General features: G+C 43.4%; 11 protein-coding genes and 4 gene segments (V, D, J or C); 7 read left to right on the forward strand and 8 right to left on the reverse strand.

Annotated features, from left to right (window-relative positions):
• Positions 1-16,422: 16,422 nt before the first annotated feature.
• Positions 16,423-17,569, reverse strand: LOC140461099 (T cell receptor alpha variable 19-like). The segment is given in 2 exon segments: positions 16,423-16,781; positions 17,518-17,569. Coding segments are annotated over 2 exon segments (411 nt in total).
• Positions 17,570-56,969: 39,400 nt separating this feature from the next.
• Positions 56,970-58,112, reverse strand: LOC140461100 (T cell receptor alpha variable 9-2-like). The segment is given in 2 exon segments: positions 56,970-57,325; positions 58,061-58,112. Coding segments are annotated over 2 exon segments (408 nt in total).
• A 1,375-nt stretch (positions 58,113-59,487) lies between these two features.
• LOC140461101 (T cell receptor alpha variable 26-2-like) lies at positions 59,488-59,883 on the reverse strand. The segment is given in 1 exon segment: positions 59,488-59,883. A coding segment is annotated over 1 exon segment (396 nt).
• Positions 59,884-68,802: 8,919 nt separating this feature from the next.
• On the reverse strand, positions 68,803-69,207 carry LOC140461103 (T cell receptor alpha variable 20-like). The segment is given in 1 exon segment: positions 68,803-69,207. A coding segment is annotated over 1 exon segment (405 nt).
• A 19,011-nt stretch (positions 69,208-88,218) lies between these two features.
• On the forward strand, positions 88,219-100,904 carry LOC140460193 (epithelial sodium channel subunit alpha-like). 2 transcript variants are annotated; one of them, XM_072554590.1, is made up of 13 exons: positions 88,219-88,315; positions 88,884-89,244; positions 90,383-90,680; positions 90,968-91,158; positions 94,487-94,590; positions 94,848-95,011; positions 95,476-95,574; positions 96,150-96,267; positions 97,092-97,170; positions 97,448-97,505; positions 97,779-97,831; positions 97,996-98,071; positions 98,393-100,904. In XM_072554590.1, exons 2-13 carry the CDS (start codon positions 88,886-88,888, stop codon positions 98,603-98,605), a joined length of 1,812 nt encoding a protein of 603 aa, XP_072410691.1. In that variant the 5' UTR covers positions 88,219-88,315; positions 88,884-88,885; the 3' UTR covers positions 98,606-100,904. The 2 variants fall into 2 exon arrangements, with proteins under 2 accessions (XP_072410691.1, XP_072410692.1); XM_072554591.1 differs by having other exon boundaries at positions 96,174-96,267.
• An 11,254-nt stretch (positions 100,905-112,158) lies between these two features.
• On the forward strand, positions 112,159-116,647 carry LOC140460194 (uncharacterized). The gene has a single exon (XM_072554592.1). The coding sequence runs from the start codon at positions 113,009-113,011 to the stop codon at positions 114,623-114,625; it is 1,617 nt and encodes a 538-aa protein (XP_072410693.1). The 5' UTR covers positions 112,159-113,008; the 3' UTR covers positions 114,626-116,647.
• Positions 116,648-119,095: 2,448 nt separating this feature from the next.
• On the forward strand, positions 119,096-123,490 carry LOC140460202 (uncharacterized). Of its 2 annotated transcripts, none has more exons than XM_072554614.1 (2): positions 119,096-119,171; positions 119,735-123,490. In XM_072554614.1, exon 2 carries the CDS (start codon positions 120,079-120,081, stop codon positions 121,225-121,227), a length of 1,149 nt encoding a protein of 382 aa, XP_072410715.1. In that variant the 5' UTR covers positions 119,096-119,171; positions 119,735-120,078; the 3' UTR covers positions 121,228-123,490. The 2 variants fall into 2 exon arrangements, with proteins under 2 accessions (XP_072410715.1, XP_072410714.1); XM_072554613.1 differs by having other exon boundaries at positions 119,125-119,310.
• Positions 123,491-125,679: 2,189 nt separating this feature from the next.
• Positions 125,680-135,933, reverse strand: LOC140460205 (uncharacterized). Of its 6 annotated transcripts, none has more exons than XM_072554625.1 (3): positions 135,217-135,933; positions 126,741-126,870; positions 125,680-126,649 (listed from the first exon to the last, which is right to left on the reverse strand). In XM_072554625.1, the coding sequence occupies exon 3, from the start codon at positions 126,473-126,475 to the stop codon at positions 125,774-125,776; it is 702 nt and encodes a 233-aa protein (XP_072410726.1). In that variant the 5' UTR covers positions 126,476-126,649; positions 126,741-126,870; positions 135,217-135,933; the 3' UTR covers positions 125,680-125,773. The 6 variants fall into 6 exon arrangements, with proteins under 6 accessions (XP_072410726.1, XP_072410725.1, XP_072410721.1 ...); XM_072554624.1 differs by having other exon boundaries at positions 135,123-135,933; XM_072554620.1 differs by lacking the exon at positions 135,217-135,933 and adding an exon at positions 131,929-132,322.
• Positions 131,676-152,566, forward strand: LOC140460200 (uncharacterized). 9 transcript variants are annotated; one of them, XM_072554608.1, is made up of 4 exons: positions 131,687-131,791; positions 131,886-131,931; positions 133,576-133,749; positions 149,812-152,566. In XM_072554608.1, the coding sequence occupies exon 4, from the start codon at positions 150,130-150,132 to the stop codon at positions 151,276-151,278; it is 1,149 nt and encodes a 382-aa protein (XP_072410709.1). In that variant the 5' UTR covers positions 131,687-131,791; positions 131,886-131,931; positions 133,576-133,749; positions 149,812-150,129; the 3' UTR covers positions 151,279-152,566. The 9 variants fall into 9 exon arrangements, 4 of the variants coding, with proteins under 4 accessions (XP_072410710.1, XP_072410708.1, XP_072410707.1 ...); XR_011953907.1 differs by lacking the exons at positions 131,886-131,931; positions 149,812-152,566 and adding an exon at positions 134,036-135,357 and having other exon boundaries at positions 131,676-131,791; positions 133,700-133,749; XM_072554609.1 differs by lacking the exon at positions 131,886-131,931 and having other exon boundaries at positions 131,676-131,791; positions 133,700-133,749.
• On the reverse strand, positions 137,697-149,494 carry LOC140460195 (uncharacterized). 2 transcript variants are annotated; one of them, XM_072554593.1, is made up of 4 exons: positions 149,370-149,494; positions 146,061-146,178; positions 141,482-141,660; positions 137,697-139,801 (listed from the first exon to the last, which is right to left on the reverse strand). In XM_072554593.1, the coding sequence occupies exon 4, from the start codon at positions 139,691-139,693 to the stop codon at positions 138,260-138,262; it is 1,434 nt and encodes a 477-aa protein (XP_072410694.1). In that variant the 5' UTR covers positions 139,694-139,801; positions 141,482-141,660; positions 146,061-146,178; positions 149,370-149,494; the 3' UTR covers positions 137,697-138,259. The 2 variants fall into 2 exon arrangements, with proteins under 2 accessions (XP_072410694.1, XP_072410695.1); XM_072554594.1 differs by lacking the exon at positions 149,370-149,494 and adding an exon at positions 147,186-149,112.
• Positions 152,567-170,358: 17,792 nt separating the features above from the next.
• LOC140460199 (uncharacterized) lies at positions 170,359-174,397 on the reverse strand. Of its 3 annotated transcripts, none has more exons than XM_072554602.1 (2): positions 173,839-174,397; positions 170,359-171,671 (listed from the first exon to the last, which is right to left on the reverse strand). In XM_072554602.1, the coding sequence occupies exon 2, from the start codon at positions 171,613-171,615 to the stop codon at positions 170,458-170,460; it is 1,158 nt and encodes a 385-aa protein (XP_072410703.1). In that variant the 5' UTR covers positions 171,616-171,671; positions 173,839-174,397; the 3' UTR covers positions 170,359-170,457. The 3 variants fall into 3 exon arrangements, with proteins under 3 accessions (XP_072410703.1, XP_072410705.1, XP_072410704.1); XM_072554604.1 differs by lacking the exon at positions 173,839-174,397 and adding an exon at positions 173,500-173,788; XM_072554603.1 differs by lacking the exon at positions 173,839-174,397 and adding an exon at positions 172,865-173,489.
• Positions 174,398-178,976: 4,579 nt separating this feature from the next.
• Positions 178,977-184,954, forward strand: LOC140460198 (uncharacterized). 3 transcript variants are annotated; one of them, XM_072554600.1, is made up of 3 exons: positions 178,977-179,215; positions 179,389-179,468; positions 182,912-184,954. In XM_072554600.1, exon 3 carries the CDS (start codon positions 183,002-183,004, stop codon positions 184,226-184,228), a length of 1,227 nt encoding a protein of 408 aa, XP_072410701.1. In that variant the 5' UTR covers positions 178,977-179,215; positions 179,389-179,468; positions 182,912-183,001; the 3' UTR covers positions 184,229-184,954. The 3 variants fall into 3 exon arrangements, with proteins under 3 accessions (XP_072410701.1, XP_072410700.1, XP_072410702.1); XM_072554599.1 differs by having other exon boundaries at positions 178,977-179,468; XM_072554601.1 differs by lacking the exon at positions 179,389-179,468.
• A 2,477-nt stretch (positions 184,955-187,431) lies between these two features.
• Positions 187,432-205,137, reverse strand: LOC140460197 (uncharacterized). 2 transcript variants are annotated; one of them, XR_011953902.1, is made up of 3 exons: positions 205,069-205,137; positions 204,521-204,632; positions 187,432-187,975 (listed from the first exon to the last, which is right to left on the reverse strand). XR_011953902.1 is itself a non-coding variant. In XM_072554598.1 (3 exons), exon 3 carries the CDS (start codon positions 193,623-193,625, stop codon positions 192,387-192,389), a length of 1,239 nt encoding a protein of 412 aa, XP_072410699.1. In that variant the 5' UTR covers positions 193,626-193,794; positions 204,521-204,632; positions 205,069-205,137; the 3' UTR covers positions 187,432-192,386. The 2 variants fall into 2 exon arrangements, 1 of the variants encoding a protein (XP_072410699.1); XM_072554598.1 differs by having other exon boundaries at positions 187,432-193,794.
• A 2,782-nt stretch (positions 205,138-207,919) lies between these two features.
• On the forward strand, positions 207,920-212,314 carry LOC140461104 (uncharacterized). The gene is given in 3 exon segments (XM_072555869.1): positions 207,920-208,037; positions 210,219-210,587; positions 210,590-212,314. Coding segments are annotated over 3 exon segments (1,329 nt in total). The 3' UTR covers positions 211,432-212,314.
• Positions 212,315-222,331: 10,017 nt separating this feature from the next.
• LOC140460196 (uncharacterized) lies at positions 222,332-232,370 on the forward strand. Of its 2 annotated transcripts, none has more exons than XM_072554595.1 (2): positions 222,332-222,411; positions 229,862-232,370. In XM_072554595.1, exon 2 carries the CDS (start codon positions 230,300-230,302, stop codon positions 231,647-231,649), a length of 1,350 nt encoding a protein of 449 aa, XP_072410696.1. In that variant the 5' UTR covers positions 222,332-222,411; positions 229,862-230,299; the 3' UTR covers positions 231,650-232,370. The 2 variants fall into 2 exon arrangements, with proteins under 2 accessions (XP_072410696.1, XP_072410698.1); XM_072554597.1 differs by having other exon boundaries at positions 222,345-222,415.
• Positions 232,371-288,358: the final 55,988 nt, after the last annotated feature.

Below are 288,358 nucleotides of genomic sequence, written 5' to 3' on the forward strand. Positions count from 1 at the left end.
TTAAATAAACAGAATCCCAGCGGAGTCATAAATCCAAGACTAAACAAAATCGATTCGAAAATTCCGAATGTTTGGATTACAATACCACCAGAAACTTTCTCTCAACTTTCGGTAACCAATTTACCGAGAACAGTATATATATTATTTCACTGTCGCTGAGTCAAAATTCTGGATCTCCCTTGTTCACAGCACTGTGAGTTTCCTTCCATCTCAAAGAGCTCAGCAGTCCAAGAGGCAGATCACCTCCACCTTCTCCAATGCAATTTGTGGTCGTAATAGTATTCGGTTTCACATAAATGTCGCCAGAAGGAGGACAGAAACCACTCTTCTTTACACATTTGACATAATCAGGTGTGAACGATTGGGAACAATCAACAAATTAAGGTGATTGTTGAAGAATGTTCATTTCCAGACAGCCCAGCAAGCAGAAACCACATGCGAATAAGACTTCCACTAATCACTTTGCCTCATTAATCTGCTATTATTGAGTGTGTTTATTTGATTAGTGTTGTTGAGACTGGAGCTATATCCCACTTGCTGGTTGGTATTTGTCAGCCAGTCTGCGTTGTCCTGGACCAACGAATCCGTCTCTCGCTACTTTGAAACTGTTAACATGCAGCTGCAGAGGCAGTACTCAATACACCACAAAATGATTAATGTTATTCAGGTTGCTCCAGCGATGCACGTGGCCGCTCAGAATCACGTGACCGATCTTTGTTTCCCTCACCAAATGCTTTGGATTTTGTTGGACGTAACTCGTTGCTGCATTTTCGACATCGCTCTTTGCAGTAAACATGGAACATTTCGGGACATTCCAAAAGGTATGAAATCATGTATTCATTTATCGTTCACTAAACTAACAGCTTTTGCTTATTTCAGTAATATATTTATAACGAATAAAGTTATGTATTCAAATGAAAAAAAAAATCAGATTTTCCAGGAATTCGGGAACCATTTCAGGTCCTCTCCTGATCTCACCGTTTGCCTGACACACTGTCATGTTCAGTGACTCCCTGACAGTTTTTGTTCAGGGTGAGCCCAGTTCTGAGTCTCCGTGGGGCGCAGTGCGCAGTAATACATTGCAGAGTCTGCCAGTTCTGTTTTCACCAATTTCAGGTTGATGGTGCTGTTCACATGATTGAGCTTTGAGGACAACCGGTCTCCTTGAAACCTTTCTGCGTTCGCTTCAAATTCGCTTCTCCGTAGCAGAAACTCCATGGAACCAGTGGAATGTTGTAGGTACCAGAAAAGGTAAGGAATATCGCTTGTTGTCGTATAATTACAGAACAACTGGACATTGTCCTCCTCATTCAATTGAAGCCGGTGTCTGTGAGACAGAATCTCCTCGGCAAAGTCCTGCAAAAATTGATTGATCGATTTACTTGATTGGTTAATTGATTGACTATTTGTCACGTGTACCTCAGTGCACTGGAAAACTTTCTTTACCAGCGATGTCGGCAGATCAGAGAAGGAAAGGATTTGCAGATCATAGAATGAGAAGAACAATCTTAGACAGAGGCATACAGGTTACGTCGCAAAAGTCAACATTAGCAAAATCAGCACTTTAAGTTAGAGACTCCAGGAGAATCCGAAAATCACAGAAAACATTTCATTATTCTGAGCCACAGTTATCCCGTGACTTTGAATAATAAACTGCGAAATAAGTTCGGGAAAAACAAAAAATAATTTCATGCAACTCGGCAGCTGTATTGGTAAAGGGATTTGCCAGATGAAATAAAACCTCCTTCAGTACACGGGTCACACCGTCTAACAAGGTCATTTTCCATTTCGTTCCCGATCCTGAAGGGAAAACTGCAGACGGTATGTTAGTTTATAGCTCTCGCCTATGTCAAAGTATCTGAACAGACCCCGCCCATCTTAATTCCCAGCCGAACTATTCAACAGTCTTTCAATTGGGTCGTTTGCTAACTCATCCCAAATAGTGCAGGCGTTGGATAAATTTGGCCCCACGTGATTATATTGATTTGGAGACAATGTATCGCTGCCTCTACTTTGATGGAACTGCTGGGCTAAATGTAATTGCAGCTGTGGATCTGAAAGAAAAAGATCGTCAACTTATCAACCTACCCATTAGAACTGCTACAGCAGTGAGGAATAAACTCAATGCTCCAGCCGTCATTCACGCGCTTTGAACTTCATTTCATATGGCCACAAGAGAAAGGAACACCGTGAATTTTTTAAGCCAGACAACGGGGTCTTGCACAGACTTTGAGCCAACACTGATATTTGACAGTTCTGGATTCTCTGTCGGCGAAGTCAGAGAAGGAACACTGTCCACGTTGTTCGAGTGTCAGAAACTGGAGTTCTGCAGTTAAGAGAACTGTTCTCTGGCGTTTTGAGAACTTCCTTTCGCCCAGGCTGAGGGTCAGTGTGTTTGAGGTTTTTGGACACAGTGATGATGTCCATTAAAAAAGTGCATTTTCTTTTTCTTAAATAGTTGAGTGGAATGTCGATTTAGCTGCATTTTCTGGTAAGATTCATAACAATCGACATTTCTTTAATTTTACAGTGTGCCATCTACACCGGATACAAAACGGTTCACTGCCACATTTTCAACGTGTATTAGTGTTGCATGCAAGAGTTGCATGCAGCACCCAAATACTACAATATTTTTTGAAGGAAGACATGATGACATAGTTTCTCTGAATGTCTGAATGGGAATGGTGAGAGGGCAGAGGTACATGTTAATAGAAATCCTGACAGAAGAGAATGTATTTTGCTAAAGACGCAAAAGTAAATGGCAAGGCAAGTGGTGAGGATGGCACAAAGTGTCTGCGATAAGGAGACAAAGAGTTGAAATGAGTGGGACTACAGTTTCCACTGGAGCAGGTATCAAGGAACTTTGCACCACAAGGAAATGAACAGCTGAGTCGATGGATGATGTCGAATGATTAGCTTATTCGAATCATTTCTGAGAACTGGAATGTGTAAGCGTTAATGAAATGCGAATGATGTTAAAAGAAAGGCCATATTACTTTCTTTCAAGGTTAATTTATGACTTTAACTGATTTCATATTTAACGTCTATGCATGACACTCGTTATTTTTCCCTTTATCTTTCAATAGTTTATCATCATTTTATCTTCTTCATGTGTTGTTACTTTATTTCCGCTCTTTCCCTCATCTTTTCTTTCGCTGATGTTAGTATATGTGAACATGCTTGCTTTGTCTCCACCCAGATTTCCAATTCTCTTCACTTCGTGCACTCTTTATGTTCTTTCTCTTTTTCTGTTACCGTGGTACCCTTAACATCGAATTATACAGCCCTGAAATAATTGCATTGATGCTCAGCAGTGCAGTATAGGTTTTTGTTCAGACTCTCCCTCTGCTTGTAACACTGTGCCCCTATTGGCACAGAGATAGATGGCGGTGTCGTTAAGTCTGGTGTCTCTCACACTCAGGACACTGTATTTGTAGTCTGTACTGACTGAAGCAGAAATCCTCTCATGTTGATCAGCTTCTCTTTTGGCCATCACCAGATGCTGAGGCGGCTGGTTCGGGAGCTGTCTGTCCCAGTGCACTCTGTCAAATGTTTTTGTTGTGGAGCAGTCAATGGAAGCGTTTTCTGCCTCCTTAACAACTTTCCACTGAGCACGTTGCGTGACTTCATCTTCTCCAGTTTCTACCTTGTAGATCAGAGAGGAAAGCAGGAAAAGAACTCGGTAAATTTGAGACATCATCAAGTTACATGAAGCGTCAGGTCCGCAGAGTTTTGTTGGAAAAAGAAGAGTTAACAATGAGAAAAACACTCTTTCCGTGACGAACACATGCTGCCTTCTTTAGAAGTTGTGAAATAAGTTATGTCTTCGAGTTTATCTTTCCGTTCCAGGCCTTTCGCACACAGAGCTGCTCACAATGTGTGTAATGTCACTCCGCCCTCTCATTTAATATATGTGACAGATTCACTCTGCTCTCTAGTGGTTATCTTCGGAAATTGCTACGGAAGTTTTCTCACCACAATTGAGTTATCACGATCGTGGTCAATGAAAACGAAAATATCCTCCGCCCCCTCCCTAACCTCAACCAAAAGATCTTTGCCTGGTTTGCTCTCCAGATTTTATTGCAAATACAGCATTCAAATATTTTGGGGCATTTTCTTCACGCATTGCAATTGAGACTGTACTCCATCCTTCGAGCAGCCTCGCCTCAATCAAGCAAAACACCTCAACATTAATCCTAAAATTCTGGTCTGTGATTTGAAGCAGCATGTCTCCTTAGTGTCTGTATTTATCATTGTCTGCGGGTCTTTGTGCGTGTCAGTGTGTGTGTGTGTGTGTGTGTTTTGTGTGTGTGTGTGCGTGTGTATGTGTGTGTGTGTGTGTGCACTTGCGTGTGAATGGATGTGTCCATCTCAGTGTGCAAAGGAAATTACTTCTGGCTTGATGTTGAAAATATTACAGTGTCGAAGTTCTCTGCTGGTTGCTGTCTTCTGAATAATATTATGTAGTTCCTCCACCTGCTGTCGAAGCAGGCATTTCAAAAACCATCACACTCTTTTAAGGGGGCTCAGATTGGAAATTTTTCAAGGGCTACTTTTTACTATTCATGGTGTACTAGAACGAGGATTTATAGATTAAACTCATCCATTTTTAAACAGTTATCCTATGTTCTGATATCAATGCTTAGGATGAGAATGTACAAGGCATTAACAGTAAGTTTGTAGATGACAATAACATCGGAACTTTCTTGGACAGTGAAGAAGGTTGTCAGAAATTACAACACGGCCTTGATCAGTTTGGGAATTGGGCCAGAAATCGCAAATGGGATTTGATATAGACAACTGTCACGCCTTGCGTTTTGGAAAGTCAATTCAAAGCAAGAACTTCATGCTGGATGGTAGGGCCTTAAGGAGTGTAGTGCAACAGACAGACCTTGGTGTTCAGGTGCACGGTTCTTTTAAAGTCACAGTTAGACAGGACAGAGAAAAGGTTTTCGGCACACTAGCCTTCTTCAGTGAGGGAAATTGGGAGTAATGTTCAAAATTTATCAAAGTTCACAAAATTCCGGATTTACCTGTGCTTTAGTCCCACATTAGCAGACAGCCCGGCCCAGATTCTGTACTTAACATAAATTAGTATTGATTACAAATAAATATATTACAGATGCAGGTAACCAATTATGAACTCATCATATATAACTCAATCGGTTGCAACTCTTACTGTCTTGAACAACTACTACCCTGTATTCCTTGAATGTAGAGAAACCAAGCATACAAAACATTTGTGTTACAGGTAGCAGGGAAATCTGGGCTGGCATTTTCATGTCTCCTGTTCACAGTGTTCGCTGTGTTGACACTGCTGGTTGGAGGACTTGCTGCTTCTTCGTGTGTCTTTTCCAGGCACATTCATTTGCTGGAGGTGACATGCAATGATTCACACTTTTCAATTCTGTCATCCCCACAATGTCTAAGTGTGTGAGCAGATGATGTTGTCCGTTTGAACAATTAAGTGTGTTGCTGCCATTCCTCTGACATAATGCCCAACGACTTTGACACTCTGCCTGTGCAATGGCATGTAGCCGCCAGCAGGGAGTAGCACTGTATCACTTGGAACACAGAGAACCAGGGACAGAAGCTTTGACCAAACCTGTCTGCCAGAGAGGAGGTGGTGCCACCTGCCTTCTTCAATGTTTGCATTACTTGCTGAGTTGGGGCACCACATTGTTGGAAGCAAGAGTGTTCCAGGGTCTTGGAGGAGAAAGTGAGGACTGCAGATGCTAGAGATCAGAGCTGAAAATGTGTTGCTGGAAAAGCGCAGCAGGTCAGGCAGCATTCAAGGAATAGGAGAATCGACGTTTCGGGCATGAAAGCATGTGGCTTAGGTCGAAGTAACGACCGAGTGTGGCCTGAAGTCTTCCTTTGTATCTCATGTCTTTGTCTTTCTAGGTGGTGAGGGCATGGGAATGCTCTTTTGCAGGACACTTGGCGAATTCCTGTAGTGCATACTGCGGCCACACTTCTGCAACTGTGCATTCGTGAAAAGGCAGTGAATATTGGACCTGATGGCCTCGGTGAAAATCCAGCATGTTTAGTGCTTTTCGGCATTTCATCGATCTAAGCAACTTATACAGTTCATATTTATGATTCTTCTGAGATTCCATACATCTCCTTTGCCATTTAATCAGTCTTTTGATCAATCCTTTATTGAATTCTAAAATGCTTTCAATCATTTGGCTTCTCACTTTTTTGCTGCCTTGTAAGCCATACAGTATACATGTCTTCAATCTTTCGCTAGCCATAGCTGATTTATTTCTCCAGCTGCACATCGCTGTTTTTGTGGAACAAATAATAATTACAGATCATATAATACCTCTTCAATCACTCAGTACTGCCTGTGTACTTGCAAATTATGTTGTGTATTTTGGCAATCCATCATAAACAATTTGCCACTCCAATTTTCATAGTTTCCATTGTTCAGATTTGAGACTCTATTTGCCGTATGAATGATATCACTTTGAATCTTGATTAAAAATTGCACGACATTATGAACTCTATTCAACAGGACGTCTGACGAGCAAGGTTACTGTGGCCGGAAGCGCCACCTGAAATAATGACTTTATGATAACACTAATACACTTAGCATGCAGTTACAAAAGATTAACAATGATTAAAACGTGCTGGGAAATCGAACTAAGCCTTGACTAAAGTGACAGTGCTAATCCACATGATGCAGAATCCATACCCGCTGCAGCTGCCCATAGAAGGTTTGCAAACAAACCTGACAGCTGCAGACACTGCAATACACACCTGAAGTTGGATTTGGATAAGATAATGGAATGCCGCCCTCGGGACAATTGGGAGCAGTGAGTCTTTCGCTATACAGAGAGCCACCTAGCACCCTTATTTGGAGGAGGTTGCTTGCACCCAACAACTACCGTTTTGCCGGCTAACGGCTACCCTTCCATCAACGTGATAACACGTGTCTGGGTCTGACAAATCATGCTAATCGAACCTGATCAATCCGTTGGCAGAACCTCAAAATCCGTCCAAAAGAGCACTAAGACTCGGAAGGAGAGCAGTCACCACAAAACACCACTCAGGATGGTAACTCGAGAATGACCACCAAAAGGGAACGCACCTTCAAGACTATCTGAAGAAAAGGGAATCATCACCACACGGAGCCTGGCCAAGTTTGATTGTGGTGGTATACGAGCATACAAAGTTAAATTAAAGCAGAAGTAGGTCGTTGTGTTATTTCATTTGCTTGTGGTTCTCATGTTAATTATGTCCAATAAACGAGTAGCATTTCCTATAAGAGTCGACTCACAGTTCTTTTGCTGTGTCGAACAACTCAAACACGCTGGGTGGCATGTACATCCTTATTATTTTTTCTCTGACTTCAACCAATGCTATTCCGAAAACAAGCTGATTGTAATTGGTGCTTCAACGTTTTGCTTCAGAAAGGTTCAGAGCGAACTCCAGAAATTCAACTCCCATAGATTTCGTCAACAGATTTCCAGTTAGGATGGGTAATTGAATACCTTGCCACAGTCCTCACATATTCATGGTTCCTCTTTGACAACGTCGTCTTTGCGTCTGTCTAGGAGGTGATCAATTGAATCCATGCCCACTCACAGGTTGACCATCGTATCTCCCTGCTGTGAATGTTTGTCAAACTTCCCGATGTGTTAAAATTCCTTTCTCAGCAAGGCTACGTTCACATTCATAATATGAAACATAATTGTGGATGCTGGAGATCTGAAACACATAGACGGACGTGCTTGTGATTTGTTGCTGACTTAAAGTAAAGTGGCAGCTTTAACTTTCTAGTTTGAAAATGACACTTGACAATTCTCCAACATATGAAGCTGTTTGTATTACCTTCCTGCTTTATGTGCAAAAGCACATCTGAAATTGATTAGTTAAAATCTGTAGTAAAATTGCAGGTGGAAGAGTAAGTGAAATGGATCTGTAAAGTTTCTTCATAATGATAATTGTTTGAATATTAGATGAAGAAGGACCTGCATTCTACCCAAGAACTTCCTCTTTTTCTGCTATGTGCATCCCACACACTGAATTTTGAGTTTTGCCTCATTCCTTCCAACGAATTAAAATGAGCTGGAATGCATTACCTGAAATGATGATCAATACACCTTCAATGGGAACTTTCAAAAGGAAATGGGAAGGATCTTTGAAAAGGAAAGCTTTGGAGAAAGTTCACAAACGTCGGACAAGTTAACTAGCTAGATGATTATTGCAGAGAATCTGTTAATGTTCTGGGGAACGGAATTCGAATCCCACCAAAGCAGATGATAAAATTTGAATTGAGTAAAATTGAACATCTTATTGGGAGAGTCTAACAATGACCATGCCAACATTATCAATTGATAGATGTAATTCAATTCTGTACTTCAGAGAATCCTCTGTCCTCATCTGGTCTGGCACATCTGTGACTACAGATCCACAGAACTGGTCAAGGAAGCTACTCTTTTTATAGATGTCATGGAATCCTTGCAGTGTGCAAATCCCTCCATTTGACTCAACAAATCCACACCACCCTCTGAAAAGTAACCAGCCCAGACTCTACCCCATAACTCTACATCACCCGTGACACATCCTTGAGCACAATGGACAATTTTTGGCATGGCCAATTCATCTATTCTGCACATATTTCGATCGTGGCAGGAAGCCAGAGCACCCGAAAGAAAACCATGCAAACACGGGAAATGTGCAAATTCTACGCAGATGGGCGCCCAGGATAGAATTGAATTCCAGTCCCTGGTGCTGTGAGGCAGCAGTAACACTGAGCCATCGTGCCACCGAAGTCCACCGATCACTTTGAAGTCTCAAGAAAGGCATGCAATGGCATGATCCACATGAAATCGAGTGAGGCATCCAAAAAAAAATAACAGCAAAAAGAGTAACGTGGGCTCTGCAAAGTTGGCCTTTCGAACGTCTGGGGAAGTAGTGCCAAGGTTGGAGAGCTGTCTTACAGACTAGTCAAGCATCAACCTGAGAAATTCATAACTATGGAATCATATCTGATAGACAACTTCTGAGACACAACGATCACACTCCCTGGGCACGTCCCGTCACACCTGCAGGACAGTTTGAGCAGAGACAGCCACGTCATTGTATGCAATCAAGAGGGATTTGCTCTCACAATCCTCGGTATTGTCTCCACATCTTAGGAAGTCACATGGCCGAAGGTTTTTGGTGCCCAAGTACATCTCCTGCTGATCAACTCGTACTGTTCGACCTTCAGTGATGAATTTGTCGTTCTCCATATCGCCTCTGTGTGTGTGTGTGTGTGTGTGTGTGTGTGTGTGTGTGTGTGTGTGTGTATGTGTGTGTGTGTGTGTGTGTGTATGTGTGTGTGTGTGAGTGTGTGTGTGTGTGTGAGTGTGTGTGTGAGTGTGTGTGTGTGTGTGAGTGCATGTGTGTGCTTGCGTGTTTTGGATGCATCAAATTGATTTGCAAAAACCATTCAAAAGATTAAATACCGTCATCCTGTTGCAATTCATCACGATCGTGTGAAGATGTCTACAGCAAGTAACTTAATCAATTCTCACTTCTAAAAGTTCCAGATTGGCTGCCAAAGTATCTTTGAAAACTGATATAATCTGAAATCTGGTTGGTGGGGTGTTTGATGCGTTGAAACTTTCAAAATTCAAGGGATGAAAATTGTTTCTGTTTAAAGTCAGCAAACTGTCATAACACAATGAGCCGCACTGGTACCACGACTCAGTTTCGAAAAAGGTAACTGCTTGTCATTTCCCCGCTGAGCTTCACGCTGTAACAATTAACCATGGATCTTGACTGTACACATTGATTGATACCTGAGTAATAAAATAATTTTGAATTATTTCAACTTTTATCTTAGCTACAGGGCAAGATCTATCTCACTGAAGCATGGCCGATCGATCGCTGCAGAAAGTATAGTGCAATGGTGGAAGGAGATATAATGGCTGAATGCATGGGAAAGAGTATCAGGGTGATCAAGACAGCCAGGGAAGAGATTGGAGAGAGTCAGCTGTAGTCTTTTCTTTTGTTATATGACTGGTGACGTCACATCTAGAAACCAGCCAATTGGATCAAGGGAAAAAATGTCTCACTTGTCCAGAAAGTGAAGATTGATTCTGATCGGGGTTCAGTCCCTCATGTAAGATCAAAAGGTCACAATATTGTGAGAAGTGCCGAACCTGAAATATGTGCTTTTTATATGCTTCACTGATAATTATGTCAGTGGTGACAGGTAAGTTTGACCTAAAATCGTCAAGATGCGCTTCACCAGTTCGACCTTCAAATTTTAGACAACTTCATTGTTTTTATTGCAGATGCGAGCGGCCAAGATTCAGTTTCCCAGGATCCACTTGAAAAAACGGTTCAAGAATGAGAGACTATAATCCTCAAATGTAATTACTCAGCACAGTCCACTCCTGCAGTGCTCTTTCGGTCCATCCAGTATCCCGGGGAAGCTCCGGGATATTTACTGAAAAGATTCAACAAGGAAGATGGACAAACGTCTCCAGCTTTCTCTGACAGGTTCTCTTCTACTCTGGACAAAAAGCAGAAAATATTTCCTTTAAATATCACTGCTGCTCTTGTATCTGACTCTGCCATCTGTCACTGTGCGCTGAGTCTCACGCTGATAAAGAGTTGCAGTCAGTCCGTACAAAAACTAGCCAGACACACACATGACCCTCCATTCCCTACCTGCATCCTAAGCCACATTTCTGATATGTCGCTGGATTGTCAACTGATAAGACATTGAAAACGAGACAACAAACATCATTGGTCCCAAAATCTCTCTTTCTGCAATTCACATGTTGCACGTTTCTACAGGAAAACTTCTTATATCGCTGTGCCAGTTGCTGGTGATGAGTAAGCAGCTCTCGTTTTGTGGAGCCGATAGCACAAAGTGATAGAAGCTAGAGATGTCCATTTTCCCCACCGTGCCCGCTCCGCCATTCATGAAGAGCTATCCATTGCCTTGGATATCCCCATAACCCTTATTTTCCTGAACATGCGAAAACTCATTCAAACGTGTCTTGAATTAATTTTATGAAGCTGCTTGTACTGCTTCCATTGGCAGGGAATTCCACTGTCTTCGGGAAATGCAGTTCCTCCCTTTACGCTACCCTACATCCACTCCCAGTAATCTTGCAGCCATGTCCTCCAGTCCTAGTCTCACCCACCAGCGGACATAACTTGTCTCCATCTATCATATGCATCCCTTTCATAATATTGTCCGTACCACAAAGTCGCTTCTCATTCTTCTAAATTCGAGGGAGTGCAGTCCCAGGCGGATCAACGTCCACTCCTTGAGTTACCCCCCCACCCCCACACCCCCTCCCCCATCCGTGCTATCATTTCGGCAAACATCCTCTACACCGCCTCCAAATCCAGTAAATAATTCCTCAAATAAGGAGACTACAACTGCGCACAATACTCCCGGTATGGACTCACCAACACCTTGCACAATTGCAGCAGAACCTCACTGCTCTTGAATTCAATCAGTATTAAATATTTTCCATTAATGACAAGGTCTGACTTTGTTAAAGAGGAGAATTGAAGTTAGTGCTCCCATCAGCTTTATTCAGTGATCAGCAAGTATTTCTTCCCCTGGGGTGGAGAACATTGTGGGTCGATATTGGGAGATTGATGCATCAAAAAGACAGATGAGATTTGAATAGTGTGCCAGAATTTGGAAATTACATGAATCAAACACCATATTGTTCATTAGTGGAGCAGGGTGGTCGGAGCAAACAGCCTCCCCTATTTCCCAGTGGATTTCATGCCGTCAAGACGTTGACGTCAAGGACTGGAGAATAAAGCGGCTGCTGGCTGATTGGGTGCGATATGGTGATTCTGACAGAGGTGAACCATTCGGCAGCGAGACCGGATATGACACACCATTGACTGCCAGCTCAAAAGAATCAACTTCAATTCTCTTTGTGCTCAGCCGCCATCTGATCCGCAAACATGTCGACTCTTACTATTTACTCATTTCTCACGACCGCAACGCTCTTAACAGGCAAGTTTCTGAGTTGTAAAATATTCCCTTCTAGTTAAAATGTATACAGCAATCTTCGATTTGCCTGTGTTTCCCTCTATTACGGTAGAGGCGTTGACTCGTGAGCCTTCATCATCATCATCATCATTTTAGTTTGACTTTCTTTCTATATTTGCACAGGTGTTAATTGTGCCGATTCGATCTCACAGAAGCCGGTTACAGTAATACAATTTGAAAGAGATTCAGTAACCATTCATTTCAGATATTCGACCACAGATGACACGTATACGTTGCAACTGTACCGTCAGGACCCAGGGAAATCTCCAACATTCTTAATCTCCGTTGACAACTTTGGCAATATCATCAAAGGAGAAGGGGTGTCCGATCGATTTTCTGCATCTTTGGACCAGTCAAAAAATGAGGGGAATTTCACCATTTATGAGCTGCAGGTGTCTGACAGCGCAGGATATTACTGCGGACTGAGAGACACAGTGACAGAAACCAGGCTGAACCTCGTACAAGAACAGCGCCCCAATGGAACAAAGTGCAAAATGTGGCTCGTCGAGTCGAGAGTAAAGTTTACTTCCGACCTTTGCATCAGTATGAGCCAAGTTCATATAAAACGAAATAATTAGCACAGAGTGGTCAATGGGTGCCGCATCCGTGAAGGATCTCTCTCCTCAATTTATGCTGAATACATTTGAGTAAAAAGCAAAACATGCGTTTAGAGAATTTATGCCATTGTGCAAATGAAAGGGCTTGCAATAGAATTACTGTTAGAAATATCTGGCATTGTGCTCCAGCCAGTGAAGGAGGTGCACACCAGAAATCATGAAAGATCAGTTTCAGAACTATGTGCAGCACAGAATAAAATGACAACAGAAACGTGACTTCGATCAATGCCATGTAATGTGTCCAATATCCAAAAGCAATCCTATCATTCTTCCTGATATATTTCAATTTGGCTTTTGATCTCGGTCTGATATTTGATCATCCATTAGCTATTCCAGGAAACTGCAGCTCACTTCTCCTATGCAATATATTATTGCCGAACTAATGTTTGTTCATTAGCTTCCTGTCTTGATAAAAATGTCACGGCACCATTTAATATTGTCGATCCTTGATCCTAATATATATAAATGTCTTTGACATTGAGAGTTGTACAATCCGGTTATTACAATTCTTTGGACTGTCACTGGATATGCTTCAGTGCCCACTGTAAATTGCTATTACATATTGCAACTATTTAGAGTCATAGAGATGTACAGCATGGAAACAGACCCTTCGGTCCAAACCGTCCAAACTGACCAGATATTCCAACTCAATCTATTCCCACCTTCCAGCACCCAGCCCATATCATTCCAAACACTTCCTATTCAGATACCCATCCAAATGCCTCTTAAATGTTGCAATTGTACCAGCCTCCACCACTTCCTCTGGCAGCTCATTCCATACACGTACCACCCTCTGTGTGAAAATGTCGCCCTTTAGATCTTATTTATGTCTTTCCCCTCTCACCATAAACCGATGCCCTCTAGTACTGGACTCCCAGACACCTGGGAAAAGAAAATGCCTATTTACACTATCCATGCCCCTCAAACTTGTGTAAACATCTATAAGGTCACCCCTCAGCCTCTGACGCTCCAGAGAAAATAGCCCCAGCCTGACCAGCCTCTTCCTATAGCTCAAACGCTCCAACCCTGGCAACATCCTTGTAAATCTTTGCTGAACCCTTTCAATTTTCACAACGTCTTTCCGATAGGAAGGAGACCAGAATTGCACGCAATATTCCAACAGTGGCCTAACCAATGTCATGTAAAACCGCAACATTACCCCAACTCCTGTACTCAACACTTTGAAATATTTCTGGAACGGTTGCAGTGGGATATAGTCCACTCGAAGTTGCGGATAGACCTGAAAGAGCAAAATGGAGTCAATTCAGAAGCGGACAGTTTAGAATGATGAGAGGAACAATAAAATTGAGATTGTCAATGTCACGCCTCTGGCTTTCAGTTTGCACCAACATAGTGAAGATTGGGAGATCAGATTAAACGAAATTAATTTTCACCAATGCACCTCAGGAGCATGGAGAACATTGGTGTAAACGATGTGTTCTCTCAACCATTGCCGCAAAAGGTGAAAAGGAAACATTTTGAAGAGGAGTCATATCAGACTCAAAACGTTAACACTACTTTCTTTTGACAGATCTTGCAAGATTTGCTGAAGCTCTGTAGCTTCTATAGTTTCTGATTTTATTTCACATTTCTCAACGATTACATGATCTTACCATTCCTACGCAATGGTAGCACTTTATGATTTAACTTCACCTGTTTATTTGAGAATATAAAACAGTCTTTGCAGAGACCTTCGATCATTGCTATGTCTGACTTTACTTCAAGTCAGAGGTGAAAGCATCTTTCCTAATGAAGAGCTTAAGCTCGAAACGTTGACTCTCCTGATCTGCCTGACCATATGTGCTTTTCCAGTGCCACACTTTTGACTTTGATTCATGTCGCCACAGCAGGGTGTTCGGTGAAATTCTCAATAAGCAATAATCACGCTTTGATTGAACTTCTTTTAATTTCAAAAATATAGTGTATTCATGAAACAGATCTCTTTGTGTATATAAATTGAACCAAAAAAAACGTTCAGTTCTGCACAGTTGCATATCAAGTTAATACATAGAACAATCGAGTTTGATTATATACAAAATCAAAGACCTCTCTTGCACATGCAACAGTACAATCTACATATAGTTGACACACTAGGAGAGTCCGATAACTGAATGGACCCTCATTTACCTTCAGCAGGATGACCTCAGACGCTGGTCTTTCCCGACTGTGTCTTGGCAGTAGCTGCTCCAAGCTTTAATTTGGACCGTAGCATGTACTCCTGGTCATTGGAATATCACAATTTGGAACCCTCGATCGGGGTCAATTCCTTGTTCTGGAAGACGAACAAGGTTTGGCCACACCAAAGTGTGTCTTTCAATGTTTTGAGGGTCCCCAAAATGTTTTTGGTATCAAGGTGTTCGTCTGAGGGAATACACGGTAGTGCATATGGAGCTGCTCAGGACGAACCTCAACAAAACTATTGCATTTTCCTCCACTCTCACTTGGCAAAGGCACATTCCAACAGGAGATGTGTGACAGTCTCAAATCCTTAGCAGTCAAATCAAGGGCAGTGTATGGTAACATATGCGGACCATGCATGCATGGTATTGCCCTTCCCACCACCAACCAAGCAATGTCTTCAAATAGGGATTGTATTGAAAATGTTGTCTCAATTCTGAGGAAGGAGCACAGGACACAAAATGTAAATTTTTCTTCACACATGCCACCAGACCGGTTGAGGTTTTCCAGCAACTCCAGTTTTTGTATCAGTATCTATCCATTAGTTTAATGACCCCAAGGGAAATCCCCTGCAGTCACTGATAAGTGTCCAGACTGTGAGATGAACAGAATCTGGGAGGAGGCATATGTCCAAGAATAAACTAAATCGATTCGAAAATTCCGAACGTTTGGATTACAATACCACCTGTAACTTTCTCTCAAAGTAAAGTCACCATCTTGCTCAGAGCAGTATATATTCTTTCACAGTTGCTGAGCCAAAATTCTTGAACCCCCTTGCTAGCAGCACTGTCAGTTTCATTCCACCCCAAGGCGTTCAGCAGTCCAAGAGGCAGATCACCTTCAACTTCTCCAATGAAATTTGTAGTCATAATAGTATTCGGTTTCTCTTAAATGTCGCCAGAGGGAGGATAGGATCGTCTCGTCTTTATACAATTGACATAATGAGATGTGAACGATTGGGAACAATCAGCAAACTTAGGTGTTTGGTGAAGAATGTTCATTCCCAGACAGCCCAGTAAGCAGACAGCACATGCGACTGATATTTTCACTGGTGGCTTTGACTAATTAATCAGCCTTTATTGGGTGTGTTTATTTTGTTAGTGTTGTTCAGGTCTGAGTTACATCCCACTTTCTTGGTGCTTGAAAGCAAGCCTGCGTTATCCTGGACATTAGGAATCGGTCTCTGCCCCATTTTGAAAGTTCTAACATGCAGCTGCAGAGACAGTAATCAATACAGCACAAAATATGAGATGCTATTCAGGTTGCTCCAGCGATGCACGTGGCCGATCAGAATCACGTGACCGATCATTGTTTCCCTCACCAAATGCTTTGGATTTTGTTGGACGTAACCAGTCGCTGCATTTTCTACATAGCTCATTGCAGTAAACGTGGAACACTTCGGGACATTCCAAAAGGCATGAAACCATGTATTCACTTTTCATTCACTAAGCTAACAGCTTTAGCTTATTTCAGTAATATATTTATAACGAATAAAGTTATGTATTCAAATGAAAAAAAAAATCAGATTTTCCAGGAATTCGGGAACCATTTCAGGTCCTCTCCTGATCTCACCGTTTGCCTGACACACTGTCATGTTCAGTGACTCCCTGACAGATTTTGTTCAGGGTGAGCACAGTTCTGAGTCTCCGTGGGGCGAAGTGGGCAGTAATACATTGCAGAGTCTGCCAGTTCTGTTTTCACTACTTTCAGGTTGATGGTGCGGTTCACATGATCGAGCTCCGAGGAAAACCGGTCTCCTTGAAACCTTTCTGCGTTCGCTTCAAATTTGCTTCTCCGGAGCAGAAACTCCATGGAACCATTGGAATGTTGTAGGTACCAGAAAAGGTAAGGTGTGTTGATTGTTGAAGTATAATTACAGAACAACTGGACATTGTCCCCCTCAATCACTGTGATCGAAGCCGGTGTCTGTGAGGCAGAATCACCTCGACAAAGTCCTGCAAAATCAATTAATCGATTTACTTGATTGCTTAATTGATGGACTATGTGTCATGTGTACCTCAGTGCACTGAAAAGCTTTCTTTACCAGCGGTGTAGGCCGATCATAGCAAAGAAGTATATACAGATCATAGAATGAGAAGAACAATCTTAGACAAAAGCATACAGGTTACGTCACAAAGGTCAATATGAGCAAGACCAGCACTTGAAGTTAGAGACTCCACGAGAATTCGGAAATTACGGAAAACACTTCATTATTCTCATGCCACAGTCATCCTGTCACCTTGAACAATAATCTGCGAAATAAGTTAGGGAAGATAAACAAAAATTCATTTCATGCTAACTTTGGAGGCTGTATTGGTAAAGGGCTTTGCCAGATTAAATAAAACGTCCTTCAGTTCACAGCTCACATAGTCAAACAAGGTCATTTTCCATTTCGTTCCCGATCCTGAAGGGAAAACTGCAGATGGTATGTGAGCTTATCGCTCTCGCTTCTCTGAAAATATCCAAATGGACCCAGTCCTTCTTAATTCCCAGCCTAAATCTACCACTGTCTTTCAAATGCGTCGTTTGCTCACTCATCCTAAATAGTGCTGGTGCTGGAAAAGTTTGGCTCCTTCCAATTATTTTCACTCGGAGACAATGTGTCGCTGCCTGAACGTGATGGAACTGCTGGGTAAAATGTAATTGCCGCTGCGGATCTGAAAGAGAAGGATCCTCAACTTATCAACCTACCAGTTATAACAGCTGCAGCTTTGATGAAGAAACACAATGCTCCAGGCGTCATTGTTACCGAGAGATTAGAGTGAATATGAGCAGATCGAAGCTGAAATAATTTTCGTCAAGAATTGCTAACATTTCCGGATCTCTGCCCATTGGTTCATTGTTGACAAAGGCATCCGGTGCGAATCAATGATTGTCAAACCCCTGTGTTCATCAGTTCAACCAATCTGCTTCACGCTCCTTGAACTTCATTTCAGATGGCCACAAAAGATAGGAAATCGGTGAATTTATTAGCCAGACAATGGGGTCTTCCATAGGCTTTGAACCAATAATGGCATTTGGCTGATTTATTTGCCATTAGGCGAAGTCAGAGAAGGAACACAGACCACATTGTTCGAGTGTCAGAAACGGGAGTCCTGCAGTGAAGAGAACTGCTCGCTGGCTTTTTGAGAACTTTCTTTAGCCCAGGCTGAGGGACAGTGTCTTTAAGTGTTTTGAACACAGTGATGATGTCCATTTTAAAAATGTGCATTTCTATTATTTAAATAGTTGAGTGGAATGTCGATTTGGCTGTATTTTCTGGTAGGATTCATAGTTATCGACATTTCTTTAATTTTCCATTGTCCCATAGCAAATGTATCCACGGTATCTACACTGGATACATTGCAGAACCTGGAGAAAATGGTTCACTGCCATATTTTCAAGGTGTATTATTGATGCATGCCAGAGTTGCCTGCAGCACCCAAATACTATAATATTTTTGGAAGGAAGACATGATGACGACAGGGACTACAGCTTTGACTGCAGGAGGTAGGTAAGAATGTTGCACGACACGGAAATGAACAATTGTTTTGATGGGGTAATACCGTAAGGTTAGCTTTTTAGACGACTGTATGATGTAACTGTCATTGAAATGTGAATGATGTTTAAAGAAAGGCCTCTTTACTTTCCTTCGTGGTTGATTTATGACTTAAAATGATGTAATATTTAACATCGATACATGACACTCCTTATTTTTCCATTTATCTTTCAGTGGTTTGTCACCTTTCTGTCTTCTACACGTGTTATTCCTTTATTTCTGCTCTTTCTGTCATCTATCACTAATATAAGCATACATGTATAGGCATGCTTTGTCGCCGCCCAGATTTCCAATTCTCTTCACTTCTGGCACTCTTTGCATCTTGCTCGGCTGTATTCTTGTTTTGTTACTGGATTCCCCTTAACATCGAATTATAGAGCTTTGAAATGATATCATTAATACTCAGCACTACGGCCTTCCCACGCGGTGTACGTTTTTGTTCAGACTCTCCCTCTGTTTGTAGCAGCTTTGCCCCCATTGGCGCAGAGATAGATGGCGGTGTCATTAAGTCTGGTGTCTCTCACACTTAGGACACTGTGCTTGTTGTTCTGTACTGCTTGACGCGGAGATTCTCTCACGTTGATTAGCTTCTGTTTTGGCTATCACCAGATGCTGGGGTGGCTGGTTCGGGAACTGTCTGTACCAATGCATTATGCCAGATGTCGGTATTTTGGAGCACTCCATGGAAGCTTTTTCTGCCTTCTTAACAATTGTCCACTGTGCAAGTTGCCTTACTTCATCTTCTCTAGTTTCTGCTATGTGGATCAGAGAGGAAAGCAAGACAAGAACTCGGTAAATTTGAGGAATCATCAAGCTACATGAAAGTTTTGTTGAAAAAAAAGGAGTTAACGACTCGAAAAACGCTGTTTTCGTGTCAACCACAATGGCTGCTTTCTTTCAAAGTTGCGGAATAAGTTTTGTCTTGAAGTTTATTTTCAGTACCAAGCCTTTGATACGAACAGCTGCTCACGCTGTGTGTAAGGTCACTCCGCCCTCACATTCAATATTTGTCACAGAATCACTCTGCCCTCTAGTGGTAATGTCCGGATGTTGTGACGCACATTTTCTCTCCAGAATTGACTTCAGGTGAATGAAAACAAAAATATCGCCCCCCACCTCCAAAGAACCTATTGCCTGTGACACACTGCACGTTTTTAATTTAAATGCAGAACCCAACGACTTCAGGGTAATATCATCACGAATTTCAACTGAAACTGTATTCCAAACTTTGATCAGCCTCATTGAAACAAGCAAAAGATCTCAATATTAATCCGAAAATCTTGGCCTGTGATTTGAAGCGGTGTGTCACTTCAGCGTGATGCGATGAGAACATGCATTTCCGTTCTGGGTACTGTACTGACTGGAAGAGCAACATTAATAAATCATTGTATTATGGCACTCAAGGGTGATCTTTCTGAAATCAACACCTCCCTCACGTGCATACACATACACATGCATACACACACACACACACACACACACACACACACAAAAACACACACACACACACACACACACAAACGCACCCACCTGTCTCTGATGGGCTCTACCCAAAAACCACGCAAACATCTCTGAAATCGCCTTCTATTGGAAGATGCTGTGCATTTATTATGCTGGTGCTTCAGAAATGGAACCTGAATGGTACGGCTGCACTTGGAGCATTGCGTGTTCTTCTAGTACTGCATTGTAGGAAGGATGTGGAAGCTTTGGAAAGAGATCAGATAAGATCTAATGGGATGTTTTACGGGTATAGGCTTGGGAGACTTGAGGCTGTTTTCGTTTGAAAGAAGAAGGTTGAGGGGTGACTTAATTATGACAAAAGACATAGACAATAGACAAGAGATGCAGGAGTAGGCCATTCAGCCCTTCGAGCCTGCACCGCCATTTAATATGATCATGGCTGATCATTCCTAATCAGTATCTTCTTCCTGACCTATCTCCATAACCCTTGATTCCACTATCTTTGAGAGCTCTCTCCAACTCTTTCTTAAATGAATCCAGAGACTGGGCCTCCACTGCCCTCTGGGGCAGAGCATTCCACACAGCCACCACTCTCTGGGTGAAGAAGTTTCTCCTCATCTCTGTCCTAAATGGTCTACCCCGCATTGAGACATAGAAGATAAGCAGACAGTTAGATAGGGTGGACAGTGAGAGCATTTTCCTCGGATCCATATCGATAGCACGACGGAACGTGGCTTCAAACTGAGGAATGATTGATAAAGAACAGATATCAGAGGTAGTTTTTTCACTAAGAGAGTAGAAGGTGCGTGGAAGGCACTGCCAGCGACAGGAGAAGACTTGCCAACCTTAAGGCATATAAATGGTAATTGGATAGGCATATGGATGAGAACGGAATAGTATAGGTTATATGGGCTTCAGATTGGTTTCACAGGTCGGTGCAACATCGAGGGCCGAAGGACCTGGACTGCGCTGCAATGTTCTATGTTCTCTGTTCTAAATGCTGACAGAAGTGGATCAACAGATAGCGGGAAATTGAAAGTGAGCAGGGGTCGTACTATACTTCAGGTTTGTGCTTTTTTGTGTGCGCGTGCATGCCTCTGGGTATCTGTGTGTGTCTTTCCATGCAGAGTTCTGTCTGCACATCTACTTATGTTCGTTGCTGACTGTGTATAGGTGTACTTTTAGGTGGCTACCAAAGTGCATTTCTGTGTGTTCATATGCATGTCTTTGTGTGTGTTTTACATGTGTGTGTATGTGTCTGTGTTTATCTTTGTCTGTTGGTGTGCACGCGCTTGTGTGTGTGTGTGTGTGTGTGTGTGTGTGTGTGTGTGTGTGTGTGTGTGTGTGTGTGTGTGTTTGTGTGTGTGTGTGTACGTGCATGTGGATTTGTCCATCCCCGTGTGCAATGGAAATTACTTCTGGTTTGCTGTTGAAAGAATTACAGTGTCAAAGTTCTCTGCTTGTTCCTGTCTTCTGAAGAAGATCATACAGTTCCACCACCTGCTGTCGAATGAAGCGGCAGGCATTTCAGAAAGCATCACATTTTCTTAAGAGGGCTCAGATTGGGAATTCCTCAAGGGCTATTTTCGAATACGCATGACGTAATAACAGGGTTTCGTTTAAATGCATCCAGTTTGAAAACGTTATGCAATGTTCCTATAATCAATGATTTGAATGAGAATATACAAGGCGTTTGTAGATGACACTAAAATCGGAGGTATCATGGACAGTGAAGGAGGTTATCAGAAATTGCAGCAGGACCTTGGATGGATGGTATTGTCTTAACGGGTGCTGTGCAACCGACGGTGTTTGGTTTTCAGATGCACGGTTCTCTGAATGTCACAGTTAGAAAGGACAGTGAAAAAATGGGTTCTGGCACACTCGCCTTAATCAGTCAGGGAATTGAGGTGGAAATTGGGAATTTATGTTGTAATTGTGCAGGACGTTGGTGAGGCCGCACTTGGAGCATTGTGTTCAGTTTGGTCGCCTCGCTATATGAATGATTTATTAAAATGGAGAGAGTGCAGAAGAAATTTACAACCATATTGTCTGGACTCAATGGTCTGCTGGACAAACTAGGACATTAAATTGTAGGAGACTGAGGGGAGCGTGGGTGGATCTTATGGAGGTGCATAAGACCAGGAGAGTCGTGGATAGTGTGAATTCACTCAGTCTTTTTCTCAGGGTTGGGGAATCAAGAACTAGAGGGTATTAGTTAAAAGGGGAAACAACAACAATGAACTGAAGGGCCACCTTTTTAACACAGAGGGTAGGACTCATGTGGAATGAACTGCCAACGTAGATGGTAGGTGGGTACATTAGCAACATTTAAAATCATTTAGACACTTTCATGGATAGGAAAGGATTAGAAGGATGTGGACCAAGTGCAGGAAAATTGCGTTAGTGTTGATGGACAGCGTGGGCCATGTGAGACAGAGCCTCTTCCGTGCTGTAGAACTCTATGAATCTATCCATTTAATCAGCGATGAGGGATAACTTATCTGACAGAATATTGTGAGACTTGGAATGCCCTTCCTCAAAAGGCAGCAGTCTTCATTGAGAGATATCTCTAACTGATTTTGAATATCTTCACTGGAACTGAGGGATGGAGATTTCAAACTACTTTTCATGCAGCAAGATAATACGATCTAGGCGCTGGAGCATCTTTCAAAACCCGACTTTTTGAAGCGAAGTCAGTGCATTTTGGAAACAGGTAATCTCATTTAATTGTCAGGGATAATGATGCAAATACAGAGCTCGAGGCAAATCTCCTATGACAGAAAAAATTTAAGTTTTTATGCTTCCGAATAGAGCTGGATGATTGGAATGCCGGGATAGTCGCAACATCTGCAGTTCATGTCGGTATCGGAAACGTTAAAGAATTTATCAAAGTTCCCAAAATTCCGGATTTACATGCCCTTTAGTTCCAAATTCGCAAATCGGCCGCCTTAGGCTTTTGTACTTAACATAAATTAGTTTTCACTGCAAATGAATATATTCGAGATGCAGGTTAACAATTATGAACTGATGTTATATAACTCATTCGATTGCAACTCTTACTGTGATGAACAACTACCACCTGTATTCCTTGAATGCTGAGAAACCAGACATACAAAACATTTGTATTATGGGTGACAGAGAAAACTGGGCTGGCATTTCAATGCCTCCTGTTCATAGTGTTTGCTGTGTTGACGATTCTGGTTATACGACTTCCTGTTTCTTAATCTGCCTTTTCGAGGCACATTCATTTACTGGAGATGGCACACAATGGTTCACACTCCTCAACTCTATCATTCCCATACTGATTAAGTGTGTAAGCAGATGCTGTTGTACGTTTGTACAATGCAGTGCGTTGCTGCCATTCCTCTGACATAATCCCTAAAGATTATTACACTTCGCCTGTGTAGCCACCAGCAGAGGGTGGCAATGTATCACTTTCAGCACAGAGAACCAGGGAGAGCAGCTTTGACCAAACCGAACTGTCTGGGAGAACGTGGTGTTGACCTGCTTTCATGAATGTCTGCAACTCTTGATGAGTTGGGGCACGCAGATTGTTGTTAGCAAGAGAGTTCTAGGCTATTGACCAAGTGAACATGAAAGAATGCGATGTAGGTCCAAGACACAGCCAAATATGGCTTGTGAGTGAAGTGTTCCCATGCAACTGGTTTGTACGTGGTAGAGGGAATGAAAATGTTCTGTTGCAGGACACTTGGCGAAGTTGTGCAATGCATATTATGGCCACGCTTCTGCAACTGTATTTTAGTGATAAGGCTGTGATGATTGGAGCTGATGGCATCGGTATCAATCCAGTATGTTTTTGTGCTTTTCTTCATTTCATCTCTGTAAGCAATTTCTACAGTCCACATTTATGCTTCGTCTGAGATGCCATTCATCTTCTCTTACCGCCTTTAATTGGTCTTTTGGCTATCCCTTGTTGAATTCTAAATTGCTTTCAATGCTTTCGCTTCTCACTCTTTCTTGCAGCCTTTCAAACCATGCAACATAGGTATCTTCAAACGTTCATGAGACAGTTGAATAATATCGCCAGCCACATGCTTCTGTTCTCGAGGAACAAGCAATAATTACAGACCATAAAGTACCTCTTCAACCACTCAGTGACACCTGTGTGCTACCAACTCATTTTCTTCATTTTGGCAATCCTTCATAATCAATTTGCGATTCCAATTTTCATACATTGCATTGGTCAGGTTTCAGACTCTATTTCCAGTATGAATTATGTCGCTTTGAATCTTGATTAAAAATTGCACAACATTATATTCTCTACTCTACAGGACGTCTGCAGCGGAAGGTTACTATGGCCGGAAGCGTCAGCTGAAATAATGAACTTAATATGGGCACTAATAAACTTACCATTGAATTAGAAAAGAAAACAATGAATAAAGCATGCTGAGAAATCGAACTGAGCCATGACCAAATTGATTGCCCTAATCTACATGCGGCAGAATCCAGACAAGTTGCAGCTGCCCACAGACAGTTTGCAAACAAACCTGACAGCTGCAGACCCTGAAATACACACCTGAAGTTGGACCTGAATGGCATCATGGAATGTCGCCCTCTGGACAATTGGGAGCAGTGACTTATTCGTGAGACAGAGAGGCGCCTTACACCCTTATTTGGAGGAGGTTACGAGTACCCAACACCTACCCTATTGAAAGCCTAGAGGACAGCTTGCCATCGACGTGCCAACACATTATTGGGTCTGAATGGTCAGGGTAATAAAATTTAATCAATCCGTTGGCAGATCATCAAAACTCTCCCAAAAAAGTGCGAGGACACAAAAGGATAAAAGTCAACGCACAGTCCCAGTCAGATGGTAACTCGGGAATATCCACCAACGGAGAACACACCTTCAGACCATCGGAAGAAAACTAAAATGTCAACACATACTGCCTGGCCAACTTCGAGTGTGATGGTATATATATATATACATATACACAGTTAAATTAAGATAGGTCACAGTGTTTGTTTTGTTAGTTTATAGTTCTTGTATTAATTGTGTCCAATAAACGAATATTATTGTCTGTAAGAGTCAACTCATTGTTCTTATGCGGTATGTAAGTATGCAAGGACATTTCCGTCAAGTACAACATTACTATTTGCCCTCTCTCGTTAACCAAAGCAAAACCTAAAATTATCTGATTTTAATTTGGTCCTTCAACGTTTTGCTTCAGAAAAGTTCACAACGAACTTCAAAAATTCATCTACCCCCCCACCTCCCCCACCCCCACCCCCAACCCCCGGCATTCGTCAATGGATTTCCAGCCAGAATGGGGAATTAAATCCTTTAACATAGTCGTCACATCTTCATGATTCCTCCTTGACAACATTGTCTTTGTTTCTATCTAGGAGGTGCTCAACTGAATCCATGACCGTGCACATGCTGAGCCCTGCTGTGAATCTTTGTCAAACATCTTGATGAGTTAAAATTCCTTTCTCAGCAAGGCTGTGATCACATTCATAATGTGAATGTTGGAGCTCTGAAACAGACAGAAGTTTGTGTTTATCATTTGTTCCTGACTGAAAGTCAAGTGATAGGTTTAACTTTCCAGTTTGAAAATAACACTTGATAATTCTCCAACGTCTGAACCTGTTTGTGTTACCATACTGATTTATGGGCAAACGCACATTTGAAAGTAATTTGTTAAAATCTGCAGTAAAATTGCAAGTGGAAGTGGAAGTGAAATGGATCGATAAAGATTCTTCATAATGATAATCCCTTGAATACTCGATGAAGAAGGACCTGTATTGCGCACAAGAATTTCCACCTGAGATATGTGCATCCCACACACTGGCTTTTGAGATATGCCTCATTCCTCGTATCGAATTAAAATGTGCTAGAATGCATTACCTAAAATGTTGATCAATAAACCTTCAATGGGAACTTTCAAAAGGAAACAGAAAACATGTTTGAAAAGGAAAGCTTTGGAGAAAGTTCGCAAAAGTGGGAGTTGATAACCGATAAGTATTATCGCTAGATGATTATTGCAGAGAGTCAGTTCACGTTCTGGGAAGTCGGACTCGAATCTCACCAAAGCAGATGATGAAAACTGAATTGAACAAACTTAAGCATCTGGATGTGAGAGTCGAACAATGACCATGATAACATTGTCAATTGATTGACTTGATTCAATGATGTACTTTGGAAAATCCTCTGTCCTCACATGGTGTGGCCCATATGTGACTACATATCCACAGCACTGGTCGAGAAAGCTCCACTTTTTACAAACGTCACAGAATCCCTGCAGTGTGAAAAGAGGTCATTTGTCTCAACAAATCCAAACCACCCTCTGAAAAGTAACCGACCCAGACTCAACTCAATAACTCTACATGGCCCGTGACGCATCACTGAGCGCTATGGATAATTTTGGCGACTGAGAATTTCACTGATGACTTTGGCTCATTAATCAGCCATGATTGTGTTTGCTTAATTGGCTAATGTTGTTCAGATCTGAGTTACATCCCACTTTCTAATTAGTATTTGAAAGCAGGCCTGCATTGTCCTGGACCAACGAATCTGTCCACTGTTATTTTGAAAGTGTTAACATTCAGCTTTAGGGGCAGTACTCATTATCGCACAAAATGTTTTATGGTGTTCAGGTTGCTCCAGCGATTCATGTGACCGATCAGAATCACATGATCGATCATTGTTTCTCCAAACAAATGATTTGAATTTTGTTAGATGCAAATGGTTGCTGCATTTTCTACATCGCTCATTGCTGTAAACGTGGCATACTTTGTGACATTAGATAAGGCTTGAAATCATGTGCTCACTTTTCATTCACTAAACAGACAGCTTTAGTTTATTTCAGTAATATATTTATAACGAATAAAGTTTTACATTCAAAGGAAAATTTCAGATATCACCGTGAATTCGGGAACCCTTTCAGATCCACTCCTGATTTCATCGATTGCCTGGCACACATAATGTCATGTTTTTGCACAAGGTCAACCCAGTTCTGACACTCCATGGGTCTCAGTGCGCAGTATTACACTACAGAGTCTGCCAGTTCTATTTTGACCACTTTCATGTTGATGGTGTGGTTCAAATGATCGAGCTCAGAGGTCAGCCAGTCTCTGTGAAACCTCACTGTGTTCCCGCTAAATTTGCTTCTCCATAGCAGGAGCTCCATGGGACCATTGGAATGTTGACCGTACCAAAACTGGTAATGAGTGTTGCTTGTTATAGTATAATTACAGAAGAACTGGATACTGTCCTCCTCATTCACTGCGACCGAAGCCGGAGTCTGTGAGACAGAATCTCCTCGACAAGGTCCTGTATTATTGATTGATCGATTTATTTGATTGGTTAATTGATGGGCAATTTGTCATGTGTACCTCAGTGCAATGAAAAGCTTTGTTTACGAGTGGTATAGGCAGATCATAGTAAAGAAGGACATAGAGTACAGATCATAGGACGAAAGAACAGACTTAGACAGATGCATACAGTTTTGTTGCAAAGGTCAACATTAAGAAGATCAGCACTTGAAGTTAGAGACTCCAGGAGAATCCGGACATTACAGATAACACCTCATTATTCTGAGGCCACAGTCATCCTGTCATCTTGAACAATAATCTGAGAAATAAGTTCGGGAAGATAACAAAGAATTTACTTCATGGAACTCAGCAGATGCATTGACAAAGGGTTTTGAAAGATTAAATAAAACCTCCTTCATAAACAGGTCACACCGTCTAACAAGGTCATTTTCCATTTCGTTCCCGATCCTGAAGGGAAAACGGCAGACTGCACATGAGCTTGAATTGCACACCTCTGTGCTTACCTCTCAGCATTTCACTCACGGTCTTTTGCTAAATCATCCCAAACAGTGCTTGTGTTGGAAAACTTTGACTCCACATGAGTATTTTCATTTGGAGAGAATGTATCGCTGCCTCTGTGTTGATGGAACTGTTTGGGTAAATGCAATTGCCGCTGCTGATCTGGAACAGAGAGATCCTCAGGTTTATCAACCTTCCCGTGAGAAGAGTTGCAGTTGTGAGGTATAACCACAATGCTTCAGGCGACATCGTTACAGAGGGATCGCAGTGAATGTGAGCAGAACTGGTCGAAACTAAAATACTTTTAGTCAAGAATTGCTCGCACTTCCGGATCTCTGCCCATTGGTTCATTGCTGACAAAGGCATTAGGTGACAACCAGTGAGTTTTAAACGCCTTTGTTCTTCAATTCAACCAATCAGCTTCAAGCTCCTTGAACTTCATTTCAGATGACCTCAAAAGAAAGGAACACGATGAAATTATTCGCCGACCACAGGGTTTTTCAATGTCTTTAAAGCAATATTGACATTTGGCCGTTTTGCTTGTCTGCAGGCGAAGTCAGAGAAGGAACACAGTCCATGTTGTTTGCATCAGAACCTGGAGTTCTCCAGTTAGGAGAGTTATTCTCTGATGTTTTGAGAACTTCCATTATCCCAGCCGGAGGGTCAGTGTGTTAGAGGCTTTTGCACTCAGTGATATCAAGTTAAAGAAAAAAGACATTTTCAATCACAGAAATGGTAGAGTGGAATGGTAGAGTGGAATATCGACTTTGCTGCATTTTCTGAAAAGATTCATAGCTGTCGACATTTCTTTAATTTTGAGAAAATGGCACCATGCCACGTTTTCAAGGTATATTAGTGATGCGTGCCTGGATTGCCCGCAGCTACCAAGTACGAGATATTTTTTGAAGAAAGACGTGATGATACAGTTTCTCTGAGAGACTGAATGAGAATGGCAAGAGAGCAGATTCTGTAAATCTTCACAGAAGGCAATGTATTTTGCTAAAAACACAAAACTAACTGGCAAGGCAATGATGACGATATCTCAAAGTGTCTGCGAGAAGGACATAAAGAGTTTCAGTGAGTGGGACTGCCGCTTCCTCTGGCAGATTATGTCGGAATATTACAGCACCAGGAAATAAACAATTGAGTCAAATAGGATGATAGTGAATGACGAGGTTTTCGGAATGATTGTTGAGACGACTGGATTGTGTGCTTGTTAATGAAATGTGAATGATATTAAAATAAGTGCCACTTTACTTTTCTTCACGGTTGATTTATAACTTAAATTGATATAATGTTTCATGGCTATCCATCACACTCGTTATTTTTCCACGTACCTTTCAATAGTTTATGACCATTTTGTCTTCTACATGTATTGTACTTTATTTCTGCTCTTTCTCTCATCTTTCACTAATGGAGGCATGCGTGGATATGCTTGCTTTGTCTCCGCCCAGATTTCTAATTGCACGCTTTACAGCTCGCTGGGCAATACTATCTTCTTTTGTTACGGCATTCCCATTAACATCGAGTTTTAGAGCCCTGAAATAACAACTTTGATTCTCAACACTACCATCCACCCAATCTGTGTAGGTTTTTGTTCAGACTCTCCCTCTGTTTATAACACTGTGCCCACATTGGCACAGAGATAGATGGCAGTGTCGTTAAGTCTGGCGTCTCTCACACTTAGGACAGTGTGTTTGTAGTCTGTACTGACTGAAGCGGAGATCCTCTCATTTTGATCAGCCTCTCTTTTGGCCATCACCAGATACTGGGGTGGCTGGTTCGGGAACTGTCTGTACCAATGCACTGTGCCAGATGCTGTTGCTACGGGGCACTCCATGGAAACGTTTCCTGCCTCCTTAACAACTGTCCTCTGAGCAAGTTGCGTAACTTTGTCTTCTCCAGTTTCTACCGTGTAGATCAGAGAGGAAAGCAGGAAAAGAACTCGGTACATTTGAGATATCATCAAGTCACATGAAACGTAAGGTCGACAGAGTTTTGTTGAAAAAAAAGAGTTAATATGTAGAAAAACACTCTTTTCGTGTCGAACACAGTGCTGCCTTCTTTCGAAGTTGTGGAATATTTTGTACCTTGGAGTTTATCTTCCGGTACCAAGTCTTTCACACTGACAGCTGCTCACACGGTGTGAAATGTCACTCCCCCCCTCACATTCAATATATGTCACAGATTCACCCTGCCCTCTAGCGGTTTTGTCCAGAAATTGAGACCTAAATTTTCTCAAAACAATTGAGCTCACACGATTCATGATCAACGAAAATAAAAATACCCTCCTCCCCCTAATAAACCACTGGTTTACTCGGCACTTTTTATTTCAAATGCAGCAGCCAACGAGTTCGGGGTATTTTCTTCACGCATTGCAACTGAAACTGTATTCCACACTTTGATCAGCCTCATTGAAACAAGCAAGATTTCTCAATATTAATCCTATAATTTTGGTCTGTGATTTGAAGAAGCGTGTCACCTCAGCACGATTCGATGTGAACATTTATTTCCATTCTGTGCACTATACTAACAGGAAGAGCCACATTGGTGACTCATCATGTCATGACCCTCATTGGTGATCTTCTTGAAAGCAACCCCTCACTCACTTGCATACTCATGCCCACGCATGCACATGTGCGCACTCACACAAACACACACATGTACACACATATACATACACACAGACACACACACACAGACACACACGCATAAGCAACCACACACACAAAGACAAACACACAGAAACGCACTCCTTCATCCACCTTTCTCTGATGCGCCTGTCCATAACTATGGAAACACCGCTGAACTCTCCTTCTATTGGAAGATGCTGTGCATTCATTATACTGGTGCTTCAGAAATTGCAAGCATTGCATACAGTTCTGGTCACCACATTACAGGAAGGATGCGGAAGCTTTAGAAAGGGTTTATATGAGATTTAAGAGGATGTTGCTTGATATGGAGTGAAGACGTTACGAAGATTGTTTGAGGGATTTGATGCTGTTTTTGTTCGAAAGAAGAAGGTCGAAAGCTGACTTAATCGAGACAGAGAAGATAATTAGAGGGTTAGTTTGGATGGTCAGTGCGAGCTGCTTTCCTCAGATGGCGATGGCAAGCACGATGGGGCATCTTTTTAAAGAGAGGAGTGAACGATATAGGACAAATATCAGCGGTAGTTTCTTTACTCAGAGAGTAGATGGGGCCTGGAACACACTTCCCGCAACAGTAGTAGAATCGCCAACTTCAACGCCATTTAAATGGTCATTTGGTAGTCATATGGATAATAACAGAAAAGTGGAGATTAGGCGGGCTTCAGATTGATTCCACAGGTCGTCGCAACATTGAGGGCCGAACACCTCAAATGCGCTGGAATGTTCTATGATCTAAATGTAGACAGAAGGGGAACAACAGATAACTTGCAAAATGATCGCGAGCAGGGGACTTGCTAAATTTTACGTTTGTGCTTCTGTGTGCGCGTGCATGTCTCTGGGTGTCTATGTGTCTCTTTCTGTTTGTATCACTGTTTGCACACCTATTCATGTGTGTCCGTGTAGATGTGTACTTCTCTGAGGCGACCAACGTGCATTTCTGTGTGTACATGTGCATGTCTTTTTCTGTGTTTACGTGTGTTCGTGAGTGTGTGTGTGTGTGTACACGCGTGTGAATGTATGTGTCTATCTTCGCGTGCAACAAAAATTACTTCTGATTTGATGTTGAAAGAATTACAGTGTCAAACCCCTCTGCTTTTTACTGACTTCTGAATAAGATCATATATTTCCACCACCTCCTCTCGAATCAAAGCAGCAGGCATTTCGGAAAGCATCATATTTTTTAAAGACGGCTCAGATTGGGAGTTTTTCAAGGAGTACTTTCTAATATTCATGACGTACTAGAACGAGGGGTTATAGTTAAAGCGCATCCATTTTTAAACAGCTTTCCAATGTTCTGATATCAATGATTTGGATGAGAATGTACAAAGGTATGAACAGTAAGTTTGTCGATGACGCTAAAATTGGAGGTATGGTAGACAATGAGGAAGGTTGTTAGAAATTGCAGCAGAGCCTTGATCAACTCGGGAACTGGGCACGAAATGGCAAATGGAATTTGCTGCATGTAAGTATGAGGGCTTGTATTTTGGAAAGCTGATTAAAAGCAAGAGCTTCATGATGGATGGTAGTGCCTTAAGGAGTGTAGTGCAACAGATGGACATTTGTGTTCCAGTGCACGGTTCTCTGAAACTCCCAGTTAGACAGGACAGTAAAAAAAATCTTTTGGCACACAAGCCATCTTCAGTCAGCGAATTGAGTATAGAAGTTGTGAAGTTACGTTGCAATTGTACAGGAGATGGTGAGGCTGTACTTTGGGTATTGTGCTCAGTATGGTCACGTTGCTATGTGTAGGATTTATTAAAATGGAAAGTGTGCATAAGAAATTTACTAGCATGTTTTCTGGACTCAATGTTCTATTTAGAAAAACAAGTTGGACAAACTAGGACATATATCTTTAGTGTGCAGGAGATTGAGGGGAACGGGGATGAGCGTATGAATCTTATCGAGGTGTATAAGGCCATGAGAGGCATGAACAGTCTGAATGAACTCAATCTTTTCCCCACGTTTGGAGAATCAAGAATTCGACGGCGTCAGTTTAAGGAGAAAGAATAAAAGGGAAACCTAAGGGCAACATTTTTAACACAGATGGTGGTACTCATGTGGAATGACATGCCAGTGGAAGCGATTGAGGTCGGTACATTCACAATATTTAAAGGGAATTTAGATCAGTGCATGGATAGGAAAGGGTTAAAAGGATACGGGCCAAGTGCAGGAAAATGATGCTAGCATGGACAGACGTTATGGACCATTTCAGTCAGAGGACATATTTCCGTGCTGTAGGACTCTGTGACTCTCTTCAGTTTTCAATCAGAGACGAGGGAAAAGTTGTCTGTCAGAGCATTGTGAGACTTGGGAATGTCCTTCCTCAAAATGCAGTGATCTTCACTTGAGAGATGTCTCGAACTGATTCTGAATGTCTTCACCGTAACTGAGGGAGGGGTACTTTCAAAGTACTTTTCATGCAGAAGGATAATACATTCCAGGCGCTGGAGTGTCGCTCAAAAACTGACTTTTTGAAGCGTAGTCAGTGTATTTAGGAAACCGTGAATCTAAGTTAATTGTTATGGATAATGATGCAAATGCAGATTTATTAAAATGAAACAGTGAAGAAGGAATTTGCACGCATGTTGCCTGGACTCAATGGTCTAATTTAGAAGGATTTCCATGACAGAATAAATTTAAATATTTACAATTCCGAATACAGCTGGATGATTCGAATCCCTGCACAGCCGTATGACCTGCAGATCCTGGAGGTATCCCAAAAGTTCAATAGCGTATCAAAGTTCTCAAAATTCTGGATTCACCTGTCCTTTATTCCCAAATTAACAGAGAGCCCGGCCGGGTTTCTGTGCTTAACCTAAATGAATATTCATTATTAATGAATATATTCCAGATGCAGGTTAAAAAATAATGAAAGTATGATATATAATTCAATCGGTTGCAAGTCTTACTGCCATCAACAACTACCACCCTGTATTCCTTTAGTGCAGAGAAACCAGGCATACAGAACTGGGCTGGCATTTTAATGGATCCTGTCACAGTGTTCGCTGTCTTGACACTTCTGGTTGTTGGACTTGTTGCTTCTTAGTCTGTCTTCTCCAGGCACATTTGCAGAAGGTGGTGCAAAAAGTTCCACACTGATCACGCCTGTCGCGCACACACTGAATAAGTGTGTGAGCAGATGCTGTTGTACATTTGAAAAATGCGATGCGTTGCTGCCATTCCTCTGACATAATCCCCAACGATCTTTCCACTGTATCTGTGCAGTGGTGTGCAGCCGCCAGGAGAGGGTGGCATTGTGTCACTTTCAGCACAGAGAACCAGGGAGAGCTGCTTTGACCAAACCTAACTGTCTGGTCGAACGTGATGGTGACCTGCCTTTTGAATGTCTACACTACTTGCTGAGTTGGGGCACCTATATTGTTGTTACCAAGAGATTTCCAGGGTCCTGACCAAGTGATCCAAGTCGTGCCGTGTATGACCTGAGAGTGAAATGGCCCCATGCATCGACTGTGTTTGTCTTTCTAACGGATAGAAGGAATGAGAATGTTCTGTTGCAGGAAACTTGGCGAACTACTGCAATGCAATGTCGCAAAAACACTTCTGCAGCTGTGCATTAGTGATAAGACAATGAATATTGCTGTTGATGCAGGTGTCAGTCCGGTATGTTTTTGTGTTTTTCTGCACTTTATCGATGTAAGAAACTTCTACAGTCCACATTTATGAATCATCTGAGATTCCATGCATCTTCCCTTTTCCTCTTTAATCGGTCTTTTAGTCATACTTCCTTTCATTTTAGATTGCTTTCAATCCTTTCACTTCTCTGTTTCTTGCGGCCTTGCAAACCATACAGCATGGGTATTTTCAATATTTCGTGAGCCACAGTTGAATTATTTTCCAACTACATGTTTCTGTTTACGTGGAACAAATGATAATTACGGACAATTTAATACCTCTTCAACCACTCAGTACTGCCTGTGTACTTCCAAATCATTGTGTGTATTTTGCAAATCCACCATTAGCATTTCCCGACTCCAATTTTCATCGTTTCCATTGTTCAGGTTTCAGACTCTATTTACAGAATGAATGACTTCACTTTGAAACTTGATTAAAATTGTACAACATTACGTTCTGTATTCAACAGCACCTCTGAAGAGCAAGGTTATGACGGCCTGAAGTGTCAACTGACATAATAAACATATGATGGGCACTATTGCATTTAACATGGAGTTAGAAAAGATGAATAATGATTAAAGCATCCTGGGAAATCGAACTCTGCCTTGACTAAAGGGACAGTGCTCATCCACATGCTGCAGAATCCAGACAGGTCACAGGTGCCCACAGATGGTTTTCATACAAACCTGAGAGCTGCAGACCCTGCAACACACACCTGAAGTTGGAGTTGAATGCAACAATGGAATGCCGCCCTCGGGGACAATTTGAAGTAGTGAATGATTTGCTGGAGAGAGAGGCGCCTGGCACACTTCCTTGGAGGAGGTAACGTGCACCCAGCATTTACTGTATTGGGTGCCTATGTCCAACCTGCCATCAACGTGCCAGCACCTGGTTGGGTCTGATCGTTCATGGTAATCGAACCTGATCAATCCGTTGGAAGATCCTCAACACCCTCCCAAAAAGGCGTGGAAACTCGGAAGGAGAGCAGTCACCACAAAACCACACTCAGAATGGTAAATCGAGAACAAATACCGAAGGAGAAGACACCTTCAAGACATCGGAAGTGAAGGAAGGCATCATGACAAGGAGCCTGGCCAAGTTTTAATGTGGTGGTATATGGATGTACAAAGTTAAATTAAATCATAAGATATGTAGTTGTTTTTTTTTACGGTTTATATGGTTCTCATATTAATTGTGTCCAATAAACGAATATCATTTTCTCTAAGAGTCGACTCACGGTTCTTTTTGCTGAATAGAAGAACTTCAACACACTGTATGGCAGGTACAACATTATGAATTTCTCTCTGTCTTTAACCAATGCTAAACCTAAAACAAGCTGATTTTGGTTTGGTCCTTTAACGTTTTGCTTCAGAAAAGTTCATAACAAACTCCAGATATTCATCTCCCACAAATTTCGTCAGTGGATTTCCAGCTAGGATGGGTAATTGAATCCCTTGCCACAATCCTCACATATTCATGGTTCCTCCTTTATAACGTCGTCTTTGTGTCTGCTCAGGAGGTGATTGATTGAATCCATGACTGCACATAAGTTGAGCATAGTGTCTCCCTGCTGTGAATGCTTGTCAAACTTCTTGATGAGTTTAAATTCCTTTCTCAGGAAGGGTGTGATTGTATTCATAATATGAAACATAATTTTGAATGCTGGAGATCTGAAACACATAGATGGTTGTGTTTGTGAATTGTTCCACACTGAAAATAAAGTGTCAGGTCTAAGTTTCCAGTTTGAAAACGGCATTTCATAATTCGAGTCATGATCATAGAGTCATAGAGATGCACTGCATGGAAACAGGCCCTTCGGTCCAACCTGTCCATGCTAACCAGATATCCCAATCGAGTCCCACTTGCCAGCACCCGGCTCATATCCCTCGAAAAACCCTTACTATTCATCCACCAATCCAAATGCCTCTAAAATGTTGAAATTGTACTAGCCTCCACCGCTTCCTCTGGCAGCTCGTTCCATACACGTACCATCCTCTGTGTCAAAACGTTGCCCCGTAGGTCTCTTTTATATCTTTCCCCTCTCACCCTAAACCTGTGCCCGTAAGTTCTGGACTCCCATACCGCAAGGAAATGACTTTGACTATTTACCCTATCCATGTCCCTCATAATTTTGTAAACCTCTATAAGGTCACCCCTCAGCCTCCGACCCGTCGGTGAAAACAACCCCAGCCTGTTTGGTCTCTCCCTATAACTCAAATTCTCTAAACCTGGCAACATCCATGTAAATCTTTTCTGAACCCTTTCAAGTTTCACAACATTCTCCAACAGTTGCACATGTTTGTATTACCGTCCTGATGTATGGGCAAAAACACAATTGAAAGCAGTTCGATGAACTTTGTCGTAAAATTGCAGGTGGAAGTGCAATTTAAATGCATCCATGAAGTTCTTTAATAATGATAATAGTTTGAATACTAGACAAAGAAGGATATGCGTTGTGTCCAAGAATTTACTCTTGTCATGATAAGTGCATCCGACACACTGACCTTTGAGATATGCTCTTTCCTTCTCATGAATTAACATGAACTGGAATGCATTAACGGAAATGATGACTAATACACCTTCAATGGGAACGTCCAAAAGAAAATGGGAAGTATGTTTGAAAAGGAAGACTTTGGAGAAAGTTTACAAAAGTAGTTGGAGAAAACCTATTAGTATTATCGCTGTGTTATTATTCCAGAGAGTCAGTTAATGTTCTGGGAAAGGGGATTCGAATCCCACCAAAGTAGATGGTGAAATTTGATATGAATACAAGTAAACATCTGGAATTAAGAATCTAACAATGACCATGACAACCTTGTCGATTGATTCACATGATTCAATAATATAATTCCGGAAATCCTCTGTCCTCTCCTGGTCGGACGCATATGCGACTACAGACCCACAACACTAGTATAACAGTTTACTCTATTCATAGATATCATAGAATCGCTGCAGTGTGAAAACGGGCCATTTGCTCCAAAAAGTCCACACCACCCACCAAAGAGTTACCCACCCAGACTCAACCCCATAACTCGACACATCCCCTGACGAACCTTATCTACACTCCCTGTGCACTATGTATAGTTTTAGCATGACTAATTCACCTAGCCTGCACATATTTGGATATTGTGAGGAAACCAGAGCACGTGGAAAAAACCCACGCAAACACAGGGGAATGAGCAAACTCCACACAGACAGTCGCCCAAGGCTACAATCAGGCCCAAGGTCCCTGGTTCTGTGAGGCAGCAGTGCGAACCACTGAGCCACCGGGCCACCCACGTCTATCAATCTCTGAATTCTCATCAAAGATATGCAACGGTATGATCCACATGGCGTCAGAAAAAAATAATAACTGCAGAAAAAGTAATGTGGACTCTGCAAAGTTGCCCTTATGAACATCTGGGAAGCGGTGCCAAAGCAGGACAGCTGTCTTACAGACTAGTCAAGCAACAGCCTTACAAACTCATAACAATAGAATCATATCTGATAGACAACATCTGAGACACAACATTCACCATTCCTGTGTATGTCCCATCCCACCGGCAGGACAGATTGAGCTGAGGTGGGCAGACCATTGCATGCAATCAGGAGGGAGTTGCCCTCACAATCCTCGGCATTGTCTCCATACATCATGAAGTCCCATGGCTTAAGGTTATTCATGCCCAAGTATTCTCCTGCTGATTAACGCATACTGTACTACCTTGAGTGATGAATCACTGCATAATTGCCTGTTTGTTTGCGTGTCTGTGTGTGTGTGTGTGTGTGTGTGTGTGTGTGTGTCACTGTTCTTATGGTTGCATCAAATTGTTTTTCGGAAGCAGTTCGCAAGGGTGAATGACGTCATTCTGTTGCAATTCATCATGTCCTCTGTAAGTAACGTAATCAATTTTCACTTCTGAAACTTCCCGATCTGATGCCAATCTGTCTTTGAGAACTGATGTCATCTGAATCTGGTTGGTAGGGTTTTTGATGCACTGAACATTTTAAACTGCATGGGATGAAAATTGTTTCTGTTCGAAGTCAGCAAACTGCCAAAACATAATGAGCAGCATTAGTACCACAACTCAGATTCGAGGTCGATAACTGCTTGTAATTTCCTCGCTCAGCTTCACTGTGGACATTGGCTGCGCAGACTGATTGAGACCTGAGTAATAAAACAGTTTTGAACGTTTTCAGCTTTCATCTCACCTACAGAGAAAGATCTACCTCTATGAAGAGTGCCCGATCGATTGCTGCCGAAAATATAGTGTAATGGTGGAAGACGAGATAACGCCTGAAAGTGTGAGAATGAGCAACAGCGTGAGCAAGATAGCCAGGGCAGAGATTGGAGAGAGTCAGCTCTATTTGGTCCTGTATTAACTGTGATTGGTCCACTGTTGACGTCAGATATGAGCAACCACCCAGTTGGATCAAGGGAACAAATGTTTCACTTGTCCAGAAAGTGAAGGTTGTTTCTGATCAGGGTTCAGTCCCGCATGTAAGATCGGAAGGTCAAAATATTTTGAAAAGTGCGTTGTTTACTGCCGAACCCAAAAATGTGCTTTTCATGTGCTTTACTGATAATAATGACAGTGGTGTCAGGTAAGTTTGACCTAAAATCATCAATATGCGCTTCACCAGTTCGTCCTTCACCTTTTTGACAACTTCATTATTTCTGTTGCAGGTTCGAGCGGCCAAGATTCAGTTTCCCAGGATCCACTTGAGAAAACGGTTCAAGAAGTAGAGACTGTAATCCTCAACTGTAATTATATAACACAGTCCACGACTGCAGTGCTCTTTTGGTACATCCAAAATCCCGGGGAAGCTCCGGGATATTTACTGAAAAGATTCAACAAGGAAGAAGGACAGACGTCTCCAGCTTTCTCTGACAGGTTCTCTTCTAGTCTGGACAAAAAACAGAAAACATGTCCTTTAAATATCACTGTTGCTCATGTATCTGACTCTGCCGTCTACCACTGTGCGCCGAGTCTCACGCTGACAAAGAGCTGCAGTCAGTCCATACAAAAACTAGCCAGCCACACTCATGACCCTCCTTCCCCTACCTGTATCCTAAGCCACGTTTCTGATATGTCGCTGAATTGTCAACTGATAAGATATTGGAAACGAAACGACAAACATCTGTAATCCCAAGATAACTCTTTCTGCAATTCACAATGGGCGTTTTTCTACATAAAACCTTCCAATATCGCTGTGCCCGCCGATGGCACATAGTACTAGAAGAAGCAGAGGGCCATCTGACCCATCGAGCTCGCTTCGCCATTCATTAAGATCTATCCATTGTCTCGGCTCTTCTGACCTGCATTATCCCGATTACTCTTATTATCCCAAATATGCACAAACTCATTCAAAAGTGTCTTGAATAAATTTAATGAAACCGCCTCCACTGCTTCCGTTGGCAGGGAATTCCACTGTCTCTGGGAAAAGCGGTTTCTCCGTTACTCAATCCTAAATCCACTTGCCCTAATCTTGAGGCCACCGCCTCCAAAGCCAGTAAATATTTCCTCAAGTAAGGAGATCAGAACTGCGCACAATACTCCGGGTGCGGCCTCACCAACACCTTGTACAATTACAGCAGAACCTCCGTGCTCCGAAACGCAATCAGCATTAAATATTAAGCCCCAGTGAGCAGGGCTGCCTTTGTTAAAGAGGAGAATTCATGATAGTGCTGCTGTCAGGTTTATTCAATGATCAGCAAACCCTGGCGAGGAGTATATTTTGGGTCGACATTGATAGATTAATGTATCAATAAGGACAAATGTGAATTGAGTAGTCTACCAGAAGTTGGAAGTGATGTGGATCATATTGGTCACTAGTGGAGCAGGTTGAACGGAGCAAACGGCCTCCTTCGTTTCACACCGGACTTCCCATGGTCAACATGTTGACGTCATGGATTGGAGAACAAAGCAGCTGTTAGCCGATTGGGTGATATATGGTGATTCAGAACCATTCGGCAGCGAGACCGGATATGACAGTCCATTTACTGCCAGCTGGAAAGAATCAGCTTCAATTTTCTTTGTTCTCACCCACCATCTGCTTTGCAAACATGTCGACTGTTGTTATTTTTTCCTTTCTCACGACTACAATGTTCTTAAAAGGCAAGTTTCTGAGTTGTAAAATATTTTCTTGTGTTAAAATATCTGTAGCAATTTTCGATTTGTCTGTGTTTGCCTCTATTGCAGTATATGCGTTGACTCGGTAACATTCATAGTGATCGTCATTTTAATGTCACTTTCTTTCTATATTTGCACAGTTGCTCATTGTGCCGATTCGATCTCACAGAAGCCAGTTACAACGATGCAATTAGAAAGAGATTCAGTAACCATTCATTTCAGATATTCGACGACAGATAGCACGTCTACTTTGCAACTGTACCGTCAGGACGCAGGGACATCTCCAACATTCTTAATCTACGTTACCACCTATGGCAGCACTAACAAAGGAGACGGGGTATCGGATCGATTTTTTGCTTCTGTGGACAAGTCAAAAAATGAAGGGAATTTCACCATCAATGAGCTGCAGGTGTCTGACAGCGCGGTATATTACTGCGGACTGAGAGACACAGTGACAAGAACCAGGCTGAGCCTCGTGCAAAAACAAGGCCCAAATGGAACCAAGAGCAAAATGTGGCTCGTCAAGTCGAGAGTAACATTTACTTCCTACCTAAATACCAGAATGAACCAAGTTCAAATTTTAAAAAATATATTTCACACCGAAAGGTCAATGGGTGCTGACTCCGAGAGGGATCTGTGTTCTCACTCTATGTTTAATACAAGTGAATAAGATGCAAACATGCGATTAGAGAATTTATGCCATTGGGCAAATGAAAGTGATTGCCATAGAATCACTGTTAGAAATATCTGGTGTTATGCTCCAGCCAGTGAAGGAAATGCACACCAGAAATCACGAATCATCACCTTCAGAACTCCGTGCGACACCGAATAAAGTGACAACAGAAACTTGACTTAGAGCAATGCTATGTGATGCGCCCAATATCCAAAAGCAAATCTGTCATTCTTCCTGATATATTTCAATTTAGCGTTTGTCCTCGGTCTGATTTTGATCATCCATTAGCTATTCCATGTATCAGCAGCTTACGATTCCTCTGTGATTGATTATGGTTGTACTGATGCTTGCTCATTAGCTTCCTGTCTTGATAACAATGTCATGGCGCCATCTAATATTGTAGATGCTTGATACGAATACATGTAAATGTCTTTAACATTGAGAAATCTATAATCAGTTGACTACAATTATTTGGACTTTCACAAGACAGGCTTCAGTGTCCATTGTAAATTGATATTTCATGTCACATCTATTTGTTCCTTTGAATGCAATGTTTCTGGAACGGTTGATCTGGGATATATTTCGTTCGAAGTTGGAGTTAGACATGAAAGGGCAAAATGCAACCATTTCAGAAGCGGACTGATTAGAGTCGTGAGAGGAACAATAGAATTGTGATTGTCAATGTCACGCATCTGGCTTTCAACTTGCACCTGCACAGTGAATATTGGGCCATCAGATTATTCGGAATCAATTTTAACAAATGCACCTGAGAAGCATGGAGACCGTGGCGTTAACTGTGTTCTCTCCACCATTATGACAAAAGCTGAGAACATATCACTCGAACAAAACGTTCTGAAGAGGATTCATCTCAGACTCGAAAAGTTAACATTGTTTCACTCTTGACAGATATTGCCAGATCTGTTGAAGCTCTGTAGCTGTTTCTGATGTTATTGCATCTTTCTCAACGATTATGTCACCGTACTATTCCTTTGCAGTGTTATCATTTTTTGATTTAACTTCATTTTTTTGGGAGAGGAGAATAAAAAAGCAGTCTTTGCAGACCTTCAAATTTGCTAGGAATGGCTTTACTTCATGTCGGGGGAGATAGTGAGGACTGCACTATTCCTGATGAAGAGCTTAAGCTCGAAACGTTGACTCTCCAGATCTGCCTGACCTGCTGTGCGTCTCCAGTGCCACACTTTTGATTTTATTTCACGTCGCCACAGCAGGGTATTGGGTGAAGTTTTCAATAAGCGATAATCACGCTTCGATTGAACTTCTTTTAATTTCAAAAATATAGTTTACTCATAAAACAATATCTTCATGTATATACATTGACCTAAAAACTGTTCAGTTCGACACAGTTGCATATCAAGTAAACACACAGAATGTTCAAGTTTGATTAAATACAAGCCACAGACTTCTCCTGCACATACAATGTTACTATTTACATATATTTGAAACACTAGGAAAGTCCGATAATTGAATGTAACCGCATTTGCCTTCAGCATGATGACCTCAGTCCATGGTCTTTCACCACTGTGTCTTGGCAGGAGCTGCCCCAATATTTAATGTGGATTTCAGCACGTAGACCTGATCATTAGAATATCTCAATCTGCAACATTCGATCGAGGTCAACTCCTCATTCTGGAAGATGAACAAGGCTCGACAGACCAAATGGTGTCTTTTAATGCTTTGATGGTCCTCAACATGCAATTGATGCCTGTAATGGCGTGTGTCAGAGGGAAAAGACCATAGCGTACATGAAGCTGCTCAGGACGACCCTCAACAAAACTTTTGCATTTTCCTCCATACCTACTTGGCAAAGGCAAATTATAGAAGAAGATGTGTGACAATCTCAAACCCTTGGTAGCCAGTTCAAGGGCAGTTTGTGGTGACACAGGCGGACCACGCATGTATGGTAGTGCATTTCCCACCACCAGCCAAACGATGTCTACAAATAGAGGTAGTATTGAAAATGTTGTCTCAAATCTGAGGAAAGGGCGCAAGACACAAACCGTAAGCTTTAATTTCTCTTCACAGATGCCACCAGACCTATTGAGGTTTTCCAGCAACCCCCGTTTTTGTTTCAGAATCAATCCATTAGTTTGATGACACAAAGGGAAACCCTCTGCAATCACGGATAAGTGTCCAGGCAGTTAAATGAACAGAATCCCAGCAGAGTCATATATCCAAGACTAAACAAAATCGATTCGAAAATTCCGAATGTTTGGATTACAGTACCACCTGAAACTTTCTCTCCACTTTCGGTCACCAATTTACCGAGAACAGTGTATATATTATTTCACTGTCGCTGAGTCAAAATTCTGGCTGTCCCTTGTTCACAGCACTGTGAGTTTCCTTCCATCTCAAAGAGCTCAGCAGTCCAAGAGGCAGATCACCTCCACCATCTCCAATGCAATTTATGGTCGTAATAGTATTCGGTTTAACTTAAATGTCGCCAGAGGGAGGACAGGATCCTCTCGTCTTTACACAATTGACATGATCAGGTGTTTGTTGAAGAATGTTCATTTCCAGAGAGCCCAGAAAGCAAAAGCCAGATGCGAATAAGATTTCCAGTAATCACTTGGCCTCATTAATCTGCTATTATTGAGTGTGTTTATTTGATTAGTGTTGTTCAGATCGGAGCCATATCCCACTTGCTGGTTGGTATTTGAAAGCAAGTCTGCGTTATCCTTAACCAACGAATCCGTCTCTCGCTATTTTGAAACTATTAACATGCAGCTGCAGAGGCAGTACTCAATACACCACAACATGATTAATGTTATTCAGGTTGCTCCAGCGATGCACGTGGCCGGTCAGAATCACGTGACCGATCTTTGTTTCCCTCACCAAATGCTTTGGATTTTGTTGGACGTAACTGGTTGCTGCATTTTCAACATCGCTCATTGCAGTAAACGTGGAACACTTCGGGACATTCCAAAAGGTATGAAATCATGTATTCACTTTTCATTCACTAAACTCACAGCTTTAGTTTATGGCAATAATAAATTTATAACGAATAAAGTTATGTATTCAAATGAAAATGTATCAGATTTTCTGAGAATTCGGGAACCATTTCAGATCCTATCCTGATCTCACCGTTTGCCTGACACACTGTCATATTCAGTGACTCCCTGACAGTTTTTCTACAGCGTCAGCCCAGTTCTGAGTCTCCGTGGGGCTCAGTGCGCAGTAATATAATGCAGAGTCTGCCGGTTCTGTTTTCACCAATTTCAGGTTGATGGTGCAGTTGACATGATCGAGCTTTGAGGACAACCGGTCTCCTTGAAACCTTTCTGCGTTCGCTTCAAATTCGCTTCTCCGTAGCAGAAACTCCATGGAACCAGTGGAATGTTGTAGGTACCAGAAAAGGTAAGGAATATCGCTTGTTGTCGTATAATTACAGAACAACTGGACATTGTCCTCCTCATTCACTGCAATTGAAGCCGGAGTCTGTGAGACAGAATCTCCTCGGCAAAGTCCTGCAAAAATTGATTGATCGATTTACTTGATTGGTTAATTGATTGACTATTTGTCACGTGTACCTCAGTGCACTGGAAAGCTTTCTTTCCAAGCCATGTCGGCAGATCAGAGTAAGAAAGATTTACAGATCATAGAATGAGAATAACAATCTTAGACTGAGGCATACAGGTTACGTCGCAAAAGTCAACATTAGCAAGATCAGCACTTTAAGTTAGAGACTCCAGGAGAATCCGAAAATCACAGAAAACATTTCATTATTCTGATACCACAGTCATCCCGTGACCTTGAATAATAACCTGCGAAATAAGTTCGCGAAAAACAAAAAATAATTTCATGCAACTCGGCAGCTGTATTGGTAAAGGGATTTGCCAGATTAAATAAAAGCTCCTTCAGTACACGGGTCACACCGTCCATCAAGGTCATTTTCCATTTCGTTCCCGATCCTGAAGGGAAAACTGCAGACGGTATGTTAGTTTATAGCTCTCGCCTATGTCAAAGTATCTGAACAGACCCAGTCCTTCTTAATTCCCAGCCGAACTATTCAACAGTCTTTCAATCGGGTCGTTTGCGAACTCATCCCAAATAGTGCAGGCGTTGGATAAGTTTGGCCACACGTGATTATATTGATTTGGAGACAATGCATTGCTGCCTCTACTTTGATAGAACTGCTGGGTTAAATGTAATTGCCGCCCTGGATCTGAAAGAAAAAGATCGTCAACTTATCAACCTACCCATTAGAACAGCTACAGCTGTGAGGAATAAGCTCAATGCTCCAGGCGTCATTGTGACCGAGAGATCACAGCGAATGTGAGCAAATCGAAGCTAAAATAATTTTCGTCAAGAATTGCGAACAATTCCTGATCTCTGCCCATTGGTTCATTGTTGACAAAGGCATGAGGTGACAACCAATGAGTGTCAAACGCCTTTGTTCATCAATTCAAACAATCAGCTTCACGCGCTTTGAACTTCACTTCAGATGGCCACAAGAGAAAGGAACACCGTGAATTTATTAGCCAGACGACCGGGTCTTGCATAGACTTTGAGGCAATACTGACACTTAGCAGTTTTAGATTCTCTGTAGGCGAAGTCAGAGAATGAACACAGTCCACGTTGTTCGAGTGTGAGAAACTGGAGTTCTGCAGTTAAGAAAACTGCTCTCTGGCGTTTTAAGAACTTCCTTTCGCCCAGGCTGAGGGTCAGTGTGTTTGAGTTTTTTGGACATAGTGATGATGTCCATTAAAAAAGTGCATTTCCAATTTCATAAATAGTTGAGTGGAATATCGATTTTGCTGCATTTTCTGGTAAGATTCATAGCAATCGACATTTCTTTAATTTTACATTGTGCCATCTACACCGGATACAAAACGGTTCACTGCCACATTTTCAACGTGTGTCAGTGATGCATGCAAGAGTTGCATGCAGCACCCAAATTATGTGATATTTTTTGAAGGAAGACATGATGACATAGTTTCTCTGAAAGTCTGAATGGGAATGGTGAGAGAGCAGAGGTACATGTTAATAGAAATCCTGACAGAAGAGAATGTATTTGGCTAAAGACGCAAAAGTAAATGACAAGGCAAGTGGTGAGGATGGCACAAAGTGTCTGCGATAAGGAGACAAAGAGTTCAAATGAGTGGGACTACAGTTTCCACTGGAGCAGGTACCTAGGAACTTTGCACCACAAGGAAATGAACAGCTGAGTCGATGGATGATGTCGAATGATTAGCTTATTCGAATCATTTCTGAGAACTGGAATGTGTAAGCGTTAATGAAATGCGAATGATGTTAAAAGAAAGGCCATATTACTTTCTTTCAAGGTTAATTTATGACTTAAACTGATTTAATATTTAACGGTCTATGCATGACACTCGTTATTTTTCCATTTATCTTTCAATAGATTATCATCATTTTATCTTCTACATGTGTTGTTACTTTATTTCCGCTCTTTCGCTCATCTTTTCTTTCACTGATGTTAGCATATGTGAACATGCTTGCTTTGTCTCCACCCAGATTTCCAATTCTCTTCACGTCGTGCACTCTTTATGTCTTGCTCGGCTGTTCTATCTCTTTTTCTGTTACCGTGGTACCCTTAACATCGAATTATACAGCCCTGAAATAATTGCATTGATGCTCAGCAGTGCAGTATAGGTTTTTGTTCAGACTCTCCCTCTGCTTATAACACTGTGCCCCTATTGGCACAGAGGTAGATGGCGGTGTCGTTAAGTCTGGTGTCTCTCACACTCAGGACACTGTATTTGTTGTCTGTACTGACTGACGAAGAAATCCTCTCATGTTGATCAGCTTCTCTTTTGGCCATCACCAGATGCTGGGGCGGCTGGTTCGGGAGCTGTCTGTACCAGTGCACTATGTCAAATGTTTTTGTTGTGGAGCAGTCAATGGAAGCGTTTTCTGCCTCCTTAACAACTTTCCACTGAGCACGTTGCGTGACTTCATCTTCTCCAGTTTCTACCTTGCAGATCAGAGAGGAAAGCAGGAAAAGAACTCGGTAAATTTGAGACATCATCAAATTACATGAAGCGTCAGGTCCGCAGAGTTTTGTTGGAAAAAAAAGAGTTAACAATGAGAAAAAACACTCTTTCCGTGACGAACACAGTGCTGCCTTCTTTAGAAGTTGTTAAATAAGTTATGTCTTCGAGTTTATCTTTCCGTTCCAGGCCTTTCGCACACAGAGCTGCTCACATTGTGTGTCATGTCACTCCGCCCTCTCATTTAATATATGTCACAGATTCACTCTGCTCTCTAGTGGTTATCTTCGGAAATTGCTACGGAAGTTTTCTCACCACAATTGAGTTATCACGATCGTGGTCAATGAAAACGAAAATATCCTCCGCCCCCTCCCTAACCTCAACCAAAAGATCTTTGCCTGGTTTGCTCTCCAGATTTTATTGCAAATACAGCATTCAAATATTTTGGGGCATTTTCTTCACGCATTGCAATTGAGACTGTACTCCATCCTTCGAGCAGCCTCGCCTCAATCAAGCAAAACACCTCAACATTAATCCTAAAATTCTGGTCTGTGATTTGAAGCAGCATGTCTCCTCAGTGTCTGTATTTATCATTGTCTGCGGGTCTTTGTGCGTGTAAGTGTGTGTGTGTGTGTGTGTTTTGTGTGTGTGTGTGCGTGTGTGTGCACTTGCGTGTGAATGGATGTGTCCATCTCAGTGTGCAAAGGAAATTACTTCTGGCTTGATGTTGAAAATATTACAGTGTCGAAGTTCTCTGCTGGTTGCTGTCTTCTGAATAATATTATGTAGTTCCTCCACCTGCTGTCGAAGCAGGCATTTCAAAAACCATCACACTCTTTTAAGGGGGCTCAGATTGGAAATTTTTCAAGGGCTACTTTTTACTATTCATGGTGTACTAGAACGAGGATTTATAGATTAAACTCATCCATTTTTAAACAGTTATCCTATGTTCTGATATCAATGCTTAGGATGAGAATGTACAAGGCATTAACAGTAAGTTTGTAGATGACAATAACATCGGAACTTTCTTGGACAGTGAAGAAGGTTGTCAGAAATTACAACACGGCCTTGATCAGTTTGGGAATTCGGCCAGAAATCGCAAATGGGATTTGATATAGACAACTGTGACGCCTTGCGTTTTGGAAAGTCAATTCAAAGCAAGAACTTCATGCTGGATGGTAGGGCCTTAAGGAGTGTAGTGCAACAGACAGACCTTGGTGTTCAGGTGCACGGTTCTTTTAAAGTCACAGTTAGACAGGACAGAGAAAAGGTTTTCGGCACACTCGCCTTCTTCAGTGAGGGAAATTGGGAATAATGTTCAAAATTTATCAAAGTTCACAAAATTCCGGATTTACCTGTGCTTTAGTCCCAAATTAGCAGACAGCCCGGCCCAGGATTCTGTACTTAACATAAATTAGTATTGATTACAAATAAATATATTCCAGATGCAGGTAACAATTATGAACTCATCATATATAACTCAATCGGTTGCAACTCTTACTGTCTGGAGCAACTACTACCCTGTATTCCTTGAATGCAGAGAAACCAAGCATACAAAACATTTGTGTTCCAGGTGACAGGGAAATCTAGGCTGGCATTTTAATGTCTCCTGTTCACAGTGTTCCCTGTGTTGACACTGCTGGTTGGAGGACTTGCTACTTCTTAGTCTGTATTTTCCAGGCACATTCATTTGATGGAGGTGGCACGCAATGATTCACACTGATCAATTCTGTCACTTCCACAATGTCTAAGTGTGTGAGCAGATGATGTTGTCCGCTTGAACAATTAAGTGTGTTGCTGCCATTCCTCTGACATAATTTCATAGTTTCCATTGTTCAGATTTGAGACTCTATTTCCCGTATGAATGATGTCACTTTGAATCTTGATTAAAAATTGCACGACATTATGAATTCTATTCAACAGGACGTCTGATGAGCAAGGTTACTGTGGCCGGAAGCGCCACCTGAAATAATGAACTTTTGATGACACTAATACACTTAGCATGGAGTTACAAAAGATTAGCAATAATTAAAGCGTGCTGGGAAATCAAACTAAGCCTTGACTAAAGTGACAGTGCTAATCCACATGATGCAGAATCCATACTCGCTGCAGCTGCCCATAGATGGTTTGCAAACAAACCTGACAGCTGCAGACACTGCAATACACACCTGAAGTTGGATTTGGATAAGATAATGGAATGCCGCCCTCGGGACAATTGGGAGCAGTGAGTCTTTCGCAAAACACAGAGGCACCTAGCACCCTTATTTGGAGGAGGTTACGTGCACCCAACAACTACAGCATTGGACGCCTCAGGGCTACCCTGCCATCAACGTGAACAAAAGTGTCTGGGTCTGACCAATCAGGCTAATCGAACCTGACGAATCCGTTGGCAGAACCTCAAAATCCGTCCAAAAGAGCGCGAAGACTCGGAAGGAGAGCAGTCACCACAAAACCCCACTCAGGATGGTAACTCGAGAATAACCACCAAAAGGAAACGCACCTTCAAGACCATCTGAAGAAAAGGGAATCATCACCACATGGAGCCTGGCCAAGTTTGATTGTGGTGGTATACGAGTATACAAAATTAAATTAAAGCAGAAGATAGGTCGTTGTGTTATTTCATTTGCTTGTGGTTCTCATGTTAGTTATGTCCAATAAACGAGTAGCATTTTCAATAAGAGTCGACTCACAGTTCTTTTGCTGTATAGAAGAACTCAAACACGCTGTGTGGCAGGTACAAACTTATTATTTTTTTCTCTGACTTCAATCAATGCTATTCCTAAAACAAGCTGATTGCAATTAGGTACTTCAACGTTTTGCTTCAGAAAGCTTCACGGCGAACTCCAGAAATTCATCTCCCATAGATTTCGTCAATAGATTTCCACCTAGGATGGATAATAGAATCCCATGCTACAGTCCTCACATATTTATAGTTCCTCCTTGACAATATCGTCTTTGTGTCTGTCTAGGAGGTGATCAATTGAATCCATGAACACGGACAGGTTGACAATCGTATCTCCTTGCTGTGAATGTTTGTCAAACTTCCCGATGTGTTAAAATTCCTTTCTCAGGAAGGCTACGTTCACATTCATAATATGAAGCGTAATTGTGGATGCTGGAGATCTGAAACACATAGACGGTTGTGTTTGTGATTTGTTCCTGACTTAAGGTAAAGTGGCTGCTTTAACTTTCCAGTTTGAAAATGACACTTGACAATTCTCCAACATATGAAGCTGTTTGTATTACCTTCCTGCTGTATGTGCAAAAGCACATCTGAAAGTGATTAGTTAAAATCTGTAATAAAATTGCAGGTGGAAGTGTAAGTGAAATGGATCTGTAAAGTTTATTCATAATGATAAATGTTTGAATATTAGATGAAGGAGGACCTGCATTGTACCCAAGAACTTCCTCTTTTTCTGCTATGTGCATCCCACACACTGAATTTTGAGTTTTGCCTCATTCCTTCCAACGAATTAAAATGAGCTGGAATGCATGACCTGAAATGATGATCAATACACCTTCAATGGGAACATTCAAAAGGAAATGGGAAGGATCTTTGAAAAGGAAAGCTTTGGAGAAAGTTCACAAACGTGGGAGTAGTTAACTAGCTAGATGATTATTGCAGAGAATCAGTAAATATTCTGGGAAACGGGATTCGAATCCCACCGGAGCAGATGATAAAATTTGAATTGATTAAAATTGAACATCTGTATGGGAGACTCTAACAATGACCATGCCAACATTGTCAATTGAAAGATGTAATTCAATACTGTACTTCAGAGCATCCTCTGTCCTCATCTGGTCTGGCACATCTGTGACTACAGATCAACAGCACTGGTCTAGGAAGCTACTCTTTTTATGGATGTCATGGAATCCCTGCAGTGTGCAAATCCCTCCATTTGACTCAACAAATTCACACCACCCTCTGAAAAGTAACCAACCCCGACTAAACCCCATCACTCTACATCACCAGTGACACATCCTTGAGCACAATGGACAATTTTTGGGATGGCCAATTCACCGAATCTGCACAGATTTCGTTCGTGGCAGGAAGCCAGAGCACCCGAAAGAAAACCATGCACACACGGGAAATGTGCAAATTCTACGCAGACGGGCGCCCGAGGATCGAATTGAATGCCAGTCCCTGGTGCTGTGAGGCAGCAGTAACACCGAGCCATCGTGCCACCGAAGTCTAACGATCTCTTTGAAGTCTCAAGAGAGGCATGCAATGGCATGATCCACATGAAATCGCGTGAGGCATCCGAAAAAAAAATAACAGCAAAAAGAGTAATGTGGGCTCTGCAAAGTCGTCCTTTCGAACGTCTGGGGAAGTAGTGCCAAAGTTGGAGAGCTGTCTTACAGACTAGTCAAGCATTAGCCTGACAGATTCATAACTATGGAATCATATCTGAGAGACAACATCTGAGACATAACGAACACACTCCCTGGGCACGTACCGTCACACCTGCAGGATAGTATGAGCAGGGGCAGCCTCGCCATTGTATGCAATCAAGAGGGATTTACTCTCACAATCCTCGGTATTGTCTCCACATCTTAGGAAGTCACATGGCCTTAGGTTATTGGTGCCCAAGTACATCTCCTGCTGATCAACTCATACTGTTCGACCTGCAGTGATGAATTTGTCATTCTCCATATTGCCTCTGTGTGTGTGTGTGTGTGTGTGTGTGTGTGAGAGAGAGAGAGAGAGACTCTGTGTGTGCGTCTGTGTGTGTGTGTGTTTGTGTGTGTGCGTGTTTTGGATGCATCAAATTGATTTGCAAAAACGGTTCGAAAGCGTGAATGCTGTCATCCTGTTACAATTCATCACGATCGTGTGAAGATGTCTACCGCAAGTAACTTAATCAATTCTCACTGCTAAAAGTTCCTCAATTGATGCCAGAGTATCATTGAAAACTGATATAATCTGAAATACTGGTTGGTGGGGTGTTTGATGTGTTGAAACTTTTAAAATGTAAATGCAGTTCCTCCCTTTAAGCTCCCCTACATCCACTCCCAGTAATCTTGAGGCCAAGTCCTCTCGTCCTAGTTTCACCCACCAGCGGACATAACTTGTCTCCATCTATCATATGCATCCCTTTCATAATTTTATACGTTCCACAAGGTCGCTTCTCATTCTTCAAATTTCGAGCGAGTGCAGTCCCAGGCGGATCAACGTCTCTTCCTCGGGTAACCCCCCTCTTACGTGCAATCATTCTGGCGAACATCCTCTGCACCGCCTCCAAAATCAGTAAATTCAGCCTCAAATAAGGAGTCCAGAACTGCGCACAATACTCCCGGTATGGACTCACCAACACCTTGCACAATTGCAGCAGAACCTCCCTGCTCTTGAATTCAATCAGTATTAAATATTTACCATTAGTGACAAGGACTGACTTTGTTAAAGAGGAGAATTGAAGTTAGTGCTACCATCAGCTTTATTCAGTGATCAGCAAGTATTTCTTGCCCTGGGGTGGAGGACATTTTGGGTCGATATTGGTAGATTGATGCATCAGAAAGACAGGTGAGATTTGAGTAGGCTGCCACAATTTGGAAATTACATGAATCAAACACCATATTGTTCATTAGTGGAGCAGGTTGGACGGAGCAAACGGCCTCCCCTATTTCCCAGTGGATTTCATGCAGTCAACACGTGACGTCATGGACTGGAGAATAAAGCGGCTGCTGGCCGATTGGGTGCGATATGGTGACTCTGACAGAGGTGAACCATTCGGCAGCGAGACCGGATATGACACACCATTGACTGCCAGCTCAAAAGAATCAACTTCAATTCTCTTTGAGCTCACCTGCCATCTGCTCCGCAAACATGTCGACTCTTACTATTTACTCATTTCTCACTACTGCAATGCTCTTAACAGGCAAGTTTCTGAGTTGTAAAATATACCATTCTCTGTAAAATGTATATAGCAATCTTCGACTTGTCTGTGTTTTCCTCTATTACAGTATATGCGTTGATTCGGTAACATTCACAGTGATTGTCATTTTAATGTCACTTTCTTTCTATATTTGCACAGGTGTTAATTGTGCCGATTCGATCTCACAGAAGCCGGTTACAGTCATACAATTTGAAAGAGATTCAGTAACCATTCACTTCAGATATTCGACCACAGATTTCACGTATACTTTGCAACTGTACCGTCAGGACTCAGGGAAATCTCCAACATTCTTAATCTGCGTTGACAACTTTGGCAGTATCATCAGGGGAGAGGGGGTGTCTGATCGATTTTCTGCATCTTTGGACAAGTCAAAAAATGAGGGGAATTTTTCCATATTTGAGCTCAGGTGTCTGACAGCGCAGGATATTACTGCGGACTGAGAGACACAGTGACAGAAACCAGGCTGAGCCTCGGACAATAACAGCGGGGCCCAATGGAACAAAGTACAAAGTGTGGTTAGTCGAGAGTAGCATTTACTTCCTACCTTTATACCAGAATGAGCCAAGTTCATATAAAACGAAATAATTAACACAGAGTGGTCAATGGGTACAGCATCCGTGAAGGATCTCTCTCCTCATTTTATGCTGAATACATTTGAGTAAAAAGAAAACATGCCTTCAGAGAATTTATGCCATTGTGCAAATGAAAGGGCTTGCAATAGAATTACTGTTAGAAATATCTGGCATTGTGCTCCAGCCAGTGAAGGAGGTGCACGCCAGAAATCATGAAAGATCAGCTTCTGAACTATTTGCAGCACAGAATAAAAGGACAACAGAAACCTGTCTTCGATCAGTGTTGTGTGATGCGTCCAATATCCAAAAGCAATCTTATCATTCTTCCTGATATATTTCAATTTGGCTTTTGTCCTCAGTCTGGTTTTTGATCATCCATTAGCTATTCCAGGAACCTGCAGCTCACTTCTCCCGTGCAATAGAGTATTGTCGAACTAATGTTTGTTCATTAGCTTCCTGTCTTGATAATAATGTCACGGCACCATTTAATATTGTAGTTCTTTGTCCTGTTGTATATAAATGTCTTTGACATTGAGAGATGTACACTCTGGTTACTACAATGGTTTGGACTGTCACTGGACATGCTTCAGTGCCCACTGTAAATTGATATTTCATATTGCAACTATTTAGAGTCATAGAGATGTACAGCATGGAAACAGACCCTGCGGTCCAAACCATCCATACTCACCAGATATTCCAACCCAATTTAGTCCCACCTGCCAGTACCCAGCCCATATCCTTCAAAACTCTTCCTATTCATATACCCATCCAAATGCCTCTTAAATGTTGCAATTGTACCAGCCTCCACCACTTCCTCTGGCAGCTCATTCCATACACGTACCATCCTCTGTGTGAAAAAGTTGCCCTTTAGGTCTTTTTTATATCTTTCCCCTCTCGCCCTAAACCTATGCCTTCTAGTTCTGGACTCCCCGACCCCAGGGGAAAAAAACTTTGCCTATTTACCCCATCTATATCCCTCATAATTGTGTAATCTTCTATAAAGTCACCCCTCCGCCTCTGGCGCTCCAGGGAAAACAGCCCCAGCCTGTTCAGCCTCAATAGCTCAAATCCTCCAACCCTGGCAACATTGTTGTAAATCTTTGCTGAACCCTCTCACATTTCGCAACGTGTTTCCGATAGGAAGGAGACCAAAATTGCACGCAATATTCCAACAGTGGCCTAACCAATGTCATGTAAAGCCGCAACATGACCCCCCATCGCCTGCACTCAATACTTTGAATGAAATATTTCTGGAACGGTTGGACTGGGATAAAGTCCGCTCGAAGTTGGGGATAGACCTGAAAGAGCAAAATGCAGCCAATTCAGAAGCGAACAGTTTAGAATGATGGGAGGAACAATAAAATTGAGATTGTCAATGTCACGCCTCTGGCTTTCAGTTTACACCTACATAGTGAAGATTGGGAGATCAGATTATACGGAATTAATTTTCACCAATGCACCTCAGTAGCATGGAGAACATTGGTGTTAACGATGCGTTCTCTCAGCCATTGCCGCAAAAGGTGAGAACACACCACTCGAAGGAAACATTTTGAAGAGGAGTCATAACATACTCAAAATGTTAATACTGATTTCTTTTGACAGATATTGCAAGATTTGCTGAAGCTCTGTAGCTTCTATCGTTACTGATTGCATTTCACATTTCTCAACGATTACATCATCGTGCCATTCCTATGCAGTGGTAGCACGTTATGATTTAAATTCACTTTTTTTTGTGAATGCAAAACAGTTCTTTGCAGAGACCTTCGAACATTGCTATGATTGACTTTACTTCAAGTCGGGGGAGAAAGTGAGGACTGCATCATTCCTGATGAAGAGCTTAATCTCGAAACGTTGACTCTCCTGATCTGCCTGAGCTGCTGTGCTTTTCCAGTGCCACACTTTTGACTTGGTTCATGTCGTCACATCAGTATATTGGGTGGACTTTTCAATAAGCATTAATCACGCCTCGGTTAAACGTATTTTAATTTCAAAAATATATTTTATTCATAAAACAGATCTCTTTGTGCATCTTCATAGAACGAAAAAAAATTCAGTTCTGCACAGTTGCATATCAAGTAAATACACAGAACGTTCCAGTTTGATTGTATACAAACCAAAGACCTCTCTTGCACATGCAACAGTACTATTTATATATATTTGACACACTAGGAGAGTCCAATAACTGTATTAACCCCCATTTACCTTCAGCAGGATGACCTCAGGTGGTTTTCTTTCCCCCACTGTGTCTTGGCAGTAGCTGCCCCAATCTTTAATGCGGACCTCAGCATGTAGTCCTGGTCATTGGAATATCTTAATCTGCAACACTCGATCGGGGTCAATTCCTTCTTCTGGACGACGAACAAGGCTCGGGCAGACCAAAGAGTGTCTTTCAATGTTTTGATGGTCCTCAAGATACAGTTGATGTAAAGGTTTATGTCCGAGGCAAAAGACCGTAGCGTACATGGAGCAACTCAGGACGAACCTGAACAAAACTATTGCATTTTCCTCCACTCGCACTTGGCAAAGGCACATTGCAGCAGGAGATATGTGCCAGTCTCAAACTCTCGGCAGCCAGTTCAACGGCAGTGTGTGGTGACACAGGCGGACCATGCATGCACGGTCATGCCCTTCCCACCACCAGCCAAGCAATGTCTTCAAATAGGGGTTGTATTGAAAATGTTGTCTCAATTCTGAGAAAGGGACATAGGACACAAAACGAAAATTTTAATTTCTCTTCACAGATGCCACTAGACCTGCTGAGCTTTTCCAGCAAACCCCGTTTTTGTATCAGTATCAGTCCGTTAGTTTAATGACCCCAAGGGAAACCCCCTGCAGTCACTGATAAGTGTCCAGACTGTGGGATGAACAGCATTCTGGAGGAGGCATACGTCCAAGAATAAACTAAATCGATTCGAAAATTCCGAACGTTTGGATTACCATGCCACCTGTAACTTTCTCTCAAAGTAAGTCACTATCTTACCTAGAACAGTACATATTCTTTCACAGTTGCTGAGTCAAAATTCTTGAACTCCCTTGCTAACAGAACTGTGAGTTTCCTTCCATCTCAAGGAGTTTAGCAGTCCAAGAGGCAGATCACCTTCACCTTCTCCAATGCAATTTGTGGTCATACTCGTATTCGGTTTCTCTTAAATTTCACCAGAGGGAGGACAGGATTCTCTTGTCCTCATACAATTGACATAATCAAATGTGAACGATTGGGAACAGTTAGCAAACTTGGGTGTTTGGTGAAGAATGTTCATTCCCAGACAGCCCAGCAAGCAGACACCACATGCGAATAAGACCTCCACTGGTCACTTTGCCTCATTAATTAGCCGTTATTGAGTGTGCTGTTTGGTTCGTGTTGTTTAGATCGGCGTTACATCCAACTTACTGTTGATATTTGAAAGAAAGCCTGCATTATTCTGGGGGCCTACGCATCTGTTTCTCACTATTTTGAAACTGTTAACATGCAGCTGCAGAGGAGAACCTCAATACAATACAAAATGTTTGATGCTATTCCAGCGATGCACGTGGCCGATCAGAATCACGTGACCGATCATTGTTACCCTCACCAAATGCTTTGGATTTTGTTGGACGGAACTAGTTGTTGCATTTTCGACATCGCTCATTGCAGTAAACGTGGAACACTTCGGGAAATTCCAAAAGGCATGAAATCATGTATTCACTTTTCATTCACTAAACTTACAGCTTTACTTTATGGCAATAATAAATTTATAACGAATAAAATCATGTATTCAAGTGAAAAAGTATCAGATTTTCCGCGAATTCGGGTACAATTTCAGATCCACTCCTGATCTCACCGTTTGCCTGACACACTGTCATGTTCAGTGACTCCCTGACAGTTTTTGTAAAGGGTCGACCCAGTTCTCAGTCGCCGTGGGGCTCAGTGCGCAGTAATACATTGCAGAGTCTGCCAGTTCTGTTTTCACCACTTTCAGGTTGATGGTTTGGTTCACATGATCCAGCTCTGAGGAAAACCGGTCTCCTTGAAACCTTTCTGCGTTCGCTCCAAATTTGCTTCTCCGTAGCAGGAACTCCATGGAACCAGTGGAATGTTGTAGGTACCAGAAAAGGTAAGGAATGCCTGTTGTAGTATAATTACAGAACAACTGGACATTGTCCCCCTCAATCACTGTGATCGAAGCCGGTGTCTGTGAGACAGAATCTCCTCGACAAAGACCTGCAAAATTGATTAATCGATTTATTTGATTGGTTAATTCATGGACTATGTGTCACGTGTACCTCCGTGCACTGAAAAGCTTTCTTTACCAGAGGTGTAGGCCGATCATAGTAAAGAAGTATATACAGATCATAGAATGAGAAGAACAAACTTAGACAGAGGCATACAGGTTACGTCGCAAAGGTCAATAAGAGCAAGATCAGCACTTGAAGTTAGAGACTCCAGGAGAATCCAGAAATTACAGAAAACACTTCATTATTCTTATGCCACAGTCATCCTGTCACCTTGAACAATAAATTAGGAAATAAGTTAGGAAAGATAAACAAAAATTAATATCATGCACCTCGGCAGCTGTATTGGTAAAGGGCTTTGCGAGATTAAATAAAACCTCCTTCAGTACACAGGTCACATCGTCTAACAAGGTAATTTTCCATTTCGTTCCTGATCCTGAAGGGAAAACTGCAGACGGGAGATGAGTTTTTAGCTCTCGCCTCTGTCAAAGTATCTGAATGGACCCCGTCCTTCTTAATTCCCAGCCTAACTCTCCCTCTGTCTGTCAATTGGGTCATTTGATAACACATCCCAAATAGTGCTCGTATTGGAAAGGTTTGGACCCACGTGATTATTTTAATTTGGAGAGAATTTATCGCTGCCTCTACGTTGATGGAACTGCTGAGTTAAATGTAAATGCCGCTGCGGATCTGAAACAAAATGATCCTCAACTTGTCAACCTACCCGTTAGAACAGCTGCAGCTGTGAGGAATAAACTCAATGCTCCAGGCGTCATTGTTGACGAGAGATCACAGTGAATGTGAGCAGATCGAAGCTAAAATAATTTTAGTCAAGAATTGCTAACATTTCCGGATCGCTGCCCATTGGTTCATTGTTGACAAAGGCATGAGGTGACAACCAATGAGTGTCAAACGCCTTTGTTCATCAATTCGAACAATCAGCTTCACGCGCTTTGAACTTCATTTTATATGTCCACAAGTGACAGGAACACCGTGAATTTATTAGCCACACAATGGGGTTTTACATAGACTTTGAACCAATAATGACATTTGGCAGTTTTGGTTCTCTGTCGGCGAAGTCAGAGAAGGAACACAGTCCACGTTGTTCGAGTGTCAGAAAATAGAGTTCTGCAGTTGAGAGGACTGCTCTCTGGCGTTTTGAGAACTTCCTTTCGCTCAGGCTCAGGGTCAGCGTGTTTGAGTTTTTTGAACACAGTGATGATGTCCATTTTTTTTTTAAAAGTGCATTTTCAATTAGTGCATTTTCAATTAGTTAAACAGTTGAGTGGAATGTCGATTTTGCTGAATTTTCTGGCAAGATTCATAGCTATCGACCTTTCTTTAATTTTACGGTGTGCCACAGCAAATGTATCCACGGTATCTACACCGGACACATTGCAGCACCTGGACAAAACGGTTCGCTGCCATATTCTCAAGGTGCATTAGTGATGCATGCCAGAGTTGCCTGCAGCAGCCAAGTACTATAATCATTTTGAAGGAAGACATGATGTCACAGTTTCTCTGAAAGTCTGAATCGGAATAGTGAGAGAGCAGAGGTACATATTAATACAAATCCTGACAGAAGAGAATGTGTCTTTTACCAAAGACACAAAACTAAATGGCAAGGCAAGCGATAAGGATGGCACAAAGTGTCTGCGAGAAGGACATAAAGAGTTTAAGTGAGTGGGGCTACAATTTTCACTGGAGGGGGTATCAAAGAACGTTGCACCACACGGAAATGAACAATTGTTTTGATGGGATAATATCGTAAGATTGGATTTTTAGACGACGGAATTATGTAACTGTTATTGAAATGTGAATGATGTTTAAAGAAAGGCCTCTTTACTTTACTTCACGGTTGACTTACGACTTAAAAATGATCTAATTTTTAACATCTATGCATGATTCTTGTTATTTTTCCATTTATCTTTCAATGGTTTATCACCATTCTATCTTCTACATGTATTATTCCTTGTTTTCTGCTCCTTCTCCCATATTTCACTCATGTAAGCATACGTATACATGTATGCTTTGTCGCCCAGATTCTCTGCACTTCTTGCACTCTTTACATCTTGCTCGGCTGCAATTGTTTTTGTTTCCAAATTCCCCTTAACATCGAATTATAGAGCCTTGAAATAATAACATTAATGATCAGCACTGCGGTCCTCCCACGCGTTTTTGTTCAGGCTCTCCCTCTGTTTGTAACACTGTGCCCCCATTGGCACAGAGATAGATGGCGGTGTCATTAAGTCCGGCGTCTCTCACGCTTAGGACACTGTGTTTGTAGTCTGTACTGATTGAAGCGGAGATTCTCTCACGTTGATTAGCTTCTGTTTTAGCTATCACCAGATGCTGGGGTGGTTGGTTCGGGAATAATCTGTACCAATGCACTATGCCAGATGCCGTTGCTATGGAGCACTCGATGGAAGCGTTTTCTGCCTCCTTGACAAGTGTCCACTGAGCAAGTTGCGTTACTTCATCTTCTCCAGTTTCTACTATGTGGATCAGAGAGGAAAGCATGAAAAGAACTCGGAAAGTTTGAGACATCATCACTTTACATGAAACGTGAAGTCCATAGAGTTTGTTGAAAAAAGAAGGAGTTAACGGCTCGAAAAGCTGTTTTCATGTCCACCACAGTGCTGCCTTCTTTCGAAGTTGCGGAATAAGTAGTGTCTTGAAGTTTATTTTCTGTGCCAAGCCGTTGACGCGAACAGCTGCTCACACTGTGTGTAATATCATTCCGCCCTCCCATTCAATATATGTCACCGAATCACTCTGCCCTCTAGTGGTAATGTCCGGAAATTGTGACGGAACTTTTCTCAGCAGAATTGACTTCAGGTGAATGAAAACAAAAATATACTCCCCCCCCCACCCACCCCCTCCCCCCTCCCCCCCACCACCACCACCCCCAAAAAAACCTGTTGCCTGTGATACTCTGCACGTTTTTATTTCAAATGCAGCACCCAACGATTTCAGGGTATTTTCTTCACGCATTGCAACTGAAACTGTATTCCAAATGTTGATCAGGCTTATTGAAACAAGCAAAAGATCTCAATATTAATCCTAAAATCTTGGCCTGTGATTTGAAGCGGCGTGTCACTTCAGCGTGATGCGATAAGAACATGTGTTTCCATTCTGTGCACTGTACTAACTGGAAGAACAGCATTAGTAACTCATTGTATTATGGCCTTCAAGGGTGATCTTTCTGATAGCAACCCCTCTCTCACATGCATACACATACATGTGCACACACACACACACACACACACACACGCACGCACACACACACACACACGCACGCACACACACGCAAACACATTCACAAACGCACACCATCACCCACCTGTCTCTGATGGCGTCTGCCCAAAACCACGCAAGCATCTCTGAAATCGCCTTCTATTGGAAGATGCTGTGCACTTATTATGCTGGTGCTTCAGAAATTGAACCTGAACGGTACGGCTGCGCTTGGAGCATTGCACACCGTTCTGGTCACTGTATTATAGGAAGGATGTGGTAGCTTTGGAAAGAGTTCAGGCGAGATTTGTTTGGATGTTGCCTGTTATGGAGGCGAGGTCTTACGAGGAAAGGCTGAGAGACTTGAGGCTGTTTTCGTTAGAAATAAGGAGGGTGAGAGGTACTTAATTGAGACATAGAAGATAAACAGATGGTTAGATAGGGTGGACAGTGACAGCTTTTTCTTCGGATCGCGATGGCGAGGATGACGGGACATGGCTTTAAACTGAGGAATGACAGATAAAGGACAGACATCAGTGGTAGTTTCTTCACTAAGAGAGTAAAGTTGCGTGGAACGTGCTGCCGGCAACAGTAGTAGACTCGCCAGCCTTAAGGCCATATACATGGTCACTGGTTAGACATATGGATGAGAACGGAATAGTGTAGGTTAGATCAGCTTCAGATTGGTTTCACAGGTCAATGCAACATCGAGGGCTGAAGGGCTTGTCGTGTGTTCTCTGTTTTAAATGCTGACATAAGTGGAGCAACAGATAGCGGGAAAAATGAAAGCGAGCAGGGGACGTGCTGAACATAAGTGGGCGGCACGGTGGCACAGTGGTTAGCACTGTTGCCTCACAGCGCCAGAAACCCGGGTTCAATTCCGGCCTCAGACTGTGTGGAGTTTGCACATTCTCCCTGTGTCTGCATGGGTTTCCTCTGGGTGCTCCGGTTTCCTCCCACAATCCAAAAAATGTGCAGGTTAGGTGAATTGGCCATGCTAAATTGCCCGTAGTTTTAAGTGTAGGGGAATGGGTCTGGGTGGGTTACGCTTCGGCGGGTCGGTGTGGACTTGTTGGGCCGAAGGGCCTATTTCCATACTGTAAGTAATCTAATCTAATAAGGTTTGTGCTTTTATGTGTGCGTGCGTGCCTCTGGGTGTTGGTGTGCATCTTTCTATGTGTATTTCTGTGTGCACATCTGTTTATGTTTGTTGCTGTCAGTGTATATGTGTAATTTTATTTGGCTACAAATGTGCATCTCTGTCTGTTCATGTGCATGTCTTCGTGTGTGTGTCTGTTTATCTTTGTTGGTGTGCACGTGTGTGTATATGTGTGTGTGTGTGTGTACACGCGCGCACATGCATGTGGATGTATGTGTCCATTCCCGCGTGCAATGGAAGTTACTTCTGGCTTGATGTTGAAAGAAATACAGTGTCAAAGTTCACTGCTTGTTGCTGTGTTCTGAATAAGATCATATCGTTCCACCACCCACTGTCTAATTTAAGTGGCAGATGTTTCAAAAAGTATCATGTTATTTTAAAAGGCCTCAGATTGGGAATTTTTCAAGGACTATTTTTGAATACTCATGACGTAATAGAATGAGGGGTTAAATTTTTAAGTGCATCCATTTTAAAACAGCTATCCAATGTTCTGATATCAGTGGTTTGAATGAGATTGTACAAGGCATGAGCACAAAGTTTGAAGATGACACTAAAATCGGAGGTATCATGCACAGTGAAGGAGGTTATCAGAAATAGCAGCAGGAACTTGATCAGCTGGGGAACTGGGCCAGAAATAGCAAATGGAATTTGATATAGTTAAGTGTGACGTCTTGCATTTTGGAAAGTCAATTCAAAGCAAGAGTTTCATGATGGATGATAGGGACATAAGGAGTGTAGTGCAACAGACAGGCCTTCATATCAGAATGAGCCAAGTTCAAATAAAACAGAATCATTACCAGACACATGACAATGGCTGCCGCATCCGAGAATACCTACGTCCTCACTTTATGCTGAATACATTTGAATGAATTCCAAACATGCGATTAAAGATTTATGTCATTGTGCAAATGAAAGTTATTGCAATAGAATTGCAGTCAGAAATATCTGGCATTGTGCTCCAGCCAGTGAAGGAGGTACAATGCCAGTAGCCAGGAAACATCAGCTTCAGAAATCCATGCAACACAGAATAAAATGACAGCAGAATCTTAACTTAGATCAATGCTATGTGATTCATCCAGTATCTAAAAGTAATTCCGTCATTCTTCCTGATGTTCTTCAATTTGACTTTTGTCCTCGGTCTGTTTTTTGATCATCCATTAGCTATTCCAGGAACCTGCAGCTCACTATTCTTGTGCCATAGATTATTGTTGTACTAGTGCTTGTTCGTAAGCTCCCTGTCTTGAATCAATGTCATGGTGCCAGCTAATATTTTGGATATTTGATCCTATTGCATGTAAATGTCTTTAGTCAGGTTAGTGCAATTATTTGGACTTTCACTGGGCAAGCGTCAGTGCCCACTCTAAATAGATATTTCATATCACAACTACGTGATCCTTTGAATTAAATATTTCTAGAACGGTTGGACTGGGATATATTTCATTCGAAGTTCGGTTTATATCTGAAGAGCAAAATGCATCCATTGCAGAAGCGGACAAATTAGAGTGGTGAAAGAAACAATAAAATTGGGATTGTCACTGTAACGCAGTTGGCTTTCAGTTTGCACCTACATAGTGAATGCTGGGAGATCAGATTATACAGAATCAATTTTCATCAATGCACCTCAGTCGCATGGAGAACATTGGGGTTAACAGTGCCTTCACTCTACCATGGTCACAATAGCTGTGAACACATCACTCGAACGAAGCGTTCTAAAGTGGAGTCATATCAGGTTCGCAAAGGTAACACTATTTCTCTTTTGACAGATATTGCCATATCTTTTGAAGATCTGTAGCGGTGTCTGATTTTCTCGCATAATTCTCAACTACTATATCATCACGTCATTTCGACGCAGTGGCAGCACTTTGTGATTAAATTTCATCTTTGTTTGGCGAAAACGAAGCAGTCTTTGCAGACACCTTCGAAAATTGCTATGACTGACTTTGCATCAAGCCCGGGAGAAAGTGAGGACTGCATCACTTCTGATGAAGAGCTCAAGCTTGAAACGTCGACTCTCCAGATCTGCCTGACCTGTTGTGCTTTTCCAGTGCCACACTTTTGACTTTATTTGTAGTCGCCACCTCAGGGTATTGGGTGAACTTTTCGACAAGCAATAATCACACCTCGGTAAACCTCTTTTGATTTCAAAAACATAGTTTATTCTTAAAACAGATCTCTTTATGCATATACATTGAACCAAAATCTGTCCATTTATGCATTGTTGCATATCAAGTAAACACACAGAACGTTCGAATTTGATTATACACAAAACCAAAGACCTCTCTTGCACATACAATGCTACTATTTCCATATACTGGGCACACGTGGACAGTCCAATAATTGAATGGACCGCCATTTACCTTGAGCAGAAAGACCTCAGACAGTGGTCTTTCCCCACTGTGTCTTGGCAGTGGCTGACCCAAGCTTTAATGCAGACCTCAGCATGCAGTCCTGGTCATTGAACCTGCAACACTCGATCGGGGTGAACTCCTTGTTCTGGTAGACGATCAAGGCTCTGGCAGATCAAAGAGTGCCTTTCAATATTTTGATGGTCTTCAAGATGCAGTTGATGCCTATAAAAACGTGTGTCCCAGGGAACGGACTGCAGAGTATATGAAGCTGCTCAGGACGATCCTCAACAAAACCATTGCATTTTTCTCCAAACTTAATTGGCAGAGGCACATTTCAGCAGGAGGTGCGGGACAGTCTCAACTCCACAGCAGCTAGTTTAAGGGCAGGGTGCGGTGACGCAGGTGGACCGTGCCAATCGACGTCTTCAAACAAGGGGTTGCATTGAAAATGCTGTTTCATTTCTGAGGAAGGGGTACGGGACCCAAAATGTAAACTTTAATTTCTCTTCACGATGCCACGAGACCTGCCAAGCTTTTCCAGCAACCCCCATTTTTTGAATCAGTGTCAGTCGATTTGTTTACTGACCCACAAGGAAAATCTCACTGCAGTCGCTGTTAAGTGTCCAGACCATTAGATGAACAGAATCCTAGAAGAGTTATATATTCACGAATAAACTAAGTCAATTCGAAAATTCCAAACGTCGGGATTACAATACCACCTGTGACTTTCTCTGAAAATAAATCACCATCTCACCTTGATTATCCTCTTTCGCTGTAGCTGAATCAAAATTGTGGAACTCCCTTGCTAATCGCACTGTGAGTGTCCTTCCATCTGAAGGAGTTCAGCAGTCCAAGAGGCAGATCACCTTCACCATCTCCAATGCAATTTGTGGTCACAATAGTATTCGGTTTCTCTTAAATGTCGCCAGAGGGAGGGGAGGACACCTCTAGTCCTTATACAATCGACATAATCAGATGTGAACGATTGGGAAACAATTAATAAGTTTAGGTGCTGTGTGAGAAATGTTGATTTATAGACAGCCCAGGAAGTAGAAACCACATGAGACTGAGACTTCCACTGGTGACCTTGACTCATCAGTCAGCCGTTATTGAGTGTGTTTGTTTGGTTAGTGTTGTTCAGATCGGAGTTACATCCCACTCTCGGGTTGTAAGCCTGCAAATTCCTGGACAAATGATTCTGTCCTTCGTTGTTTTCAAACTCCTGACATGCAGCTGCAGTGGCAGTACTCAACATCCCACTAAATGTTTGATGTTATTCAGGTTGCTCCAGAGAGTCAGGTGACCCATCAGAATCACGCGAACGACTACTGTTTCTCCAACCAAATGTTTTGAATTTTGTTAGATGTAACTGGTTGCTGCATTTTCTACATCGCTCATCGCTGTAAACGTGGAATGCCTTTGTACATCTCAAGGGCAAAAAAATCATGTATTCACTTTTCATTCACGAAACTCGAAGCTTTAGCTTATTGCATTAAATATATAAATATACAACGAATAAAGTTATGTATTCAAATGAAAAATATCAGATATCACCGCGAATTCGGGTGCAATTTCAGATCCACTCCTGATCTCACCGTTTGCCTGACACACTGTCATGTTCAGTGACTCCCTGACAGTTTTTGTACAGGGTCAGCCCAGTTCTGAGTCTCAGTGGGGCTCAGGGCGCAGTAATACATTGCAGAGTCTGACAGTTCTGCTTTCACCACTTTAAGGTTGATGGTGTGGTTCACATGGTCGAGCTCTGAGGACAACCGGTCTCCTTCAAAACCTTCTGCGTTCCCGCCAAACTTGCTTCTCCGTAGCAGAAACTCCACGGAGCCACTGGAATGTTGACGATACCAGAACAGGTGAGGAGCATTGCTTGTTGTGGTATAATTACAGAACATCGACACACTGTCTCCCTCCTTCACTACGATCGAAGCCATTGTCTGTGAGACAGAATCTCCTCGACAAAGTCCTGTAAAATTGATTGATTGGTTAATTGACGGACTGGTTGGCATGCTACCTCAGTGCAGTGAAAAGCTTTGTTTACGAGCGGTATAGGCAGATCATAGTAAAGAAGGATATACAGATCATAGGATGAGAAGGACAAACGTAGACAGAGGCATACAGAAAATTTCGCAAAGGTCAACATTAGAAAGACCAGCACTTGAAGTTAGAGACTCCAGGAGAACCAGGAAATTACAGAAAACACTTCAGTATTCTTCTGCCACTGTCATCCTGTCACCTTGAACAATAAACTGAGAAATACGTTAGGGAAGATAAACAGGAATTAATTTCATGCAACTCAGCAGATGTGTTGGTAAAGGGCTTTGACACATTAAGTAAAGCCTCCTTCAGTAAACAGATCACACCGTCTAACAAGGTCATTTTCCATTTCGTTCCCGATCCCGAAGGGAAAACTGCAGACGGTACGTGAGTTTAAATATCTCATCTCTATCAAAGTATCTGAATGGACCCAGTCCTGCTTAACTCCCAGCCTAACTCTTACACTGTCTTTCATTCGGGCGTCTTTTGCTAACTCATCCCAAACAGTGCTGGTGTTGGACAAGTTTGTCTCCACATGATGATTTTCATTTGGAGAGAAGGTATGGCTGCCCCTGTGTTGATGGAACTGCTCGGACAACTGTAATTGCCACTGCGGATCTGAAACACAGATCCTCAAGTTACCAACCTACCCGTTAGAACAACTGCAGTTGTGAGGAATAAACACAGTGCCCCAGGCGACATTGTTGCAGAGAGATCACAGTGAATGTCAGCAGAACTGGTTCAAGGCAAAATAGCTTTAGTCAAGAATCGGTAACCTTTCCGGATCTCTGCCCATTGGTTCATTATTGACAAAGACATCGGGTGACAACCAATGGGTTTCAAACGCCTTTGTTGTTCGGTTCAACCAATCAGCTTCTAGCTCTTTGAACTTCATTTCAGATGGCCGCATGAGAAAGGAACACAGTGGATTTATTCACCAGACAGCGGGGTTTTAGAAAGACTTTGAACCAACATTGGCATTTGGCAGTTTTATTTGCCCGTAGGCGAAGTTCATGTTGTTCAATTTGGAGGTGGCGGTGCTGGACTGGGATGTACAAAGTTAAAAATCACACAACACCAGGTTCTAGTCCAACAGGTTTACTTGGAACCACTGGCTGTTGAAGCGCTGCTCCTTCATCAGATGGTCGTGGAGTATAAGATTGTAAGACACAGAGTTTATAGCAAACGTTTTCAATGTGATGTAACTGAAACTATGTATTGAAAAAAAAGTCTGGATTGTCTGTTAAGCCTCATCTTTTAGAATAGATATCTTGGTTTTAGTTCTTTCATATGTAAATCACATATTTATTTTTAAAGTTATATTGTCAAGTGAACTTTAACAATTAGTGTCATGCCGGCATTAACTGGGCTGACATGACACCAATTGTTAAAGTTGTCTTGAGAGTGGAACTTTAAAAAAATTCTGCAATTTACGTAAGAAAGAACTGAAAGCAACGTGTTCTTTCTAAAAGATGAGAGACTTAACAAACAATCCAGGTCTTTTTTCAATACATAATTTCAGTGACATCACACTCTAAACTTTTGCTATAAATTCGGTGTTTTACGGACTTATACTCCACAACCACCTGATGAGGGACAGCGCGCCGGAAACTTCCAAATAAACCTTTTGGTTGGCAACTTGGTGTTGTGTGACTTTTAACCACGTTGTTCGAGTATCAGAACAGGAGTTCCCTAGTTAAGAGAACTGCTCTCTTACCTTTTGAGACCTTCCTTTAGCCCAGCTTGACAGTCAGTGTATTTGAGGTTTTTCCACAAAATGATGATGTCGTTTTTTTAAAAAAAATTGTCTACGTTTTCAATTACTTAAATGATAGAGTGGAATATTGATTTTGCTGCATTTTCGGATAAGATTCATACCTATCGACATTTCTTGAATTCTACATTGTGCCGGAGCAAATGTATCCACTGTATCTATACCAGATACATTGCAGCACCCAGATAAATCGGCTCAATGCCACATTTTCAAGGAGTGTTAGTGATGCATGCCAGAATTGCCTGTGCAATCCAAATACTATATTTTTTTGAAGGAAGAAATGATGATGCAGTTTCTCTGAAGATCTGAATGGGAATGGCGAGAGAACAGAGGTACACATTTATGCATATTCTTGACAGAAGAGAATATATTTTGCAAACGCACAAAACTAAATGGCAAGGCAAGTGATTAGGATGGCACAAAGAGTCTGCAAGAAGGATATAAAGAGTTTAAATGAGTGGGGCTACAGCTTCCTCTGCCGGGATATCTAGAAACGTTGTTTGACAAGGAAATGAACAACTCAGTGGATGGGATGATATCGAATGATTAGCTTTGTGGAATCATTTTTGAGACGACTGGATTGTGTAACTGTTAATGAAAGGTGAATGATGTTAAAAGTAAGGCCGCTTCACTTTCCTTCACGATTGATTTATGACTTAAAATGATTTCATACTTAGCATCTATGCATCACACGTTATTTTTCTATTTATCTTTCAATAGTTTATCACCATTCTATCTTCTACATGTATTGTTACGTTATTTCTGCTCTTTCTGTCATCTTTTCTTTCACTGATGTTAGCATATATATATGTTTGCTTTGTCTCTGCCCAGATTTCCAATTCTCTTCACCTCTTGCACTCTTTGCATTTTGCTTGGCCATATCATTTCTTTTTTTCTCGTGATCACGTTCCCCTTAACATCGAATTATAGAGCCCAGAAATAATAACATTAATGCTCAGAACTGCGGCACTCCCACTTGGTATAGGTTTTTGGTCAGACTCGCCCTCTGTTAATAACACTGTGGCCCCAGTGGCACAGAGATAGATGGCGGTGTCATTAAGCCTGGCGTCTCTCACACTTAGAGCACTGTGTTTGTTGTCTTTACTGACTGAAGCAGAGATCCTCTCATGTTGATCAGCTTCTCTTTCGGCCATCACCAGATACTGGGGTGGCTGGTTTTGGAACTGTCTGTACCAACGCACTGTGCCTAATATTGTTGTGGAGCAATCCATGGAAGCGTTTTCTGCCTCCTTAACAACTATTTTCCGAGCCAGTTGCCTTACTTCATCTTCTCCAGTTTCTACCATGTAGATTAGAGAGGAAAGCAGGAAAAGAACTTGGTAAATTTGAAACATTATCAAGTTACATGAAACGTAAGGTCCACAGAATTTTCTTGAGAAAAAGAAATCAATAACTAGAAAAATTCTCTTTTCGTGTCGAACACAATGTAGCCTTCTTTCGAAACTGTGGAATATTTCGTGTCTTGAAGTTTATCTTTTGGTACCAAGTCTTTCACACTAACAGCTGCGCACACTCTGTGTAACGTCACTCCGCCCTCACATTCATTACATGTCACTGATTCACCCTGCCCTATAGTGGTTATGTCCGGAAATTGTGACGGAAATTTTCTCACCACAATTGAGTTCACACGTATCGTAGTCAACGGAAATAAAAATATCCCTCTCCCTCTCCACCACCCCACCCCACCCCTCCAAAAAAAAAGGTAGCCTGATTTACTCAGCACATTTTATTTCAGATGCAGCCGCCAATGGTTTCGGAGTATTTTCTTCACGCATTGCAACTGACAGTGTTTTCCACACTTTCATCAGCCTTCTTGAAACAAGCAACTGATCTCAATCTTAATCCTAAAATTTTGGCGTGTGATTTGAAGCGGCGTGTCACCTCACCGTGATGCGATGTGAACATGTATTTCCATTCTCTGCGCGATATTAACAGGAAGATCAAGATTGGTAACTCATTGTATTATGGCCTTCAAGGGTGATCTCTCTGAAATCAACCTCTCTCTCACGTGCATACACAGACACGTGCATACACACACAAACACACACACACAAACGCGCACCTTCACCCACCTCTCTCTGACGGGGCCTACACAAAAACCATGCAAGCATCTTTGCATTCTCCTTCTATTGGAAGATGCTGCGCATTCATTATACTGGCCCTTCAGAAGTTGAATCTGAATGACGCGGCTGCACTTGGAACATTGTGTACAGTTCTGGTCACTGTATTATAGGAAGGCTGTGGAAACTTTGGAAAGGGTTCAGATGAGATTTGCGGGGATGTTGCATATTTGGAGGGAAGATCTTACTAAGCATGTTTGACTTGAAGTTGTTTTCGTTAGAAAGAAGAAGTTTGAGAGGTGACTTAATTCAGACATAGAAGATAATCAGAGGGTTGGATAGGGTGGACAGGGAGAGCGTTTTTGCCTCGGATGGCGATGGCGAGCACGACGGAACATGGCTTTAAACTGAGGAGTGATAGATATAGGACAGATATCAGAAGTAGTTACTTTACTCTGAGAGTGGAAGGGGCGTGGAATGCACTTCCTTAACAGTAGTAGATTTTCCAACTTTAAGTGCATTTAAACGGCCATTGGATAGGCATATGGACGAGAACGGAATAGGGTAGGTTAGATGGGCTTCCGATTGGTTTCACAGATTTTATGTGTGTGTTTAGATGTGCGCCTGTGTGTTTTTCTTTGTGTGTGCACGCATATGCGTGTGAATGTATGCGTCCCTCTCTGCGTGCAATGGAAATTATTTCTGCCTTGATATTGAAAAAGTTACAGGGTCAAAGTTCTATGCCTGTTGTTGTCTTTTGAATAAGATCATATAGTTCCACCATCTGCTGTCGAATCCAAGCAGCATGTATTTCAGAAAGCATCCCTTTTTTTTAAGAGGGCTCAGGTTGGGAACATTTCAGGCACTACTTTCTAATATTCATGACGTACTACAACGTCGGGTTATAGTTTAAATGCATCCATTTTTAAACAGGTATCCAATGTTCCGATATTGATGATTCGGATGACAATATACAAGACATGAACAGTAAGTTTGCAGATGACGCTAAAATCGGAGATATCGTGAGCATTCAGGAAGGTTATCAGATATTGCAGAGGGTCTTGATCAGCTGGGGAACTGGGCCAGAAATGGCACGTAGAATTTGATATAGACAAGTGTGAGCTCTTGCATTTTGGAAAGTGAACTCAAAACAAGAGTTTCATGATGAATGGGTGGGCCTTAAGGAGTGTAGAGCAACAGACCGACCTCAGTGTTCAGGTGCACGGTTGTCTGAAAGTCACAGTTAGACAGGACAGTGAAAAAGGTTTTTGGCACACTAGCCTTCATCAGTCAGGGAACTGAGTATAGAAATTGGGAAGTAATGTTGCAATTACACAGGACTTCAGTAAGGATGCACTTTAAGTACTGTGCTCAATTTGGTACCTTGCTATATGAAGTATATATTTAAATAGAACGAACGCAGAAGAAACGTGCAAGCATGTTGCCTGGATTCAATGTTCTGAAATAGAAGGAGAGGTTAGACATTTATCATTAGAGTGTAGGAGATTGAGGGAAGTGTGGATGCAGCGGGGTTGGATATTATCGAGGTGTATGAGACCATTCGAGGCATGAATAGTGTGAATGCACTCAATCATTTGTCTAGAGTTGGGGAATCAAGATCGAGAGGGCATCAGTTGAAGGGGAAAGAATAAAAAGGAACCTGTGGGCAACTTTTTTAACACAGAGGGTAGTACTCATGTGGAATGAACTGCCAGCGGAAGTGGTTGAGGCGGCAACATTTAAAAGGGATTTCGACAAGTACATGGATAGGAAAGGATTAGAAGGATATAGACCAAGTACAGGGAAATGGTGTTAGCGTTGACAGACAGCATGGATCATTTGATTAAGAGGCCCTGTCTCCGTGATGTAGGACTCTATAACTCTCTCTATTTAAGTCGGAGACGAGGGAAAACTTATCTGTCAAGGCACTGTGAGATTTGGGAATGTCGTGTCTCATAGGGCAGTAGTCTTTATTTGAGATATGTCCCCTACTGATGCTCCATTGTAAGTAAGCGATGGACACTACCAAAGTACTTTTCATGCTGCAGGATAATACGATCTAGGGCACTTGGTGCATCGTTCAAAAACCGACTTTTTGAAGCGTAGTTAGTGTATTTAGGGAATCGGTAATCTAATTTAATTGTCAGGGATAATGACGCAAATACAGTTCGAGACCCAAATTTCCCATGACAGAAGAAATTTAAGTATTTACGTTTCTGAAAACAGCTGGATGATTGGAATGCCTGGATAGCCACAAGACCTGCGGTCCCTCGAGGTATCCTAAAAGCAAAAGAATTTATCAAAGTTCGCAAAATTCCAGACTTGCCTGTCCTTTACTCCCAAATTGGTAGAGAGCCTGGCCCAGGCCTCTGTACTTAACATGCATTGGTATTCATTACAAATGAATATATTCCAGATGCCTTTTAACAATTATGAACTGATGATATATATCTCAATTGGTTGCAACTCTGGCTGCCATGAACAACTACCACCCTGTATTCCTTGAATACAGAGAAACCAGCCACACAAAGCAGTTATGCTATGGGTGACAGGGAAAACGGGGCTGACATTTCAATATCTCTTCTTCATAGTGTTCGCTGTGTTGACACTTCTGGTTGTAGGACTTGCTGCTTCTTAATCTGTCCTCTCCAGGCACATTCATTTGCTGGAAGTGGCACACAATGGTTCACATTAACCAGGTCTGACATCCCCACACTGACTAAGTATGTGAGCAGATGCTGTAGTACATTTGAACAATGCAGTGCATTGCTGCTATTCCTCTGGCATAACCCTCAACGATGTTTGCACTCTGCCTGTGCAGTGGTGGGTAGCGCCAGCAGAGGGTGGCATTGTATCACTTTCAGCACAGAGAACCAAGGAGAGCAGCATTGACCAAACCGAACTGCCCGGGAGAACGTGGTGGTGACCTGCCTTCTTGAATGTCTGCAAGCCTTGCTGAGTTGGGGCACCCACATTGTTGTTAGAAAGAGAGTTCCAGGATCTTGACCAAGAGATCATGAAAGAATGTGATGTCGGTCCAAGTCACAGCCGAGTATGGCCTGAGAGAGAAGTGTTCCCATGCATCTACTGTCTTTGTCTTTCTCGGTGGTAGAGAGCTTGAGAATGTTCTGTTTCTGGTCACTTGACGAATTACTGCAATGCATATTGCGGCCACCCTTCTGCAACTGTGCATTAGTGATAAGGCAGTGAATCTTGGGGCTGATGGCCGAGGAATCAATCCAGTATGTTTTTGCGTTTTTCTGCAATTCATCGATGTAAACAACTTCTGCAGTCCACATTAATAATTCCTCAAGATTCCATGCATCTTCTCTTTTCACCTTTAATCGGTCTTTTGGTCAACCTTTGTTGAATTTTAAATTGCTTTCAATCATTTGGCTTCTCAATGTTTCTCGCAGCCTTGCAAACCATACAACTTTGGACCTTCAATCTTTCGTTAGCCATGGTTGATTTATTTTTCCTGCAACATTTTTCTGTTTTCAAGGAACATATAATAATTACAGATCATATAATATATCTTCAACCCCTCAGCACTGCCTGTGCACTTCCAAATCATTTTGTGTATATTGGTAATCCATCACAATCAATTTCCATTGTTCAGGTTTCAGACTCTATTTCCAGAATGAATGATGTCACTTTAAATCTTGATTAAAAATTGCACGACATTATGTTGTCTATTCAACAGGACTTCTGAAGAGCAAGGTAACTGTGGCCGGAAGCATCACCTGAAATAATGAACTTATGATGACACTAGTACACTTAATATGGAGTTAGAAAAGATGAATAACGATTACAGCATGCTGGGAAATCGAACTCAACCTCGACCAAAGTGACTGTTCTCATCCGTATGTTGCAGAATCCAGACAGGCTGCAGCTACCCACAGACGGTTTGCAAATAAACTTGACAGCAGCAAACCCTGCATAACACACCTGAAATTGGACTTGAGTGGAACAATGGAATGACGCCCTCGGGACAATTGGGAGTCGTGAATCATTCGCTAGACAGAGAGTGCCTTGCACCCCTATTTGGAGGAGGTTACGTGCACCCAGCACCGTCCCTATTGGACGGCTAAGGGCCACTCTGCCATCAACATTCCAAGACCTGGTTGAGTCTGATCGTTCAGGGTAATCGAATCTGAGCAGTCCGTTGGCAGATACTCTTCGCAAAGTACTCTTCGCTCAGGAAGGTAACTCGAGAATAACCTACGAAGGAGAAGACACCTTTAAGACCATCGAAAGGAAAGTAAAACCTCACCACATGGAGCATGGCCAAGTTCGAGTGTGGTGGCATATGAATATGCAAAGTTAAATTAAAGCATAAGATAGTTCGTAGTGTTTTTTTTTATTAGTTCGTAGCTCTCATATTGAGTGTGTCCAATAAACGAATATTATTGTCTGTAAGAGTCAACTCATAGTTCTTTTGCTGAACATAAGAAGTTAAATACACTTGTACCAGGTACAAAATTATTGATTGCCCTCTCTCTTTAACCAATCATAAATCGAAAGCAAGCTGATTTTAATTTGGTAATGCAACGTTTTGCTTCAGAAAAGTTCACAACGAACTTCGAAAATTTATCCCCCATGTCACTCATCAATGGATTTCCAGCTAGGATGGTTAATTAAATTCCTTGCCACAGTCGTCACACATTCATGGTTCGTCCTTGACAACATCATCTTTATGTCTGTTCAGGAGGTGATTAATTGAATCCATGAAGGCACACAGGTTGAGCATCGTATCTCCCTGCTGTGAATGTTTGTCAAAACTCTTGATGCTTTAAAATTCCTTTCTCAAGAAGGCTGTGATCACATTCATAACATGAAAGATAACTGCGGATGCTGGAGATCTGAAACGCATAGACGGCTGTGTTTGTGATTTGTTCCTGACTGAAAGTAAAGTGGCAGGTTTAAGTTTCCAGTCTGAAAATGGGCACTTGATAATTCTCCAACTTTTGAACCTGTTTGTGTTACCGTCCTGGTTTATGGGCAAAAGCACATTTGAAATAAATTAGGTAAAATCTGCAGTAAAATTGCAAGTTGAAGTGGAAGTGAAATGAATCTGTTCCTTAATAATGGTAATAGCTTGAATACTAGATAAGGAAGGACCTGCATTGTGTCCAAGAATTTCCACTTGAAGTGATATGTTCATCCCACACACTGACCTTTGAGATATGCCTCATCCCTCCTAATGAATTAAACTGAAGTGGAACGCATGACCTGAAATGATGATCAAAACAACTTAAAATGGGAACTTTCGAAAGGAAATGGGAAGTATGTTTGAAAAAGAAAGCTTTGGAGAAAGTCTACAAAAGTGAGAAGAGATAACCTATTAGTTTTATCGTTAGATTATTATTGCAGATAGTCAGGTAATATTCAGCGAACCGGGATTCGAATCCCATCAAAGTAGATGGTGAAATTTGAATTGAATGAAATTAAACATCTCGAATTAAGAATCTAATTGTGGCCATGACAACGTTGTCAATTGATTGATTTCATTCACTAATGTACTTCCGGGAAAACCTCTGTCCTCACCTGGTCTAGCCCATGTGTGACTACAGATCTACAGCACTGGACTAGCAAGGTCCTGTATTCATAGATGTCATACAATCCTTGCAGTGTGAAAACAGGCCATTTGGCCCAACATGCCCACACCACCCTCCGAAATGTAACCCACCCAGATTCAATCCCGTAACTCTACATCCCCCCGATACAGCCTCGAGCAATATGGATAATCTTAGTGTGGGCAAATCACCTAACATGCACACATTTATATAGTGGAAGGAAACGGGAGGACCCGGAAGAAACCAACATAAACATGGAGGAACGTGTATACTCTATACAGTCTCCCGAGGCTAGACTTGAACGCCGGTCCCTGGTGCTGAGAGGCAGCAGTGCTAACTATTAAGGCACCATGCACCCAAGTCTATCAATCTCTTTGAAGTGTCAACAAAGGCATGCAACGGCACGATCCACATGGAATCGAATGATGCATTAGAAAAAAACAGCAGAATGAGTAAAGTGGACTCTGCAAAGTTGTCCTTACGAACTTCTGGGGAAGTGGTGCCAAAGTTGGAGAGCTGTCTTAGAGACTGGTCAAGCAACAGCTTGACATACTCATAACTGTGGAATCATATCTGATACACAACATCTGAGACACACGATCACCCTCCCTGGGTATGTCCCACCCAACTCACAGGACAGTTTGAGCAGAGGTAGCCACTCCACTGTATTCAATCGGGAGGGAGCTGCCCTCACAATCCTCAGCATTGTTTCCATACTTCATGCAGTCCCATGGCAGAAGGTTAATAATGCCCAAGTAAATCTCCTGCTGATTAACACGTACTATCCTCCCCTGAGTGATGAGCCAGTCGTCCTCCATATGACCTCTGTATGTTTGTGTGTGTGTGTGTGTGTGTGTGTGTGTGTGTTTGTGTGTGTGTGTGTTTGTGTGTGTTTGTTTGTGTGTGTGTGTTTGTGTTTGTGTGTGTGTCACTGTTTTTATGGCTGCATCAAATTGTTTTTTGGAAGCATTTCGAAAGGGCGAATGATGTCGTTCTGTTGCAATGCATCCTTCAGTAAGTAACTGAATCAATTTTCACTTTTAAAAGTTCCAGATCCAATGTCAAACTATCTTTGAAAACTGTTTACAGTCTGAAATCTGGTTCTGGAGGTGGTACAGTAAAAATTTTAAAATTCAAGGAATAAATTGTTTCTGTTTTGAAGTCAGCAATTTGTCAAAACACGATGAGTCCCACTAGTACCACAACTCAGTTTCGAGTTGAATAACTGCTTGGCATTTCCTTGGTGAACTATACACAGTGACAATTTTTTAATAAATACTTTTACTAGAAATTTAACAATTTTACAAGTTTACAAAATAAACAAAACTCTCAAATACAAACACTGATATACAATTAAATCAAATATACAATAGCCAAAATTTAACAAAAGAAAAAAATACCGAAAAAGAAAAAAAAAACTCAACTTTCTACTAATCTAACCTACAACTAACCACAGTGTATATTTAAGTCTCTTAAATGTCGGGATGTGTTAACGTCAAATGTAAAAAAACCCGTATTCGTGCGGGATTCCTCTCCTAAGGGACCCCGGACCAGCCAGGTTTGTAATCTCAATTAAATAAAAGCCCTTGTTAGGATAGCTGAAATATCTGTATTTAGGTAATTCAAGAAGGGCTGCCATATTTTATAAAATAATTCGATCTTTCGGTGCACCATATTTGTAAGGAAGTCAAGGGGAATACATTCCATAATTAATCTGTACCAATTTGAAAGTCCAGGGGGGCCCTCAGCCACCCAGTTCACCAAAATATATTTCCTTGCACAGAAAGAGAGAATAGAAAATAGTCTCTTCCCGTACATGTCCAAGGAGGGAAAGTTCGAAAAGCCCAAAAGGAGAGATACAGGGTACACTTTAATTACCGTTCCTAAAATTTCTGTCAGGGTACTTGCTACTTTAGTCCAATATCTACGGATCTTATGACAGGTCTATAGGCAATGTACAAGAGTGCCCACCTCTATTTTGCTTTTGGGACACATTGGAGATGCCCCTGCCTTAAATGTTACCAATCGAACCGGTGCTATATGGGCCCTATGAAGTATCTTCAGCTGCATAGCCTGGGTTATGTTACAGATAGTAATTCTCCTAGCATTTTCCCAAATATCATTCCACGTTTCTATAGAGATTTCTAGTCCCAAATCCTGATCCCATATTTTAAGCAGATTGTCCATATCTCCCGATACTTCATCATGTAGTAAATGATAAATAGTGCTGACGGAAGATACCCCCACTGGTCGTAGAACATTACATTTTCTATTTAATTACAAAGACTATCTAATAACGTAGTCTTCTTCTGTATATAATCTCGAATTTGGAAGTATCGAAAGAGGTCTCCATTAGGTAATCCGAATTTCTGGCGCAGTTGTTCAAAAGACATCAGGACCCCATCTTTAAATAGGTCCCCTAGACATGAGATACCCCTGGATCTCCAGAATTTAAAAGTGGCATCTGTAAACCCCGGTTGGAATCCCCATGCTCCCGCTATCGGTGCATAGGGGGATGTTTTATGTGAATTACCCTCATTTTGCCGCATTATATTCCAGGCCTTCATTGTGTTTAGTATTATAGGGTTTTTACAGTGATCTGTAATGATTTTCCTCTTGTCTGAAAATGAGAGTTTAATAAGTGGGTATTTTACTTGAGAAGCCTCGATGTCCAACCAGCACAGTGACAATTAACTCTGGGCTTTGGCTGTCCGTAGTAATTGAGACCTGAGTAATAAAATAATTTTGAATTATTTCACATTCCATTATACCTACAGAGAAAGATCTACCTCTCGGAACAGTGGCCGATCGATCGCTGCAGAAAATACAGTATAAGGGGTAGGGGGGTGGGGGGGGGGTGCTGTTGGGGAGACATAATGGCTAAAAGTATAGGAAATAGCAACAGGTTGAGCAAGACAGCCAGGGAAGAGATTGGAGAGAGTCAGCTGTATTCGGTTCTGTATTAACTGTGATTGGTCCACTGTTGACGTCAGATCTGAGAAAGCAGCCAATTGAATTAAGGGAACATATATCTCACTTATCCAGAAAGTGAAGGTTGTTCTGATGGGGATTCAGTCCCTCATGTAAGACCAGAAGGTCAAAATATTTCAAAAGTGCGTTGTTTACTGTCGAACCTGAAACATGTGCTTTAATGATAATAATGACAGTGGTGTCAGGTAAGTCTGCCTTAAAATCGTCAAGATACGCTTCACCAGTTCGACCTTCAACTGATTGACAACCTCATTGTGTTTGTTGCAGATTCGAAAGCCAAGATTCAGTTTCCCAGAATCCACTTGAAAAAAACGGTTCACGAAGGAGAGACTGTAATCCTCAACTGTCATTACACAACACAGTTCACGACTTCAGTGCTCTTTTGGTGCATCCAGTATCCCGGGAAAGCTCTGAGATATTTACTGAGAAGATTCAACAAGGAAGAAGGACATACCTTTCCAGCTTTCTCTGACAGGTTCTCTTCTACTCTGGACAAAAAAAAGAGAAAGTACTTCCTTTAAATATCGCTGCTGCTCTTGTATCTGACTCTGCCGTCTACCACTGTGCGCTGAGTCTCACGCTGATAAAGAGTTGCAGTCAGTCAAAACTAGCCAAACACACTCATAACCCTCCATTCCCTACCTACGCCCTGAGCCACATTTCTGATATGACACTGTATTGTCAACTGATAAGATATTGAAAACGAAACGACGAACATCAGTCGTCCCAAAATATCTCTTGCTGCAATTAACATTGTGCGCTTTTCTGCATTGAAACTACTTTTATATCACTGTGCCAGTTGATTGTGATGAGCAAAGAGCTCTCGAAATGTGGCAGCGATGCCACAGAGTAATAGAAGCAGGAGTGGGCCCTTTGACACGTTGATCCCACTCCACCATTCATTAAGGTATATCCATTGTCTCAGCTCCCCCGACCTGCATTAGACACATAACCCTTATTTTTCAGAACATGCAAAAACTCATTCAAATGCATCTTGAATAAACTCAATGAAGTTGCCTCGACTGCTTCCTTGGGCAGCGAATTCCATAAATTCACTATTAGATTAGATTACGAACAGTGTGGAAACAGGACCTTCGGCCCAACAAGTCCACAAAGAAGCGCAACCCTACATTTACCCCTTCATCTAACACTACGGGCAATTTAGCATAGCCAATTCGCCTGACCTGCACACGCTTGGATTGTGGGAGTAAACCAGAACACCCGGAGGAAATCCACGCAGACACAGGGAGAATGTGCAAACTCTACACAGTTGCCTGATGCGGGAATTGAACTCGGGTCTGACCATTATGCCACTGTGCCGCCCACGGGAAAAATAGCTCTTCCTTATCTCTGTTCTAAATCTACTCCCCCTAATCTTGACACCACGTCCCGTCGACCTAGTCTCACCCACCAGTTGAAACAACTTGCCTCCCTCTATCTTACGTATCCCTTTCATAATTACATACGTTTTGGTAAGATCGCTTCTGGTTCTCCAAATTCTACCGAGGACAGCCCCAGGCAGTTTCACCTCTCCTCACAGGGTGACCTCCTCCTCCCAGCTATCAATCTGGCGAACCGCCTCGAAAGCCATTAGAACCTCCCTCAAATATAGAGACCAGAACTGCGCATAATACTCCGGTTCGGCCTCACCAACACTTTGTACAATTGGAGCAGAAGTTTCCTGCTCTTAAATTCAGTCAGCATTAAATATCAGTGAACTATCAGTGAACACGACTGACATTGTTAAAGAGGATAATTGAAGTTAGTGCTCCCATCAGCTTTAATCAGTGATCAGCAAGTATTTCTTGCCCTGGCGTGGAGTAGATTTTGGGCCGATATTGACAGATTGATAAATCAAAAAGGACAGATGTGATTTGAGTAGTCTGCCAGAATTTGGAAATGATATGGATCAGCCACCATATTACCCACTCGTGGAGCAGGTTGGAGGGAGCAAACGCCTCCCCTATTTCCCAGTGGAGTTCATGCGGTCAACACGTTGACGTCATGGACTGGAGAACAAAGCGGCTGTTAGCCGATTGGGTGATATATGGTGACTCTGACAGAAGAGAGCAATTCGGCAGCGAGACCGGATATGACACCCATTGACTGCCAGCTCAAAAGAATCAGCTTCAATTTTCTTTGTTCTAACCCACCATCTGATCTGCAAACATGTCGACTTTTACCATTTACTCGTTTCTTACTACTGCAACGCTCTTAAAAGGCAAGTTTCTGAATTGTAAAGTATTCTCTTCTAGATAAAATGTTTATTGCAATCTTCCATTTGTCTGTGTTTCCCTCTATTACAGTGTATGCTTTGACTTGTCACATTCGTCGTCATCATCATATTAATGTCACTTTCTTTCTATATTTGCACAGGTGTTAATTGTGCCGATTCGATCTCACAGAAGCCTCTTACAGTGATACAATTTGAAAGAGATTCAGTAACCATTCATTTCAGATATTCGACCACAGATGACACGTATACGTTGCAACTGTACCGTCAGGACCCAGGGAAATCTCCAACATCCTTAATCTACGTTCACAACTATGGCAGTATCAGGAGAGGAGAGGGGGTGTCGGATCGATTTTCTGCATCTTTGGACGAGTCAGAAAATGAGGGGAGTTTCACCATCAATGAACTGCAGGTGTCAGACAGCGCAGTATATTACTGCGGACTGAGAGACACAGTGACAGGAAACAGGCTGAACCTCGTACAAAAACAGTGCCCCAATGGAACAAAGTGCAATGAACCCAATGGAACAATTGGAGAATTTATGCCATTGTGCAAATTAATGTTTGCAATAGAATTACTGTTAGAAATATCTGGCATTGTGCTCCAGCCAGTGAAGGAGGTGCACACCAGAAAACATGAAACATCAGCTTCAGAACTACGTGCGACACAGGATAAAATTACAACAGAAACTTGATAGATCAACGTTATGTGACGTATCCAATATCCAAAAAAAACAATCCCGCCATTCTTCCTGATATATTTCGATTTGGCTTTTGTCCTCAGTCTGGCTTTTGATCATCCATGAGCTATTCCACGAGCCTGCAGGTCCTTTGCTACAGATTGTAGTTGGACTAATGCTTGTTCATTAGCCTCCTGTCTTGATAACAACGTCGTGGCGCCTGTTAATATTACAGACGTTCGATCGAATATATGTAAATGTCTTTAACATTGAGAGCTCTGTAATCAAGATTCCTACAATTGTTTGGACTTTCACTGGGCAGGCTTCAGTGCCCACTGTAAATTGATATTTCATATCACTACTATTTGCTCCTTTGAATGAAATATTTCTGGAACGTTTGGACTGGGATATATTTCGTTTCAAGCCACTTCAGGTTTTGCAGTCTTCATCGGAGTGGCAAGTTATCAGAGATTCTCAAATAAGTAGCAGCCATTTCCTCCAACACATAGTCAGTGTCAGAATCATCAATGGATGTGGACGTTTATATAATGATGCTGACTTGGATTACGGTCTGTGGTCTCCCTCGCTAGTAAATCCTGAAGTTTCCGTTTGTGATCTGCTGCTGTGTCCAGTCTGCAACAGGCAGCAGCTGGGGCCCAGAAACCGGCGGCGGGGGCCATTGCATCAGGCTTTCACACGCCCCGATCGCTGAGAGGCTCATTTTAGAATAATAGAACATGGTGTCAGGCAGCAGCGACCCTGATGTTGGCGATCAGTGCAACTTGTCTGACTGCGGGGGGACTGCATCGGAAAACTGGTTCTGAGGGAAATCCGCCTTCAATTTAGCACTGTCACTCTGGTCGTTCCGGACTGCAAACTCGTTTGACTAAATGAGTACTGACGGGACTCATGCAATACCCTTCGTCAGTGTAGGTACAGTTTAAACTGCCATCTTTCACCTCCGTCTGTCTGAGCCTGATATTCCTACACACCCACACACACATACACACGGACACAGGTACACACAGACGCGCACACAGACAGCCACACGCAACCTTACAGACACACACACTCCCACACATGCACCCCCTCACGGACTTAAGACACTCTGCACTCACTACACACACACACACACACGCACACTTTCTCACACTCACAACCCCCACCCCAGACAGACACACACACAGACAGACAAAGACCCACATGCACACATATATTTTGTGTGGTGAATTTCTTTGTACTTGCAGAGTTACATTGCACTTTGCTCAAAATCTGCATTCATTCATGTCGAACTCTGAGCTCAAAAACTGCATGAATTTATGTAAAACTCTGTTATCTCACTTTTTAGATTAGAATCAATCTAAACGTCAGGTCATAGACAGAGAACACAGGGGGCTAACACCTTCAACATATTGTCTAGCTGTCACCGTTGTTAACAGCTAACCCGAGAATGCAACTTTTAAAAAATGGTTTTGTGATTTACACATCAAAGAAGTGACACTATCACTGTATTCTAACAGATGAAAGGCTTAACAGACAATCAATTCTTCAATGTATAATTTCAGTTACATCACACTGCAAATTTTTGCTATAAATTCTGTGTTACGAACGAGCCCTCCACAATCACCTGATGAAGGACCGTCCCTCCGAAAGCTAGTGCGCTTCCAATTAAACCTGTTGGACTATAAGCTGGTGTTGGATGATTTTTATCTTTGTACACCCCAGTCCAACACCGGCATCTCCGAATCATACCTAAACAGCTTTGTTTTGTTTATTTTCGATTGAAACACTATTTTATTGTGACTTAATTCAGCAACTTGCGTCAGCGCTTTCGTGTTTGGATTTTTTTTTACCCTGAATACTGTGTGTGTCAGCTGCCAGCATGATCTGCTCTGGGGATTGACAAAGAACAGTGAGGCGCTGGAGCTTGTCATCCAATGCAATTCTGAAGGACAAGGGCGGAGGGCAGACAGCGTCGGGAGCAGACACCCTTCAATATGCCAGGCATCAGATTCTTTCTTTCGGTTAAACCTGGAATATGTATAGTTGGGCAAGAGTGCTTTGAAGTGAATATTCACAGTAAGGCAAGTTGATGTACGCCACATGCACGATTTATCAGCGAACTGCATTATAACCTCCGTGTTGCCAAATCTACTTATGACGGGTGGGTGGGACAAGAACTTGAAACTGTCAGTTACCCCCCTGTGTCTGCATCCAGAAATAAAAGGCCAACCGATGCGGAAAGGCACCTCGGAATTATTCAACATTCAGCAATGTCCGTAGGGAGCAGGTTGAACGAAAGCAATTAGAAATAGAGAGGAAGTTGGGGATATACGGGCAGCAAAATCCCGTGAGACATAAACAGGGAGAACAGTTCCTGCAAAAATCAACATGGTTTCTGAAAGAGACAATCTGACACACTGAGACAGATTGAAACAGCGAGAAAGAGAAACCACGAAAAATCGTCAGAAGTAGAGAGTAAGGGAGAGGGATTTAGCTTTTTTTTAAAAAAAAAACAAAGTATTCTCCTTTGTGATTCCAGTGTAACTGAACCTGGTTTGTCAGAGATCAAAGGTATGGAACTGTAGAGCAACTGTATTACAAAAACTGAGTGTTTAACAGTTCTGTGTAGAGATGAGCAAAGAAATAGAGAAAACCGTTAACAGGTGCACGTCTCTCAAACCCTGAGGGCAGTGGGTCAGTAACTGTGAGTCACAATTTCGAATTCATGAGCAAGAGAGCTAGGAGAAATTTGTTTACTCCGAGCGTGGCTAAGTGTTGGAAATGTGCTGCCCAGGGAGAGTCGTGGAGGTGGATTCCACAGGAGGTTTCAAAAGAGACGAATGACGCAGCCTGAAATAAATTGCCTAGTTTTCAGTGAGCAGAGACTATACACGATCTGTGCAGGGGCAAGGTTTCAGTTGATTAACCTGGAGAGTCACAAGGACACTTGGACAATGGAGAAACTGTGCAAATGTGGGGAGTGGTGGGACTCGATTCAATTACCCTTGCGAACTGAATATCCATGACCGCCGATAGACTGGAGAGAAGCCATTCACGTGCCCCTCGGTGTGGAATAAAAAAAAATTGCAAACGCATCCAGCCTCAAAACACACCAAAGTGTGCAAGAGACTGTTCACTGATCTTGATTGTCAGGAACGGTCCAATCCTTCATCAAAGCTCCTGATTGACCAATTCATTCTGACCAGAGACATGTTAAATGCTGTGATTGAGATAACAGCTTTAAAAGCAAACAGCTGAGACACCAACACACACACACACACACACACACACATGGATCAGGCCTCACTCTTGCTCCACCTCGGGCGACTGTCTGTCTGGAGTTTGCACGTTCTCCCCGTGTCTGCGTGGGTTTCCCCCAACGGTCCAAAGATGTGTAGGTTAGGGTGAATTAGCCACGGTAAATTATCCACAGCGTTCAGGAACGCGTACATTCGGGGCATTATTCAGGGGGAAATGGGTCTGGTTCGTCTACTCTTGTTGGTGTGGACTTGGTGGGCCGAATGGCCTGGGTTCCACACTGTAGGAATTGTATGGAAGGGATTCATTGTGTCATCCCATCTTCTGACACACCAATTTGTTCACACTGATGAGAGACCTTACCCATGTTCTGACTGTGGAAAATGCTGTAAAAGTAAAATTGACTTGCAAGTCCATCAACGCATTCACAGTAGGGAGAGATGGTTTCCTTGCTCCCTGAGTGTGAGCATATTCAGGTGTTTATCCCGATTACAGACGCATCAGCGGTTTCACGCTGATCAAAGACCTTTCAAATGTTCTGCCTGTGAGAAAAGCTTGAAAGGTGAACAGGATCTGTTGACACACCAGCGAGTTTACACTGGGGAGAGGGCATTCGCCTGTTCCATCTGTGGGAAGAAATTCACTCGCTCATCCCACTGTGAGACACCAACGAGCTGACACCGGGGACAAAACATTTATTTGGTGCGTGTGTCTGTGTGGAAAAGGATTCACTGATTCGCCCCATTTACTCATATACTCGCGAATTCACACCCAGCAGAGACCATTCGTTCGCTTCACATGTGGGAGGAGATTCACTCAGCAATCGCAGCTCAATGACTATCAAATTGTTCACACTGACCTTTCAAGTGTTCTCATTGTGAGAAGATCTTTAAACTCAGAAGGTATCCGGTGATGTACCAGATGGGGAGATGCCGTTCTAAGTGAGGGAGCGAATTCATTCAGACATCCTACCTGCTGAGACCCAGGCAATTTCAAATCGGGGAGAGATTGTTCGTCTGCTGCACGTGTGGGAAGACATTTGCTCGCTTATTCAACTTGCTGAGATACCAGCACGTTCATAAGTGACGGCCAGGGCGGATTCTGCTGTTATAATCATATTCTGCACTGAGTCACTCGAAGAACTGAACCAAGGTCATTATGGCAGGTGATGTTGCTGATGTCAATATTCCTTATAACTGGGCTGCAGGGACAATAAACGCTGGCCGAGACAGCAATGTTCACATTGTGTGAATGAATTTGAAAGAAAATTTAAGTTTGGTACTCTGGTCCAGGCAGACATTCATAAGAGTCACACAGAACAGAAACAGACCCTTTGGTCCAACTCATCCACACCGACCAGTCATCCCATTCTGACCTGGTCCTATTTATAAGCACTTGGTCCACGGTCCTGTAAACCTGTAATTCATGTTCCTATCCAGATGTCTCTTAAATGTTGTAATTGTACCAGCCACCACCACTTCCTCTGACAGCTCATTCCATGCACACAGCACCCTCTGTGTGAAACTAAAACCCCTCAGAGCCTTTTCAAATCTTTCTCCTCACACCTTGAACCCATATCCTCTAGTTTTGGACTCCCCTAAGTCAAAGGCAGGGCATCAAAAACCCTTCGATTAGATTCCAGTCTGTAACTCACTCCCAGGTATCTGTTATTCCTTATATAAATTCCCCTGAACCACTTACTTAGTTTCCAATCTGTAACTCACTCCCTGGTATCTGTTATGCAGTATACTAAATTCACCCTCCCAGGAAACTCCTCGATTAGATTCAAGTCAGTAACTCCCTCCCAGGTATCTGTTATTCTGTATATAAACCCCATTCCGAACCCCTCGATTAGATTCCAGTCTGTAACTCCCTCCCAGGTATCTGTTATTCTGTATATAAACGCCATCCCAAACCCCTCGATTAGATTCCAGTCTGTAACTCCCTCCTGGGTATCTGTTATTCTGTATAGAAACCATCTGGAACACCTTGAATAGATTCCAGACTGTGAATCACTCCGGGGTAGCTGTTATTCTGTATATAAACTATCCTACCCCCCCACCCCACACCTCAATCTACTCGAATAGATTCCAGTCTGTAACACCTTCCCGGGTACATGTTATTCTGAACATAAAACCCATTGATTGATTCTAGTCTGTACCTCACTCCCTGGTATCTGTTGTTCGATCTCTAACCCACCCAGAACCGTTTGGATAGATTCCAGTCTATAGCTTAATCATAGGTATCTGTTATTCTATATACAAACGACCCCAAACCCCTCGATTAGATTCCAGTTTGTAACTCCCTCCCAGATATCTGCTATTCTGTATAAATTAAATGAACCACCCGAAGGCTATCAAACTAATTCCTTTTATACCATGGGGCCTACTGGGCTAGGTTTGAATTCCTGTGCTGGTAAAGTTTGTTTTTCTCTTCGGGTCTCCCCTGACTTCAGGCATACTGTGGCCTACCCTACTGAGGCTTTAGGAGAAATCGGCCTTCAGCGAATCCCCAGCCAACAGGGAAGACAGATCTTAGTTCTTACACTACATAACATCAATGAGCTGATGCTTGTCATGGGTGTCGACTCTCTGGGCCTTTGGCTCTATGTCATGGAGCCAACAATCTCTGGTCTTCACCATCATGTGTCGAGAAAGTAGGCCACAGGCTTCGTATCCACCACGATCTACATCTGAGAGGCTAAAAGCCTCCATACAACTTAGATGCAGAGTAAAGCTTCCTTGATACTACACATCCTCCACCCCCCCCCCCCCACCAAACATTCCCAGCAGATGGCCAGCATGAGGTTATATACAAAGCACAGTGCCCTGTAATATGCTGCTGGGTGGATCTGCCTCAATAAAAATTGCATTGATCTGAAGGAGATTTTGCCAATAGGAATTTGAATAATCTAGCTGCCTCTCTTTCTCTCACTGTCTCTATTTCTCCCTCTCTTGCTTTCTCTTCACCTCTCTCTCCTTCTCTCTTTTGCCCGGTCAGTATTTCTCTCACTTTCTACCTCTCTCAGTCTGTATCTCTCTCTCTTTCTCTCTCTCTTCACCTCCCCCCCTCCCCTCCTCTGTCCCTGCTCTTTCCCTCTCCTGTTCTCTCTCTTTTCATCTCAGTCTCTTTTTCTGTGTGTATGTGTGTGTGTGTATATATACACGTGTGTGTGTCTTTATGTGTATCTCTCTCTCTGTTGCTCTCTCTCTGTCTGTGTGTGTGTCTCTCTCACTGTCTGCCTCTGTCTCTCCCTCTTTCTCTGAATCTTTGTCTCTGCCTCTCTTTCTCTCTCTCACTGTGTTTCTCTCTGTCTGTCTCTGTTTCTCTCTGTGTGTTTCTCTCCGTCTCTCTCTCTTCTCACTCTCTCTCTCTCTCTGTCTACCTCCCTCCCTCCCTCTTGATCTCTCTACAATCTTTTGTCCATACTGCCCTCAGGCATCTGTTTGGGTTACACTGGTTTGAACCAGGAGTAATCCAGTTCTCACTGACCCAGCCCCAATTCCAGCTTGTTGTCAGAGCCAGGAACGGATCGCAGTGAGACACCGCAGAGAGAGTGACACACACAGAGACAGAGTCAGTTAAAAAATCCAGGTGAGATTCAACACACAGACTGGGGGAGAGAGACACAGAGAGAAAGAGTTCGGATGGGGGAACAGAGAGGAAAAGCCAGACAGTGTGTGAATGTGACTTTCTCTCCGTCTCTCTCTCTCTCTCTCTCTCTCTCTCGCTCTCTCTGTTTGTCTCTCTCCTTCCCTCCATCTCGATCTCTCTACATTCTTCCTGTGGGCGCCTCAGGCATGTCTGGGTTGCACTGGTTTGAATTGGGAGTGAGGCAGTTCCCATTGACCCAGCCCCAATCCCTGCTACACGTCTGAACCAGGAGCAGATCGCAGTGAGACGCCACTGAGAGACAGACAGAGAGAGACAGACAGAGAGAGACAGACAGAGAGAGGGAGGGAGACAGTGGCTATCTCCCAGCCTCTGTCCCTTTCTCTCTCCCATCTTCCCTCCCACTCTTTCCTTCCCCTTCCCTTACCACCCCCATGCCCTCCCCACCCCTCTCTATCTAACACACACACACATACACGCACACGCACACGCACACACACACACACACGCACACGCACTCCCTCTCACACTCTGCCTTCCTCTCACACAGAGATGCCAGAAAAGGAGAACAGGCCAGAAGAAGAGGGGGAGAGCCAGGAGGGGGATGAGGCCAAGATGACGGAGGAGACCAAAGGCTGGCTGAAGATGCCATCCTCATTCACGGAGGCTCTGAGCACCTTCTGTAGCACGACCACCATCCATGGGGCGGTAAGGCTGATCTGTACTGAGGGCAATCGAATGAAAACCGGCCTATGGGCAGCCATCCTGGCACTCACCCTGGGTGCCATGTACTGGCAGTTTGGCCTCATCTGTCGGCAGTACCTACAGTTCCCCGTTCAAATTTCACTCTCGATCCACAGCGGCAAGATAGAGTTCCCCGCGGTCACCATCTGTACTCTCAACCCATACAGGTAAGGCTCTCTCTACACTGTCAACCTTACCCCAACCATCAAACACTCCCAGGACAGGTACAGAACAGGGTTAGACTTAGACACAGAATAAAGCTTTTTCTACACTGCTCCCCCATCAAACACTGCCAGGACAGTGACAGCATGGGGTGAGATACAGAGTAATGCTGCTTCTACATTGTCCCCCCATTGAACACTGCCAGGTCAGGGACCGCACAGAGTTAGATACAAAGTAAATCCCCCTCTACATTGCCCCCCCCTCCCCCCAATTAAACACTCCCAGAGACAGGTACAGCATAGGCTTAGATGTAAACTAAAGCTACCTTTATACTGTCCCCCCACCAAACACTCCCAGGACAAGGACAGCACAGGGTTAGATACAGGGAAAATCTCAATCTACTCTGTCCCCCATCAAACACTCCCAGGACAAATACAGACCAGGCTCGACACAGAGTAAAGCTCCTTCTATATTGTCTCTCCATCAAATACTTCCAAGTCAGGGACAGCATGGGGTTAGATACAGAGTAAAGCTCTCTCTACACTGTCCCCCCATCCCAGTGACAGGGACAGCACTGGGTTAGATACAGAGTAAAGCTCCCTCTACACTGTCCCCCCGTCAAATACTCTCAGGCACAGCATGGCATCAGTTACAGTGTAAAGCTAACTGTATACAGTCCCCACCAAACACACCCACAGACAGGAACAGCATGGGGTAGCAAACAGAATAAAGTCCACTCTACATTGTGCCCCCCCATCACACACTCCCATGGACAGGCACAGCACGGGGTTAGACACAGAGTGAGGTTTCCTCTACACTGTGTCACTTAAACATTCCTCGAATAGGGACAACACGGGGTTAGATACAAAGTAAAGCTCCTAGAGGACAGTGAGGTCTGCAGATGCTGGAGATCCGAGTTGAGAGTGTGTTGCAGGAAAAGCACAGCAGATCAGGCAACATCCAAGGAGCAGGAAAATTGACATTTCGGAATCCTGATGAAGGGCTCCGGCCCGAAACATCGATTTTCCTGCTCCTCGGATGCTGCCTGACCTGCTGCGCTTTTCCAGCACCACACTCTCGACAAAGTTAAGCTCCTCTACCCCCTGACCAAATCTGACATGAATATATTTGTGCCTGCTGCAGGTACAAGGAGGTAAGTGCCAACCTGAGGGAACTGGACCTGTTGACCCGGGAGGCGCTGTACTTCCTGTACGGCTACCGGGGCCCCGGGAATGGAGCAGCCACGCCACCCACCCAGAATCGCCAGGCTGCCATCCCACGGCGCCTGGGCCTGCGGCTGATCAACCCAGAGGGGCGGCACGGCTCGCCAGCCCTGGAGATCGGGCCCCGACGGGGGGGTGGCGGCGGCGGCGAGGGCGATGCCTGGGCCCACAACCCACCTCTAACCCGAAACAGCTCCTGGAAGATCGGCTTCGAGCTGGTAAGTTCTGGAGGCGCGGGAAGAGAACATTCTCAGATCGTTCAGGGGTGCCCTGACCTAGAACCTCTTCCTGGCTGAGCACAGATCCCGTTTCGACCGGTTGACCGACCTGGTGGGGGCGGCACAGTAGTGCCTTCCAGCGCCCTCCACCAGACTATGGAGACCCCAGACAGTCGCGGGTGAGGCATTCCCCCAATTGCTTTCAGCTATTCTCTTTTCTAACCCCCTCCCCATGCTTTCCCCATCTTGCCCACCCCTCCATACACCCCACCGATCCCCATGCACAGTGCAATTCCACCGGCGGAGACTGCTTTTACAACTGGCACTCGTCCGGCGTGGATGCCCTGAGGGAGTGGTACACCTTCCATTACGTGAACCTCATGGCACGCATCTCCCTCGATGCAGCACCCTCAGACGAGGCGAGGATGGGAGAGTTCGTCCAGGATTGTCGGTTCAACGGCTTCACCTGTCGGGAGAGGTGAGGGAGAGAGAGAGAGAGACAGAAAGACAGAGAAAGAAGTGAGGGAGACAGGAAAGAGAGAAGGGACAGAGAGAAAAGGTGAGGGAAACGGGAGAGAGAGAGAAGGGACAGAGAGAGAAGTGAGGGAGACAGGAGCGAGAGAAGGGACAGAGAGACAAACGTGAGGGAGACAGGAGAGATAGAGAAGGGACAGGGAGAGAGGTGAGGGAAACAGGAGAGAGAGAGAGAGAAGGGTCGGGGAGAGAGGTGAGGGAAATAGGAGGGAGAGAAGGGACAGAGAGAGAGAGGTGAGGGAGACAGGAGAGAGGGAGAGTGAATGGACAGAGAGAGAGGTGAGGGAAACAGGAGAGAGAGAGAAGGGACAGGGAGAGAGGTAAGGGAAACAGGAGAGAGAGAGAAGGGACAAAGAGAGAGAGATGAGGGAGACAGGAGAGAGAAAAAGAAGGGGCAGAGAGAGAGAGAAAGATAGAGAGAGGGGTAAGGGAGACAAGTTAGAGGGAGGGAGGGAGGGAGGGAGAGAGAGGGAGAGAAAGACAGAGAAGGTGAGGGAGACAGGAGAGACAGAAAAAGGGTCAGAGAGAGAGAGGGAGACAGAGAGACAGAGAGGGAGACAGGATAGAGAGAGGAGAAGGAGAGCAAGAGAGAAAGAACATAGAACATAGAAAAGTAAAGCACAGAACAGGCCCTTCAGCCTACAATGTTGTGGCAAGGATTAAACCTAATGTAGAATAAAAAAACTTACGTACGCACCCCTCAATTCACTGCTGTCCATGTGCATGTCCAGCAGGCACTGAAATGTTCCTAATAACTTTGCTTCCACCATCATCGCTGGCAACGCATTCCATGCATTCACAACTCTCTGCATAAAGAACCTACCTCTGACATCTCCTCCACACCTTCCTCCTAATATCTTAAAACTTTGACCCCTCATCCCAGTCAATCTTGCCCTGGGGAAAAGTCTCTGCCTATTGACTCTTTCCATGCCTCTTATTGCCTCGAATACCTCGATCAGGTCACCTCTCTTCTTCCTTCTCTCCAGAGAGAAAAGTCCAAGCTTAGTCAACCTCTCTTCATAAGATAAGCCCTCCAGTCCAGTCCAAAGCCTCTGTATCTTTCTTATTGTAGGGCAATCAGAACGGGACACAATATTCCAAATGTGGCCTCACCAGGGAGTTGTAGAGCTGTAGCAAAACCTCATAGCTCTTAAACTGGATCCCCCTGTTAATGAAAGCCAAAACACCATATGCTTTCTGAGCAACCCTATGCACTTGGGTGGCAACTTTGAGGGATCTATGTACTTGAACACCAAGATCCCTCTGTTCCTCCACACTGCCAAGGATCCTGTCTTTAATCCTATATTCAGAATTCAAGTTCGACCTTCCAAATTGCATCACTTCGCATTTATCCAGTTTGAACTCCATCTGCCATTTCTCAGCCCAACTCTGCATCCTGTCTATGTCGTGCTGCAGCCTGCAATAGCTCTCAATACTTTCAACAGCACCTCCAACCTTTGTGTCATCCTCAAATTTATTAATCCACCCCTCAATCTCCTCATCCAAGTCATTTATAAAAACTACAAACTGCAGAGGCCCAAAAACAAAGCCCTGTGGGACACCACTCAACACTGACCTCCATGCAGAATACTTTCTATCTGCAACCACTCTCTGCTTTCTGTCAACCAACCAATTCTGAATCCAGATAGCCAAGTTCTCCCTGTATCCCATACCTCCTGACTTTATGAATGAGTCTACCATGGGGCACCTTATCAAATGCCTTGCTGAAGTCCATATACACCACATCTCCTGCTCAACCTTTGTTGACCCGTCTTGTCACCTCCTCAAAGAACTCAATAAGCTTAGTTAGGCATGACCTGCCCCTCACAAAGCCATGCTGACTGCCTTTAATCACACTATGCTTTTCCAAATAGTAATAAATCCTATCCCTCAGAATACTTTCCAAAACCTTGCTGACCACAGACATAAGACTGACTGGTCTGTAATTGCCAGGGATTTCCCTATTACCTTTCTTGAAAAGAGGAACATCATTCACCTCCTTCCAATCCTCCAGAATGACTCCTGTGGAGAATGAGGAAGCAAAGATCTTCACGCCAAAATTTCCAACAGGTCAACTTCATCAATCTTGATCTATTCAAGCCCATATTATGCTATTACAAGGGGGCATAGCTTTAAATTAAGGGGGGGTAGATATAGGACGGATGTTAGGGGTAGGTTCTTCACTCAGCGAGTCGTAAGTTCATCGAATGCCCTGCCAGTAGCAGTAGTGGACTCTCCCTCTTTATGGGTATTTAAGCGGGCATTGGATAGGTATATGGAGGATAGTGGGTTAGTGTAGGTTAGGTGGGCTTTGATCGGCGCAACATCGAGGGCCGAAGGGCCTGTACTGCGCTGTAATGTTCTATGTTCTATGTTCTATTCCAGCTCTTCAAAGTTCTCATTTTCAACAAGGCCCATTTCCTTAGTAAAAACTGAGGCAAAAAAACTCATTCAGATCTTCCCCTATCCACTCAGACTCCACGCACAAGTTCCCTATGCTATCCCTGATCGGCCCTACCTTTTCCGCAATCATTCTCTTATTCTTCACGTATGAGTAAAATGCCTTTGAGTTCTCCTGAATCCTTCCTGCCAAGCCTTTCTCATGCCCCCTCCTGGCTCTCCTCAGTCCATTTCTGATCTCCTTTCTAGCAAGCCTGTTATCCTCCAAAACTGTGCTAGATCCTTGCTTCCTCCACTTTACATAAGCTGCCTTCTCCCTTTGTATGAGAAGATCCTCTGTTCTCGTCATCCAAGGCTCCTTAATCTTACCCCTTCTTACCTATCTGAGATGAACAAATTCATGCATCACTCGTAACAACTGCTCCTTAAACAATCTCCACATGTCTGCTGTGCCCTTTGTGTGGCACAGAACCACACACACACACACACACACACACACACACACACACAGACGGGAGAGAGAGAGCTGTGAGGGAAAGAGAAAGGTAGAGAAAGACAGAATGAGAGAGAGAAAGACACAGAGAGATAGAGAGGTGAGGGACAGGAGAGAGGGAGAGAGAAACAGACAGAGAGAGACAGAGATATGAGGGAGAGTGGAAGGAGAGTGAGAGAGGGTGGTGAGGAAGGAGGGAGAATGGAGAAAGGGAGTGAGAGAGAGAGGGCAGGGAGAGCGTCAGAGGGAGCGAGGGGAGTTATTCGAAGGTGAGTGGGACAGGGAGAGGGATAGAGATGGGGTCACCGAGAGGCAGAGAATGACAGAGGTGGAGAGTGAGGGATGTCACTGATTTCTCCATCTCTCTTACTAATTCCAGTTTTGACACATCTTTTCACCATCCAATTTATGGAAACTGTTACACCTTCAATGGAATTAATAGCAGCACACAATGGGAATCCTCGCAGGCTGGAAAAGACCATGGTGAGTGAACTTGGAGAGTAAAGCTCCCCCTACACTGTCCCCCATCAAACACTCCCAGGACAGAGACAGCACAGGGTTAGATAAAGAGTAAAGCTCACTCTATGCTGTTCCCCATCAAACACTCCCAGGGACAGGGACAGCATGGGGTCAGATATAGATTAAAGCTCTCTCTCTGTCTCTCCCTCTCTTTCTCTCCTTCTCTCCCCCACCCCCACCCCTCTTTCTCAACCCCACCTCTCTCTCTCTGTGATGCCCAGGTCTGTCCCTTGTGCTCAGGATTGAACAGAATGACTCCATTCCTTTTCTGTCGACGGCAGCCGGAGCCCGGATGATGGTTCACGCCCGGGGTCGCTCCCCCTTCATGGAAGATGGTGGTTTTGATATTCGCCCAGGACTGGAGACTTCCATCAGCATGAGGAAGGTCAGGGAGGGAGAGAGGGAGCCCCTCATCTCCTCCATCATTGAGAGCCACTGCCTCTCTCTCTCTGTCTTCGTCCTCCTCTCTGTCACCCCCTCCACCCTATCCCTATCTCTGTAATCCCCTCCAGCACCCTACACCCCTCCCTCACTCTCTGTCACCTCCTCCAGCTCCTACACTTCCTCCCTATCTCTGACACCTCCTCTGATCCCTACACCCCCTTCCTATCTCTGTCACCTCCTCCAGACCTACATCGCTCCCTATCTCTGTAACACCCTCCAGCCCCTACACCTCTGCATGTCTCTGTAACCATCTGCAGTCCCTACATCCCTCCTTATCTTTGTCACCACCTCTGGCCCCTACACCCCCTCCCTATCTCTGTCACCTCCTCTGGCCTCCCTATCTTCTCGCTCTTTCTATCTCTGTTCAAGCCTGGTTCTGATCTATTTCTCTCCTCCCTGTTTCAGGAGGTGGTATCTCGCCTTGGACAGCCATACAGTGACTGTACAGAGAATGGCTCTGACGTGAAAGTTCATAATCTCTACAAATCCGACTACACCCAGCAGGTAACTGAGCCATGGTGTTGCTGCCTCATCTCTGTCTGTGGAGATTTGGTGATTGTTGGGGAACTGGTTAATGATAATGTGCTCAGTCCTTCGCAAAGCCTCTCGGCCTGAGGCTTTATCACCTTTTCCAGAAGTTGGCATTGCTCAGCCGCAGACCCCTGGGCCTATTGCTCAGGTTCATGCTCTTTAGCCTCATCTCCTGGGCCTATGGCAAAAATTGGCCTCCTTAGGCCTCAGGCTCCTGCGCCATTTGCTGATGTTGGCTTCCATTGGCCTCAGGGTTCCCAGCCTCTTGCTAAGGTTGCATTCCTAGGCATCAGGCTCCCGGGCCGATTGCTGAGGTTCATGTTGTTAGGCCTCAGCCTCCAGAGCCTATTGGTGAAGATGGCAACCCTAGGCCTCAGGCTCTTGGGCTAGTTGCTAAGCTTCACGTTTCTGGCTTCAGGTTCTCTGGCCTGTTACTCAGTTTCCTGCTGTTGATGCTCTCAACAATGCAGTCCAAGCCTTTCCCAACACACCTTTCCACTAAGGCCCTGATTGTTCCTCTCTTTTCCACCTACTTGCTCTTCCAAAAGACTTGCGTCCGTTCCTGCTTCCAGCTCACCATGGTGTCCCGCTGCGGCTGTGCCTACTATTACTACCCGCTGCCCTCAGGAGCAGAGTACTGCAATTACAACAAACACACCTCTTGGGGTAAGTGAGGCCTATTGTGATAGGCCTGTATTGCATCCACAGTTAGTCACATATCCTAAAACGAGCTACAGCCCTTTTATGACCTGTCGCTAAGGAGGAGATGTGTCTTGGTCAGGATTTTGAGGCCTGTTGTTGAGGATAAGGTGGGATTTGGACAGGGTTTGGGGCCTGTTCCTAAGGAGAAAGGGTAATTAAAAGGATTTTGGGCCCAAGCTAAGGGTAAGCTGGGATTTGGTCATAGAATTTGGGCCTGTTGCTGAGGATAAGACAGTATGTGGACAGAGTTTAGGACTTAAGGATAAGGATGGGTCAGGAGTTAGTCAGGGCCCGAGGCCTGTGGCTAAGGGTTGAGGGTAACTGGTCATGGTTTGGGGCCTATGACAAGGATGCGATAGGGGTTGGTCAGAATATTCATAAGTGGAAGGATAAGTGGAAAACAGCCACGATTTTAGATCTGTCGCTAAGAATGAGTTAAGAGTCGATGAGGGTTTGGGGTCTTTTGCTAAGGAGAGAGAGAAAGTTACCAAGGCTTTGGGCCTGTTGCTAAGGGTGGGATGGGAGCTAGCCAGGGTTGGGGCCGACTGCTAAGGAGATTTAGCCGTAGTCTTAGGCTTGTCGTGAAGGATGAAATGGAAGCTGCTCAAAGCTTTGGGCCTGTTGCTGTGCAGGGAAGGAAATTGGCCAAAATTTTGTACCTGCTGCTCAGGATTAGAGGGAACTTGGTTCCAGTTTTGGGTCTGTGCTCAGGATGAGGCAGGAATTGGTCAAAGGTGACCAGAAGAAAGAACTTCCTGCTCACCTCTCTCTGTCTCTCTCACTACCAGGGCACTGCTATTACCGACTGGCAAAAGAATTCACAGATGATGTCCTCGGTTGTTTCAAAATCTGTCAGAAACCATGCAAGTGAGTATAAAAGCAAACTCGGAACCAAGCCTCAACCAGAATGTGGAGAGGGCAGGCACTGTCAAAAGGTCAGCGCTGAGGGAGCAGGCACTGTTGGAAGGCCAGCGCTGACAGAGCAGGCACTGTTGGAAGGCCAGCGCTGAGGAAGCGGGCATTGTCGGAGGGTCAGTGCTGAGGAAGGGGGCACTCATTGAGGGTAAGCACTGAGGGAGCAGGTGCTGTCGGACAATCAGTACAGAGGGATTATATTTAATCTAATTCTTGGTGATATTTTCAGACAAACTGAATATCAAATGACAGCTGGATATGCAAACTGGCCATCAAAAAATTCATTGGTAAGTCTAATGAAATTAAATCAACATAAACCCACCTGTATTTGGAGACACATGCAGTCTTTCTCTATCTCTCTCTCTCTCACTCACACACACACACACACACACACACACACACACGTGTACACACACACGTGTACACACACACACACTCTCCCTCTCTCTCACACAAAATTCACTCTGTCACATACTCTCTCACAGATACTCCCTCTCTCTGTCTCTGTCTCGTTCACACACTCTCTGTTGATAATGTTGCGTTCTCTATCCAATCCACAGAGCTGGATGAATCCTATCTTCCTGAATCAACACCGTTCTGCCACCTCCAACAGGTCAGTAACGTTGAAACTCCCCCTCTCTCTTCTTCCCTCCGGCTACCTCTCTCACTGTCTGCCTGTCTGTTTCAATCTGAATCCCTCTCTCTCTGTCTTTCTATCTGTCGCCCTCTCTCCAAGCCCACATCTATTCACCCTGTCCCTTTCTCCCTCCGGAGCAGGAAGGAACTGGCCAAACTGAACCTCTTTTTCCGTGAGCTGAACTACAAATCGATGAGGGAGACCCCAGCACTGCCTGTGAGTTTCTCTTGCTCCATCGGTTTCGTGGGATCACCTTGTGCTCTCTCCCCGGGAAATAGGGGCATCGAGTGGAGGGGGTCTGCCCAGACGGGCAGGGAAGTGTATGTCGAGGGGTCTTATGAAACATTGAAATCTTAAAATGCCAATCTGAGAATGTCAAAGTAATTGAGTTGCACTTTCGCAAGTTCTCCAGGAAAGACGGGAGAGTTCTGAAGCTTGGGGCTGATGAGAAGGAGAGATGGAGGAAGCATTGGGCGCTTCCCTTTGATGGGAGTCACAATTAACATCCCGTCTTGCCCTTACCTCCTACCCCTGTAGGTGGCGGTCATGCTTGCCAACTTGGGAAGCCAATGGAGTCTCTGGCTCGGCTCTTCTGTCATGTCTGTCCTGGAGATGGTGGAACTTATCTTCGACCTTATCACCCTTGCTGTCATCTTGCTCTGGGCACGCTCTCCGACCCTGGGACCTCCCGCCGAGGACTCCGTCCACCCGTCAGATGCTACCCTTCATGTGCCCCCCTCATTCTTGTAAACTCCAGAGAGTACGGAGCTGACCTCTACAGATTACACAGTAACTCCACACCTCTGGGATCAGTGAGTGAACCTTCTCAGGATTGCTTCTGACATCAGTCTCTACTTCCTCACTTACAGCACCCCAAAACAGTTTCTTCAGATATAGGACCCCAAAAACTGTTTGCAGTATGCTGGCCGTGGTCTGACATGTACCTTGCACGTTTCTAGCAAAATCTCTCCCTACATTTATACTCCATTTCTCAGCAACAAAAGACCATTTGCATTCCCAATTCCCCACTGAACTTAGACACTTGGTTTTTGTGACTTACGTACTCCTCTAAGTTGTCCTGTCCGGCAACCTTCACCTTTGAAATAATATCCGGTTTCTCTATTCTTCCTGCCAAAGTGCAGAACTCCTCAAACACTCTCACCTCAAAATGTTTGGAGTGGGAATGGATTTGGCATGGGAACAGTTCGGGGATGAGGCTGGGATTGAAATACAGTGAGTGATATTGTTCCATTGATAGAGAGAGAAGGAAAGAGCCAAGAGAGAGACTGAAGGAGACAGTAACAAAGAGAGGTAAAGATGGAGAACGAGAGACAGTGAGAGACATACAGAGTGCAAAACAGAGAGAGAGAGGTAGGGAGACACAGAGAAAGGGGAGGAACAGGGAGAGGTAGAAAGAGAGGGAAGCAGAGAGCGAGAGAAGCACAGAGAGAGAGAGTGAAGGAGACAGCAAGAGAGAGAGAGAAAAACAGAGACAAAGTGTCAAAAAGAGCGAGATACAGTCAGAGAGAGAGGTAGGGAAACGGAGAGAGACAAGGACAGGTAGAGAGAGACAGGCAGAGAGAGACAGATACGAGAGACACACCACACAGGGGGAGAGAGAGAGAGGCAGGCAGACAAACAGAGAGAGAGGAGAAGAGACAGCAAGTGAGAGGTAAAGATAGAGAAAGAGAGACAGAGCAGTGAGGGAGAGGGGAAAAAAAAGTGTGAGAAAGGAGACAGAAAGGGAGAGAGACAGATAGGGAGAAAGACACAGAAAGACAGAGAGAGAGAGATGGTAAGAACTGAAAGAACTGCAGATGCTGTAAATCAGAATCAAGAACAGACATTACTGGAAAAGCTCAGCTGGTCTGGCAGCATCTGTGTACAGAAATCAGAGTTTATGTTTTGGGATACAGCTTTTTTTTGCAGAAGATAGCGTACGGGGAAGGGGGTAAGGAGTAAATTATAGATGGTAATAGACCTGAAAGGGAGAGAAGAACAGTTGGATAGACAAAGGGGTGGATAACGAATAGTCTCAGAGAATCAACGACTGCTCATGAGGACTATTAGTGGTGAACAATGGGTTGTGTCTAATTGCAGACCATGTGATTAGATTAGATTCCCTACAGTGTGGAAACAGGCCCTTCGTCCCAACAAGTCCACACCAACCCTCCAAACAGTCACCCACCCAGACCCATTTCCCCCTGACTAATGCACCTAATGCTATGGGCAACTTGATATGGCCAATTCAACTGACCTGCACATCTTTGGACTGTGGCAGGAAACCGGAGCACCCGGAGGAGACCCGCACAGTCACGGGGAGCAAGTGCAAACTCCACACAGACAGTCGCCCGAGGCTGGAATCAAACCTGGGACCCTGGTGCTGTGAGGCATCAGTGCTAACCACTTAGCCACCATGCCACCCCTATGACAAGAGTGGGTTAGGTAAAGGACATGAGAGAAGGAGCCTCATGCCTTGAAATTGTGGAATTCGATATTGAGTCCGCATAGAGTTCCCAAGCAGCAAATGAAGTGCAGGAATAATAGCAGCAGGAGTCAGCCATCTGCCACTCTGACCAAAACAGATGACCTACATTTACCAACGTTGTACTCCATCTGCCAGACCCAGCCCACTCACTTAACCAATCTACGTCCTTCTGCAGAATTTCAGTGTCCTCTGCACATTTTGCTATATCATTCGCTTCTGTGTCATCTGCCAACTTTGAGACGTTACCTCTGGTCCCCAACTCTAAATCATTTATGTAAATTGTAAACTATTATGGTCCCAACACTGACCTCTGAAGCATACTACAAGCGACTGACGCGAACCATTTATCCCCACTCTCTGCTTTCTGTTAGTTAACCAATCTTCTATCCATGCTAATATGTTATCCATAATGCTGTGCACTTTTATCGCATGTAGCAGCCTTTTGTGTGGTACCTTGTCGAATGCCTTCTGGAAATCCAGCTACACCACATTCACTGGTTCCCTGTTATCCACCGTGCTTGTAATGATCTCAAAGACTTCCAATAAATGAGTTCAACATGACCAGCTGATTCTCTTGTTGGGAAGAAAATGAGAGTGTGAAAGACAGAGAGAGTGTGAGTGGGAGTGAATGTTACTTGTCCCTTGTCAGCCCGACACTGATTATTATCCACGTCTTGCCGCATTTGGACACGTACTGCTGCAGCATCTGAGGAGCAGTAAATACTATACAATCATTGGCGAACATCTCCTTTCCTGAACCCCCACAATGGAGGGGCAGATCGTTGATAAAGGGGCTGAAGATGATTGAATCTAGGACACTACTCTGAAAAACTCCTGTAGAGATGTCCAGGAGCTCAGATGACTGGCCTCCAACAACCACGATCAGCATCTTAGTTAGGACTTGTTACAGTCGAGTTCACCACCCCCCACCCCCCACTCCAATACCCAATCTCTCCTCTGTGGTTCACCTCTCTTACACACATTAGTACCAAGGCATTGGGAGCAGGAGCTAAGTGGCTCCAAGCAACACCCAAAATGGCGTTAATTCCTCCGCCCAGTTATGCGATAGCAAAATGGTTGCACTCCCCTCCCCCACACCAGTAACTTGGACGACAGATTTACACAAATGTCCATTCCAAGCCCTCTTAATCATCGGTTGTAACATTGTGTTCTGGAACATTCCTATGGGCAATGAGCCATGAACTGAACTAAAGCCTTGACATTGTGTGTGTGTACGTGCATGCGTGCGAGAGAGAGAGAGAGAGAGAGAGAGACAGACCGACAGACGGTGGTGGGGGGGGGGGGGGGGGGGGAAGAGGAGAAGAGAGAGAACAAGCGAGAGAGACAGATACGGAGAGAGAGAGAGAGAGAGAGATTCGAGCAATAACCTTGGCTCGAAGAGCATTCCTGTCTTCTCTCACCCTCCGGACAGGCGTGTGCTTAGCCAGGACCTCAGTTCCCCTTTTTCTCACGCACAGGACAGGCCCCTGATCAGCTTGACCTGACTAGGCCATAATTTCCCCACTCCACTTGCAGATCAGACACCTACTCAGCCAAAAGTGGAGTGGGGTTCGTTAGCCCCCCACCCCCACACAGTCTCTCTATATCCAAAGTCAGAAGTCACATGACACCAGGTTATATTCCAACAGGTTTATTTGAAATTACATACTTTCGGAGATCTGCTCCTTCATCAGGTGAAGTCTCTGTGACCATACTGCCTTCAGGGATCTGTTTGGGTAACACTGGTTTGAACTGGGTGCAATCCAGTTTTCAATGGCCTGGCCACAATCTCAAATCTGTATCTGAAACAGGAGCAGTTCACAGTGAGATACCACCAAGAGAGACAGAAAGAATCATGGAGATGTACAGCACAGAAAAAGACCCTTCGCTCCAACTCGTTCATGCGAACAGGATATCCGAAATTAATCTTATCCCATTTGCCAACATTTGACCCTCATCCTTCTAAAACTTTGCTAAGAATCAAGCATTTCAGATGCCTTTTAAAGGTTGGCATTGTACCAGATTCCGCTACTTCATCTGACAGTTCCTTCCAAACACACACTAATCACTTGGATGAACAATGCTGTGTGTGTGTGTGTGTGGAAAGAATTCTCTCCGACTTTCAGCCTTCTGAGACACCTGGGAGTTCACAGAAGAACACGAGAACTAGCAGCAGGAATAGGCCGTCTGGCCCTTCAAGCCAGCTCTGCCATTCATTAAGATCATGGCTGATGTTTTCATGGACTCATCCATGCTCTCATCATATCCTTCAATTCCTTTATTGTTCAAACAAAAAATCTACCTTAGCATTAAAAACGCTTACTGACATAGCGTCAACTACTTCACTGGGCAAGGAATTCCATGGATTCATAACCCCCGAGTAAAGAAGTTTCTTCCCAATTCAGCCCAAAATCTGTTCCCCCTAATTTTGAGGCTACGCCTGTGGAAAATAAAGAGCATGAAAGTATAGGCAGGGTTAAAGCATGAAGACCACTGGCAATCTGTGGTCTGTGGAAGGCAGGATGGGGTAAGAATATTGGAATGCTCTAACACCAATTAGCAGAGTAAGGCTGAGGCTGAAAGGTCACTATGGCGAGATGAGATAACAGTTAGGAGAGGTAGTCTCCATGTTAAGTGCCATTATGACAAGATTGGGACCATAAATATTTGCGACATGACATTAAATATCTATTTCATAGCGTCAGCTTGAGACAGAAGACTATTGTAAAAGATAGAATCGCTAAATATCTCACCATGACAGGTTAGTCTGGAATGGAAGAACACTGTAGCAGAGGTAATAATAAATAGCTAATCATTACATTAGAAAAATATTAAGTAGGATCTAGAATGAAAGATCATCATTGCAAAAGTTAGCACTAAATATGTAACTGTGACATTAGGGTAACATTAAGTAGAATGTACAACTGAAGAGATAATGGGAACTAACATCACTGGTTTACTGTGTAGCTAGAGTGAGGTACTTTGATTGATATAGTTGAACATGCTGATAAGCTAACAGAAACAATGATAAAAAAAAACACCGACCCTGAAGTTCGTGGGCATTCGAGAATCTGCTTTCTCAGTGTCACGGTTTTTTGTTTACAAATAAAAGACCTACTCCTCGTCTCCTGATGACTCTCTGCATTTACCTCCACCACACGCCCTCTTGTCCTCGTTTCGCCTGCCAGTGGAAACATGCTCTCTACTTCTGTCTTATTTATTCCCTTCACAACTTTATAAGATCCCCCCTCATTTTTCTGCAGTCCAATGAACATAATCCCAGCCTACTCAGTCTGTCCTCATAAGCCAACCCCCTCAACTCTGGAATCAGTCTATTGAACCCCCTCTGCACCCCTTCCAGTACCAGGTACATACTGTCTCAAGTTAGGAGACCAAAACTGCACACAGTACTCTAAGTGTGGCTTCGAGGAGAAAGTCAGGACTGCAGATGCTGGAGATCAGAGCTGAAAATGTGTTGCTGGAAAAGTGCAGCAGGTCAGGCAGCATCCAAGGAACAGGAGAATCGACGTTTCGGGCATAAGCCCTTCTTCAGGAATGAGGAAAGTGTGTCCAGCAGGCTAAGATAAAAGGTAGGGAGGAGGGACTTAGGGAGGGGCATTGGAAGGAGGTCAATGTGAGGGTGATAGGCCGGAGTGGGGTGGGGCGGAGAGGTCAGGAAGAAAATTGCAGGTTAGGAACGCGGTGCTGAGTTCGAGGGATTTGACTGAGACAAGGTGGGGGGAGGGGAAATGAGGAAACTGGAGAAATCGGAGTTCATCCCTTGTGGTTGGAGGGTTCCTAGGCGGAAGATGAGGCGCTCTTCCTCCAACCGTCGTGTTGCTATGGTCTGGTGATGGAGGAGTCCAAGGACCTGCATGTCCTTGGTGGAGTGGGAGGGGGAGTTGAAGTGTTGAGCTACTCACCCTCACCTTGACCTCCTTCCACCAATCGCATTTCCAACGCCCCTCCCCCAAGTCCCTCCTCCCTACCTTTTATCTTAGCCTGCTGGACACACTTTCCTCATTCCTGAAGAAGGGCTTATGCCCGAAACATCGATTCTCCTGCTCCTTGGATGCTGCCTGACCTGCTGCGCTTTTCCAGCAACACATTTTCAGCTCTAAGTGCACGCTGTACAGCTGCAACTTAACCTCCCTGCTTTTAAAGTCAATTCCTTTAGCAATGAAGGACAAGATACCATTTGCCTTCCTAATTACTTGTTCTACCTGTAAACCAACCTTCAAGGACACCCAGGTCCCTCTGCATAGCAGCATACTGCAACTATTTACCATTCAAGTAATAATCCTTTTTCCTGTTACTCCAACTGAAATAGGTGACTTCACAGTTACTAACAATGTATTCCATTCTTCCAAATTATCTACAGAAGTTGTGAATAATTGTGGTCCCAACACTGATCCCTGAAGCACACCACTCATCACTGATTGCCAACCAGAATAGCACACATTTATCCCCACTCTTTGTTCCCTGTTAGTCAACCAATCCTCTATCCATGCAAATACTTTGCCCCTAACATCATGCATCTTTATTTTATGCAGCAGTCTCATGAACGGCATCTTGTTGAAGACCTTTGGAAATTGGAAAATTACCACCAGTACACTTGCTATTTCTTCCGCCATCTCTTTTAATACCCTGGGATGTATCCCATCAGGGGCCATGAGACTTGTCTATCCTTAGCTCCATCAGCTTTCCCAACACTATCTCTTCCGTAATAATGGTTGCTTCCAGGTCCTCACCTACCTTCGTCTCTTTGTCAATTACTGGCAATGTTATTAGTGTCCTCCACTGTGAACACCGATACAAAATACCTGTTACATGCCTCGGTCATTTCATCATTACCTGTAACTTAATGCCTGTTTTTATCCTCTAAAGGACCAACATTTACTTCAGCCATTTTTTTTTGTTTATATATTTGCAGAAACTTTTGCTATCTGTCTTTACATTCTGTGCTAGTTTTTCTCATGTTCTATCTTACTTTTCTTTATAGCTGTTTTTGTGGCTTTCTGTTGACCTTTAAAGTTTTCCCAATGTTCTGGTTTCATCTGGTTTTTGACAACCTTGTATGCCTTCTCTTCCAATTTGATAGCCTCCCTTATTTCCTTACACACGCATGGCAGATTACAGTCCTTTTCTTACAGTCCTTCCTTTTCACTGGAATATACTTTTGCTGAGCAATTTGAAAAATTACTTTGGAAGTCCTCCACTGCTCGTCAACTGTGCCATCGTAAAATCTTTGTTTCCAGTCTACTTTAGCCAAGTTCGCCCTCAATCTATTGTAGTTTCCCATTTTTAAGCACAGGATCCTGAGATTGGATTTTATGTTCACACTCTCCATCTTAATTCAACCATACTGTGATTGCTCCTTCCAAGACGATCACTAAATATGAGGTCTTTAATTGTTCCTATCCCATTACACTGGATCAGGTCTAGGATAGCTTGCTCCCTCATTGGTTCCATTACACACTGTTCAAGAAAACAATCACGGATACACTCAATGAACTCCTCCTTAACGCTACCCTGACCGAGCTGGTTCAACCAATCGACATGTAGATTAAAATCACCCATGATAATTACCGTACCATTTTTACAGGCATTAAGATATTTCATTTATTGCCCGCCCAAATGTGATGTTATTATGTGGTGGCCTATCAGTGACATTTTCTTCTTAGAATTTCTAATTTCCACCAAAATGGATTCAGTAACATCCTCCAAAGAACATATATCATTTCTCAGCTCAGCCCTCATGTCGTCCTTGAATATCAGAGCTACACCACATCCCTTACCTTCCTGCCTTATCTTCTGAATAATCTGATACCCCTGGATATTTAACTCCCAGTTGTGACCATCTGTAACCATGTCTCCATAATAGCTACCAAATCGTATTCCTTCATGAAAATTGTGCTGTTAACTCATCAACCTTGTTACAAATGCTGTGAGCATTTGGGTAAAGTGCCTTTATGCTAGCTTTCTTACCCTTATGATTTCCAACATATCTAATCATACCTGCTGAGTTATCCTTCCTTTTTACTGCTTTCATAGTCTGCCTTGTATTGAAACCCTCCTGCACACATGCTAACCTGCTGCTTACCTTTAATCTACCACTATAATTCCTGTTGTTTTTACTTTGCCTTCCCCCGACTCAACAGTTTAAAATCCTCGTGACCACCCTATTTATCCTTCTCGCTGGAATACTGGTTCCAGGTTGGTTGAGGCGGAGACCATCCCATTGGTACAGATGTCCCCCGGTTCCAAAACTGATGCCAATGCTCCATGAAATGGAACCCCTCTTTCCCACACCACTCCCTTAGCCACAGGTTTACTTCTCTAATTTTCTTATCCCTCAGCCCACTTGCACATGGGTCAGGCAGTAACCGGGAGATTATAACCCTTGAGGACCTGTTCCTTAATTCTGTTCCTAGTCCTCGATAATCCCCAAACTGGTCCTCCATCCTAGCCTTGCCTATGTTGTTAGTCCCAACGTGGACCACAACAACTGGATCCTCCCCCTCCCACTCCAATATCCTTTCAAGACGGTCAGAGATGTCCTGCATCCTGGCACCATAAGACCATAAGACATAGGAGTGGAAGTAAGGCCATTCGGCCCATCGAGTCCACTCCGCCATTCAATCATGGCTGATGCGCATTTCAGCTCCACTTGCCAGCGTTCTCCCCGTAGCCCTTAATTCCTCTAGACAACAAGAACCTATCAATCTCGGCCTTGAAGACATTTAGCGTCCCGGCTTCCACTGCACTCCGTGGCAATGAATTCCACAGGCCCACCACTCTCTGGCTGAAGAAATGTCTCCGCATTTCCGTTCTGAAATGACCCCCTCTAATTCTAAGGCTGTGTCCACGGGTCCTAGTCTCCTCGCCTAACAGAAACAATTTTCTAGCATCCACCTTTTCAAAGCCATGTATTATTTTGTACGTCTCTATTAGATCTCCCCTTAATCTTCTAAACTCCAACGAATACAATCCCAGTATCCTCAGCCGTTCCTCATATGCTAGACCTGTCATTCCAGGGATCATCCGTGTGAATCTCCGCTGGACATGTTCCAGTGCCAGTATGTCCTTCCTGAGGTGTGGGGACCAAAACTGGACACAGTACTCCAAATGGGGCCTAACCAGAGCTTTATAAAGTCTTAGTAGTACATCTCTGCTCTTATATTCCAACCCTCTTGAGATAAGAGACAACATTGCATTCGCTTTCTTAATCACAGACTCAACCTGCATGTTTACCTTTAGAGAATCCTCGACTAGCACTCCCAGATCCCTTTGTGCTTTGGCTTTATTAAGTTTCTCACCATTTAGAAAGTAGTCCATGCTTTTATTCTTTTTGCCAAAGTGCAAGACCTCGCACTTGCTCATGTTAAATTCCATCAGCCATTTCCTGGACCACTCTCCCAACCTGTCTAGATCCTTCTGTAGCCTCCCCACTTCCTCAGTACTACCTGCCTGTCCACCTAACTTCGTATCATCGGCAAACTTCGCTAGAATGCCCCCGGTTCCCTCATCCAAATCATCAATATATAATGCGAACAGCTGTGGCCCCAGCACCGAACCCTGCGGGACACCGCTCGTCACCGGCTGCCATTCTGAAAAAGAACCTTTTATCCCAACTCTCTGCCTTCTGTTAGATAGCCAATCCTCAATCCATCCCAGCAGCTCACCTCGAACACCATGGGCCCTCACCTTGCTCAGCAGCCTCCCGTGTGGCACCTTATCAAAGGCCTTTTGAAAGTCCAGATAGACCACATCCACTGGGTTCCCCTGGTCTAACCTACTTGTTACCTCTTCAAAAAATTCCAACAGGTTTGTCAGGCATGACCTCCCTTTACTAAATCCATGTTGACTTGTTCTAATCAGACTCTGCTCTTCCAAGAACTTAGAAACCTTATCCTTAATGATGGATTCTAGAATTTTACCAACAACCGAGGTTAAGCTGATTGGCCTATAATTTTCCATCTTTTGCCTTGATCCTTTCTTGAACAAGGGGGTTACTACAGCCATCTTCCAATCATCCGGGACCTTTCCTGACTCCAGTAACTCTTGAAAGATCTCAACCAATGCCTCTGCTATTTCCTCAGCAACCTCTCTCAGAACTCTAGGGTGTATCCCATCGGGCCAGGAGATTTATCAATTTTAAGACTTTTTAACTTTTCTAGCACTATCTCTTTCGTAATGGCAACCATACTCAACTCAGCCCCGTGACACCCTTTAATTTTTGGGATATTACTCATGTCTTCCACTGTGAAAACTGACGCAAAGTACTTGTTAAGTTCTCCTGCTATTTCCTTATCTCCCATCACTAGGCTCCCTGCATCAGTTTGAAGTGGCCCAATGTCTACTTTTGCCTGTCGTTTGTTTCTTATGTACTGAAAGAAACTTTTACTATTATTTCTAATATTACTGGCTAGCCTACCTTCATATTTGATCCTCTCAGGCAGGCAACACACTATGCAGGACTACCGATCCAGCTTGCAAAGGAGACTATCTATCCCCCTAATTACAGAATTTCTTATAAATACCACTTGTCTTTTTGAGCCTCCCTCTAGAAGGGCCTTCGGTGCCATGGTGAGCTGGCTCATCCACCCCGCAGCCCTTCTCCTCATTCACACAGAAAGCAAGTATCTCATACCTGTTGAATAATGTCAAAAGTTGAGGCTCCTCCATTCCTGAACTCAGGATTCCCTACCTGCCTCACTTGCATTCACACCCTGTTCACGAACAATTTGAACCGCTTAATCGACCAGGTGTGACTGCCTCCTGAAACAAAGCACCCAGGTAATTCTCCATCTCCCGGATGTGCCACAATATTTGAAGCTCAGATTCCAGATCATTAACTCTGAGCCAGAGTTCCTCCAGCAACCAACACTTGCTGCAAATCTGGTCACTGCCGTTCACAAAGGGATCAGCCAGCTCCCAGGTCATACAGCGACAGCACATCACCAGCCGAGCCATCTCTACCCAGTTAATTATTTTATTACTTTACATAAATTTATGCGCTAAATAATTTCTAATACTTCTCTGCTCTTTTTCAAGTAACCAAAAAATATAATTAGAAAAAAAACCAAGTAAATGTTTAACCAATCACATGATAAAAAAAATAGAAATACGTTCGCTTATCAACACACCTGAGAGAAACCTTTCATTTGTTCTGAGTGTGGGAAGGCATTCAATCAATAAACCCACCTGCTGAGACATCTTGGCAGCCAGATGGAGGGCTAAATGTTGTAGTAGCACTGACAGTAGCTGTTGATTCTATCAAACGTTAAGTAATCACTTGATGGAGGCTGGACAAGAAGAAAAAAAAAGACATTCACTGACAGAGTGGAGTCAGGAGATACAGACATGAAATGTTTCACTCCTTAATTAAATCTACGCCAAGTAAACATTAGTTTCAATGTCTTCCTTCACCACAAAAGCCTTCTACTGTGCAAGGGGATAAATTATAGAGAAATGTGTTTCTATAATAGTCCAAAGAGGCAAGTGGTGCAAAAAGGGCTCAGGGTGACTTTGGTCTAGTGATGTGTAATGTGGCAGGCTTAATAAATTACAGCAGGGTAAATATCCCCTGGAGAACAGTGGTTTGGAGATGTGGAAAGAAGTCAATTGGAGGTGTAGTGGACAGCGAAGAGGGTTACCTCAGATTGCAAAAGGATCTGGACCAGATGGGCCAATGGCAGATGCAGTTTAATTCAGATAAATGCCAGGTGCTGCATTTTGGGAAAGCAAATCTTAGCAGGACTTATACACTTAATGGTAAGGTCCTAGGGAGTGTTGCTGATCAAAGAGACCTTGGAGTGCAGGTTCATAGCTCCTTGAAAGTGGAGTCGCAAGTAGATAGGATAGTGAAGAAGGCGTTTGGTATGCTCTCCTTTATTGGTCAGAGTATTGAGTACAGAAGTTGGGAGGTCATGTTGCGGCTGTACAGGACATTGGTTAGGCCATTGTTGGAATATTGCATGCAATTCTGGTCTCCTTCCTATCCGAAAGATGTTGCGAAACTTAAATGGGTTCAGAAAATATTTATAAGGATGTTGCCAGGGTTGGAGGACCTGAGCTACAAGGAGATGCTGAACAGACTGGGGCTGTTTTCCCTGGAGCGTTGGAGGCTGAGGGGTGACCTTATTGATGTTAACAAAATTATGAGGGGTATGGATAGGATAAATAGGCGAAGTCTTTTCCCTGGGGTTGGGGATTCCAGAACTAGAGGGCATAGGTTTAGGGTGAGAGGGGAAAGATATAAAAGAGACCTAAGGGGCAACTTTTTCATGCAGAGGGTGGTACGTGTATGGAATGAGCTGCCAGAGGATGTGGTGGAGGCTGGTATAATTGTAACATTTAAGAGGCATTTGGTGAGTATATGAATAGGAAGAGTTTGTTGGGATAACGGCCGGGTGCTGGCAGGTGGGACTAGATTGGGTCAGCATGGACGGGTTGGACCGAAGGGTCTGTTTACATGCTGTACATCTCTATGACTCTAAGTCATAATCGACAAACTAATGGGGCTAAAGTCAGATCAAGCCACTGGCCCCGATTTTAAAAATAGTTAGACATAATAAAACTGCACAAGTTTAGAGCACTGAAAAAAAAACAGGTGATACCCACACACACACACACAACATGGGTGCTGGGGAAAATATAAGCACAACCGCAGTTAGGCGGTAGTGGGTTTGCATGTGTTGTGGGGGGGTGGGGGTGGGGGTGGGGGGGAAGAGGTAAAAAAAATTTAAAAAATAAAACTGCGCATACCTCCTGCAAGGTAGACAAGCAAGAGGTTGGAAACCAGGTAGCATCAGGAGAAGTCAACGTTTCGTGTTGAGGATCATTGCCACCACTAGGTTCTGTGGGTGTTGGGTTACACCCAAAACGTTAACTTCTCCTGATAGTGCCTGACTTGCTGTGTTCTTCCAGCCTCCTGCTAATTCTAAAACAAGCAGCCAGAGGATGCATTGTTTGTAAATTTCCAAAAGATTTTGGAATAGTCCGAGCAGATTTTAAAAAACCGCCAAAGTCACTGTTTATTTAAAAAGGTGGGGAAAGCTCCTGGAATTTGAGAGAAATCAGATTAGCCACTGTGTCAGTCAGATTCTGGATTAGTGGTGCTGGAAGAGCACAGATGTTCAGGCAGCATCCAAGGAGCGGCGAAATCGACGTTTCGGGCAAAAGCCCTTCTTATAAGATAATGAATTGCTCAACCTCCTCGCGGGAGCACGAGGTGGCGCCAATGCAGTCATCAATGCAGCGGAGGAAGAGGTGGGGAGTGGCGCCAGTGTAATTACGGAAGATCAACTGTTCCAAGTAGCCAACAAAGAGACTGGCATAGCTGGGGCCCATACGTGTGCCCATGGCTACCCCTTTGGTCTGGAGGAAACGAAGGAGAAATTGTTAAGGGTGAGGACCAGTTCGGCCAAAGGGCTTTTGCCCGAAACGTCGATTTCGCTGCTCCTTGGATGCTGCCTGAACTGCTGTGCTCTTCCAGCACCACTAATGTAGATGTAGGGGTATGGGTGGGTACGCTTCGGCGGGGCGGTGTGGACTTGTTGGGCCGAAGGGCCTGTTTCCACACTGTAAATAATCTAATCTAATCTAATCTAATCCAGAATCTGGTTTCCAGCATCTGCAGTCATTGTTTTTACCTTGTGTCAGTCAGAGTCAGGGGCGGATACAGCCCCGCCTCTCATTCACGCCGATTGGTTGGAGGACGACTCACTCCAGAGCGGGCGTCAGGCCCCGCCCGCTGGTCCTCATTGGTGCAGAGTCGCCGTCAATCAGCCGTGACCAGACGGAAGCCGAGCATGCGCAGTGCCGCAACGGGCCGTTTCCCCGGAGGGCTTCGTTTCGAACATCACTGCGAGTGTGATTACCCCTTCAGGTTCGCGGAGAAGGGGAGGAAGTGCGTCGGAGATTTGGTCAACGCATTCGGAATAGTTTTAATGCACAGTGGGAACTTACTGGCGCGACGTTTGGACCGGCGAATCAGCGACGTCCATCTTCACAGTGGGCGCAGGGGACTATGCGCATGCTCGATCGTGCTGGCGCCAGGCAACCAATCAGGGAGCTCTCTGCTCGTCCCTTCCCCCCACCCACTCAGTGTGACGTCAGGTGTCAGCCCCTTCCGCGTTCTGATTGGTTGGAGGGGGAAGGAAGGCGAGCCCGAGGACTGCAGCCTCTCCCTCCGCTCGGATGAATAGCCCAAAGACCAATGACAACAACCTGCAGGTCCCGCGTTTCCAAGTCCCGAGGCTGCTCCTCCGGAACATGATCATCTTTCATGGTCACCATCTTGATTATATGTGGAGCCGGACGTATGTGTAGCTATCTTGCTGTTTATAAGGGGTGGGCTAGACAGATGGATTGAATATACAATGGACGTGGAGAAGGGGGGGGATAAAATGACCCAGGAGTTTGGATTTTGGCACAGGGGTGTGTGTTTTGTGGGATTGGTGCTTTGCACTTTCGAGTTTGCATACAAAATTGGAATTCTTGGTTTTGAATTCCGATTTCTCCGCTTTTGATGAACAGTTTCGTAAACATCTTTTCCAAGGTGCTGGAAGAGGAAGATCATGATTGTCATTGCATTCGGTCTTTGCTGTCTGTGGTTGCATGTGCTGCCCTGGCTATAACATTTCAACCATTTATTGTGAATGAAAAATTACAAAGAGAAACACACATACCAGATTGAGTGTGTGTGTTTGTGTTTCAGTTCACTAACTGTGAAAACAGCTTTAACCAGTTCCATAGCTTTAAAAAAAGCATCACACTATTCAAAGCAGGAGAAGCTCTCCACGTGTTCTGTTCACAGCCTAGACAGACACGAGGACACCTGTGTTATGGAGAAACCGTGGAAATGTGAGGAATGTGGTAAAGGATTTGATTACCCATCCCTGTTGGAAAACCATCGACGGAATCACACTGGAGAGAGGCCTTTTATATGCTCTGTGTGTGGAAAAGGATTTACTCAGTCATCTGGCCTTTGGTCGCACCAGCGAGTTCACACTGAGGAGAAGCTGTTCAGCTGCGGTTCCTGTGGAAAGAGGTTCAGGCATTCTTCCGCCCTCACTGTGCACCAACGTACTCACAATGGAGAAAAACCATTCACCTGTTCGGCATGTGGGAAGAAATTTACTCACTTATCCACCTTGCAGGCACACCAACGAGTGCACACTGGGGAGAAGCCATTCACCTGCTCCAAATGTGGGAAGGATTTCACTCAGTTATCCACTCTCCAGATACACCAACGAGTTCACACTGAGGAGAAGCTGTTTGGCTGCACTTCCTGTGGAAAGAGGTTCAGGCATTCTTCTGCCCTCACTGTGCACCAACGCACTCACAGTGGAGAGAGGCCGTTCACTTGCACTGTGTGTGGGAAGAAATTCACTCAGTCCTTTCATCTTCAGGCACACCAGCGCATTCATACGGGTGAGAGACCATTCTCCTGCTCAGTGTGTGGGAAGGGATTTATTGTTTTACCCACCCTGCTGAGACACCAGCGAATTCACACTGATGAGAGGCCATTTAAATGCCCTAATTGTGAGAAGGGTTTCAAAAGTTCCCAGGAGCTTACGCTCCATCAACGTATTCACACCAATGAGAGGCCGTTCAGGTGCTCTCACTGTGGGGCTGGATTCAGGAGATCATCTGACCTCATTCTCCACCAACGCATTCACACTGGGGAGAGGCCATTCACCTGCTCTGAGTGTGGGAAGGGATTCACTAGGACAGCCAATCTTCTGAAACATCAGCGATTTCACACTGAGGAGAGACCATTCACCTGCTCTGAGTGTGGGAAAGGATTTACTCAGTCATCCACCTTGCTGACACACCAGCAAGTTCACATGATTGAAAGACCTTTTGAATGTCCAGACTGTGGAAAGTGCTTTAAAATTTCTGGGGAGCTGATGCGACATCAACGTGTTCACACCGATGAGAGACCATTTAGATGTTCTCAATGTGGGACTGGCTTCAAACAATCATCTCAACTCAGTATGCACAGGAGGATTCACACTGGGGAGAGGCCATTCACCTGCTCGGAGTGTGGGAAGGGATTCACTCGATCGTCCCATCTGATGATGCACCAGCAAGTTCACACTGGGGAGAGGCCATTCACTTGCTCCAAGTGTGGGAAGAGATTCACTCATTCATCCAACCTGCGGAGACACCAGCGAGTTCATACAGGGGAGAAACCCTTTACCTGCTCTGAGTGTGGGAAAGGATTCACTCGGTCATCCAACCTTCTGACCCACCAGCGGGTTCATGAGTAACTGCAGTGATTGCTGTTAATCACAACCATGTTCATCAAGGTCTGTTTCTTCTGAGGTTCATAAACTCCAGTCCTATTAAACAGAATTGTTGTGGTGCAGAATGAAGCCATTTGTCCCATTATGTCTGCATTAGCTCTCTGAATGATTGTACTTAATGTAATTCTCCTCCATTTTTCCTGTAAATCTGTGCATTATTTCTCTTTAACTATCAACTCACTACTTCTCAAGTGATGCAGTGGAACCCGTCTTGACAATGTTTCCAGGCAGTTATTCCAATTCTCGACCCTAACTATGGAAAAAATGTTTTGTTTGCTTCATGATTACCTCTTCTGCAAAACACTTTAAAACTGTGCCATTTGTTTCACAATCCTTTTACAATCAAACAGTTTCTTGCTATCAATCTATACACAATATTGATTTTGAAAACCTGTGACAAATGTCCTCTTAGTCGTCTTTCCAAGGGAACTATTCCGAAATAGCCTTAACTGAAGATTTGCATCCCAGAAAAATTACTGTAAATCCCTTCTGTACTCTCTCCAATGCATTCATATTCTTTGTTGTGTGGCATCCAAAATGATACCTAATATTCCAGCTGAGGTTAAACTAGTATCCATGTAAGTTCATCAACCTCCTTCTTCTTGTACTTTCTCTCGCTATCAATAAATCCAAGGATTCTATACATACTAGTAACAGCTCTCTCCACTTGTCCTGCAACCTTTTAATGACTAATGCACACGTGTCCAGGTCTCTCTGCTCATGGACATATTTACAGTAGTGCACTTTATTTTAAACTGTCTCTCCATGTACTTTACCAAAAAGTAACACCTCACTGCTCTCCACATTGAACTTTACCTACTAGTTATCCTCTCATTCCAGCAACTTGACAATGTACTTTGGAAGTTCTACACTCTCCTGCTCACTGTTTACATTGCTTTCAGGTTTTGATTCATTGGCAAACAATAAAGTTATCCCCTGCACATCAAGGTCTAAATCATTTCCGTTTATGTCAGGAAAAGCAAACGTTGTGGCACCAATGTTTGCGGGTCGCTACTGTAAATCTTCCAGTTGAAGAGAAAATTCATTAACAATTACTGTGTCTTTCCCATCACTCAGCAAATTCTGTGCCCGTGTGGCTCATGTTCCTTTTATTCCGTGAGCTTTAACTTTATCCGATTTGACACTGCAGCAAACAGCATTCAGAAGTCTGTGTGCACCACAGTCACAGCATCACCTTTATTTCTGTTCAATATCTTGCTTTGGGATTTTCAGTATTTGTCTCATTACAGACCTTCAGGATCATTGAAGATTTAATCTCTCAGTAGCAATTACTGCAGCTGAAATGAGCAGATTATAATTCAGCAGTTGTTTATTTTTCATTATCAAATTGATTCAAATCACTTTTGGGTATTATTGTAAATATGCTGCTGAGGAAAGCGATGGGACTCTTCAATACATCTCTTCCATCTGATCCTATATAAACCTTCTGTTTGTTGTATCATCATTCAGTTCTAAATAAGATTGGCCGAGGCCATGGTGGACTCACTGCTTACCATCTTATCAGATCACATATTCTTCGCTCAGAAACTGCAGCATGGGATTTAAAACAAGCTGATGGTGTTGGAAGTATAACCCAGTCCTTCAACATAATCACTGATGAATTCTTCAACTATCATGAATTGACACTCATGCCGTATTCGATCATGTGTTTCTGACTGGTGACTAATTAACACATTTGGTTAATTGAAGGATGTCTTCTTCAGTTAAATATTAGTCTTAAAATGATTCCCTTCACCTTCTTAGCAATTTCTAATGACTCACTCAAAGGTGTCTGTCTCCTTATGCCCACCTGCATGATCCCAATGTCTTCAGTCGTTATCAGATTATTAATATACGTTCTCTTTAAAAGTTCATAGACAAAGGTAGAAACTTATCCAAGGCAACATACGAATATACTGCATCTTTTTAGTTTTCTTTATTTGTATTGTGGAACAAGGTGAGGGAAAATAAACCGTTTTAAATCAAGGACTGTGGAAGTGGTTGCTTCACTTTGGAAAAACAAGTTACTAGTAATCATTGTGAGCTGTGCTGACACTGTTGACTGATTCAATGGGTGTGTGTATAAACTTGCCAAGAGGGTTTCAGAGTTTGAACTATTAGAGTTATGTGTTGGTGATGCATGTTTTGTTGCCAATGATTAGAGATAATTTACTTGTTATAAACTGTAGTTCTTAACACAGACTGAAACATGGTCAGTGCTTTCTGCTAAACTGAGTCCATCAGAGGGGGAAATTGGAGACTTCAAGTACTCCGATTAAACCTTTATATATGAAGATGATCCAAGAAGTAGTGGGGCTAGAGTACTACCACTATCCCAGATGGGTGATGACAACTCATCAAATTGTTACTCCTATCCATACTTTTCTTTCAGTAGAACGTACATCAAAAACAGTTAGTATTTTCAGTTCAACTAGACTCAAAGTTCCCATTCAGTGATGTTCTGTTTTCCTTAACTCAATCTGTTACCGTAAATCACCTCCTTTCATGATAGGCAGCATGGTGGCTCGTGGGCAACACAGTGGCTCAGTGGTTAGCATTGCTGCCTCACAGCACCAGGGACCCGGGTTTAATTCCAGCCTCAGGCGACTGTGTGTGTAGAGTTTGCACATTCTCCCCAAGTCTGCATGGGATTCCTCCGGGTGCTCTGGTTTCCTCCCATCATCCAGAGATGTGCGGGTTAGGTGAATTGGCCAGACTAAATTACCCATAGTGCTCAGGGAAGTGTAGGTTAAGTGCATTAGTCAGGGGTAAATGTAGGGGAATGGGTTTGGAAAGATTAATCTTCAGTGGGTCGGTGTGGACTTGGTCCTAATGGCCTGTTTTCACACTGTAGGGATTCAATAATTCTATGATAAAAGTTTAAACATCCAATTAGTTATATTTTCCTACCATTTTTGTCACCCCTGGAGAAATATTGCTGCCCAAAATTAAGTTTCAAATAAAAGTCATGTTTTATTGATTGCAAGTATAAACCCTATTTGTTTCTTTATTTTATTTGGTCAATATTACTTTGAACTAACCTGGCAAATTGTGTCTGACAATTTTTTAATCAAAGGTGGCCCAATTTCAGACAACTGACAGGTTTTCTTAATCAGATTAGATTCCCTACAGTGTGGAAACAGTCCTTTCGGCCCAACAAGTCCACACCAACCCTCCGAAGAGTAACCCACCCAGACCCATTTCTCTTTGACCAATGCACCCAATACTATGGGCAATTTAGCATGGCAAATTCACTTGACCAGCACATCTTTGGAATGCGGGAGGAAACCAAAGCACCCAAAGGAAACCCACACAGACACTGGGAGAATGTGCAATCTCCATACAGACAGTCACCCAAGCCTGGTAATCAAACCTGGGTCCCTGGCACTGGGAGACAGCAGTGCTGACCACTGAGCCGCCATGCTGCCTGGTAATCTTGATTATTTTCTCCAAGATGATGTTGAATATTTCTGTACCATGAAGCACCCAGAAAGTTTGTCATGTGTGTGTCCTTTAAAAATGGAATGTTTGTTTCCAAAGCATGAGACTCATACCACTATTTCAGTGGTATTTCAAAATGAGCAATAACAGTCATGACATAACGCCATCTTGATACTAAATCATACATGCACTGATTTTTTTTTCTCTTCATGGTGGGGTAGGTGGCTTGTGTCAAATATCATTTGAATCACAAATGAATTGACTGAGCCTCTAATTACCAAGATATTTACTTTCAATCAGAAACAGTTTACTTGAAAAGACTGGTTTGTTTCAATTACCAGCATGAGCTGACTTGAGATCCTCAAATTGATCGATACCTGTACTGACATTGGATTTGCTCCAGTCAGGAAGAATAGGAGAAGGCTCCACATCCAGGCACAGAGATCGGTTTAATCTGTCCAATAGGATGATAAAGCACAACATCAAGAAAACTGATAATTCCAGAAACAGACATCTGTATTCTCTTGGGGACAAATAAAGCTTTCTGAGGAGACCCAAATTAAAGCAAAATTCTGCGAACGCTGGAAATCTAAAACAAACGTAGAGTATGAAAGATTACAGGATTCACACGACAGCGAAGTTTAAAGGGCATGTGTGTGGGCAGTGATTCACTGAGACACGTGACTCCAGCAGTTCAAATCTGTTACCACTGCTGCTGTTTCAGTATTGCACCATCAAATCATTTTCTCCTCGTTTCTGATGGGTGAAGGGTGATCCATTTAGTTGTATTTTTGTTTCCATTGCCTATTTGCTTTGCTATTTGAATCTCTGGCCCCGTGTCTACCCATAAAAGCAGAACAAGTGACGGCGTGCATTCTTGAAAAAGTTAATGGCGGTGCCGTTACCCATCAGACCCCGCGGTGGTGAGAGTCACCTATCCACATCAAAGGGAATGCAGTGCGCAGGCGCGGTGTCTGGCGCAAGGGCGGCGCTCTCCGGGATTCTGGGGCCCGTGTGGAGGGAGAGATGCAGCTCGCAGCTGGTCGGAGCTGATCTCTATGTGAACAGGGTGTGTGGGGGTAGTAAAGGAGTGCTCCCGGTCCTGGGTTTGCAGAGAGTGATTGCAGTGAGCTGGAACGACAGACAGGGCTTTTATAAACTTCTGTTCCAGGGAAGGGGAGAATCTGCAAGTTGCAACCCAGAGAAACGTATATCTGTTTGCATCTTCTCTACTGACACAGATGGAGTTTATACAATAATGCAGGCTTTGGAAAGATTGAACAGATTGGGGCTTTTAAGAACACTGTGCAGTGAACTGACTTGAGCATTTTAAACTGCTGTATGTTTTAGACGGGGTCAATACGTAGAGCATGCTTCCATATTAAATCTCTTTCCTCAGTGAATGACTAAAATGTGGAATTTACAGGAAATAGTGCCGACAAAGAGCGGAGAGATCTTCAAAAGTATACTAGATAAATCTGAGAGGGGGAAGGGATTGGAAAAATAAGTCAGTAGACGGCGATGAAATTAAGGAAATGGGAGGGTAAACATGAAAACAGCAGAGTAATTAGGTTCTATAGCCTTTTCTTTCTTTCATATTCTAAAAGATGTCATACTAAACTGTTTTTGCAGGGTATTCAGAAGGTGGTATTTATATCCAGAAGGTGAAAAATACATCACATCAAAATCTGACAGAGCCATTCAGTTAATCAGAATCTGAATATTATTGGCCTCTGAAGAAACATCATCTGTAAGAAAAGATTTAAACATCAGTGTGACGGTAAAAGATCTGAGACACACACACCTGAAGGAGAGTGTTCCAGTGAATGGACGGTGGGAAGAGCATTAACTAGCTGCTTGGCATGAAAAATAATGACACCATCCACAACAGGGAGAGAGAGCATCAATGTGTTCTGTCTGTCAAGATCAATTCCAGTCAATCATTGAACCTGGAGTGAATTAAGGACACTGACACTATGGAGAAACCATGGAAATGTGGGGACTGTGGGAAGGGATTCAGTTACCCATCAGGGTTGGAAACTCATCAACGCAGCCACACTGGGGAGAGGCCGTTCAGCTGCTCTGTGTGTGGGAAAGGATTCACTCAGTCATCCAGCCTCTATACTCACCAGCACGTTCACACTGGGGAGAAGCCATTCACCTGCTCTGTGTGTGGGCAGGGATTTAATGCTTTATCAACACTCCGGACCCACGAGCAGGTTCACTCTGATGAGAGACCATTTAAATGTTCTGACTGTGAGAAGAGTTTTAAAAGCAGAAAGGATGTATTGATACATCAACGCAGTCACACTGGGGAGAGACCGTTCATCTGTAAAGTGTGTGGGAAAGGGTTCACTCAGTCATCCCACCTCTTGACACACCAACTTGTTCACACTGATGAGAGACCATTTAAATGTTCTGACTGTGAGAAGAGCTTTAAAAGTAAAAAGGATTTACTGAACCACCAACGCGCATTAACTGGGGAGAGACCGTTCATCTGCTCAGTTTGTGGGAAGGGATTCACCAGTTCATCCTATCTTCTGACACATCAATTTGTTCACACTGACGAGAGACCTTTTGGATGTCCCGACTGTGAGAAGAAATTCAAATGCAGAAAGCATTTGCTTAAACACCAGTACACTCACACTGGAGAGAGGCTATTCTCCTGCTCTATCTGTGGGAAAGGATTCACTCGATTATCCCACTTGCTGAGACACCATCGAGTTCACACAGGGGAGAGGCCATTCTCGTGTGCTGACTGCAAACAGGAATTTGTTGACTCATCTGACCTTGTGATCCACCAGCGAGTCCACAGTGGGGAGAGACCATACACCTGCTCGTTGTGTGGCAAGAAATTTACTCAATCATCCCACCTCACAACACACCAACTTGTTCACACTGATGAGAGACCCTTTCAATGCTCTGACTGCGAGAAGAGGTTTAAAAGTAAACAGAATCTGATGAAACATCAACAAACTCACAGTGGGGAGGGACCATTCGTCTGCTCCATGTGCGGGAAAGCATTTGCTCAATCACACAACCTCCTGAGACACCAGCAACTTCACCTGCAAGAGCAGCAATTATATACTGCTGTTATTGCTGATGTTAACTGCATCCAGAAATGAACCTGGTCTGGCTGCCGATTTCCAATGGGGTTCCACAGTTTTGTGATATATATATCAAGGATTTAGACTTCAATGTAGAGCCATGATGAATAAATTTGTAACTATCACAGATGTTGGCCAGGTGGTGGTTAATGAGGAAGAAAGCTGCAGACTGCGTGATGTCAATGGATGACTCAGACAGGTAGAAACATGGCCAATGGGATTCATTCTGGAGATAAATAATCTAAAAGGTCAGGGGGCCAACAGGGCAGAGTAAATGCAGAATAATTGCTGGACACTGAGGAGTAGAGGGTGTTTCCTCTGAGTGACCTCCACAAATCTGTGAAGGTGGCTTGACAGTTAGTTACGGAGGTCAGTAGGGCATTTGAATCATTCCAAAAGATAAGACCACGGAGGTAATATTGGAACTTTAGAAAACACAAGTTAGAGCACAGCTGGAGTAGTAAGGGCAGTTCTTGTCCTTACATTAACCAACAAGAAATTAAGACTAGATTAATTATCATAAAACTGAAGTCAATTTATTTATATAATTACAGTCAATGTTGAATGCAACAAGTATAGCTAATAAAGATAAAGCTAACCTACAAGCGATTATAACAGTGAGAATAGCTGAACTTTCTCAGCAAATTAAAATCTGTGTTTCAATAATAATAATTAAGAAAAACATTTTGGTTACCTTCCTATAAAATAAGGCGACTTCTGTGTAATTGATTGGTGAATAACTGATGAAACCTTTCTTTATTTTAATCTGAAGTTTATTTAGAATTAGTTAAGAAGTAAACACACGGTAAAGAATCCCAGTGCCATGGATTGCACATTAAGTTCCATGTGGGAAAGTCAGGATAGTTAGTGATAGGACAGGAACAGGCCCTTTGGCCCAACTCATTCATGCTGATCAGGTTTACTAAACTGAACTGGTCCCATTTGCCTATACCTTTCCCATCCATGTACTTGTCCAGATATATTTTAAATGATGTATTTCTGCCCATCTCTACCAGTACCTCTGGCAGCTCATTCCATACACTCACCACCCTCTGTGTGAAAGCTTGCCCCTCAGGACAATGTTCCATCTTTCTCCTCTCAACTCCTAGCCTCGAGTTCTGAACTCCTCTACACTGGGGAAAAAGACCTTCGCTATTCACCTGATCTCTATCCCACATGATTTTGTAAACCTCTGTAATATCATCCCCTCAGCTTCCTACACTGCAATGAAATATGTCTATGTGATCTAACCTCTTCTTATAATTCAAACCTTCCAACCTAACTAACATCCGAGCAAATCGTTTTTGCGCCCTTTGCAGGCTAATAACATCATTTCCATACCAGGGTGACCAGAATTGTATGCAGTACTCCAAATGTGGCCTCACCAATGTCTTCTATAGCTGTAACGTGGCATGCCAACTCGGGTACTCGGTTCTCTGACCAGTGAAGCCAAGCATGCCAAATACCTTCTTCATCACTCTCTGTGATGCCAGGGACACAATGCTTGTGATTGACGATAATACTCATTTGACCACAGCTAAAGCTTAGTTCTGGTCCCCATATTCCAGGATAGATGTCACCACACCAGAGACAGGCAGAAGAGATTGATGAGGATTTTTCCAGGATTGGAGAATTTTCGCTCAGAGGAAAGATTTGACGGGCTGGGGTTATTTTCTGTGGAAAATGAGACCGAAGTGATAGTTAATTGAAGCGATAAGATTATGAGGATTCCATATAGAGTAGAAAGGATTGAGCAACTCATTAACAAGGAGGACAGTGCCTGGAGGTTTTAGATTTAAAGTAGTTCACAGGAAGAGGGAGAGGGGAGACATCATTTCACACAGAGATGGTGGCAAGTTGGAACTCTGTACATCTCTACGACTCTATAACTCACTGTGTGATAGGGTGGTAGAGGCAGTAACCCTCAACATACTTAAAAAAAACGCACACGCTTGAAATGTAAAATATACAGGGCTATGGACTATAATCTGCAGAATGGGATCAGCCTGGATAGTTGTCTTTCAGCCACACAAACATGATGGGTCAAGTGGCCTCAATCTGTCCTGTACCTTTTGTATCTTTATATTCTAACCTTTTGGTGTTTGTTTCTGATGATGTTAATAGCCCCTTATCTTGGACTAGAATATTCTGAAGAAATATCAAATAAAGTAGCTTGGGTTCAAAAACGTCATTGTCGGTTATTGTATTTCTCCCCTCAGTGTTTAATGTCACCTGGAGCTCAGAAAATACAATCTGCGGGAGGATCGTACGGTAACAACAGAACTTCAGCCTGGACACATCCTTCAGGATCATGCTGCGGGGGACAAATGGTGCTTCAGTATTTATTGTTTCTTTTCATTAACAGCAAAGCGCCGTTGTGAGTTAATCCTGTGGTGTGTGAGAAATGTATCCCAGCCACTGTCTGTCTTCCATAGCTCAGTCCTCCAGGGGACACAGCAGCAACTCTCTAAACTGCAAGGATCTGTTTTGGGGTCACTGTTTGTCATTTTTCTAAATGGCCTGGATGAGTGTGTAGAAGGATGGGTTAGTAAATTTTTGGAAGACACTAAAGTCCGTGGAGCTGTGGGTAGTGATGAAGAATGTTGCAGGTTACAGAGGGACAGAGCTGAGCTGAGAGGTGGCAAATAGAGTTTAATGCGGAAAAGTGTGAGGTGATTCACTTTGGAAGGAGTTACAGGAATGCAGAGTACTGGGTTAATGGTAAGGTTCTTGGTCATGGAGATGAACAGAGCGGTGTCTGTGTCCACGCACATAGATCCCTGAAAGTTGCCACCCAGATTGATAGGGTTGTTAAGAAGGCATACAACTTTTATTAGTGCAGGGATTGACTTTCATAACCATGAGGTCATGCTGCAACTGCACAAAACTCTGGGGCGGCCACACTTGGAGTATTGCGTACAGTTCTAGATTATAGGAAGGATGTGGAAGTTTTGGAAAGGGTTCAGAGGAGATTTAATTTAGATTACTTACAGTGTGGAAACAGGCCCTTTGGCCCAACAAGTCCACATCAACCCTCCGAAGAGCAACCCACCCAGCCCCATTCCTCGACATTTACCCCTTCACCTAACACTACGGGCAATTGAGCATAGCCAATTCACCTAACCTGCATATTTTTAGATTGTGGGAGGAAACCCACACAGACAGTTGCCTGAGGCGGGAATTGAACCAGAGTCTCTGGCGCTGTGAGGCAGCAGTGCTAACCACTGTGCCGCCCAAAGGATGTTACCTGGTTTGGAGGAAAGATCTTATAAGGAAAGGCTGAGGGACTTGAGGCTGTTTCATTCGAGAGAAGGTTGAGAGATGACTTAATTGAGACATATAAGGTAATCAGAGGGTTAAATAGGGTGCATAGTGAGAGCTTTTATCCCTCAGATGGTGATGACTAGCATGAGGGGGCATAGCTTTAAATTGACAGGTGATAGATATAGGACAGATGTCAGAGGTAGTTTCTTTACTCAGAATAGTAGGGGCATGGAGTGCACTGCCTGCAATAGTAGTAGACTTTCCAACTTTAAGGGCATTTAAATGGTCATTGAATAAACATATGGATGAAAATGGAATGGTGTAAGATAGATCGGCTTCAGATTGTTGCACCCACCTGTGGAATCATCAAAGGTGAAAAGTTCTGTACTGTGCTGTAATGTTCTATGTTATAAACCCAGTTGTAAGTGAGAGAGATGCTGGAAATGTGCTTCAGATCAAAGATCAGTGTAAAACTGCAATCTGTTCCTGTTTGGAAGTAAACCTGTAGATTTAAGTTTTCTGCACACTGGAAAAGATAAAACCAAGTTTGGCAATCCAAAGTGACCTGGAAATTATATGTCACCAAGAATATGACCATTGGGAGATTGACAGATATTAACTTTCACTTTTAAATAATTACATATATAACACAAATTGATTGATAAGGAGGGTGTGGAATAGAGGTTACAGCTAGTGCTGGGAAGTGTTCATTCAGAGGGAGTCTCATCTGAAACTGTCTACATTAATTGATCACTTTCTCATCCCATGGGACCTATCCGCCATGTTAGTTCTTTTCAGTTTCCCAGTATTTGATTGTTTTTCTTTTTTCTTAAATCTGTATTAAACACGTTCTTGTTGTAACACAGAAATCCCGAGGGTTTTAACTCTTTACTGCAGTCAATCCCCATTGAGTACAGGAGGATTCGATTGACCCTCATTTTTTACGGTATCAACAAGGAAGGGTCTTGCAAGGTGTTTCTAAAAACAAAGTCCTGGACAAACTCAGCAGGTCTGGCAGCACCATAGGGAAACAGCTAATGTTTCAATTCCAATGATTCTTTTTCAGAATATGTTGCACAGAGGCTTCCAGACCTGCTGAAGTTCTTCAACAGGTTCAGTTGTTATTTCAGATCTGATGTAAAATCTCAACGCCGTGTGAGTGTGTGCATTTACAATGATGATGTGATCATTTACAAAACCAAGTCCTCCAGATATACAATTTTATTAATGTTTTAACTGCTAAAGACCAATGTTCAGTCCTTGGTGTGAATAAGAGAAAAAGAAAACCTTCAACTTGTGGTTATTTGTGAATTCGCTGGTGTCTCAGCAGGTTGGATGACTGAGTGAATGCTTTCCCACAATCAGAGCAAGTGAATGGTCTCTCTCCAGTGTGAACGCGCTGGTGTGTTACCAGGTTGGATGCCTGACTGAATCCCTTGCCACACACAGAGCAGGTGAATGGTTTCTCTCCAGTGTGAACTCGCTGGTGTCTCAGCAAGTCAGTTGTGAGGGTGAATACTGTCCCACACATGGAGCAGGTGAATGGTTTCTCACCGGTGTGAACTCGCTGATGCCTCCGCAGGGAGGATGACTGAGTGAATCTCTTTCCACACAGCGGACAGCTGAACAGTTTCTCCCCGGTGTGAACTTGCTGATGCATCCGGAGAGTGGATGATGAAGTGAAACCCTTACCACAGAGAGAGCAAGTGAATGGTCTCTCTCCAGTGTGAACTCGCTGGTGTGTGAGCAGGTTGGATGACTGAGTGAATCCTTTCCCACAGATGGAGCAAGTGAAGGGTCTCTCTCCAGTGTGAACTCGCTGGTGTGTCAGAAGGTCGGATGACTGTGTGAACCTCTTCCCACAATCAGAGCAGGTGAATGGCCTGTCCCCAGTGTGACTGCGCTGATGAGTTTCCAGCTGGGATGGGTAAAGAAATCCCTTCCCGCAACCCCCGCATTCCCACAGTCTCTCTCCTGTGTGACTGCACTGGTGTTTGGACATTTCAGATAAACGCTGGCAGATTCTTTTACACACACAGTAGGTGTGAATCCTCCCAGTGTTGAACGCTGCTTTTTCCTTCCATGTTCAAGATCCTTTGATAAATCAGTTCCGATAAACAGAATGCCAGTCAGACCTGGATATGGTCTTGTGCGAATCCGTTAATTGCAAATCATCCTTTCAAACAGAAAACAAAAATTAGTGAGAGACACCACAGGCTGTGAAGTTGAGAGAAATTAATGAATTAATACTTAGGGAGAAACATTACCATGTGAACTCTTGGATTATCATTAAAACCCAACATTGAAGCCAGTCAGTGTTTGCACAAAAGTACAGCTGGGAGATACAGGGAGGCAATTGTTCTTGTTTTCTTCCCAGACCCTTTGATCCCTTCAGTCCTAAAAAGTAAGGATATGTGCAGAAGTAAAATGCTGCAAATCTGATATAAAACAGAAAATGCTGGAAATACCCAGCAGGTCTGGGAGCTTCTGAAAGTGTGATCGAGGTGAACACCATCACAACTTGATTGTCTTTAGTTTATATTCACCATATGGGCGGCACGGTGGTTAGCACTGCTGCCTCACAGCACCAGAGACCCGGGTTCAATTCCCGCCTCAGCCAACTGTCTGTGTGGAGTTTGCACATTCTCCCCGTATCTGCGTGGGTTTCCTCCAGGTGCTCCGGTTTCCTCCCACGGTCCAAAAATGTGCAGGTTAGGTGAATTGGCCAGGCTAAATTGCCCGTAGTGTTAGGTGAAGGGGTAAACGTAGGGGAATGGGTCTGGGTGGGTTGCTCTTCAGAGGGTCAGTGTGAACTTGTTGGGCCAAACGGCCTGTTTCCACACTGTAAGTAATCTAAATCTAACATCCATCCATGTTTTCGTTTTCATTCCTACTCCCTTTCATTTTGCCATGTGAAACTCATCGTCAGTTAATTCAGTATAGTCAGTTAAATCTGGGTGGTATAAAACATGTTAAAGCCAGTCATAAGGGACAAAATGAGCAGACACTTGAAGAAATGTGGTTTCATTCAAGAAAGTCAAAATAGAATTGTTCACAGAAAATCGTGAAGAACTATCTCTCGAGTTTTCTGGTAAAGTGAGGAGCGTTGATGACAATAATCCCATTTTTGGGATGAGCATGGACTGGCAAAAAGCATTTGACAAAAGTTCCATAATAGCCCAGTGAACAAAACTGAGATCTAAAGGACTAAAAGGGACAGAAACATCGATCTGAAGTTGGCTGAGTGACAGGAAACACAGTCATCATTAACAGTTGTCTTTTGAACTGGAGGAAGGTTTCGAGTGAAGTTAGTTTGAGGTATGCGAGATCAAGATAGTTTAGATAAAATAAAGAAATGCTGGTCTTGTTAGCAAACAGTAAAAGGATTAAAGAACACAGATTGAGTATTTTCAGCAAGTGATCCAGGGCATGGGAGTATAAGTAATAAAAACTGGGAACAACAAAGTCCTGGAGCACAACACTTACGTTCAAAGGCTAGTAACATCAAGGTCCTGATTAATGAAGTTATCCCATCAAATTTGTGTTGTGATTTAGTTCTTCAAAAATTCACTTGCAAATGCCCGACAAAAAGGAGATTACAAAAATCATTACCATCAGACCAGGATAGAAAAGTAAAAGAGATGAACATCTTTCTTTCTCTGGCTTTGCTTCACAGAATCATTAAAAAGGTCACAACATAGAAAGGGCCCACTTGGGCCTTTGTGCTTGTGTCTGGTGAAAAAATTAGCTGCCCAGCCCCAGCCCACTTTGCAGCAATTGGCCAGGAGCTCTGCAGTCTCTTATACAATTACACATAGACTCACACACACACACCCTCTTCCAGACTTATACCCTTTACACTCACACACTCAAACCCACCCGCCCCGCCCCCCAACAACACACACACACCCACATCCACATGTAAGTTTGTGCGGTGAATTTGTACTTGCAGAATTACATTTTACTTAGCTCAAAAACTCCATGAATTCATGTAAGATTCCGATAATTCATTTTTTAGATTAGAATCAGTCTGATCATTGTGGTACAGAGAGTCTCACACAGGGCAGCTTCCAGCTTCAATGCATTATGTGGGCCAACATGACACCAATTGTTCACTTGAGAATGTAACTTTTAAAAAAAAGGTTTGCAATTTACATATGAAAAGAACTGAAACCAACATGGCCATTCCAAAAGATGAGAGACTTAACAATCCAGGTCTTTTTCAATATATAATTTCAGTTACATCACACTGTAAACTTCTGGTATAAATTCTCTGTCTTAAATTCTTATACTCCACAACCACCTGATGAAGGAGTAGCGCTCCAAAAGCTAGTGCTTCCAAATAAACCTGTTGGACTATAACCGAGAATCATGTGATTTTTAACTTCATGCCAATCTAGACACATTACACAAGTTCCGTTTTTTTTTGCTTCTTCTCTCATCTCTAGCGGTGAGTTCCAGGCACCAGCCATCATCTTGTGGAAAACATTTTGCCTAATCTTCCATCTAATCCTTCTACCAATCATTTCATGTCTATGCCCTCCAATCACTAGATTCTCTGCTGAGCTAAGAGCTTCTTAATTAAAATTTCCTCTGGCCTTCTCCATTCCAAGGAGAATGCACAGCTAATCCAATCTTTCCTCATAGCTGCACTTTGGCCCGATCCATCCTGGTAAATATCCGCATCAATTTCTGCATCTTCTCTGGTGCAATTCCATCCTTTATGTAAAATGAGGTGACCAGAATTACATATACTGCTCAACTTGTGGAATAGGCACCCCTCTGCCATCACCCCACATCAAAATCTCAGCCAAGTGCATCTCTTCCCATTGCCCCACATAGAGATTAAAGCCCTGCAGCCACAATATCAGGGCAACTGGAGGACTACGTGCTTACCATCCATGGTCTCAGACCTCCTCCAGGATTTTCAGAGTTGCGAATGCAGCCCAGTCCATCACAAAATCCAACTTTCCTTCAATTGACCCCCATCTACATTTCCCACTGCCTCAGGAAAGTAGTCAACTTAACCAAAGACCTCTCCCACCCCTTGGGGGTTTAAAGACATGGAAGAAGGTACCCCAAGCCGTAAAATGGCTGAACTTGATTTTCCGTCCGGAAAATGCTCTCTCTTCCATCAACATTAGACACAAGAGTTTTGTTTTAAGAAGTACCAAAAGGTTCAAGAACAGCTCCTTCCTCGCTGTTATCAGGTTTACAAACGGACCCCACGTGGTGAAGGCTCATACAATTACAATATTTAATAGGCATCTGAATGGGTAGGTGAAGAGGAAGGTTCAGAGGGATATGGGCCTAGTGCTAGCAAATGGCTCTAGATTAATTTAGGATGTCTGGTTAGCATGGACAAGTTGGACCGAAGGGTCTGTTTCCGTGGTGTACATCTCGGGGACTCTGTTACAGAGTTCATCTTTCTCCGCATCTTCTCTGCAGCTGTAACACTACATTTTGCATTCTATTATATTACCCCAATGTATTTATATAAAGGATGATTTGTCTGGCTGGCACACAAAAGCAATACTTTTCACTGTATCTCCATCCATGAGACAACAATCAAATCCAGTCCAATCTAATCCAACCAACCTGCCTACCCCGCCCTCTCCCTTTCTCCTCACACACTGCTGTCTCTGAGCCAATGGGAGTTGGAGGTTGGCAAACGTGGTGCTACTATTAAGAAGAGCGGTAAAGACAAGCCAGGGAACTATTGATCGGTGAGCCTGACCTCAGTAGTGGGCAAGTTGTAGGAGGGAATCCTGAGGGACAGGATGTACATGTATTTGGAAAGGCAAGGACTGATTAGGGGTAGTCAACATGGTATGCGCATGGGAAATCATGTCTCACAAACTTGATTGAGTTTTTGAAGAAGTAACAAAGAAGATTGATGAGGGCAGAGCAGTAGATGTGATCTATATGGACTTCAGTAAGGTGTTCAACAAGGTTCCCCATGGGAGACTGATCAGCAAGGTTAGATCTCACAGAATACAGGGAGAACTAGCCATTTGGATACAGAACTAGCTCAAAGGTAGAAGACAGAGGGTGGTGCTGGAGAGTTGTTTTTCAGACTGGAGGCCTGTGACCATTGGAGTGCCACAAGGATCGGTGCTAGATCATCTACTTTTTGTCATTTTACATAAATGATTTGGATGCGAGCATAAGAGGTACAGTTAGTAAGTTTGCAGATGACACCAAAATTGGAGGTGTAGTGGACAGCAAAGAGGGTTATTTCAGATTACAACAGGATCTGGACCAGATGGGCCAATGGGCTGAGAAGTGGCAGATGGAGTTTAATTCAGATAAATGCCAGGTGCTGCATTTTGGGAAAGCAAATCTTAGCAGGACTTATACACTTAATGGTAAGGTCCTGGAGAGTGTTGCTGAACAGAGACACCTTGGAGTGCAGGTTCACAGCTCCTTGAAAGTGGAGTCACAGGTAGATAGGATAGTGAAGGCATTTGGTATGCTTTCCTTTATTGGTCAGAGAATTGAGTACAGGAGTTGGAAGGTCATGTTGCGGCCCTAAAGGACATTGGTTAGGCCACTGTTGGAATATTGCATGCAATTCTGGTCTCCTTCCTATTGGAAAGGTGTTGTGAAACCTGAAAGGGTTCAGAAAAGATTTACAAGGATGTTGTCAGGGGTGGAGGATCTGAGCTACAGGGAGAGGCTGAACAGGCTGGGGCTGTTTTCCCTGGCGTGTCGGAGGCTGAGGGGTGACCTTTTGGAGGTTTACAAAATTACAAGGGGCATGGATAGCATAAATAGGCAAGTCTTTTCCCTGGGGTTGGAGAGTCCAGAACTAGAGGGCATAGGTTTCGGGTGAGGGGGAAAGATACAAAAGAGACCTCTGGGGCAACCTTTTCACGCAGAGGGTGGTACGTGTATGGAATGAGCTGCCAGAGGATGTGGTGCAGGCTGGTACAATTGCAACATTTAAGAGGCATTTGGATGGGTATACGAAATGGGAAGGGTTTGGAGGGATATGGGCCAGGTGCTGGCAGGTGGGACTAGATTGGGTTGGGATATCTGGTTGGCATGGACAGGTTGGACCGAAGGGTCTTGTTTCCAAACTGCCCATCTCTATGACACTACGAGTGAGCAAGGGGCGGGGCTGTTCCTCCAACCAATAGGAGTGAAGACGATCCTCCTGTTCCTCCAACCAATGGGAGTGAACAAAGGGCGCAGGCCTTCCAACGGTGCGCATGCGCTATGCTGTGGCCCAGCTCCTGCGAAGATGGCGGCTGCTAACTCTGTTCTTGTGAGAGCAACACCCTGAGAAGCTGACGCCAGATTAAACGCCCGAAAGGTAGTTTTCATTCGGCATTCGCTGTCTTCTCGTCTCGGATGTGTTTCTGAATCCACGCTTTGGTGACAATAAAGCGCATTCTATTCTAATCCAGACAACCCACCGGCTCGCCCGTATCCTCCGACGGGGTCCCTTACCAGGTAACGGAACAATGCGGCCGTCTCCGTGCGACCGCTGGGACCGGCACTGCGCATGCTTAGTGTCACACAATGGGTTCCGACCCATTGTCGGCAGCTCCGGACCAATAGGAAACAGAGGCGGGACTGGAGGACCGAGATGCTGCGGTTGGTCCTCCAACCCATCAGAGTGAAATGAGGGGCGGGGCTCCAGTGAAGCTCAATGCAAGCTGGAAGACGACCATTTGATTTTCTACTCGGCAGACTGCTGTGCTCAAAAACGAGTACCTTCTCCCACGTCCCTGTGCGCCAACCCTCCACAGCAGGCTTGCCAAAAGAAGCTGCAGATGCTGGAATCCAAGGTAGACAAGCAGGAGGCTGGAAGAACACAGCAAGCCAGGCTGTATCAGGAGGTGGAGAAGTCAACATTTCAGGTGTAGGATATAATCCAGAATTACACCCAAAACGTTGACTTCTCCAGCTGATGGAGCCTGGCTTTCTGTGTTGTTCAAGCCTCCTGCTTGTCTACCTTGTCATCACATGTTCTGCTAACATGTCAGAAATTAGATGCTAAACTTTGCCAGGGGATTTTGTTTTCTGTCTTGCAGGCAAGTTGTGAAAATCTAATCATACTCTGTCCTCTGTAAATGCTAAACTATCTAAAACGGCAGTTGAAAAATAATCTTATCTCACATTGTTTTGAAAAATAATCTAATCACTTTCCATTGTTTTTGGGTGGCAAGTACTATAATTGTTGCTGGGCATGTGACTATGGGGGAGTGGCATGGAGTATATCTTGCATGCATGACTGACTGATGTAAAGCCCCGTATAAAGGGAGGACTGCTCCCTTATTTGGAGAGCTATCACTTACTTGACATGGCTCTGCAAGCATCGCAAAGAGTGTTAAGTGATTTTTCAAAAAGCTTGTACTTGCTTCAGCACAGTAGGTCAGGCAGCATCCAAGGAGCAGGAAAGTCATCGTGGGCTCACGTTCCTGGAGAAGACCATATGCCTGAAACTTCAACTCTCCTACTGCTTGGATGTTGCCTGACCTGCTGTGCTTTTCCAGTGCCACACTTGTTGATTCTGATCTCCAGTATCTGCAGTCCTCCATCTCTCCACACTGACTAATAAAACAAGCTTCACCGTCCTGTCTAACTGCGACTCCACTTTCAAGGAATTATGAGCCTGCACTCCAAGGTCTCTTTGTTCAAACCAAGGACTTTACCACTAAGTTAAGTCCTGCCCTGATTTGCCTTTCCAAAATGCAGCACTTCACACTTATTTAAATTAAACTCCACTTTCCACCACTTGGCCCATTGGCTCAAGTGATCAAGATCCCATTATATTGTGAGGTAACCTTCTTCACTGTCCACTACTCCTCCAATTTTGGTGTCATCTGCAAACTTAATAACCATCTATATCACATCCAAATTATTTTCATAATGACAAAAAACAGTGGACCCAGCACCGACCCTCATGGCACATCACTGGTCACAGGCTTCCAGTCTGAGAAGCAAGCCTTCACATTTAGTTTCGTTTGGGCATGACACTGTTGTCTGACCAATCTGTTTGAGCATTCGACAGTTGTCGGAAAGAAGGTTGACACTGGGACTAAGGAGTGGAGTTTGTAACAGAGACTGAAGCAGATACTTCCATCTTTCCAGCGTTTCAGTGGAAGATGTTTCTCCTCATCCAGTTCTGGATGTCAGACCAGTCAAGACAATGTGAGATTTGAAAGGAATTTAGAAGTGATGGTGTCCACATGCATCTCCTCTCCTGTTCTTCTAGGTGGTGTAGGTTGAGAATTTGGGAAATTCTATCGAGGTTCTGGTTAAACTGTAAGTACATACTATCACTATCCTTCGCTTTTGCATCTCTCACTTTTATTTTTGTTTTATCCCATGAGGCCATAATCCTGTCCATGTTCAGACTAGGATGGCAGATTCCCTTCCTGATGGACATTAGTGAACCAGTGGAGTTTTTCTGACATCCTGGCAGGTTTCATGATGAATTTCTCTCAGTGCTGGCCCAACAGAGTATCACATCAATTCATCTCAATGTCACAGCCTTTGTGTTTTTGAATGTTTTCTCACTCCTGTTTTTTTTGTTTTAAAATGGTTTCAGAAGGTACCATAGGAAGAGGAATTACAATCAAGGATCACACATCCAGCACCATCTCAGAATCTGATGGCAGCTTCCAGATTATTACAAGCAGAATGTAACTGCATTTTGAACATGGAAGGAACAAGCACAGTTCACAGTGAAGAGAAACCCTATGCATGTTCTGTGTGGGGACAAGGCTTCAGCCAATCATCTGGTCCCTTGAGACAAAAGCAGTCACACTGAGTAAAAGCCATGGAAATGTGGGGAGTGTGATGAAGGATTCAAATCCATGTCTGAGCCGGAGAGTCATCAGCGCTGTCTCATTGGGGAAAAGCCATTCACTTGCTCTGAGTGTGGGAAAGGATTTACTCCCTCATACCAACTCACGACCCACCAGTAAGTTCGCACTGAGGAGAGACCTTTCAAACGCACAGACTGTGGAAACTGATATAAATGTTTTGGGGAACTGGTGTGAACATGTGGTGTGTTCACATGGAGGAGTGACCATTCAGATGTGTCACTGTTGGAAAGGGTTCAAGAGATCATCTGAAGTCACTGTCCACCAGTGCATTCACACTGGGTAGAGGCCGTACACCTCCAGCCTGCGGGGGAAGAGATACGTGCGGTCACAAGACACCCGCGAGTTCAGTCTGAGAAGTGACCTTTTAACTGTTCAATTTGTAGGAAATGCCTTAAAAGTTCGCAGGAAGTGATGCCCCTTCAACAGCTTCACACTGGAGGAGACTACTCAAGTGCTGTCACTGTGGGACTGGGTTCAGACATTCGTCTTATCTCACAGTCCACCAGTGAATTCACACTGGGGAGAGGCCATTCACCTTCTCCACATGTGGGAAGACATTCATCCAATTACTCATGATACACCAGCAAGCTCACACTGGGGAGAGAACTTTTAATTGTCCGTTCTGCGGGCAAGCTTTAAAACTTCTCAAGAAGTGATGACACATCAACAGGTTCACACTGGGAACCGAACTTTTAACAGCTCAGACTGCAGTAGGTTGCATAAGAGTTCTCGCCAACTGGTGATCAATACACTTATTCAAACTCAAAGACCTTTCAGATGCTCTCACTGTTCAAGTGATCATCTTACCTTTTAGAACAACAGTGAATTCACACGGGGGAGAGATCGTTCACCTGCACCAAGTATGGGAACAGATTCACTCAAACCCCATCTGTTGACTCACCAGTGAGTTTGATCGCAACGACAGGAGTTGGACTTTGCTGTTCGTCACATCCAGAACTGAACCATGTTCATTGGTTAATCAACTCCAACTCAGTTTTAGCTGTTAATATTCTGGATAAAAATAAACTGCTTTGTAATTAAACAGTGTGGGAAATTGTTAATACCTCTCACACATTAATTTTGAATGAATTAATTTGGAGCTGCTGTACCTCTCCCGTCTCCTCCATCCTCACTAACAACACCAAGCATAGGAGATTATGGAGCTTCTTTCTCACTGAGACTGAGACAATTTGACTGGCTGTTTCCACTGCTTCCCTCTCCTCCACTACCTCACTGGGTAAAACTACATTTACAGTTCCTCTCTGTGTTAACCATCAGTTCCCATCTTTCTCCAGCATCTGTCTGCTCTCCCTGACAAAGCTCATCGTGTCCACAGGACTCACGGCGTTGTCCACAAACTCTATTCCTGCGAAACTGCTGACCACTCAACTTCTCCACATTAGCTGCGACTGTTCATAATTCTCTCATCTGTCCCCCTCCCCTTTAAAATCCACATCATCAAACATCCTTAAAAACCTTCAGCATTCCAGCTGAACAGATTATCACATGATCTTCCACCTGCCTTTCCTCAAACTCCTTGAACTTGGTGTTCCCTGAGGGTCATAGAATCCTTATAGAGCAGAAAGAAGCCATTCAGCCCACTCGGTGACCCGAACAGCATCCCATCCAAACCCAACCCAACCCATCCCATCTCCATCACCTTATATGGAGTTCTTCACCCACCTGAGCTGCGCACAGAGTGTTTTTTTTTACTGTGGTGAGTCCAAACAACCTGCAGATTTTTAGATGATGTGAAAACCCATATAAACACGGAGACATACAAACTCCACACGGATGGTCTGTCCAAGTACGGAATTGAACCCAGGTCCCGGACGATGTGAAGCAGCAGTGGTAACCATTGAACCACCCCAGATCTATCTTTTGTTTCTTCTACTTCAGATTACAACCAGGTGACAGTGTCTGGAAGCACTCCGTTAGTCTTCACATGTATGCAGCTCCACTCTCACAACCATCAATATCCATTCCTTCACTGTCACTAAACGATCAGACTGATTAACCCAAATCCAGTATTGGAGAAGAAATATCCTCTAATTAAAAACTGGGGAGATCAAAGGCACCATTACAAAATGTCATTACAAAATTATGATCCTGAACTGACCCTCTCTTTTGGAACTACGAGATGAACCATACGGTTCATCTCAGTCTCATATTTCACCCCAGGATAAACTTCTGACTTTACACAATATATAGTCCCAGATAATTTACTCTCCATAATGTTATCCATTGCCACCTGACCATAACTCAACGGCTAGTGAAACCCTCATCCAGGCCAGAATTAAATTTTACCATTGCAATGCATTCCTGACTAGTCTCTCACCTGGATGCATGAGATCTTCAAAACTCTGCTGCTCATGAGCTTTCCCACACCAAGCTCTGCTCACCCATCACCCCTGTGCTTGCTTGCTGGCTGGCATTGGTATCTGGTGGAGAAACTCAGCACGTCTCGTAGCGTCTGTGGAGAGAGAAACAAAGATAAAGTTTCCAGTTCAATCTGACACTCCTTTCGAATTGAGTTCCTAAGTTATCTCAAAATCCCTCCTTTGTTAATATAATTCATTCCAAGTCTCGTTACAGTAGTTGAAGGCTTACGCTGCTATCTGACACTTTTTTTGTAGCCAGAATAAGGAGGAGTTGAGGGCTGAGTGATATTAATCCAGACACCCTCGTAACATTCCTGGGATCCAGGGTTCAAATTCTGCCATGGACAAATGGTAGAATTTGGTTTTGAAATAAAAGAAATCTGGAATGTTGATTGAAAAACCAAGACAAAATAGCCTCTTAACTTGCTTATGAATCTGTAGTGGGATGACTGAGTGAATCTCTTCCCATACATGAAGCAGGTAAATAGCTGCTTCCCAACATGAACTTGAGTCTATTTACCTGCTTCATGTGCGGGAAGAGATTCACTCAATCGTTCCACTGCTAATTTACAAGCAAGTTAAGAGGCTATTTTGTCCTGGATTTTCAGGCAATCAACATTTGATTTTTAATTCCAGATTTCTTTTATTCAGATATTTTTCACTTTTAAAGCTCTTTCCACAGTCAGAACATACCAAAAGTCGCTGATCAATGGGAACATGTTGATGTTCAGTGCACTGGAATTATGATGTGAACCCCTTCCTACATGTGGAGTAAGTGAACGGTCTCTCTGCAGTGTGGACTCACTGCTGTGACAACAGATCTTATTTACTGGATGTAAGTTTGCTCACTGAGCCGGAAGGTTTGTTTTCAGACATTTCGTCACCGTACGAGCTAACATCAGCCCACGTTTTGTGTGTGTTCAGGTTTCATTGGGTTTTCTTTACCTAAGGAAACCTAAACACATAAAAAAACAGGCCATACCACTAGTGCATCACCGGAGTCTCACTGATGATGTTACCCAGTATGGTGACAAAATGTCTGAAAACAAACCTTCCAGTTCAGCGAACAAACTTACATCCAGAACCTCAACCTGAGATACAAATCCCCTCAAAATCCACTAAATCTTATTTACTCTGAAGCCTTTGTAAGAGACACCGACGATTAAAAATTTCTTTCAAGTGTGAACTGTACTGGTGTTATAGATATTGAAAAGCCTCAGAACTGTTTCATGAAAAGCTGATTAAATGTGACTTTTATTCAGAATTCTGACAGCAAAAATTGAAGTGGAATGTACTGACAGCAGCAGAAAAAGATATCAATAAACATGGTTCAGCCCTGGATGTGATTAACAGCAAAGTCCAATCCCAAGATCACTGCTGAACTCACTGGTGCCTCAGCAGGTGAAAGATTTGACTCAATACCTTCCCACACTCACAGCAAGTGAAAATGTTTCTCCAGGGCATGAATAAGCTGGTGTACGAGTTAAGATGATTTCCCAAACTCAATCACACAATGAGAGCACTTGAATGGTCTCTTGGCAATGTGAACACTTTGCTGGGACATTAGTGCTTCAGAACTTTTATTGCACTTCCCACAGTCTTGTCTTTAAAAGGTCTGCTCTCTTCACTGTGAACGCGCTGGTGTCTCAATAAAATGGATGACTGAGTGAATCTCTTCCCACACTTGGAGCAGCTGAAAGGCCTTTCCCCAGTGTGAACTCTCTGGTGTGTCAGCAGGTTGAATGACTGGGTGAACCTCCTCCCACACTCTGTGCAGGAGAACGGTCTCTCCCCAGTGTGGGTTCGCTGGTGGACAGTGAGCTCAGATGATGACCTGAACCTACTCTCACATTGGGAACATCTGAAAGGTTTCTCGTCAGTGTGAATGCGTTGATGTGAAATCAGTTTACTGGAACTTTTAAAGCACTTCCCACAGGCTGAGCATTTAAAAGGTTTCTCATTAGTGTGAACACGTTGGTGGGACATCAGATCCCCTGAACTTTTATAACATTTCCCACAGTTTGAACATTTGAAAGGTCTCTCATCAGTGTGAACTCGTTGGTGAGACATTAGTTCCCCTGAACTTTTATAGCACTTTCCACAGTCTGGGCACTTAAAAGGTCTCTCCTCAGTGTGAATACGTTGATGGCGTACTAGTTCCCCTGAACGTTTAAAGCAGTTTCCACATTCTGGACATTTAAAAGGTCTGTTGTCAGTGTGAACACGTTGATGGTTCATGAGTGCCCCAGAACTTTTAAAGCACTTCCCACAGTTTGTGCATTTAAAAGGTCTCTCGTCAGAGTGAACACGCCGATGGGATATCAGCTCACTGGAACCTTTATATCCCTTCCCACAGTCTGGGCATTTGAAAGGTCTCTCGTCAGTGTGAACACGTCGATGGGACATTAGATTGCTGGAACTTCTATATCCCTTCCCACAGTCTGGACATTTGAAAGGTCTCTCTCCAGTGTGAACACGCTGATGGAGCATCTGTTCCCCAAAGCTTTTGTAGCTCTTCCCACAGTCTGGGCATTTAAACGGTCTCTCGTCAGTGTGAGTATGTTGGTGGGACAGCAGTTCCCTGGAACTTTTATAACACTTCTCGCAGTCTGGGCATTTGAAAGGTCTCTCGTCAGTGTGAACACGTTGATGGGACATCAGATTGCTTGAACTTTTAAAGCACTTGCCACAGTCTGGACATTTAAAAGGTCTCTCCTCGGTGTGAACACGATGGTGAGACATCAGGGTTGATGACTGCGTAAATCCCTTCCCACACTTGGAGCAGGTGAATGGCCTCTCCCCCGTGTGACTGTATTGGTGAATTTCCAGCTCCGACGGGGACCTGAACCCTTTATCACAATCCCCACACTTCCATGGTTTCTTCCCAGTGTGACTGCATTTGTGGTTTGTGAAGTCAGATGGTTGACTGAAGTCTTGTACACACACACAACACGCGTACAGTTTCTCCCCTGGGTGAATGGCGCTTTCTCCTTCCATACTCAAAATCTGATGATATTTAGGTGATAATAAATTGGATGGCGCCGGCAGATCGTGATAGGATATTTGGCTTGGATTTTCTGACTGTGAATCCTCCCTTTGATTAGTCTTGTGAAATTTGAATGGAAACAGAAACAATTGAATTGCAACAAAAAGAACACAAAACCACAAAGGGCAGTTGAGAAACTGAGCTGAAAAAACCTGGTAATTTATGGGGTGTTCACGAGGTAACAAGTAACAATGAAAGCTGCCAGATTTTCATCAAACCCAACAGGTCACTCATCTCCTCCAGGGACTGCAACCTGCCATGCAGTCTGGATGACAAATCTCTGACCGCATGGGAGAACAGAGAACACAGTGGGAGAGTGAGGGATAAAAGAGGCCATGAAGCAGGGCAACTTGAGGGTCAGGGAGCGCTGATAAGGTCGGAAAATTGGGAGTGAGGGAGGTAGCGTCATGAGGCAACAGTAAGAGTGAGTGTGAGGGACAAGAGTGAGAATGATGGCAATAAGATAGCGTGGGGGTGAATATAGACAGGCCAGGAGAGTGACCTCAAACCTTCATCACCAATATTATCTATTTCCAGCTCAATGACATCACCTAACTCCACCCTGGTCTCGACAGCTCTGAAACTGTCACCCAGTCCTTTGTTGCTCATAGTCTTAAACGTTCTAACACAATCTGGACCGGCCTACCACATCCATCTTCCCTGTAATGTCAAGGTTATCCTCAGTCTGTTGTTCATGTCCTTACTCACACCAACCCTCTTTCACCCATCACCACCCTGCTCTCTGCCTGCAAAGCACCAAAACCTTTTTAAAAAATCTCAGCATTGTTTTTAAAATCTCTTCCCTGCTGCCATTGCCCCTGACTCTCTAACCACTTCTGGCTGCATAACACTCAGAAATATTTGTGTTTGTCTAATTCGAAGTTCTTGAATTTTCCAGACTTTAAATTATTCTACACCACTGAGCCATTCATTCAGCTTCCAAGGGCCCAGGCTCTGGAAATTCCTCCTCAAACTTCTCTAAGTCGCACTGATCTTCAAAATACTCCCTGAAAGAGACCATTTAATTAAAATGTCTTCTCATTACCATGTGGACTGCAGCATTTAAGGTCATGCACCAACTCTTCCACAAGTAATTAGGGGTGACAATATAATCTGCTGATCTTGATAGTGATGCTCAAATCCCAAAAACTCTTTTTAAAAGTATCGGTACAGTTTTATATATGACTATGCGTATAAAAATAGATTAAAAGCATCTTCAGAAAAGTTTGTTCCTAACATAGCATCTGATTAGATTGAATGCAAAGTTCCCATTTTACAACTTAATCTCCCCTACCATCCTTTAACAATTAGACATCAGAATTTCCTGGACTTGACTAGTTTCCAATAGCCTGAGGGCTAAACCAAACAACGTCTCCATCTTCATTCCACCTCAAACTAATTCAACAAGTGCCTTCAGAAGAGAAGTGGATGAGCACCTGAAGTGCACTAGAGACCCGCACCATCCTCTGGGTGAAGTACTTTCCCTGGAAATCCCCTCAAAGCCTTCACATTGAAATTACGCCCTGTTAATATTGATCCTTCGACAAAGAGGACAAAGTTGGCTTTCCTATGTTGATTATTTGTACTCTGGATTGTTCAGGAACATTTTCATAATTGTCATCTGAACTTTTTTGACACAATGATTACCATCCCTTAAATACTCAAAGGGCAGTTGGCACTTCACATTCCCAAGAACCTGATCCAGTGGAAACAATAAAACGAAGGGAAGTGAAACTCACCGAGTTGCTCTTACGATGTATAAAATGGCCTCCTTCTGTTCGGTGATCATTCCGTGATTCCGTGAGGAAGGATGTAAACTAGAGACAGGAAGTAAACCTCCAGAACCAATACTGTCATACTGGAAACCAGCTCTTAATTAGTCTATCAATGTTTCTGGACTCGATTCTCTGAACAAATGCTGGAATAAAACGAGAGAAATACCGCAGATATTAGACAGTTAAGATAAAACAACCAATCATAGGCTGGAAAACTCAGCAGGTCAGGCAGTATTTGTAGTGAAGGCAACACAGAGTTAACATTTGAGAAAGTGTAGAACAAATATGGTGAACAAAAATAGTACAGAATATGATAGTTCATATTAGCTCAGAAGTTGAAGAGAAATGATCACACATTCAGGAAATAAAATTGTTGACCATGGGAAGATAAAGCTGGTGAATCAGCAGCACGTAGTCTGCAGACGAGAAGCAATGGAAGCCTCATTTAGACAGAATTGGTAAAGATAATATGAAAATACCAAACAGATTTAAAATGCACCACTATTCAAGGAAGTTAAAGTCAACCACAATAACAAACCTGTTACTTCTGCAGCTTTCCTAAATCTACCTCCCAATCTGCTCCTCTGTGTCTCTGTTGCTATGGACATCACAGGGGCAGGAATGGTTGTTGGATGTTCCAGGATTTAGACGTTTCAAAAGGAGTAGGGAGGGGGAGGTGAAAGAGGTGTGGGAGTGGCATTGCTAAGTAGGGATATTATCACAGCTGCAGAAAGGGAGGGCTTCACGGAGGGTTTGTCTGCAGAGTCAGTATGGGTGGAAGTCAGAAACAGGAAAGGAGCAGTCACTTTATTGGGAGTTTTCTACAGATCTCCCAATAGCAAAAGAGATGCGGAGGAACTGATTGGGAGGCAGATTTTAGAAAAGTGCAGAAGTAACAGGGTTGTTGTCATGGGTGACTTTAACTTCCCTAATGTTGGTTGTAACCTTATTAGATCAAATAGTTTGGATGGAGCAGTTTTTGTCAGGTGTGTCCAGGAAGGGTCCCTGACTCAATATGTCGATGGACCGATGGAGAGGGGAGGCCATATTGGATTTGGCACTTGGCAACGAGCCATGCCAGGTGTCAGATCTCTCGGTGAGAAAGCATTTCAGTAATAGTGATCACGACCCCATGACCTTTACTATACTCATGGAGAGGGACAGGAGCAGATGATACGGGAAAGTATTTAATCGGAGAAGGGGGAATTACAATGCTATTAGACAGGAACTGGGCGCCTAAATTGGGAACAGATGTTCTGAGGGAAATGTGAGGTTTGTTCAGGAAGCACTTGCTGATAGCACAGGTTTGTACCACTGAGGCATGGAAGGGATGGTAGTTTGAAAGAATCTTGGGTGACAAGTCGAGAGGTAGAAGGAAGCTTAATTAAGGTTGAAGAGACACGACTCAGATGGGCTTTAGCGGGTTATGAGGTAGCCAGGAAAGAACTGAACAATGGACTTGAGAGCTAGAAGGGGGCATGAAAAAGCTTTACCGCGCAGGATTAAGGAAAGCCCTAAGGCATTCTACATTCATATGAGGAACAAGAGGATGGCCATAGTGGGGGTAGGGCTGATCAGGGATACTGGACAGAACCTGAGCCTGGAGTCAGAGGAAGTCAGGAACGTCCTTAATGAATACTTTGCTTCAGTGTTCACTACTGAGAGGGACCTTGGCATTTCTGAGGACATCGTGAAACAGACTGATAAGCTAGAACAGGTTGATATTAAGAAGGAAGATATGTTGAAAATCTCAAAAGATAGAAGGACAGATAAATCCAGTCGGCCATACAGGATATAGAACACAGAAAAGTACAGCACAGAACAGACCCTTTGGCCCATGATGTTGTGCTGAGATTTAATCCTAGTGTAAAATATAGGAACTTAACCTACGCACCCCTCAACTCACTGCTATCCATGTGCATGTCCAGCAGTCACTTAAATGTCCCCAATGACTCTGGTCCCATCACCACAGCTGGCAACGCATTCCACCTGACACCTCCATTATTCCTTCCTCCTAATATCTTCAAACTATGAATTCTCGTACCAGTCAATCCTGCCCTGGGGAAAAGTCTCTGGCTATTGACTATCTATTCCTCTCATTATTTTGTACATCTCGATCAGATCTCCTCTCTTCCTCCTTCTCTCCAAAGAGAAAAGTCCAAGCTTATTCAACCTTTCTTCATAAGGCAAGCCCTCCAGTCCAGGCAGCATCCTGGTAAACATTCTTTGCACCCTCTCCAAAGTCTCTGTACCTTTCCTATAGTAGGGCGACCAGAACGGGGTGCAATATTCCAAGTGTGGTCTCACCAGGGACTTGTAGAGCTGCAGCAAAACCTCGCGGCTCTTAATCTCGATCCCCCTATTAATGAAAGCCAAAACACCATATGCTTTCTTAACAACCCTATCCACTTGGGTGGCAATTTTGAAGGATCTATGTACCTGCACACCCAGATCCCTTTGTTCCTCCACACTGCCAAGAATCCTGTCTTTAATCATATATTCGGCATTCGAGTTCAACCTTCCAAAATGCATCACTTTGCATTTATCCAGGTTGAACTCCATCTGCCATTTCTCAGCCCAGCTCTGCATCCTGTCTATGTCGTGCTGCAGCCTGCAGTAGCCCTCTATACTATTGACGATACCTCCAACCGTTGTGTCATCTGCAAACTTACTAACCCACCCCTCAACCTCCTCATACATGTCATTTATAAAAACTACAAAGAACAGAGGCCCAAGAACAGAGCCCTGCAGGATCCCATTCAACACTGTCCTCCAGGCAGAATACTTTCCATCTACAACCACTCTCTACCTTCTGTCAGCCAGCCAATTCTGAATCCAGATAGCCAAATCTCCCTGTATCCCATACTTCCTGATTTTATGAATGACTTTGTGAATACCCTAGGTTAATACAGGAAGTGATGGAAGAGATTGCTGCATCTTTGGTGATGATCTTTGCGTACTCACTGTCCACTGGAGTAGTGCCAGATAATTGCAGGCTGGCAAATGTTATTCTCTTGTCCAAGAAAGGGAGTAGGAATAATTCTGGGAATTACAGATCACTCAGTCTTATGTCTGTAGTGGGCAAAATATTGGAGAGGATTCTGAGAGACAGGATTTATTTGGAAAACCATAGTTTGATTAGACATAGTCAACATGGCTTTGTGAGGGGCAGGTCATCCCTCACTAAACCTTGTTGAATTATTTGAGGATGTGACAAAACACACTGATGAAGGTAGAGCAGCGAATATGGTGTACATGGATTTTAGCATGCATTTCATAAGGTTCACCATAGTTGGCTCATTCAGAAAGTACGGAGGCATGGGATACAGGGAGGTCTGGCTGTCCGGATATAGAATTGGCTTGCCCATAGAAGACAGAGGGTGGTGGTAGATGCAAAGTATTCAGCCTGGAGATGGTGATCAGTGGTGTTCTGCAGGGATTGGTTCTGGTAGCTCTGCTCTTTGTGCTTTACTAAATGACTTGGATGAGGCAGTGGAAGGGTGGGTTAGTAAGTTTGCCAATGACACAAAGGTTGGTGGAGTTGCAGGGCTGTTAGTAGGTTGCAATAGTAGATTGACAGGACGCAAAACTGGACTAATAAGTGGCAGATGGAGTTCAACCTGGAAAAGTGTGAAGTGATTCACTTTGGAAGGTCGAATTTGAATGCAGAATACAGGTTAAAAGCAGAATTATTGGCAGTGTGGAGGAACAGAGGGATCTTGAGTCTGTGTCCATTGATCCCTCAAAGTTGCCATCAACATGATAGGTTTGTTAAGGAGGTGTGTGGTGTGTTAGCTTTCATTAGAAGGGAGATTGAGTTTAAGAGCCAGGAGGTTATGTTGCAGCTCTATAGAGCCCTGGTTAGACCACACTTGGAATATTGTGTTAAGTCCTGGTTGCCTCATTATAGGAAGTTTTAGAGGGGGTGCAGAAGAGATTTACCAGGATGTTTCCTGGACTGGAGGGCATGTCTTATGAAGAAAGATTGAAGGATCTCGGGCTTTTATCATTGGAGCGAAGAAGGATGAGAGGTCACTTGACAGAGGTGAACAAGATGATGGGAGGCATAGATAGAGTGAATTGCCAGTGACTTTTTCCCACGGTGGAAATGTCTATCATGAGGGGGCATAATTTTAAGGGGATTGGAGGAAGGTTTAGTGGAGATGGCAGAGGTAGGTTCTTTACACAGAGAGTGGTGGGTGCATGGAATGCACTGCCAGCAGTGGTAGTAGAGTCAGATACATTAGTGACATTTAAGTGACTCTTGGATAGGCATATGGAAGATAGTACAATGAAAGGTATGCCAGTTAGTCTGATCTTAGAGGAGGGTAAAAGATCGGCACAAGATCGAGGGCCGAAGGGCCTGTACTGTGCTGCACTGTTCTTTGTTCTACTAAGAGCAAGTTGGGTCAATGGGGGTGAAACAAAGCAATGGACATGGATTCAGAACCACTCTAAAAGTCTCACAGCAGACCCAGAGAGATGAAGCAACAGCATAGCACAAAAAGCTGTAAATTGTAGATGGATGTTCAACAATACTCACTTCTGAAACAATTTCTTTGTTTTCAAATTTTAATCCTCCTGTTGGATGTTGTAGCTGGAAAAACAGTACAAGAATTGTGCGAAGAGAAAAAGCCCGATTGTCAAAAGTCTTCATGTCTCTGTAAAACAAGATTACGAAAACCGTCAGTGTCTATCTAAATTAAAATTCAGTGACTGACATTTCTCTAGGCTGGAATTTGTTCTGTGAAACGATTTTCCAAAATCAGAGCAGAATGTAAATTCACAACTTGATCAGAAGGAAGAGAAATTTTAATTGCAATGTTCGGTTGGAGATACTGAGGTTGAGGGTAGATTTGACAAATGTGTCAAAAGTTTAGAATATATTGTATTAGTTAGATAAAGATAAGTTGCAGAGTGGAGTTTTGTTCCTGTAATACAATCCCTCCCCCAGATTGTCCAGTGAGGTGCTTTGCTATGTTTGTGTGTGATATGATATCAATGTGTTTTCTTCTGAGATTAGATTAGATTCTCTACAGTGTGGAAACAGGCCCTTCGGCCCAACAACTCCACACTGCGCCCCCCCCCCCCACCCGAAGAGTAACCCACCCAGACCCATTTCCTTCTGACTAATACACCTGATACTATGGGCAATTTAGCATGGCCAATTCACCTGACCTGCACATCTTTGGATTGTGGGAGGAAACCGGAGCACCCGGAGGAACCCCACGCAGACACAGGGAGAATGTGCAAACTCCACATAGACAGACGGGAATCAAACCCAGGACCCTGGTGCTGTGAGGCAGCAGTGCTAACCACTGAGCCACCGTGCCGCCCTGGTGCTGTGAGGCTGACAACTATCCTATTTGGGGGTGGCTCGGTGGTTAGCACTGCTGCCTCACAGCACCAGGGACCAGATTCCATCCTCAGGTTGCTGTCTGTGTGGAGTCTGCACGTTCTCCTCGGGTCTATGAAGGTTTCCTCCAGGTGCTCCGGTTTCCTCCCACATTCCAAAGGTGTTCAGGTTCAGTGGACTGGTCATGCTAAATTGCCCATCGTGTGCAGGCTAGATGGAGTAGCCATAGAAAATGCAGTGTTGTAAGGGATTGGAAAGGGAGTGGGACTGGCCTGAATATATTTTGTAGGGATTCTATTCTATTATACGTGCCTCAGAGTCTTCCGGAGATTTTGATCTTATGCTCAGTTTGCCAAGTTCAGGTGAATTTCTTCTATCGAGAAAAGGAACGGTAGCACGACTGACTCTGAGAGACACAACTGTTTACATCACTTACTCTGTGAAAACATATTTGCTACACTTTTACTATTTATACATGACAAAGAAGATTGAGATTCCCTTTCAAATTAACTGCTAGTCTCATTTCATACTCCCCTCTGCTCCCCCACCCTACCACCTTTTTCTTTTACTTCTCTATCATTCTTCTCCATTCCCCTCTGTACTTTCTATATTCAGTCTGTTTCGCAGCTGGGTGTTCTCCACATGTCCATAACAAACAACCTTTTTCTTGCTTGCCTTCATTTTTATCTCTTGTCATTTATGAACTTCTGAGTTTCTTTGCCCTACTTTTTGATTATGTTTGAAATACTTCTTTTTCAAAGGTCACCAACTATTCAGCTACACTTCTTTTCCTGCCAACATTTGACTTGATTGTTTTTGGCACAGGGTTGTTCTTCTTCCATTGAAATGAGAATCAAATACCATTCAAGACAGAAGAAGCCCTTTGATCCATCAGCTCAGTAATGTCAAATCAAAACTAAATCTACACTTGTACCACTCTCCAGTCCCAGGTCCAGAGCTTTGAACATGATGACATTTCAAATGCTCATCCAGGTACTTTGTAAAAGTTGTGAGGTACCCACATGAACCCATGTCTCAAGCAATGTATTACAGACCCCTGCCACCCTCTGGGTGAAATATTTTCTCTCAAGTTCCCTCTAAGCCCTTCACTTAAAATTATGCTCTGATATTATTGACTGTTCAACTAGGAGGACTAAATTGGCTTTCCTGAGTTAATTAATTGTATTCTGGATTGTTCAACAATATTTTCACTATTATTATTAGCATTCAATGCTCAGCTAACACTGTGCCCTCCTCATTCCCAAGAAACAGGTCCAGTATTGCCTTCTTTCTCACTGGGAGAAAGTGAGGACTGCAGTTGCTGGACATCAGAGTCGAGAGTTTGTTGCTGGGAAAGCACAGCAGGTCAGGCAGCATCCAAGGAGCAGGAGAATCAACGTTTTGGGCATAAGCCCTTCATCAGGAAGGAGGCTTGTGGGCTGGGGTCTGAGACATAAAAGGGAGGGGTGTGGTTGGGGGAAAGGTAGCTGAAAAAGTGAGAGGTGGATGAAGGTGAGGGAGAAGATGATAGGTCAGAGGGGGGTGTGATGGACCAGTCAGGAGGGCAGTGCAGAGTTGGAGGCTTAGGATTGGGATAATGTGGGGGGAGAGGGAATGAGGAAGCTGTCGAAATCCACATTTATTCTGTTGCAGGATCTCAAGGGGGAATGAGGCTTTCTTCCTCCAGACATCAGGTGGTAATAGTTTGCCAGTGGAGGCGTCCCAGGACCTGCATGCCCTTGACAGAGTGGGAGGGGGAGTTGAAGTGTTCAGCCACAGGGCGGTGGGGTTGGTGGGTGTGGGTATCTCAGATGTTCTCTGAAACGATCCGCAAGAAGGCATCCTGTCTCCCCTAAAGTAGAGGGGACCACGTCGGACAAAACGGATGCAGATGACGACATCAGTAGAAGTACAGGTAAATTTCTGACGGATGCGAAAGGATCCCTTGGAGCCTTGGGCGGAGGTGAGGGGAGTGGTGTGGACGCAGGTTTTACACTTCCTGCAGTGGCACCGAGAGGTGCCAGGAGTGGGGCAGGCGGCGTTCTAACAAAATGTCCGGTTTCCTCCCACAGTCCAAAGACGTGCAGGTCAGGTGAATTGGCCATGCTAAGTTGCCCATAGTGTTGGATGCATTAGTCAGAGGGAAATGGGACTGGGTGGGTTACTCTTCAGAGGGTCGGTGTGGACTTGTTGGGCCGAAGGGCCTGTTTCCACACTGGAGGCAATCTAATGCTAAACATTCAAGTACATTTACCCACCATGCCCCGCGGTGGTAAACGTCACCTCTCAGGTCACCGGAGAACAGTGCGCAGGCGTAGACCCACCCACCGTCGTCTGGCGCATGCGTTTTGGCAGACGACTGTCGGCAAGAGGGACGCTTTCTTTCTCATCTGCAGGCGGCGAGGATGCGGCAGCGCAGAGGAAACGACGGAGCTGGCGGAACGACGGGGCGGGTTCATAGACACCGATTAAATGTCCCAAACCGCGAATCCTGACCTGCCTGAGCCAGATCCGTGTCCCCGGGAAGAAGTTCAAGTCAACAGCCGCCATCTTCGATCCGCGGGGAGGGAGAGAGGGAGGGAGGGGGCGGAGCAGCGCGCTTACGTCTCGGCGTGATGACGTTAACGGGGTGGGCGGGGTTTGGATTGTCTGATTGCAACAGGGTCCAAGTGCTCGAAATTGGAAACACACGATGAGAGATTCCAAATGACTGGTTCCACTATTCCTGGGTAGCTTGGATGTAGTGTCGCGCAGACATTGGGGACAGCATTCTGGCTTTGTCAAGAAGGTTTCCTTTGTACCTCTTCATGCTTCGCTAGTCATTTTGACTTATTTTGGCTGAATTAGATCACGTTTTAGGGAGCAGGACATGTTCCAGCGAAACTGCAACTGTCTTGTTTGGATTTCTGTTCTGAGGGCTTTTGTCATCTCCTTTTAGGCGGCATTAGAAGAAGATTGCAGACTGCAAATTCAAACCAAGCTCCACATCTCATAGAATCACTCGATTCATTCAAACCTGAATGTCATCAGCCTCTGACTGTAGAAAGAGCAACAGTTTCTGTCCTGTCTCAGGGAGAAGATGTCAAACGTCAGTCTGAGTGGAAAAGCAACCAGACACACAAACAGTTCTGAGTGAGAGTGTTCTACTACAGGTCCTGAGAAAAATGTCACATATTTGCAGCAGAGACAAATTGTAAACTTGTGTGCGAGGCTCCAACTGATCATCCAAAGTGGAGAGACACAAGGACATTGCGCCATGGAGAAACCATGGAAATGTGGCGACTGTGGAAAAGGGTTCAGTTACCCATCTCAACTGGAGGTTCATCGGCGCAGTCACACTGGGGAGAGGCCATTCACCTGCTCTGTCTGTGGGAAGGGGTTCACCCATTCCTACAACCTTCTGACACACCGGCGAGTTCACACTGAGGAAAGGCCGTTCACCTGCCCTGTGTGTGGTAAAGGATTTGCTCGATCATCCCACATTGTGACTCACCAACTTGTCCACACTGATAAGAGACCATTTAAATGCCCAAACTGTGAGAAGAGTTTTAAATGCAGAAAGGATCTAATGACACATCAACGTATCCACACTGGGGAGAGGCCATTCACCTGCTCTATCTGTGGGATGGCATTCACCCAGTCATCCCACCTTCAGACACATCAACTTGCTCACTCTGATAACAAACTTTTTAATTGTTCTGACTGCGAGAAGAGCTTTAAAAGCAAAAAGGATCTTCTGACACACCAGTATACTCACACAGGGGAGAGGCCATTCACCTGCTCTGTGTGTGGGAAGGGATTCGCTCGTCCATCTGGCCTATTGTATCACCAGCGGATTCATACAGGGGAGAGACCATTCACCTGCTCTGTGTGTGGGAAGGGATTCATTAATTCATCCAACCTTCTGATACACCAGCAACTTCACACAGGAGATAGACCTTTCACCTGCTCTGATTGTGGAAAGGGATTCACCCGTTCGTGTAATCTTCTGACACATCAGCAGGTTCACACGAAGGAGAAGCCTTTCACCTGTCCTGTGTGTGGGAAGGGATTCACTCGATCCTCCAACCTGATGAATCACCAGCGAGTTCACTCTGGAGAGAGGCCCTTCACTTGTCCAACGTGTGGGAAGGGATTCACTCAGTCATCCAACCTGCAGACACACCAGAGGATTCACACTGGGGAGAGGCCGTTCGCCTGCTCTGAATGTGGGAAGGAATTTTCTCATTCATCCTACCTGGTGAAACACCAGCGAGTTCACACTGGGGAGAGGCCATTCACCTGTAATGTCTGTGGGAAGGGATTCATTCAGTCATCCCATCTGCTGACACACCAGCGAGTTCACAAGCAAGTGCAAAGTTTGGATTCTGCACTTGCCGATGCTGCTAGTCATATCCAGGACTGAACCATGTTCATTCTGATGATCCTGGTTTATTGACGAGTTTTTATGTTCTGCATAAATGAAAAATTATTCACCTTTTCTGAGACAATTTTGTAATCTTTGTCTTTCCCATCTGAGTGTTTAACATGAGGCTAGAATCATAAAGGACAATGTGGGAGGAGGGTTGTGTGTCAGAAACTGATCTTTAACCTGGACACAGTCCATCAGGGTCACACTGAGAGGGATAAATGTGACTTTAATCATTCTCATTTCTCTTCACTCACAGCTGAGTCCTCATGAGGACAATCTTAAGGTGCATAATAAATTGGTCTCAGCCTTTGCCTTTTCTTGGCTCAGATCTCCAAGGCACAGAACAGCAGCTCCCTTGCAGACGTGTTTCAAGTCAGGGAGAATGACTGTGAATGCTGGGAACAAGCTGAAATATCAGAGCTTGGTGTCAAAACTATGATCTGTTTTGTAACACAGTCCAAAAAAGAAACTGTAGATGCTGGAGAACTGTGTGTGTTTCTCATCTATTCTGACTGGAAGTGAAAACAGCAGGTTTAATTTTCAAGTCTGAAAATGGCACTTGATAATTCTACAACATTTGAACCTGTATGTGTTACAATCTTGATTTATTGAACAGAAGCACATTAGTTACCGTCCTTCGTAAAATTGAAGATGGATGTATACATAGGTGTCGTTTACAACGATAATAGTTTCAGTCTAGATAAAGAAGGGACAGCATTGAGTCTAAGACTTTCCTCTCGTATTGACACACTCCCCCAAACACTGACGTTTAAATACACCTCATCCCTGCTGGTGAGTTAATATGATCTGGAATGCATTCCATGAAAGATTGAAGGAAACAAATCGACTAGGAACTTTGAAAATGAAATGGGAAGTACAGTTGAAAAGGAAAGCTTCTAATGACTTTGGAGAAAGATTGGGCAAATGGAACAATTCAACAGTTATTTAAAACAGCTGACTGGATGGGCCAAGCAGTCTTGTTCTCCTGTCCAATGCCATAGTTCAAGGGATTTCACTCACATCAATCCAAATCAATGCAATTTCATTCTTGAAGTTGCTGTTTGAGTTATTAGCATGTGGAAAATTAGCAGCAGCAATCTTACCCAATGTTATTGTCAAGCTATAATTTTGAATCTGATTTCAGAATCACTGGAATGTGCGTTTATCTTTATTTTGGCAAATATTGGGGTTGCAGGCAGAAAGTTCAGTTATCAAGCAAAAATGTGCAGGACTTTGCACCATAACAAATTATTTACCCCAATCAATAAAAAAAAATACACTAGATACTGATTTTACCCTCAATTGTATCAGAATTGTATCAGAAGCAGTGACATCTATGGACTCGTATATTTTATCACAAACAACTAATAATTGACTTTCACATTCAAATATGCAGTGAACTCTCAATTGTTGAACAGCATTATCCCTGCTGTAGTTTTTATCAGTGGGAATAACAAGGCTGGGTGATCAATAGTGAAGGGTTGGTCCAGTTGCAATGTTCACTTTAATAAGTATTAATCCAGACTTTGTTGTGACAGTCTGGATAGCCAATTGATGAAGTAAGAAACCAGAGCCGGTCATTACTGGGATAGTCTGGCACAGATTTACTTATCGAGAGTGAAACATGGAAGGTAAGCCCTCTTGTGGTGTCATGGTCCCCAGAATAGGAGACCTGAGTTCAAGTCCCACCTGCTCCAGGAGCGTGCAATCACACCTCTGAGCAGTTTGATTTGAGAAATTGGTTTGTTTTTTCCTTTTAAAAATTTGCAACATTGCAGGTATGCAGTACCTGTCTCCCCATTGTTTCCAAGCCAGTTTATGATTATTTTTCATCAACCTGTTCAGGCAGGTGATGTGAAACCTCTGAGGCAATTGGAATTTTAACCTGCACCTTCCAGAACTGGAGGTAGAGATTCCGTCATTGCATCTCAAAAGCTCTTTAGTTATTTTTTTCAAAGAAGGGAGACAATAATTGTGTCAACTGAGCTTCAGTACATACACTGAGTACGGTGAATGCATGGTATTTGCAGAGAGACACGGAGAAACGATAAGTAGATCAAGGATGACATTGAATTAAAACAGTATGAGGTCACCCTCACAGACAGGACGTCTGTTCGTGCTGATAACAATAAAATGAGGACTTGCTCCATTATCAGGTGGCACAACTTCCTGTTTCTCTGTTGCCAGTTCGAAACCGCACATGTCACTTCTCAGCAGAAAATAAATGTGGGACCACTATCAGGTGGGAACATCTGGTCACAGGGTCAGTGCAGAGTCCTGCAGATCACATTGCAGTGATATTTTAAAATCATCTGTTAATTCTGTTTAAAGTTTCCATTTCAGGACAAGCTGGTGGGCTCCATGGAACTCAATCCATCAGGTCTGGCTGAGGATCCTGGGATTGTACTCATTGGAGTTCAGAAGGTTAATGGGAGATCTAATAGAAACTTACAAGATAATACATGGCTTGGAAAGGGTGGACGCTAAGAACTTGTTTCTGTTAGGCGAGGAGACCAGGACCCGTGGGCACAGCCTTAGAATTAGAGGGGGTGAATTCAGAACAGAAATGCAGAGACATTTCTTCAGCCAGAGAGTGGTGGGTCTGTGGAATTCATTGCCGTGGAGGCCAGGACGCTAAATGTCTTCAAGGCAGCGATTGATAAATTCTTGATGTCACAAGGAATTAAGGGCTACTGGGAGAATGCGGGTAAGCAGAGTTGAAATGCCCATCAGCCATGATTAAATGGCGGAGTGGACTCGATGGGCCGAATGGCCTTACTTCCACTCCTACATCTTATGGTCTTATGTTATGATTTATTAGATCATCCCTCATCATAGTTACGATTCATTCACCAATAATGTGACACCTGTACTTGAATTTAATCCCCCTCTCCCTCCCATCTGACAGTTGTATATCCAGGGATTTTCAGCTGCTCTGTTCCCATGCTTTAAGCCATGTTTTCAGTATGTAATAATATCCTTACTATTATGATTCATGTATCAGGACATTCAGTTCTTTTAAGACTGCCATGTTCTGCATTCCCTCTCCACTGAAGGAAAGATAAACTTTCAGTATCCTACATACCAAAGTTATCAATCTCTCATTTCGCACATTTCATCAATCTGCCATTTTTTGCCCACATATTTTATCTCACTATATCCATTCTCAGAATTTCCTTTCAGGTGCTCTCACTGAGGGACTGAATTCAAAAAGGTCGTCTGAACTCTTGTACATCAGCACACTGGGGAGTGGTCATACACCTGTTCTGCATGTGGGGAAGTGGTTCATTCATTGATCCAACCTATTGAGACATAAGTGAGTTCATAATGAGATGAAAACTTCAATGTTCTGATTGAGGAGAGTTTTAAAGGCAGGAATAACCTGCTGAGACACCAATGCACTCATACTGGAGATAAGCCATTCACCTGCTCTGTGTGTAGTAAGGGATTCACTCGGTCATCTGCCCTGGTGATACACTGGGGAAAGTCAAAATTAGAGTGGTGCTGGAAAAGCACAGCAGGTCAGGCAGCATCCGAGGAGCAGGAAAATCGACAGTTTGGGCAAAGCCCTTCATCAGGAGATGGCAGAGCCTTTGGCTTTGATCTTTATGTCATCATTGTCTACAGGAATAGTGCCAGAAGACTTGAGGATAGCAAATGATGTTCCTTTGTTCAAGAAGGGGAGTAGAGACAACCCAGGAAATTATAGACCTGTGAGCCTTACTTCGATTGTGGGAAAAGTATTGGAGAGGGTTATAAGAGATAAGATTTATAACCATCTAGAAAGGAATAAGTTGGTTAGGGATAGTCAGCACGGTTTTGTGACGGGCACCGTTGTGCCTCACAAACCTTATTGAGTATTTTGAGAAGGTGACCAATCAGATGGATGAGGGTAAACAGTTGATGTGGTGTATATTAATTTCAGTCAGGCATTTGATAAGGTTCCCCATGGTAAACTATTGCACAAAATATGGAGGCATGGGACTCAGAGTGATTTAGCAGTTTGGATCAGACATTGACTAGGTGAACGAAGACAGAGGATGGTGGTTGATGGGAAATATTCATCTTGATTCAGTTACTAATAGGGTACCGCAAGGATCTGTGTTGGGTCCACTGCTGTTTATCATTTTTACAAATAACCTGGATGAGGGCATACAAGGATGGGTTAGGAAATTTGCAGATGACACTAAGGTCAGTGGAGTTGTGGATAGTGATGAAAGATGTTGTAGGTTACAGAGAAACAGATAAGCTGCAGAGCTGGGCTGAGAGGTGGCAAATGGAGGTTAATGTGGAAAAGTGTGAGTTGATTCACTTTGGAAGGAGTAATAGGAGTGCAGAGTACTGGGCTAATAGTAAGATTCTTGATAGTGTAGACAGGCAGAGAGGTCTTGGAATCCACGTACATAGATCCTTGAATGTTGGCACTCAGATTGATAGGGTTATTAAGAAGGCATACAGTGTGTTAGCTTTTGTTGGTCGAGGGATTGCATTTTGTAAACATGAGATCATGCTGCAGCTGTACAAAACTCTGGAGTGGCCACATTTCATGTTTTGCATGCAGTTCTGGTCACCACATTATTGGAAGGATATGGAAGCATTGGAAAGGGTTTAGAGGAGATTTACTAGGATGTCACCTGGTATGGAGGGGAGGTCTTGCATGGAAAGGCTGAGGGACTTGAGGCTGTTTTCGTTAGAGCGAAGAAGGTTGAGAGGTGACTTAATTGAGACATGTAAGATAATTAGAGAGTTATATAGGTTGGACAGTGACAGCCTTTTTCCTCAGATGGCAATGGCTAGTACGAGGGGACATAGCTTTAAATCGAGGGGTGGTCAATTTTAGGACAGATGTCAGAGGTAGTTTTTTTTACTCAGAGTAGTAGGGACATGAAACGCACTGCCTGCAACAGTATTAGACTCGCCAACTTTAAGGGCATTTAAATGGTCATTGGATAGGCATATGGACGAGAATGGAATAGTGTGTAGGCTGGATCAGCTTCAGATTGGTTCCACAAGTCAGCGTAACATCGAGGACTGAAGGGCCTGTACTGTGCCGTAATGTACCATGTTCTAAACTGGAGTACTGCAAGAAATGACTTCCAGCCACTTTCTTCCATGGTTCAGAACTCCCAGATATGGAACAGAATATATTTTTATACTGTTTTAGTCATTAAAAAAGAATTGTTAAGGCTGGAGATGTGCTGTCAGTTTGGCGATTAGTGTAAAGATATGTCCTTTCCAGACTGGAAATGAACCAGCAGGTTCTGCTACATTGGTAAGACAAAACAGGTACAAAGCTTTCTATTGCTAATGTGTCATTTCTTAGCCTTCTACTTTTCTAAATAAAAGAACTTCAGGCTTTCCTAGTTGTTATATCTATTCATGTGATATTTATGGTTGAACTTTCATTTCCTTGTCCTTCTGAATTGTGACAGCAGCAGAAATGTTTCATGTCTGAGGGACTTCAGTTCAGGCAATTGTATTTACAACATCCTTCACCGTATGTCTGTTGGCTTGACACCTGAACCACAGCAATTAGATGTTAGTCTGTTTCATTGTTAAATGAAAATGTCAACCAGCAAGGTTTTATTGACTTTGCAGTCTTCACTGAAAAGGGAACAAATTTTCCTCTTGCATCTTTTAGATCATTTTGCTATTTTATCCCTGAAAAATTTAAACATGTACCCATGCAACTAAGTGAAGAAAACATGTATTTTTTTCAATAAAATGAGGAACTGAATGGCACTGACATATTGTGGAAAACACAAACATAACTGCTGAGAATGACAGAGACTTCAGCAATGCAAACCCTGGAAAGTAAGGATGTTGCCAACTTGGCTGTGAGTACACAGCTCCCAGAAGACATAATGAAACAGAATTATTGAATGAAACACCACCCCAGCACTCTGTGTACATAACTATACAGAAAAGTTTTAATATTTACAAACTACACTGAGTAATCCATCTTTGCGCAGGAGTAAGTGCATGTGAGATGTAACAAACTGGAAATTTATCCTTTACACTTCTGCACCAGATTTAGATTCCTCTGACTCTGTCGGTGGATCTGTGGAATGAATTGGTTGTGACTTCCTCAGCACCAAATTGGATTTGTTGGGGTGAATGAATTCATGTGGCTGCATCATTCCACAAAATTAAATATTTAAGATATAGATAGAGAGCAAGAGAAGAATCAGTGGCTGTAGGATTGAACACGGCAAGAGCCATCCCTTCAGTACTGTTCAGAATGGGAAAAAGTGAGAAGTTTTAAAATCTAAGGTAATTATCTTGTGATAGTGAAGTATTAGACCTCTTTAAGAAATGGGAATATTTAAGAAATAGGACAATTTAAGAAATGGTGGAGAAAACCATAATAATTCATTTATTTTCCAATTGAATTAGATTATTGGCATTACCCTGATAAATTAACCACCAAATGGCTGACACCCATTGTGTTAAGTTGAAACAGATGCAGTGTGTGTACACAGATCATAGAACATTACAACACAGCACAGGCCCTTCAGCCCTTGATGTTGTGCTGACCTGTCATACCCATTTGATGCCCATCTAACCTACACTATTCCATGTATGCTTGTCCAATGACGACTTAAATGTACTTAAAGTTGGTGAATCTACTACCTTTGCAGGCGAAGCATTCCATACCCTTACTACTCTCTGAGTAAAGAAACTACCTCTGACATCTGTCCTATATCTATCACCCCTCAGTTTAAAGCTATGCCCCCTCATGCTCGCTGTCACCATACCTGGAAAAAGGTTCTCCCTGTCCACCCTATCTAACCCTCTGATTATCTTATATGTCTCTATTAAGTCACCTCTCAATCTTCTTCTCTAACGAAAAAGCTTCAAGTCCCTCAGCCTTATCTCGTAAGACTTTCCCTCATGCCAGGCAACATCCTAATAAATCTCCTCTGCACCCTTCCAAGAGCTTCCACATCCTTCTTATAATGCAGTGACCAGAACTGTGCACAATACTCCAAGTGCGGCCGCACCAGAGTTTTGTAAGGTTGTAGCATAACCTCATGGTTCCGGAACTCGATCCCTCTATTAATAAAAGGTAAAACACTGTATGCCTTCTTAACAACCCTGTCAACCTGGGTGGCAACATTCAAGGATATATGTACCTGGACACCCGAGATCTCTCTGCTCATCTACACCACCAAGAATCTGACCATTAGCCTAGTACTTTGCATTCCAGTTACTCTGACCAAAGTGAATCACCTCACACTTGTCCGCATTAAACTCCATTTTCCACCTCTCAGCCCAGCTCTGCAGCTTATCTATGTCTCTCTGTAACCTACAACATCCTTTGTCATGATTTACAACTCCACCAACCTTAGTGTCATCTGAAATTTACTAACCCACCCTTTGATGCCCTCATCCAGGTCGTTTATAAAAATGACGAACAGTGGACCTATCACCGACCCTTACGGTACACCACTGGTAACTGGACTCCAGGATGGACATTTCCCATCAACCACAACCCTCTGTCTTCTTTCAGCAAGCCAATTACTGATCCAAACTGCTCTATCTCCCACAATCCCATTCCTCCGCATTTTGTACAATGGCCTACTGTGGGGAACCTTATCAAATGCCTTGCTGAAATCCATATACACCACATCAACCGGTTTACACTCATCTACCTGTTTGGTCACCTTCTCAAAGAACTCAATAAGGTTTGTGAGGAACGACCTACCCTTCAGAAAACCATGCTGACTATCCCTAATCAAATTATTCTTTTCTAGATGATTATAAATCCTATCTCTTATAACCTTTTCCAACACACTTTACCAACAACTGAAGTAAGGCTCACTGGTCTATAATTACCAGGATCGTCTCTACTCCCCTTCTTGAACAGGGGAACCACATTTGCTATCCTCCAGTCTTCTGGCACTATTCCTGTAGACAATGACAATTTAAAGATCAATGCCAAAGGCTCAGCAATCTCCCCCCTGGCTTCCCAGAGTATCCTAGAATAAATACCATCCGGCCCAGGAGACTTATCTATTTTCAAACTCTGCAGGATTTCTAATACCTCTTCCTTGTGAACCTCAATCATACCGAGTCTGTAGCCTGTATCTCAGTAATCTCCTCGACAACATTGTCATTTTCTAGAGTGATTACTGTCGAAAAATATTCATCTAGTGCTTCCCTTATCTCCTCTGGCTCTACACACAACTTCCCACTACTATCATTGATTGGCCCTAATCTTACTCTTGTCATTCTTTTATTCCTTAAATACCTATAGAAAGCCTTAGGGTTTACCCTGATCATATCCGCCAACAATTTCTCATGTTTCCTCCTGGCTCTTCTGAGTTCTCTCTTTAGATCTTTCCTGGCTACCTTCTAACCCTTAAGCACCCTAACTGAGCCTTCACATCTCATCGTAACATAAGCCTTCTTCTTCCTCTTGACCAGAGATTCCACTTCCTTCGTAAACCACGGCTCCCGCGCTCTACAGCTTCCTCCCTGCCTGACAGGTACATACATATCTAGGACACACAGTAGCTTTTCCTTGAATAAGCTCCACATTTCTAATGTGCCTGTCCTCTGCAGTTTCCTTCCCCATCCTATGCTTCCTAAATCTTACCTAATCGCATCGTAATTGCCTTTCCCCCAGATGTAACTTTTGCCCAATGGTGTACACTTATCCCTTTCTATCATTAAAGTAAACAAAACAGAATTGTGATTGTTATCACCAAAGCACTCACCTACTTCCAACACCTGGCCGGGTTCATTACCCAGTACCAAATCTAATGTGGTTTCGCCCCTTGTTGGCCTGTCTACATACTATGTCAGGAAGCCCTCCTGCACACACCGGACAAAAACTGACCCATCTATAGAACTTGTACTATAGTGTTCCTAGTCAATATTTGGTAAGATGAAGTCCCCCATGACAACTACTCTGTTTCTCTCACTCCTATCTAGAATCATCTTTGCTATCCTTTCCTCTACATCACTGGAACTATTTGGAGGCCTATAGAAAACTCCCAACAGGGTGACCTCTCCTTTCCTGTTTCTAACTTCAACCCATACTACCTCAGTTGACAAGTCCCCACACATCCTTTCTGCAAATGTAATACTGTCCTTGACCAACAATGCCACCCTCCCCCTTCTTTTACCACCTTCTCTGTTCTTACTGAAACATCTAAATCCTGGAACCTGCAACAACCATTCCTCTCCCTGCTCTAACCATGTCTCCAAAGTGTCTATAACATCAAAGTCTCAGGTACCAAACCATGCTGCAAGTCCACCCACCTTATTCCGGATGCTCCTGGTGTTGAAGTTGACACACTTCAAACCAACTTCTTGCTTGCCGGTGCCATCTTGCGTCCCTGAAACTTGATTTTGGACCTCCCTACTCTCAACCTTTTCTATACTCGGACTACACTTTTGGTTCCCATCCCCCTGCTGGATTAGTTTAAACCCACTCCAATAGCCTTAGCGAATATCCCCCCCAGGATATTGGTACCCCTCTGGTTCAGATGAAGACCATCCTGCTTGTAGAGATCCCACCTACACCAGAAAGAGCCCCAATTATCCAAGAATCCAAAACCCTCCCTCTTGCACCATCCCTGTAGCCACATGTTCAACTCCTCTCTCTCCCTATTCCTTGCCTCACTAGCACGTGGCACGGACAACAAACCAGAGACAACAACTCTGTTCGTCCTAGCTCAAAGCTTCCATCCTAGCTCCCTGAATTTCTGCCTTAAATCCCCATCTGTCTTCCAACCTATGTCATTGGTGCCCATTTGGACCATGACTTGAGGCTGCTCCCCCTCCCCCTCCCCCTTAAGGATTCCAAAAACACGATCAGAGACATCACGAACCCTGGCACCTGGGAGGCAACACACCAACCATGAGTCTCTCTCGTCCCCACGGAACCTCCTATCTGTCCCCCTAACTATGGAGTTCCCAATGACTACTACTCTGCTCCTCTTCCCCTTTCCATTCTGAGCAGTAGGGACAGACTCTGTGCCAGAGCCATGTACCCCACTGCTTTCCCCTGGTAAGTCATTCTCCCCCAACAGTATCCAAAACGGTATACTTATTGTTGAGGGGAATGGCCACAGGGGATCCCTGCACTGCCTGCTGGTTCCCTTTCCAAATGTTCTTTCTGTCTGCAAATAACAGGACCTTGTCTGTGAACACACATGGCTTCCAGTGCATGGAAACGCACCACACTGTCAGCTGGACTGACAACTCCAACTGAGTTGTCAGTATAATTCTTAGCAATTGGCAATTGTAATTAGTAACTATGGAATACTTTGACCATGTTGCCCAATTGCAGAATTGGATTTAATGCTGGACACAGTGTTATGGACTTTGCAAGCATGGTTGAATACAGTCAGTACTTCATTGTTGCAAACAATTAAGCAGAATGCTGTTTTGATACGATCAGGATTATGGCCTACATGCTGGCATCAAACGGATATGAAAATAATATTCCACATTAATATTCCACATTGCAGTTTGAATCAGCTGGCTTCAGCTGATGGTCAAACACTTGAGATACTTTACCATACCAGCATAAACTGAGGTAGACAGGGCCTTTCGGGGTGAAATGTGACAGCCTTTGTCTTGTAATGAGTTTGCATGATATACGATAAGAGATCAGACAGTATTGTCATGGGAGTCTCATTGGGTTCTAGAAAAAAACATGTCGTTAATGGAATGATACCTCACCATTCTGCTTTTTACACAGAAAACATATTTGGAATGAACTGCCGCTGGGAATGAAGGTGCAGATAACCATTACAACATTTAAAAGATATATGGATAATTAAAATACAGATAGGTTAGGTATCATTCCATTGTTGACACATTTCTCCTGAAACCTATTAAGGATGTTTGTAGGGATCCCATGATATTACTGTCTGATCTTTTGCTATACATTGTGTAAACTCTTGACAAGTCAAAGACGACCACATTTCACACTGAGAGTGCATCCACCACTACCTTAGGCAATTCGTTCCACACAGCAGCCACTCTCTGTGTAAAAAATATTGCCTCACATGTCCTTTTCAAATCTTTCTCCTCTCACCTTAAAAACATGCCCAACTGGTCTTAAACTACCCTATCTTCGGGAAAAGATCTTTATATTGTTGGAGATGGGAAAGGAGGAGACTGGAAGAGGGAAATCCCTTCAAAAAGGAGCAACCTTGTGTTAGAGATAGTAAGACGATTCAAACTATTGCATGTTTAACATATCTGAATTATTTGACTTTTATTCAGATTATTAATTACTCTAGCTAGGTTGGAGTTTATCCAACATTATCAGAAACAGATGTCAATGAACACAGTTCATCCCCAAATGTGCTTTCCAGTAAAATCCTGTCACTACAGTGACTTGTGAACCAACCTACACATCCCTGAACACTATGAGTAATTTAGCATGGTGAATTCACCTAACCTGCATGTTTTTGCATTGTGGGAGGAAACCCGCACAGACACGGGGAGAATGTGCTAACTCCACACAGACAGTCACCCGAGTTTGGAATAGAACCCAGCTCCCTGGTGTTGTGAGGCCACAGTGCTAACAACTGAGCCACCATGCCGCCTTATTGCACATGTGAGTGGATCTCTTCTCACTCTTGGAACAAGTGAATGGCCTCTCCCCAGTGTGAACACGTTGGTGCGTGATGATGTGAGATGACTGAGTTAATACCTTGCCACACTCAAAGCAGCTGAACAGCCTCTCCCTGGTGTGAACTCACTGGTGTACAGTGAGTTAAGATGATTGCCTGAACTTGGTTCCACAGTGAGAGTATCTGATCGGCCTCATGTGAGCGAGAACATGTTGATGACGTGTCAATTCCCCAGAACTTTTATGGCATTTCCCACCCTCTGGGTATTGAAAAGTTCACTCCCCCATGTGAATTCGCTGGTGTACAGTGAATTGAGATGATCGCGTGAACCCACTCCCACAGTAAGAACACCCAAATAGTCTCTCCTCAGTCTGAACACAGTCGGACATCAGATCTGGAGAACATTTATAGCATTTTCCACAGTCTGGGCATTTGAAAGGTCTTTTGTCGTGTGAACCTGCTGGTGTACAGTGAGTTGAGATGATCATTTGAACCTAGTCTCACAGTGAGAGAACCTGAATGGTCTCTCTTCATAGTGAACACATTGATGAGACATCAGTTGTCAGAAGTTTTATAACTCTTCCCGCTGTCTGGGTATTTAAAAGATCTCTCCTCAATGTGAATTTGCTGGTGTGTCAGCAGGTTGGATGACTGAGTGAACCCCTTCCCACATTTTGGGCAAGTGAATGGCCTCTCCCCGCTGTGACTACAGTGATGAGTTTCCAGTTCCGACGGGTAATTGAATCCCTGGTCACACTCGCCACATTCCCAAGGCTTTTTCTCAGGTACCTTTTGGTACCTTTTGCTGCCATGGTCGAAAGCTGATGATATTCAGGTCCTGGCAAACTGAATAACCCTATCAGATACAGGTGTGATGTTTGGTTTGAGTTCAGCTGACTGAAACCTTTTTTCTTATACCACGTGAAATTGAACTTGCAAAGAAAATGGGGTGTGAGAAAAACAAAGGCAGGTTGTGAAATCCAGCCAATAACCTGGTCATTTGTACAACAGGCCCTCAGAAAATGTAATTGTGAAAGCTGTCGGATTGTGTCGAAACTCAACTTGTTCAAAAATGCCCTCGGGAAAGAAAATCTTCCACCTGACTGGGCCAACACTAGACTCTGGTCTCAGTGGGAGCAGAACGAGATGGGAATAGCAGGGGACATTTTCCTCCATTTAAACAGGAGAAAGATGAAGCTGTTGTCTTCAGTGGCCACTGCAATCTCCAGAATTTATCCATCAATGATGGCCTCAGGTGTATATGCATACAAAAAACACCTGTCAAATCTCCAGCATCTGCAGTACACTGCCCTTTCAATTTTATTGATATGTTCAATAACCGGAGCTTTCCATTGGGAAATGATGGACTCCACTCTCAGCTAACGGGCGGACTGGTATTTTCTTTACTGGGGTTTGCCATTTCCACAAGCTGTTTTGGGGAGTTTCCGCATTCCCCTGCTGGATCAATTGCTCTCTCTGCCAAGCCTCATTCTCCCAAAGTGTGCTTCTGTCCCTCATCAGGACTCTCTCCACACACTGATCCCACTGTGACTTCATGGTTAGATATCAGTCCTGAAAACAGGTCAGTGCAGATTTACCACAAAGTCAGTTCTGGAATGTATTTGGATTAGATTACATTACAGTGTTGCCCTTCAGCCCAACAAGTCCACACCGACCTGCCGAAGAGCAACCCACCCATACCCCTACATTTACCCCTTAACTAACACTACGGGCAATTTAGCATGGCCAATTCACCTGACCTGCACATCTTTGGACTGTGGGAGGAAACCCACGCAGATACGGGGAGAACGTGCAAACTCCACACAGTCAGTCGCCTGAGGCTGGAATTGAACCCGGGTCTCTGGCGCTGTGAGGCAGCAGTGCTAACCACTGTGCCACCATGCCGTCCACTTTAAAAGAACCTGAGGGGTCACCTTTTCTTTTAGATTAGATTTCTTACAGTGTGGAAACAGGCCCTTCGGCCCAACAAGTCCACACCAACCCACCGAAGCGCAACCCACCCATACCCTTACATGTACCCCTTTTTACCTAACACTACGGGCAATTTTGCATGGCCATTTCACCTTCTGTAAAATTGGACATTTCACCTTCTGTAAAATTGAGATACAAAGCTGCTGCCCAGGCTTACATTGAAGCAAGTCCCATTCCTCCATGGCTCCTAACACTGGCTGATTTGCATTGGCTCCTCATCAAGCACTGCTGTTATTTTAAAATCCTTACTGATGAACACAAATCATTCCATCTCTCGCCCCTCCCTACCACAGTAATCGTCTTGATGGTCACAGATGTCTGGATTACACTCCTCAAATTCTGATTCCATCTACATTTCAATCAGATTGCCCCACTTCCAGTTCCTGAGACCTTACTCTCTCCATACACTTCTCTCCGTCTGTCCCTCACTTGCCTCCTTCAACCGCCTGATGAAGCAGCAGTGCTCCGAAAGCTAGTGCTTCCAATTAAACCTGTTGGACTATAACCTGGTGTTGTGTGATTTTTAACTTTCTACATCACAGTCCAACACTGGCATCTCCAAATCATGACTCCTTCAAGGCATTTTTATTTTTAAAAATCTATTTGTCTAAATGTTTGGTCATTTGACCTATTTTATGGCTGACATTTGTACTTTCTTATTTAATGCTCCTGAGAAGCATCTTGAGACTTGACATTGTATCGAAGCGGTGATCTAAGTTGAGATTGTACAATATAACTGGAAAGGGACAAACATACCTTGTGTGTTTGAAATCTGCAACATTTCCTCACAACATTTCAATATGAGGCTGCACAACTAATGCGAATAAAAGTTGAAGTAGTCAGAGACTGAGTGTCCATTCAGAGCCCTGCGCCAAAGTGACAAACACAAGGAAACAGAAAATCCTGAAAGCACACACTGAGGACTAATACGCATCCATCTCAGCAATCAGTACACTCAGCCATTGGGGATCCACAGGTTAGAGAATTCCAAAGACTCATAACCATTTGAGTGACAATTATGCCCTCATTTAGGCATTTGGGGAGGCAACGGCTGAGTGGTATTGTCACTGGACTGCTTATCCAGAGAACCAAGTAGTATTCTGGAGGTTCAAATTTGCCATGGCACATGATGCAGTTTGAATTCAATATGAAAACAAAGTCCGGAATTAGGAGTTAACTGTTAACCATAAAACCATTGTCCATTGTCAGGGAAAAGCACATCTAGTTTACTCATGTCCTTTTTGGAAAGGGAACAGCCTTCCTTACCTGGTTTGGTCAACACGTGACTCCAGACACACAACAATATGGTTGACTTTTAACTGCTCCCTGCGATATTAGGGGTGGGCAATAAATGTTGCCTTAACCAGCAATGTCCTGATCCCGTGAATGAATAAATAAAACATTTAATGCTAACTGGCTGACATGTGATGAAGAGTATTGAGGCCATTTCTTGACACACCCATGTCGCAACAACACTGTCAAACAATTTCTGAATTTCAGACTGTTCAATGAGATTATCCCTCATTATTCAAAACTGGAGAGAAAAGAGGCTCATCCTCCTTCAGCTCCATGTCAACCACCTCATCTCATGGACAAATCCAGTGAATGTGTTAGCAGAGAGAGCGGGAGCAAAGGGAAGAACCTCACAACAAAGATAGAGGCTGTTTGACCTGGTGAGCTGATTTGAAACGGCTGGTGTGGTCCATTGGTCAGGAATGAGATAGTGCCAGCAAAAACAGCAGGGATTAAAATCTATCCCATGTCTGCCCATATTTTCTCTCTCACACTGTCTCCACCATCAGTGTTTAGCAGTAGAGTCAGCCTTGGAGTTTTGACAGCATGGCAGTGGCCCTTCAGCCCATCATGCGCACCAATGTCATAAAACATCTATTTAATGGCATTTTCCAGCAGTGGGAAGAGTGTTGCAAACCAGGCATTGTAGAAGTGAACAGATTTTGTGGAAGGCAGAGAAGGGTGGGAATGGTAAAGCCACCTAAACTGCACATTTTTGGACTGTGGGAGGAAACCGGAATACCCACACAGACATGGGGAGAACGTGCAAACTCCACACAGACAGCTGCCTGAGACTGGAATTGAATCTGGGTCCCTGGCGCTGTGAGGCATCAGAGCTAACCACTGAGCCACCGTGTGATCTATATGTGGTAGAAACTTTAATTGATTGTTCAACCTGGAGAGATACAAGGTCACCTGTAACTTGCAGAAATTATGCCTATTGTGTGGGGATTGTGGTAAAGGATTTAATTATCCATCACTGTCAGAAATCTATCAACACAGCCACACAGGAGACTAAACCATGCAAATGTGAGGACTGCGATGAAGAAATCAATTGCATATCTGAACTGGAAATCCATCAATACAGTTACACTCAGGAGAAACAATTCACCTCAGGGTGAATCCAGCTCAGGGGTTCACCCAGTTCAGAGGTTCACAAAGTCACTTGGCCTTGCTATACATCGGTCAATTCACACTGGGGAGAGGCCACTCATGTGCTCCAAATGTGGGAAGAGATTTAGCAGTTCAACCACCGTGCTGAGACATCAGCGACATCACACAAGAGATAGACCATTCACCTGCACTTTGTGTGGAGAAGTTAAAAATCTTATAACACCAGGTTTTAGTCCAACAGGTTTATTTGGAAATAGAAGCTTTAGGAAACATCTCCAGGACATCCGCACCAATCAACCGCACCACCCCGTGGCCGAACATTTCAACTCCCCCTCCCCCTCTGCTGAGGACATGCAGGTCCTGGGCCTCCTCCCCGCCACTCCCTCACCACCCAACATCTGGAGGAAGAACGCCTCATCTTTCACCTCGGAACACTTCAACCCCAGAGCATCAATATGGACTTCACCAGTTTCCTCATTTCCCCTTCCCCCACCTTACCCCAGTTCCAAATTTCCAGCTCAGCACCATCCTCATGACCTGACCGACCTGCCAATCTTCCTTCCCACCTATCCACTCCACCTTCCTCTCCGACCTACCGTCATCCTCACCTCCATCCACCTATTGTACTCTTAGCTAACTTCACCCCAGCCCCCACCACCCGATTTATCTCTCCACCCCGGAAGCTCCCTGCCTCATTCCTGACGAAGGACCTTTGCCCAAAACGTCGATTTTCCTGCTCCTCGGATGCTGCCTGATCTGCTGACCTTTTCTAGGACCACTCTGATCTAGACTCTGATCTCCAGCATCTGCAGTCCTCACTTTCGCCGAGTTGATTTAAAACTAGATTGTTATTAAGTCTTTCATCATTTAGAATGGGTTGCAAGTTTCAATTCATTAATATGTAAACATTAATATGATCTTTCAAGTCACATTCCTGAGACTACTTTAGCGTTTATTTTTAAAAAGTGATATTTAGCTCAGACAATGCATTAAAGTTGTGAAGTTAGAGTCTGTCTGTATGCCAATCTTGAGTCAGACTGGTTCTATTTCCAAAGTAGGAATTTATAAATGTCACATGGATTGACTGCCTAAAAGATTGTGTGCTTTTTGAACAAAATAGAACGTATCTGCAAACAGAATTCTGCAAATGCAAATTCACCCCTTAAACTTATACGCGTGTGCGCACACACGAGGGAAATAGTGAAAGTGTGTGACTATGTGTATGTGTGTGTGCTTGATAGAATTTGTGCATGAGTGTGATGGAGTATATGCCTGAGAGAGGATGCGCGCGTGGGTGTAAGTGCGGACTGTGTGTGGATGGGAGACAGTCTGTCTGATTGTGTGAGAATGTAAGACTGTGTCCGTGTGTGTGTGTGTGTGTGAGTGTGCAGTGTAGTGGGGCGACCTATTGTGTGACATTAACCCAAGGTCCTGGTTGAGGCCATCCTCATGGGTACCGAACTTGGCTATCAGCCTCGGCTTGGCCACTCTGCATTGCTGTGTATCCCAAAGTCCACCTTGGAGGACTTTGTGTGGAAAAGTATTCACTCAGTTTTCCATCCTCACTGCAGACAAAGTATTTACATTGGACAGAAACCTGTGTGGGAATGGATTTACTCAGTAATTTAATCAGCTAACATATCAGGAAGGTCATAAATGTCTGCAGGGCTTCAATTCTGTTGTTATTAACATCCAGGAATACCAGCCTGACAATATTTGCATTATTTGTACTGAAGTTAAAAATGCCTGCGCTTGGCTAGTGTTTACTACTATGGAAATGTTTCAGGCAATTTTTTAAAGAACCTTTTTAAAAATTGAACCTGCAACAAAGAATAGTTAGAGATCCACTCTGCAGAAATGAGATCTCTCATGGAAGCCAAAGTCAATACCAAACTGAAACAGCATAAACCCAACAGCTAAAACACTGCATAATCTGGAAGTGGCCAAGAAAATTGTGCAGAAGAAAGAGAGTTACTGTGCAAAGAATCACTTGATAAGGTTCTATCAAGTAACCCAAATGGTGACAATGAAGATCTATATGCTATGCATGATGGGATCAAGAGTGTCCTTGCTCCAACCATCACCAAAGTTACTTGTCTGAAATCCCAGTTGCAGCGCAGCAAAGATGTCTCACTGGATTAAACAAGACTAGGAGCTGTACCTCTGTGAAATGGGGGTTTCCCCAGTCTCCATTTGATGCTCTCCCACAGACACCTGTCATGGGTTGAATTGGACAAGTGAAGGCAGACTTAAGGATAATAATGGCATTGATCTCTTTGCAAGAAGAGAGGCACCAGCAAGGGTTGAATTCCAGTGGAACTAATCAAGTACAGAAAGTTCCATCTACTGTCACAATCCTCATGACCTCCTCTTCTCTATTGGAAGGACAGAACCATTCCACAGGAAACACATGATGCAAACATCATCTCAATTTACATAAAGGTTTACAGAGAGATTTGTGAAATTTCGAGTCATGCAGGGTTGGTCCTGGAATGAACAATTTTATAATTTAGCGATCGTGGAGAAGTGGAGAGCGATGGTACTGAGTTGCAGCTGGGTGTTGTCTGCGATAGCGTGTTACCTGGTGACAGCACATATGTCAGAAATATCAGAGTTCAAGGACTTTAGAGAGGAGAGGGAAACCCGAGACACAGCATGAGCTTGCTGAGGACAGTCAAGGTTTCTTTAAATAAGATTTGGAGATTTAAAGGCATGATGGACAGAATGAGTGGAGAGAACGAACTGTTAAAAATATCAGCAAACATGGGGAGGTTGGACGGTCTGCTCTGCGTGTTACTGGGAATTGGGTCAGTGGAGCAGGAGGTGGCTGTAGCCCACAAAACGAGCTCTGACAGGGGATGAAGGGATAAAGAGTAATTGGAGAAAGATGGGAGTTCTGACCTGAGGGGGAAACTTTAGGCAGTGGGGAATCTGTGAACTATTGGAAGGGAGGGAAGCAGCAGTAGTAGTTGATTGGATTGTCTCAATCCAAAGAAGCTCCATGAGCTCCTCCAACTTGTTGGAGGTGACAGGGGAGAGTGAGAGCCCCTCAAAATGAAACTTTGACAGACTAATACAGAGCTGATTTGTTTATTTGACTTTTATTCAACATATTAACATCAATGAGCATAACGAACAAGGTTGTTTCCAGGAAGTAGCTAACAGCAACATGCTGTCACTTGTGAACTCGCCGGTGTCTCAGCAGGTTGGAAGAGTGAGTGAAACCCTTCCCACACTCCATGCAGGAGAATGGCCTCTCCCCAGTGTGACTGCGTTGGTGTACAATGAGGTCCGATGATCGCTTGAACCCAGCCCCACAGTGAGAGCACCTGAACGGTCTCTCCTCAGTGTGGACACGCTGATGGCGCATCAACTCCCCAGAACTTTTAAAGCACTTTCCACAGTCAGGACATGCAAAAGCTCTCTCCTCAGTGTGAACATGTTGGTGGTGGATCAATACCCTGGAACTTTTAAAGCACTTCCCACAGTCTGAACACTGAAAAGGTCTCTTGTCAGTGTGAACTAGCTGGTGGGTGAGAAGGTGGGATGACTGAGTGAACCCCTTCCCACAATTGCTACAGGTGAACGGTCTCTCCCCAGTGTGGATGCGCTGGTGTTTAGTGAGTTGAGACGATTGCCTGAACCCAGTCCCACAGTGAGAACACCTGAACGGTCTCTTGTCAGTGTGAACATGTTGATGGGATGTGAGATTGCTGGAACGTTTAAAACACATCCCACAGTCTGAGCATTTAAATGGTCTCTCATCAGTGTGAACATGTAGATGGGACATCAATTCTCCTGAACTTTTATAGCATTTCTCACATTCTGGGCATTTAAATGGTCTCTCCTCGGTGTGAACACGTTGATGCGACATCAATTTCCCAGAACTTTGAAAGCACTTGCCACAGTCTGAACACTTAAAAGGTCTCTCATCAGTGTGAACACGTAGATGGGACATCAGACTGCTGCGACTTTTATAGCACTTCTCACAGTCTGGACATTTAAAAGGTCTGTCCTCAGTGTGAACTCGCTGGTGTCTCAGCAGACTGGCTGAGTGAGTGAATCCCTTCCCACACTCAAAGCAGGTTAATGGTCTCTCCTTAGTGTGAACCCACTGATGTCTCAGAAGGTGGGCTGACCGAGTGAATCCCACCCCACACTCTGAGCAGATGAACACTTTCACGCCAGTGTAACTGCATTTGTGGTTAGTGAGGCCAGCTGATTGACTGAAGCCTTGTTCACACACACAACAAGTGTAAAGTTTCTCCCCACCGTGAATGGGGCTTGTCCATTCCATGTTTAAAATCCGATGAACTTCTGACTTTGAAAACATGGAGCCTCTGAGATCCTGATGTGATGCTTGGTTGAAAATCCTCCCTTTCCAATGTCCTGTGAAGTTTATTGAAAACAGAACAGTGTGAAAGAGAGACAACGGACAAAATCACAAAGGGACGTTATGAAATAGAGCTGAGTGTTGTCTGGTAATTTCTGGGGCAGACACTAGGAAAACGTGAGCATGAAAGCTACCAACTTGGTAAATAAACCAAAAATGCCAGCTGGTCTGGACTACACAAGACTTCGACTTTGATGGGATGGAGGAGAGAAAGATCAAGAGAGTGAGGGAAGAGCAAAAGAGATAGAGCGAGAAAGAGAAAGAGTGCATGGTGGGGGAGATCACAGAGAAAGTAGTGGGGGAGGGAACAGAAAGAGTATCAGAAATGAGAGAAAGTGCAGTCAGGGAGAGAGGCCAGAATGTGAGAAGGGCAGCCACAACGTGAAGGGTGTGAGAGCCTGACAGGGGAATGAGAGTGTGAGCATGAGGAGAGATGGGGGAAAGAGGATAAAAGGGGATCCGAGAGAATGAGACGGTGATCAGAACATTACAGGGTTGAGGACGAGTCAGGAGGCTTGACCTTTCACAGTCTCCTGGTCACTGGGAATCTGTAGCCCCCACTGTCTGTACTGGTTCTTTACAAAGTCTATCTAATTATTTTCACAGACTACTGCCAAAATAAGGTCTATCTACTCTAATAAGGCAAGAGGTGAATGGAAAGGTTTTCCATTTGGTTACTTCTCAGACCAACTCACCCAGTGATTAATCAATAACGCCATGTACTCAACATATATTAAGTATTCATTGGCTAGTTAAGTACACAGTACCTCATGGTTAATTCAATAAATCTCCACTTTCCATATCCTACCATGGCAGTATTAAGGTGGGGCCAAGTTAACACAAAAATAATGCAATAGCAAATGTTATACAACATTTGCACATCTCCAAACACAAATGCCAGTCAGATCATTGACACTTCTCTATATTCCAGAGAAACAGCAGTGACAAAAGCCATCATGAAGGGAGCTGATGATCTGGTAAAAGACCACTACCTTGCTTGCTACCTACATCACAACACTAAGCAAAAACTGAAAAAAAAACTGAAGATGCTGGAACTCAGGAACAAAAGCAAAAAGTTACTGGAGAAGCTCAGCAGGACTGGCAGCATCTAGGGGAGAGAAATCAGAGCTAACATTTTGGGTCTAGTGACATTTTCTCAGAATCATTGTTTCTGTTTTTGTTTCCTTACCGATTTCTCCACCCACAAAACGCTGTACAATCACGGCTCAAGACAATTTGGCTAAGTCGGATTGTTGTGCCCATTGGAATACCATACCCCATCGTGACTAATTAGACTCATGACCAGTTTCTTCCAACCTCCCACAAAGCTCAGCATCCACCCTGCCATAGGCGTGGAAAAGGTTTGCCCAAATCAGTATACTAGACGGAACCATCAACTGCTTCATTGGACGTGAAGCAACATCAAAACCATTGTTAAAAGGAGCAAAGCTGTCAGATCAAACAGCAAGTCCACAGGATAAAATTAAAGTAAAAGCAACAGCAGCTCAAGGTAACCGCTCACTGCCACTTTTTTGAGGTCATTTGGGGATGGGCAATAAATCCACTGAATCAATTTTTTTAAAAAGCTGCAGTTTTTTTTCCCCTGAAAACATTTTAGAAACCCCTGTCTTTCACACTTGTATTATTCCTGTAGTGTTTTGTTCCCAAATGTGTTGCTTCCCATCCCCCATCACATGAAAATGAACAAATCCCTACAATAGGGTGACAGGCCCTTCAGCCCAACGAGTCCACCCTGACCCATATCCTATAGACTGCATTTACCCCTGACACGATGGGCAACTTGGCTTGGCCAATTCACCTGACCTGCACAACTTTGTTAGAGGAAACCCACGCAGACACAGGGAGAATGTGGAAACTCCACGCAGACCGTCGCCCGAGTTTGGGGAACTGAACCCCGGGTTCTTGGTGCTGCGAGGCATGAGTGCTAACCCCTCCCCTGCAGTGAACGTCCCGTATCTCGGCACATAGGAGTGTTGCGCAGGCGCAGTAACCACCTGGAGTTTAGCGCATGCGCAGTGACGGTGCAAACAACTGCCAGAAACGCTGCTGTTTCTGGTCTGCGCACAGTGAGGCTGCGAGACGGCGGAGGGAGCGCCGGGCGGGGCGGGCAGGGCATATTATTTGCAAACGCTCACTGAGTACCTCAAACTCCGATTAGCAACCCGAAAGCCCAGAATTCACGCCCCTGGGGCCTTCACCCGGGATCACAGCTGGGGCAGCAGACGCCATCTTGGATGCGGAGGGAGCTCGGCGCATGCGCAGTCGGTTTCGTGACGCACGGTGGGCGGAATTTCAGAGGGTTCGGCCCCACCGGGTCCTAGCGCGCGTCCATTCAGCTCAGAACAATTAGCATCTTTCAGCCGCTCCCAGATGATGGTGCTGAATGGCGGGAGAGGCAGGGGGGTATTGCCCGGGTTACTTGAAAGGGCGGATCCTCAACCTTCAGTGACACTGTAGCTTCACACTGCTAACCTTTCATTGTGCGAGTTTCTCGGGAAGGGGAGTCATCAGGAGGAGGAGGGGGCTGGGTATTTCAAATCTACTTGGAATTGCTTGTGCTTGTGCTGTGATTTGTGGGGCTTAGGTGAATGCGAAAGCAAACAGAAGTTGCTGGAAAAGCTCAGCAGGTCTGGCAGCATTTGTGCAGAGAGGCCAGAGTTAACGATTCGGGTCCGGTGACCCTTCCTCAACTGAGGAAGGGTCGCCAGAGCCGAAACATGAACTCTGATTTCTCTGCACAGATGCTGCCAGACCAACTGAGCTTTACCAACAACTTCGTATTTTTTTGTTTCTGATTTACAGCTTCCACAGTTCTTTCAGGTTTTTATTTCGATGAACAGGACCTCTTTGTGAGTTGTGGGAGTGGGTGTTTAAATGGCTGAAAACAAGGAATAGGTGCTGGAATATGCTTTTTTGTCCATCGAGCCTGCTTCGTGAGACATTAAGATCGATATAACTGTGGATTCTCCCATGATGTTCCCTGTGCCTAGGCAGTCCTGGCAGGGGAGAACACAATATCACTGGTACATTGGTGCCAACCACAACTGCTGGGTATCTTAGCGTACAGAGTGTTCCGTTAATACAGGGGGCTACATTCTGATTTAATGGAAAGGTTCCCTTAGCTTCCCTTGTCAACTTGGTTGCTGAATTTGGCTTCTTTTAGTTTGCCCGAATCGCTTGTTTTGGGAAACAAGAGATGAATGAAACTGGAAACTAGAAATTTCTGTTGTGAATTTCAGTCCGAGCTGCTCATGACTCTAATACTTTTACAAATGATTCTGAAATCAAACATTAAAATCTGACTGATTTACTCAATTCATCTGGAGCTGAATATCATAATCCTTTCAATAAAAGAGAAATAATTTGTTCTGTTTGGGAAAAGATTTAAAACAGCAATGGGAACGGCACCAAGACGCAGACATACACCCAAATGAGTGTTCTCGTGATTTGACTGTGGAAGAAGCTTTAATCAATTATATAGCCTGAAAAACATTACTTTGTGGATGTAACTACAACTGACCAACTAAGCTAAGAGGCAGAGCACACTCGCATGCTGGAAAATACATGTTCTGCAGGAAGAGATTCAATTATCCATTTGTGCTGGGAATTCATCAAGGCATTCACACTGGAAGAGACCTTTCACCTGTACTGAGTATGGAGCTGGATTTTTTTCATTTATCTAATGTGCCAAGAAACCAGCTTGTCCACTCTGAAGTGTGAATGATTAAATGTTCAGACTGTGAGAAGACCTTTAAAACAGCAATGACTACCAGAAACACCAAGTCATTCAGCCTGGAGAGAGACAATTTAACTGCTGGATTTGTGGAAAGGAGTTCACTTGTTCATCTAATCTCCTGAAACACCAATGAATTCACACTGGTGAGGGCTCATTTCCCTGCTGCGTACACTTGAAGGGACTCATCGTGTCATTCACCCTCCTGCTGCACCAATAGATTCATGTAGCAGAGAAGCCGCTGGCATATGGGAAGGGATTCACTCGAGCATTCATCATGCAGATACACCGGTGAGAGCACTTTCACCAGTCCACATGTGGAAAGAGGGACACTCGGTCATCTCACCTTTTCAAACACCAGATAGATCATAACTGACTGCAGGGGATGGATTCTGTTGCTCATGATCACATATCCAGGTCTGAATTTGTGAGTTCATCCTAAGGAGTGTAAGGAATATGTCCCAGGCTCTGTCTTGCATGGTTCCAAGGTCCTAGATACAGAAGAGAAGGCTTCTTTATGATAGTGCTGAGTCCCACAGAAGGATGTATCCTTGTTACATGGGCTTTGCCAACACCCCTCTGTCTCGGTCAGGTTACCTTCGACCCTTCTAAACATCAGTGTTCACATGCCCAGTCTGTTCACCCTCTTTTCGTAAAACTTCCACCCCATTCCTGTCCTTCATTTGGTAAAACCTTCTCTGAACTGATTCCTTTAAGTCTGAAAATAACTAATAATTTTGGTGCAAGGATTTCAAATATTTCTGCAGTGACCATTATTAGGTAATAACAATGACATTCATTTCTTGTAGAACAGTAAAACCTCCCAAGATTTTTCATAGTTGACCAAAGTTTTGATCAAAGAAGTTGATTTTATGTATTTTAAAGAAGGAGAGACAACTTGGGGCTTGGCAATTCAAAGCACAGCCCCGATGGTGGCATGATGTAGGTGAGGGATATGGAACTGGGTCAGAAATGAAGAAGCACAGGGCACTTGGATTATGGAGGAGATTCCAGAGGCTGACAGTTATGGACACAGAAGGTGTCTCGATGGATCTTCAAGCATGACTCTGAAATGAATCCATTCAAGTCATGACCATGGTTGTGCAGGAAATGTTGGCTGCCTTAAACAGGATAAGAGATAGTGAGGGCTCTGGGGCTGGAGGAGATTACAGAGATAGGGAGGGTGGTGAGGCTGGAGGAGATTGCAGAGACAAGGACGATTGTGAGGCCAGAGGAAATTATACTGACAGGGAGAGTTGTAGAAGCTGTAGGAAGTTACAGAGATAGGGAGGATTGTGACATTGGATTACATTACAGAGAAAGGGAGTATTGTTGGAGTTGGAAGACGTTATGGAGATAGGGAGTTTTTTTTTAAAAGGAGGAGATGATAAAGCTAAGGATGACTGTAGATGCTGAAGGAATTTATAGTGATAGTGAGAGTCACAGAGCCATAGAGTTATACAACACCAAAACAGAGCCTTCATTCCAAGTCCTGAAGAAGGGTCACTCAACCTGAAATGTTTACTCTGATTTCTCTCCACAGATAATACCAGACCTGCTGAGCTTTTCCAGCAATTTCTGTGTTTGCTTCAGTCCAATTCATCCGCACTGACCACATGTCCCAATTTGACCTAATCCCATTTACCAGCATTTGACCCATATCTCTCTGAACCTTTCCTGTTGAGAGACTCATTCACATGCCTTTAAAATGTTGAATTGCACCAGCCTACACCACGTTCTCTGTCAGCTTGTTCCCTACATGCACCACCTTCTGTGTGAAAAGTTGCCCCGAAGTCCCTTTTAAATCTTTCCCTCTCATCTTGCACCTATGCTGTCAAGTTTTGGATCCCCTCCCCTGGGAGGGAAAAGGCCTTAGCTATTCAACCTATCCATGTCCCTCATGATTTTATAAACCTCGGAAAGGTCACCCCTCAACCTCCAGCGCTCCAGGGAACACAACCCCAGCCTATTCAGTGTTTCCCTTGAGCTCAAACCCTACAATCCTAGCAACATCCATAGAAATCTTTTATGAAACCTTTCAAGTTTAACAATATCTTTCCAACCACAGGGACCAGAATTCAATGCAGTATTCTAAAAGCAGCCTAACCAATGTTATGTGCCGCCACAGTATGACATCCAAGCTCCTACACTCAGTGCACTGGCCAATGGGGGCATTTGTGCCAAACCCCTTCTTCACCATCCTATCTGTGACTCCACTTTCAATGAACTATGCACCTGTACACCAGCTCCCTTTGTTCAAAAACACTCCCTCAGGCTTTACCTTTCAGTATATAAGTCATGCCCTTGATTGCCTCAACAAAGTGCAACATCTCACATTTATCTAAGTTCAGTTCTACTTGCTACCCCTCAGCACATTTGCCTATAGGATTAAGGTCCTGTTGTACTCTGAGATAAATGTCATCACTGTGCACTAAACCATCAATATTGGTGTCATTTACAAACTTACTGTCCATATCTAGTTCTGAGGCTGGAGGAGATTACTAGGAAAAAGTAAAGACTGCTGGAGATCAGAGTCGAGAGTGTGGTGCTGGAAAAGCACATCAGCTCAGGCAGCATCTGAGGAGCAGGAGAATCAACATTTCAGGCATAAGCCCTTCCTGATGAAGGGCTTACATCGATAACATCGATTCTCCCGCTCCACAGATGCTGCATGACCTGTTGTGCTTTTCTAGCACCACACTCCACACTAGAGGTGATTGCTGACTTAGGGAAGATGGATGGCTGAAGAGGATGACAGAGATAGGGAGAGCTGTGAGGCTGAAGGAGATTATAGAGATAGGGAGTATTGTGAGACTCCAGGGGATTATCATTCAAACAGCACTATGGTGTTTTTCCAGCACATGCATGGTACTATTCATGAAGGCAGTTTACCACCTCTTTGTCCAAGTCAAATAAAGATGGACAATAAATACTGGGCTGGACAGCAAAAAGCTATGCCATGTTTTAATTAAAATTAAGATGGGTTTCTGTTTTGGGGACCGGTAGCAGAATCTCAGAGATGGTTAAGCAGTGAATTAGAAAAGGTGTAGATTTGCTGAGAGTATATTTCATTTGCAAAGAGAAATTATCAATATTGTCACCATGTTTGGTAACCACAGACCACTGCTTTCAAATAATTGGCAAATAATTCAGGGTGAAAATGAGAGGATTATGGGAATCTGAAAGTCAGCTGGACGCAGATTTAGCAGTTACACGCAAAAGAGATTTGTAATTTCACTTTCTAAGGAAAGATTTGCAGGCTGACGGCAAAGAGTAAGGGAGTTGGGATAGATTTTCGGCGACTCTCGAATGAGACAGTACAGCCCGAATGGGCTGAATGGCCACTCCCTGTGCTCTGAGATACCGCGCCAATCACAATAAACGGTGAATACTCACCCAGGGGCAGCCGTGAGGAACGCGACATTCCTACGTCACAACGGGGCCCAGCTGATTGACGGCGGTTTCCGACCAATAGGAGAAAGGGGCGGGTTGGAGGACCAAGCAGTTGCATCTAGTCCTCCAACCAATCAGTGTGAACGAGGGGCGGGAAAGCGGTCCGGCCCGTGACCGACGGCGCCCCTGGCGTTTGAGTCTGTGGATGGTAGAGTTCGCCAATGAGCTACTGCGGAGACCGGGCGAAAAGTGGGGTGAGGCTGGATTGGGATGGCGTGAGCCTCTAGATCCGGTTTAGAAGCTCCACGACTAGCATTTGCAGTAAACGGAAGAAACAGCTCCCGGCCCCTGACGGTAACAGACCCCGTGTTAACCGCCGCCATCTTTACTGGGGTAAGGTGCCACAACGCGCATGCGCCTGCCTCTCCCTGGGTGGGGGCGGGGCGATTTGAACAGGAGCATTTTCACTGCAAACTGGGGGAAACCCAGGGAAATGTTTGATTTTTCGAGATCTCTTTGCTGGGCTTTTCTTTTGTGAACTCATTTTGCAGGATATTAATTTGCAGAGCGGGATCTTCAAACATGTTCTGACAAGTCACCAGGATGTGAATATCATTGTCATTTAACTGTGAAAGGAAAAAAAAAGGTATGTAGTGTTTTGTCTGTGGGGAAAAAAATTATCCTTCAAGTTTGCGGTTCAAAACCAGCAAGATATTCAAATTGGTTGTCAGATCACCCTTGGAGTATAAGCTCAAGTCTGGGCGCTGTAGGTGGGGAAGGAGATATTGCCCTGAGATTTATCCAAATAACTCCCCATCTCTTTGAAAGAACTGTCATATTTCATCCGAATAACCAGTTTCAGGATTTTAACCCACAATTCCTCATTCTCAAATACCTTTTTAAAATTCCTCATGGACTCAAATTCCAGCATCTTTTCAGCTGGAACGGTCCAGAATTTAGGCAAAAGTGAGGACTGCAGATGCTGGAGATCAGAGTCAAGATTAGAGTGGTGCTGGAAAAGCACAGCAGGTCGGGCAGCATCCGAGGAGCAGGAAAATCAATGTCTCAGGCAGGAGCCCTTCATCAGGAATCAGAACATTCCAGAACTTGACAACTCTGTTGATCCTAAAAGTGGTGCTTTGGAATTGGGTGGAAACAGAATGAGATGAGACAGGAAGAGGGTTAAGTCTCAGTTTGGGGAGTTCAGAAGGTGGCATGTTCTTAATGGAAACAAGTGATTGGTGAGTGATACCTGCAGAGTATTTTCTTACTGATTTGAAGCATAATATATCAGCTTTTGAAAAGGTAGAGACTTTCAATTATAATAGAAGTGTTTGAAACAAGGGGAAGATCCTTTGCTCAATTAAATTCTCTCAAAGGGAGGAACTGGCGTAAATTACGGAAAAATTAGAGAAAAGACCTCAGAGCCCTGCTGTGCTCCTCTTGCACAATGTGGGAAGTGAGGGTCACTTCCAGTATCCCTGATGGCGACATATGCAGTAAGTGAGTCCATCTGCAGCTACTGGCCAACCACTTTTCAGAGCTGGATCTGTGGGTGGGCTTACTATGGAGCATTCGCAATACTGAGAATCTCATGGGTAGCATACCTTTAATGAGTCGATCAAATTGCAGGCAGGTTGTACAGGCAGAAAGCGAATGGGTGATCATTAGACAAAGCAACAACTCAGGAAGAAAGTGCAGGAGTCCCCATTACTCATCGCCCTCTCAAACAGATATACGACCTTACATACAGAAGGGGCTGGTCGGGCGTGGCCTCAGAGCAATAATGTGAGGGCTATAATGACATGGGCTTCAATAGTAAGTGATTCAGGCAGGCCATTCTGATGCCTCAGACATAAATCCAGGATGGTACTTTGCCTCCTTGCTTCCAAAATCAGGGATGTGGAGCAGCTCCATGACATTCTGGAGCTGGAGGTTGAACAGCCAGTGGTCATGGAAGCAACGATGTAGGTGAACAAAGGGATGAGGGCCTCAAAGCTGAATATTGGAAGATAGGAGATACATAATAATTCAGGACTTCAAAATGTAATGATATCAGACTTATTCCAGGGTGCCGCGTGCTGACGGGAGCAGGAGTAAGAGGATAGATCAGATGAATGTGTGGCTGGAGAAATGGTATACCAGAGAAGGATTTAGGTTCTTTTTGTGGGGTCTTAAACTAGTGTGGCAGGGGAATGGGAACCAACGTGCAGGCTCAAATGGGTCAGATTCAGATCAGGGATTGGGAGGTAGAATATCAGTGATGCAGTCAGCAGCTCAGACTTTAAAGGAGGCTTTAAAAAGTATCAGTATCTCTGCATACATCAATCCTGATATCCCAGGAAAGAGTCAGGTGAACCTCCTTTGTACTCTCTCAATAGCCAGGGCATCCTTCCTTGGGAAAGGAGAAGAAAGGTGTATGCGAGACCATGGTGTGGTCTCACCAAAGCTCTTACAGAAAAAGATCCCTGCTCTTCTACTCGAGTTCTCTCATTATGAAAGCCACTGTATCATTTGCATTTTTACTGCCTGCCACTCCTACATGTTTACTAACGGCACGGTGGGCGGCACGGTGGCACAGTGGTTAGCACTGCTGCCTCACAGCGCCTGAGACCCGGGTTCAATTCCCGCCTCAGGCGACTGACTGTGTGGAGTTTGCACGTTCTCCCCGTGTCTGCGTGGGTTTCCTCCGGGTGCTCCGGTTTCCTCCCACAGTCCAAAGATGTGCAGGCCAGGTGAATTGGCCATGCTAAATTGCCCATAGTGTTAGGTAAGGGGTAAATGTAGATGTAGGGGTATGGGTGGGTTACGCTTCGGCGGGGCGGTGTGGACTTGTTGGGCCGAAGGGCCTGTTTCCACACTGTAAGTAATCTAATCTAATCTAATCTAAAGGAGAGACTCGCTGATAAACACTGAGCAAATTGGGATCAAACGTAATAGAGAGTTGTAGAGCTGTGCAGCATGGAAATGGACATTTTGGTCCAACTCGTCCATGCCAACCAGATATTTCAAACTGATCTTGTCCCACTTGCTTCATTTCTCTATAAAAGCTTACTGTTCATGTACCCATCCAGATACCTTTTGTGTGTAATTGTGTCTGTCTGCACCACCTCCTCTGACAGCCTCTTTCATACACACACCACCTTCTGTGTAAAAGGATTTGCCCTGAGGTCCTTTTGTTTAAATCTTTCCCCTCTCACCTTAAACCCATGTGCTCTAGATTCTTCTCCCACCCCACCCCACCCTGGGGAAAAGACCATAGCTATTCACCCTGTCCATGTTCCTCATGATTTTATAATCTTCTATAAGGTCATCCCTCAGCTTCTGATGCTCCAGGAAACAAAGCCCCAACCTATTCAGTTCTGAGGAAGAGTCAGCGGCCCTGAAATATTAACCCTGATTTCTCTTCACAGGTGCTGGCTGAGCTGCTCCAGCAACTTCTGTTTTTGTTGCCCTCACCTGTTCAGTCTCTCCTGATAGTTCAAACTCTCCAATGACATCAACAACCCACGTGACCTTTCTTTTTCCTGAAACCTTTCAAGTTTAACAACTTCCTTCCTATAGCAGGGAGACCACAATTGCCAAAACTGGTCTAACCAATAATCTACACAGTAACAACCTAACCTCCCAACTCCTACATTTAATGCACTGACCAATATAGGCAAGCATGCCAAATGCCTTCTTCAGCACTCTGTCTAGGTACAATGGACTTGTTCTTAGACCTTCAGAGGAATTGAAAGGTATGCAAAGAAAACAGGATTCAGTTGTAGATCATTATAATGCCTCTGTTTCATGCCTGTCTCTCCCACCTCTATCTCTGTGTAGTTTTGTGCAAACACTGGCTGGCTCCCTTCCCTGAAGGAGAGTTATCAGCTAGTTTGGTTATAATGATAATCCAACAGTTTCCCTCAGTGTCATCTCCAGAACAGACCAGATTAATTGCTCCCAGTGTCACAGCCTGTGCGTTTTTCTGATTTCTCCCAATGCAATTGTTTTGTGTTTGAAACTTTGATTTGCAATCAGAGATTTCAACTGAAACCACATCCAGATCTGACAGTCACCCTGTTTGTCATAATCTAATTATTTCAGGATTTTGAACAGTGAAAGAAAAAGTACCATCACATCAAGGAGAAACATGCATTGTCCATTTGTGGAGGAGTGAATGAAGTTTCGTCGGAAATGTCCAAACGCCAGCGCAGTCACACTGGGGAGAGACTGTGGAAATGTGGGGATTGTGGGAAGGGATTTCTTTACCCATCCCAGCTGGAAATGCACCAACGCAGTCACACTGGGGAGAAGCCATTCACCTGCTCTGATTGTGGGATGGGATTCAGTCAGTCATCCAGCCTGCGGATCCACCAGCGAGTTCACACTGGGGAGAGACCGTTCACTTGCTCCCACTGTGGGATGGGTTTCAGTCAGTCATCTAGCCTGCGGATACATCAACGCAGTCACACTGGGGAGAAACCATTCACTTGTTCCAACTGTGGAAAGGGATTCGCTTCATCATCCAGCCTGCGGAAACACCAACGCGTTTGCACTGGAGAGAGACCATTCCCCTGTTCTGAATGTGGGAAAGCATTCACTCGCTCATCTATATTGCTAGAACATAAACATGTCCACTCTGTAGAGAGACCATTTGCTTGCTCAGATTGTGGGAAAGCATTCGCTCAGTCGTCCAAACTGCTGATACACCAACGAGCTCACCGTAGAGAGAGACTATTCACCTGCTCTGAATATGGGAATGGATTCACTGATTCATCTAAACTACCAGAGAACCACACAGTATACACTAGAGAGAAACTATTCACCTGCTCCACTTGTGGGATGGAATTTGCTCCATCAACCAGTCCGCAGATGCATCAGCTCGTTCACACTGGAGAGAGGTCATTCACTTGCTCTGTGTGTGGAAAGGGATTCACTCGGTCATCCCACGTGCTGAGACATCAGCAGGTTCACACGGGGGAGAGAGCATTCAGCTGCTCAGTGTGTGGGAAAGGATTTACTCAGTCATCCCACCTGCTGGTACACCAGCGAGTTCACACTGAAGAGAAACCGTTCAACTGCTCCTGGTGTGGGAAGCGATTCACTCAGTCATCCACCTTGCAGCTACACCAGCGAGTTCACACGGGGGAGAGACCATTTACCTGCTCCCTGTGTGGGAAACGATTTACTCAGTCATCCAACCTGCTGAAACACCAGCGAGTTCACACTGGGAAGAGACCATTCATCTGTTCTGAATGTGGAAAAGGATTCATTTGTTCATCGGAACTACTGGAACACCAGCGAGTTCATACTGGAGAGAAGCCATTCATCTGTTCCAATTGTGGAAAGGGATTTACCAAATCATCCAACCTGCGGAGACATGAGCAAGTTCACACTGGGGAGAAACAGTCACTCAGTTAACTCACCTGCTGATACACCAGCGTGTTTGCTCCACAGAGAGACGAGTTCATTTGTTTTGCAGGCAGAAAGGGATTCACTCTGTTATCCAATACTGTTAATACACCAGTGAATTAGCAGTGGTTGGATCCCATTCACTTGCTCTGTTTGTGTAAAAGGATTCACTTGTGGGATGGAATTCACTCTTTTATCCAGTCTGCAGACAGACCAGCCAGTTCACACTGGAGAGAGACCATTCGCTTGCTCTGTATGTGGAAAAGGATTCACACAGAGCAGCTGACTACTCTCTTTCCCCCATGTGAAAGGGCTTGCTATTTGCTAACACACCAGCAAATTCTCAAATAAACCACAGGTGAAGGACTTTGCTGTTACTCACACCATAGAATGAACCTTATTCCTTGGGCTGTTTGTTAAAGGTGCTGATATGGTATATAAAATTGTGTATCTGTAGGATAGGTTTTGAAAATGTTAACAATGTTGTATACATGACAGTTACCCTGGGTGAAGACTGTCCACCTGCATAATGTTTGTAAAGTGAGTTTCTGGTTCGTCATGACTGGTTAAACAACTGTGAGTTCCCTCTGTGTTGGTGTGACGATGCAGCTCCTTCAAGATGGTTATGGTGTCCTTGGCTTTTTTTTTCCCCCAGAGAGATTGTAAAAGATCGGAAAGTCTAACTTTGAAGGGTTTATGTTCGATTAAAGCTAACAGCTATTGCCTCTGGCAAAAGGCTTTAAAATTTTTCTTTCAAAAGAAAACACTTGTACAATGAAAATGGAGTGACGAGTTCTCTCAGCTCAGCTTTTCTCTGGTTTGATTTTTCTTTTAGCAGTCTGGCTATTTAGTGAAGACAGTCAGGCAGTTTTTGAAGCTGCTGGATCCAAAGAGTCACATCCATGGTGGTAGTCTCCCTCTGACATCTCTCCTGTAAGACTCTGTGTTTGATATTACCTTTTGTGCCCAGGGGTGTTGATGGAGTTGCAAGTATAGGGAACAGCATCATTAAGTTGGTGTAGTCTGTTGGGATTTTGGATAGGTTAAATTATTCGGTATTCTGTTCTCTTTTGTTTGTGTTTCATTCGGTAATCTTTTAAACAAAACAGAATTTATTTACAACTAAGTAGCTTAATCAACTTCATCTCTCTTGGAATATCTGTGTTCTACCTGCTTAAAAACAACTACCAAAGTTAGGGTTTACGCTACGTTCTTGAAATGTTTGGAGATGGTCTGGTCTGGTCCATGACAATTGGATTATGATGCTGTTCTTATTCAAATCCAAAATGTTTTCTGGACCTGTTTCTTATGATATTTGTAAATCTCACAGGTTCAGTTATCTATTTGGGATAAAAATAAGGCCAATCAGCTTTTTGAAACAACTAATTTGCATCAAGTCTTTATCTTATTTCTGAGGCATTCTGAATGCCTCTGTCAGTACCCTTCACGTGAGCAGCTGGGAAAAGACACATCCAGAGTGAGATATAGGTTGGAATACTGGAAATGTAGTTACCAGTGCTGTTGGGGCACATGCAACGTTTACTTGGTAAGGGGATGGGATCCAGAGAGAATTTGCAAAAGAGTAAGAAGGATCAACAAGACATCGACATTACAGACCAGTTAAGGTACAGGAAAGCTTAAAATGGTTGAATATCACCTTCTTGGGTACCTGAACACACTCACTGGGGAGAGACCATTCACCTATTCAGTGTCTGGGAAGAGATTCAGTCAGTCATCTCACCTGCTGAGACACCAGAGTTCAGCAGCAACTGCAGTGGGTGAAAATTTGCTCTAAGAAGTGTCTAGGACTTCACTCTGCTCACGGGGGTTTGTGATTACTGATGTTGATTAACGTTGGCCCAGTTATAGGTGTTAATCTTCTGGATGGAATTCAAATAGACCATCTTTGTGCCGATGACCAGTGTGTTGTCTTGTTGAGACCTTTACAAGTGAGTTCCTTTGAAAGGCTTGTCCCTTGTCTCCTCCATTGTCACCTCTGACAGCACGTGCAAGGAGTTCATGGAGCGTCTTTGTCAGTGAGATTGAGAAAATCTTCCCTCCCTTTCGTGAGTCCACCAGGGAGGGGTTTTTGTGGCACAGTGGTCATTTGTTTACCTCTCAATCAGGAGACCTGGGTTCAAGTCACACTTTCGGAGGTAGGTAATTAATATCTCTGAGCAGTCTGTATAGAAAATATTCACAGAACACCAGTCCAGAATGTCTTACAATTGCCCCTGACCGAGCCTTGAAATGGAATCTTCCTCTTGTTTCTCACCTGCCAGACTCTCGCATTGCTAGGTTTGTCCAAGAGATCCTCCTGCTGCTCCATTGACCCTGTCCTCAATAAACTGCTCATTTTCCCCCCCCCCCAGTGTTCCCACATTCATTTGTTGTTTATAATGACATTGTCCTACACCTTCAGCTCTGCTCCCTCCTTTCTATTGGTCAGCTGCTGCTGTCAATCACCTGGAAGCTTTTGTGATCTGGATCATGTGTTGTATGAGTAGGTCTCACAATGCTAACCAGTTGTTGCAGTCGGGGTAAGTGCCACACAAGTTGGGAGAGAGAAAATTCATTCAACGCACCCATAGCATCTGTCATTGGTAGCTCCCTCACTCTGGGAACAGGACCCAGAGGAATTGACCTCATCCTGGGGCAGCAACTGAAGCATGGTTCGCATCAGAGGACAGGGGTGGGAAAAGAACAGAAGGCATTCCAGTTTGGGGGAAAAAATCAATAAGGCACTGATCAGGAAGGAAAACCTGGGAGGTGTATGGGGAGACTTCACCAACTCCCACTGGGGACCCCAAACTCTGAATCTGACTCATTGATTTGATTCTTGGTGCAGACAGGAGCTAGGGACCTGGATCCAGAGGACGAGATGGAGGGAGAGAGCTCACTGGAAATGCAGGAAAGAAGGGAGGAGATGGGATTGGATTTCAGCTCAGGGAAGAGTGTGCGTGTGTGTGTGACTAGGATTTACAGCTTTGGGTGAACAAGAGGGAAAAAAAATTTCCAGTTAATACTGTCTGTTGTGAATTTCCATCCTGTACTGACAGTGTTGACTTTTGTTTAGTCTGTTGTAGGGTACTGATGGAATGGATTGTGATCCATCTTGATCCGAACATCATCAGCTTTTGAAAGTGAAAGGAAAGGTGCTCATACTGTGGACAAATTGTGACTGCAAAAGTATTGAGATGTACACACACATGTATCAGTGACTGTGGAAAGAAATTTAATTACAGGTTCACCCCCATATCCATGGAATTGTTTTCCGCCATTTCAGTTACCCGCGGATTACTGTAGTCTGAACATATTACAGAGGAACCTCTTATCCAAATATCAATTATTTGATTTTTGGATGATCCAAAGAAAATCTCAAGGTCCTGCAAAAACGTTACATCAAAGAGGTAAGTAAATTTGGATTACCTGTACTGAAGAACATGTGAAAATGCTGGCAAAAGCAAAGAAACACAGGCACTGTATCAGCGACTGGATTTTTTTTTAAACATATGGGTTAATTACACAGCCCTTTGCAAAGATAAGTGCTTTATTCCCATCACTTTACTGGGCCATTCATGTAGAAAATGGCCTAAAGTAAACACACGTGCAAGGCGGTGCTTCTGTATTTCTATCGTGACTGAGCTCCAGGAAACTGACAAATGCTCTTGTGATTGTAGAAGCTGTTCGGGACCTTGCTTAATGCTGGGATTTCATATATTTATGTGATGGTAAGGGTTTAGTCCTCTGTTTAACCTGCAATTTGAAGAATGCAAAGATTAGTTTGCTTAAATAGCAGACTCAACAAAATTATAGATCTAAACAAACTCTCCGGTAGAGCACAGCATTAGATCAGTATGGCTTGCCTTGTTTAAGGTCAAATCGATTATCCGAATAATCAATTATCTGAACGAAATAGTGCTCGTCCATCTCTTTCAGATCAGCAAGGTCCCCCAATGTAGGGAACCAGGGACCAGGAGGCTGCCAGGAAGGTACATTTCCCATTCAAATGAATGGGTTCGCTCCGATCTGATGTTTCAGGGTTCTGCTGTAGGTCCTGGAACATATTCCCCGCAGGTATTGGGGGAATACTGTATTTTAACAATCTGGAAAAGATGGTAGTTTTTCCAGGAGTAATTAAGCAATAGGTTTGTTTTGTACGAGAGGATGGCTTCAATGACACAAGGACACCCACACCTTGGAGAAACTGTGGAAATGTGGAGGATTGTGGTAGGGAATTCCAGGGAAGATTTCAGCTAAAAGCAAGGAGACAATCTGATGAATTAATGTTCTAATCTTACATAAGGATTGACTGATATGGGGGGGGGGGGAAAGAAATACATTGATTTATTCTTACAGACTAAAGGGATAGCTGGAAAATGGGAAGCCTTTAAAAATGAGATAGTGAGAGTCCAGAGACAGTACGTTCCTGTTAGGGTGAAAGGCAAGGCTGGTAGGTCTAGGGAACGCTGGATGACTAGAGAAATTGAGGTTTTGGTCAAGAAAAAAGAACGAAGCATATGTTAGGTGTCAACAGCAGAGATCGAGTGAATCCTTACAGTATAAGGGCAGTAGGAGTGTACTTGAGAAAGAAATCAGGAGGGCAAAAAAGGGGACATGAGGACCTGTATTGTGCTTCTTTGCATCTTCTAGCACAATGCGTTATCTTGCATTTCTCTGCATTGGAATTCATCTGCCAGGTGTCTGCCCATTTTACCAACTTGTCAATATCGGTCTGAAGTCACTTAACGTGAACCTCACAGCTTATCATTTGTAAATTTCGAGATGTCACCCTCAAAACCCATCTCCAAATTGTTTACATAACTCAGAAAAAGTGAGGCTACCAATACCCTGAGGAATGCCACTTTCAAATTGTCTCAAAGCAGAGCAGTACCCATGTTTATCTCCCGTCTGTTTCCTATCCATGTTACCAAGGACCCAAAGATTTCTAAATTTCTAACCAACGTGCCACATGGCACCTACTGAAATGCATTCTAAAAGGCCAAATATGCAGCATCTATAGCACTAGTGTTGGATCAAATATTTTCAGAGACCAAGTCACAGGGAACATACAATAAAAAGTCACACACAAAAAAAAACCATTAACTTATAAACTGCCTCCTGGGATTACTAATGGTCAGCAGAGTGGAGTTGTCAATCTGTAACTGGTTCCTGGCATGCTAATGGCTGAGATGGACAAGCATGTTGTCCACCCTCAGTCATGACGTTTGCACAGACTTTCTTATCCTTCTGCACCGTGTCAATTGCCAATGAATTAGACCAGGAACATTTAAATTTCTCACTACAGGGAATACAAACTGCAATGGTAAGGGGAGGGGGGTACTTTTAGTGAACAAAACTGGTTTGAATAATTTAGTAATTTCTCTCAGTATATTTCAGATTAAATCATAAAAGATAACTCTGCAACCTTGACTTATGTGCCAGCAGAATCAAATGTTCTCTTGTTCTACTTGGGATTAGTCAAATGTTACATGTGATTATCTATGTTTTACAAAGCTGCTATTGTGCGACTTGTGAAACTATATTAATCTAATGTTAATGTTATAATCAATGGCCTTACTGGCAAGGATTGCTCCATGAGCAAGTGTTACTGTTCTATTGCATTCCATCAGCCACTTTGTGCCCCTCAGTCATGGGCAGCTATAACAATCACACCCCTCCCTCCCCCCACCTCCTTTGATTCCTCCTTAAGCAAATCACAAAGCTCGCAAGTACATAGAAAAGCTATTAATGCAAGAATGATTGCCTCACGGGTTGCTTAGCTTTCAGGAGACTAACTTGGTGGGCTGCGGTAGAGGCCGCCTGTTATTCGACAAAGAATAACATTATGCCCTGCACCAGGGAGGTTCCCAAGCAGCCTGACCAGAATGTTGCTCAACTACACATAGCTTATTGATCGGTTTCTGTCTAGGTGCTGTTAAATCGGTGATGGCTTCAGAGTTACCTGGGATAGAAGCACAGCGTTCAGTCCGTATTATGGCACAAGTGGCTGTGTTTTCAGCCAGTATCCAATCAGCACTGTTTTACAGACAGCTACCATTTCAGTGCTTATTTCATTCCAAGGCCTCTGCAGTGTCATTGGCCACCTGCACCAGGACATCGAATGAGTGATAGATAAAGGGGACATTGTCAAATGATGAGGTTCACCAATCATAGGGCACAAAGTACCTTTTCTGGTCAGATTTTGGAATGTCAAAAAGCTGGAGTTAACAGCCCGAGTCACCCCAATATTGGGAACACTTGCTGTTTTCTACTGCCCCCATGTCTGGATTTTACAAAGGTATTCCTCCTGCTGGTCTCCCCATTCCAGACGTATTATTCAGAGGCACAACTAGGGGTTATCATGAGGTGGCTTAACTTGGTTGATACTACCATGTAAATGTAGTCAGGTTGTAACTTGCTGACGGTGGGGGTTTATCCACAGTTTAGCCTGCCAGCTGACTCAAAACCTTCTCACTCTCCATGCTAGTTTCTTTGAGGGCAACAGCAGTAATCAGTGTTTCGAACTGGAGAATGTAGGCCTGATTGTAAATGAATACTTTGTGTCAGTGTTCACGAGTGGGAGGGGCGAACTATGGAGAATTTTGAGATAGAAAATAATGGACCTTACTCTTTTGCCTGTTATCTTTTATCCATTAATTGAGCATTTCCCTGTATTTTACCTGGCTGTATCAATTCAGGTTCTCCACACAGCTGTCCTCACATCTCCCTATTTAACATCCCTGTTGTACATTTACCTGAAAATATCTGCTCCCTGCACATTCTGGCCAAATCACATCTGGTCTTATTAAAATCAACCAATTTCAAACATTGATTTGAGGCCCAGCCTTGTACTTTTTCCATAACAATCCTGAATTTTTTAAACGGTTCTGACAACTGTCTGCAAAATGATCCCTCACTGATACACAGTTGCCCACTTCTGTTATCTAAAGCCAAGTCTTGGACGTTCCTCCTTCCTTGTTGGCATTTCTACATATTGGTTTCAAAAGCGGTCCTGAATCTATCTAAAAAAACTTTCTCGAAACCTTTCACGCTATGATGACCACAGTTAATTTTGGGGAAGTTGAAATCCCTCACTCTCATGACCCTAACACTTTTACATGTGGCTGAAATTTGCCTCCTTAACAGCTCTAATTGTTCTACGGGTTAATTTAAGGAGGTTTCTAAGATGTCATCCCTCCTTCCTGCTGTAATAAATTCCCTGAACATTGTAATGCCATCTCCTTCTCTTTCTCGCATGAAGATCCTATATCCTGGAGTATTCAGCTTCCAATGCGCGCGCTCTCTCTCTCGCGCGCGCTCTCTCTCTCTCAACCATGTCTCAGTGACAGCAATGTTATCATACCCTGTTCTTAATTTATAATTGTAATAAATGCTATTCAACTACATCAAACTCCCTTATACCTGATGTCAGTGCCTTTCTGACTGTCTTGTTCATTCTGCTCTTTTCTTATTAACCTTTTGGACATTCTCTCTGTATCCCATCTGCTTGCCAAGTTAAGTTGAATGCGCCACAACAGCACTTGGAACTAAATTGCCAGCATTTCAGTTTATATCTCACTCTGGTCATGCCTTCTGCCAACTGCTTGTGTGAAGGACACTGATTATCTTATATCTGAGGCACTCAGAATTAGACAGAGACTTGATGTAGCTTAGTTTTAGCAAAAGGCTGATTTTTGTTATCACACAATAGCATCAAAATCCAATGCTGACAGTTAGTAAGGAACTCATGGTTGGTCTAACTAATCCTGATGAACCTCAAAAACAATTTACAAACAATATGCAGGTCGACAGTCATCATGCAGCATAAATGTGTTGATGTAAAGCGACATTGTGATTATTTTCAAAACCTATCTTACAGATACACAATTGTATCATAATCCTATCTACAATATCAGCCCCTTTTCATTAATAGCATCAATACAAATGGCCCAATGTTCATTTTAGTGTGCGAGTAAAATCAAAACCCTACACCTGTGGTTCTTTGCTATTTGCTTACACCATGCAAATTCACAAACTCTTTTACACAAACCCAGCAGGTGAACAGATCTACCTAATGTCATTTCACTGGTGTGTTGTTAGCAGCTTAATCATTTCCCTCATACAGAAGTGAACCGCCTCTCCACTGATTGAATAGGCTGGTGTATCAGCAGGTAGCTTGACCAAGTGACACTTTCTCCCGGGTGTGAACACGCTGGTGTCTCCGCAGGTGGGACGACTGGGTAAATCCCTTCCCACAATCGGAGCACGTGAATGGTTTCTCCCCGGTATGAATGCGCTGGTGTTCCAGTAGTTCAGATGAGCGAATGAATCCTTTTCCACATTCAGAACAGGCGAATGGCCTCTCCCCACTGTGCCCTCGCTGGTGTGTCAGCAGGTTGCATGACTGACTGAATCCTTTCCCACACTGGGAGCATGTAAATGGTCTCTCACCAGTGTGAACTCGCTGGTGTATCTTCAGGCTGGATAACTGACTGAATCCCATCCCACACATGGAGCAAGTGAACGGTCTCTCCCCAGTGTGAACTCGCTGGTGGATCCGCAGGTTGGACGACAGCGTAAATCCCTTCCCACAATCCGAGCAGGTGAACGGTCTCTCTCCAGTGTGAATTCGCTGGTGTTTCAGAAGGGTGGATGAGTCAGCGAATGGTTTCGCGCACACCAAGCAGGTGAATGGTCTCTCCCCCGTGTGAACACGCTGGTGTCTCTGCAGGTTAGATGACTGGGTAAATCCCTTCCCACAATCGGAGCACATGAATGGTTTCTCCCCGGTATGAATGCGCTGGTGTTTCAGTAGTTCAGATGAGCGAATGAATCCTTTTCCACATTCAGAACAGGCGAATGGCCTCTCCCCACTGTGCCCTCGCTGATGTGTCAGCAGGTTGCATGACTGACTGAATCCTTTCCCGCACTGGGAGCAAGTGAATGGTCTCTCACCAGTGTGAACTCGCTGGTGTATCTTCAGGCTGGATAACTGACTGAATCCCATCCCACAGGTGGAGCAAGTGAACGGCCTGTCCCCTGTGTGACATCTCTGGTGGATCCGCAGGTTGGATGACAGGGCAAATCCCTTCCCACAATCCGAGCAGGTGAACGGTCTCTCTCCAGTGTGAATTCGCTGGTGTTTCTGAAGGCTGGACGACTCAGCGAATGGTTTCCCACACATCGAGCAGGTGAATGGTCTCTCCCCAGTGTGAACCCGCTGGTGGATCCACAGGCGTGACGACCGACTGAAGCCCTTCCCACAGTCGGAGCAAGTGAATGGCTTCTCCCCAGTGTGACTGCGTTGGTGAAGTTCAAGCTTGGATGGACAAAGAAATCCCTTCCCACAATCCCCACATTTCCACAGTCTCTGCCCAGTGTGACTGCGCTGGCGTTTGGACATTTTAAATGACTGTTCACTGAATCATCCACATACAGTATGTGTTTCTCCCCTGTGTGAATGTTGCTTCTTCCTCTAATGCTGAAAATTCTGCACTAATTAGGTTGTGAGAAGTAGAGTGACTGTTAGATCTGGACGTGTTTTCATTTGAAGTCTCTAAATGCAAGTCAACCTTTCAAATATAAAACAAAGGCATTAGGAGAAATCAGAAGAACACCCAGATTGTGAAACAGAGAGCAATTGATCTGGTCAGTTGTGGAAATTACAGTGAAGAAAGCTGCTGGATCATCATAAAAAACTGAACTGGCCCATACATATCCTTTTAGGGAAGGGAACCAGTTAGTGTTTGCACAAAACTACAGAGAGATCGAGGTGGGAGAAGCAGGTACAAGGCAGACATTTTATTCATCTCCAACTCAATCCTGTTATTTCTCCATATCCTTCAATGCCTCCAAAGGGCTTAGAACAAGTGCACAGGTTTCTTGCAAGTGGGAATGCAGGTAGACAGGGTGGTGAAAGTGGCATTTGAAATGACCTTTATTGGTCAGTCATGGAGTACAGCAGTTGTGGCTGTATTAGACATGGGTTTGGCCTAATTTGGAAGACTGTATTCAGTTCTGCTCTTCCTGCTATAGGAAATAAGTCATTAAAGGTTGGAAGTTTACTTGCTGAGTTGACAGGTTTGTCTTCAGACGTTTCATCACCACACGAGGTAACATCAGTGAGCCTCTGGTGAAGCGCTGGTGTTCTGTCCCCCATTCTATTCGTGTCTCTTCGTCTCTTAAAGGTGGGTGATATCATTTCCGGTTCTTTTTTTCCCTCAGGAGGTTGGTAAATGGGTCCAAATCAGTGTGTTTATTGATGAGGTTCCAGTTTGAATGCCGTCCTCTAGGATATATTGCGTGTGTGTCTCTGTTTAGCCTGTCCTCAGATCAATATGTTGTCGCAGTCATAATGGTCATCTTCATCTGTATGTAAGGATACTAGTGATAGTTGGTCATGTCTTTTGGTGGCTCGTTGGTGTTTGTGTATCCTGATGGCTAGTTTTCTGCCTGTCTGTCCGATGTAGTGTTTGTTACAGTCCTTGCATGGTACTTTGTAAATGACATTCATTGTGCTGGTTGTTGGTATAGGGTCCTTTGTGTTCATCAGTAGCTGTTTCAGTGCGTTGGCAGATTTGTGGGCTACCGTGATGCCATGGGGTCAGAGTGATCTGGTAGTCAACTCCGAAATGTTTTTGATACCTGGTAGTGTGGCAAGAGTTTCTGCACATGTTGTGTCTACTTGTTTGGGTTTGCTGTTTAAGAATCAGCGGACCGTTTAATCGGGTACTCCTTCTTTAATACACTGTATAGGTATTTTACTTCCGCTACTCATAGTTCTGGGGTGCTGCAGTGTGTTGTGGCCCATTTAAATAATGTCTTGATGCTGCTCCGTTTACAGACACCACTTCAGCTGGGACAACATATCCAGCTAGGACAGGCTAAACAGAGACACGCATAGGAATTCCTAGAGGCCTGGCATTCAAACCAGAACTCCATCAATAAACATGTCGATTTAGACCCCATTTACCAACCTCTGAGAAAAAGAACTGGAAATGGCAATCACCCACCTTAAGAGACCAAGACACACAAACAGAAAGTGGGACAGAACATCAGCGCTTCAACAAAGGCTCACTGATTATGTTACCTACCATGGTGACGAGATGTCAGAAAATAAGCTCACCGAGCAAATTTACAACCTGCATCTCAACCAGAGCTACAAATCTTCTCAAAAAGCACAAAAGGTGCTGTTAAACTTGAAAGCATTCAGAAAGGATTTACAAAGTCGTTGCTGGAATTGGAGAGATGTGTTACAGAGGCTCAATAGACTGAGCCTTTTTTGCCTTTGAAGTGTCAGAATATAAGGAATGATCTTATGTGGATCATGGATAGGGTGAATAGCTGAGGACTTTTTAAAATCAAGGTAAGGGAGTTCAAAACTAGAGGACGTAGGTTTAAGGTGAGAGGGGAAAGATTTAAAAAGGGACCTGAGGGACAATCTTTTCAGAGAGGGTGGTGCATGTATGAAATGAGGAGGTAGTGGAGACAAGTGCAGTTAAACCAGTAAAATGTCATCTGAATGGTACATGAATAGGAAGTGTTTAGATGGATATGGGCCAAATGCGATTCGATCAGTTTAGGTTATCTGATTGCAATGGACAAGTTGGACCAAAGGGTTTGTTTCCTTGCTGTATTACTACATGATATAAGTACTCAAGCAAAATATTGGAAATCCAAAATAAAATCAGAAAATGCTGGAGACATTCAGCAGGTCTGGCAGGATCTGAAATGGTAACAGATGCAGGAACCATTACAACCTTAAAGTGTTTAGATGAATCATACAAGGCATTATACGTGCTGAGTACCGGAAAATGGGATTAGAGTAAATAGGGGCTTGATGACAATATGGATACGATGGGGACATTGCGTTCAACAAACTTACATCAGAGCCTCTGAACCCATTTTGTTCTGTATTTCACTGTGACTCTCTCTTTTAGGAAGCAGGCAGTAGTGGCACACAGTGAAGAATGCGAATGACACACTGGCCTTCACAGTGAGAAGATTTGAGTAGAGGAGCAGGGATATCACTCTGTTTGGGCTTTGCTAAGTCCACACCTGGTGTAATGTATTCACCTTTGTTCTCCTTCCCCAAGGAAGGATGCCCTGGCCATTGAAAAAAAAAAGACTCTAAAGATGATTCACCAGACTGATTCCTAGGATGTCAGGACTGACGTATGTGCAGAGCCCCCAGCCTCGTTTAATCCTTTGTTTTCTCTTTGAGCCGCTGACTGCATCACTAACTAATATTCTATAACCCACTTCCTGAACTTAATTTGACCCACCTAAGTCGACACACTGGTGAGATTTCAAATCGGTCTGATGGGGGATGGGAACCAATGGAACTCGCAAATCCGCCAAGAGATTTCTCTAAGCTCTGCCCAGGGACAATTGGTCAGGCTTGTGCAGGCTCAATTAAAACACTTTAAAAGGCATCTGGATGGAGACATTAATAGGAAGAGTTCAGAGAGATAAGAGCCGAATACTGGCAAATGAGACTAGATCAGTTTCGGCTATCTAGTCGGCATGGGTGACTTGGAGCAAAGGGTCTTTTTGCGTGCTGTATAACTCTATGTGATATCAACTTAAGCAAAATAGTGGAAATCTGAAATAAAATCAGAAAATGCTGGAGCCATTCAGCAGATCGGGCAGCATCTGAAATGGGAGCAGATGCAGGAACCTGTGCAACCTTGAAATGTTTAGATGATCAAACAAAAGGCACCACAATATAGTGTTAAGTGCCAGAAAATGGGAAAAGATTTAATAGGTGCTTGATGACCAGCATGCATACAATGATGATATTGTGTTCAATAATTTTGTGTCTGAGACTGAAGCCATTTTGGTTCCCGACCCCCTTTTTGAAAGCAGGCAGCGAGAGAAGAATGCAAGTGATATGTTAACTTTCATAATGAGGATTCAAGTACATCAGCAGAGATGACTTTCAACAAGGGCCTTGGTAAGCCCACATCTGGAGGATTGTGTGCACCTTTGTTTCCTTTCCCAAGGAAGGATGACCTGGCCAGTGAGAGAGAGCGAGAGAGGAAGAAGGTGGTTCACGAGACTGGTTTTCCAGGGTGGCAGTCCTGACGTATGAAGAAACTCTATTCTCGTTTAATCCTCCTTTCTTTTGTCTTTCTGAGCTGCTGACAGCATCACTAACATTCTCTATCCCTCTTCCTGATCTGAACCTGACCCATCTAAGTCTACACTCTTGTTCACATTTGCCTGCCATACTACTTTTAAACATCACAAACGGAACTAGCAAAAGCCTCCAAGGGGAGATTTGTCCCAGCTCTCGCCAGGGACAATGAGTCACACTTGTGCAGGTCCCACCTCCCACAGAAATGGTTCCAATGCCCCAAGAACCTAAACTCTTTATCAAGCCTCTGATCTATCCTCTTACTCATGCTGTCACAAGCACGTGGCACTGGGAGTACAGCTGATATTATTACATTACAGGTCCTGTGTTTTAATGCATCTCCTATCTCTCTATATTCAGCTTTCGGGCCCTCAACCTTTTTTTTTTCAAAAAACAAAAATGTTGTTTGTTCTCATGTGTTCGACAATCACAGACTGTTCACCCTGCAGCTCCAGAATATCCTGATCTGGGTACCAGGGAAGTCACATGGCATCCTGGATTCATGTTCGCAGTCACAGAAATCCCATCGTATCCATTCTTGTCACCAAGCACCAATTTACATGGTTTTTGAATGTAATTTTGCTGTCCTTTTTTTTTTAAAAGAAGTCGTGAGCAGAGTGGGTTATTTTTGGTTGTGTGTTTTATCGAGATCTGTCTCTTGATTAAAATTTAACAATATAAAACATAGGTGCTAAGTTAGCCTGGAGCAGTGTTGTTTTTAAGAGCAGTAAGACAGTGCTATTTTCTGTGGATCGTTGAGGTGTAAAGATGGCATTTAGTAGCGTGATGTGCTCTTCCTGTCGGATTTGGGAGAATTTCCATGTTACTGATGGTTATGTTTGCAGTAAGTGTGTTTGTTTGCGATTGCATGGATCAGTTGGAGTGGCAGTTAGAAGCAATGAGTAATTTACACGAGCGAGGGGCCGTTTTGGATTGCAGTTATAGAAGTGAAGAAAAACCGCAGATACAGTCAGGCAGATGGGTTGCTGCCAGAAAAGGTAGACAGAAGCAGGTAGTGCAGGAGCTTCCGGTGGCTATCCCTTTCTGAAACAAGTATGCTGCTTTGGAAAATGTCGGGGGTGATTTACTCTCAGGGGAATGTAGCACGAACAACCAAGTTTCTGGTACCGAGACTGGTTGTAATGTAACGAGGAGTATGCCAGATTCCAAGCGATCAATTGTGACAGGGGATTCTGTAATCAGAGGCATAGACATATTTCGGAGGCTGACAGCGAGAAATCAGAATGGTGTGGTGCCAACACCAAGGATATCTCAGAGAGAGAGAGTGCAGAATATTCTCAAAGGAGAGTGGGAACAGTGAGGGGGTCATTGGACACATTGGAACTAATGACATGGGAAGGAAAAAGGATGAGGTTCTAAAGGGAGAATATAAAGTCAGACAGAATTTTAAAAAGTCATCGAGGGTAGTACTATCTGAAGCTACAAGCCAGTGAAGGTAGGAATTGGAGGATAGAGCAGATAAATGTGTGGCTGAGGAGCCGGTGCAGGGGAGAAGGATTCACATTTTTGGATCATTGGACTGTCTTCTGGAGTAGAAGAGGGCGACGTGGTCGCTCAGTGGTTAGCACTGCTGCCTCACATCACCAGGGACCAGATTTCGATTCCAGCCTCAGGCGACTGTCTATGTGGAGTTTGCACATTCTCCCTTATGTCTGCATGGGTTTCCTCCCACAATCCAAAGATGTGCACGTTAGGTGAATTGGCTATGCCAAATTGCACATTGTATTCAGGGATGTGTCAGTTAAATCCATTAGGGAGAAGGTAAATTAAACTGGATTTATTTCAATGCAAGAGGCTTAACAGGGAAGGGAGATGAATGCAGGGAATGGTCAGGAAAATTGCACTGGGATGTCAAAGCAATTACAGAAACGTGGCTCAGGAATGGACAGGACTGGCAGCTTAATATTCCAGGATACAAACACTATAAGGAAGGATAGAAAGGGGGTGCAGGAGAGAAAGGGAGTGGCATTTTTGATGAGGGATAACATTAATGTCTGTACTTCCAGATATTCCTGGAACATGGAACTGAGAAGGAAAAAAAGGGATTATCACCTATCACCTTATTGGGATTGTAGGATAGACCCCCCCCCCCAACCCCAACTCCCCTGCTGAGATACTTGGATCATTGATCGGCACAGGCAAGGTTCTGGAAGACCGCAGGTTGGCTAATGTGATGCCATTATTTAAGAAAGGTAGTAAGGAAAAGTCAGGGAATTATAGACTGGTGAGCCTGATATCGGTGGTGGGCAAGCTATTGGAAGGAATCCTAAGGGACAGGATTTACATGTATTTGGAAAGGCAAGGACTGATTAGGAAGAGTCAACATGGCTTTGTGCATCGGAAGTCATGCCACACTAACGTGACTGAGTTTGAAGTAACGAAGAGGATTAACGTGGGCAGAGTGGTGGACTCCAGTAAGGCATTTGGGAAGGTGTGTCATGGTAGATTGGTGAGCAAGGTTAGATCACATGAAATACAGGAAGAACTGGATTCAAAGATCGAAGAGCCTGTGACTAGTGGTGTGCCACAAGGATCGGTGTTATGTCCACTGCTTTTCATCATTTATATAAATGATTTGGATGTGACCAAAGGAGGCGTAGTTAGGACGTTTGCAGGTGACACCAAAATTGGAGGTGTAATAGACAGCGAAGGAGGCTACCAGAGAGTTCAATGGGATTGTGATTCATTGGGCCAATGAGTGGTAGATGGAGTTTGGTTTAGATAAAATGCGAGATGCTGCATTTAGAAACACAAATCAAGGCAGGATTTATACATTTAAAGTTAAGGTTGTGGGGAGTGTTTCTGAACAAAGAGATCTTGGAGTGCAGATTCGTAGTTCCTTGAAAGATGGAGTGTCAGGTAGATGGGATTGTGAAGTTAGTGTTTGGTATGCTTTCCTTTATTGGTCAGAGCATTGAGTTTAGGAGCTGGGAGGTCATATTGCGTCTGTACAAGACATTGGTTAGGCCACTTTTGGAATATTGTGCGCAATTCTGGTTTCCCGACTAGAGTCATAGAGATGTACAGCATGGAAACAGACCCTTTGGTCCAATCCGTCCATGCCGACCAGATATCCCAACCCAATCTAGTCCCACCTGCCAACACCCAGCCCATATCCCTCCAAACCCTTCCTATTCATATACCCATCCAAATGCCTCTTAAATGTTGCAAATGTACCAGCCTCCACCACATCCTCTGGCAGCGCATTCCATACACGTACCACCCTCTGTGTGAAAAAGTTGCTCCATTGGTCTTTTTTATATCTTTCCCCTCTCACCCTAAACCTATGCCCTCTAGTTCTGGACTCCCCGACCCAGGGAAAAGACTTTGCCTATTTGTCCTATCCATGCCCCTCATTTTTGTAAACCTCTATGAAGGTCACCCCTCAGCCTCCGACACTCCAGGGAAAACAGCCCCAGCCTTTCAACCTCTCCCTGTAGCTCAGATTCTCCAACCCTGGCAACATCCTTGCAAATCTTTTCTGAACCCTAAGTTTCACAACATCTTTCCAATAGGAAGGAGATCAGAATTGCACGCAATATTCCAACAGTGGCCTAACCAATGTCCTGTACAGCTGCAACATGACCTCTCAACTCCTGTACTCAATACTCTGACCAATAAAAGAAAGCATACCAAACACCTTCTTCACTATCCTATCTACCTGCGACTCCACTTTCAAGGAGCTATGAACCTGAACTCCAAGGTCTCTTTGTTCAGCTACACTCCCTAGGACCTTACCATTAAGTGTATAAGTCCTGCTAAGATTTGCTTTCCCAAAATGCAGCACCTCGCATTTATCTGAATTAAACTCCATCTGCCACTTCTCAACCCATTGGCCCATCTGGTCAAGATCCTGTTGTAATCTGAGGTAACCCTCTTCCCTGTCCACTACACCTCTAATTTTGGTGTCATCTGCAAACTTACTAACTGTACCTCTTATGCTCGCATCCAAATCATTTATGTAAATGACAAAAAGTAGAGGGCCCAGCACCGATCCTTGTGGCACTCCACTGGTCACAGGCCTCCAGTCTGAAAAACAACCCTCCAGCACCACCCTCTGTCTTCTACCTTTGAGCCAGATCTGTATCCAAATCGCTAGTTCTCCCTGTATTCCATGAGATCTAACCCTGCTAATCAGTCTCCCATGAGGAACCTTGTCGAACGCCTTACTGAAGTCCATGTAGATCACATCTACTGCTCTGTCCTCAATCTTCTTTGTTACTTCATCAAAAAACTCAATCAAGTTTGTGAGACACTATTTCCCACGCACAAAGCCATGTTGACTATCCCGAATCAGTCCTTACCTTTCCAAATACATGTACATTCTGTCCCTCAGGATTCCCTCCAACAACTTGCCCACCACCGAGGTCAGGGTCACTGGTCTCTCGTGCCCTGGCTTGTCCTTACCACCCATCTTAAACAATGGCACCACATTTGCCAACCTCCAGTCTTCCGGCACCTCACCTGTGACTATTGATGAAACAAATATCTCAGCAAGAGGCCCAGCAATCACTTCTCTAGCTTCCCACAGAGTTCTCGGGTACACCTGATCAGGTCCTGGGGATTTATCTACCTTTATGCATTTCAAGACATCCAGCACTTCCTCCTCTGTAATCTGGACATTTTGCAAGATGTCACCATCTATTTCCCTACAGTCTATATCTTCCATATCTTTTTCCACAGTAAATACTGATGCAAAATATTCCTTTAGTATCTTCCCCCATTTTCTGTGGCTCCACACAAAGGCCACCTTGCTGATCTTTGAGGGGCCCGATTCTCTCCCTCGTTACCCTTTTGCCCTTAATATAATTCTAAAACCCCTTTGGATTCTCTTTAATTCTACAAGAAGAATGTTGTGAAACTTGAAATGGTGCAGAAAAGATTTATAAGAATGTTGCCTGGATTGGAGGGTTTGAGCTACAGGAGAGGCTGAATACATTGCAGTAGTTTCCCTGGAGCATTGAAGGCTGAGGGATGACCTTATAGAGGTTTATAAAATCATGAGGGGCATGGATAGGGTAAATAGACAAGGTTTTTCCCCTGGGGTGGGGGATTCCCGAATTAGAGATCATAGGTTTTGGGTAAGGGGGGGGGGAAGGAAATAAAAAGGGGCCGAAAGAATAACTTTTTCACGCGGAGGATAGTACACATATGGAACCAGCTGCCACAGGAAGTGGTGGAGGCTGATAGAATTACAACATTTAAAAGGCATCTGGATGGGTATCTGAATAGGAAGGGTTTAGAGGGATGTGGGTCAACTGCTGGCAAATGGGATGAGAGTAATTTAGGATATCTGGTTGGTATGGACAAGTTGGACTGAAGTGTCTGTTTCCATACAGTACACCTCTATGACTCTATTCTAGTCCTATTTTCTGGCACTCAGCCTGTAAAGTACATTGTGGTGCCTTGTATGATCATGGAAACATTTCTTCAAGGTAGTCATGGTTCCTGCACTGGTCACCATTTCAGACCTACCAGACGTACTGCCTCAAGTGACTGGCTCTTGTCACTATATCCCTACATCTCATTATCTGTGCAGCACAGCCACCCGTGGTACCACGCACATAATTGTTCCTTATTTCCCCTGAGCCCATTCCCGACCATCCCAAATAGTATCAAAAGCATTATATCTTTGAGGGGGTGGAAATGACCACTCTGGACTCCTGCACTTCCTTCCTCAGCCTTTTACTTTATCTGATGGTCAGTCATTCCTTTTCTGCCTGAATAATTCTCATCTGCAACGTCACCAACTCACTTAAATGTGCTATCCACAACATTCTCAGTCTGGCGGATTCTCGCCAGTAAGTCCACCCACACCTACGGCTCTGAAAAGCAATGAGCCAGTAGCTGCAGGTGAACACCCTTCCTGCACACATAGCCATCAGTGATACTGGAAGCTTCCCTCAGCTCCCACATTTTGCAAGAGGAGCACAACGGGGGTCTGAGGTCTCTTAATTTTTGTAAATTAAGTTAGTTATTCTCTTGGAGAACATCATTGAGCGAAGGATCTTCTCTGTTTCAAACATTTCAATTACAATCGAAAGCCCCTGCCTTTGTAGAAGCCGATATATTATACTTCAAAACTGCAAGAACATATTCTGCACATATCACTTCCTAATTAGCACTTTTAACTTGGGACTGTATCACTTTCTGATATAGCCAAACTGGGACACAGCATCATACTCAATCTTTTAGCTGCACCTTGTCCCTGTCTCATTCACTCTCTGCTTTGGAGTTGGGTGAAAACATTCTCATTGAGCCAAGGAGCACTCAGTGCAGTCTTGTCATCATATTTGCTTGCTCACACCTTCAGCCCCCTTTACTATTCCAACACAGCTCAGTGAACAGCATCTCATCTTTCAGTTCACTCGTTTGGAACCCTCTAGACTCAACATGGACTTAAGTATTCAGGATCCGGAATGTTCTGCACAAAAAGGGTACTGACATTTGAGTCAATCAGGAAGTTTTAAAATCAAATTTAGAGATATTTCAGAATTAAGAATTTATATGTTAAAATGATGAAGAATGTGATTAGGACAAGATGGAGTTAGTGGTGTACATCATGAAAACAGACCCTTCTGTCCAACTCGTCCATGCCATACATTATCCTAATATAATTTAGTCCTAATTGCCAGTATTTGGATCATATGCTTCTAAACCCTTCCTATTCCTGTCCCCTTCCAGCTATCTTTTAAAATGTTGTAATTGTACCACCCTCCACCACTCCTCTGGCAGCCCATTTTATACAAGCACCACTGTGTGAAGAAGTTGCCCCTTAGTTCCCTTTTAAATTTTCTCCTCTCACTCTAGACCTCCACCCTCTAGTTCTGGAATCATCCAACACAGGGAAACAGACCTTGTCTATTTACACTATCCATATCCCTCGCAGTTTTACAAACCTCATTAAGGTCACCCCTCAGCCTCCAACACTCCAGGGAAAACATGACGTGAGAGCTATTCTAAACAGACAAGGCATAATTTGGATAAATCTGTACCCTTCTCTCACCAATATCATCTTCCTCAGCTGCAGAACTGTGCACGCACCCCAGGGCTGATCTAATCACAAATTCCAACATCTTGCTGCCTTTTGATTTACAAACACGTCAGAAATACTTTCCCACACATTTGAACAGACAAACCTTTTATCCTTCCACCAGTAAATGCCAATGATACTCAGATCCTGGTCACTTCCCTGACGGTCAGAACTTGCTTTTGAGATCCCAACGTTCAAAGATATTCTCAAATAACATTCTGTTAAAAAAATTCAAAAAAAGAGAGGGAAAAAGAAAACACAGTCAGTCCAGAATGTAAATCTGGAGAAGATTTAAAATGTTGTAATTGTACTTGTAATCTAAGTGTTGTAATTGTAATCTAAACATGTATCTTGGTTGCTCCTTGTTGTGTGAATGTTCCACTTTCAAATCACCCCGCCCCCAACCCAGGAAGAATCACAAACATGCGCACTGGGGCACTTTGCCTCCAATGAAGATGGCGGCGGTAACCAGGGAGAGGGGGGGGGGCATAATCGCCTGAGGCCTACAACCGCTTTCACTGTTTCCAGTAAACGCGGAACCGAGAATTTCTAATTCAGGTCCAGCGGCCGAGATTCGGCGTTCATAAAACCTCCCAGTAGCAAACTGACTCGATGTGCCTCCCAATCTCCGCTGTCTCCCTCTCACCCCCTCACCTGTCCGGTGTGTCCCTCCCGCACTGAAGCGGACACCGGTCACGTGACTCTCCGCCGGCAGCGTTAGCGATCACGTGCTGGCACCCTCGCCTCGCCCCGCCCCGTTCACTCCCATTGATTGGAGGACCAGCCGCCACCCTGTGGTCTTCCAGGCCCGCCCACTCTCTGTTCCGATTGGTCGGTTGTCTGACGTCAATCAGCCGGCCTGATTGTGATGTCGAGGGTGGGGCTCCACCCTCTCGCTGGCCTGGAATGAGCTTCATGATTGACAGTCATGATTTGGAGATGCAGGTGTTGGACTGGGGGGTGTACAAAGTTAAAAATCATACAACACCAGGTTATAGTCCAACAGGTTTAATTGGAAGCACACTAGCTTTCGGAGCGACGCTCCTTCTTCAGCTGATGGTGGAGGGCTTGATCATAACACAGAATTTATAGCAAAAATTTGCAGTGTGATGTAACTGCAACTCGGGTGACCATCCTCCAAGGTGGACTTCGGTACAGGCTGATAGCTAAGTTCGGTACCCATAGGGAGGGCCTCAACCGGGACCTTGGGTTCATGTCACATTACGGGTGATCACCATTGCACGACACACACACACTCTCCCAGGTGCACACAGACGCGCACACAGAAACCCACACACACCCTTATAGACACACACACTCCCACACATGCACCCTCTCACCGACTTAAGACACTCTGCATTCACTACACACACCACTTTCTCACACTCACAACCTCCACCCCAGACAGACATACAAACACAGACAGACAAAGATCCACATGCACACATATATTTTGTGGGGTGAATTTGTACTTGCAGAGTTACATTGCACTTTGCTCAAAAACTGCATACATTCATGTAGAACTCAGCTCAAAAACTGCATGAATTTATGTCAAACTCTGTTATCTCACTTTTTAGATTAGAATCAATCCAAACATCAGGTCATAGACAGAGAACACAGGGGGGCTAACACCTTCAACATATTCTGGATTAGTGGTGCTGGAAGAGCACAGCAGTTCAGACAGCATCCAAGAAGCTCCTAAACCCAAATCTAAAACTTTCCAGTCTCGCGATGGCCGCAAACTGGAAAAGGGCTGCGGGCCTCAGGCTGAGATCGGCGCTGTACTACCTCCGCCATATTTGTTCGGGGCGGAACGCAGGAACGCGCATGTGCACGATTCTTCTGGGCTGGGGAACTGGGCGGCTGAAAGAATAGCATTTCCACAGCAATCCGAATGCAAGAGAAACATTTGTCTTTTCCAGATTTCTGTCCTGGACTGACAGTCCTTTTTTTGTGTGTGAATTCGTTTTACAGAGTAATTTCCAGACCGGGATCTCATGAAAGATCTGGCAATCAGTGGAGTCCCCAGGACCTAAACATCATTGGCATTCAACTGTAGGAGCAACAAAGGTTTGTCTGTTCTCTCTGTGGGAAAATATCTCCGATATGTTTGTAACTCGCAAAACAGGTAGATGTTAAAATTTGTGGTTAGATCACCTCTGAGGTATGTGCTCAGTTCTGGATCCTGCAGTTGAGGAAAGAGTAATTGGCCTGAGAGGGACATAAATTGATCCAAAGTACGCTCCATCTCATATTTCATCCCAGTTACCCACTCTCCCTATGGCTCAAACCCGCCAACCTTGGCAACATCCTTAGAAATCTTTTTTGCACCATTTCAAGTTTCACAACATCCTTCCGATAGGAGAGAGAGCAGAATTGCACATGATATTCCAAAAGTGGCTGAACCAATGTCCTGTACAAACGCAACATGGCCTCCTAATTCCTATGCTCAATACTCTGACCAACAAAGGAAAGCATACCAAATGCCTATCCTATCTACCTGTGACTCCACTTTCAAGGAATGATGAACCTGAACCCCAAGGTGTCTTTGTTCAGCAACACTCCCCAGGATCTTACTGTCTGATTTACCTTTCCAAAATGCAGCACCTCACATTTCCCTACAATGTAGAAACAGGTCCTTCAGCCCAACCGGTCCACACCAACCCTCCGAAGAGTAACCCACCCAGACCCATTTCCCTCTGACTAATACACCTAGCGCTATGGGCAATTTAGCATGGCCAATTCACTTGACCTGCACATCTTTGGACTGTGGGAGGAAACCGGAGCATCCGAAGGAAACCCACGCAGACACAGGGAGAATGTGCAAACTCCACACAGATAGTCGCCTCAGGCTGGAATTGAGCCTGGGACCCTGGTGCTGTGAGATAGCAGTGCTAACCACTGAGCCACCGGGCCGCCCCTAAATTCAACTTCAACTGCCAGTCCTCAGCCCATTGGCCTATCTGATCAAGATCATGTACTCTCAACTAACCCTCTTTGCTGTCCTTAATTTACAAAAAAGTCATGACAGGAGACCTCAGGCACCTGGAGTTCCTCTTGCACAATGTGGGAATTAAGAGAAGCTTACCGTGATGGGGCTGGCTCCGTGTGCCAGGCATGCGTCCATCTGTAGCTACAAGCTACCCATTTTCTGGAGCTGTGAGTGGACTCACGTGGCACATTCATCGCACTGAGAATGTCAGAACGTTTAGTGAGTTGGTCAAACTGCCGGTGAGAAATATACAGGCTGAAAGGGAATGGGTGACCATCAAGTATAGCAAAAGGCTCAGGAAGGATGTTCAGTAGTCCCCAGTGGTCATCCGCCTCTCATCCAGATATCCCACTTTGATACTGTTTGGAGGGTGGTTGAGGGTGGTCCCAGGGGGGAAACTGGCAACAGCCAAGTTCATGGCATTATTGGTGGAGAAGGAATGGCTGTCGTTGGCAGAGCATTCCATACTCGGATGTAGACGGGCACTTCTGTGGCTGTAGACACAAATCCAGGATGGTATGTGAGCTCCTCGATGCCAGGATCAGGAACGTCATGGAGAGGCTACAGTACATTCTGGAGCTGGTGTTTGAACAGCTAATGGTTGTGGAACACATGGGCACCAATGACATAGGTAAACAAAGTGATGAGGGTCTGAAAGCTTTAAACAGGAAGATAGGAGATACTTTAATAGACAGGCCCTCAAATGTAATAATGTCCGAACTTATTCCCAGTGCCACGTGTTAGCGAGAGCAGGAATCAGAGGATAGGCGAGATGAATGTGTGGCTGGCGAAATCGTGTACCAGAGAGGAGTTTGGATTCTTGAGGCAATGGGACCATTTCTGTCGGGGTTGTGCAAGACTGACCAGTTGGCCCCTGGGCAGAGCTGGGGCAAATCTCCTGATAGGGGCTTTTGTTAGTTCCTTTGGTGAGCTTTTAAACGGGTAAGGCAAGGGGGGTAGAAACCAAAGTGTTGACTTAGATGGATCAGATTCAAATTTCTGATTAACAAATGGGCGGTAGAATATTAGTTAGTGACACAGTCAGTGGCTCAGAAAGACAAAAGAAAAGAAGATTAAATGATGATGGAGTCTCTCTTCATACATCAGTCCTGACATCCCAGGGATCAGTCTGGTGATCCTCCTCTACGCTCTTTCAATGGCCAGGGCATCGTCCTTTCTTCAGGAAAGGAGAACAAAGATGCATCAGGTGTGGGCTCAATAAAGCCCTTAAAGAAAGATACCTCTGCTCTTCTCAAATCTGCTCACTCTGAAGGGCAATATATCATTTGCATTCTTCACTGCCTGCCAGTGCTACCTGCTTACTAAATGAGAGAGTCACAGAGAAACAGGGAACAAAAAGGTGTCAGAGTCTGATATAATATTATTGAACACAATGTCCCTATCATATTCATGCTGGTCATCAAGCACCTATTTACTCTAGTTGCATTTTTTAGCACTTGGCATTGTATTGTAATACCTTGTATGATCATCTAAACATTACTTCAAGGTTGTAATGTTCCTGCATCTCTTACCATCTCAGATGCTGCCAGACTTACTGAACGTCTCCACTGTTTTCTGACTTTATTTCAGATTTCCATCATTTTGCTGAACCACATAGTGTCATAGACTTAAACAGCATGGAAACAGACCCTTTGGTCTAATTCGTCCATTGCAACCAGATGTCCTGAACTGATCTAGTCCTATTTGCCAACATTTGGCCTCATCCTTCCTAAACACTTCCTATTCATGTATCTATTCAGATGCCTGTTAAATGTTGTAATTGTACCTGTCTCCACGACCTCCTCTGGGAGCTTGTTTCATACACGCACCACCATCTATGTGCGAAGATTGCCCCTTCAAATCTTTCCCCTATCACCTTAAAATTATGCCCTCCAGTTTTGCACTACCCTCAGTCTTTTAAAACTGGCCCACCTAATGTCTCATACAGCTACACATGACTTCCCACCTGTATACTTAATGCAATGACCAAGAAAACCAAGCATTCCAAATGTCTTCTCCATCACCCTGTCTACCTGCACCTCCAATTTCAAGGAGATATGCACTTAACCCTTCAGGGGGATTGAAGAGTAAGAACATGTGGAGAAAAGAGGAACGGGATTGAGTTTAGATCAATAAAATGCCTCTGTTTCATGCCTGCCTCTCCCACCTCTCTCTCTTTCTATAGTATTGTGCAAACACTGCAGGATATTTGGGAGAAAGTGAGGACTGCAGATGCTGGAGATCAGAGTCGAGAGTGTGTAGATTAGATTAGATTCCCTACAGTGTGGAAGCAGGCACTTTGTCCCCGCCAGTCCACACTGACCCTCTGATGAGTAACCCACCCAGACCCATTTCCCTCTGGCTTGTAAGGCCAAAGGGGCTGAGCCTCATTCCTGATGAGGAGCTTATGATCGAAACATCAATTCTCCTGCTTGACCGGCTGTGCTTTTCCAGCTCCACACTCCCAACGTTTCAGAAAGTGGTTAACGATATTGATTTCCCTCACTGTCATCTCCAGAACTGACCAGATTCATTGCTGTCTATTTCACAACCTGTGGGTTCCTTTCGTTTCTCCTAATAACTGTTTTGCTTTGGGAAAGGTTGATTTGCAATTGGAACCGCATCCAGATCTGACCGTCACTCTGTTTCTCATAACTTAATTATCTTATTATTTTGAACTTTGAAGAGAAAAATCATCGTTGACATGAGGGAGGGACCCGTATTGTCTGCGCATGGAAGTGTCTGTGAAGATTCATCTGAGATGTCCAGATGCTAGTGCAGTCACGCTGGGGAGAAACTGTGGAAATGTGAGGATTGTGGGAAGGCATTTCTTTACCACCCGTGCTGAAAATTCACCAACGCAGTCACACTGGAGACAAACCATTCACTCGCTCTGATTGTGGGATGGCATTCACTCAGTCACCCAACCTACGAATACACCAGCGGGTTCACACAGGGGAGAGACCATTCACCTGCCCAGTTTGTGAGGAAGCGTTCGCTCATTCAGCCAGCCTACTCTTACACCAGCGAGTTCACACTGGGGAGAAACCAGTCACCTGTTCTCAATGTGGCAAACGATTCACTCATTCGTCTAAACTCCTGGAACACCAGCATGTTCACACTGGAGCGAGACCGTTCACCTGCTCCGATTGTGGGAAAGGATTTACTAACTCCTCTAAACTGAGGAACACCAGGGGTTTCACTCTGGGGAGAGACCATTCAGCTGCTCTGTGTGTGGGAAGGGATTCACTCGGTCATCCAAGCTGCTGGAACACCAGCAGGTTCACACTGGGGAGAGACCCTTCACCTTTTCTGTGTGTGGGGAAGTATTCACTCAGTCATCCAGCCTGTGGTTACACCAGCGAGTACACATTGGAGAGAGCGCGTTCACCTGTTCTGAATGTGGAAAAATATTTATTCACTCATCTAAACTGCTGAAACACCAGGGAGTTCACACTGGAAAGAAAGCATTCACCTGTTCTGAATGTGGAAAAGAATTCACTCACTCATGTGGACTGCTGATACACCAGCGACTTCATACTGGAGAGAGGCCATTCAACTGTTCTGTTTGTGGAAAAGGATTCAATTGCTCATCTGATCTGCTGATACACCAGCGAATTCACACTGGGGAAAGATCATTCAGCTGTTCTGAATATGGGATGGGATTCACTCGGTCATCCAACCTGCGGATACACCAATGGGTTCACACTGGGGAAAGACCGTTCATCTGTTCTGAATGTGGAAAAGGATTTAATCACTCATCCGTTCCGCTGAAACACCAGCGAATTCATACTGAGGAGAGACCTTTCATCTGTTCTCAATGTGGAAAAGGATTTAATCACTCATCTGATCTTCTGAAACACCAGCGAGTTCACACTGGAGCGAGACCATTCACCTGTTCTGAATATGGAAAAGCCTTTAATTGCTCATCAAAACTCCTGATACACCAGCGAGTGCATACTGGAGAGAAACCATTCACCTACTCAGATTGTGGAAGGGATTTATCCAATCATCTAGCCTGCTGAGGCATCGAAGAGCTCACACTGGGGTGAAACCCACTCATCTGCTCCAAATGTGGGAAAGCATTCACTCAGTCAACAATCCCGCTAATACACCAGCGAATTCACATGATAGAGAAACCATCCACCTGTTCCGATTGTGGGAAGGGATTTACCCAGTCGTCCAACCTGCGGAGACACCAGCGAGTTCACGCTGGGGAGAAACAGTCACTCCGTCAACTCACTTGCTGATACCGCAGCCTATTCACTCTACAGAGAGACCGTTCACTTCTTTTGTATGTGGGAAGGGATTTCAAACTGTTAACACAACAGTGAAATGACACTGAGTGGATCCCGTTCACCTGCTGTGTTTGTGTAAAAGGCTTTGCTGTTTGCGAACACTCCAACAAATTCACAAAAAAGCAGAGGTGAAGGATTTTGCTTTCACTGACACCAAGGAATGAACATTGGTCATGGGCTGTCTGCCTTGGTGTTATTAAATCCTGCTGTATTAAAGGGGCTGATTATTGAGGATGAAACATTGCCACAATTGTGTATCTGTAGGATGGGTTTTGAAAATAATCACAATGTCAATGTACATCAACACATTTATGCCAGGTAAAGACTGTCCATCTGCTTATTGTTTGCAAGGTGACTCTGTGACTCATCAGGACTGATTAAACAGCAATGCATTCCGTAATAATTGTCAGTGCTGGGTTTTGATGCTATTGTTATCCAAACCATGCTTTCTGGCCCTATTCCCGATGATGTTTGGAAACAGCACTGGTTCAGTTACCTATTTGGGATAAAAGTAATACAAACCAGCTTTTTGTTAAAACTAAGTTACCTCAAGTGTTTTGCTTATCTCTGAGGCACTCGGAATTATATAATCAGTGCCCTTCACAGGAGCAGTTTGGAGAAGGCATAACGAGGCTGAGGTACAACCTGAAATGCTGGAATTTTAGTTAAATGCAGTTGGGGTGCATGCAGCTTAACCTGGCAATTGAATGGGATTCAGAGAGAATGTCCCAATAAGAAAAGAGGAGAATTAACAAATTAATCAGAAAGGCATTGACATTACAGGTCAGTTCAGGTACAAGAGAGTTCGACATGGTTGAATGGCATTAACTTTAATGCTACCAGTATGACGAACCAGGCAGATAAGTTGATGATACAAATTAAAAATGGGGCATGAATACATTGCGGTCACTGAGACATGGTTGAGAGAGAGGTAGGATACAGGGTCTTCATATGAGACGGTGAAGGAAACTGAAGAACAGAAGATGTCACAATTTTGTTTAGATTGGATTAGATTACTTACAGTGTGGAAACAGGCCCTTCGGCCCAACAAGTCCACACCGACCCTCCGAAGAGCAACCCACCCAGACCCATTCCCCTACATTTACCCCTTCACCTAACACTACGGGCAATTTAGCATGGCCAATTCACCTAACTTGCACATTTTTGGACTGTGGGAGGAAACTGGAGCACCCAGAGGAAACCCACGCAGACACTGGGAGAATGTGCAAACTCCACACAGACAGTTGTCTGAGGCAGGAACTGAACCCGAGTCTCTGGTGCTGTGAGGCAGCAGTGCTAGCCACTGTGCCGCCCCAATTTATTGCAGCAATAAGGAGAAATGACATCCGAGAAAATTCCTTCAGTAAATCTGGATGGGTAGAACAAGTAGAGCTGGTAAGGAGGCAAATTTCAGGGAGGTGTAGAAGTAATAGGGTTGTGATAGTTGGGAATTTCAACTTCCCTCAGCATTGTGGTTGTCATAGTGTGAAAGGTTTTGAGGAACTTTTAAATACTGGCTTCAAAGTTGTACTGGATCTACTTTCAAAGTCCCAACAAGAAAGGGACTTAACTTTAAGGAACAAAAGCAGACAAATTGTTGAAGTATCAGTGGGGGAGCACTTTGCAAACATTTCTCCGAACTCTTAAAACGATTCAGGATTGTTATGGAAAAGGACAAGGATGGACTTCAAATCAAAGTTTGAAATATGGTGATATTAATAAGATTGAATTTGATTTGGCCAGAGTGAATGGGGAGCAGATATATTGAGGGAAATGTGCAAGAGGAAAGCTATCACGTGAACATGAATTGATGCACCAAGTAAAATAAAGGAAAATGCTCAGTTGTTTCACAGGTACAATAATGGTTAGAGAATAAGGAGGGAAAGAGTAAGGCCCATTAAATTCAATCACATACCTCTCCTTGATTCGTCTCTCTCTCCAGTGAACACTGACACAAAATATTGTTATGAACCAGGCCAGACCCGCTCAAGACATTTCAAGGAAATAGCTGAGACCCTAACGTCAGTAGTTGTTTAGAGCAGCTGTTCAGTGGATATTCCAGGAGTGAAGCAGCTGGTCAAAACCCCTCGCTTTCAAACAAAACAGAATTTGTGTAACACAAGCAAGAGAGAACAGCACACAGAATAACTTAAGCTATCCGAAAACCCAACAGATTAAGCTAACCTAATGATGCTGTTCCAAGTTCCTGCAACAATCCCCATGTAGACTGCTTGGCAAAAAAGGTAAAGTCAAACACTGGGTCTCATTGGAGAGAGAGGCGGCAGAGAGATTGAGTGTGGAACCTTCCTCCATGGAGCTGTTTCTCTCACCAACAGCCTCAAAAACCGACTAACTGCATGCTTTGAATAGCCAGACTGCTAAAATAAAAAAAAACCCAAACCGAATCAAAGGTGTGCTGGGAGAACTGGCTGCTCCTCTTTCATTGGGCAAGTGTCTTTAAACTTGAAAGCCCTTTGCCTGAGGCAGTATCAGTTCGCTATAATTAAATTAGCCCTAAAACCCATCCAAACTGGATATCTTGGCAAATCTACCTGAGACAACAGTTTTGGGGGAAAAAAACAGGACAACACAACTTTGTTAAAGGAGCAGCATTACTACAGTATTCACTTGGAACCAGGTCTGCGTCCTTTGGTACCACGCACACATTACTGCTGTAGTCCTTAAAGAAATTAGCATAGAGAGAGAAAAGGTTTTGAGTCACCTGGCAGGCTGAAATGTGGATAAGCCTCCAGAGTCAGGTGAAATGTATCTTAAGTTGTTGGGGCGACAAGTTGTTGGGTTGAAACAGCAGATGTGCTTGCAAAAATTTTCAATTCCTGTTCGGGCTGCCCATTGCTGTGCAGCACGTGATGGTTCCTGACAGTAACATTTACTTTCAAGGTTTCTGACTGCGCATAATTTACAGATAACAGCATGTAACATCTGAGTGACAATAGCAGCTCTGTAAGATATAGGTAATAATAGAGCAACATGGTGGCTCAGTGGTTAGCACTGCTGCCTCACAGCACCAGGATCCCAGGTTCGACTCTTGCCTTGGGTGATTGTCTGTGTGGAGTTTGCACATTCTCCCCGTGTCTGTGTGGGTTTCCCCTGGTGCTCTGGTTTCCTCCCGTCCAAAGATGTGCAGGTCAGGGTGAATTGGCCATGCTAAATTGCCCATAGTGTTAGGTGCATCATTTAGAGGAAATCGGTCTGGGTGGATTACTCTTCAGAGGGTTGGTGTGGACCTGTTGGGCCGAAGGGCCTGTTTCCACATTGTAGGGAATCTAATCTAATCTAATTATAATGTTTATCATTTCACTCTGAATAAGAACATTTCACACTCGCTAGCTGTTTAATCAATAATTAAAGATATAGATTCTGAATTAGTTATAGAAAGGAAAAGATTCAAACCAGATGATAAATAATTAACAATTACTTTAGTGAGCATGGCACAGAAAGCTAGTGGCTTTCTTTCTCTCCCCGTTTCTCACTGTCACTCTCTCTCTCTCTCTCTCATATAAACATTTTCCGACATTCTTCTAATTTCACTTGTCAAGAAGGAATGAATACAGAGATGACTTGTTCGCTAAAGAATTCTAACACGAGGTGTAAGCACATAACTTTGTTGAAACTGATAAAAAAAATCAATGTTCTTTTGTATTTTCCAAAATTAGAAATTTAAAAGTTCCTGAAATCCAACTAGTTGGCAGTTAACAGTGCAGCTGGCAGTTGTGACTTGAATATAGTATTTGTTGTGAAAAGCCTCAAGGAGAGAGATAAGAATCTGGAAAACATCACGAAGGACCACAAGCCTGTCCATCTCAGTTATAACCAAGCTTGAACTATGTAAGATACTGTACCCAAGAAGCAATTACAGAGCGCCATCAAAGTGCGGGGGGGGGCGCGGGGTGTGGGGGAGGTTCGTTTGCACTGTAGGATTGAAGTGTATAAGTTAAGACATGCAGAAGATTGGTGTGTGCCTTTTGGTTTTGAGCTGTAAATCACAAATAACCATCACCTGAATCCGACTGACATTCATGGAAAACAGATTGGCGTACTCTGGCAGGATCACTATAGGAACTTAGAACTTGCCATAGACTAGACACCCATTTCAGCACTCAAAGAAGTAAGGATGACAAGTTTTTCCTTAAGGTTAGATTAGATTCCCTACAGTGTCAAAACAGGCCCTTCAGCCCAAGTACACACTAACCCTCTGAAGAGGAACCCACCCAGACCCTTTCCCTCTGATTAATGCACCTAACACTACGGGCAACTTATGGCCAATTCTTTTGGATTGTGGGAGGAAACCGGAGTACCCGGAGACATGGAAACCCATGCAGACATGGGGAGAATGTGCAAACTCTGCACAGACAGTCACCCATGGCTGGAATCGAACCTGGCTCCCAGGCACTGAGGCTGCAGTGCAAACCACCGAGCCACTGTGTCGCCCTTCTTGATGAGTTGTCTGAACTTGACAGTCTCTCTATTCATGCAATTCCGAATTCTAGCAGGATAGGCAGGCTTGGGTTCCCTTAAATCTGATATCTGTACACGGTGGAGCTGAGGGCACGGTTTCTGACCAAATCAAGCTAATTGAACTCGACTCGAGACCCATAATTATCCTGATGCTGGTTCAGAGGAATACAGAATTGCCAACAACTACCGAGAGTGGGCCTGCCCACCAGACATATCAGGATATGCAATTTTACTGAAATTTAAGGAATATATTTCATTGAGTATATTTAGACAAAGATAAATAGGTTCTTGATTGTAAAATGGATCAAGGGTAACGCGGAGAAAGCAGGAGAAAGGGGTTGAGAAACTTATCGTTCATGATTGAATGGTGGAGCAAACGTGATGGGCTGAATGGCCTAATTTCTGCTCCCAAGTCTTATATATACCAGCAATTCGATTTACCTAAAACCCCAGTGGAAATCAGGCAAAGTTCAATACCTCCATGATACAATGTTCCCTGCAAAATATTACAAGGGTTTGGGGGAAGGCAACCCGTATGAAACAGAAAGACTGACTAAGATGATCCCTTGTCCTGATGGGACAGATCCGACAGCAAAACAAAATGATAACACACTCAATATGAGCCAGATGTTAAAAGTGGTGCATGAAGAATTAACAGGGGCTAAAAAGGAAGCACAGGGATCTAAAAGTAAGTATGAGGAATTCAAAGTCAGAAATCAAGAAACTCCAGAAACAAGTACGTAAAGTGCCTGACAAGCCCCCTGAGCACAAAGGGATGAGTGCTGTATCCTGGCCTGCATACTCCTGTTTAAACCAATTGGCCAAGGACCAATGGAGGGAACAAAGGAGGGAGGCTGCTTTAGACCAGAATCAGAGTCATCTGGTGACTCAGAAGAAGACACTACATGATGGCTTGCTCTGCTGTGAAGTAAAAGAGCCAAAGTTAAAATAGGAGAGAGACAACAGGGACAATGTGGGCACCACCAGCACTTACGCGTATCGAAAGCATGACTATCATATGCCTGTGTATCCAGAAAACATAGATAAATGGACGAAAGAGATACACAATCCTAAAAGAGGCGGAGTGAAAACATGGAAACAACTGGAACAGCTGAGGAGTATTTAAAATCTGCACCCAATAGGTGGAGGTCCAAAGATTGTCAGTACTGACGAGTCTTAGAATCATAGTCATAGGGATGTACAGTATGGAAACAGACCCCACGGTCCAACCCATCCATGCTGACCAGATATCCCAACCCAATCTAGTCCCACCTGCCAGCACCCGGCCCCTATCCCTCCAAACCCTTCCTATTCATATACCCATCCAAATGCCTCTTAAATGTTGCAATTGTACCAGCCTCCACCACATCCTCTGGCAGCTCATTCCATACACGTACCACCCTCTGTGTGAAAAAGTTGCCCCATAGGTCTCTTTTATATCTTTCCCCTCTCACGCTAAACCTATGCCCTCTAGTTCTGGACTCCCCGACCCCAGGGAAAAGACTTTGCCTATTTATCCTCTCCATGCCCCTCATAATTTTGTAAACCTCTATAAGGTCAGCCCTCAACCTCCGACACTCCAGGGAAAACAGCCCCAGCCTGTTCAATCTCTCCCAGTAGCTTAGATCCTCCAACCCTGGCAACATCCTTGTAAATCTTTTCTGAACCCTTTCTAAGTTTCACAACATCTTTCCAATAGGAAGGAGACCAGAATTGCATGCAATATTCCAACAGTGGCCTAACCAATGTCCTGTACAGCCGCGACATGACCTCCCAACTCCTGTATTCAATACTCTGACCAATAAAGGAAAGCATACCAAACGCCTTCTTCACTATCCTATCTACCTGCAACTCCACTTTCAAGAAGCTATGAACCTGCACTCCAAGGTCTCTTTGTTCAGCAACACTCTCCAGGACCTTACTATTAAGTGTATAAGTCCTGCTAAGATTTGCTTTCCCAAAATGCAGCACCTGCATTTATCTGAATAAAACTCTATCTGCCACTTCTCAGCCCATTGGTCCATCTGGTCCAGATCCTTTTGTAATCGGAGCTAACCCTCTTCCCTGTCCACTACATTTCCAATTTTAGTGTCATCTGCATGAATTAATAACTTTATCACTGGTTTGGGTAGGACCGGTGGAACCAGCTCTCTTGGGAATGGACATTTCTGACCCAGGTAAACCCCACTTTGCACTTCGAAGATGGTGAAATGAACTGGTCCATAAGATGCACAAAAATGGAAGAGTTAAGAGACCACCCAATCTGGGCAAAGGATAAGAACGATTACGGCTTGGTCCAATGGAACCAGCATCATTCACCAGTCGCCCCTCAATGCACCAAAAAATGTAAATGCCCTAATCCTGGGAAATTGTTATGCAAATAATTTCCTGACTCCGTGATTCCCAAGACAATGTAGATGTGGTATGTAGAGGCGGCCCTGCAAACGAGATCGAGTTCCGCTACTTCCCCAGAGAATGTAGGTGTGATATACTTCAGTATCGGAGGATGCTCACACAAATGAATAATTATCTACACATTTTAAGCAAAAAAAAACTTTTGTTTTAATATTAACTCTAACTCAAGGAAAGAAAAGTTCCAAGCACAATTGACTGGGATACTGGTGAGTCATCAGTGCGCCGATTCGCAAGCAGATTGGAACGCTTGATCCCTGCTTGATAATAGCCAATAGGAATCGCTGGCCTCGGCAGTGACATCAACAGATTACCGGCTGCCCCGCCCCTACCCGTTATTGCCGCGCCCCCACATGGAGCCAAGGTTTCCATGGCAACCAGCTGGCGCCACAACGAGCGGTGTCCCTCATGCCCGACTCCCCCGCGCCCCCAACCTCTCTTTGCAGCTCCAGCTCAGGGAGCAGGGGAGGGAAGGACAGTTTGCAAAACCTCTTCCCTTCTTCTCCCGCCCCAGTCTCTGAGAGGGTGAGCTCATTGAAATCAACAAATTACTTGCAGGGGCAAGACAGGGTGACTGCATGGAAAATATTTCCCCTGCGTGCTTGCATGTCTGATGTATTGCAATGGATCAAATGCTTGTGATTCACAATAATAAAGTGACTTTCTCTACTGTAGCCAATTTTACTGACGCTACCACAGGGAAGATCTTGGTTAGGGACAAAAAAAACTGCAATCCAAGGTAGACGGTTGTAAGAACACAGCAAGCCTTCTCTATCTTCTGATACTGCCTGGCTTACTGTGTTCTTCCAGCCTCCTGCTTGTGTACCTTGAATTCCAGCATCTGCAGATTTTTTTGGCTCTAACCACACGTAGGAAAGCAGGTAGTAAGGAAGATAGAAAGGGTCTGCAATGAGATTAAATAGGCTAAGCACAGGTGTGGAGGTGGGGCAGACGTAGGAGAATAAATGAAACAAAGAAGTGAGGATGCTGAAGATCTGAAACAAAAACAGAAATTGATGAAAAGTTCAACACCGTCTGTCAGAGACCAAACATTTTTAGTCCAGAGAACTGGTTATCTGAGAAGAAGTGCAATCTTTCACAATATTGACACTAGACGGTGATAGATTTCTCTCAAAAGCATGGTGCTGGAAAAGGACATCAGGTCAGGCAGCATTCGAGGAGCAGGAGAATCGATATTTTGGGCAAGAGCCCTTCTTCAGGAATGAGGTTTGTGGGCCGGGGGTCTGAGAGATAAGTGGGAGGGGGTGGGGCTGTGGGGGAAGGCAGCTGAGAGTACGAGAGGTAGATGGAGGTGGAGTTAATGGGGATAGTTTGGAGAGGAGGGTGGAGCGGATAGGTGGGAAAGAGGATGGACAGGTCGGACAGGTCATGAGGGTAGTGCAGAGTTGCTGGTCTGGATCTGGGATGAGGTGGGGGGAGGGAAGATAGTGTGATCTTCCTCCAGATATTGGGTGGTTAGGGTGTGGCGATGGAGGAGGCCTAGGACCGACATGTCCTTGGCGGAGTGAGGGGGGAGTTGAAGTGTTCGGCCACAAGGCAGTGGGGTTGGTTGGTGCAGATGTCCCAGAGATGTTCTCTGAAACATTCTGCAAGTAGGCGTCCTGTCTCCCCAATGTAGAGGAGACCATATTGGGAGATAGATTTCTGATCACAAATGACAGAAAAGTTCATGATGTCTTGGGCTAGTCTCTCCCACAAAGGGAAATATCTTTCAGCATCCATCTGACGAAGAGACCAATCGCCTCCTATTCTTCTAAACTGCAATGGATGCAGATGCATCATTCATGAAAAATCATTCACCTGCACCAAGTGTGAAAGATTCACTCAGTTCTCAGGTCCTTTTGAACACTTTCCCTCTAACCTTCAACCTACATCCTCTAGTTTTGAACTCAGCTGCCCTAGGAACATGATGTTCACTAATCACCTGATCCACACCCCTCACGATTTTATAATCTCTGTTGTGGGGAAAATCACCAGCCTCAGAGTCAGAGTCAGGATGCAATGACAGACTGGAGCTCCGGGGAGGGAAAGACACCAACAACACTGTAGTCTGCTGCGAGTCTTCTCTCAAACCACAGCACATGGCAAGACACTTTTATATATTTTGTAATGTAATAGGTCAGCGATGAGGTTATTGTCTCAGTAACATGGTTTGTTTACTGCAAACATTGCAGAATCTTTGATAGTTTTGTTGCAGTCATTGTCAGTTCCAGCACAGCCTTTGAATTGAATTGAACTGAATTGAATTTATTGTCATGTGTACCGAGGCACAGTGAAAACCTTTGTCTCACAAGCAATACAGGCAGATCACATCATTAAGTAGCATAGATAGTAAATAATAGGGTAAACAGCAGCAAAGACAAAAATCACAGGTACAGGTGAATATTAACAGTTTGTGAGTACATTCAGTATTCTAACAACAGTAGGGTAGAAACTGTTACAAAACCGGCTGGTGTGAGAGTTTAAGCTTCTGTACCTTCTCCCTGATGGTAGAGGTTGTAGAAAAACATTGCCAGGGTGGGATGGATCTTTAAGAATACTGGCGGCCTTTCTTTAACAGTGGGCCTGGTAGATGGATTCTATAGATGGGAGGTTGGCCTTTGTGATTGTCCAGGCTGAGTTCACCACTCTCCGTAACCGTCTCCAATCTTGAATGGTACAGTTGCCATACCAGGCAGTGTTACATCCAGACAAAATGCTCTTGATGGTGCACCTATAAAAGTTTGCAAGATTATTTGCTGTCATGCCAAATTGCCTCAGCTGCTTGAGGAAGTAGAGACGTTGTTGGGCCTTTGTAACCAGTGCGTCTACATGAAGAGTCCAAGAAAGCTTGTTGTGGATGACCACTCCCAAGAGCTTCACACTCTCCACTCATTTCACCTCTGTGCTGTTAATGTGTCAGGTGCATGAGTAACATCCCGCCGAAAGTCAATAATGAGTTCCTTGCTGGCATTGAGATGCGGTGTTTCGAGGTGCAGGAAAATGTCTGGTGGATGTGGAAGGATCCCTTGGGAACTTGGGCCTCATTCAGCCCCCTTGCCCACCACCCCACCCACATTCCTGGTGGAGAACCTATGCTCAAATCATCGACTCTTCTGCTTCTCGGATGCTGCCTGACTGGCTGTGCTTTTACAGAACCACACTTTTTGACTCTATCTACAATACTCGTCAATGCCAATGAAAAACAAAATCTCTTGAAATAAAGTATTTGATCACAGGTTGATTTCTGGCAAAATACCTGTGAACGTTTTCAGTGCAGTGCTTCTCTTCTGGCGTGCTTATCACATTTCTATCACATATGAAGTTACCGGTTTGAACCAGAAGGAATCATTATCAATTGCTCTGAATGTTAGAGTGGAAGGAATTTAAATATATCTTGTCTGCTCGAGTTTAAGTGAACGCATAAACCGACAGCTGTACGAAATCTGATGCTCGTCCGTTTCAAAAAAAGCATCTGCTGAAACTCCAGAAAATTCAAGTTTGTCATCAGTTCACTTTCTACTGTTGAACACTTCACAAATAGAAACATGGTGTAGATCCTGGTGTACTAGACATCCTAGTGATTTTAAGTTCTTAATTGAGATCATAATCAGGTCATGAAAACTAATTGTTAATCACAGAACACAAGCTTTTAATGATTATTCCACCCGACATACATGCTTAGCTCCAGGTTCACTGCAGAGGACAACTGCGCAGGCGCATTGATGGGGCGAGGCATAGAGCATGCGCAGTGTTGGTCTGGGCAAGGTCGGTGTCGGCATCACGGGGAGAGCAGCAGAGGATAAGATACACGGAGTGAGTGAGTGAGGAGAAAAGGAGCCGGGGAACGAGAGGGACGCCTTTATAAGCAATTACTGTCAGTCTAGGGCCGTGAAAAAGAGCATGCGCATCCCTGTTTGCACTAATTTGGCGGCCGAGTGCTTTTGTCCGGGATTTAGGCCCAAACCTGCGGCCGCCATGTTTATGCGGGGCCGTTGGCATTTGGGCGGACATCTTTACGCGTGGCAAATGGGGTGTGGCGACGCGCATGCGCAATCACACATTGACTAAATTCCAGGGTGGTATGAATATGTCACTGGTGAAGGCAGTGAATAGAATCAAAATCTCCCTTGCATCTTGTACATGTTAGTCTTGCTGCTGTTTTGTACCCACAATAGGGAGAATAATAACCAGCAATATGATGACACCTTATTCCAATCCACATTTGGAGTTAACATTCTGATTCTGGTATGATTCCGTTCTGAAGTGGAGCCAGACCAGACGCTAGACGTTAATACTATTTCACTGTTCACAGATACTGCTAGACCTGCAGAGTTTCTTATGTGGCCTCTATGCTTTGTTTAAGAACCAACGCGAGTTGAAGCTACAGCAGGGGATTTTCAGACTACAGGAGATTATACAGAGGAATGTGCATGGAGGAGGTGACAGAGTGGAAGGAGTGCAGGGGATGGAGGAGGTGACTGGGAGTGGGAGGAGTGCAGGAGATGGAGGAGGTTACAGAGAGAGCGAATGTTGCAGGAGCAAATAACTGCAGATTTTGGGATCTATACTGGAAACAGCAGTTACTGGAAAGCACTGAGGTTCATGCAGCATCCATGGAGAGAGAGCAAACTGACGTTTCCAGCCTAGATGTCTCCTCACCAGCTCTGATGGATAGTCATCTAGATTCAAAATGTTAGCCTTCTACCTCTCCATGGATGTTACCTGACCCACTGTGCTTTCCAACATTGTTTTTGTTTTCGGGTGCTTTGTGGAGCTGGAAGAACTTCGAGAGAGAGGGAGGGTTGTGGGGCTGCGGGAGCTGACAGACAGAGAGGGTGGGCTGTGAGACTGCAGGCGCTTACAGAGAGAGGGAGGGTTGTGAGGCTGCGGGAGCTTACAGGAAGAGGGAAGGGTGTAGAGGCTGCAGGAGCTGACAGAGTGAGGGAGGGTTATGGGGCTGAAGGAGAGGTTAGTGTTAGAGCGGCATCTTAGTGTTTCAGAAGGTGTAAGCCAATGAGGTCAGGGGTGATGGTAGTGTGCATGAACACTGGCAGAAGAGATTTGTATACCCTCAGGATTAGAGAGACGTGGTGATGTGGGTGGCCCCAGGAACACATTGGGATAGTTACGTCTGGAGGTAACAAAGGCATGGATGGGAGTTTCAGCAGCAGATGAGTTGAGTAAGGGTTTAAACTAGATTGGCAGGGGGGGCAGGATCCTCAACAGCAGGCAGGCAAGTGTGAGGCTTGAAGGAGAAACACTAACAGAAATAGTAAGTTGAAGAGACTGATCAGATTGGAACTCATAGGGAGCAAGTAATGCCTGTTGGATTAAATTGCATTCCTTTCGATGCAAGAGGGCTGACAGATAAGGCCAATGCACTCAGGGTGTGGATAGGTACATGGGACTAGGATATTATAGCCATTACAGAACCGTGACTAAGGGAGGGACACGACTGGCAGCTTAATGTGCCAGGGTACTTGTGCTCTAGGCGGGACAGAGGTGGTGGAAGGAGGGGAAGGAGAGTTGCATTTTTGATTAAGTCGAGTATCACAGAAGTAATCAGATGAAATATCTGAAGGATCATCCAGTGAAGGCTTTGTGGGTGGAGCTGTGAGATTAGAAAGGGATGTTGATGTTATTGGGGTTGTACTATTGGCCCCAAATACTGAACAGGATTTCAAGGAACAAATATGCAGAGAGATTAGATTACATTACAGTATGGAAACAGGCCCTTCGGCCCAACAAGTCCACACCGACCCGCCAAAGCGCAACCCACCCATACCCCTATATTTACCCCTTACCTAACACTATGGGCAATTTAGCATGGTTAATTCACCTGACCCGCGCATCTTTGCACTGTGGGAGGAAACTGGAGCACTTGGAGGAAACCCACGCAGACACGGGGAGAACTTGCAAACTCCACACAGTCAGTCACCTGAGGTGGGAATTGAACCCGGTTCTCTGGTGCTGTGAGGCAGCAGTGCTAACCACTGTGCCACCGTGCCGCCCTTTTTTTAATAATTCTAGGGCCTGAAATCCATAGTATCCTCACCCCTTCCACACACACCAAGCCTTGTTATCACATAGTCTGTCATTACACACTACCTATTCTTAGCTACGATTGGGGAGACTTGCAGGAGCAATAGAATTGTCATAGTAGGGGTTTTAATTTTCCTGATATAGTTTGGGACTGCAGAGTTTTAAGGGCTTAGATGGGTTGGAATTTGTTAAGTGCATTAAAGAAAGTTTCCTCAAGCAGTCCATTCGGGAAGGGACAAAACCCGACCTACACTTGGAGAATAGGGTAGAACAGATGACTGAAGTCTCAGTTCGGGAGCAATCTGGGACCAGTAACCATAGTTCTATTAATTTGAAAATAGTTATGCGGAAGGACAAAACCAATCCACAGGTTCAAGTTCGAAATTGGGGTAAGGTGAATTTTGATGGAATTAGATGGAAGCTCGCAGGGGTTGATTGGAGTAGTTTAGTTGCAGGCAAAGGGACCTCTGGCAAGCCATTAAAAGTGAGATTGCTGGAGTTCAAGGTCTACATGTTCTTGTGAGGGTAAAGGGTAGGCAGGCGTAGGGAACCCTGGATGACAAGTGATATTGCGGCTTCGACCAGGAATAGAAGGAGGCGTGGCTCAGGTACAGGCAGCTGGGATCAAAGGAATCTCTGGAGCTATACAGGGAATGCAAGAGCTTACTGAAGAAAGAAATCAGGAGGGTGAAAAGGGGGTATGAGATAAGCTTGGCTGAGAAGATTAGGGTGAATCCAAAGAGGTACTTTAAGTATATTAAAGAAAAAACAATAACTAGAGAGAGAATAGGGCCCCTCAATGACCACAGTGGACATGTATGTGTCGAACCACAGGAGATGGGCAAGGTTCTCAACAAGTATTTCTCCTCTATGTTTACCATGGAGTAAGACATGAAGACCTGGGAACTTGGGGAAATTAGTGGTGACATCTTGGGACAGTCCATGTCAAAATAGAGGAGGTATTGGATGTATTAGAATGTCAGAAGGTGGTGCTGACCAGATATATCCAAGAACACTGCAAAAGGCTGGAGAAGAAATTGCAAGGGCCCTGGCTGATATTTTTGCATTATTGCTGACTATGGGTGAGGTTCCGAAAGAGTGGTAAATGTTGTGCCATTATTTAAGAAGGGCTGCGAAGAAAAGCCTGGGAACTATAGACCATGATTTGGAGAGGCCGGTGTTGGGCTGGGGTGTACAAAGTTAAAAATCACACAACACCAGGTTATAGTCCAACAGGTTTATTTGGAAGCACTAGCTTTTGGAGCACTGCTCCCTGCTCAGATGGTTGTGGAGTATAAGATCATAAGACACGGAATTTATAGCCAAAGTTTACAGTGTGATGTAACTGAAATTACATACTTAAAAAGACCTGTATTGTTTATAAGTCTCTCATCTTTTAGAATGACCATGTTGATTTCAGTTCTTTCATATGTAAATTGCAAAACTTTTAAAAAATAGTTACATTCTCAAGTGAGCATTAACAATTGGTGTCATGTCGGCCCAGATAATGCATTTAAAGTATGAGCTGCTCTGTGTGAGACTGTGTGCGCCACAATGGTCAGACTGATTCTAATCTAAAAAAACGGGTTTACAGAATTTTACGTGGATTCATGCAGTTCTTGAGCAAAGTAAAATGTAATTCTGCAAGTACAAATTCACCCCACAAACTTATATGTGTATATGTGCATGTGGATGTGTGTATGTGTGTGTGTGGGGGAGGTGGACGTGGGGGTGCGGGCGGCGTTGTGGTGGGGAGAGGGTGGTTTATGAGTGCCTATGAGAGAGTGTGTATATGTGTGGGCATATGGGAGAGGGCCTACATGAGAGAGAAAAACAGAGTGAGTATGTGTGTATAGTGCAATGAGATTACTTGTAGTGTGACATGAACCTAAGGTCTTGGTTGAGGCCATCCCCATGAGTACAGAACTTCGCTATCAGCCTCTGCTGAGCCACTTTTCATTGTTGTTTGTCCCAAAGTCCACCTTGGAGGGCGGTCACCCGAAGGTCTGAGGTTGAATGTCCCGGACCACTGAAGTGTTCTCCAACTGGGAGGGAATACTCCTGTCTGTTGATTGTTGTGCTGTGTCTATTCTTCTGTTGCCATAGCCTCTGCTTGGTCTCGCCAATGTACCATGCCTCAGGGTATCCTTGCCCTGACTATAGAGACCAGAAAGCGTAACATCTGTCCTGGGTAAATTACTTGAGAAGATTCTGAGAGATAAGATTTGGAAAGACAAGGTTTGATTCGGAATAATCAACATGGCTTTGTGAGTGAGAGATCATGCCTACACAAATTTATTAGAGTTCTTTGATCAAGTGGCCAGGAAGGTTGACAAGGATAGGACAGTAGATGTAGTCTACATGGATTTCAGTTAGGCCTTTAATAAAGTAGGGATTGCATTGAATCCAGGGCGAGTTGGCAAATTGGATTCAAAATTGTCTTGATGGTAAGAAGCAGAGGGTAATAATCGAAGGATGCTTGTTGGACTGGAGGCTTGTGACTAGTGAAGTGCCCAGGGATCGGGTTGGGCCCATTAGTGTTTGTTATCTATATCAATGATTTGGATGAGAATGTACAAGGCATGGTTAGTAAGTTTGCAGATGACCCTAAAATAGGCAGTATCGTGGACACTGACAAAGGTTACCAGAAATTGCAGCAGAACCTCGATCAGCTGAGGAAGAAGTACAGGAAATGGCAAATGGAGTTTAATATAGATAAGCGTGAGGTCTTGCCTATCTAGACTACACCTCCTCCCACCCTGCCCCCTGTAAAAACGCCATCCCATATTCCCAATTCCTTCGTCTCCGCCGCATCTGCTACCAGGAGGACCAGTTCCCAAACCGTACCACCCAGATGGCCTCCTTCTTCAAGGACCGCAATTTCCCCCCAGACGTAGTCAACAATGCCCTCTACTGCATCTCTTCCACTTCCCGCTCCTTCGCCCTTGAGCCCCGCCCCTCCAACCGCCACCAGGACAGAACCCTACTGGTCCTCACCTACCACCCCACCAACCTCCATGTCCAACGTATCATCTGTCGTCATTTCCACTACCCCCAAACGGACCCCACCACCAGGGATATATTTCCCTCCCCTTCCCTATCAGCATTTCGAAAAGACCACTCCCTCCGTGACTCCCTCGTCAGGTCCACACCCCCCACCAACCCAACCTCCACTCCCGGCACCTTCCCCTGCAACCGCAAGAAATGCAAAACTTGCGCCCACACCTCCCCCCTTACCTCCCTCCAAGGCCCCAAGGGACATTTCCATATCCGCGACGAATTCACTTGCACCTCCACACACATCATCTATTGCATCCGCTGCACCCGATGTGGTCTCCTCTATGTTGGGGAGACAGGTCGCCTACTTGCGGAACGTTTCAGAGAACACCTCTGGGACACCCGGGACCAACCAACTCAACCACCCCGTGGCTCAACACCTAACTTCCCCTCACACTCCACCAAGGACATGCAGGTCCTTGGACTCCTCCATCGCCAGACCATGGCAACACGACAGTTGGAGGAAGAGCGCCTCATCTTCCGCCTGGGAACCCTCCAACCACAAGGGATGAACTCAGATTTCTCCAGTTTCCTCATTTCCCCTCCCCCCTCCTTGTCTCAAGTCAAATCCCTCGAACTCAGCACCGCCTTCCTAACCTGCAATCTTCTTCGTGATCTCTCTGCCCCCACCCCAGTCCGGCCTATCACCCTCACCTTGACTTCCCTCCACCTATCGCATTCCCAACGCCCCTCCCCCACGTCCCTCCTCCCTACCTTTTATCTTAGCCTGCTGGACATACGTTCCTCATTCATGAAGAAGGGCTGATGCCCGAAACGTCGATTCTCCTGTTCCTTGGATGCTGCCTGACCTTCTGCGCTTTTCCAGCAACACATTTTCAGTTTTGGAAAATCAAATAAAGGTCAGAGTTTTATGGTGAACGGTAGAGCCTTAAGGAGTGTAGTGGAAGAAAAGGAATCTTGGAGTTCAAGTTCACAGTTCTCTGAAGGTGGAGTTGCAGGTAGATGGGGCAGTGAAGGAGGCTTTTGGCACACTGGCCTTCATCAGTTAGGGTTTTGAATATAGAAGTAGAGAAGTTATGTTGCTGTTGTACAGGACATTGATGAGGCCAGACTGCAAGTATTGTGTTCAGTTTTGGTCACTTGTTAGAGGAAGGATGTTATTGAACTGGAAAGGGTGCAGAGAAAGTTTACAATGATGTTGCCTGGACAGAATGGTCTGAGTTAGAGAGAGGTTGGATAAGCTAGCACCTTTTTCTTTTGAGCATAGGAGATTGAGCGGGGACCTCATAGAGGTGTATCAGGTAATGAGAGGCATGGATGCAGGGAATGCAATCAGGGTTAGGGAATCAAGGACTAGAAGGCATCAGTTTAAGGTTAGAGGAGAAAGAATAAATAGGAACCTGCGAGACAACTTTTTTTCACAGAAAGTGGTATGCAAATGGAATGAGCTGCCAGCGGAAGTGGTTGAGGCCGGTGCATTTAAAAGGCATTTGGGCAAATACATACATAGGAAAGGATTAGAAGGATCTGGGCCAATTGCAGGGAAATGGGGTTAGTGTGGATCGACATTTTGGTTGGCATGGATCAGTTTGGGCCAAAGGGTCTGTCTCTGTGCTGTAGGACTCTATGTCTCTATGATGAGGGTGAGGTGGAATGATGTTACTGAGCTCGGAATAAGGGTTGATTAATCAGGATGTGTTGTTGGAAGCTCATCTTGGGGTAAAATATATCACCACCTAGTGAACTGTCTGGCTCAGCCTGAGAGTTTACCAGCGAGAGGGATGGAGTTGGTGGAGAGGGAGCACAGATTGTAGCAGGGAGAGAAGACAATGACTTCAGCCATCCTCGTATTGCAATTGGGAGATCTTTCTGTTCACCCAGTATTGGATATCAGATGATGTGTGACTGGGAGGTAATGGTGTTCACATCCACCTGCTATTCTGGTTCTTCTTGCTGGTGGAGGCTGAGGGTTTGGGAGATTCTATTCCTCTGCTTGGTTCGTAGATTTATAAAATCTGTCTCATACTCCCTGCCTGTCCCACTGACTTTCTCTGCTCCCATGAATGGGACAGCCTTGTTTGTGTCCTGAAGGACCTTCATGAACTACTTTGGTTTTTCTGTCAATTGAGAAGCTTTCATGGTCACTAATTATCCTGGTTATCTCTCTCTCCTTTTCTTTTTTTGTTTTAAATCACTTTCACAGGGTATTAAGAGGGAAGGATTTGCAGGCAAGAAACTGAAACCAAACATTCAATCAGGATGCAACAAGCTCTCCCCATTTGGCATAACCTGAACCGTATCAGATTTTGATTATGGAAGAAAAAGAATTCCATTCGCACTGAGCAGAAACTGTCTGTGTCCTGATTGTAGACAAAGATTCAGCCCATCATCTGGTCGATGCAAACATAAACACATTCACACTGGGGAGAAGCTATGGAAATGTGGAGAGTGTGGAATTTGATTCCTATTCCCATCTGAGCTGGAAGCACATCAGCGTAGTCACTCTGAGGAGGGACTGTTCACCTGCTCTGTGTGTGGGAAGGGATTCCCTTCCATCCTGCTGACCCACTAGTGAGGTCACGCTGACGAGATCCTTTACGTGATTGAATTGTGGGGACTGCTGTCTCTCCAAAGTGCGCATATGGATGCGAGCCCATTTAACTGCTCGGATTGCGGGACCTGCTGTAAAAGTCCTGGGGACCTGAAGTCCCATCAACGCGTTCACACTGAGGAGAGACCGCTTAAGTGCTCAGATTGTGGGAACAGCTATCAAAGTTCAGGGGAACTGTCATCCCACCAATGTGTTCACACAGATGGAAGACCATTCAGGTGCTCTCACTGCGGAAAAGGATTCAAGTGTTCATCTAAGCTCATTGTACACCAGCGCGTTCACACTGGAGAGAGACCATTCACCTGCCCAGAGTGTGGAAAGGGATTCACTCAGTCATTCAGGCTCCTGAGACACCAGCGGATTCACTCTGAGGAGAAACCGTTTCAGTGTCCAGACTGTGGACAGTGCTATAGAAGCTCCGAGGAACTGGTGTCCCACCAATATGTTCACACCAATGAGCGACCCTTCAGATGCTCTGACTGTGGGACTGGGTTCAAACGAGGAACTGACCTCACTAAGCACCAGCGAGTTCACACTGGGGAGAAGCCGTTCCGCTGTTCTGAGTGTGGGAAAGGTTTCATTAGGTCATCCCAACTGCTGACACATCAGCAGGTTCACACTGGGGAGAGACCGTTTAAGTGTACGGACTGCGGGAAATGCTGTAAAACGTCCGGGGAACTAATTTCCCATCAAATTCTTCACACTGATGAGAAACCGTTCAGATGCTCTCACTGTGGGTCTCAGTTTAGGCGATCGTTTGAACTCACTGTCCATCAGCGAGTTCACACTGGGGAGAGGCCATTCACTTGCTCTGAGTGTGGGAAGGGCTTCACTCAGTCATCCAAATTGGCAAAACACCAGCGGTTTCACACAGGGGAGAAGCCATTCAGATGTTCCGAGTGTGGGATGGCATTCTCGGAGTCAGCCAAGCTGGTGAAACATCAGCGATTTCACACAGGGGACAGGCCGTTCAGATGTTGTGAGTGTGGGAAAGGGTTCACTGACTCATCCGACCTGCAGAAACATAAGCGAATTCACACAGGGGAGAGGCCATTCACTTGCACCAAATGTGGGAAGGGATTTATTGATAGCTCTCATCTGCTGAGACACCAGCGGGCTCACACTGATGAGAGACCTTTTCAATGCCCAGAGTGTTGGAAGTGGTATAAAAGTTCTGAGGACTTGATCCGTCATCAACGTGCTCACAGTAACGAGAGACCGTTTAGGTGCTCTCACTGCAGCACTGGCTTCAAGACATCATCTGAACTTGTTAGACACAAGCGCAGTCACACAGGGGAGAAGCCATACATTTGTTCTGAGTGTGGGAAGAGATTTACTTATGCATCCAGCCTGCGGAAACATCAGCGTGTTCACCATTAATGACCATGATTAGATGTTGCTGTTGATCAATGTCTGGGACACATGCACCAAACAACCCCCCCTGCCCTGTGGCTGACAACTTTAACTGCTCCTCCCACTCTGCCAAGGACAGGCAAGTACTAGGCTTCCTCCACAGCCAAATGTAAGCCATCCAACGCCTGGAGGAAGAACACCTCATCTTCCACCTTGGGACCCTCAACTACACAGCATCAAGGTCAACTTCATCAGTTTCCTCATCTCCCCTCCCCCACCTTATCTCAGATCTAACCCTCCAACTTAGCACCGCCCTCTTGAACTGTCCTATCAGTCCATCTTCCTTCCCACCTATTTGCTCCACTCTCTGCTCCAACCTGTCACCATCACCCCCCCACCTTCATCTACCTATCGTGTTTCCAAATACCATCCCCCGAGCCCACCCTTCTATTTATCTCTCCGCCTTCTCCAACCCACGCCACATTCCTGATGCACGACTTATGTCTGAAACATCGACTCTCCTATTCTTTGGATGCTGCCTGACCTGCTGTACTTTACCAGCGCAACACTTTTCAACTCTGATCTCCAGCATCTGCAGTCCTCACTTTCTTCTTGTTGTTGATCATGTCCAGCAGTGAACCCTGTACTGTGGCATCTGTTCCAAATAATCCTGATGAACTTCACTCAAGTTTTATATTGTATTATTATGTGAGATGAAAGTTAAATAAATCAGTTTGGTGTGAAACTCGCGGCGTGTCAACTCTTGAATATTTCAAACATGAGATAACTCCTTTCAAAATGCCCTTTTTCTTCCCTGTCTCCTCAATCCTTGCCTCCAGCAAGAAATGCAGGAGCTCATTGAGTTTGCTTGTCTCTAACATTGAGACAATCTGATCAGCTGCCTCTGTTACTTCCCTCTCTCCCACCAGCCCTGAAGGACCAAACTGCCTCTGGAGCTACACTCTCTGAACCTACACCTATATTTACTTTCTATTCCCACTTTGGGTTCTGCCAGGAAAACTGTAGCATACAGGACGATACACCAGGGCCGGTCTGATGGGCTGAACACTGGCCAATAGAATTTTTTCCTGAAAAGTGTGAGGTCATGCAATGTAAAAGGACTAACAAACCAAGAGAGTATATGACGAATGGTTTAGGCCACAAGACAAGAATTAGAAACTTCTGCTTCCACATTTGCAGCAAGCGGGAAAACAGTTACCGATCTCAGACAGTGACAGGCCTGAGTTATCACAGCCATATTTAATAGGGGCAACTTTCCACGTAACTAGTGCATGGCTACCATTTTTATAGGTGGCAATATGCAGCAGGGTGGAAAAGCCCTGGAATTCAAATGCTCACAGCATTGTGGCCATCCTTACTCTGCTTGCTACCACGTTCTGCAGGTCAACCGGCAATGGAACATAGAGACTCACCAGCGCCATCCACATCCCATGAATGATTAAATAAACTCTTCAGATGCAAAATTGTATCGGAGTCGAAGTGCACAGCTACCGCTGATTTTCCACATATAAAATGCAATTAATGGTAATTTGAATTAATATAATCTTTGACAGAATCATTTTTGACCGTTTGTTGCTTTTCTTCATACCAACAGAAACATTAGTGTGTCAGGCAACACCGATGGAATAATCAAAAGCTGGCAAGTGGATCTTGGATCCCAAAATTGATGAGTAATCAGACAAGTTATTGAAAAAGTATCCCAACTCCCTACTGTTCGTTTGCTCTGGGTCTAAACCATTCATTTGTGAATTCTTTATTCCTTCCAATTTGAGAAACCTTTTATTTTTTCGGAATCATCTTTTCTCATTTCTGTATTTAATTTAACTGGATATCTTGCTGTCCTCTTCGAATTTTACAATGGTGATGGGCGAACAAGACTTGGTGTAAGTCTGCACAGAGCAGCAGAGTTTTGGATGAGCTTGAGATTACGAGGAGATTGAATATGGGAGGCTGTCTGAGAGTGTGTTCGGATAGGTACACTGCGAGGTAACAAAGGAGGTCACCGTTCCCTGTGCGGAGAAACTAAAGCCCATCAGCGACAACGGAATATGCTTGAAAGTTACCCCCATCCAACAGCTTCACCTTTCACTCCCTTCACCAGTAACTCACCAACGCTCTTTGACAATACCTTCCATACCCACAACTTCACCCACTGATTAGGACAAGGGCACAGAATCACAGGCACACATCACTTACAACCACCTCTCACCCCAAGTCTCATGCTGTCTTCAGTTGGAACGATATATTTCATTATTAATTGCTCATGTGATATAGGTACCACGAGCCAGCCAGCATTTAATGCCTGGACCTAGCAGTGCGAGCTGGGCCATTTCTAGTGGCAGTAAGGACTCAACCACATGGTTCTGGACCGAGAGTCACATATAGGCCAGACCAGATGAAGAGCAAATGTTTCCTTTCGTGGGGATGGGATTTTACAACAGTCAGTTATGGTTTCATTGTCATCTGTAAGTGCTTAAATGATATTTTATTTAAACTGCATTCAAATTCGCACATCTGCTGTGGTGGGCATTGAAGCCCGGTCCCCAGAATATTATCTGAGTCACTGGAACACTAATTCAGCAATACTATCACCAGACCGTCACCTCCCCAACGCCATTACATATTGCAATTAACTCGCTGTCACAGATTCAAAACGCCAAAACACAGAAGGCATCTTTCAGATAATTGGCAGAATGAAGGGTGACGATGTGGAGATTATTTTACTCAGGGACTTCAGGGGATCTGGAACACGCTGAATAGTAAGGGTAAGCAGATTCATTTGTCATTCTCAACATTGATTTGTTATGTAACTTAATAAGGTGGGCAAATTATACAAAGAACTGTGATGCTGGACATCTGAAACAACCAAATTACTCGTGCAACTTTGCAGGTCTGGTAGCATCTATCAAATAAAAAGAGATGTAAGATTTCGAATGCATTGACCATCATCAAAACTGGAAACAGCGAGGAAATGGTGGTGTCTGGACTGATTAATGGATGATTTGCGGTGGCGCAGAGGAAATCCGATGAATGAGGGAGGAGCCCAGGGAAAGAGAAAATGGGACACAGATTTGGAGGGTTTTATGCAAATAGCAGGGGAGGTGGGATATTTTTGCCGCGTTTCTGGCATGAAGAATTACAGCTCCATTTGGCGGAATGGCTACCTGTTCCCTGTGCTGTATGATACTGCCCCATTCACTGTAATTGATGAGGTTCCTCCAGATCCCAGCACCTCCCTCCCTTTGGGGCCCGACTGATTGACGGCAGGTCAACAGCCAATAGGAGGAGAGTGGGCGGGCTGGAGGACCAAGCGGGTGCGGCTGGTCCTCTAACCAATGAGAGTGAATGAGGGGGTGGAGCGAGTGGAACGACACGTGACCACTTGCCCGGGAACGGAGGCCGGGAGTGAAAGGGAGTCAATCTGGCTTGGGAGACTTCAGAAACACCCAGTGTAGACCACAAGACCTGAATTGGAAACTCCCGGTCCTGTGTTTGCAGCAACTGGGAAACAGGCGCGGAGGAGCCCTCTCTCGCTCTGTGTCTGTATCACTGACCCCGGGGAGTGCAAACTGAACCCGCTGTGTCTCTATTTCACTGATGTGGATGTGCTGGAGTTGGACTGGGGTGGACAAACTGAAAAATCACACAACACCAGGGTAGAGTTCAACAGAATTTTTTGGAAGCATTAGCTTTCGGAGCGCTTCACCTTCATCACGTAACAGTGGAGCAGGATCATAAGACGCAAAGTTTATAGCAAAAAGTCACAGTGTCATGTAACTGAAATGATATATTTACAAACCTGGATTGCTGTTAAATCTTTCATGTTTCAGAATAGGTTGTAGGATTCGGATCATTAATATGTAAATCCCAGAACTTCTTTGTAGTCACATTCCCGAGGTTTTATTTTTAAAAAGTTACACTTCAGCTCAGACAATGCATTAAAAGGTGTGAGGTTAAAGTCTTTCTCAGTCCCAAACTTGAGCCAGACTAGTTCTATTTCCAAAGTAGGAATTTAGAAAATGTTACATGGATTGACTGCCTGCAGATTGTGTGCATTTTAAACAAAATAGAATGTATATGCAATTACAATTCTGCAAATGCAAATTCACCCCACAAAGAGAGAGAGAGTGTGTGTGTGTGTTTGTGTGGGAGAGAGTGTGAGTATGAGACTTTGTATTTGTATGTGTGCGTGCTATCTGATCAAGGAGCAGCACTCTGAAAGTGAGTATTTCCAAATAAACTTGGTGGACGAGAACCTGGTGTTGTGTGATTTTTAAATCTGTACCACTGATCCCAGAAAGAACAGACTGACCAAACTGTATCTTTATCACTGACCCCAGAGACAGCAGACTGACCCCAATGAGTCAGTATCCTTGACCTCGGGGAGAGAAGTCTGACCTCCCTGTGTTTGTACCACTGACGCTGGGGAGAGCAGACTGATCCTAATGCGTCTGTATCACTGACCCTGGTGAGAGCAGACTGACATCACTGTATCTATATCACTGTTCCCAGGGAGACTACATTGATCATGGAAGCAGAAACAGAAATTGCTGGAAAAAACCAACAGGTTCCTCAGAGGAAGGGTCATTGGAGCTGAAAAGTCAACTCTGATTTCTCTACACAGATGATGTCAGACCTGCAGAGGTTTTCCAGTACTGTCTGTTTTTCTTGCTGATTTCTAGCATCTGCGTTTCTTCTGGTGTTCATGTGAAAAAGAAAAAAAACTTCTTCCCCTTGTACAGAATTCCAATCAATGGTGCACTAAATTCCCAGCATTACAGACTGTCCCTTCCTCTTGATGTGCCTTCTCCCAACTACTCACATGAAACGTTTTGATTTTCTCCCTTTGAGTGACAAATACACTCCACAAGTTCCCCACATTTGTTGGAAGTGAGGATGGAGGACATAAGGAAGATGGAGAGTCCGTAAAAATAAGTAAGTCTGCTTTACAGATACGATAAAGATTTCATTGCACAATAGTTTTAACAAGAAAGATGATATATGCCATTTTTTTCTCCCAAAGAGTTAACCAGACATGTTGTGTTTTCCAAACATCAGCAGTAAGAGGCACATAGAACTTGGTTTGGATACAGATAACAGTAGCATAGAAAAAAACAATTCCAACAGATACTTATGAACTCATTGGTGTTGATCTCGACCTGATGAACCAGGACACCTCTTTTCATACACTGGAGGTATAGTGTTTCCTCAGTGTGAATGTGAATGTGTTTCCTCAGACAATGTGATCATTTCCAAAACCTAGCCAATAGTTCCAGAAGTATTATGAACATTTTGTCTACAATCTCAGTGCTTTTAATTGGGCAAGGACTAATAACATCAGTACAAATGACTCGAAGACACAGTCCATTCTTTGTGGAAGAGCAAAATGTTTTAAAACTGTGAGTCTTTGTGAATTTGCTGTTAACAAGTTGGTTGACTGAGTGAATTCCTTCCCTCAGAACAGCTGAATGATTGCTCCCCACTGACCTCGCTGGTTTGTCAGTAAAGTAGATGAGTGAGTGAATCTCTTCCCACAATTAGAGCAGGTGAATGGTCTCTCACAGAGTGAGTTTGCTGGTGTATGAGCGGGTTAGATGATTGAGTGAATCCCTTCCCACAGTCAGAACAAGTGAATGGTTTCTCCCCAGTATGAACTCACTGGTGAATCAGCAGGAGACATGCCTGTGTGAATGCTTTCTCACACAGAACAAATGAATGGTCTCTGTCCAGTATGAACTCGCTAGTGTTTGAACATGTCAGATTGCTGCATGAAACCCTTCCCACACTCCGAACATGTAAATGGCTTGTCTCCAGTGTGAACTCGCTGAACAAATTTTGTTGATCTGCAATCAAACCTGTTCCTGTTTTCTCTGCACACCTTTTGATTCATCGAAAAGAACATGGACAAGTCATAGAGTCATAGAGATGTAGAACATAGAACATAGAAAGGTACATCACAGAACAGGCCCTTTGGCCCATGAAGTTGTGTCAAGATTTAATCCTAATGTAAAATATAGTAACAACCTACGTACCCCTCAGCTCACTGCTATCAATGTGCATGTTCAGCAGTTGCTTAAATGTTCCCAATGACTCTGCTTCCACCACCACAGCTGGCAACGCATTTGACACATTTACAACTCTCTGTGTAAAGAACCTACCTCTGACATCTCCTATATTCCTTCTTCCTAATATCTTCAAACTATGACTTTTTGTACCAATCAATCCTGCCCTGGGGAAATTTCTCTGGCTATTGACTCTATCTATTCCTCTCATTAATTTGTACACCTCGATCAGGTCTCCTCTCTTCCTCCTTTTCTCCAGAGAGAAAAGTCCAAGCTTATTCAAACTTTCTTCATAAGGCAAGCCCTCCAGTCCAGCCAGCATCCTGGTAAACCTTCTTTGCACCCTCTCCAAAGCCTCAAAATCTTTCCTAGAGCAGGGCGACCAGAACGGGGCACAATATTCCAAGTGTGGTCTCACCAGGGACTAGTAGAGCTGCAGCAAAACCTCGCAGCTCTTAAACTCGATCCCCCTGTTAATGTACAGGACAGAAACAGAACGTTTGGTCCAACTTGTCCATGCCAATCAGATATCCTTCATTAATCTCGTCCCATTTGCCAGCACTTGGCCCAAATCCCTCCAAATCCTTCCTATTCATGTACCCATCCAGATGCCTGTCAAATATTTTACTTGTGCCAGCCTCCACCACTTCCTCTGTCAGCTCATTCCATACATATATCACCCCTTATGTGAAAAAAATGCCCCTTGGGATCCCTTTTAAATCTTTCTCTTCTCACCATAAACCAATGCCCTCTTGTTCTGGAGTCCCCTGACCCAGGAAAAAGACTGGTCTATTTACCGTCACAATTTTATAAACCTCTATAAAGTTACCACTCAGCCTCCGACAGTCCAGGGAAAACAACGCCAACCTATTCAGCCTTTCCCTTTCACTCAAACCCTGCAACCCTGGTAACATCCTTGTTAATCTTGGCTGAACCCCTGCAAGTTTTACAACATCTTTTCAGTTCAGAAACAAAATGGTGGAAACCCGAAATAAAAACAGAAAACACTGGAGATACTCAGCAGGTATGGCAGCAGCTGGAATGGTGACAGATGCAGGAATGATTCCAACCTTGAACAGATGTTTACATGATCATGCAAGGCACTGCAACGTAGGTTACATAGGTTACTTGCTGAGTGCCAAAAAATGGGACTACAGTAAATAGCTGCTTGATGACCAGCATCTATACAATGGAGTCATTATGTTCAACAATTTTGCATTTGAGCCTTCGACCTCATTTTGCTCGGTATTTCTCTGTGACTCTCTTTTAGGAAGCAGGCTGGAGTGGCAAGCAGTGAAGAATGCAAATTGTTATCCTACTGCCACAAAGCTAGAATCTTTTTTTCTAAAAGATGTTCCTTGACTCAAGGAGAGTCTGTCCTTAATTGGTTTCAAAAAGGCAATAAACCAGGCTGGGCCCCGATCAGTCTGGTTTGGCCCAAAGATGAAAATGATTTTGAGAAGTTTGTTGTTTATATGTAAACAGATGAGCCTTCAGGCCAAAGTGATCATGTTTTAGAAGTGACCTGTACAAGGAAAAGGGAGTGGTTAACTCTTTAGCTGAGCTGAGCAGTTTAACTTCTGTCTGACCTGGTGAGAAGTTCAACAGGGGGCTGTGTGGAAACTCTCTTTCTCCCACTCTCTTTCTCAATTTCTCTGCCCTTCAACTTCAACCTGTAAGCATGTGTTCCATTAAAACTGGATTTTAAAGGGAATTTGCTTATTAGGACTGTTGTGTATATTTGCAACAGCATAGCTGGATAGGTTGAGTTCTGTAGGGGTTCTTTATTCTGTTTTTGTTGTTTCATTGTGTAATTTTGTGAATACATTTTTGTCTGTTTTAAAATCTAGTCATCGCCCGAGCTATCTTACTCCTGGTAATTTTCACTGTACACTTACCGAATCAAATTGTAAAGTTATGGACTGGGCCTTCTTGCTTAAGCAAGTGGTCTGACCTAATCCATAACTGATTAGTGGCTCTTTGCGGTTTTTAAACAGTGAGTGGTCGGTGCTAGTGTCTTTATTTTGGGTGTTGGTTTGGTTGCTTAGACAAACCTTGGGATAGTAATGGCTCTTTCAGTAGCTAAAAATTTTCTGGATGTGGATGCGATGACTTTGGAAGTATTGTAAAAACTGAATAAGACCAAGTAGCAAGAATTGGAAGAGAAGCTGGAAATGGAACTGCCTGATTCTGTGAGGAGAGGAGCGATAATTACAGCAGTAGCTCAACATTGAAACCTGCTGAAGAAACCATCAGAACCTATAGAGATGGCAAGAATTCAATTGCAAATGAAGCAGCTTAAGTTAGAGGCAATAGATAAGGAATGGACAACAGAAATGTAACAGTTTGAGTTACCATTCGAAGCAGACGAAGGGGAAAAGAGAGAACCACAGAACAGAGAGAAAAAGAGAGCATCAGAAGAGGAAAAGAGAGAGCAGAGAAAGGAAAAAGAGTTTTTGTACTTCAAAAACTGACACTTAAAAATGAAATTCAGCTCAAAAGACTGGAGATGAAGGCTGACGGTAGGCTTAGTGAGGAAGTGAGTGAGGATAAGCAAGCCCCTGATAGTCAGAGCCCTGGTGAGAAACTGTTTAAGTCTTTTAAGCATTGCTTTCATTTGATGAAAAAGATGTGGAAGCCTTTTTCATCGAATTTGAAAAGGTGGCCAAACAAATGCAGTGGTCAGTAGTAATGTGGGTTTTGTTGATCCAGATGAAATTTCTAGGTGGGGCTAGTGACTTATTCGCAACACTATCAGAGGAGGTATCTGGGGAGTATGAGGAGGTGAAAAAAAACATTTTAAGTGCATGTAAGCTTGTACCAGAAGCCTATAAACAACGTTTCAGGAATCTAAGGAGGGACCCAGGTCAAACCTATCTTGAGTTTGAAAGGATCAAACGGAGTAATTTCAATTAATGAATCAGAGCTTTAAAAATTGAGCAACGTATGATGCCCTTAGAAACCCATGGGGACAAAGACGTTAAAAACCTCTGGTGTTTTCATTCTAATAAAGTGGGCCACACAAAATCAGAGTGTTGGGGGACTCGGAGAAAGCCAGATGTAAGAAAACCAGTCTTTCATGCAATTTTAGCTTCATTTCTTGGCAATTGAAATCTATAGCCCAATTGATAAATGTATTAACTGCTCAAAATTCAAAACAAAGTTTCAATCTGCTTCCCAGTGTTACCGAGACTCAAACCTCTTGAAACAAACATAGATTTAATGTGGTTGACAGAGACGCACATTTGACGTCAGATTACACGTTTTCACACCACGATTAGTTCGGATGTCGAATGCACTGCCTGGAATTATCTTAGTTAAAAATCACATGACATCAGGTTTTCGTCCAACAGCTTTATTTGGAAGTACTAGGTTTCAGAGCGCTGCTCCTTTGTCAGGTAGCTACAGGAGTAAGATCATAGGACACAGACTTTATAGCAAAAGATCACAGTGTCAGACACTGATGCCATATATTGAACAAATCTAGATTGCTGTTAAATCTTTCATCTTTTACTATGGGTTGCAGGTTTCGATGCATTAATAAGTAAATCCCAGAATTTCTTTCGAGTCAGATTCCCGAGAAGCTTCAGGTTTTATATAAAATTGGATGACATCTCAGTTCAGACAATGCATTCAAGGTATGAGTTTTGAGTCTATTTGTTTCCCAGCCTGGCTTTGGTTCCAACATAGGAATTTATAAAATGTCACATGAATTGTGAAAAAAGATATTGTTTGCCGACAGATTGTTTGTTTTAGAAGGAAAAAGAATGCAGCTGCAAATACAATTCGCAATTTCAAATTGACCTCATAGTCTTATATAACGCAACATTGTATGACACTATGATCTTTTGCTGTACATTCTGTGTCCTATGATCCTGCCTCACGAGCTGCCTCATGAAGGAGCATCGTTTCTACTGCTCATACTTCCAAATAAACCTGTTGGACTATAACGCGGTGTCATGTGATTTTTAACTTCGTCCACTTCAGTCCAACATCGGCGCCTCCACATCATGGAATTATCTTGAAAGTAGGCTTAATTGAAACATTGAAAAAAGTAGTGAATGATTATTTACAATAAAGTAAGGTGCACGCTCCTGGAAGGAAGCAGGAGTTTGGCCCAAGACAGTGATGTTCATTTACTGAGACGTTGGAGATCCGCTGTAACCATTGGCTTTTGTTTGTACCAAAACGCTTCTGTGATATCGCTCCCATCTCAGTTCATTTTTTCAACACTTACGGGACAGACCATTTCCAGTTCCTATACAGAATACATACATGACACCAGAAACATTGACTATCCTGCTCCCTGGATGCTGCCTAACCTGCTGTGCTTTTCCAGCGCCACGCTTTTCGACTCTGATCTCCAGCATCTGCAGTCGTTCGTCTCTCTCAGTTACTGAATTCTCTCAGTTACTGAATACATCGAAACCCGAGAGCTTAGACTTCTTCAACCTTTGATAAACTGCAGATTTCGAACAGAACAGTCCTGTTTTAGAAGATGAACAGTGGTATTCTGTTCTATAAACTGACTGATGCACTTTTGTAGTGTTGCCATGGCAAGTGAACGTGACCAGATAAACCAGCCATACACATGGGCTGAATTCAGTCTAAATTGCAGCTTTATTTCAGATCAGTCAATGTACGAACAATGCAAGAATACAATAGCACACAACGACCTTTATTACACTATGCAATATTAAACAGTAAGCATTAATGGGAGAAAGAAGAATCACTACTGCGCTCCAACTAATCTCTCACTCTTGCACCAAAAGACTGATTTAACTCGCAGTGGGGCAGCTGATGAGATCATTTCGGTGTCAGGATTCCTACCTTGATTGATATCTCCAAAAACCCGGCCATCACGAATGTTGGTCTACGGTTATCACTCTCCATTCATTGAAACACCAGTCCTTTTGTTCCATTTTCTGGAAATTGGCTTGAATCAAGTACAACCTGCTGGACCGATGGTCGCAGACATAGCAGTCACCGTCTGCTCTTTTGTTATCACAGGATTTTCTCCTCTGTTGTTGGTGATGAGACACGATTTACTCTTGCAATTGTTTCCTCTTTTGTCTGTAATTTATTCTATTCAATTGGTCTCATTTGCAACTCTGGTAAGCTCGGGTATTCCAGTGAGGCAAATCCAGTCGTGTCTTAAAGTCAGTAAACCACCATGACCGTTTCCCTCATGCTGTCAAATGCGGTCTCAGCCATATGGTGCAGCCACGCAAGGAGAAACTAGATGATGCTTTTAAGCCCTCGTCAAGTCTCCCCACAGACTTCCAATCTCTGCCGTTCACACAAGGTATAATCAAAAGTAATCTCAACAATGGAAAAGAGACGTCATTCTGAGCAGACAACGTTGCAAACAGTAGATTGATTGAAAGAAGTACAAGTAAAACGTTGCTTCACCTGGAATGTGTGCTTGAGGCTGTGAACAATAAAGAAACAGGAGGTGAAAAGGCAAACATGATACCGTCTTGAATCACCTGGAATGTGCAATTGGAGCGTGAGAAACCATAGAAGTGAGACAGGCATGGATGAGAGTGCCATGGACGTAACAATTATTAAGTAACGTTGGTGGTGGCAGCACTATATTGCAAGTGTTGGAAATGGTGGACAGTAATAGCTTAAACGTGGAAACTGGTGAGTTGGTAAGTGAAAACAAGAGGAACTGTATTTCTGGGTGATATCAGATTTGTGGAAAATGGGTCAGGGGCTTAAGGTACTACGAATCACGGTGGGGAGGTAAGTAATCCGAAGAGGCAATGTCGGAGGCACCCCAATGAAAGGGGGATCATCCGAAGATGCACGGCGGTAATTGAGAAACTGGGAGAATGGAATGCAATCCTTGAAGAAAGCAGAGTGTGAGCAATTTTCCTGGAGAATTGATTGTTTTGTCCTTATTATTAATAGAAAAGACCTATCATGAAAAATGAAAACACAGTTGTTTGACTCATTTTGCTTCCTTGATTTCACTCCTCGTTTCTGCTCCACCATCGGACGAATCTGCATGCTCTAATCCCTTATCCAGTATGTGGAAAGAGGTAACCACAAAGCAGAATCTAACTTGATAAAAACTGATGCATTTTAGTGAAGTAACAGCAGGACAGAATGAATTATAGCCAAATCGTGATTCTTATAAAGGTAACCATAACCTCAGTCATTGATGAATGGAACTTATATAAGCAAAAGCACTCTCAAGTATGAAAAAAAAAGAAACTAACGTTTGTGTAAATGCCCATGGCACAACGAGGAAGCAAAGCTATGAACAAGGTATTTAGAACTGTATGCATCCTTTTTCTCACTCTGGCCCCCTCACACAATGATCAAATTCGTAAGAAAATTAAGATTGGCAAGTAACTGTTCTTGCTACGCTTCCACCCTAAAGATAGTCCATCCAATAGCATTCTGTTCTTCATTCAAATCCGTGTCTTTGGAGCCATCGTTAGTACAAGGCTAAAAAGCTTCAACCTCTGCTTCCCTCTCATAATGTTTAAGTTCTGTCCTGCCAAGAAATCATTTCTCTGCCATCCCTATTACCAATGTGTTGTTTTGCGTGCCTGGCATGTCCATATCCAAGCATAACGAGGTGGCAATGGTACATGGTAGTTAAGGATTTAAATGATAGAGTTGCTTATCGTCAGTTCATAATTTTTACCTGTATCTGGAAAGTATTAATTTCCAATAAATATTGATTCCCATTAAATACAGAAACCTGCTCAATGCTTTATGTTAAATTGAGCCTCAAGGACAAGTAAATCAGGAGATTATGTGAACTTTGATAAATTCTTTAAGATTTAGGACATTTCCAGGAACAGCAGGTCTTTTGGTGGCACAGGCATTCCAATTATCCAGCTGCATTTGGAAATCTAAACATTTCAACTTCTAATATTGAATGAGGTCTCACTGCAATTCTGCATTTGTATCTTTATCACCGATACCGAAATCAGATTCCTAATTCCCTAAACAAAACTGGTTGCACGTCTGAAATGCTCCACCAACTGAAACACAATTCGAGATATCCTTAACCATGAAAGGTTCTTTATCCATGTCCATCCCTTACTTAGTGTGTGGACATTGAGAATCAACGAAAGTTTTACACCAAATAGTGGGCTCTGCCTTTTGCAGAAGGTAATTCCAATCACTGACAACCCTCTGAAAGAAATATTTCTCTCATCTCTGTCTGAAATGGAAAGTTCGTTCAAAAATTGATATGTTCAAATAATGACCTCTAGCTCTACTACATTCCGAAAATCAGAAAATATCTCTTGAAAATATTTTCAAGAAAAAGCCGCAAAAAAAGTGATAACTTGCCAAATATCTGCTGATTTTGGAGGAGCATCGATTCACCAGCAGAAGGTGGCATTGTATCATTTGAATCAGAAGGCAGCAACAAGGTGCGATGCTTTTACACTGAAAATCATTCAACCTCAAGCCAAACGTATCTCCCATTTTGCACAGAGATGAAAGTGCATACATTCAAAGACACATACACACACGCACACAACCACACACACACACAAAACGGATATGCATATGTACACACAGAAGGAAAAAAAACATTAGTCGTCAAACGAACTGCGCAGATACAATGTGACGGACCAAATCAAACCAAACCCCATCAAAATATAGTAAGCATAGATCCTAAGTTTTTCTTTTTAAAAGATAAATGGAAGGCATTGCGTTCCAGATGTAGTTCGATTGGTCAATTTACTTGTCTTTAGGCAAGACACATTTTATTTTTACACTGTAGTTAAAATACAGACAGAATAAAAATAAAAGAAAAGAATCGGCTTGACTGCTACTCCATTGAAGTGCTTAACGAACTGTTCTCATATCATAACGTCCCATGAACGCAACCTTCTCAAAGGCAAATTCAGTAACATAGACTGTTGCACATGCAACTCACTCTGTGGTGAGAAACTTAAAAATCATGCAACACCCGGTTGTAGTCCAACAAGTTTAAATGAAATGACAAACTTTTAGAATGCTGCTCGTTCACAGGTAGCTAGTGACAGGCAGGATCATTGAAGGCAGAATTTGTAGCAAAAAGAATCAAAATGTCGTGCAGCTCATGCGACTATCTACCCGAGGAAGAAGCAGGGCTCCAAGATCTTGTGCTTTCCAATAAAACTGTTAGACAATAACCTGGTTATTGTGTGATTTTTAAGTTTGTGTATCCCAGTCAAACATCGGCACGTTGACATTGTGGTGTGTGAAAAAAAAACTACTTTGCAATTTCCAGAGAATTCCACGAGAAGGCAGTGAGTGTCTGCAATAAATACCGAACTGAGCGACTGGAGCCAGAGTGACCTCAACGACAGAGAGCAGCTGTTAGTGTTAAACGTTTTTTGCGGAAAAGACAATCAACAAGACACAACCACTTCCTTAACTCAGACAGGAAGGTGGCTCAAAGTGAGACTTGAAGGGGGTGTTTTTATCCTTGTTAACACTTAATATTTATCTCCTGGTTCTAAACGGAGCTCTGTGAACTGCTGCTTAACTCTACGTTTCATTTATTTGACAATGCTTCAGATTTACAAAGTCATTTTATTGCTTCCCACAGTGACCTGCACGGAAATGATTGGAGAAGATCAAGTATTGCAACGTCATCAGTGGGCAATTGTTCGTGAAACGGGAACCAAATTCTTCAACTGCTCCACACCACTGCAGTTATCACGCTGCTTTGGTGCAGACAGCTCCTGAATCAGCCACATTAGAGTCTTGTGATGAGCACAAGGGAAGCTGATTAGCACAACAGGATCACCACGACAACCAGTGCAGACAACACACACAGTATTCTACCTGTGAGAGGCGCCACATTTAGTGATACCGCCTCTTATCTCTGTGTGACCAGTGCACAGTGTTACAAACAGAAAGACTCATTTAACATAAATGTACACCTAGCGGAAGGACGGCGATCCTGATTTTGATGTATCAAGGTTACGAATGCAATTATGATGGTTAAGGGGAATGAGAAGTAAAATATGAAATGTGCAGAAACAAGATGTAAACAAGTCAGAAGTGAAGAGAATTGGAAATGTGCGTGGAGGTAATGCAAGATCATGCATGAAATCCAACAACAGTAATGGAAAAAAAGATAAATGGGAGAAATACAGCAATAATAATTGCAAAGGACAGAAAGATGAGAATCCATTCAAGGAGAAATGGAAGAATGTAAAGTATAACGATTGTGATTCACAGATATTAAAGATCAGAATTAATCATAAATCAATGAAATATGAAGGAAGTGGCTTTTCCTTAAACATTACTGACATTTAACTAATAGTTACACAATCCAATTGTCTCGAAAACGATTCACAAAACCCTATTATTCGATACCATGTATCGTTACGTTTTTTCATTTTCTGATTGTGCAGCATTTCTGCAGATTTCAATGACCATGGATCTATTCAGGGATTTCTAACTCTTCTAAAATCTCTGCATCCTTCTGCTCTTGTCGAGTCGTGGTGCCATTCTCCCCACGTGGTTTCGCACTTACGTCATCTGTAAACTTGGCAGGATTACTTGCACTTCCGACAATACTTGAATGCTGTGGTAATGTGCATCTCTTCTCTCTCGTCACTTCCATTCAGATCAAGAAGGACACTACACAAATGTCTATTTAAAGATCCATTATGCCATTTGGGCGCCGCTGGCAAAGCAGATATTTGGCTGTAATACTCCTTCAAAATGAGGCAGCGAACCATTTTCTTTCAGGAACTACAGAGAATCTGGCATCGGTACATCAGTTACATTTGCAATGTCGTAAATAAAACCTGAAGTGAATTCTGTTTATATTAATCTCACCAGTTAATGCAGCTAAAAATAAAAACCACTATCATTTAGATAATAAAGACTGTAGCTGTTTATCCACCTCATCACTAAGCCCGAATTCCTCAGACCCACTGACCGCCTGCAAGGGGTGAAGGAATCTCTCATAGTCGGGCAACAACTCTGTCAATTGGAGACCTCCATTTCTGATACTCGAGCAACATGAACTGTGTTCCTCCTCTGACTTTGACTGTTGAAACATAAAACAATTGGTTAAAGCTCTCTTGGAAATCCTGTTGTCTGCTGAATAAATCCGCTTTGTTCCTTTCTCCTGTGTTCTTATGAAGTGGCCACATTTCTCAAAGAACTGACTCCATTCTTTAAAACATGCCTCAACCGAAACCTCCAAACATCAGTTCGACTTCAGGATGTTCGTTCAATACTAGTACGTGTTCTGTTCACAGGAGGTATTTCCAGCTGCCATGAAAAATATCCCAACACATTTCGAATTGACAATCTCCACTGGATCTGCCCACCTCACAATGTTGGTTCCCTTTTGGGCTTCATGTACCCAAAGTTCATCCATTCAACAGCCGTCAATCACTGAGCGAAAGTGACAAAAATATTACACTGTTTGTCTGCAGTACGAAATTAATTGAATCCAAACCCATCTACAAATTCAGTCAGAGCAGTCACTTTGAATAAAATAAACAAAGGATCTTCATGTACATTGTACTTCTTTGAGATAAACATTTCAGATTAAAGAGAAGATTATCGGGTTTATTAGAAACCAGGCTGTCTATATTAACCCTGTTTTTCTCTGACGAGCAGAACGTAAGTTTTGTGGCCGAAAGATAGAGTTTTTAGCGAAAATGACACATAAGCAAACAGATTCAGTGATCATAGCAGCTTGCTGTGAAGGAAGTGACGTCAGACTAATCTCAGCCAATGCTCTGGGTCTTTTTCTTTCTCTTATTCGATATTCTGCAGATTTCTGAGACACAAACAAGTGGTCAGAAACCAGAGCAGCAGTGATGCATTTCTTAGTTTTGGTGATGGTTTCAGTGGCATTCATCATTGGTAAGAAGTTTTACACTAAAGAAAAGTGTTGAATTTGTCTATTGCTATGTGTGATCCAAACCCGTATCTTTTTCAGTAAATATTGAACTCTGGTTGCTTTACACTTTTGCTATTGTGAACCGATTTTCTCTATGTCTTGCAGGAAGAACATAGAGACACAAATCACGATAAGATTAATTGCAATAATGATACCAGCTTTAAGGGATGATAGCTTTGGAAAAGTACAACCGAAAACGTGATACTTAATTTCTCTAGTAAAGATGAGACTGACAAAAGTTTTTGGAGGGGTCAACATGGAGACAATGTTTCAGATGATGGAGGATTCCAAAACGACGAGTCTTAGTAAAGGAGTCAGAAACATGATAGAATAGAAAAGCTAAGGAAATTCTGCTTTGGCTTTGGAACATGAAGCTCACTGGCATCAGGTTGAGTTGAATCAGGACATAAAGTCATGAAAAGGGAGCCTTTTAAACAGATAATGAAGAGATTGAAAGATGGACATGCAAATAAAATTAGAGCAAGGGGGGAGGTGGATTCTCGTGTGGATTGCTAAAACGAATATTTTCCAGTTTTTCTGAAGCATTTCTTATGTTAAAAGAAAACAGATATTGCTGGGAAAACTCCATAACTTTGATAGCATCTTGGAGAAAAAAAAACAGGATTAAACCAGTTTCGGATCCAGGAGCACTTCTTCTCAACTGAGCTTTCCAGCATCTGGAGCTACTTTTTTTTTTTGTTTTATGATAACATTCCTGTTTAAACTTACATCAAACGGAATGCGACATTTTAGCCATCAGCATGCATTTTGAACTGTATATCTAATCAATGATTTCCACTTTCTTTAACCCTGTGTTCCAGGTCTGAGCGATGGAGATTCTGTTACTCAGCGGGAGCTCTTGGTCACACAGACAGAGGGAGAAGATGTGACTTTAAACTGCACGTATACCAGCAATGCTTATTACTTGTTCTGGTACCGTCAGCACTCGGGCAAGCAACCCGAGTTCGCAGTCCGGAGGCTCGAGAGCGGAGGTGATGAATTGAAGGCGGATTTTGCTCAGACCCGGTTTGCTGATACAATCCAAAAATCTGACAAGTCGTATCGATTGACAATATCGGAGCTGGTGCTGTCTGACACCGCGGTGTATTACTGTGCAATGAGACTCACTGCGATGAGAACGAGTGAAAGCCTCGTACAAAAACTGCCGCAGGTATCTGGGTCACAGCTGTTGCCTGTCGAAGGCTGTTCTCAACAGGATGTCGCACACTGTTACTTCAGTAGATTCCAGTGCGGGAAAACCTTGAGCTCAGTGCATAAAAACATGACTGAAAAATATTCACGTCAATTATTAACGCTGGTAGTGACTGCAGCAGGAAATAAATGTGTACTGTTGATTTGGCCATCTCTTGGAACACGTAACAAAGAAAGAAAAGTCTTTCTTTCCCGAAGGAGATACGCTCTCGTAGTTTCAGAAAGGAAGGGTAGTTTAAAGTTTAACTACCAGTTTATTGTGGACACTGAAGCACGTACAGTGCAAGTCCAGACAATTGTAAAAACCTGATTACAGGTCTGTCCGTATTAAAGATACTTACACATATTAATTCTAAGCCTCTACAATATTAGCAGGCGAAAAAATGATTGTTATCAATGCAAGGTTCGTAGCGAATGATCAAAGCTAACTTCAGATGCACGACTTAATTCTGAAACATCGACTCTCCTATTCTTTGGATGCTGCCTGACCTGCTGTACTTTACCAGCGCAACACTTTTCAACTCTGATCTCCAGCATCTGCAGTCCTCACTTTCTTCTTGTTGTTGATCATGTCCAGCAGTGAACCCTGTACTGTGGCATCTGTTCCAAATAATCCTGATGAACTTCACTCAAGTTTTATATTGTATTATTATGTGAGATGAAAGTTAAATAAATCAGTTTGGTGTGAAACTCGCGGCGTGTCAACTCTTGAATATTTCAAACATGAGATAACTCCTTTCAAAATGCCCTTTTTCTTCCCTGTCTCCTCAATCCTTGCCTCCAGCAAGAAATGCAGGAGCTCATTGAGTTTGCTTGTCTCTAACATTGAGACAATCTGATCAGCTGCCTCTGTTACTTCCCTCTCTCCCACCAGCCCTGAAGGACCAAACTGCCTCGAGAGCTACACTTTCTGAACCAACACCTATATTTACTTTCTATTCCCACTTTGGGTTCTGCCAGGAAAACTGTAGCATACAGGACGATACACCAGGGCCGGTCTGATGGGCTGAACACTGGCCAATAGAATTTTTTCCTGAAAAGTGTGAGGTCATGCAATGTAAAAGGACTAACAAACCAAGAGAGTATATGACGAACGGTTTAGGCCACAAGACAAGAATTAGAAACCTCTGCTTCGACATTTGCAGCAAGCGGGAAAACAGCTACAGATCTCAGACAGTGACAGGCCTGAGTTATCACAGCCATATTTAATAGGGGCAACTTTCCGCGTAACTAGTGCATGGCTACCATTTTTATAGGTGGCAATATGCAGCAAGGTGGAAAAGCCCTGGAATTCAAATGCTCACAGCATTGTGGCCATCCTTACTCTGCTTGCTGTCATGTTCTGCAGGTCAACCGGCAATGGAACATAGAGACTCACCAGCGCCATCCACATCCCATGAATGATTAAATAAACTCTTCAGATGCAAAATTGTATCGGAGTCTAAGTGCACAGCTACCGCTGATTTTCCACATATAAAATGCAATTAATGGTAATTTGAATTAATATAATCTTTGACAGAATCATTTTTGACCGTTTGTTGCTTTTCTTCACACCAACAGAAACATTCGTGTGTCAGGCAACACCGATGGAATAATCAAAAGCTGGCAAGTGGATCTGGGAACCCAAAATTGATGAGTAATCAGATAAGTTATTGAAAAAGTATCCCAACTCTCTACTGTTCGTTTCCTCTGGGTCTTATCATTCATTTGTGAATTCTTTATTCCTTCCAATTTGAGAAACCTTTTATTTTTCGGAATCATCTGTTCTCATTTCTGTATTTAATTTAACTGGATATCTTGCTGTCCTCTTCGAATTTTACAATGGTGCTGGGCGAACAAGACTTGGTGTAAGTCTGCACAATAGCAGCAGAGTTTTGGATGAGCTTGAGATTACGAGGAGGTTGAATATGGGAGGCCGTCTGAGAGTGTGTTTGGATAGGTACACCATGAGGTAACAAAGGAAGTCACCGTTCCCTGTGGGGTGAAACTAAAGCCCATCAGCGACACCGGAATATGCTTGAAAGTTACCCCCATCCAACAGCTTCAACTTTCACTCCCTTTACCAGTAACTCACCAACGCTCTTTGACAATACCTTCCATACCCACAACTTCACCCACTGATTAGGACAAGGGCACAGAATCACAGGCACACATCACTTACAGCCACCTCTCACCCCAAGTCTCATGCTGTCTTCAGTTGGAACGATATATTTCATTATTAATTGCTCATGTGATATAGGTACCACGAGCCAGCCAGCGTTTAATGCCTGGACCTAGCAATGCTAGTTGGGCCATTTCTAGTGGCATTCAGGTGTCAACCACATGGTGCTGGACCGAGAGTCACATATAGGCCAGACCAGATGAAGAGGAAAGGTTTCCTTTCGTGGGGATGGGATTTTACAACAGTCAGTTATGGTTTCATTGTCATCTGTAAGTGCTTAAATGATATTTTGTTTAAACTGCATTCAAATTCGCACATCTGCTGTGGTGGGCTTTGAAGCCCGGTCCCCAGAATATTATCTGAGTCACTGGAACACTAATTCAGCAATACTATCACCAGACCGTCACCTCCCTAACGCCATTACATATTGCAATTAACTCGCTGTCACAGATTCAAAACGCCAAAACACAGAAGGCATCTTTCAGATAATTGGCAGAATGAAGGGTGACGATGTGGAGATTATTTTACTCAGGGACTTCAGGGGATCTGGAACACGCTGAATAGTAAGGGTAAGCAGATTCATTTGTCATTCTCAACATTGATTTGTTATGTAACTTAATAAGGAGGGCAAATTATACAAAGAACTGTGATGCTGGACATCTGAAACAATCAAATTACTCGTGCAACTTTGCGGGTCTGGTAGCATCTATCAAATAAAAAGAGATGTAAGATTTCGAATGCAGCGACCATCATCAAAACTGGAAACAGCGAGGAAATGGTGGTGTCTGGACTGATAAATGGATGATTTGGGGTGGCGCAGAGGAAATCCGATGAATGAGGGAGGAGCCCAGGGAAAGAGAAAATGGGACACAGATTTGGAGGGTTTTATGCAAATAGCAGGGGAGCTGGGATATTTTTGCAGCGTTTCTGGCATGAAGAATTACAGCTCCATTTGGCGGAATGGTCACCTGTTCCCTGTGCTGTCTGATACTGCCCCATTCACTGTAAATGATGAGGTTCCTCCGGATCCCAGCACCGACCTCCCTTTGGGGCCTGACTGATTGACGGCAGGTCAACGGCCAATAGGAGGAGAGTGGGCGGGCTGGAGCACCAAGCGGGTGCGGCTGCTCCTCTAACCAATGAGAGTGAATGAGGGGGTGGAGCGAGTGAAACGACACGTGACCACTTGCCCGGGAACGGAGGCCGGGAGTGAAAGGGAGTCAATCTGGCTTGGGAGACTTCAGAAACACCCAGTGTAGACCACGAGACCTGAATTGGAAACTCCCGGTCCTGTGTTTGCAGCAACTGGGAAACAGGCGCTGAGGAGCTCTCTCTCGCTCTGTGTCTGTATCACTGACCCCGGGGAGTGCAAACTGAACCCGCTGTGTCTCTATTTCACTGATGTGGATGTGCTGGAGTTGGACTGGGGTGGACAAAGTGAAAAATCACACAACACCAGGGTAGAGTTCAACAGAATTTTTTGGAAGCATTAGCTTTCGGAGCGCTTCACCTTCATCACGTAACAGTGGAGCAGGATCATAAGACGCAAAGTTTATAGCAAAAAGTCACAGTGTCATGTAACTGAAATGATATATTTACAAACCTGGATTGCTGTTAAATCTTTCATGTTTCAGAATAGGTTGTAGGATTCGGATCATTAATATGTAAATCCCAGAACTTCTTTGTAGTCACATTCCCGAGGTTTTATTTTTAAAAAGTTACACTTCAGCTCAGACAATGCATTAAAAGGTGTGAGGTTAAAGTCTTTCTGTGTCCCAAACTTGAGCCAGACTAGTTCTATTTCCAAAGTAGGAATTTATAAAATGTTACATGGATTGACTGCCTGCAGATTGTGTGCATTTTCAACAAAATAGAATGTATATGCAATTACAATTCTGCAAATGCAAATTCACCCCACAAAGAGAGAGAGAGTTTGTGTGTGTGTTTGTGTGGGAGAGAGTGTGAGTATGAGAGTTTGTATTTGTATGTGTGCGTGCTATCTGATCAAGGAGCAGCACTCTGAAGGTGAGTATTTCCAAATAAACTTGGTGGACGAGAACCTGGTGTTGTGTGATTTTTAAATCTGTATCAGTGATCCCAGAAAGAACAGACTGACCAAACTGTATCTTTATCACTGACCCCAGAGACAGCAGACTGACCCCAATGAGTCTGTATCGTTGACCTCGGGGAGAGAAGTCTGACCTCCCTGTGTTTGTACCACTGACGCTGGGGAGAGCAGACTGATCCTAATGCGTCTGTATCACTGACCCTGGTGAGAGCAGACTGACATCACTGTATCTATATCACTGTTCCCAGGGAGACTACATTGATCATGGAAGCAGAAACAGAAATTGCTGGAAAAAACCAACAGGTTCCTCAGAGGAAGGGTCATTGGAGCTGAAAAGTCAACTCTGATTTCTCTACACAGATGATGTCAGACCTGCAGAGATTTTCCATTACTGTCTGTTTTTCTTGCTGATTTCTAGCATCTGCGTTTCTTCTGGTGTTCATGTGAAAAAGAAAAAAAACTTCTTCCCCTTGTACAGAATTCCAATCAATGGTGCACTAAATTCCCAGCATTACAGACTGTCCCTTACTCTTGATGTGCCTTCTCCCAACTACTCACATGAAACGTTTTGATTTTCTCCCTTTGAGTGACAAATACACTCCACAAGTTCCCCACATTTGTTGGAAGTGAGGATGGAGGACATAAGGAAGATGGAGAGTCCGTAAAAATAAGTAAGTCTGCTTTACAGATACGATAAAGATTTCATTGCACAATAGTTTTAACAAGAAAGATGATATATGCCATTTTTTTCTCCCAAAGAGTTAACCAGACATGTTGTGTTTTCCAAACATCAGCAGTAAGAGGCACATAGAACTTGGTTTGGATACAGATAACAGTAGCATAGAAAAAAACAATTCCAACAGATACTTATGAACTCATTGGTGTTGATCTCGACCTGATGAACCAGGACACCTCTTTTCATACACTGGAGGTAAAGTGTTTCCTCAGTGTGAATGTGAATGTATTTCCTCAGACAATGTGATCATTTCCAAAACCTAGCCAATAGTTCCAGAATTATTATGAACATTTTGTCTACAATCTCAGTGCTTTTAATTGGGCAAGGACTAATAACATCAGTACAAAAGACTCGAAGACACAGTCCATTCTTTGTGGAAGAGCAAAATGTTTTAAAACTGTGAGTCTTTGTGAATTTGCTGTTAACAAGTTGGTTGACTGAGTGAATTCCTTCCCTCAGAACAGCTGAATGATTGCTCCCCACTGATCTCGCTGGTTTATCAGTAAAGTAGATGATTGAGTGAATCTCTTCCCACAATTAGAGCAGGTGAATGGTCTCTCACAGAGTGAGTTTGCTGGTGTATGAGCAGGTTAGATGATTGAGTGAATCCCTTCCCCCAGTCAGAACAAGTCAATGGTTTCTCCCCAGTATGAACTCACTGGTGAATCAGCAGGAGACATGCCTGTGTGAATGCTTTCTCACACAGAACAAATGAATGGTCTCTGTCCAGTATGAACTCGCTAGTGTTTGGACATGTCAGATTACTGCATGAATCCCTTCCAACACTCCGAACATGTAAATGGCTTGTCTCCAGTGTGAACTCGCTGAACAAATTTTATTGATCTGCAATCAAACCTGTTCCTGTTTTCTCTGCACACCTTTTGATTCATCGAAAAGAACATGGACAAGTCATAGAGTCATAGAGCTATAGAACATAGAACATAGAAAGGTACAGCACAGAACAGGCCCTTTGGCCCATGAAGTTGTGTCAAGATTTAATCCTAATGTAAAATATAGTAACAACCTACGTACCCCTCAGCTCACTGCTATCAATGTGCATGTTCAGCAGTTGCTTAAATGTTCCCAATGACTCTGCTTCCACCACCACAGCTGGCAACGCATTTGACACATTTACAACTCTCTGTGTAAAGACCCTACCTCTGACATCTCCTGTATACCTTCTTCCTAATATCTTCAAACTATGACTTTTCATACCAATCAATCCTGCCCTGGAGAAATGTCCCTGGCTATTGACTCTATCTATTCCTCTCATTATTTTGTACACCTCGATCAGGTCTCCTCTCTTCCTCCTTTTCTCCAGAGAGAAAAGTCCAAGCTTATTCAACCTTTCTTCATCAGGCAAGCCCTCCAGTCCAGACAGCATCCTGGTAAACCTTCTTTGCACCCTCTCCAAAGGCTCTATATCTTTCCTATAGTAGGGCGACCAGAACGGGGCACAACATTCCAAGTGTGGTCTCACCAGGGACTTGTAGAGCTGCTGAAAAACCTCACAGGTCTTCAACTCGATCCCCCTGTTAATGTACTGGACAGAAACAGAACGTTTGGTCCAGCTTGTCCATGCCAATCAGATATCCTTAATTAATCTCATCCCATTTGCCAGCACTTGGCCCATATCCCTGTAAATAATTCCGCTTCATGTTCTCATCCAGATGCCTGTCAAATATTTTACTTGTGCCAGCCTCCACCACTTCCTCTGTCAGCTCATTCCATACATATATCACCCTTTATGTGAAAAAAAGTGCCCCTTGGATCTTTCAAATCTTTCTCTTCTCACCCTAAACCAATGCCCTCTAGTTCTGGAGTCCCCTGACCCAGGGAAAAGACTGGTCTATTTACCGTCACAATTTTATAAACCTCTATAAAGTCACCACTCAGCCTCCGGCGTTCCAGGGAAAACCACCCCAACCTATTCAGCCTTTCCCTTTCACTCAAACCCTGGAACCCTGGTAACATCCTTGTTAATCTTGGATGAATCCCTGCAGGTTTTACAACATCTTCTCAGTTCAGAAACAAAATGGTGGAAACCTGAAATAAAAACAGAAAACTGTGGAGATACTCAGCAGGTATGGCAGCAGCTCGAATGGTGACAGATGCAGGAATGATTACAACCTTGAACAGATGTTTACATGATCATACAAGGCACTGCAACGTAGGTTACATAGGTTACTTGCTGAGTGCCAAAAAATGGGACTACAGTAAATAGCTGCTTGATGACCAGCATCTATACAATGGAGTCATAATGTTCAACAATTTTGCATTTGAGCCTTCGACCTCATTTTGCTCGGTATTTCTCTGTGACTCTCTTTTAGGAAGCAGGCTGGAGTGGCAAGCAGTGAAGAATGCAAATTGTTATCCCACTGCCACAAAGCTAGAACTATTTTTTCTAAAAGATGTTCCTTGACTCAAGGAGAGTCTGTCCTTGATTGGTTTCAGAAAGGCAATAAACCAGGCTATGCCCCGATCAGTCTGGTTTGGCACAAAGATGAAAAGGATTTTGAGAAGTTTTTTGTTTATATGTAAACAGATGAGCCTTCAGGCCAAAGTGATCATGTTTTAGAAGTGACCTGTACAAGGAAAGGGGAGTGGTTAACTCTTTCGCTGAGCTGAGCAGTTTAACTTCTGTCTGACCTGGTGAGAAGTTCAACAGGGGGCTGTGTGGAAACCCTCTTTCTCCCACTCTCTTTCTCTATCTCTCTGCCCTTCAACTTCAACCTTTAAGCGTGTGTTCCATTTATACTGGATTTTAAAGGGGATTTGCTTATTAGGACTGTTATGTTTATTTGCAACAGCATAGCTGGATAGGTTGAGTTCTGTAGGGGTTCTTTATTCTGTTTTTGTGTTTCATTGTGCAATTTTGTGAATAAATTTTTGTCTGTTTTAAAATCTAGTCATCAACCGAGCTATCTTACTCCTGTTAATTTTCACTGTACACTTACCGAATCAAATTGTAAAGTTATGGACTGGGGCTTCTTGCTTAAGCATGTTTTGAGTGGTTTGACCTAATCCATAACTGATTAGTGGCTCTTTGCGGGATTTTAAACAGTGAGTGGTAGGGGCTAGCATCTTAATTGTGGGTGTTACTTTGGTTGCTTAGGCAAAGCTTGCGATAGTAATGGCTCTTTCAGTAGCTAAAAATTTTCTGGATGTGGATGCGATGACTTTGGAAATTTTGCAAAAACCGAATAAGACCAAGTTTCAAGAATTGGCAGAGAAGCTGGAATTGGAACTGCCTGCTTCTGTGAGGAGAGGAGCGATAATTACAGCAGTAGCTCAACATTGAAACCTGCTGAAGAAACCATCAGAACCTATAGAGATGGCAAGAATTCAATTGCAAATGAAGCAGCTTGAGTTAGAGGCAATAGATAAGGAATGGACAACAGAAATGAAACTGTTTGAATTACAATTAGAAGCAGACGAGGGGGAAAGGAGAGAACAACAGAACAGAGAGAAAAAGAGAGCATCAGAAGAGGAAAAGAGAGAGCAGAGAAAGGAAAAAGAGTTTTTGTACTTCAAAAACTGACACTTAAAAAGGAAATTCAGCTCAAAAGACTGGAGATGAAGGCTGACGGTAGGCTTAGTGAGGAAGAGAGTGAGTATAAGGAAGCCCCTGATAGTCAGAGCCCTGGTGACAAACTGTTGAAGTATTTTAAGCATTGCCTTCATTTGATGAAAAAGATGTGGAAGCCTTTTTCATCTAATTTGAAAAGGTGGCCAAACAAATGCAGTGGCCTGTGGTAATGTGGGTTTTTGTTGATCCAGACGAAATTTCTAGGTAGGTCTAGTGACTTATTCGCATCACTATCAGAGGAGGTATCTGGGGAGTTTGAGGAGGTTAAAAAACCATTTTAAGTGCATATAAGCTTGTACCAGAAGCCTATAAACAACGTTTCAGGAATCTAAGGAGGGACCCAGGTCAAACCTTTCTTGAGTTTGAAAGGATCAAACGGAGTAATTTCAATTATTGGATAAGAGCTTTAAAAATTGAGCAAGCTATGATGCCCTGAGAAACCCTTGAGGGGGACAAAGACGTTAAAAACCTCTGGTGTTTTCATTCTAATAAAGTCGGCCACACAAAATCAGAGTGTTGGGGGACAGGGAGAAAGCCAGATGTAAGAAAACCAGTCTTTCATGCAATTTTAACTTCATTTCTTGGCAGTTGAAATCTATGGCCCAATTGATAAATGTATTAACTGCTCAAAATTCAAAACAAAGTTTCAATCTGCTTCCCAGTGTTACAGAGACTCAAACCTCATGAAACAAGCATAGATTTAATGTCGTTGACAGAGAAGCACATTTGACGTGAGATTACACGTTTTCACACCACGATTAGTTCGGATATCGAATGCACTGCCTGGAATTATCTTAGTTAAAAATCACATGACATCAGGTTTTCGTCCAACAGATTTATTTGGAAGTACTAGCTTTCAGAGCGCTGCTCCTTTGTCAGGTAGCTTCAGGAGTAAGATCATCGGACACAGAACTTATAGCAAAAGATCATAGTGTCAGACACTGATGCCATATATTGAACAAATCTAGATTGCTGTTAAATCTTTCATCTTTTAGTCTGGGTTGCAGGTTTCGATGCATTAATAAGTAAATCCCAGAATTTCTTTCGAGTCAGATTCCCGAGAAGCTTCAGGTTTTATATAAAATTGGATGACATCTCAGTTCAGACAATGCATTCAAGGTAAGAGTTTTGAGTCTATTTGTTTCCCAGTCTGGTTTTGGTTCCACCGTAGGAATTCATAAAATGTCGCATGAACTGTGCAAAAAGATATTGTTTGCCGACAGATTGTTTGTTTTAGAAGGAAAAAGAATGCAGCTGCAAATACAATTCGTAATTTCAAATTGACCTCATAGTCTTATATAACGCAACATTGTATGACACTGTGATCTTTTGCTATAAATTCCGCGTCCTATGATCCTGCCCCACGAGCTACCTCATGAAGGAGCATCGTTCCGACAGCTCATACTTCCAAATAAACCTGTTGGACTATAACGCGGTGTCATGTGATTTTTAACTTCGTCCACTTCAGTCCAACATCGGCGCCTCCACATCATGGAATTATCTTGAAAGTAGGCTTAATTGAAACATTGAAAAAAGTAGTGAATGATTATTTACAATAAAGTAAGGTGCACGCTCCTGGAAGGAAGCAGGATTTTGGCCCAAGACAGTGATGTTCATTTACTAAGCCGTTGGAGATCCGCTGTAACCATTGGCTTTTGTTTGTATCAAAACGCTTCTGTGATATCACTCCGGTCTCAGTTCGTTTTTCCAACACTTACGGGACAGACCATTTCCAGTTCCTATACAGAATACATACATGACACCAGAAACATTGACTATCCTGCTCCTCGGATGCTGCCTGACCTGCTGTGCCTTCCCAGCGCCACGCTTTTCGACTCTGATCTCCAGCATCTGCAGTCTTCACTTTGTCTCAGTTACTGAATTCTCTCAGTTACTGAATACATCGAAACCGGAGAGCTGACACTTCTTCAACCTTTGATAAACTGCAGATTTCGAACATAAGAGTCCTGTTTTAGAAGATGAACAGTGTTATCCTGTTCTATAAACTGACTGATGCACTTTTGTAGTGTTGCCATTGAAGGTGAACGTGACCAGATAAACCAGCCATACACATGGGCTGAATTCAGTCTAAATTGCAGCTTTATTTCAGATCAGTCAAAGTACGAACAATGCAAGAATACAATAGCACACAACGACCTTTATTACACTATGCAATATTAAACAGTAAGCATTAATGGTAGAAAGAAGAATCACTACTGCGCTCCAACTAATCTCTCACTCTTGCACCAAAAGACTGATTTAACCCGCAGTGGGGCAGCTGATGAGATCATTTCGGTGTCAGGATTCCTACCTTGATTGATATCTACAAGAACCCGGCCAACACGATCGTTGGTCTACGGTTATCACTCTCCATTCATTGAAACACCAGTCCTTTCGTTCCATTTTCTGGAAATTGGCTTGAATCAAGTACAACCTGCTGGACCGATGGTCGCAGACATAGCAGTCACCGTCCGCTCTTTTGTTATCACAGGATTTTCTCCTCTGTTGTTGGTGAGGAGACACGATTTACTCTTGCAATTGTTTCCTCTTTTGTCTGTAATTTATTCTATTCAATTGGTCTCAATTTGCAACTCTGGTACACTCGGGTATTCCAGTGAGGCAAATCCAGTCGTGTCTTAAAGTCAGTAAACCACCATGACCGTTTCCCTCATGCTGTCAAATGCGGTCTCAGCCATATGGTGCAGCCATGCAAGGAGAAACTAGATGATGCTTTTAAGCCCTCGTCAAGTCTCCCCATAGACTTCAATTCTCTGCCGTTCACACAAGGTATAATCAAAAGTAATCTCAACAATGGAAAAGAGACGTCATTCTGAGCAGACAACGTTGCAAACAGTAGATTGATTGAAAGAAGTACAAGTAAAACGTTGCTTCACCTGGAATGTGTGCTTGAGGCTGTGAACAATAAGGAAACAGGAGGTGAAAAGGCAAACATGATACCGTCTTGAATCACCTGGAATGTGCAATTGGAGCGTGAGAAACCATAGAAGTGAGACAGGCATGGATGAGAGTGCCAGGGACGTAACAATCATTAAGTAACTTTGGTGGTGGCAGCATTATATTGCAAGTGTTGGAAATGGTGGACAGTAATATCTTAAACGTGGAAACTGGTGAGTTGGTAATGAAAACAAGAGGAACTGTATTTTTGGGTGATATCAGATCTGTGGAAAATGGGTCAGTGGCTTAAGGTACTACGAATCACGGTGGGGAGGTAAGTAATCCAAAGAGGCAATGTCGGAGGCACCCCAATGAAAGGGGGATCATCCGAAGATGCACGATGGTAATTGAGAAACTGGGAGAATGGAATGCAGATTGAAGAAAGCAGATTGTGAGCAATTTTACTGGAGAGTTGATTGTTTTGTCCTTGTTATTAATTGCAAAGATCTATCATGAAAAATGAAAACACAGTTGTTTGACTCATTTTGCTTCCTTGATTTCACTCCTTGTTTCTGCTCCACCATCGGGCGAATCTGCATGCTCTAATCCCTTATCCAGTGTGTGAAAAGAGGTAACCACAAAGCAGAATCTAACTTTATCAAAACGGATGCATTTTAGTGAAGTAAAAGCAGGACAGAATGAATTAGAGCCAAATCGTGATTCGTATAAAGGTAACCATATCCTAAGTCATTAATGAATGGAAGTTATATAAACAAAAGCACTCTCAAGTATGAAAAAAAAAGAAAGTCACGTTTGTGTAAAAAACCATGGCACAACGAGGAAGCAAAGCTATGAACAAGGTATTTAGAACTGTATGCATCCTTTTTCTCACTCTGATCCCATCACACAATGATCAACTTAGTAAGAAAATTAAGATTGGCAAGTAACTGTTCTTGCTACGTTTCCACCCTAAAGATAGTCCATCCAATAGCATTCTGTTCTTCATTCAAATCCGTGTCTTTGGAGCCATCGTTAGTACAAGGCTAAAAACCTTAAACTTCTGCCTCCCTCTCATAACGTTTAAGTTTATTCCTGCCAAGAAATCATTTCTCTGCCATCCCTATTACAAATGTGTTGTTTTGCGTGCCTGGCATGTCCATATCCAAGCATAACGAGGTGGCAATGGTTCATGGTAGTTAAGGATTAAATGATAGAGTTGCTTATCGTCAGTTCATAATTTTTACCTGTATCTGGAAAGTATTAATTTCCAATAAATATTGATTCCCATTAAATACAGAAACCTGCTCAATGCTTTATGTTAAATTGAGCCTCAAGGGCAAGTAAATCAGGAGATTATGTGAACTTTGATAAATTCTTTAAAATTTGGGAAATTTCCAGGAACAGCACGTCTTTTGGTGGTACAGGCATTCCAATTATCCAGCTGCATTTGTAAATCTAAACACTTCAACTTCTAATATTATATGAGGTCTCACTGCAATTCTGCATTTGTATCTTAATCGCCAATACTGAAATCAGATTCCTAATTTCCTAAACAAAACTGGTTGCACGTCAGAAATGCTCCACTACCTGAAACACAATTCGAGATATCCTCAACCATGAAAGGTTCTTTATCAATGTCCATCCCTTACTTAGTGTGTGGACATTGAGAATCAACCAAAGTTTTACACCAAATAGTGGGCTCTGCCTTTTGCAGAAGGTAATTCCAAACACTGACAACCCTCTGAAAGAAATATTTCTCTCATCTCTGTCTGAAATGGAAAGTTCTTTCAAAAATTGATATGTTCAAATAATGACCTCTAGCTCCACTACATTCCGAAAATCAGAAAATATCTCTTGAAAAGATTTTCAAGAAAAAGCCGCAAAAAAAGTGATACCTTTCCAAATATCTGCTGATTTTGCAGGAGCCTCGATTCACCAGCAGAAGGTGGCATTGTATCATTTGAATCAGAAGGCAGCAACAAGGTGCGATGCTTTTACACTGAAAATCATTCAACCTCAAGCCAAACATATCTCCCATTTTGCACAGAAATGAAAGTGCATACATTCAAAGACACGCACACACACGCACACAAACACACATACACACAAAACGGATATGCATATGTACACACAGAAGGAAAAAACATTAGTCGTCAAACGAACTGCGCAGATACAATGTGACGGACCAAATCAAACCAAACCCCATCAAAATATAGTAAGCATAGGTCCTAAGTTTTTCTTTTTTAAAGATAAATGGAAGGGATTGCGTTCCAGATGTAGTTCTATTGGTCAAACTACTTGTCTTTAGGCAAGACACATTTTATTTTTACACTGTAGTTAAAATACAGACAGAATAAAACTAAAAGAAAAGAATCGGCTTGACTGCTACTCCATCGAAGTGCTGAACTAACTGTTCTAATATCATAACGTCCCATGAACACAACCTTATCAAAGGCAAATTCAGTAACATACACTGTTGCACATGCAACTCACTCTGTGGTGAGAAACTTAAAAAAACATACAACACCCGGTTGTAGTCCAACAAGTTTAAATGAAATGACAAACTTTTAGAATGCTGCTCGTTTGCCAGGTAGCTAGTGACAGGCAGGATCATTGAACACAGAATTTGTAGCAAAAAAAATCAAAATATCGTGCAGCTCATGCCACTATCTACCCGAGGAAGAAGCAGGGCTCCAAGACCTGGTGTTATCCATTAAAACTGTTAGACAGTAACCTGGTTATTGTGTGATTTTTAAGTTTGTGTATCCCAGTCAAACATCGGCACGTTGACATTGTGGTGTGTGAAAAAAAAACTACTTTGCAATTTCCAGCGAATTCCACGAGAAGGCAGTGAGTGTCTGCAATGAATATCGAAGTGGAGGACTGGAGCCAGAGTGACCTCAACGACAGAGAGCAGCTGTTAGTTTTAAATGTTTTATACGGAAAAGACAATCAACAAGACACAACCACTTCCTTAACTCAGACAGGAAGGTGGCTCAAAGTGAGACTTGAAGAGGGTGTTTTTATCTTTGTTAACATTTAATATTTGTCTCCTGGTTCTAAACGGAGCTCTGTGAACAGCTGCTTAACTCTACGTTTCATTAATTTGACAATGCTTCATATGTACAAAGTCATTTTGTTGCTTCCCACATTGACCTGCACGGAAATGATTGGAGAAGATCAAGTATTGCCAAGTCATCAGTGGGCAGCTGTACGTGAAACGGGAACCAAATTCTTCAACTGCTCCACACCACTGCAGTTATCACGCTGCGTTGGTGCAGACAGCTCCTGAATCAGCCACATTAGAGTCTTGTGATGAGCACAAGGGAAACTGATTAGCACAACAGGATCACCACTACAACCAGTGCAGACAACAAACACAGTACCCTACCTGTGAGAGGCGCCACATTTCGTGATACCGCCACTTATCTCTGTGTGACCAGTGCACAGTGTTACGAACAGATAGACTCATTTAACATAAATGTACTCCTAGCGGAAGGATCGCGATCCTGATTTTGATGTATCAATGTTACGAATGCAATTATGATGGTTAAGGGGAATGAGAAGTAAAATATAAAATGTGCAGAAACAAGATGTAAACAAGTCAGAAGTGAAGAGAATTGGAAATGTGCGTGGAGGTAATGCAAGATCATGTATGAAATCCAACAACAGTAATGGAAAAAAGATAAGTGGGAGAAATACAGCAATAATACTTGCAAAGTACAGAATGATGAGAATCCATTCAAGGAGAAATGGAAGAATGTAAAGTATAACGATTGTGATACACAGATATTAAAGATCAGAATTAATCATAAATCAATGAAATATGAAAGAAGTGGCCTTTCCTTTAACATTACTGACATTTTACTAATAGTTACACAATCCAATTGTCTCGAAAACGATTCACAAAACCATATTATTCGATACCATGCGTCGTTACTTTGTTTCATTTTCTGATTGTGCAGCATTTCTGGAGATTTCAGTGACCATGGATGTGTTCAGGGATTTCTAACTCTTCCAAAATCTCTGCATCCTTCTGCTCTTGTAGAATCGTTGTGCCATTCTCCCCAAGTGGTTTCGCACTTACGTCATCTGTAAACTTGGCAGGATTATTTGCACTTCCGACAATATTTGAATGCTGTGGTCATGTGCTTCTCTGCTCTCTCGTCACTTCCATTCAGATCTAGAGAGACACGACACAAATGTATATTTAAAGATCCATTATGCCATTTGTGCGCCGCTGGTAAAGCAGATATTTGGCTGTATTACTCCTTCAAAATGAGGCAGCGAACCATCTTCTTTCAGGAACTATAGAGAATCTGGCATCGGTACATCAGTTACATTTGCAATGTCGTAAATAAAACCTAAAGTGAATTCTGTTTATATTAATCTCACCAGTTAATGCAGCAAAAACTAAAAACCACTATCATTTAGATAATAAAAAACGTAGCTGTTTATCCACCTCATCACTAAGCCCGAGTTCCTCAGACCCACTGACCGTCTGCATGGTGTGAAGGAAGCTCTCATCGTCGGGAAACAACTCTGTCAATTGGCGACCTCCATTTCTGATACTCGAGCAACATGAACTGTGTTCCTCGTCTGACTTTGACTGTTGAAAGATAAAACAATTAAATGCCGAAATTTGTTAAAGATCTCTCGGAAATCCTGTTGTCTGCTAATAAATCCGCTTTGTTCCTTTCTCCTGCGTTCTTATGAAGTGGCCATATTTCTCAAAGAACTGACTCCATTCTTTAAAACATGCCTCAATCAAAACCTCCAAACATCAATTCGACTTCAGGATGTTCGTTCAATATTAGTATGTGTCCTGTTCACAGGAGGTATCTTGGACAAGCATTTCCAGCTCCCAAGAAAAATATCCCAACACATTTCGAATTGACAATCTCCACTGGATCTGTCCACCTCACAATGTTGGTTCCCTTTTGGGCTTCAGGTACCCAAAGTTCATCCATTCAACAGCCGTCAATCACTGAGAGAAAGTGACAAAAAAAATTACCCTGTTTGTCTGCAGTACGAAATTAATTGAATCCAAACCCATCTACAAATTCAGTCTGAGCAGTCACTTTGAATAAAATAAATAAAGGATCTTCATGTACATTGTACTTCTTTGAGATAAGTATTTCAGATTAAAGAGAAGATTATCGGGTTTATTAGAAACCAGGCTGTCTATATTAACCCTGTTTTTCTCTGACGAGCAGACCGTAAGTTTTGTGGCCGAAAGATAGAGTTTTTAGCGAAAATGACAAATAAGCAAACAGATTCTGTGATCAGAGCAGCTTGCTGTGAAGGAAGTGACGTCAGACTAATCTCAGCCAATGCTCTGGGTCTTTTTCTTTCTCTTATTCGAAATTCTGCAGATTTCTGAAACACAAACAAGTGGTCAGAAACCAGAGCAGCAGTGATGCAGTTCTTAGTTTTGGTGATGGTTTCAGTGGCATTCATCATTGGTAAGAAGTTTTACACTGAAGAAAAGTGTTGAATTTGTCTATTGCTATGTGTGATCCAAACCCGTATCTTTTTCAGTAAATATTGAACTCTGGTTGCTTTACACTTTTGCTATTGTGAACCGATTTTCTCTATGTCTTGCAGGAAGAACATAGAGACACAAATCACGATAAGATTAATTGCAATAATGATACCAGCTTTAAGGGATGATAGCTTTGGAAAAGTACAACCGAAACCGTGATACTTAATTTCTCTAATAAAGATAAGACTGACAAAAGTTTTTGGGGGGTCAACATGGAGACAATGTTTCAGATGATGGAGGATTCCAAAACGACGAGTCTTAGTAAAGGAGTCAGAAACGTGATAGAATAGAAAAGCTAAGGAAATTCTACTTTGGCTTTAGAACATGAAGCTCACTGGTATCAGGTTGAGTTGAGTCAGGCCATGAAGTCATGAAAAGGGAGTCTTCTAAACAGATAATGAAGAGATTGAAAGATGGACATGTCAATAAAATTAGTGCAAGGGGGGAGGTGGATTCTCGTGTGGATTGCTAAAACGAATATTTTCCAGTTTTTCTGAAGCATTTCTTATGTTAAAAGAAAACAGATATTGCTGGGAAAACTCCATAACTTTGATAGCATCTTGGAGAAAAAAAAAACAGGATTAAAGCAGTTTCGGATCCAGTAGCACTTCTTCACAACTGAGCTTTCCAGCATCTGGAGTTACTTTTTTTTTGTTTTATGAGAACATTCCTGTTTAAACTTACATCAAACGGAATGCGACATTTTAGCCATCAGCATGCATTTTGAACTGTATATCTAATCAATAATTTGCACTTTCTTTAACCCTGTGTTCCAGGTCTGAGCGATGGAGATTCTGTTACTCAGCGGGAGCTCTTGGTCACACAGAGAGAGGGAGAAGATGTGACTTTAAACTGCACGTACACCGGCAATGCTTATTACTTGTTCTGGTACCGTCAGTACCCGGGCAGGCAACCCGAGTTCGCAGTCTGGAGGTTCGAGAGCGGAGGTGATGAATTTAAGGCGGATTTTGCTCAGACCCGGTTTGCTGATACAATCCAAAAATCTGACAAGTTGTATCGATTGACAATATCGGAGCTGGTGCTGTCTGACGCCGCAGTGTATTACTGTGCAATGAGCCTCACTGCGATGAGAACGAGTGAAAGCCTCGTACAATAACTGCCGCAGGTTTCTGGGTCACAGCTGTTGCCTGTCGAAGGCTGTTCTCAACAGGATGCCGAACACTGTTACTTCAGTCGATTCCAGTGCGGGAAAACCTTGAGCATAGTGCATAAAAAACATGATTTAAAAATATTCACGTCAATTATTAACGCTGGTAGTGACTGCAGCAGGAAATAAATGTGTACTGTTGATTTGGCCATCTCTTGGAACACATTACAAAGAAAGAAAATTCTTTCTTTCTCGAAGGAGATACGCTCTCGGAATTTCAGAAAGGAAGGGTAGTTTAAAGTTTAACTACCAGTTTATTGTGGACACTGAAGCACGTACAGTGCAAGTCCAGACAATTGTAAAAACCTGATTACAGGTCTGTCCGTATTAAAGATACTTAAACATATTAATTCTAAGTCTCTACAATATTAGCAGGTGCAAAAATGATCGTTATCAATGCAAGGTTCGCAGCGAATGATCAAAGCTAACTTCAGATGCTCGACTTATGTCTGAAACATCGACTCTCCTATTCTTTGGATGCTGCCTGACCTGCTGTACTTTACCAGCGCAACACTTTTCAACTCTGATCTCCAGCATCTGCAGTCCTCACTTTCTTCTTGTTGTTGATTATGTCCAGCAGTGAACCCTGTACTGTGGCATCTGTTCCAAATAATCCTGATGAACTTCACTCAAGTTTTGTATTGTTTTATTATGTGAGATGAAAGTTAAATAAATCAGTTTGGTGTTAAACTCACGGCGTGTCAACTCTTGAATATTTCAAACATGAGATAACTCCTTTCAAAATGCCCTTTTTCTTCCCTGTCTCCTCAATCCTTGCCTCCAGCAAGAAATGCAGGAGCTCATTGAGTTTGCTTGTCTCTAACATTGAGACAATCTGATCAGCTGCCTCTGTTACTTCCCTCTCTCCCACCAGCCCTGAAGGACCAAACTGCCTCTGGAGCTACACTCTCTGAACCTACACCTATATTTACTTTCTATTCCCACTTTGGGTTCTGCCAGGAAAACTGTAGCATACAGGACGATACACCAGGGCCGGTCTGATGGGCAGAACACTGGCCAATATAATTTTTTCCTGAAAAGTGTGAGGTCATGCAATGTAAAAGGACTAACAAACCAAGAGAGTATATGACGAATGGTTTAGGGCTCGAGACAAGAATTAGAAACTTCTGCTTCCACATTTGCAGCAAGCGGGAAAACAGTTACCGATCTCAGACAGTGACAGGCCTGAGTTATCACAGCCATATTTAATAGGGGCAACTTTCCACGTAACTAGTGCATGGCTACCATTTTTATAGGTGGCAATATGCAGCAGGGTGGAAAAGCCCTGGAATTCAAATGCTCACAGCATTGTGGCCATCCTTACTCTGCTTGCTACCACGTTCTGCAGGTCAACCGGCAATGGAACATAGAGACTCACCAGCGCCATCCACATCCCATGAATGATTAAATAAACTCTCCAGATGCAAAATTGTATCGGAGTCTAAGTGCACAGCTACCACTGATTTTCCACATATAAAATGCAATTAATTGTAATTTGAATTAATATAATCTTTGACAGAATCATTTTGGACCGCTTGTTGCTTTTCTTCATACCAACAGAAACATTAGTGTGTCAGGCAACACCGATGGAAAAATCAAAAGCTGGCAAGTGGATCTGGGATCGCAAAATTGATGAGTAATCAGACAAGTTATTGAATAAAATATCCCATCTCTCTCCTGTTCGTTTCCTCTGGGTCTAAACCATTCATTTGTGAATTCTTTATTCCTTCCAATTTGAGAAACCTTTTATTTTTAGGAATCATCTTTTCTCATTTCTGTATTTAATTTAACTGGATATCTTGCTGTCCTCTTCGAATTTTACAATGGTGATGGGTGAACAAGACTTGGTGTAAGTCTGCACAGAGCAGCAGTGTTTTGGATGAGCTTGAGATTACTAGGGGGTTGAATATGGGAGGCCGTCTGAGAGTGTGTTCGGATAGGTACACCGCGAGGTAACAAAGGAGGTCACCGTTCCCTGTGCGGAGAAACTAAAGCCCATCAGCGACAACGGAATATGCTTGAAAGTTACCCCCATCCAACAGCTTCAACTTTCACTCCCTTCACCAGTAACTCACCAACGCTCTTTGACAATACCTTCCATACCCACAACTTCACCCACTGATTAGGACAAGGGCACAGAATCACAGGCACACATCACTTACAGCTACCTCTCACCCCAAGTCTCATGGTGTCTTCAGTTGGAATGACATATTTTATAATTAATTGCTCATGTAATATTGGTACCACGAGCCAGCCAGCATTTAATGCCTGGACCTAGCAGTGCGAGCTGGGCCATTTCTAGTGGCAGTAAGGACTCAACCACATGGTTCTGGACCGAGAGTCACATATAGGCCAGACCAGATGAAGAGCAAATGTTTCCTTTCGTGGGGATGGGATTTTACAACAGTCAGTTATGGTTTCATTGTCATCTGTAAGTGCTTAAATGATATTTTATTTAAACTGCATTCAAATTCGCACATCTGCTGTGGTGGGCATTGAAGCCCGGTCCCCAGAATATTATCTGAGTCACTGGAACACTAATTCAGCAATACTATCACCAGACCGTCACCTCCCCAACGCCATTACATATTGCAATTAACTCGCTGTCACAGATTCAAAACGCCAAAACACAGAAGGCATCTTTCAGATAATTGGCAGAATGAAGGGTGACGATGTGGAGATTATTTTACTCAGGGACTTCAGGGGATCTGGAACACGCTGAATAGTAAGGGTAAGCAGATTCATTTGTCATTCTCAACATTGATTTGTTATGTAACTTAATAAGGTGGGCAAATTATACAAAGAACTGTGATGCTGGACAACTGAAACAGCCAAATTACTCGTGCAACTTTGCAGGTCTGGTAGCATCTATCAAATAAAAAGAGATGTAAGATTTCGAATGCAGCGACCATCATCAAAATTGGAAACAGCGAGGAAATGGTGGTGTCTGGACTGATAAATGGATGATTTGCGGTGGCGCAGAGGAAATCCGATGAATGAGGGAGGAGCCCAGGGAAAGAGAAAATGGGACACAGATTTGGAGGGTTTTATGCAAATAGCAGGGGAGCTGGGACATTTTTGCAGCGTTTCTGGCATGAAGAATTACAGCTCCAATTGGCGGAATGGTCACCTGTTCCCTGTGCTGTATGATACTGCCCCATTCACTGTAAATGATGAGGTTCCTCCGGATCCCAGCACCGACCAACCTTTGGGGCCCGACTGATTGACGGCAGGTCAACGGCCAATAGGAGGAGAGTGGGCGGGCTGGAGGACCAAGCGGGTGCGGCTGCTCCTCTAACCAATGAGAGTGAATGAGGGGGTGGAGCGAGTGAAACGACACGTGACCACTTGCCCAGGAACGGCGGCTGGGAGTGAGTGAAAGGGAGTCAATCTGGCTTGGGAGACTTCAGAAACACCCAGTGTAGACCACGAGACCTGAATTGGAAACTCCCGGTCCTGTGTTTGCAGCAACTGGGAAACAGGCGCTGAGGAGCTCTCTCTCGCTCTGTGTCTGTATCACTGAAACCGGGGAGTGCAAACTGAACCCCCTGTGTCTCTATTTCACTGATGTGGATGTGCTGGAGTTGGACTGGGGTGGACAAAGTGAAAAATCACACAACACCGTGGTATAGTTCAACAAAAGTTTTTGGAAGCATTGGCGTTTGGAGCGCTTCACCTTCATCACGTAACAATGGAGCAGGATCATAAGACGCAAAGTTTATAGCAAAAAGTAACAGTGTCATGTAACTGAAATGATATATTTACAAACCTGGAATGCTGTTAAATCTTTCATGTTTTAGAATAGGTTGTAGGATTCAGATCATTAATATGTAAATCCCAGAACTTCTTTGTAGTCACACTCCCGAGGTTTTATTTAAAAGAAGTTACACTTCAGCTCAGACGATGCATTAAAAGGTGTGAGGATAAAGTCTGTCTGTATCCCAAACTTGAGCCAGACTAGTTTTATTTCCAAAGTAGTAATTTATAAAATGTTACATGGATTGACTACCTGCAGATTGTGTGCATTTTAAACAAAATAGAATGTATATGCATTTACAATTCTGCAAATGCAAATTCACCCCACAAAGAGTGTGTGTGTGTGTGTGTGTGTTTGTGTGGGAGAGAGTGTGAGTATGAGAGTTTGTATTTGTATGTGTGCGTGCTAACTGATCAAGGAGCAGCACTCTGAAGGTGAGTCTTTCCAAATAAACTTGGTGGACGAGAACCTGGTGTTGTGTGATTTTTAAATCTGTATCACTGATCCCAGAAAGAACAGACTGACCAAACTGCATCTTTGTCACTGACCCCAGAGACAGCAGACTGACCCCAATGAGTCTGTATCGTTGACCTCGGGGAGAGAAGTCTGACCTCCCTGTGTTTGTATCACTGACCCTGGGGAGAGCAGACTGACCATACTGAGTCGGTATCACTGACCTCAGCGAGCGCAGACTGACCTCATTGTGTCTGTGTCACTGACCCCAATGAATCTGTATACCTGACCCCGGGGAGCGAACATTGACTTCTCTGTGTTTGTACCACTGACCCTGGGAAGAGCAGACTGATCCTAATGCGTCTGTATCACTGACCCCGGTGAGAGCAGACTGACCTCACTGTATCTATATCACTGTTCCCAGGGAGACCACATTGATCATGGAAGCAGAAACAGAAATTGCTGGAAATAATCCAGCAGGTTCCTCAGAGGAAGGGTCATTGGAGCTGTAAAGTCAACTCTGATTTCTCTACATAGATGATGTCAGACCTGCAGAGATTTTCCAGTAATTTCTGTTTTTCTTGCTGATTTCTAGCATCTGCGTTTCTTCTGGTGTTCATGTGAAAAAGAAAAAAAACTTCTTCCCCTTGTACAGAATTCCAATCAATGGTGCACTAAATTCCCAGCATTACAGACTGTCCCTTCCTCTTGATGTGCCTTCTCCCAACTACTCACATGAAACGTTTTGATTTTCTCCCTTTGAGTGACAAATACACTCCACAAGTTCCCCACATTTGTTGGAAGTGAGGATGGAGGACATAAGGAAGATGGAGAGTCCGTAAAAATAAGTAAGTCTGCTTTACAGATACGATAAAGACTTCATTGCACAATCGTTTTAACAAGAAAGATGAGATATGCCATTTTTTTCTCCCAAATAGGTAACCAGACATGTTGTGTTTTACATACATCAGCAGTAAGAGGCACATAGAACTTGGTTTGGATACAGATAACAGTAGCATAGAAAAAAACAATTCCAACAGATACTTATGAACTCATTGGTGTTGATCCCGACCTGATGAACCAGGACACCTCTTTTCATACACTGGAGGTATAGTGTTTCCTCAGTGTGAATGTGTTGGCGTAGAGCGACAATGTAATCATTTCCAAAACCTAGCCTATAGTTCCAGAATTATTCAGAACATTTTGTCTACAATCTCAGTGCCTTTAATTGGGCAAGGATTAATAACATCAGTACAAATGACTCAAAGACACAGTCCATTCTTTGTGGAAGAGCAAAATGGTTTAAATCTGTGAGTCTTTGTGAATTTGTTGTTAACAAGTTGGTTGACTGAGTGAATCCCTTCCCTCAGAACAGGTGAATGATTGCTCCCCACTGACCTCGCTGGTTTGTCAGGAAAGTAGATGAGTGAGTGAATCTCTTCCCACAATTAGAGCAGGTGAATGGTCTCTCACAGAGTGAGTTTGCTGGTGTATGAGCGGGTTAGATGATTGAGTGAATCCCTTCCCACAGTTAGAACAAGTGAATGGTTTCTCCCCAGTATGAACTCACTGGTGAATCAGCAGGAGACATGCCTGTGTGAATGCTTTCTCACACAGAACAAATGAATGGTCTCTGTCCAGTATGAACTCGCTAGTGTTTGGACATGTCAGATTACTGCATGAATCCCTTCCAACACTCCGAACATGTAAATGGCTTGTCTCCAGTGTGAACTCGCTGAACAAATTTTATTGATCTGCAATCAAACCTGTTCCTGTTTTCTCTGCACACCTTTTGATTCATCGAAAAGAACATGGACAAGTCATAGAGTCATAGAGATGTAGAACATAGAACATAGAAAAGTACAGCACAGAACAGTCCCTTTGGCCCATGAAGTTGTGCCAAGTTTTAATCCGATTGTAAAATATAGTAACAACCTACGTACCCCTCAGCTCACTGCTATCAATGTGCATGTTCAGCAGTTGCTTAAATGTTCCCAATGACTCTGCTTCCACCACCACAGCTGGCAACGCATTTGACACATTTACAACTCTCTGTGTAAAGACCCTACCTCTGACATCTCCTGTATACCTTCTTCCTAATATCTTCAAACTATGACTTTTCATACCAATCAATCCTGCCCTGGAGAAATGTCCCTGGCTATTGACTCTATCTATTCCTCTCATTATTTTGTACACCTCGATCAGGTCTCCTCTCTTCCTCCTTTTCTCCAGAGAGAAAAGTCCAAGCTTATTCAACCTTTCTTCATCAGGCAATCCCTCCAGTCCAGACAGCATCCTGGTAAACCTTCTTTGCACCCTCTCCAAAGGCTCTATATCTTTCCTATAGTAGGGCGACCAGAACGGGGCACAACATTCCAAGTGTGGTCTCACCAGGGACTTGTAGAGCTGCAGAAAAACCTCGCAGGTGTTCAACTCGATCCCCTTGTTAATGTACAGGACAGAAACAAAGATGAAAAGGATTTTGAGAAGTTTTTTGTTTATATGTAAACAGATGAGCCTTCAGGCCAAAGTGATCATGTTTTAGAAGTGACCTGTACAAGGAAAGGGGAGTGGTTAACTCTTTCGCTGAGCTGAGCAGTTTAACTTCTGTCTGACCTGGTGAGAAGTTCAACAGGGGGCTGTGTGGAAACCCTCTTTCTCCCACTCTCTTTCTCTATCTCTCTGCCCTTCAACTTCAACCTTTAAGCGTGTGTTCCATTTATACTGGATTTTAAAGGGAATTTGCTTATTAGGACTGTTGTGTATATTTGCAGCAGCATAGCTGGATAGGTTGAGTTCTGTAGGGGTTCTTTATTCTGTTTTTGAGTTTCATTGTGTAATTTTGTGTATAAATTTTTGTCTGTTTTAAAATCTAGTCATCAACCGAACTATCTTACTCCTGGTAATTTTCACTGTACACTTACCGAATCAAATTCTAAAGTTATGGACTGGGGCTTCTTTCTTAAGCATGTTTTGAGTGGTCTGACCTAATCCATAACTGATTAGTGGCTCTTTGCGGGATTTTAAACAGTGTGTGGTCGGGGCTAGCGTCTTTATTTTGGGTGTTGGTTTGGTTGCTTAGACAAAGCTTGGGATCGTAATGGCTCTTTCAGTAGCTAAAAATTTTCTGGATGTGGATGCGATGACTTTGGAAGTTTTGAAAAAACTGAATAAGACCAAGTTGCAAGAATTGGCAGAGAAGCTGGAATTTGAACTGCCTGCTTCTGTGAGGAGAGGAGCGATAATTACAGCAGTAGCTCAACATTGAAACCTGCTGAAGAAACCATCAGAACCTATAGAGATGGCAAGAATTCAATTGCAAATGAAGCAGCTTGAGTTAGAGGCAAGAGATAAGGAATGGACAACAGAAATGAAACAGTCTGAATTAAAATTAGAAGCAGACCAGGGGAAAAAGAGAGAACCACAGAACAAGGAGAAAAAGAGAGCATCAGAAGAGGAAAAGAGAGAGCAGAGAAAGGAAAAAGAGTTTTTGTACTTCAAAAACTGACACTTAAAAAGGAAATTCAGCTCAAAAGACTGGAGATGAAGGCTGACGGTGGGTTCAGTAAGGAAGAGAGTGAGGATAAGCAAGCCCCTGGTCGTCAGAGCCCTGGTGAGAAACTGTTTAAGTATTTTAAGCATTGCCTTCATTTGATGAAAAAGATGTGGAAGCCTTTTTCATCTAACTTGAAAAGATTGCCAAACAAATGCAGCGGCCAGTGGTAACGTGGGTTTTGTTGATCCAAACGAAATTTCTAGGTAGGGCTCGTGACCTTTTCGCATCACTATCAGAGGAGGTATCTGGGGAGTATGAGGAGGTGAAAAAAAAACCATTTTAAGTGCATATAAGCTTGTACCAAAAGCCTATAAACAACGTTTCAGGAATCTAAGGAGGGACCCAGGTCAAACCTATTTTGAGTTTGAAAGGATCAAACGGAGTAATTTCAATTAATGGATAAGAGCTTTAAAAATTGAGCAACCTATGATGCCCTTAGAAACCCTTGAGGGGGACAAAGACGTTAAAAAGCTCTGGTGTTTTCATTCTAATAAAGTGGGCCACACAAAATCAGAGTGTTGGGGCACTCGGAGAAAGCCAGATGTAAGAAAACCAGTCTTTCATGCAATTTTAGCTTCATTTCTTGGCAATTCAAATCTATAGCCCAATTGATAAATTTATTAACTGCTCAAAATTCAAAACAAAGTTTCAATCCGCTTCCCAGTGTTACCGAGACTCAAACCTCATGAAACAAACATAGATTTAATGTCGTTGACAGAGACGCACATTTGACGTGAGATTACACGTTTTCACACCACGATTAGTTCGGATATCGAATGCACTGCCTGGAATTATCTTAGTTAAAAATCACATGACATCAGGTTTTCGTCCAACAGATTTATTTGGAAGTACTAGCTTTCAGAGCGCTGCTCCTTTGTCAGGTGGCTACAGGAGTAAGATCATAGGACACAGACTTTCTTGCAAAAGATCACAGTGTCAGACACTGATGCGATATATTGAACAAATCTAGATTGCTGTTAAATCTTTAATCTTTTAGTATGGGTTGCAGGTTCAGATGCATTAATAAGTAAATTCCAGAATTTCTTTCGAGTCAGATTCCCGAGAAGCTTCAGGTTTTATATAAAATTGAATGACATCTCAGTTCAGACAATGCATTAAAGGTATGAGTTTTGAGTCTATTTGTTTCCCAGTCTGGTTTTGATTCCAACGTAGGAATTTATAAAAAGTCACATGAACTGTGAAAAAAATATTGTTTGCCGACAGATTGTTTGTTTTAGAATGAAAAAGAATGCAGCTGCAAATACAATTCGTAATTTCAAATTGACCTCATAGTCTTATATAACGCAACATTGTATGACACTATGATCTGTTGCTATAAATTCTATGTTCTATGATCCTGCCCCACGAGCTACCTCATGAAGGAGCATCGTTCCGACAGCTCATACTTCCAAATAAACCTGTTGGACTATAACGTGGTGTCATGTGATTTTTAACTTCGTCCACTTCAGTCCAACATCGGCGCCTCCACATCATGGAATTATCTTGAAAGTAGGCTTAATTGAAACATTGAAAAAAGTAGTGAATGATTATTTACAATAAAGTAAGGTGCACGCTCCAGGAAGGAAGCAGGAGTTTGGCCCAAGACAGTGATGTTCATTTACTGGGCCGTTGGAGATCCGCTGTAACCATTGGCTTTTGTACCAAAACGCTTCTGTGATATCACTCCGATCTCAGTTCGTTTTTCCAACACTTACGGGACAGACCATTTCCAGTTCCTATACAGAATACATACATGACACCAGAAACATTGACTATCCTGCTCCCTGGATGCTGCCTAACCTGCTGTGCTTTTCCAGCGCCACGCTTTTCGACTTTGATCTCCAGCATCTGCAGTCCTCAGTCTCTCTCAGTTACTGAATTCTCTCAGTTACTGAATACATCGAAACCTGAGAGCATAGACTTCTTCAACCTTTGATAAACTGCAGATTTCGAACAGAACAGTCCTGTTTTAGAAGATGAACAATGGTATCCTGTTCTATAAACTGACTGATGCACTTTTGTAGTGTTGCCATGGAAAGTGAACGTGACCAGATAACCCAGCCATACACATGGGCTGAATTCAGTCTAAATTGCAGCTTTATTCCAGATCAGTCAATGTACGAACAATGCAAGAATACAAAAGCACACAACGACCTTTATTACACTATGCAATATTAAACATTAATGGTGGAAAGAAGAATCACTACTGCTCTCCAACTAATCTCTCACCCTTGCACTAAAAGACTGATTTAACCCGCAGTGGGGCAGCTGATCAGATCATTTCGGTGTCAGGATTCCTATCTTGATTGATATCTCCAAGAACCCGGCCATCACGAACGTTGGTCTACGGTTATCACTCTCCATTCATTGAAACACCAGTCCTTTTGTTCCATTTTCTGGAAATTGGCTTGAATCAAGTACAACCTGCTGGACCGATGGTCGCAGACAAAGCAGTCACCGTCCGCTCTTTTGTTATCACAGGATTTTCTCCTCTGTTGTTGGGGATGAGACACGATTTACTCTTGCAATTGTTTCCTCTTTTGTCTGTAATTTATTCTATTCAATTGGTCTCAATTTGCAACTCTGGTAAGCTCGGGTATTCCAGTAAGGCAAATCCAGTCGTGTCTTAAAGTCAGTAAACCACCATGACCGTTTCCCTCATGCTGTCAAATGCGGTCTCAGCCATATGGTGCAGCCATGCAAGGAGAAACTAGATGATGCTTTTAAGCCCGAGTCAAGTCTCCCCATAGACTTCCAATCTCTGCCGTTCACACAAGGTATAATCAAAAGTAATCTCAACAATGGAAAAGAGACGTCATTCTGAGCAGACAACGTTGCAAACAGTAGATTGATTGAAAGAAGTACAAGTAAAACGTTGCTTCACCTGGAATGTGTGCTTGAGGCTGTGAACAATAAGGAAACAGGAGGTGAAAAGGCAAACATGATACCGTCTTCAATCACCTGGAATGTGCAATTGGAGCGTGAGAAACCATAGAAGTGAGACAGGTATGATGAGAGTGCCATGGACGTAACAATTATTAAGTAACGTTGGTGGTGGCAGCATTATATTGCAAGTGTTGGAAATGGTGGACAGTAATAGCTTAAACGTGGAAACTGGTGAGTTGGTAAGTGAAAACAAGAGGAACTGTATTTTTGGGTGATATCAGATCTGTGGAAAATGGGTCAGGGGCTTAAGGTACTACGAATCACGGTGGGGAGGTAAGTAATCCAAAGAGGCAATGTCGGAGGCACCCCAATGGAAGGGGGATCATCCGAAGATGCACTTCGGTAATTGAGAAACTGGGAGAATGGAATGCAATCCTTGAAGAAAGCAGAGTGTGAGCAATTTTACTGGAGAGTTGATTGTTTTGTCCTTGTTATTAATTGCAAAGATCTATCATGAAAAATGAAAACACAGTTGTTTGACTCAATTCGCTTCCTTGATTTCACTCCTCGTTACTGCTCCACTATCGGACGAATCTGCATCCTCTAATCCCTTATCCAGTATGTGGAAAGAGGTAACCACAAAGCAGAATCTAACTTCATAAAAACTGATGCATGTTAGTGAAGTAAAAGCTGGACAGAATGAATTAGAGCCAAATCGTGATTCTTATAAATGTAACCATATCCTAAGTCATTGATGAATGGAACTTATATAAATAAAAGCACTCTCAAGTATGAAAAAAAAGAAAGTCACGTTTGTGTAAATGCCCATGGCACAACGAGGAAGCAAAGCTATGAACAAGGTATTTAGAACTGTATGCATCCTTTTTCTCACTCTGGCCCCATCACACAATGATCAACTTAGTAAGAAAATTAAGATTGGCAAGTAACTGTTCTTGCTACGTTTCCACCCTAAAGATAATCCATCCAATAGCATGCTGTTCTTCATTCAAATCCGTGTCTTTGGAGCCATCGTTAGTACAAGGCTAAAAAGCTTAAACTTCTGCCTCCCTCTCATAACGTTTAAGTTCTGTCCTGCCAAGAAATCATTTCTCTGCCATCCCGATTACCAATGTGTTGTTTTGCGTGCCTGGCATGTCCATATCCAAGCATAACAAGGTGGCAACGGTTCATGGTAGTCAGGGATTTAAATGATAGAGTTGCTTATCGTCAGTTCATAATTTTTACCTGTATCTGGAAAGTATTAATTTCCAATAAATATTGATTCCGATTAAATACAGAAACCTGCTCAATGCTTTATGTTAAATTGAGCCTCAAGGACAAGTAAATCAGGAGATTATGTGAACTTTGATAAATTCTTTAAAATTTGGGAAATTTCCAGGAACAGTAGGTCTTTTGGTGGTACAGGCATTCCAATTATCCAGCTGCATTTGGAAATCTAAACATTTCAACTTCTAATATTATGAGGTCTCACTGCAATTCTGCATTTGTATCTTTATCACCAATACTGAAGTCAGATTCCTAATTTCCTGAACAAAACTGGTTGCACTTCAGAAATGCTCCACTACCTGAAACACAATTCGAGATATCCTCAACCATGAAAGGTTCTTTATCAATGTCCATCCCTTACTTAGTGTGTGGACATTGAGAATCAGCCTAAGTTTTACACCAAATAGTGGGCTCTGCCTTTTGCAGAAGGTAATTCCAAACACTGACAACTCTCTGAAAGAAATATTTCTCTCATCTCTATCTGAAATGGAAAGTTCTTTCAAAAATTGATATGTTCAAATAATGACCTCTAGCTCTACTACATTCCGAAAATCAGAAAATATCTCTTGAAAATATTTTCAGGAAAAAGCCGCAAAAAAGTGATACCTTCCCAAATATCTGCTGATTTTGCAGGAGCATCGATTCACCAGCAGAAGGTGGCATTGTATCATTTGAATCAGAAGGCAGCAACAAGGTGCGATGCTTTAACACTGAAAATCATTCAACCTCAAGCCAAACGTATCTCCCATTTTGAACAGAGATGAAAGTGCATACATTCAAAGACACACACACACGCACACAAACACACACACACACACACACACACACACACACACACACACAAAACGGATATGCATATGTCCGCACAGAAGGAAAAAAACATTAGTCGTCAAACGAACTGCGCAGATACAATGTGACGGACCAAATCAAACCAAACCCCCTCAAAATATAGTAAGCATAGATCCTAAGTTTTTCTTTTTTAACGATAAATGGAAGGCATTGCGTTCCAGATGCAGTTCGATTGGTCAAACTACTTGTCTTTAGGCAAGACACATTTTATTTTTACACTGTAGTTAAAATACAGACAGAATAAAACTAAAAGAAAAGAATCGGCTTGACTGCTACTCCATCGAAGTGCTTAACTAACTGTTCCAATATCATAACGTCCCATGAACACAACCTTATCAAAGGTAAATTCAGTAACATAGACTGTTGCACATGCAACTCACTCTGTGGTGAGAAACTTAAAAATCATACAACACCCGGTTGTAGTCCAACAAGTTTAAATGAAATGACAAACTTTTAGAATGCTGCTCGTTCGTCGGGTAGCTACTGACAGGCAGGATCATTGAACACAGAATGTTTAGCCAAAAAAAATCAAAATGTCGTGCAGCTGATGCGACTATCTACCCGAGGAAGAAGCAGGGCTCCAAGATCTTGTTCTTTCCAATAAAACTGTTAGACAATAACCTGGTTATTGTGTGATTCCTCAGTTTGTGTATCCCAGTCAAACATCGGCACGTTGACATTGTGGTGTGTGAAAAAAAAACTACTTTGCAATTTCCAGAGAATTCCACTAGAAGGCAGTGTGTGTCTGCAATAAATACCGAACTGGGGGACTGGAGCCAGAGTGACCTCAACGACAGAGAGCAGCTGTTAGTGTGAAACGTTTTATACGGAAAAGACAATCAACAAGACACAACCACTTCCTTAACTCAGACAGGAAGGTGGCTCAAAGTGAGACTTGAAGGGGGTGTTTTTATCCTTGTTAACACTTAATATTTATCTCCTGGTTCTAAACAGAGCTCTGTGAACAGCTGCTTAACTCTACGTTTCATTAATTTGACAATGCTTCAGATTTACAAAGTCATTTTGTTGCTTCCCATATTGACCTGCACGGAAATGATTGGAGAAGATCAAGTATTGCAACGTCATCAGTGGGCAGTTGTTCGTGAAACGGGAACCAAATTCTTCAACTGCTCCACACCACTGCAGTTATCACGCTGCGTTGGTGCAGACAGCTCCTGAATCAGCCACATTAGAGTCTTGTGATGAGCACAAGGGAAGCTGATTAGCACAACAGGATCACCACGTCAACCAGTGCAGACAAAGAACACAGTATCCTCCCTGTGAGAGGCGCCACATTTAGTGATACCGCCACTTATCTCTGTGTGACCAGTGCACAGTATTACGAACAGATAGACTCATTTAACATACATGTACACCTTGCGGAAGGACGGCGATCCTGATTTTGATGTATCAAGGTTACGAATGCAATTATGATGGTTAAGGGGAAAGAGAAGTAAAATATAAAATGTGCAAAAACAAGATGTAAACAAGTCAGAAGTGAAGAGAATTGGAAATGTGCGTGGAGGTAATGCAAGATCATGTGTGAAATCCAACAACAGTAATGGAAAAAAAGACAAGTGGGAGAAATACAGCAATAATACTTGCAAAGGACAGAATGATGAGAATCCATTCAAGGAGAAATGGAAGAGTGTAAAGTATAACGATTGTGATTCACAGATATTAAAGATCAGAATTAATCATAAATCAATGAAATATGAAAGAAGTGGCCTTTCCTTTAACATTACTGACATTTAACTAATAGTTACACAATCCAATTGTCTCGAAAACGATTCACAAATCCCTATTATTGGATACTATGCATCGTTACTTTGTTTCATTTTCTGATTGTGCAGCATTTCTGGAGATTTCAGTGACCATGGATCTGTTCAGGGATTTCTAACTCTTCCAAAATCTCTGCATCCTTCTGCTCTTGCAGAATCGTCGTGCCATTCTCCCCACGTGGTTTCGCACTTACGTCATCTGTAAACTTGGCAGGATTACTTGCACTTCCGACAATATTTGAATGCTGTGGTAATGTGCAACTCTGCTCTCTCTTCACTTCCATTCAGATCTAGAGAGACACTACACAAATGTCTATTGATAGATCCATTATGCCATTTGGGCGCCGCTGGTAAAGCAGATATTTGGCTGTAATACTCCTTCAAAATGAGGTAGCGAACCATCTTCTTTCAGGAGCTGCAGAGAATCTGGCATCGGTACATCAGTTACATTTGCAATGTCGTAAATAAAACCTAACGTGAATTCTGTTTATATTAATCTCACCAGTTAATGCAGCAAAAAATAAAAACCACCAGCATTTAGATAATAAAGAATGTAGCTGTTTATCCACCTCATCACTAAGCCCGAATTCCTCAGACCCACTGACCGCCAGCATGGGGTGAAGGAATCTCTCATAGTCGGGCAACAACTCTGTCAATTGGAGACCTCCATTTCTGATACTCGAGCAACATGAACTGTGTTCCTCCTCTGCCTTTGACTGTTGAAACATACGACAATTGGTTAAAGCTCTCTTGGAAATCCTGTTGTCTGCTGAATAAATCCGCTTTGTTCCTTTCTCCTGTGTTCTTATGAAGTGGCCACATTTCTCAAAGAACTGACTCCATTCTTTAAAACATGCCTCAACCTAAACCTCCAAACATCAATTCGACTTCAGGATGTTCGTTCAATACTAGTACGTGTTCTGTTCACAGGAGGTATTTCCAGCTGCCATGAAAAATATCCCAACACATTTCGAATTGACAATCTCCACTGGATCTGCCCACCCCACAATGTTGGTTCCCTTTTGGGCTTCGGTACCCAAAGTTCATCCATTCAACAGCCGTCAATCACTGAGCGAAAGTGACAAAAAAATTACACTGTTTGTCTGCAGTACGAAATTAATTGAATCCAAACCCATCTACAAATTCAGTCAGAGCAGTCACTTTGAATAAAATAAACAAAGGATCTTCATGTACGTTGTACTTCTTTGAGATAAACATTTCAGATTAAAGAGAAGATTATCGGGTTTATTAGAAACGAGGCTGTCTATATTAACCCTGTTTTTCTCTGACGAGCAGAACTTAAGTTTTGTGGCCGAAAGATAGAGTGTTTAGCCAAAATGACACAAAAGCAAACAGATTCAGTGATCATTGCAGCTTGCTGTGAAGGAAGTGACGTCAGACTAATCTCAGCCAATGCTCTGGGTCTTTTTCTTTCACTTATTCGATATTCTGCAGATTTCTGAGACACAAACAAGTGGTCAGAAACCAGAGCAGCAGTGATGCATTTCTTAGTTTTCGTGATGGTTTCAGTGGCATTCATCATTGGTAAGAAGTTTTACACTCAAGAAAAGTGTTGAATTTGTCTATTGCTATGTGTGATCCAAATCCGTATCTTTTTCAGTAAATATTGAACTCTGGTTGCTTTACACTTTTGCTATTGTGAACCGATTTTCTCTATGTCTTGCAGGAAGAACATAGAGGCACAAATCACGATAAGATTAATTGCAATAATGATACCAGCTTTAAGGGATGATAGCTTTGGAAAAGTAGAACCGAAAACGTGATATTTAGTTTCTCTAATAAAGATGAGACTGACAAATAATTGGAGGGGTCAACATGGAGACAATGTTTCAGATGATGGAGGATTCCAAAACGACGAGTCTTAGTAAAGGAGTCAGAAACGTGATAGAATAGAAAAGCTAAGGAAATTCTGCTTTGGCTTTACAACATGAAGCTCACTGGCATCAGGTTGAGTTGACTCAGGCCATAAAATCATGAAAAAGGAGTCTTCTAAACAGATAATGAAGAGATTGAAAGATGGACAAGCAAATAAAATTAGAGCAAGGGGGGAGGTGGATTCTCGTGTGGATTGCTAAAACGATGATTTTCCAGTTTTTCTGAAGCATTTCTTATGTTAAAAGAAAACAGATATTGCTGGGAGAACTCCATAACTTTGATAGCACCTTAGAGAAAAAAAAAACAGGATTAAAGCAGTTTCGGATCCAGGAGCACTTCTTCACAACTGAGCTTTCCAGCATCTGGAGTTACTTTTTTTTTGTTTTATGAGAACATTCCTGTTTAAACTTACATCAAACGGAATGCGACATTTTAGCCATCAGCATGCATTTTGAACTGTATATCTAATCAATGATTTCCACTTTCTTTAATCCTGTGTTCCAGGTCTGAGCGATGGAGATTCTGTTACTCAGCGGGAGCTCTACGTCACACAGACAGAGGGAGAAGATGTGACTTTAAACTGCACGTACACCGGCAATGCTTATTACTTGTTCTGGTACCGTCAGTACCCGGGCAGGCATCCCGAGTTCGCAGTCCGGAGGTTCGAGAGCGGAGGTGATGAATTTAAGGCGGATTTTGCTCAGACCCGGTTTGCTGATACAATCCAAAAATCTGAGAAGTCGTATCGATTGACAATATCGGAGCTGATGCTGTCTGACGCCGCAGTGTATTACTGTGCAATGAGCCTCACTGCGATGAGAACGAGTGAAAGCCTCGTACAAAAACTGCCGCAGGTTTCTGGGTCACAGCTGTTGCCTGTCGAAGGCTGTTCTCAACAGGATGTCGCACACTGTTACTTCAGTAGATTCCAGTGCGGGAAAATCTTGAGCTCAGTGCATAAAAACATGACTTAAAAATATTCACGTCAATTATTAACGCTGGTAGTGACTGCAGCAGGAAATAAATGTGTACTGTTGATTTGGCCATCTCTTGGAACACGTAACAAAGAAAGAAAATTCTTTCTTTCTAGAAGGAGATACGCTCTCGTAATTTCAGAAAGGAAGGGTAGTTTAAAGTTTAACTACCAGTTTATTGTGGACACTGGAGCACGTACAGTGAAAGTCCAAACAATTGTAAAAACCTGATTACAGGTCTGTCCGTATTAAAGATACTTACACATATTAATTCTAAGCCTCTACAATATTAGCTGGCGCAAAAATGATTGTTATCAATGCAAGGTTCGTCGCGAATGATCAAAGCTAACTTCTGAAATAATCTGCTTCACTGGAATAGTGAGTTCCAATTTCCCAACATGTACCTTGGATGATCAGAATCCGGCCCGTGGACAAAAGCGGAATTGAAAATATACCTTTGAGATTGATAAAATTTCTCTTGCAAATCCAGATATTCCACATAAGACTATAGGCACGGTTTCCTCCGCATTCCACACAATTTAGTAGCTTTTGCCTCATGTTCTGTTCTATACACCTTCTTTACCGGTTGGAATATTTTTCACAGTCATTCGATTACAATGAATTTAATTTTCAGAATGGCATAGATTCGCTGATCACATATTTGCATTTTATTCAAAATGTATTCGATATCATCTGAGGAAAACGCACCTTCCCCAATGCTGTCGCCTCATTAATTGCTTTGGTTCATTTGAATTCAGTGAATTCTTGTGTAAATTGAGGAAGTAAATGTTATTTCCGAATTTACCCCCAACTATACCAGCCACACTTTGCACTTTGTTACATTGGGGCGGGTGTTTATGTACGAGGCTCTCTCTATTTCCAGTCACTGTGTCTCTCAGCGCACAGTAATACATCGCGCTGTCAGACAGCTGAAGTCTGCTGATGGTAAAATTCCCCTCCGTACTGGAAGTGTCCAGAGATGCAGAAAATCGATCGCCAACATCTTTTGCTTTCAAGACCTTTCCGTATTTAGGGATGTAGATCAAGAATGTCGGAGGTGTACCCGGATCTTGGCGGTACAGTTGTAAGGAATATGAATCAGCAGTGGTTGAATAGCTGAAATGAATAGTCACCGAATCTCCTTCAATCTGTGCTGTTGTGACCGGCTTCTGTGAGACATGGTCTACACAATTAACACCGACTGAAATTTAGAAAAAAAATGAATTTAATGGATGATTATAATAACTATCTTCAAATTAAAGACATGTATCATAATACAGTGAAAAACAGCTGAAGGGGAGATTGCTGATCCCATATTGCAAACGTTTTAAAACTCAGCAACTTACCACTTAAGAGAACTGTTACGGTTACGAATAAGTAAGTAATATGAAGAGACATGCTTAAAGAGCAATTAGTGGGTTTAAACAGAGCGAGCTCAGAGCCGGTTGTGGGTTTGAACAGAAGAAACAGAAGCTGACCCGTTTCAAATCAAAATTGGGAAGACGTCACGTCCGGATTCGATGACGATTGATTCATATCTGACGCAGACACGCTGTGACACGCAATCAGCTGACAAAGCCTCTGTTTTACCGTCAATGACTACACAGAGTTCGTCGCATGAACACAGAGTGGGAGTTGCAGGAGGCTATTTGGCCCTTTAGACTGCTCTGCCTTTCAATCGGATATTTTTGATCTATAGCGCATCCAAGATCTTGCATAATCTAAGATCACAACTCTGTCAACATCATTCTGAAAGAAACCGAAAATGACGGCTCTCTGGGATACAAGAAAATAACAAGACAGATATCAACTCAAAACATGGTTCCCGAAGTGTCAATCTTTGAGTGAGGGTACTGATGTGCAATAACGAATTTTGTTGCTGTCTTAATTTCGGAGTCTGTCTTGCAATGAGTTGCGCCACGAATAATACATACAACAGGTATAAAGAAGGGCTTTGTACAGAACGCAACACAGAAAGAAATCATTGGAAAAAGTGGCTTTTGTAAGTTTTGACTATGTTAGCAATTCATAACGCAGATCAGAATCTGTGAATGGGTGGAGGTAAGAGTTGTTTATTGTTTGACTGCACCTCTACAACAGCATGGGCAGCAGTGTGCAGTAATAGGCGGCAGAGTCAGAGACAAGAACTGGGCGATATTGAAAGGAACTCTTTGCTTGTCTTCGTCCAAATTATAGAAAGCTGCTCAGAAAACTCTGGAGACCGATCTCCCTTTCCCCTTTAGATCACCTCAGAAAAACTCAAGAGTTTCCCTGGGATACTGGATGGATTCGAGGATTCTGTTGTGTCGCTACAGTTCAGTTTAAGAGCCTGTCCTTCATGAAGTCAAACTGAAACGGATCCTGGAAAACTGAATCATGGATAAAAAAAAATGGATCAAAAAGATGTGTGCAGCAAAAAAGCAATGAAACATGTAATGACGGTTTCAGCTCAGACGCACCGAGCAGCATAGCCATGAGTATCAGTGTAGAACACAGAGTATACATGGTACGTAGTTCAACAGCAAATAATACGCTGTGTGAAACGATGGCTTTTATAGTCTTATATCAGCGACTGATCGCCGATCGGAAGTAGGCTTTACTTACTGAAAAACTCGGTGGTATGACTTCCAGTTGCAATCGGCTGGTTCTTCAGTCACTGTTACATCAGGAATAAATTTGGTTGGCTGGCTCCAATCTATTTCTTGATTGTTTGTATCTTCCTCACCTTTTGCTCGACCTCACATTTTCAGATATTCCGTCTCGTTCACGCTTTATCTTGCCATTATGAATTGGATGGCTTTGTACTGAGGGAAACAGAATCTCAAAGAATGATGACCCCCAAAGAAAATAAGTCCTCCCTCAAATCTCTAAAGAATGGGACTGCCCTTTTCATTAATATGCCCCCTCTGTTTTAGATTCCTCGATAAGAATATACTTCCTATCTTT

The sequence above is a fragment of the Chiloscyllium punctatum genome, chromosome 36 (genome assembly GCF_047496795.1).
Source record: "Chiloscyllium punctatum isolate Juve2018m chromosome 36, sChiPun1.3, whole genome shotgun sequence".
NCBI classification, from domain to species: Eukaryota; Metazoa; Chordata; class Chondrichthyes; order Orectolobiformes; family Hemiscylliidae; genus Chiloscyllium; species Chiloscyllium punctatum.

Excerpts from the sequence above, each read along its gene's own strand:
- LOC140460196 (XM_072554595.1), top strand. The coding sequence starts at position 230,300 with ATGGATGCGAGCCCATTTAACTGCTCGGATTGCGGGACCTGCTGTAAA.
- LOC140460202 (XM_072554614.1), top strand. The coding sequence starts at position 120,079 with ATGGAGAAACCATGGAAATGTGGGGACTGTGGGAAGGGATTCAGTTAC.
- LOC140460198 (XM_072554599.1), top strand. The coding sequence starts at position 183,002 with ATGTCCAAACGCCAGCGCAGTCACACTGGGGAGAGACTGTGGAAATGT.
- LOC140460199 (XM_072554602.1), bottom strand. The coding sequence starts at position 171,615 with ATGTTTTCAAAGTCAGAAGTTCATCGGATTTTAAACATGGAATGGACA.
- LOC140460197 (XM_072554598.1), bottom strand. The coding sequence starts at position 193,625 with ATGTCCAAACGCCAGCGCAGTCACACTGGGCAGAGACTGTGGAAATGT.
- LOC140460194 (XM_072554592.1), top strand. The coding sequence starts at position 113,009 with ATGAAAAATTACAAAGAGAAACACACATACCAGATTGAGTGTGTGTGT.
- LOC140460193 (XM_072554590.1), top strand. The coding sequence starts at position 88,886 with ATGCCAGAAAAGGAGAACAGGCCAGAAGAAGAGGGGGAGAGCCAGGAG. Across the intron at positions 90,681-90,967 it reads GGAAGATCGGCTTCGAGCTG|TGCAATTCCACCGGCGGAGA; the intron begins GTAAGTTCTGGA and ends CCCCATGCACAG. Across the intron at positions 95,575-96,149 it reads AATCCGACTACACCCAGCAG|ACTTGCGTCCGTTCCTGCTT; the intron begins GTAACTGAGCCA and ends CTCTTCCAAAAG.
- LOC140460205 (XM_072554625.1), bottom strand. The coding sequence starts at position 126,475 with ATGTCCAAACACCAGTGCAGTCACACAGGAGAGAGACTGTGGGAATGC.
- LOC140460200 (XM_072554609.1), top strand. The coding sequence starts at position 150,130 with ATGGAGAAACCATGGAAATGTGGCGACTGTGGAAAAGGGTTCAGTTAC.
- LOC140460195 (XM_072554593.1), bottom strand. The coding sequence starts at position 139,693 with ATGGAAGGAGAAAGCGCCATTCACCCAGGGGAGAAACTGTACGCGTGT.